The following is a 288,358-nucleotide window of genomic DNA, read 5'->3' on the forward strand; positions in this document are numbered from 1 at the left end:
TCTGAGAAGTAAGATGTGGGGGAGAGTGAATTGAATACAGGCAGGTATAAAAACACGGGACAGGGTGAGTCTAAGGACCGAGAACTCTATACACAGGCTTTAAAAGCTACATTAAAGATTAGAGGAATCATGGCCAGGTCGCTTCAACTTATGCAGTTTTTAGATTTTGTACAGGATACCTGCCCATGGTTTCCTGAAGAAGGCCCTGTAAATTTAGAAACATGGAACAAGGTAGGAGATGGGCTGAGGGAACTAAAAAAACTCAGCTTCCAAAGGATCCACATCCCAATAAAGAAATGGGCACATGAATTGTATTGGGTTTTTCAAAGGAAGAAGTACAAATGGCCAGTAAACACATGAAGAATTGTTCGATTTCCTGGTTATAAAAGAGATGCAAATCAAATCAACACTTAGATTTCATCTTACCCCAGTTAAAATGGCCATAATCAAGGGTAATAACAACAACAAATTCTGGTGAGGATATGGCAAAACAGGAACCCTTTTACACTGTTGGTGGGAATGCAAATTATTAACCAGTATGGAAAGCAGAGTGGAGATTCCTCAAAAGGCTTAAGATAGGATAGCCATATGATCCCATGGTACTGCTCCTGTTCATCTACCCAAATGAATGTAAGACAAGCACAATAGAGACACCTGTACACCAATGTTCACTGTGGCACCATTTACCATAGCCAAGCTTTGGAAACAATCCAGATACCCTACAACTGAAGAATGGATCAAGAAAATGTGGTATATATACACAATGGAGTTTTACTCAGCCATAAGCAATAATGACATGTGGCTTGGAGGTAAATGGATGCAACTGGAGGCATCATGTTAAGTGAAGTAAGCCAGGATCAGAAACACAAAGGTCGCATGTTTTCTCTCATATGTTTATATCTAAGAGATAAACATATACACGAAAACAAGCATGATTATATACAAACTCAGATGTAGGACATGATTGTAACAGTGGAAAATCTCTATGGAACTTGGGGGAAAGAGGGAAAGGAAAAGAGAATGACAGAGCATCAGTAATATCACAAAACATAAAATGTGAAGGTAGAGGATATAAGGATGTGTACTGAAAGCTGATGAAAAATGGGGGATGGGAGGTAAAGGAAAAGGGAGTGTATTGGAAGGGGTTGAACAGACCAAAGTAAAGCACACTCACAGTGGGCATGCATTGAGACACCCCTTTGAGCATCAACTTAAATATTAATAATGAAAAACAGGACTGTAAAATAGGTACAGTGTGGGGGTACTAGTGGAGGGGAGGGTGAATGAAGGAAATTAAGGTGAATGTATATTGTAAATGGACTTCATAAACCTACAAAACAGAGCAAAGAAACCTCTTGTAATTGCTTTAAGTGGAGTAGGGAGGGAGTTGAGGGGAAAAGATGATGGTGTAATGTATAATATAAGTCTAATCATAATTGTCACCATGAATCCCCCATCCATAATTATGTCCTAATAAAAAATTTTATAAAATGAAAAAAAAACATGTCATGAGATAAAGTTTTGGTTTGGAAGTGTAAGAATGTGTTGAAACTTATCGCTCATACTTAAACAAGTGCTGTTCATTGTAAGAAAATTTTCTTGAATATAGATTTAAATTGAACACATGTAGTTGTGTTTCACAATCTCCAAGTCACCCTCAAATTCAGTGATTCAGTAGAAAGACTCATGATATTCAGGACAGCTTTTCTCAGCTTTTGTCACTATGTGACAATGAAAAGATACACATTAAAATCAGCGGAGAGGAATGGGATCTAGTTCAGTGGCAGAGTTTGTGCCTAGCACGATTGGTAACAGTAATGGTGTCCAAGTCATAGCGCTCCTGGCATCAAATATTGAAGTGAATGTCAGGTACTGAAACTTGGTTATTACTGTGTGAGGGCTTATCACTTCAGTAAATGTTTTCCGTGCAAATGAAGTGATTTTTTTTAATTCTTGGAAAGTGAAATGCCTTTTAAACATTGATCAGAATGGGATATTGATTTCCTTCTATTTTAATTAACTACTGAGGTGAGCATTAATGGCTCAAACAATTATTATTTGTATAAACTTAAGATGTTAAACCCACATATTTTTTGATAAGTTTCTGCTCATCTTTTTAATTTAATTCACATCGGTGTTATTCCATTGCATACTCATTTGTGTTTTTTTCTTTTCTCCTTTTATTTTACCATTTTTTTCTTGGTGGCACTGGGGTTTGAACTCAGGGCTTCACACTTGTATTTTATCATTTTTACATTTGCTCACATATGTATACATTGTTTGTGCTAACTCCACCTCCTCTCCCCACTTCCAGGCAGAACCTGTTCCTCCTCTTCTCTGATTTTGTTGAAGAGAAAACATAAGAGATAATAAGAAAAACATGGTTTTTGCTTGTTTGGGATAAAGCTAGCTATACAGAGATATTCCTAGCATTGCTTCCGTGCACTTGCGTATTGCAACCCTCATTGGTTCATCTCTACCAGATCTCTTCTCTACTTCCTGGTCCCCTTCCCATAGTGGCCTCTGCCAGTTTAAGATTACTTTATTCACTCCTCTACAGTGAGCACATCAACCACATTCAAGTTTTAGGTTTCTTTCTCGTTCCCTATTCCTCCTGTACGCATTCTCCCCTTAGCATGTGATCCATATCCAATAACATTACTGCATTTGTTTTAGGTCTATAATCTGCATATGAGGGAGAACATGAGACTTTTGGCCTTCTGAGCCTGGCTAAGTTCGCTTAAAGATGATGTTCTCCAGTTCCATCCATTTACCTGCAAATGACAAAATTTCATTCTTCTTTGTGTCTGAGTAAAATTCTATTGTGTATAAATACCACATCTTCTCAATCCATTTGTCGGTAGTGAGGCATCTTGGCTGTTTCCATAGCTTGGCTATTGTGAATAGTGCTGCAATAAACATGGGTGTGCAGGTGCCTTTGGAATAACTGGAGTCACATTCTTTTGGGTATATCCCTAGGAGTGGGATTGCTGGATCACATGACAAATCTTCATTTTTTTTTAAAAAGCCTCCATATTATTTTCCACAGTGGTTGTACTAGCTTACATTCCCACCAATGGTGTATGAGGGTTCCTTTTTCCCTGCATCCTTACTAACTTTGTTGTTGGTGGTGTTTTTGATGATAGCTATTCTAACAGGGGTGAGGTGAAATGTTAGTGTGTTTTTGATTTGCATTTCCTTTATGGCCAGGGATGGTGGGCATTTTTTCATGTGTTTTTTGGCCATTTGGATTTCTTCCTTTGAAAACATTCTGTTGTCCACTTCTTTATTGGCTCATTGATTTTTGAGCTCCTTGTATATTCTGGTTATCAGTCCTTCGTCTGATGTATAGCTAGCAAATATTTTCTTCCACTCTGTGGGTGGTCTTTTCAATTTAGAGACCATTTCTTTTTTTATACAGAAGCTTTTTAACTTCATGTAGTCCCATTTACCCATCCTTTCTCTTAGTTGCTGGGCTGCAGGAGTTCTACTGAGGAAATCCTTTCCTATACCTATTGCTTCCAGAGTATTCCCTGTTCTTTCCTGTACTAACTGCAAGGTTTTGGGTCTGATATTAAAGCCCTTAATCCACTTTGAGTTGAAACTAGCACAGGGTTATAGGCATGGATCTAGTTTCAGTTTTCTGCAGGCAGATAACCACTTTTCCCAGCAACATTTTCCATCATATGTTTTGGCACCTTTGTCAAAAATAAGGTGGGCATAGCTGGATGGATTCATATCCGTGTCCTCTGTTCTGTTCCACTGATCTTCATATCTATTTTTGTGCCGGTGCCATGCTGTTTTTATTGCTATTGTTTTGTAATATATTTTGAAGTCAGGTATTGTAACATATTGCTTTTTTTTTGCTGAGTATTGCCTTGGGTATTCGCATTCTATTGTGTTTCCAAATGAACTTTAGGGTTGATTTTTAATCTCTGTGATGAAATTCATTGGGATTTTGATGGGAATTGAGTTAAACATGTAGATTGCTTTTGGTAGTATAGCCAATTTTACTATGTTGATTTTGCCAATCCATGAGCACATGAGATCTTTCCACCTTCTGTAGTCTTCCTCAATCTCTTTCTTCAGTGGTTTGTAGTTCTCCTTGAAGAAGTCATTTACATCCTTTGTTAAGTTTACTACTATGTATTTAATTTTTTGAGGCTATTGTAAGTGGAATTGCTTCCATGTATTCTTTCTCAAATATCCTGTTATATTGCTGAAGCTGTGTATGATGTCTAGAAATTTTTGGGTGGAATTTTTTGGGTCTTTGTGGTATAGGATCATGTCATTTGCAAATAGGGATAATTTGACAGTTTATTTACCTATTTGTATTCCTTTTATTTCTTCTTCTTGCTTTATTGTTCTGGCTAGGAATTCCAGGGCTATGTTGAATAGGAGTGGGAGAGTCAGCACCCTTGTCTTGTTCCTGATTTTAGGGGAAATAGTTTCAGTTTTTCTCCATTAAGTATGATGTTGGCTATAGGTTTGTCATATATAGCCTTTATAATGTTGAGGTACTTTCCTTCTATTCCTAGTTTTCTTAGAACTTTTATCATGAAGTGGTGTGGGATCTTATCAAAGGCTTTTTTTTGCATCTATTGAGATGATCAAGTAGTTTATGTCTTTCTTCTATTAATGTGCTATATTACATTTATAGATTTTTGTATGTTGACCCACCCCTGCATTCCTGGGATGAAGCTGACTTGTTCGTAGTGAATGATCTTTCTGATATGTTGTTGGATTCGGTTTGCCATTATTTTATTGAAGATTTTTACGTCGATGTTCATTAAGAAGATTGGCCTATAGTTCTCCTTTTTGGATATGTCCATGTCTGGTTTTGAGATGAGTGTAATTCTCGCTTCATAGAATGAGTTGGGCAGTGTTCCTTCCCTTTCTATTTCATGAAAAAGTTTAAGGAGAGTTGGTATTAGTTCTTTGAAGGTATTGTAGAATTCAGCAGAAAATCTTTCAGGTCCTGAATTTTCTTTTTTTGGGAGACTATTGCTGCTTCAATTTCATTACATGTTACAGATCTGTTTAGGTGCTTAATATCTCCTTGGTTCTGTTTTGGATGGTCGTAAGTATCTATACATTTGTCCATTTCTTCAAGACTTTCCAATTTATTGGAATATAGGTTCTCAAAATAGTCTCTGATGAGTCCCTGGATTTCTGTGGTGTTTGTTGTTATCTCCCCTTTTTTGGTTTTGATGTTGCAAATTTGGTTCTTTTGCCTCCTCATTTTAGTAAGATTTTCCAGGAACTTGTCAATGTTGTTTTTTTTTTTCCCAAAGAATCAACTTTTTGTTTCATTGAGTCTTTGTATGGTTTTTTAGTCTCTGTTTCATTAACTTTGGCCCTTATTTTTTTATTTCTCTCCTTCTGCTTGTTTTGGGTTTTGCTTATTCTTGTTTTTCTAGGAGTTTGAGATATAGCATTAGGTCATTTATTTGATCTTTCTGTCCTTTTAATATATGCACTCATGGCTATAAACTTTCCTCTTAGTGTGTTCCATAGGTTCTGATAGGTTGTGTTTTCATTTTCATTAGCTTCCAGGAACCTTTTGATTTCCTCTCTTATTTCTGCTATGACCACTGATTTTTGAGCAATGCATTATTCAGTATGCAATTATTTGCGTGTTTTCTGCTGTTGTTTTCTTTGTTGAGTTCTAGTTTTAATGTATTGTGATCAGATAGACTGCACTGAGTTATTTCTATTTTCTTATATTTGATGAGGCTTGCGTTTTGTTCTAAGATATCTCTTTTGTAGAAAGTTCCATGGGCTGCTGAGAAAAATGTATATTCTGTTGGTTTTGGATGAAATATTCTGTAGAAATCAGTTAGGTGCATTTGATTTATGGTGTCATTTAGTTTTAGGATTTCTTTGTTGCTTTTTGTTTGGATGACCTATCTATTGGTGATAGAAGGGTGTTAAAGTCTTCCACTACCACTGTGTTGGAGTCTATATATGCTTATAGGTCCTTCAGAGTAAGTTTGATGAAATTGGGTGCACTGACATTGGGTGCATATAGATCAATAACTGTTATTTCCTTTAGCTCTATTGCCTCTTTTATTAGTATGATGTGTCCTTCATCTCATCTGATCAATTTAAATTTGAGGTCTACTTTGTCTGATATGAATATTGTTACTCCTGCCTGTTTTCGGGGGCCATTTCCTTGGTAAATCTTCTTCCAGACTTTCACCCTAAGCCAGTGTTTATTTCTGTCAATAAGATGGGTCTCTTGCAAACAACAGATTGTTGGATCTTCCTTTTTAACCCAGTTTGCCAGGTGGTGTCTTTTGATGGGGAAGTTAAGTCTGTTGACATTCAGTATCAATATTGATAGGTATGTGGTGATTCCTGCCATTTAGTTGGTTTTGTTGTCTAAGGATTTGATTGTATGCTGCTGAATCAATGCTACTCTCTGATTCCTTGTCTTTTCTTCTCCTGTAGTTTACTTCCTGTCCTTTCATGGTTGTGTTTGCTTTCTTCTTCTGTGTGCAGAATTCCTTGTAGAATCTTTTGTAGTGATGGCTTGGTGGTCACATACTGTTTTAGTTTCTGTTTACTGTGGAAGATTTTTATTGTTCTGTCAATTTTGAGTGATAGTTTTGCTGGGTAGAGTATCCTAAGGTTGAAGTTATTTACATTCAGTGCCTGAAATACCTCACTCCATGCCCTTCTTGATACCAGGTTTCCATTGAGAAATCTGCTATTTTGATAGGTTTAAGTTGATGGGTTTACTTTTATACATCATTTGTTTTCTCTCTCTTACAGCCTTCAATATTCTTTCTCTGTTCTCTGTGGTTGTTGTTTTGATGATAATGTGTGTTGTGGGGATGTTCTATTTTGGTCAAGTCTGTTTGGTGTTCTGGAGGCTTCCTGTACTTGAGTGGGCAAAACTTTCTCAAGATTGTGGAAATTTTCTATTTTATCGAATATATTTCCACCTTTTCTCCTTCTTCAATGCTCATGATTCTCAGGTTTGGTCTTTTGGTGGAGTTGGTGAGTTCTTGCATACTCTTTTCACAGCTCTTGAGTGGTTTGACCAAGATTTCTTCTGTTTTTTTCTTTAATTTCTATTTTATCTTCAAGCTATGAGAGTCTGTCTTCCACTTGTTCTAGTCTGCTGGAGTAGCCATCCACTGTTTTTTTTTCTCTTTTTGACTATAGGGACTTTTTATTTCCAGAATTCCTGTTTGATTCTTTCTTCTGAGGTTTTCCAAATGTTTGTTCAACTCCTGTTTTATATTTTTTGTTTTCATCTTTAATTAATGTGTCTCTCTTTTTATGGTATCCTTTGTTTCACTTTGTGTTTATTATTTTTGGTGTCTTGAAAATTTCTTGAGTGCATCTTGTACATTCTGGCTAGCCATGTCTAATATCTTCTCAATTAATTTCTCAGATATTTCTTCTTTGAGGGTTTTTTTTGTGGGCATCACTGAATTCCTTATTTACATTTAGCATTATTTTGTTGATTTCAGGTACTGGGTATCCATTTTCTTCATTTCCCACTGAATCCTGTATTTAATTATTTTTTTGAGGAGAGTGGTTTCTATCCCTATTTCTTCTTCCCATCACTCCACTTGGTGTTGTGCCACTATATTTTTGTTAGGCTAGTTGGTGGATTTGATTGCCTGATTTCTTTCCCTGATTTAATTTTTGTGTTGTGGCTGACTTGGTGGTTAGCTAGGTTGATGTGCTCTATCTGACTCTGTTCTGGAGGTATAATTCAGCATTAACAAGGTCACAGTTTCAATGCCAGACCAGAAAACCCCTTTACGAGAATATATATATATATATATGTAAACAGTCGGAGTGTGTGTGGGGGTAATGGTTATTAGGCTACTTAGTTATAGATTATGGGGAATTGGTAAAGTTGTCACTCAAAAAAGTGGGGTTGTGGAAAAAGGAATGGGTGGGTGGGTTAAGAGGTATGGGGGCTTCTAGGTTTTGTGGCCTTTGTGTGTTTTTGGGTGTATTTCAGTTGTTGTAGTGGAGAGTGTTTGTGTCAGGGATTGCAGGGGGCTGGGGTTCTGTGCAGTTGGTACAGGAGGCTAGTCAGCAGGTGATGTGTGTAGGAGGGAGGGGAAGTGTGGTGACAGGTTGGGGGAAGTGAGGAGGGGAAGGTGAGGACAGGGGAAACAGCGGGTGAGAAGTGGCAGAAAGAGTAGTTGGGAGGGAGAACAATGGGTTGTAGTATGGGAGAAGGAGGGAGACTGAAGAAGATGAGAATAGAGATAAGAGAATAGTGATGATGGAGTTAATGATACAGGAATAAAAAAAAAGACAAAGTAACACAATAAAAAAAAAACACCAGGCTCAGGAACCTCAGAAAGTTCAATCTATTAATAAAAGCTCTGGAGTTAGTCTTTAGGTGTCCAGTCCTGCTTTTGGTGTTCAAGCAGTAGCTCTGATGTGGTCTCACCAGATGACTGGTTTGTGAGTAGTATTTGGACCTTCTGTCCACAAGGTTAGTTGGAGTTGTGAGGTGAGGTGAGATTGCCTGCTCATGCAGGGTGGTCAGAACTGTTTTAAGCAGATGGCAGTTGTGTTGTTCTTCAGCTGCAGCTCTGTTTGGTCAGATCCTCCTCAAGCAAGATGGGGCAATTCAGTTTTGAATGCTGCTCTCTGTCCCTGAGATCAGCTGTGGATCAACCTCCTGCCCTGTTTTGGGAGGTTAATTTGTTGTTCTGCTCCCTCTCTCAGCCTTTATGCCTCTTCTGATCTCTACTGAGTGCTGGCTGCTCCTCTAGGCAGTTGACTTGTCATCCCACCCCCACTCCCAGTTTTTCTGCTTCTTGGAGCATCACTGAGAGTTTGGTGCTGAGAGCTTGGTTCCTTACCACACCCCTGACAGTTCAGCAGTGATAGTTTGGCTCTTTGCCCCTCCCCTGTTCTCCAGGGCAGGTTCAGCCTTCCACCCTTACCTCTAATGTCGATGTTCAGTTACAGTTGGCTGTTTACTTTATGGTTTTCAGTTTTGCTGGTGGGGTGGTTCAGTGTGCCCAGGGGCTGTGCTGAATTGTTTTCCAGGGGTGGGGTGCTGGGTGGGGAAGCTGTGTGTGGTGCATGATGCTCCTGTGTATCTTCTGCAGTTTCATGCAGGCAGCTTTGGAGCCAGCTGTCGGGGAGAAATGGTGCTGTTGTTTTCAGTGCCTTGTGGCATAGGGAGGTTTTCCAGGGACCTAGGCTTCCAGGATGTCGAAGGGTGTGATTCTGATTGATGCTCTGTCTTCTGCTTGCTGGGAGAAGAAAGAAAAGAAAAAAGTAAAAAACAAGAGAAGCAGCTGGGGGCTTTTTTCCCAGGGCCAGAGCCAGACACGCCTTGCTGGCTGTATCTGGTGGGATTTTTGCAGCTGTTAGGTGCAATCTAAAGCTGATTTAAGGGTCAGTCTTTGAATTTTATCTGCACCTAATATGATGGTGGTTATTATTTTGGCTAGGAGCAATTAGAATTACCCAAGTGTGGTTCTAGCATCTCAAGGAGGTTTCTGAAGTCACGGAGCTTAGGAGAACTGATTCCCCACCTTAGCTGCCTTTTTTCTCCCTCATCCCTTGCATTTTTTAAAAATTACACTTAGCTGGAAGAGTTGAAGCACCTCTGCCATTGAGTAGTTAGAGGATTCTCCACTGGCCTGGCTGAACTTTCCTTTACAAGGGTGGACATTATGTCTTACAGCTCTTCAGAGTAACCAATTTGCAAAGACTTGCCCCTCCATCTCCACTTCAGTCCTGGCTCCATACTTCCCCTACCAGCATCCTGAAGAACATCCTGACATTTATCTGTACACAGCCTCAGACACTCATTTCTTCAAATCAATCCTCCAGCCCCAGCCCTTCCCAAACTTATCTCAGGGGCCAATTGAAATGAAGCCTTGATTCTTTCTATGGGTTAGACATGGTGACTCACATCTGTAATCCCAGCTACTCTGGAGGTGGAGTTGGAAGGGTCGTGGTTGAAGGCCACCCCAGAAAAAAGCAACAGGGATCTCGTGTCAACAAATGATCTGGGCAGTGTTGCCATGTGCCTGAGATCCAAGGCACAAGATGAGTAGGACAGTCATGTTCCAAGGTCAACCCTTAGCAAAAATACAAGTCCGTATCCAAAAAATAAAGATTAAAAACTTCTGGATTGTGGTTTAAGCAGTAGAATACTTGCCAAGCAATCACTAGCCCCTGAGTTCAAATGTCACTACTGGAAAAAAAATTAACAACATATGTCTCTTCCTGGTAATCTGTGTCCCATGTTTTTTTCTGCTCCAAGGTTGCCTCTCTCGTGTCCTACAGGAGTTTATCTTAGAAACCTAACTGGGGGCGATGGGAGATGCCAGAAAAGACAACAGACAGAAGACCAAACTTGCATAAAGCTGGGGCCAGGTAGGCTGGGTGATTGGATGGAGACACACCAACCCCCTCCACCCCCAGTAAGCAACACGAGGTGAAGAGGTGATTCTCGGGGGAAGGGGCACAACATTGTAATCCTCAGGAACAGGAGGAACCTGTGACAACTTCGCTCTGAATGTAAACATTAAAGGAAAAAACAGCTGTACTGCATCTTGTCCACTTCTGCAGCTGAGGTGTGCCAATCAAGCATGCAATTCACTGGGCATAACCATGCTTGCTCCCTTCTGTGGTTTGGGGCTGTGCCAAACTCAAACACATAGCTTATTACACTTGTTGTCTCCCCACATGTCCCCATTTTTTAAAAATTTCTTTAATGTTCACCATGAAGCCTGTCCCCTTAATCCAAGGAGTTGTCTTGGCACTGTGCAGCATTGACTGAAAAATAAAAAAGTACTGTTGCTAAACAGTACTTCAGCAACTTAAATGGATTGAAACCCTTGAATTCATCCAGGATAGTTTTTGCAATAGTAGCTACAGAAACATTATCATAAGCCTTTTGCATGGCCAATATTTGTTGTCTTAATAGCCCTAGGTCCACAGTATTGTTTGTTTAGTTCTCATGTGTCCATAAGATGAGCTCTACCTATGGAGGCACCAAATGTCCAGAGGAATGACCTCCCATGTGCACCATATCATTGCTAAAGATAGATACAGGGTGGCTCTACCAAGTGATAGGATGCACCATTGGCAGGTTGGGCATGAAAATCTAGTATGCATTACTCTGGACAACACCCACCTGAATTGTAATCATGACCAATGTTACCAGCAATGTGACTGTGGGATTCTCAGCCATCCCCAGGCTACTGGTTACCATTGTCACCATGTCCATTAGTTTCTTAATTTGACCCCAGGTGGGTGGCTCACTGTCCCACATCTGTCTTGCCAATGGGCTGCCTTCTGGTCAGTGGAGGAGTCAGCCTCAACCATTCCCTGTCCCGGGGCGAGTCTTCCAGTCTCAGTCTCCTCATCTTTGGAACCAGGGGATCCATGAGGCTTGACAAACTGCCATGGTACCCACACTGGGTGTTCTGCATGTTCAGGAAAAACACAAACATGCCCTTGACCCCACGACAGGATCAGTGCCATGCCATTTGCAAGTCAACACATTTTTCCAAAGAACCTGAGGCCTGACAATCGGCTCCTGTGACTGTCAATGGCTTTCAGTAGGTGTTAAACCCTGTTCTGGGCAGTTCAAAAAATTAAGAGTATATAAAGCTTTATGCAATTGGCTAGCTGGGGGAATTACCTCATTTCCCCCTTTCAATACTTGTAATCACATTTTGAGAGTGGCATGTGCGTGTTCCACTATGGCCTGTCCTTGAGGATTATAAGGAATGCCAGTGGTGTGATGTATCTGATAAGTCTCAGAGAACCGCTGAAAAGCAGCTGAAATATATGCAGGGCCACTATTTGTCTTGAGCTGTTGCAGTTTACCCATGGCGGTGAAGGCAGCCAAACAATGAGTGATGATATGCTTAGTGGCCTCACCAGTGTGTGCAGAGGCATAGATATAACCTGAGTAAGTGTCCACTGACACATGAACATAGCACTGCTGGCCAAAGGAGGAAACATGAGTGACATCCATCTGCCACAAGCTTCCAGGCTGAAGGCCCCAGGGGTTAGCCCCCTCAGGCATTTGTGGCAAACATGTGACACACTGTTGACATGATTTAATGATTTGTCAAGCCTGTTCTCTGGTAAGGTGAAATTGCCTACACAAGGCTGAAGCATTTTGATGGTACAAAGCATGACTTAGTTGGGCAGCTTCTATGGGTGTGGAATTTTGCATGGACAAGCCCAAAGCAAGCCCAGAGAGTAGGTTATCTGCCCAAGCATTACCATCAGCAAGCAGGCCAGGGAGATTAGAATATGAGTGCAATGGCTCACAAAACATGGATAAAGGCGAGTTTGCACCATACTACACAACTGAAAGAAAAGATTAAGTAACTCTTCACTACTAGTATGACCAATATAAGCAGTTTCAATGCAGCGTAAAACAATCACCACACAGTGGCTGTCACTGTATAGATTAATAGGAGCATACAGCTCCACCCTTTTTGTGGAGGCAAAAACAGTATGTTCAACCTTATGGAAATCTTTGGTGTAGCAGGCAGCAGTACCATGCCCAGAAGCATCACTGAAAATTTTGACAGCCTCCGATAGAGGGGAGGGTAGAAAATTTTTGGAAAAACAAATGCATGAAGGGAGGAAAACTAAAAGTTTTGAGTGTGGGAGATGTTCCCTAATATGTCCTGGAAAATTAGCCAGTGCAGACTGCCATAAGTCTGAAAATTGCCACAACAAATGCTGTTGATTTTTCAAAACTGAGACAACAATATTACTGGGCTCATGCCCCAGCAATTCACAACAATGAGTGTGTCCCTTAGCAATCAGCCCAGCTACCAGCTCACAATATGGTGTAAAAATCTTAGCAGGAGAGTGACCTAACTGTAACCATTTCAACACTCCTGCAATTGCCAGAGTGCTCCTGTTGGCATTGATGGAGAGTGTAAAATCAGTAACTGAACAGGCTGCTGTGGATCCCAGTGCTGAAACTGGGCTGTAGAAATTGTTCTCTCTACCTTAACCAATGCCTGTTGGGTGTCCTCCATAAGTTCTTGAAGCAAGAAAGGATTAGGGTTACCCTTGAGCAGTTGAAAAAAAGGAGATAAGGTGTCAATGGTAAGTTTTAGAGAGGGTCTGAGCCAATTGATATCTCCCAGCAGTTTTTATAAATCATTTAAAGTTCTTAAATTATCCTTCCCCATCTCTACCTTTTGAGGACAGATCAGTGACCATCGATAACTTACCTAAATATTGAAAGGGAGGCATTTTTTGTAACTTTTCTGAGGCAATGAACAATCCCCAGGCCTCAAGGTCCTTTGTAAGATTTTCCAAGATCTTAGTGAAAGTATAGACTCATTGGATGACTTATCAGAATATCATTCATATAATGAAGGACCTAAGCTTCTGGATACTTACAGCATGTAGGTTCTATTGCTGAAGCAACAAACTCCTGACACATAGTGGTACTGTTAGCCATGCCTTGGGGCAGCATTGTCCAATGAAATCAATGCCCAGGGCCCTGCTGATTTAGAGATGGTAAAGTGAAAGCAAATTTTTCTCTGTTTTTTGGATGGAGAGGAATGGGGGGGGGGAGCATCTTTAACATCAAGAATGCAAAGACAATAATCTAATGGAATAGCTGTGGGTGAGGGAAGGCCAGGCTGGAGTGCTCCCATTTGCTGCATTACTCTGTTGACAGCTCTTAAATACTGTAAGAGCCTCCATCTTCCTGATTTTTTCCTAATCACAAAAACTGGAGTATTCCAAGGGCTATGGGTAGGCTCAATATGCCCTGCCTTCAATTATTCTTCCACCAGAGCTGTGGCTGCAGCCAATTTCTCCCCTGTCAAGGGCCACTGGTCCACCCAGACTGGATCTTTTGGGAGACAAGTAATAGGGCTGCATGATTGAAAGGGGAGTGATTAATTTGTTGGACCAGAGCCCCTGCTGAAAATGTTACAAGGCCTGATTTCCTAGCCCCATCCTTCCTAGATTCTCTAAAGGCTGTACAGGATGTAACCTGCCTTGTTGATATTTTCCCAATCCCCTAAGGGGATTATAGCCTTGTTGAAACATTCAGTGAGAGACCATGCTATTAGGACTGCAGAGTATAACTCCTATACTCTCCAATACATCTCTTTCCCACAGATTGACCGGAAGATTGTCTAGAACATAAGGAGCAAAAAGCCTTGAGTATCCCTCTTCATCCTTCCAATGGATCTGCTGAGCACTCTGGAGGGGGCCATGAGCAGCCCCTACCCCTTGCAGATCAGCAGCAGAGGGTTGGACAATGTCTAGCAGCAACTACAGAGACATCAGCACCAGTATCCAAAAGCCCCAAAAGCCATTTTTCATTTAAGAACAAAGTCATTTCTGGCCTATATTTTGTTACTCATTGTACCCAGTAGGCATGATTAGAGGAACCAAATCCTCCATCTCTCCACAGGGTCTGAGTTAACGCCTTGTCTTGCTTCACATTTGGGAGAATAACCAGCTGAGCTATTTTTTTAACTCTGGAGATACTGCTACAAAGACACCTGGTGCCTGGGTCATTATCTTAATTTCCCCAGTATGGTCTTCATTAATCACACCTGGATAAACCTGCAATCCCCCTTATGGTTGCACTAAGTTTCCCTAATATTAAACCCACTGTACCCTGTGGCAGAGGTCCATAGACCCCAGTAGGGATAATTTCCACTCCCAAATCAGGTGTTAACACGTATCAGGAGGTGGAACTGAGGTCCAGTCACGTGCTTCCTGGGGTGTGCCACACATTCTTGATATGGCTTATCAGGACCTTGGAGAATGCTAGTTAATTCCAAAACCTCTTCTCCTTTCCTGGGTAGTTCTCGCCATGCCCTTGTGCCTCAGATGGCAATCTGCTGATATGCCTGAAGGGAAAACTGTAATTGATTATCTATGTCTTCAAAAGGACCTCTTTCCGTGAGCATATCTGCAGTGATATGCAGACCAGGGCCAAATTATGGTTTGCCCATTTCTGACTTAACTCTATAAAACCTGTTTTCCAAAGCAAGTATCATCTGGAGAGAGAGGCATGCTTTAGCCAGTCATATCCAGTCATCTGGAGGCATAGCAGTATCTCCTACCACACTCTGTTAATAGCCCCAGCATAAATGACATTGCAGAGCCATACATTGTACAAGCCTGTTTTACCTCCTTTAAAGTTTTAAATGGAATCTTTTCATGAAATCTCTGTTGCATGCCAGGGTCATTAGGGTCCGGTCTCTCAAGCACAGGGTAAAATTTAAAACCAGCTGTATCCTCTCCTTCACTACCAGCTGCCTGCAAGGCAGCCTGCAGGGGACTCTTAGCACGAATAGGAAAATTCTTGGCCCGTGGAGGGATCCCCAAATGAATGGTTCCCTGTGCTTGATGTGCCAGAGCTTCCTCCTGACCCTTCTCATCTGACACTGAATCAAAATCCGAATCATCATTGGAATGAATTTTAATTTTATGTGAAAACCTATCCTCATAAGGTGGGGCTGATTGCTCAGTGGCTCCATTGCCCACAGCATGTTTTTCCTTTAAGGGATACTGCCTGACTGATTGTAAGGGGTGAGTCCCATATCCCAGCTCAAATACCATGGAGGCTTTATGTGAGGGAGTAGGCCCCAAATAATCTTTAGTCATAGACCACAAACCAAAAGTATGTGACTCCAGTTATTCCAAAGGCACCTGCACACCCATGTTTATTGCAGCACTATTCACAATAGCCAAGCTATGGAAACAGCCAAGATGCCTCACTACCGACAAATGGATTGAGAAGATGTGGTATTTATACACAATAGAATTTTACTCAGACACAAAGAAGAATGAAATTTTGTCATTTGCAGGTAAATGGATGGAACTGGAGAACATCATCTTTAAGCGAACTTAGCCAGGCTCAGAAGGCCAAAAGTCTCATGTTCTCCCTCATATGCAGATTATAGACCTAAAACAAATGCAGTAATGTTATTGGATATGGATCACATGCTAAGGGGAGAATGCGTACAGGAGGAATAGGGAACGAGAAAGAAACCTAAAACTTGAATGTGGTTGATGTGCTCACTGTAGAGGAGTGAATAAAGTAATCTTAAACTGGCAGAGGCCACTATGGGAAGGGGACCAGGAAGTAGAGAAGAGATCTGGTAGAGATGAACCAATGAGGGTTGCAATACGCAAGTGCACGGAAGCAATGCTAGGAATATCTCTGTATAGCTAGCTTTATCCCAAACAAGCAAAAACCATGTTTTTCTTATTATCTCTTATGTTTTCTCTTCAACAAAATCAGAGAAGAGGAGGAACAGGTTCTGCCTGGAAGTGGGGAGAGGAGGTGGAGTTAGCACAAACAATGTATACATATGTGAGCAAATGTAAAAATGATAAAATACAAGTGTGAAGCCCTGAGTTCAAACCCCAGTGCCACCAAGAAAAAAATGGTAAAATAAAAGGAGAAAAGAAAAAAACACAAATGAGTATGCAATGGAATAACACCGATGTGAATTAAATTAAAAAGATGAGCAGAAACTTATCAAAAAATATGTGGGTTTAACATCTTAAGTTTATACAAATAATAATTGTTTGAGCCATTAATGCTCACCTCAGTAGTTAATTAAAATAGAAGGAAATCAATATCCCATTCTGATCAATGTTTAAAAGGCATTTCACTTTCCAAGAATTAAAAAAAATCACTTCATTTGCACGGAAAACATTTACTGAAGTGATAAGCCCTCACACAGTAATAACCAAGTTTCAGTACCTGACATTCACTTCAATATTTGATGCCAGGAGCGCTATGACTTGGACACCATTACTGTTACCAATCGTGCTAGGCACAAACTCTGCCACTGAACTAGATCCCATTCCTCTCCGCTGATTTTAATGTGTATCTTTTCATTGTCACATAGTGACAAAAGCTGAGAAAAGCTGTCCTGAATATCATGAGTCTTTCTACTGAATCACTGAATTTGAGGGTGACTTGGAGATTGTGAAACACAACTACATGTGTTCAATTTAAATCTATATTCAAGAAAATTTTCTTACAATGAACAGCACTTGTTTAAGTATGAGCGATAAGTTTCAACACATTCTTACACTTCCAAACCAAAACTTTATCTCATGACATGTTTTTTTTTCATTTTATAAAATTTTTTATTAGGACATAATTATGGATGGGGGATTCATGGTGACAATTATGATTAGACTTATATTATACATTACACCATCATCTTTTCCCCTCAACTCCCTCCCTACTCCACTTAAAGCAATTACAAGAGGTTTCTTTGCTCTGTTTTGTAGGTTTATGAAGTCCATTTACAATATACATTCACCTTAATTTCCTTCATTCACCCTCCCCTCCACTAGTACCCCCACACTGTACCTATTTTACAGTCCTGTTTTTCATTATTAATATTTAAGTTGATGCTCAAAGGGGTGTCTCAATGCATGCCCACTGTGAGTGTGCTTTACTTTGGTCTGTTCAACCCCTTCCAATACACTCCCTTTTCCTTTACCTCCCATCCCCCATTTTTCATCAGCTTTCAGTACACATCCTTATATCCTCTACCTTCACATTTTATGTTTTGTGATATTACTGATGCTCTGTCATTCTCTTTTCCTTTCCCTCTTTCCCCCAAGTTCCATAGAGATTTTCCACTGTTACAATCATGTCCTACATCTGAGTTTGTATATAATCATGCTTGTTTTCGTGTATATGTTTATCTCTTAGATATAAACATATGAGAGAAAACATGCGACCTTTGTGTTTCTGATCCTGGCTTACTTCACTTAACATGATGCCTCCAGTTGCATCCATTTACCTCCAAGCCACATGTCATTATTGCTTATGGCTGAGTAAAACTCCATTGTGTATATATACCACATTTTCTTGATCCATTCTTCAGTTGTAGGGTATCTGGATTGTTTCCAAAGCTTGGCTATGGTAAATGGTGCCACAGTGAACATTGGTGTACAGGTGTCTCTATTGTGCTTGTCTTACATTCATTTGGGTAGATGAACAGGAGCAGTACCATGGGATCATATGGCTATCCTATCTTAAGCCTTTTGAGGAATCTCCACTCTGCTTTCCATACTGGTTAATAATTTGCATTCCCACCAACAGTGTAAAAGGGTTCCTGTTTTGCCATATCCTCACCAGAATTTGTTGTTGTTATTACCCTTGATTATGGCCATTTTAACTGGGGTAAGATGAAATCTAAGTGTTGATTTGATTTGCATCTCTTTTATAACCAGGAAATCGAACAATTCTTCATGTGTTTACTGGCCATTTGTACTTCTTCCTTTGAAAAACCCAATACAATTCATGTGCCCATTTCTTTATTGGGATGTGGATCCTTTGGAAGCTGAGTTTTTTTAGTTCCCTCAGCCCATCTCCTACCTTGTTCCATGTTTCTAAATTTACAGGGCCTTCTTCAGGAAACCATGGGCAGGTATCCTGTACAAAATCTAAAAACTGCATAAGTTGAAGCGACCTGGCCATGATTCCTCTAATCTTTAATGTAGCTTTTAAAGCCTGTGTATAGAGTTCTCGGTCCTTAGACTCACCCTGTCCCGTGTTTTTATACCTGCCTGTATTCAATTCACTCTCCCCCACATCTTACTTCTCAGAAAGTGTGTCCTTGTCTCAGGCTTCAAGTTCCCCTGTAGTTAGTTTCCTGTCCAGGCGTCATCTTGCTCTCAGGTCCCTGTTCAGGCACCACCTCTCGCATCCTGTACGAGCTTGTCCTAGAAACCTAGCTGAGGGTGATGCGAGATACAGACAAGACAACAGACAGAAGACCAAACATGTGTAAAGCTGGGGCCAGGTAGGCTGGGTGCTCGGATGCAGACACACCAACCCCCTCTACCTCCAGTGAGTTTATTATATACAGTGGCAAAACAAGGCGGAGAGGGATTTCTCAGGGGAGGGCATGTAACATTGTAATTCTCAGGAACAGGAGGAACCTGTGAAAGCTTCTCTCTGAACATAAACATTGAAGCTGTACTGCATCTTGCCCACTTCTCCAGCTGAGGCTGTGCCATCAAGCATGCAATTCATTAGGCATAACTATACTTGCTCCCTTCTGCGGTTCGGGGCTGTGCCAAACTCAAACACACAGCTTATTACACCTGTCAGCTCCCCACAGGCCTCTACTGGGACACATCCATGACAGCCCCTGCCAGAGATGGCACAACCACAATCCCTCCCCATTGTCCTCCTCCTCCTCTTCCTCTCCCTTCTCTTCATCTTCCTGCTCCTGCTCATCTTTCTACTCCTACTTGTCTCTGAGCATGGGTCTAGTTGGGATGTCAGTGAACTGTGGTGGTCAATCAGAGCATTCAAAAATACAAAACATGGTACTGGAATGTGCTGGATAGTGTGGCTTTCAGGACTGGCTGGAAGTCATTTTTCTTTTTCTCTAAAGGAGAAATGAAGTGCAAAACAGAGTGTGCTGACTTAGCCTGTACCAGGGTTGTCACCCAGTCCTCTGCTGAGGCAGGAATCTCTGGAGCTGGACAGCAGCCATGAGTCTGCAACCAAGTCAGCACAGTCTGGCCTGTAGGGCCACATGCTGAGCCCTAAGCACATCTTCCTACACCGTTTCAGGACTTTAGGATGTATTTTATTGTCTTCTAAAACTTGCCTATGAAATATTACAGCGGTTACAAGGGATAAATGAAGCAACAGGGACTACAGAAAGTGTCACAGGGTCCATGATTAGAAATTACACAAGAGTCAAGGTGGACATGAATTCTTTAAATTTTTTTATTTGATGCATGAACACATGCCAAGGTTGGTACAGTAACTTGACAGTCATGAGATATCATATTATGTTCTTATAGATTTAAAGGGAAATCACACACTTCCTATGAACCATTAGGGAATTTTACTACAAGGCAACTGGCACTGACAGGTGACATCACTTTCGTGCTTCTGACCAAGGCTTCAGCAAAGTTTCATTCAAATAAGTGAAGTCAACACCAAAGCATGAGCACATTTCGATGTTCTTCTGAATTAATATTTAATGTATATTTTGTGCATAATTGCCATTTAGGTATGTAAGGGGAACATCCATATTTATATCTAATCTGGTAGGTATTAAAGCAATATGAAGTACAAGCTTCCCTCAGAGATTGTTTCCTAAAAATAAAAATTTAGGATAGGGAATGTGCACCAGAAACAAAACTTTAATACACAGAAACAAAGATAAAAGTGAATGTGACATCCTTGGCATCTCAATACGTAATTTATGATTACAGAATTTATGTAAAGATTGACCTTTGTATTTTATGTGGTAACTAATCATATACTTTATAAGCTACAATGAATAGAATTAATTTTCCAGACAGGACCTATAAAAATGATTATCAGTCTACAGGATGCTGTAAAAGCAAAAAGTATTTTCTAAATAACTTAGGTATGATACGTTAGCTATAGGAAATTTATGATTAGTAATCTTTGATGATCACTACAAATTTAGTTTAATCTGAGTAACAATTAAAGAACTCTTACTTAAAATACAAACATAATCTGTACAATATATATTACAGATTATTTTATAATAGGCAATGACACGATTGATCCCTGCCTGAAACTTTCTTACACAGAACTTCAGGAGTGTACACTGGGTTAGTGATCAATCAGCATGCTCATCGGGTTCCTTTCCAGCTCCTTAATGTTCTGGTCACTCCACATCTGTCAGGATTTTCCTCAGTACCAGAGGAATCATGTGTTTTCATTTCACAAGTTCTTCACAGGTGGCATGTCCTTTATCCTATGTAAGAAGGATATGGATCACTTGGGTGCTGGTGGCTCACACCTGTAGTCCTATCTATTAGGTAGTCAGAGATCAGGAGGATTGTGGTTGGAAGCCAGCCCAAGGCAAAGAGTTCGTGAGACCCCATCTGGAAAAGTCCATCAAAAAAAGTGCTGATGGAGTGGCTCAAGGTGTAGGCTCTGAGTTGAAACCCCAGTACCGGGGGGGGGGAATTGAAAGCATCTGGATAAAACTCTGTCGCAGAAAACACTTGTAAATGTCTTCTATGATTCTTCATAACCTAAAGTTTCTCTGAACTCTCTAAATTCAAAACATCCCTCCATTAACCTTTCTGAAATTTGCTGGGCTTCTGTTAAGAATGTAGCATAGATTGAGCGTTGTATACACGACAGGCATTTTTAGCCCTATTCTCAAAGCCATGTTTGCCTTCAGATCATAAAGCAAAAACACTTAATGCACCTGAACTTCAGCAAATGTTGCAAAGACTGGCTCAATCCAGGAGCACAACACTCATGGCCTGGTAAGCAGATTATGCAAAGCCATTCTTCTTCATGCTGCAGACAAAGCAGATCTGAGAGACACGGGTGTCACTGATGATGAGCACCAAGGGGCTGAGTGCAGGAAAACACGAGGACACAAGCACAGAGGTGTTCACTGTCCACCTGCCTGGGTTTGCAACTAGAGTTGTCCAAACAGTCATGAGAGTATACACTGAGTAGAAGGTGAAAAATGAGCTCACCAAGATCATGATGGTGCGTGTGGCTCTGGACTCATGGGAACATCTGGAGGAGAAGCTGTGACAGTGGATGTGTTGGACTCGCTGCTTGTGTCTGTGCAGGACAAGGACCATGGAGCCACTGGCCCAGACCATGAAGCCCAAACACAGAAAATCAGAGGAAAAATATAGGATTGTGTATAATGGGCTAAATATCCCTTGCATTTGCCAAGAACAGTCTTCCTGATTATTTTTCCCACTGTAGTTCTGGTTACTCACTGGACCACTCACAATTCTAAGAAGACATGAACTTAAAAAGATATGTGGGATCCAGCACAGGAAACAACAGAAGCCGATGAACTTGAGGGATCTAAACTTGAGTGCCATCCACCTGCACATGCTGGAGTCAATCTTGATGGCCTGGAATCCATTCAGCAGACAGATAGTGCTCAAGGAAACTCCGGTGCCCAGTCTGTAATTATAAAAGACAAGTTTGCATCCAATATCACCCAGAAAGTATTTCATCCTGAAAGCTGACATAGTCTGTGGTATCCCTTTGAAGAAAAGAACCAAGGAATTGGCTAAAGCCAGTTGGTTGAGAATCAAGTCTGTGGGTCTCAACTTGTGTCCAGTGAATAAGGTGAAATTGTACAAACAGAGGAGAAAAGAATTCCCCAGGATTCCAACTATAGTCTGAGTGAGGAAGATAAACCCCATTTCCAAATTTCCAGAAGCCATTCCGTCAATATCTAGGAAGTATTGACTTCAGTTGCAGTTGGTGGAGTCACTAGGGGAAAATAACCATTTAAATGTCTTTGTCACGGGAGGCATACCTTGCCCTGTTTATCATAAACAGAATTTCTCCATTAAAGCAAGAATTAATGCTTTCTGCTCATTTGTGCAAAGGCAATTCATGGAAATCTCCATTGGAAATGAGCCAATGTCCATCTGCATAGAAGGAGGTCCATGAACGAGGCTACAATGCACTACAGATCTGCAGAGGTGTGTGGCAGAGAGTGAGTTTGAATCCTGTGGGTTTGCATTTACTCTAATTTTGAAGATGTAGATTTGTTCCAAGTTGAGTAACATATTAAAGATCACTAGAATATGGAGATAGTATTAGGCATGCATGTGTATGTCATCTACAAGGAAGTACAGATGGATGTAGAAGAGTGCACCATCTGGAACCACAGTGGAGGAATACTTAAAAGTGCATACAAGCCCAGGTCTGTGAGAACACAGTTCATATACTTCAAACCACTCCTCAGCTGTCACCATTGACACCCACTTCCCAAAGGAAACATCAAGCCATTTTGTAGAAAAGCGCCATTTTTAAGATAAGACTTACGTATTTCTTAATGTTTTACATTTGTGAATCTCTCATGACATATATACATTTTCTTTTGTTTTCCTGATGATCTTTTTGTTTGTCCCATTAATTCCTGTGTTCTCTAACTGCTGATTTTTTTTACAACTTACTTCATTTTAAAGACATACAGGTTTCATTTTAGCACAAATGAATATGATATTTTCCCCAGGATATATTCTTTCTTAATCATTTTTATCATATGATAAAAAACCCCATATGAGTTGCATAGGGGGTTAATTGTGACATTTCCATATATGCTCACATTGTACCTTTTTACAGAGTATATTTTTAAGTGACTAACACTGGTGGGAACAATGACCAAAGTATGATGAATTATTTTATTTACTGGTGACAAATACATAGGGAAGAGTTAATTTGGTATAGTGACAAAAATGACAGGCTTTTATGGAATTTTATTATGTTACAGCTTTGGGATTTTGCAAATATAAATATTTTACTTAATGTAATTAAATTTGAGTAACATTCAAACTCCATTAAGTCAGTATTTAAATGGAGAAACAGTAAGCCTACATCTCTGCTGCCTTGGTGCCCAACCCATGGAAGCAAATATAGCCTTCCAGTGCACAATACTCACACATGAGTGTGGTTAATTCAGTTGTATATAAAAATGATATTGCATATATCAAAACCAACATTATTATCATATTGTACTGCAGTTGCACCATGTGTCCATGGGTGAAAAACATGTTAGTTGCACAGGTCTTGCACTCTGTATTATTGTTTACACCTGCATGTGCATATGTGATTATTTCAGTACATTTTCAATTTACAAGTCTTTGGATATGTAATGCAAAGGACATCATAACACTTGTCAGTAATCGTATTTTGATAAATACCATTAGTACAGTGCACCAAAAGAAAGAAATAAACCTTCCATGTAAATAAGGTTTTCAACATAGGGAAAAAGGATATACAGATGGTAAATATAAAATTATACTCTAATCCATGTAATTTGTGATATAATATATATTATCTCATATTTTTGAATATATATATTCACATTATTTTCTATCAAAAAATGTAGACATCATTATTTGACTACATAGCAATGATCATGACACTGTAAGCACCAGATTTCAAATTGCCATTTTTCCCACAAAGAAGGAAATACACCTGAAAGTAAATGTAGTCCTAGTGGAACCCTAAACCAGTTGTCAAATGTGATATCCAGGACACTCCAGTAACCCTGTTTTATTTTCAGGCAAAATGTAATTCAATTGTGTAATTACCTTGCATCATATTCGCATAAAGAAATCATGTAGGGATGTGCTACCTCCAAATATTCAATGCCCTATGCACATTTAAAAAATGTCATTTATATAAACCTAACCATATTTATATGGGACTTTAATTTTATGAAGTTATGTTATGGCATATACATATTAAACCTCACAATAGCTAAGCATTAAAGTTGTGTAAGTCAACTCCACTTCTTAAAACCGAATAATAAAGGGAAAATTATTGATTATTTCTTTTGTTTTCTCTGCATTGACCACTTTATTTTGACTAAAGTAGGTAATAGAGGAGTTCTTATGTCAGCGTTCCCTGAAGTGGGTTAAAAAGAAGTAACGATTTTAATAGCAAAAAGTCACAGACGCTAAATAAGTGATAATCAAGTGAATAAAGAACAATGACAGCAACACCAGCAGGTGGTGGGGATGCAATGGAAAGGATTTGGCAAAAACAAAGGAACCCACTGCTCCTACAGATCACATGGTGGAAGGGAGGCATGGTGTCTATGGTGGGAGGTCATTAGAGGGACCCAGCCCTGCCTATGAACTCTCCTTTGCCAAGTATCCAAATCCAGATTCCATTACCTTCTGCTGATATTTAAACACATACTGGATAGAAATGGGAACACATTAAACATCTATAGTTGCATAAAATAAAGTACTGAATGGTGAACACGATCCTAAACCATAAGCCACTGATTATCATCTTATCAAACTGGAGAGAGGAAAGTGGTACATATGAATACAAAAGGCTTCAAGAAATATCAAAGAATCATGAGAGCAATATTTGTAGACCAATTATTTTTAAAATAGGACACTATTTGTAAAATTTGAACTTGATAGTATGTTAGATAGCTTTTATTTGTGTAGGTGAGATGAGCATGCTGAGGTTCTCCCTAATGAAGGATGCGTACCTTAAGACATGTGTTCTTCACTGTCTGCTTGTGGAAATCAGGTTACATCTTGGTGTTTCTGTAAGATGATTCATTGTGGGTATGATAACTAAGAACATGGATGAAATGAAATAGGTGGGTACTGATTATGGCTTATGGACAGCCTTTATTAAACACGTCTTATTTTTATATTTTTATATATTTTTAAATTTCTTTGGTAGCAGCCTTCAAGACCTTTTCTAAAACCCATAATTCATTTTGTGAGCTGTTTTCTGGTACTAGATCAGATATAACACATCCATGTTGGCACCACCCTGTAGGGTGCTTATTATGAAGGTATACTTTCTTTTTTACTGTTCTGGGGATTGAACCCAGGGACTAGCACCTGCTAGGCAAGGACCTGTTGCTTACCTACGCGGCCAACCCAACATAAGGTTTTTTTTTTTTTTCTTGTTGATGCTACATTTGAATAAAGGGCCTTGGGTTTGCTAGGCAAATACTCTACCACTTGAGTATTAGGGGAACAGAAATGACAAGCATGATGTAAATTTATGAGAAAGGGAATGAAATAGTCACTAAAAATTCAGTGATTTTGAGCAAAAAAAGATGTAACAGTATTTAAATATTAATATCCCAAATAAGAAACCACAGAGACACTGTAGCCCATCATAAAACTCTAATACTTAAACTTATTTTCAAACTAAGTAATGTATTTAACAAAAATCTAACTGAAATTGTTTTATTAATAAATTCTCTCTAGTATTTACGAAACGTAAGCTTTTCGTAAATAAAATGTGACAAAACATAGACATTATCACCAAAATGAATGAAATTGAAAATGAAGTCAAAGCTGGATGCCGGTGGCTTACACCTGTGATTCTAGTGACTCAGGAGGTGATCAAGAGGATTGCTTGAAGTCAGCTTGGGAAAGTAGCTTGTGAGACCCTATCTCAAAAAAACCAATCACAAAAACGGCTGGCAGAGTGGCTAAAGTGGTAGAGCATCTGCCTAGCAGGCGTGACACCTGAGTTCAAACCCCAGTACTGCTGAAAAAGTTAAGTTAATGGCACAGAAAGTCTATAATTATATTTCAAACTTATAGTTTCAGACAGTGGTTTTCAACTTGTGGAGAAAGAGCTTATGATTTCTCATTTAATTTTGGGGATGCTTATTCAATTAAGCAGAGGTAAGTTTTATTTTCACTTTATGAATGACATATAATAATCATGTTGACGGTGAATTTATGAGGATACTCCATTATTTTCAACTCTAGCACACCAATTCATCAGTTTATAATGTCATATATCAAGGATTACATTTTTATTTCCTGTAAGTGATCATATTTCATCAAAATGATTTACAGTGTGGGAGTTTGTTGAGGTAGCCTAAGCAATACATGTCTTAAATCCATTGGCAATGCAGAATACACAAACGTCATCACTGTATCACTGTTAATTTAATGTTAAACGTCCTCTCCTTACCTCAATAGCATTTGCTTCAAACAAAAAGTGGGTTAGTTTTTCTAAGAATTTATGTTGTATCAGGGGAATAGCCACTTGGTTGGCAACTTAGTATCATTATTTTCACCATATTATATTAATTATATTATACAAGTAATTCAAGTTTTATGAAGAAAACTGAAGTTTATTACTCAGGCAAAAACTGGGGAGGACAATAGTACTGGTGGAAGTGCTGGTGGTAGATAAAACTCTAATACTTAATGGTTTGCATCTGTAGAGATGTAGTAAAGACACTGATAATCTGATCCTGAATGATGCCCACCCTGACATGGATATCCATGACTATTTACTTGCAATGTAAGAACACATTTTGGGCTTTCTGGTGGGAAGCTAGAGGAAGTGCTGGCCTCACCAGCAGTGATCATGTATACTCCATGGACATCCACCAGGGCCATTGACAAGGGAACACATGGCAGGACTTCAATCTCCACTGGGTCATGCACAGGAGAGTCTCGGGGCTGCTGCTGCATATGCACTACAAGTGAAGATCTGTGTGTGGATCCCAAAAATTGTCAGCACATTCTTTATGGGGAGAGAGGGGAAGAGAAGAGCAATGGTGTACATCAACATTGCATTTCATTTGTACCCAAATGGGTCCATTCAAATATTCTCATAGTAACAATTGTAATTCCTAAAGTTGAAATTAAAAATCTAGGAAGGCACCAGCATAATGGAAACAAATCACAGAACAATAACAATGAAGCAAAGTAGGAGTCCTTTTTTTAAAACAAAAAATTTCTTGGCGGTACTGGGTTTTGAACTCAGGAATTTGTGCTTGGTAGAAAAGTGCCCTACCACTTGAGCCACACCTCTAGCAAAATGAGAGCCTTGAAAAGAATCAGGACTCTTCTGGAAGATGAACCACAGGTGAACTTAAATAAGAAACACATGGGTGAACAGGTTCATGACTCTGAAATATTTGTATTAAATCAAAACTCAAAATCTGTATCTTTCTGTATTATGGGTCGCTCCAGCCACTGAAGTGGGGCAGCAATGGAGGCAAAATAACTCATGATGTATTCTTTTTATAGAAGATCTACGGAGTCACAAGGAAGAGTTAAATTAAATATCCCATCTCATCAAGCAAGGGAACTGGATCTGCCTGTGCCTGGTCAGAGTTGTTCTCCGTCAAACAACTACCTTCTAAAATGGAATCTGTTGTTGTGAGGACGCAAACTTATAGTTAAGAGATGGTACACAGATGGCTGAGACGGACAACGCCTAGACGTATGGACAGATTACATGGACAGACAGACAATGTGATAATAAATATGCTTAAAATCTGGATCAGTCCTGAAGGACAGCCTCAGTCATGAATGTAAGCAGTCTCAGTTTCAAGTGAGAATAAGAATAGAAAAATCCTTTTTTGATCTGAGTACATTTCAGAAAAATACTTGCACTTTGAGTGCATTAAAGATGCTGATTACTCCTACCTCACAATCTTATGGCCCATACCCAGCAGCTCAAGAATTTTTGTTTCTACAAATGAGAAATGATGGTGAGTCTCATGGCAAGGGAAATGTAAACAGCCATCCACTTATCACAGAGATTTAGAGACACATTAAGGACAGCATCTGACACCACACGTCACAGCCCACCACAAAACAACATGGTACATGTGCACATGCCAGAGATGATCACATGCTCACCAAGCTGGTCTCAGCGGTGAGAGCCCAGACCCGTTTTCTCTCCACCCCTGGTGTGCTGTGTCCTGTAGACTTTAGTGTGAAAGCTGGGAAGAGCATGGAGATTCAGAGAGAATTTCACAGGATGAGGAGGGGTGATATCAGGCACTGATGGTATCAAATGACATTGGCAATGGTTTGGAACACGACAGATTTCCCCAAAGATCCTTATTGCTGGAATGTTTTAGTTTTTATCATTTACATCTTTGCATCCATCTATTTTTATCTGTCATCCATCTTCTATCATTTATGTACTACAATCAACCTATCTATTCAACCTTATTGAGCTACCTATCACCTACACATGTTTATTTTTCAATTTAAAACTGCAGAAGGCTGATTTTAAAGAGAGTATTCTTTAATTTTCAGAGATAAAGTCTAAGAATACAACAGGCATTTGGAAGGAAAAACCACTTACCACATGTGGGTTTGTTTCCTAAGCAGTGGATGCAGGACAGCCTCCGTGCAGGCGTGCATAGGGGGCATCTGATCCTGAGATAAAGGTTTAGACTCCATGACCTCACCTCTTGTGGGAAGTGATTATCTCTTCACTGTAATTGCAGTGATAGTGTCTGCAGGGGACTGAGATCATTTCTGAGAACATGTGTGAACCAGAAAAGTTCCTGAAAGTCATTAAAAGTGAATAACAAAGAGCCCCAACAGGAGTGGGGTTAAAGTTGGGGAAAGCCAACTTCAAAAGTAAACAACAAAATCCCCATGGAAGATGAACAGAGATCACTGAGATCCATTGAGTGAAGGAAGAAAACTAACCACAGCCCAGTCAGGACTTTTAGAAAAATTCAAGTCTGACTGCAAAATGTGATTGCTTCCATTTCTGATGCATCTGGGGTAGTAAATCAGAGGAAGACACAGTGAGTCAGTTGACGCAGAAAGAGGATTCAGAGTGGTGCAAAGGAAAACTGTGTTCTCATGCTTTAAGTCATCTCAACAAATATTTATTGGTACCTTATGTGATTTAGGCAGGTTTGAGATAATGACACGTGTCAGTGCTCACATCATAAAGAAGAAATTTGCCTACATGGAACTTCCACTGCATTTAATGGGAACAAACAGTAAGAATTTCATCTCCAAGATTAAGTAGCACAGTAAATGACAAAACCTTTCTGAAAACAGAAATAAGATCATAATATAGACAATGAATAGTCAACCATGTGAAGTGAAATATTATATTGGATATCCTTGGTAGAATTCATAGTGACAGAGACATTTGAAAAACTATTTAACTTGCTCATTGTGGATTATTAAAATTTCTTTTTAAAGAACAAACACTATCTGGGCTGGCACAGTAACTCATGTTGTAAAGCGTCTTCCTAGCAAGCCTGCAGCTCTGAGTTCCAACCTCAGTACCACTAAAGATAAAAGAAAAAGACCAATCATTTCATTGAAATATAGAGAAGTATATTGGCAATATTCAATTTTTAGGTTATGTAATCTGGTCCTGACTTTTAAAGGAGCAGTGTTCCAGAAATTATAATTTATAAGGGGAAAAGTAACACATTCCATTTGTTTCTATTACAGACAATGCATTTTGACAATGACAGGAATACTTAAGATTGAATAAAATTCAGCCTTTTCTTCCAACTCCATAGGAATAGTGTAAGGACATTCTTTGTCACAAAAACCCAAAGCTGATGTGTAAAGGAAAAGCAATAGGATGCGTGTTTTGTTGGTATAGTGCTATATTCAAAATTGAGACTCATGGAGGATCTGAAACAAAACACACAACTCTGTCAAGAAGTCCCTAACTGCCATTCTATGTCAACAAGAGACTTATCAGCTGCTCAGTCTGAGGAAGGACTAGGGGATTATCAAACCTTTTCAAGAGAGAAGGTTGTCAAAAAGTGAATCTCTGTTGCAGAGCAGAGCACATTTTGTTAGAAATTAATGTCCACGAAGAAATTAAATCACACACATGTTCTTTCACAACAAATACTGACTTGCTCTAAACTGGGTGAAGTGTCAAGCTGCTATTAATATGGGGCAGTCAAATTGGGTTTAATATCCTACCTGGCACCTAACAGAAGCATCTCCCACAGCATATACTGGACATCTTCCAAGTGAAGCTATTACTTTTTTAGTGAACCTTACACATGAGATTAGGTCCTTGTAATTCCATGCACTACTGAGGCAGGGGTCTCCACTTATCACATCTTCATATATTACATCATAATTCAAATACAAGTACCAAAAAAGACAGTAATGTAGAATTCACCTTTGCACTATATGGCAAGTCTGCCCTCTACAGATGTGCATCAAAAGATTAACCAGCTGTGTGTGGTGGCTCCAGCCTGTAATCCTAGTTACTTAGGATGAAGAGGACAGGAGGATAGTGGTTCAAGGGAAGCCCCATCTCAACTAATGGAAACAGTGGCAAGAGCCTGTCATTCCAGCTACTTGGGGAAGCACAAATAAGAGTATCATAGTTCATGCCGGCCAGGGCATAAAATAAGACCTATCTCAAAATAGCCAGTTAAGTGGGGGATAGAGTGGCTCAAGTGGTAGAGCACCTACCTAGAGAAAGTGAACCTCTGAGCCCAAACATAAAACTGCAAAAAAAAATTTCACAAAAATATTTTAAGTGAAATAAAATTTTTAGACATTTTTATAAATAAATTGCTTGACTCAACTATCATCTTGGGTCTTAAAAATCTTTGCACCATTTTTAAAAAGTAAATAGTGAGGACTGGTGGAGTGGCTCAAGCAGTAAGAGCACCTGCCTAGCAAGCTGTGAGGTCCTGAATTTTTGGCCCAGGGCTGCAAAAATAAAAAAGTAAATAGAGGTATTGGAGGTGTAGTTCAAGTGGTAGAGCACCTGCCTTGCAACTGTATAGACTTGAGTTCAAGCCAAAAAAACCAAAGTAAATAATGCAATCATTACTGGTGAATCAAATTTTGTGTCAGTTGAAATGTGTTCCTTCTACCAAAAAGCTGTGACCTTACAAAACTAAGAAGAAACAAATGCTGTTTCTTCCTGTCTGTCGCTCACCAGTAGAAGGAAAATAGCCCAACAGATTATTACGTCCACTTTTCAGTAACAGAGGAAGGGAGTCACATACTCCAAAACTCTAGACATAAATCAAGATGGGATTCTTTGGATGGATTGGGGGTGAGGCCAAATCTAAATAGCCTACAAGAAGGCAGTAGAAACAAGAAACTGAGAAATTAAAATTTTAAACAGTTTTATGCCTTAATCCAGTGGATTAGAATAGGTAAGGTTGTGGATCTCTCAAGATCTTTTTTTTTTCTTGTTTTCATTGTCAGAAAGGAGTAATAACTTTAAACAAACATGCCTCTATAAACATTCTGTGCATGTGTACTTCTTCATGTTGTTTGTACCTGCCTTGAGATATGGGAAGATGGTCCCAGTTATGGTGGTTTAAGAGAATGAATTTCTAGTTTCCATTCTACTCCCTCCCACACAGCAGAAGCTCTCTCCTTGCTTCTCTTCACCTTCCCCATTGTCTTCAAATGGTGCTGAGCCAGGGCGAGTCAGCGCTACTCTTCAACAGAAAATGATGTCCAAAATGCTTCAAATGGGCAACAAAACCACAGGCAGTCCTAGCAGGCTTGCTTGATAATGACAACTTTGTCTTCTGCTCAGTACCTATTGCTTGAGGATGCATTATCCTTTGAGAAGAGCAACACAAGATATTGACTGGGGCCTACAGTCAGACCACCATAGAAAAGTCCAGCACTGGGCAGAATAACACAGGTATGGACCACAGGCCAGTTACTGTGGTTAAGGCATTTGGAACCATGTTGACCCAGCACAGGCTTGCCATCACACAGGAATAAACAAACGTCTCTAGGCACACCACAAGCCCACCCTCAACCATCATATCATGTGTGATGACTTGGACCTGATATACTCTCTAGTGCTGACACAGTGACAATTATCAGCCTCAGACATGTGGCAAAGCTGGGATTTGGTCATCACCTACTGTTGAAATAGAGGAAGTGACCACAGGTCAGAGAACATGATAAAAACCCTGCTCAGAGCTTCAGGAATGATGGCACAAACACAGACAGCTGCAGAGACTGGAATAGACACATGATCCTTGAGTGCAATGTCATGCCACCAGAATAAAGGACTCTAGAGAACCACAACTGCACTTCAGAATTAAAGCATCAAAGCTGACCACGGAAACAGGAAACACTGGGGATAGAATAAATGAAATTCTGAATTGTGAGATAGACATGGGCATTTGAGGGCCAGGGGCAGAATGCTGTAGGTTGGGATGGAACAGTATATAAACTTGACTTCAGTACAAAAATAGACATTACTAGTTATTTAGACAGTTGTAAATAGAGCAGTTAAATAGGTAAAAGAAATGAAGAGAACTTGCATAACATTGTAGGATTTTGGTTGATGTTTATCAAGTGTTATTTTTACATATGATATGGGGTTTCTCAGAGATTTTGTTGTTTTCATTTCATTTGGTTGGGTTGGGTTGGGATTTTGAGACTGGATCTTGCTATGTAGGTCAAGCTGAATTATAAAGACAAGGTTGGTCTTGAACTCATGAACCCTCTGCCATTGTCTCCTGTCAGATTAGAAGTTTCAAAGCAACAATGAACATACTCAATTTCTAGAAAGGAGTAGACTGTAAAAGTTTTTAAAAAACAAAACATTCTCATATTTTCATATGGGTGAACTTTGGTAATTAACACTGTAGTCACCCCTTCACCATGGGGCATATGATCCCAGACATCCTCTCAGTGGAAGTCTGAAACCACAGGAAAAAAGTTATTGCTGTGTGAATTCCTCAGGGAAACATAAAAGAAACATCTGCCCCTCAACTGGGAATGCATGGAGAGCTTGAAGAAGGAGCTTAATATGGTCACCTTGCAGAGTGAATCAGATTTATTGGGGTTACTGCCAGTGCACTGCATGACACGGGAAGCTGCTCAAGTGAGATTCTGCCATCCATTGATTATGTTTTTCTTTCTTTTATTCATATGTGCATACAATGTTTGGGTCATTTCTCCCCCCTTCCTCTCCTCCTCACCCTCACTACCCGGCAGAAACTATTTTGCCCTTATTTCTAATTTTGTTGAAGAGAGAGTCTAAGCAATAATAGGAAGGAACAAGGGTTTTTGCTAGCTAAGGATAGCTATACAGGGAGTTGACTCAGATTGATTTCCTGTGCATGTGTGTTACCTTCTAGGTTAATTCTTCTTCATCTAACCTTTTCTCTAGTTCCTGGTTGCCTTCTCCTATTGGCCTCAGTTGCTTCAAGGTATCTGCTTTAGTTTCTCTGTATTGAGAGCAACAAATGCTATCTAGTTTTTTTAGGTGTCTTACCTATCCTCATACCTCCCTTGTGTGCACTCGCTTTATCATGTGATCAAAGTCCAATCTCCTTGTTGTGTATGCCCTTGATCTAATGTCTGCATATGAGGGAGAACATACGATTTTTGGTCTTTTGGGCCAGGCTAACCTCACTCAGAATGATGTTCTCTCATTCCATCCATTTACCAGTGAATAATAACGTTTTGTTCTTCTTCATGGCTGCATAAAATTCCATTGTGTATAAATACCACATTTTCTTGATCCATTTGTCAGAGGTGGGGCATCTTGGCAGTTTCCATAACTTGGCTATTGTGAATAGTGCTGCAATAAACATGGGTGTGCAGGTGCCTCTGAAGTAACCTGTGTCACAGTCTTTTGGGTATATCCCCAAGAGTGGTATTGCTGGATCATATGGTAGATCAATGTTTAGCTTTTTAAGTAGCTTCCAAATTTTTTTCCAGAGTAGTTGTACTAGTTTACATTCCCACCAACAGTGTAAGAGGGTTCCTCACCAACACCTGTTGTTAGTGGTGTTGCTAATGATGGCTATTCTAACAGGGGTGAGGTGGAATCTTAGTGTGGTTTTAATTTGCATTTCCTTTATTGCTAGAGATGGTGAGCATTTTTTCATGTACTTTTTGGCCATTTGAATTTCTTCTTTTGAGAAAGTTCTGTTTAGTTCACTTGTCCATTTCTTTATTGGTTCATTAGTTTTGGGAGAATTTACTTTTTTAAGTTCCCTATATATTCTGGTTATCAGTCCTTTGTCTGATGTGTAGCTGACAAATATTTTCTCCCACTCTGTGGGTGTTCTCTTCAGTTTAGAGACCATTTCTTTTGTTGAGCAGAAGCTTTTTAGTTTTATGAAGTCCCATTTATCTATGCTATCTCTTAGTTGCTGTGCTGATGGGGTTCCATTGAGAAAGTTCTTACCTATACCTATTAATTCCAGAGTATTTCCTACTTTTTCCTATACCAACTTTAGAGTTTGTGGTCTGATATTAAGACCCTTGATCCATTTTGAGTTCATATTGGTATAGGGTGATATACATGGATCTAGTTTCAGTTTTTTGCAGACTGCTAACCAGTTTTCCCAGCAGTTTTTGTTGAAGAGGCTGTCTTTTCTCCATCATATATTTTTAGCATCTTTGTCAAAGACAAGTTAGTTATAGCTGTGTGGCTTCATATCTGGGTCCTCTATTCTGTTTCACTGGTCTTCATGTCTGTTTTTGTGCCAGTACCATGCTGTTTTTATTGTTATTGCTTTGTAATATAGTTTGAAGTCGGGTATCGTGATACCTCCAGCATTGTTCTTTTGATTGAGAATTGCCTTGGCTTCGTGGCCTCTTGTGTTTCCATACAAATTTAACGGTAGATTTTTCAATCTCTTTAATGAATGTCATTGGAATTTTGATGGGAATTGCATTAAACATGTAGATTACTTTTGGGAGTATAGACATTTTTACTATGTTGATTCTACCAATCCATGAGCATGGGAGATCTCTCCACTTTCTATAGTCTTCCTCAATCTCTTTCTTCAGAAGTTTATAGTTTTCCTTGTAGAGGTCATTCACATCTTTTGTTAGGTTTACACCTAGGTATTTGATTGTTTTTGAGGCCACTGTAAATGGAATTGTTTCATATATTCTTTCTCAGTTTGTTCATTATTAGTGTATAGAAATGCTAATGATTTTTCTATGTTGATTTTATATCCTGCTACCTTGCTATAGCTGTTGATGGTGTCTAGGAGCTTTTGAGCAGAGTTTTTTGGGTCTTCAAGGTATAGGATTATGTCATCTGCAAATAGGGATATTTTGACAGTTTCTTTACCTATTTGTATTCCTTTTATTCCTTCTTCTTGCCTAATTGCTCTAGCTAGGAATTCTAGTACTATGTTGAATAGGAGTGGAGATAGTGGGCATCCTTGTCTAGTTCCTGATTTTAGAGGGAATGGTTTCAATTGTTCTCCATTAAGTATAATACTGGCTATAGGTTTGTCATGTATAGCTTTTATAATATTGAGGTACTTTCCTTCTATTCCTAGTTTTCTTAGAGCTTTTATCATGAAATGTTGAATCTTATCAAAGGTTTTTCTGCATCTATTGAGATGATCAAGTGGTTTTTGTCTTTGCTTCTGTTAATGTGGTTTATTACGTTTATTGATTTTTGTATGTTGACCCAGCCCTGTATTCCTGGGATGAAGCCTACTTGGTCAAGGTGAATGATCTTTTTGATGTGTTGTTGAATTCAGTTTGCCATTATTTTATTGAGGACTTTTGCATCAATGTTCATTAAGGAGATTGGCCTATAGTTCTCCTTTTTGGAGGTGTCTTTGCCTGGTTTTGGGATAAGTGTGATACTGGCCTCATAAAATGTGTTAGGCAGTTTTCCTTCCCTTTCTATTTCATGGAACAGTTTAAGGAGGGTTGGTGTCAGTTCTTCTTTAAAGGTCTGATAGAATTCAGCAGAGAATCCATCAGGTCCTGTACTTTTCTTTTTGGGGAGACTCTTGATTGCTGCTTCAATTTCATTTTGTGTTATAGATCTATTCAGTTTATTAATATCCTCTAGGTTCAGTTTTGGATGATCATATGTCTCTAGAAATCTGTCCATTTAAGATTTTCAAATTTATTTGAATATAGGTTCTTGAAGTAGTCTCTGATGATTTCCTGGACTTTGATGGTGTTTGTTGTTATCTCCCCTTTTGCATTCCTGGTTCTACTAATTTGGGTTTTTTTCTAACCTCATTTTAGTCAGGGTTACATGGGGTCTGTTGATCTTGTTTATTTTTTCAAACCACTTTTCGCTTCATTAATTCTTTGTATGGTTTTTTTGGTTTCTATTTCATTGATTTCAGCTCTTATTTTTATTATTTCTCTCCTATTTGTTTGGGATTTGCTTGTTCTTGTTTTTCTAGGAGTTTGAGATGTATCATTAGGTCATTGATTTGGGATCGTTCAGTCTTTTTAATGTATGCACTCATGGCTATAAACTTTCTTCTCAGGACTGCCTTTGCTGTGTCCCATAGGTTCCGGTAGGTTGTGTTTTCACTTTTTTGCTTCCAGGAACTTTTTAATTTCCTCTTTTATTTCATCAATGACCCATTGTTCATTAAGTAATGAGTTATTCAGTTTCCAGCTGTTTCTATGTTTTTTGTCTTTACTTTTGTTGTTGAGTTCTAGTTTTATTGCATTGTGATCAAATAGAATGCATGGTATAATTTCTGTTTTCTTATATTTGCTGAGGCTTGCTTTGTGCCCTAGGATATGATCTATTTTGGAGAAGGTTCCATGGGCTGCTGAGAAGAATGTATATTGTATAGAAGTTGGATGAAATGTTCTGTAGACACCAAGCAGGTCCATTTGATCTACTGTATATTTTAGATTGAGGATTTCTTTATTGATTTTTTGTTTGGATGACCTATCTATTGATGATAATGGGGTGTTAAAGTCTCCCACGACCACTGCGTTGGAGTTAATATATGCTTTTAGGTCCTTCAGCATATGTTTGATGAAATTGCGTGCGTTGACAATGGGTGCATATAGGTGATAATTGTTATTTCCTTTTGGTCTATTTCCCCTCTTATTAGTATGGAATGTCCTTCTTTATCTCAGTTGATCAATGTAGGTTTGAAGTCTACTTTGTCAGAGATAAGTATTGCTACTCCTGCCTGTTTTCGGGGGCCATTGGCTTGGTAAATATCTTCTTCCAGCCTTTCATCCTAAGCCTATACTTATTTCTGTTGGTGAGATGGGTCTCCTGTAAGCAACCAATTGTTGGATCTTCCTTTTTAATCCATTTCATCAAATCGTGCCTTTTGATGGGGGAATTAAGTCCATTAATGTTATGTGTTAGTACTGATAGGTATGTGGTGATTCCTGTCATTTAGTTGTCTTAGTTGTTTGAAGGTTTGATTGTGTGTACCTAAGTTGAAGTTACTCTCTATTTTCTTGCTTTTTCTTTTCCTGTAGTTTGGTGCTGCCTGCCCTTTCATGGTTATGTTGGGTTTCACTTTCTGTGTGCAGAATCCCTTGAAGAATCTTTTGTAGTGGTGGCTTTGTGGTCACATATTGTTTTAGTTTCTGCTTATCATGGAAGACTTTTCTTGCTCCATCTATTTGAATGATAGTTTTGCTGGGTAGAGTATCCTGGGGTTGAAGTTATTTTCATTCAGTGCCTGGAAGATCTCACCCCAAGCTCTTCTTGCTTTTAATGTTTCTGTTGAGAAGTCTGCTTTGATTTTGATGGGTTTACCTTTGTATGTTAATTTGTTTTGCCTCTCTTACAGCCTTCAATATTCTTTCTCTAGTTTCTGTACTTGTTGTTTTAATGATGATATGTTGTGGGGTAGTTCTATTTTGATCTGGTCTGTTTGGTATTCTGGAGGCCTCTTGCGTTTGTATGGGAATAGATTTCTGTAGATTTGGGAAGTTTTCTGTTATTATTTTGTTGAATATATTACGCATTCCCTTTGCTTGCACCTCTTCTCCTTCTTCAATTCCCATGATTCTCAGGTTTGGTTTTGATGGAGTCACTGAGTTCTTGCATCTTCTTTTCACAGGTCTTGAGTTGTTTAACTAATAGTTCTTCAGTTTTTCCTTTAATTACCATTTCATCTTCAAGTTCTGAGATTCTGTCTTCTGTTTGTTCTATTTTGCTGGATTGTCCTTCCATATTGTTTTGCAATTCTGTTTTGTTCTTTTTTCTGAGGTTTTCCACACCCTGAGTCTCTTCCTCTTTTATGTTGTCTATTTTTGTCCTGATTCATTTATCTCTTTATTAATCATGTTCTTTGTTTCACTTTCATGTTTATACAGTGCTTCTGTGGTTTTTCAATTTCTTCTTGTGCTTTTTCAAATTCTCTATTTTTGTTGTCTTGGAATTTCTTGAGTGTCTCCTGTACATTTTGGTTGACCATATCCAGTATCATCTTATAAAATTCTCATTGATTACCTGTAGTATTTGTTCTTTTAGATTGTTCTTGTGGGCTTCATTGGGTTCTTTGGCATAGTTTATCTTCATTTTGTTGGAGTCTGGATCTGAGTATCTGTTTTCTTCATTTCCCTCTGGTTTATGTACTAATTTTTTCCTGTGCGTAAACTGGTTTCCCTGTTTTTTCTTTCTTCCCATCATTGCCCTTGGTGTTGTTATTGTCGCTGTACTGTGTGCAATTAAGTATTTTCTAGCTTGTAATAATAACAATGATGATGTTTAGAATGGAAGGGTGAGAGGAGATGGAAAGCAAAGAAGTTAAAAAAAGGGAAAAACAAATAAACAAGTAGGAAAAAACAAAACAAAGAAACAAACAAAAAAGTTTCAAAGATATAAGCAGGGAGAGATAGTGTACTAATCGACAGTAAGCTGAACAGGCATTATAGAGACAGAGAGAGGATTGAAAAAATAAATAAAAAATAAATAAATGAAAAAAAATCTCCAAATACAAATGCAATAAAGTTTCAGTCTTAATAATTTTGGTGTTAGCTCCTCAGACTCCAATCCTGGAAATGGTGTCTCAGAATTCGTTCTGTTGTTGTCTCATCAAAGGGGATAAAAACCAGAAAAAAACAAAACAAAACAAAACAACAGAAAATGAAAAGAAAACCCCACAAAGTGTCCCAAGTTCAAATGCAGTAGTTTCAGTAAGTTTTTTGCATGCAGGTGTGGTTCGGTTGTTGTCTCATCAAAGGAAGAAAGAAAAACGAATCTGTAGACCGTTCTGTGAATGACTATCTGAGGCTGCGGCTCACCTGCCTGCTGCTGTCAGCCTGCTGTTGCTGGAGGCTTTATTTATGCAGATCTCAGGAGTGAGCTTAACACTCACATAAGCCCCTCAGGCTTTGTTTACTTAGAGTTCTCTTGGGCCTGACCACCTCTGCTACAAGCTTTCCCCTTTCCAAGCACACTGAGGGAGGTGACACTGCACCAGCTTTCTCAGGCCTGCATGTTTATTTACAGTTCACATGGGAAGTGGGTCTTCCCCCCTCTCCTATGAAGTTTTCCTCCCACCACTTTTACAAGCTTTCCCTCTCCTGGTTGCTGGGCATGTGCCGCTGCTCCTGCCTTCTCTGGCTTGTTGTGAGGAATTTCCCCTCTGCCCCCTTCAGTGCTCAGGGGACCCCACCCTCTTTGCTACGTGTCTTTTTTGCTGTTATTACTTAGTATTCAGTTTTTTTTCCTTTTTTCCCTCAGTGGGCGTCAGTCTGTCCAGGGGGCTATGCTGATCTAGCCCAGGTTTGTCTGTGGGAGTACCGCATGCCGCTTAGCTCACTTTGTGGTCTGCATCTTCCCAAGCCATTTGGGCGCTGCCATCTGGCAGCGGTGCGGGAGCCCTCCTGGTTTCTCCATTTAACATGAAGTGGAGATGCTATGCGCAGGTTGGAAGTTGGAGGAGTCAAAGTTTTGCCTCTTCTTGGTGGTTTTTCCTGTAAGGTGTATCTCCAGCATCTCTCCAAGATTTTACCTTAGCAGGCACGCTTTCTGCTTCCTCCCTGCAGCCACCATCTTGGAATCCCTTTTTTTTTTTGTTTTTCTTTTATCTAAGGCAGCGATTGGGTGTGTGGGAGTAGTGAGCAAGCAGAGAGAGACAGATAATGGTAATTAATTATTTTTACTAGGAAAACAATTATTTGTACTAGTCAGTCCTTCTTCATGGGAATATTAATCTCCTTATCAATTATTTGTCACTTTCATGTATAGCTTTATGTTCTTGCTGTGGCTGCAGGTCAATGCTGGTAGTTGGTCATTGTGAAGGCCGCTGCCCAAGTGGCAAGAGTGATATCAAACCCAGAGGACTAGTTTGCCTGCTTTTATCTTTGTTACCTAAATGCAATTTGTAACTAAAAAGTAACAGTCTCCTGAAGGAGAATGTCAATTGAATATATGCCTAAAAGAACCTGAAAATCTGTTGTCAAGTTAGAAATCCAGTAGACTCCCAAAACCCAGGGGATATAATTAGTGGAAATGGATTTTAGCTGGAAGGGAATATCATTGAACAGTATTCATATAGCATAGTCATTTTAGAAACTATAAATCCAAAGATCTGAGGCTCAACACAAATGTTCAAAAATCTGTATTATGTGATTTAGTTGGTCATGCCTCTATTCCGAGCTACTTGGGAAGCAGGAGGATCACTTGTTTCATGGAGCTCAAGTCCTAACTCTGCAACACAGCCAGATTCTATCTAAAAAAATGTAAATCATTGAAGAAAGAAATTGATGCAGACACTAGATGATGGAAATACCTACTTTCATGTAAGTGAACTTTAGTAATTAACATTGTAGACTTCTCTTATCCAAGGGGGATATATCCAAGACACCCCCTCCTTGGATGTTGGAAACCATAGACAAAAATGTTACTGTTGTGTGAATTCTCCAGAGTGAACTAGAAGAAACATCTGCCCATGAATTAGCAATGCAGGGACAGCCCAAAGAAGGACTTGGATAAGTACATAGTGCAGAGAGAATGAGATTTATTGAGGTTGCTCACAGTGCATTGATTCATAGGGGTAGCTGCTCCACTGAGATTCCCTCACCCCTTGATTATGTTTTCCTTTTACCTAAGGACAGCAAGTGAGGAGGTGGGGTGATGAAGCAGGGAGAGAAAGGTAATTAATTCACTTGTAATAGTCAGCCCTTGTTAATGGGAAGACATGTTTTTACCTATTAGTGCTTACATTAAAAAATGGAGACTTCTCAAAGAAATAACTTAATGATGTGCCTTAAATTCAGTGAAATCAAACCCAAAAACCTATGTACAGAATCAATGGAACAGTAAGTTGGTTCTTTGAAAAGATTCACAAACACCTTAGCCATCATCCAATGTTTATTTTTTTCAGTGAGATAAGACTCTTGTAAGAAACATATGATTGGGTCTTATTTTTAATTCTGTTTGCTATTCTTTGTCTTTTGATTGGGGCATTGAGGTCATTTACCTTCAGTGTTAATATTGAGACGTGTATTTCAATTGAAAGGTTGTTTCCAGTCATTTTTATTCCCCTGTTGTTTATTTTTATCTATTCCTTATTTATTGGTATGCTTGCTCAAAGGGGTTTATTGTTTTCTGCATTTTCCTGTCTCATTTTCTGTGTGTGAAAGACCTTTAAGAATGTTTTGCAGTGCTGGTTTAGTAGACATGAATTCTTCTAGCTTTTCCTTGTTGTGGAAGGTTTTAATTTCTCTTTCAATTATGAAGGATAGTTTTGCTGGATTAACTAGTCTATGTTGACAGTTGTTTTCTTTTAGGGCCTGAAATATGACTCTCATGACCTTCTTGTATTTAGAGTTTGAGCTTTGAAATCTGCTGTTATTCTAATAGGTTTGACTATATATGTGACTTGTCTTTTCTCTTTTGCAGCTTTCAGTATTCTTTCTTTGTTCTATGTGCTGAGTTTTGTTTTGTTTTGTTTTTTGTAATGATCTGTCTGGAAGTGTTTCTTTTTTGGCCCTGACAGTCTGATGTTGTGAAATCGTCCTACACCTGGATGCCTCTCTATCAAGGTTGAGGATATTTTCAGATATTATTTTATTGAATTGGCTATCTATGCCTTTAGTTTGTATCTTTTCTCCTTCTACACCCATGCTTTGTAGGTTTGGTCCCTTTATGGTGTCCCAAATTTGTGGCACGTTCCATTCACGTTTTATTAGGATTTTTTCCTGTTCATTCACTACTTGATCTGATTCCTCTACTGTGTCTTCTGTTCCTAATACTCTATTTTCAACTTGCTCCACTCTGCTTGGCAAGATTTCAATTGAAACTTTTTATTTGGGATGTTGAGCTGTTCATTTTAGATTGATTCTTTTTCAAGGTTTCTATATCTTCAATGAGTTCCTCTTTCATATCCTGCATGTTCTTAACTTAATCTGTTTTTTTGAATTCTCTTTGAGCTCTTTTAGTTGTTTATTCATATCCTCTTCCCCATTGTTGATTTGATATTTACTTTTTTGATGTTTTTTCTTGAGTTCTTTGTATGTGAATATTAATATATTTTTAGATGAATTCTCTATGTTGCCTCTTGACTGTGTTGTTTCTTTTGGTGTGCAGGTTTCTTTAATTTGATTCAGTCCTATTTGTCAATTCTTGGGATTATTTCCTGCAGTATCAGATTCCTATTCAGAAAGTCATTGCCTGTGCCTCTATCTTGAAGCATTTCCTCCATGAATCTCTCCAGTTGGTATTTGCACAGGATGACATATCAAGATCTAGTTTTAGTCTTGTGCATGTGGATATCTTCTTTTCCCAGAACTTTATTTAAAATCCACCAAAAATGAGCCTGTGTGTTTCCAATGATTTTTGTCATCTTTGCTAAAATATGATGGCTGGAGTCACATGAACTCACTTCTGGTTTCTCCATTCTATTGCATTGGTCTGTGTGTCTGTTTTGGGCCAGTACCATGCTGGGTTTGTTACTCTGGCTCTGTAGTATAATTTGATGTCAGGTGTTTTAATACCTACTGCTCTTTTGTTATAATTGATTTAGCTATTCAGTGCATTTTGTGCTCCCATATGAATTTAGGATTTCTTTTCTCCCTATTTCTGTGAAGAATGAAATTGTCTTTTGTTGGAAGTACCATTGAATTTTAAGATTGCTTCCAGTAATATGACCGTTTTCATGAATTTTGGGTCAATCCATGAACATGGTAGGTTTGCCCATCTTCTAGTGTCTTCATCAATTTCTTTCTTCAGCGTTTTACACTTTTTAAAAATGAAATCTGGCTGTGTTGCTAAGTTAGGCCTTGAACTCCCAGACTTAAGTGATCCTCCTGCCTTCCAAGTAGCTGGGATTAGAGGCCTGAACAACCAAGCTGTGTATAGTACGTATGTTTAACATTTCTGTTGAACATTAAATGTTTGGATTACTATCTCCTGAATGATGGCTTTATATGAATATTGTGCAATGACTTTCCTTTCCAACTGAGTTCCTTTCCCCTGGCAATATTCCCTGAGTTTCTGGTGTATCCTCAATTTATTTCCAACTTGACAACAGATTTTCAGGTTCTCTGTGGCATACTTTCAATCAATATTGTCTCTCAGGAGACCTTTCCTTTTTAGTGGCTCCTGTTGAGATAAAAAAGACAAAAGTGGGAAAATTGGCCCACTTGGTTTGATATCACTGTTGCTATTTTGGGTAGGAGCTATCATGATGACCAACTAGCAGCATTCACCTACAGCCAAGTCAAGAACATAAACAAAAGAATACGTGAAACCAATGAAATAATTTGCAAGAAGATTGTTAACATGTCTTCTATGAACAAGGGCTGACTATTACAAATGAATTAATTACCTTTCTTTCCCTGGTTCATCACCCCACCACCTCACATAATCAAGTGGTGAGGGAATCTCAGTGGAGCAGCTACCCCTATGAATCAATGCACTGTGAGCAACCTCAATAAATCTCATTCTCTCTGCACTATGGACTTATCCAAATCCTTCTTTGGGCTGCCCCTGCATTGCTAATTCGTGGGCAGATGTTTCTTTTTGGTCACTCTGGAGAATTCACACAACAGTAACATTTTTGTCTATGGTTTCCAACATCCAAGGAGGGGGTGTCTTGGATCATATCCCCCTTGGATAAGAGAAGTCTACAATGTTAATTACTAAAGTTCACCTATATGAAAGTATAAGACTTGTAGAGAGTTAATTTTTTAAAAAGTTTTACATTCTACTCCTCCCTAGAAAATTGAGCACATTTATTGTTGCTTTGAAACTTCTCATTTGACAGGAGCCAGATTGAAAAGGTTGATAAGTTCAAGATTCATCCAGTCTATATAATTCAGCTTGACCTACATAGCAAGTTCCATTCTCACAAACCCAATCCAACTAAACCAGAAACCAAAATGACCATAAAATCTCTGAAAAAACCCATATAATATGTAAAAGTATCATTTGCTATGTCATCATGTGAAATCCCAAATATTTATGCAAGTTCTATTCATTTATTTACTTATTTTACCTACTTAAAAAATGTCTAAAGACCATAATGTATATTTTTGTAGAGAAGTCAGGCTTTAAATTGTGCTCTATTCTAAACTACAACATTCTGTCCCTGGCCCTCAAATGTTCACGTCCATCTCACTATACAGAAATGCATTTATTTTTTCCCCAGTGTTTACTGTTTCCATGGTCACTTTTGATGCTTCAATTTTTAGGTGCACTCAAGGATCAAGTGTCTATTGCAGTCTCTGCAGCTGTCTGTCCTTGTGGCATCATTCCTGAAGCTCTGAGCAGGGTTATTTCATCATGTTCTGTGGGCTTGTGGTCACTTCTTCTATTTCGACAGTAGGTGATGAACAAAGTCAACATTTGTCTCAAGTCTGAGTCTGGTATGTTGTCACTGTCTCAGCACTAGAGAGTGTATCAGGTCCAAGTTGTCACAGATGACACTGGTGTGTTGAGGGTGGACTTGTGGTGTGCCTAAGAAGTTAGCTCATTCCTGTTGGGATGGGCAGCCTGTACTTGAGGCAAGGCAGGTCCAAATGCCTCAATCATAGTCACTGGCCTGTGGTTCACTGCTGTGCTATTCTGCTCAATGCTGGGCCTTATATGGTTTGTCTGACTCTAGGCCCTAAATCACTGTCTTGTGTCTCCCTGCTTCTGAAAAGTGGACATAATAATCTACTGTGCTTTTTTCATTCCATTGCTGAGTGACAGACAGGAAACAACAGTGGTTGTTTCTTCCTTAGTTTCCCAAGGTCATGGCTTTTATGGTAGTAGGAACACGTTTCAGCAGAGGGAATACTATATGTTTCACCAGTAATTATTAAATTATTTACATTTTGGGGGTTTGAGCTTGGGGTTATGGGCTTGTGCAGGTGCTCTATCACTGGAGGCACATCTCTAATTGCAGTATTTATTTTTAAAAAATGATGTAAAGCTTTTTAGGACACAAGATCAAAATTGAGTTGTGCTAATTACAAAAATGTCTACAAAATAAGTCATTCATACTACTCAGACTTTCTAGGTAGATGCTCTAACATTTGAGCCACTCTCTCCCCATTTAACTGGTTATTTTTGGAGATAGGTCTTGTTTTATGACCAGGCCAGCATGGACCATGATTCTCTTATTTGTGCTTCCCCAAATAGCTGCAATGACAGGCACCTGCTACTATGCCCAGTATTTGGTTGAGATGGGGCTGACCTTGAACCACTATGTTCCTGATCTCTTCCTCCCAAGTAACTAGGATTACAGGCTGGAGCCACCACACACAGCTAGTTAATCTATTGACGCACAAATGATTCTCGTCCATAGAGGGAGGACTTACCATAAAATTTAAAGATAATTTCCTCTACATTGCTGTCTTTTCGGGTAGTTGAATTTGAATTATGATATAATATCTGAAAATGTGATAAATGAAGACACCTTCCTCTATAGGTCATGACATTACAAGAGACCTGCAGTCGTCTGTCATTAAGAAAGTAGCTTCACTTGGAAAGTTTCCTATTATGCTGAGAGAAGGTTCTGTTAGGTGCATCTCAGACTATGAAACCTGGTTTTGACTGCCCACATTATATAGCTAGACCTTTCTCCCCATGTAGAACAAGAACAGTATTTGTTAGTGGAGGAACATTTGTCTCATTTAACTTCTTCTGAACATTCATTTCTAAGGAATTGTTCTCTGCTCTGCAACAGATTCCCTTTTCAGCAATCTTCTCTCTTGAAAAGGTTTGATAATCTCCTGTGTCTTCCTCTGAGGAGATGATGAGTCTCATGTTGATACTGATGGGAATTTGAAAGTTCTTGACAGTGTTGTGTGTTTTAACTCAGATCCTCAAAGAGGTTCTATTTTAAAATATACTATTCTTCTCACAAAACACATCCTACTGATTTTTCATTTATACCCAAGCCTTAGGATTTTGTGACAAGAATACAATTAATTTATTCATATGGAGGTGGAGGAAGAGGTTGAATTGTACTCAGTGTTAAGTGCTCTTGCCATTGTCAAAATACATTTTCTCTAAAAGAAACATATTTGGAATGTTTGACTGTCTCCCTTATAAAATTATAATTCCTGGAATAATGCTTCTTCAAATGTCAGGAGAGCATGTTTATATAACAAATGAACATTGCAAATATACTTGTTTGATTTCTTAATGAAATGATAGTTTTTCTTATAAAAAAATAAAGATGTCAACCATGAAGAAAATACTTCTTCATACATCTCTATCATTTTGAATTCTACAAAGGATATCCAACATAGTATTTCAATTCACCCCCTTGACTTTCATCGTGTACATTATGATCTTATTTCTGTTTTCAGGAGGGCTTTGTCATTTCCTGTGCTGCTTAATATTACTGATGAATTTTCTACTCTGTGCTTCCATCAAATGCAGTGCAAGTTCTATGTATGCAAATTTCTTATCTGTGGTGTGAGCACTGACACATGCTATTATCTCAAGCCTGCCCGAATCACACAAGGTGCCAATAAATATTTATTGAGGTAACTGAAGTTATGGCAACACAGTTTTCCTTTGCACCACTCTGAATCCTCTTTCTAGTTTGCCTGGCCCATTGTCTCTTTCTCAAATGTACTACCCACATGCATCAGAAATGGAACCAATCACATTTAGTAGACAAACTTGAATTCTTCTAAAAGTCCTGGCTGTGCTGTTCTTAGTTTTCTTCTTTCACTTACTGGGCCTCAGTGATCTCTGCTCATCTTCCATGGGGATTGTGTTGCTTACTTCAGAAGTTGGCTTTCTCCAACTTTTACCAGACTCCTGTTGGGGCTCTTTGTTATTCATTTTTAATGAGTTTAGGAACTTTCCTGGTTCACACACGTTCTCAGAGACGATCTCAGTCCCCTGCAGACACTGTCACTTCAATTACAGTGAAGAGATAATCACTTCCCACAAGAGGTGAGGTCATGGAGTCTAAACCTTTATCTCAGGATCAGATGCCCTCTGTGCAAGCCTGCATGGAGGCTGTCCCACACCCACTGCCCAGGAAACAAACCCACATGTTGTAAGTACTTTTTCATTCCAAATTTCTGTTACATTCTTTGACTTTATCTCTGGAAATTCAAGAATAATTTTTTAAAAATTATCCTTCTAGGGAAGGAATTTAAAAAAATTGCATATGATAGGTAGCTAGAAGTGATAGACTATAGATTGATCATAACAGACAGATGACAGATAAAAGATAAATGATTGTTAAATACATAGATGTAACTGATAGAAACTAAATCACTGCAGCTAGATGGTTGTGCAGAGGGATACATACTGTACCAAACCCATTGCTGTATCCTGCCCCAAGTGTACAAAAGTATATCTTGCCCCAATGCCTGATGTCACCTGTGTTCTTCCTATTAAATTCTCTCTCAATGTAAATATAACTGCACCTTACTAAACACCATGTTCTTTACAGTGTTCAAACTAAATGCTTCTGGACATAGCAAGCCAGGAGTACTGAGATTATGGTCTTTGGCTCCCACCACTGAGTACATCTATTCCCCACCATTCTTGTAAATACAAAATGAAAAAAATGAACATACACTTTGCAGAAAATCATGTGCACCCTCTACTCTGAGAGTATGGACTCTTCATGGAGCTCTTCCCTGTGTCTTCCCAGAACCCCAGAGCAGAGACTGAGTCATTGTTGCCTGTGAATTACAGGCAAGAGTTTCAGGGCTTGAGTGATCCATATTTCAGTAATGTCAACCTTGTCAATTTCCCTGGTTTATGCAAACTCTTAAAATCCACTTCAAATTCTATTCACATGTATTTTTGTTGTTTTGTTTCATATAGTGATTCCTCATGAAGATGATGAGTCTGGATGTTGCCTTTATTCCCTTATTTTGCTTAAAGTTGTAGCAATGGAACCTATTTTCATTTCACTAGTGATTTACTACTTTTCCTGTCATCTTTAAATAGTATAAAAAGTAAAGTTTTTACTATGGGTATCTTGAAGGAACCCACATAAGTATAAAATTAAATTGAGTGACCACACTGATCAAATACTTCCCTTTCCCTTACCAGGGAAGGAACACTGTTCACAAATAATAAGGATTCTTCCAGGCAGGATTTCATTTATTTACAAATGTCCTGTAAGATCTCTGAGAAGTCCTCTCTGATAGACCTAGAGTGAATTCCTACTGTGCACTCCTCTGTGTGAGGCCATTTGATGTCCACGGAGCACACACAATCATTGCCATGTACTAGCATGTCCCAGGCATGACTCCTGTCCCCCAGTTGATCTGTGTATTCACCATGATTCAGATTTCTTCCTTAAAACAGTAATGTCCTGAATTATACATTCATCATGATGAAAAGTGAGATTGCAAAGATGTGGGCATTCTTTTTTGTAATAAAAAATTAACTACTTTGGGGCCAGGTTGTGGTTCAGGTGTAGAGCACTTGTACAGCAAGCACAACTCCCAGAATTCAAACTTTCCTTCCCTCAACAGAAGTAGTGCATCCTTTATTAACCATTAATACAGATTATGGCCACTTTGCTGTCGATACATGCTAATAAATACTTTAACTTGATTACTAGGTATCAGACATGAGGTAACTGAATATATTTATACTTACAGAAAACTTTCTGCACAGCTTGTTTCTTAAGCTGTACCTTAGTTCACATTCAGTTATGAGAATATTCAGTCTATAAAACAGAGGCAATTTTAATTTTTATAAGGAACTGGAAGAATAATCTATTACTATTATCATAGAATATTTTGAAATATTTTTAAAGACTTTGATCTTAAAATTATCATTTATAAGATGATTCTGCTTGTAACAGAGTGGAAATATTTTCCTTTGGTGAATAATGATTGTTTTTGTTACCAAAGTAGATGGTTAAGAGTTACTTTTTAACTCTCTTAGTTTTTTTTAATTAAGAGAAATCAAATCTAGGAGTTTCCCCTAAATATTACAGAAATATTTTCCAAACCATTCCATATTATTGGATAAATTCAACTTCGTGAAGATTAAGAAATCCTGCTCTAGGAAAGATAGTGTTTAGAAGTAAAAACAAAAACTATAGACAGTGAAAAAATATTGGTGATACTTGTATCCAGAAATATTGAGAAATTTTAAAATAATAGGAAATCAATTAATTTTTTTAAATAGGCAAGAAACATGAAGAGACATTTCACTCAAGAAGACATATAGGTGACAAACACAAAATATGCTCAATACTGACTCATTAGGAAAATACAAATTAAGGCCACAATGAAATACTACTATGTACTCACTAGAATGCTAAAATGTCCCGACTTACAAAGGACAAGCTAAGATTCAAACTGGTAATATGATATATTCCAGGAGGAAATGTGAAACAAATAGTCATTTGGAATATAACTTATTGAATTCTCAGAAACTTAAACATTGTGGATCAACTTCCAGCATGAGAGGGTGAGTATTTATGGACCTGTCCTCCAGCAAAATTGGCGAAACTTATGAAAACACAATTGACCTTTGTGGAAATGGTCCTAAAGGTATTTAGCAAATGAAAAAATATTTATTCAGGAAAATATCAGTAAGAACAGAAACAGTAAGTGTCATTTGAACCAAGACCACCTCCTCCCCTTCTCCAAACTCAGTGAGATGGAAACTCCACTCCAGACAGGTGTAGACAAAACCGTGTGACTCCCTCTCCCTAGAGTACTCAGAAAGAGGTCACCTTCATGGGAGGATGGCAGCAATTCTCATCCTGTTCCCACGGTGCATGTCTGCGTGAGTGATATCCAAGTGCTGGCTCCTTCACATATGCTACTCTCAGGACTGTTTTAAAGCAAGTTCACTCTTAGGGCTGAAATTAGTTCACTGGCTGAAGCCTTTCTCCACATTCACTGCATTTATAAGGCCTCTCGAGGTTATGATGTTTCCATTACTGAGTCAGAGACAACTTCTGGATAAAGGCTTTTCCGCAATCACTTCATTCACAATACCTCTCAGCACTGAGACCTCTCCAGGGTACAAGAGGATGGAAGTGTGGCCATAGGCTTTTCCACATGTGAAGCATTCAAGACTTTTCTCCAGTGTGACCTTTCTAGTGTTGAATTAGGTTGAAATCCTGGCTAAAGGATTTCCCACAATTGTTGCACTCATAAGGCATTTCTCCAGTATGAATCCTCCGATGTTTAACAAGGCTGGAACTATGGCGAAAAAATTTCCCACATTCCCTGCACTCATAAGGCTTTGCTCCAGTGTGAACTCTCTGATGTTTAACGAGGCTGGAGTTCTCACTAAAGAATCTCCCACATTCATTGCACTTAAAAGGCTTTTCTCCAGTGTGAACTTTTCGGTGTTGCATGAGACTAGAGCTTTGGCTAAAAAACTTCCCACATTCACTGCACTCATAAGGCCTTTCTCCAGTGTGAACTCGCCAATGATTGATAAGGCTGGATTTGTGGCTATAGAATTTCCCACATTCGCTGCACTTATAAGGTTTTTCTCCAGTGTGAACTCTCTGATGTTTCATGAGGCTGGAGTTGAAGCTAAAGAATTTCCCACATTCTCCACACTCATAAGGCCTTACTCCAGTGTGGATCCTGTGATGCTGAACAAGTGTGGAATTATGCCTAAAAGCCTTTCCACAGTCACTGCATGTAAAAGGCTTTTCTCCAGTGTGAACTCTGTGGTGTTGGATGAGGTCGGCATTTCGGCTAAAGGATTTTCCACATTCACTACAACTGTAAGGCCTTTCTCCAGTGTGAACTATTTGGTGTATAAAGAGGTTTGATTTATGGCTAAACAGTTTCCCACATTCACTGCACTCATAAGGTTTTTCTCCAGTGTGCAGTCTCTGGTGCTGAACAAGTAAATATTTCTGCCCAAAGGCTTTCCCACATTCACTGCATTTGTAGTTCTTTTTTCCACTGTGAAAGGCTGCACTGAGCTCAGTGTTCCTGGGTGGCTCACCTCCACTGTGGCACTTGAGAAGACCTGAGCTGGCCAGGGAATCCTTCCTACCCTCCTTGTTTTGTAAAGGCTTCTCTGACAGGAAGATTCTGCAGCTCTTTAAAACTGAGGCCCTGCCCTCTTCTCTTTTTAAGGGTTTGTCTCCATGGCTCATTTTCTGGTTTTGGTGAAGGTTGACACAAAACACTCCTTCTGTAGAAACACTCTGCTCAAAAGGTGCCTCCTCAGCTTTGGCTCCATGCCAACACCCTGAACACAGAGAAATGCTGATGAAGTGCATGTAGACTTTTGTGTGAGACACACCCAGAAATGAATGCCTGACATTTCTGGAAGAATGATGGGGGTAGGAGAGAGTGTAAGGGTGTACTATTCAGTGCTGAACCTGGAAAGCTCACAGATCTGGGGAGCGACAACACAAGGAAGGGTGGAACACAGGGAGGAGTGGTAAGGTCCCCAACATAATCCTCTGCAAATGGCTTTCTGTGGGGCCTCAGCTGCTGGAGATGCAGAATACAGTGCAGAAGGCCATGTCCAGGTGTAGAAAAACCAACTGTAACTGAAGAGCCTGTGTTCAAGGACTATTCAGGGATAAGTGAACACCTCATAACACAAATCAAGTAAAGCCACTGCTAGAGAGACTGTAAAGGAATGGAGGACAGATAGGTGGAGGCTTAGAAGTAATGGAAGTAATAAGTAACCAGCTGGGGAAGAAAAGATGGAAATCAGACATGGCTCCTTATCTTGGCACCAAGCCATCAGAACTATTAGAAAGATTCTTGATAAGAAGCCATCCTATGTTCATACCTCCTCCCAGCTCCACCCTCCAAGTACCTCTCAGCATGTCTGGAGTCATGACTCCTTGTGTAGACATGAAGGGTTCTCCCCAGGACTTCAGTTGAGTGATTTCACAGGACATAGCTGATGCAAGTCCTAAGGGAAAGACAGCATAGTGAACAGCCCACATAGGGCCAGAGAGACCCACCCTATGACAAGTGGGTATTAACAAAGTATATTGGAGGATTGTCTTAAAGGAACAACTTAGTCAAGTAGTGACCACATCAATGCCTCAATTCCTGGCACAGGCAGGAGATCCATTAGGCTAACTATAAGGCTTCTGGCTCCAAAGCCCTTTCATGTATAGCTTTGATCCAGGGACAGAAGGTGGTAGTTTACACACCCCAGGCCTATCACCTACAATACTTACTCCAGGACTCTGGGACTAGGAGCAGTGTCCATGGGCCGGTTTGGGGAAGGATACAGCTGAGGAAGAGCCGAGCCCAGTCCAGAATGCTGTGATGGGTGGAAAACCCTTACCCAAAGAGGCCAGGAGCACAAAGTTCTCCAGCATCACATTGTGATATAGGAATCTCTGAGAATCACTGAGAAGTTTCCACTCTTCCCTCGAAAAGTACACAGCCACATCCTCAAAGGTCACACAGCCCTGCCACAATGAAGAAAGTTGAGCTGATAGGTAGCTTCCTTACCAGGGATATTTGGCATCATTCCCCTCCCCCACAACCATTCCTTTTCATGCTCCTCCCAAGTCTCCAACCTCAAGAGGAGATACCAGGCCATGGTGCCAGTGATGCACATTCTCTCCTCAAGGTCCCACTAACCACTGTGCTTAGCACTTGGACACAATAGGCAGGGGGAAGCCTTTCCCTGCCAGATAATTTACCTGGGACCTTCCAGACCATGTTACCCAAATATGACCATATTCACCACTTTCCCTTACACCCCAGTACAAGGACTTTGAAGTCATCTATTGACATTCCCTCCTAAAATGCACATCACTGTCTGTACCACATCTCTCTTTACATCTGAGAAGAGCCAACTCCTAAAACTACAATCCCAAGCCTAACTTCTGCCACCCACTATTTCCACCAGATATAATGGAGACCTAAGGTTACCTGAACTCAATCTCACCTCCATGCATTTTCTAATTTGGCTCACTGTAACTTTAATATGTTCTGAATCTATGCCAATAGTTGCCATAAATGGGAACTTTAATCCCTGATCTGATTTCAGGGACCTGATATTGTGTGACCTCCTTCTATCGAACTCTAATGGAAGGCTGGGGGGAAGACCAAACAAAGAGTCCCAATGCACTACAGCAAAGAGTCCCAGGATTATAGTGTAATCCCAGAGACTATGTAAGTGGGAACCAAGGAGGGTAAGACCTGGGGTACCCTCAACTTACCTCTGCATGGTCTGTGAGTGATTCTGCAGCCATAAGAACCTATGGAAAAGCAAGGCTGTAAGAAGTAGGCAATGATGTTGCCATCCCAAAGGATTGCCCAAGCGCTTCACACACCCTGGAGTCAGGTGTGCCTGGCTGCCTACCACCTGGGCTTCAGTCCTCAGTAATGTCTCTTACTAACTGTATTATGTTCTTGCACAAGTACTCAGCCTCCCTACACCTTAGTGTCAGCATATGTAACATAAGGATAAGAATGGCACCCACCCAAATGAGTATCAAATTCATTCCTGTGTGTTAAGTACTACATAGAAACCCTAATTGTGCACATAATTAGTCAACAGTTTTGGTGTAAATAAACTGATAGGTTTTGATAATGTGGGGTTTTTACACATACCTTTTAACTAAAAATGTGACATTTAAGACATGATTTTAATCAAACACTGAATATACATTTTCAACCATTTTTTTTTTGGTGGTGCCTGGGTTTGAACTGAGGGATTTGCCATTTGCTAGGCAGATATTCTACTATTTGAGCCACACCCAGGGTTGGTTGGATTTGGGTTGGGTTTTTTGCTCTGGTTATTTTGAAGATAGGGTCTCACTTTTTGCCCCAGCCAGCCTATTCTGTGATCCTCTATTTTAAGCTTCTCACTACTGCTGGGATGACAGGTGTGCACCATCATGCCCATTTCTTTCTGTTGAGATGGGGTCTTGCAAACTTTTTTTGCCCAGGCTGGCCTAGAACAGTGATATTCCCAATCTTAGCCTCCCAAGAAGCTAAGATTATAGGCATAAGCCACCATCTCATTTTCAGCCAAGAGACGGGGGCCCTCTCTTTCTCTCTTTCTCTCCTTCCCGGCCTCTCCCGGGCCATTACCTCCAGGAGGGGTTCCTCTCCCGCCTCGGGACGCACCTCCCTTCGTCCGTTCAGTGCGGGCGTCGCGCAGGGTGTCCTGTTCAATCCATGCCATTTTAATTGCCCCTGTGTATGTAGGAACCTTGATCAATTAGCATGTAAATAGGTACTTACTATGTAAGTTAAAAAGTTAATAAATAAAGGGCAGGGGCACGAGAAAACCAAGTAGCTGCCTGCCATACTCCTGCCATAAGCCTGCCATACTCCTGCCATACTCCTCCCACACTCCTGCCACACGCCTGCCATATGCCTGCCATACACGTGCCATACTCCTGCCACCAGAAGGCAATTCTGCTGGAGGGACCTTCTATTAGGGCAGGTGATCATCCCTCTTGCCAGTAAGGCTGAGGAATGTAGCACCAAAGAGGCTGCTCCATCAGCCTGGCTGGCCTTTCCTTTCATCCACAGAAAGTGTACACCATTGCCTGCTGAGCCTGGAGAGGCAAATCTATACCACCCAACACGTGGGTATCCATCGCAGTCTTGAGTCTGTCCACTCCTGCAGACACGAGCCAGAACCACTTCAGACCGCAGGACCCCACCCCTCTGAATGCACTTCCACCCTCCAGGCCCATCTGAAATAAAAACCTTAAGACTCTCCCTCCTAAACATCAGTCCCAGTCCTTGTCCTGGTCCAGGCCTCCACTAAATAATCCGTTAAGTTATTCACAACCCAGATCCCTCCCCAGAACTCCAGCTGGGAAGGAATAAACTGCCCATGTGACACACTCATTCGGGGACATCTCAGGATCACCATGTGCAAAACCCCAACCCTAATCTCCCTGAAATGTGCTCCCTGCACGAACTCCCCTACCTCCATCCTTCCAGATGTTCGGAAAATACTGAAAACACAAACGAATACTGAGATGGTCCTTTTTTTCTCTACCGTCTTTCTTAGCAGTCCGTCTGCCTTACTCTCCCACACCTCGGTACACACATGGCAGAAACAGGGGTCCCACCTATGAGGGCCCCACTACCCCGGACCCGGCCTTGGCGTGCGGGGACGCGAACAAATCCCTCACTTAGGTGTCCTATGGGACACCGAGCCTACCTGAGCCGAGTTCCTGAGCTCAGCCATCCCCGCTGGACTCTGCGGACAACGCGGTTCCTAATCGAGGCCTGGCGCGGGTTACCGCGGGCGGCATATCCGGTCTCCGGCCTCTCTCCGTGGGAAAGGACAAAGCTTTCCTCCTCTGGCGTCTTTCCGCTCTTGCCACCTCATCACAGAACCAACTTTCCTCTGCCCTAATGAACCCACTCATCAGCGGCGAAAATAAGCTCTGCCAGGTTACGACGGAAGTCCCGCCCACAGCCGCTTGTGCGCGCGAAATCATCCATTTTCATTGGTTAAGCGCTGTAGCCGCTCGGCCAAGCGCCTTCTGGGTAACGTAGTTCTAACAGCGTCAAACTCGGAGGAAGTGGGCATGGCTGCAGAGGCAGAGATGGAGGGGAATCTGAGTGAAGAACATCTGTTGGATTCACACCGAGGCTGTCGGTTTTTGAAGATAGGCCCTTCAGTTCTCCTGAGAAGATACTACTCCAGTCTTTCCTTCTCTGAAGGACTTGAAATATATCTTCAGAACCACAAGAAAGTGGTTTCCGTGGGGCGAATCATATATACATCCCAAAATTTTCCTTGTCAAGGGATGCCCAGCATAAAAGACAACGGTGGTGAAGCAATGCCTGATGTAGAAGAATGAGAAAAGGTTCCAAATTTGGGATACAGGTTCTAAAAGAGATAGGGATTCCAACTGTTAACTTTCCTCCTTCACTTCACACTCATTTGGGCCCTTTGTCTTCTGAAGGACTATACAAGTTCCAGTCAGGCAGGGCAAGAGTCCTCAAATCCATAAGTGTTATGAGTATTATGTTTGGTTTGCATTAAGCATATTGAAAATTATATAAAAATATAATACACTGTAAAACTTATATGAAAATAATATTGTGTGCACTTGAAAGCCCTATGATGTAAACACATACCATATGGTGCCAGATATGCAAATCAGCTAACCCTAAGCTGGTGCCAATATGCAGATCAGCTAACTCTAAACTGGTGCAGATATGCAGATCAGCTAACCCTAAGCTGGCTCCGATAAACCGCTCCTTTACGAATATTTAAACTCCACTCACCAGGAAACCATCGCCATTTCCTCCCGACCGGCAACACCATCACACTGATCAAGAGTAAACCTGAACGAGGTGGACGGGACTCTCCGCTCGGCCTGTCAGATTCCCTGGGCGTCCTGGAGGCATATGGAGACTGAAAACTAGCCAGGACTGGTTTGGAGCCAGCTGCCGGTGGACTAAGTTCAAATCGCAAGGTGAGCACAGCTTGGGGAAGGCTGAGGCACTATCGGACGTTAAGTTGCCACTCCCTGCAATGTTGGCGACAATAAGCCAACATTCCTTCCTCCTCCACTCTCCCCCTGATTCTCTCCTTTATCACTTCCTACTTCATATTCTCATTGCCCTACTATTTCCAAATACAAAGCTAACTCCCTACAGGTAGGTAGGATGCTTCACTATTGCTAATAGAAGTTGGAAAACAGGTATCAACTCTTTATTATACGTTGTCCCACTAACACTGAATCTGTTTCTTTCCTGTCAATCTTTTTTTTTTTTTCTTGGCAGTACAGGGGTTTGAACCCAGGCAAGTGCTCTACTACTTCACCCATGCCCCGCCCCCCACCCCTCATGATGATGTTATTTCCTTAATTTTCTCCTGTCCTTTTTATCTATAACTTGAGCAATATTCAACCTCATCATATCCTTGGGGTGAGTCATGAAGACAAGAGATGGTGAAGTGTTTATTCCTTCCTGGAACTAGTATTCAGTATAGAAAAGAGGAAGGGAGCCAGTATTGCAATTGATAACATGGTAGGATAGCAAAAGTCCTAAGTTTTTTGTTACTTTCACTGTGTCTTTGTGTTTTTTAATTCATCATTAGTTATTTCAATCAGGACACAGTGTGGCTTGTGTAAGGAAGGGGGGTAAGGAGCAGTGAGGGACTCAATGAAAGCAGTGGGACAGTGTGTGAAAAAAACTCCCTCTTTCTTAAGCCAAACACAGAAATAGGTGTCTGACTTCTTCAAAAACACCTCTTAGGAAAAAAATCTGTATTATTCACCTAATGTATTGTAGGTAAGTCTTGAAATTGAGGTGAATACCATGACATACACCTGTATAAATGAATCTAATAAGCATGTTACAAACTATGGAAAAATTCCCAAAGTGTAATAAGATCTATGAAAAATTCAGAATTTGGTGAAAATTCTTAGATGAAATACCATATCATCTAAGGAAACTGACATCGATGGTAAAATTAGAAAGACGTAACTATCAAATATCAAATGAGTCAAGCTCTTGGGAGTTTGCTAGGAATGTGAGAATAGATGCCAAGGAAACTGTTCTAACATGGTGGTTTTTAATCTAAAAAAAAAAGAATTTGTATACCTCTTAAGAACACACTGAGGGTGTGATAGTTTTAAAGAAAAATGTTATGTAGTTTTATTTTGCCACAGGAATAAATAAATGGGTGGGCTTAACAACTAAAACAGATTCATGTATGTGTAGAATTGAAAATAGCATACTCAGTGATTACATTTAGTTTAGGTAAAATGATTATCAGTATAATAATTTCATTCAAAGCTCACTGAATTCACAAAATAAATTCCATGATGATATTTTTAAAGGAAGATGACAACAGCATATCCTGGGTCAATAAGTTTTCTCTATAACCTCCAGAATTCTCACCCCCACCCCGCCTTTTTCAAAGACAGGGTCTTGCTGTGTAGTGCAGGCTAACCTAAAATTCACAGTCCTCCGGCTCAGCCTCCCCAGTGCTAAGATTACAGGCCTATGACACCACACTTCAGATTCTGGAGTCTATTTCTATTTTCAGCCATTAGGAATATTTCCATGTCTGTAAGAAGTAGGAACATCATAGTTTAAATTATAGATCCCTCTCCATGACCAGAGTCCAGGGCCGTTGGGCTCTGGAAGGTGGGCTGGAGGCCACAATTCCTAACTCACCAAGAGGGTCAATGAAGCAGACGATCCCAGGTCCTAGGCACAGGCCCACCCTCAATACACAAGCTTCTATAGGACTAGAGAGAAAGGTGATTGCTGCAACTAACCAACCAGATTGTGCCAATTTACTGCAGGCCCTCCCAAGATTAAAGCTTAACAGAATGGGTCATCTCCCAACAGTGGTGGAAACTCTGGGCTTCCACTGGATATGCCATTTGGTGCATAGACACTTGAAATCAGGACTTGTCAGCTAAGAAAGCCTGGGCTCACTTTCCATAAAAACTACACTTAGAAGAAAAACTGTGTAGGGCTGTAATGCCAGCACCTTGAGAAATAGAATTGTTTATACAGGAAGGGACAGTCCCTGATGTTTCAGAGAGCCAGTTTTTAAAAATCCCTGTTCCAGTTTCCATCTCATGGCTGTGTCTGGAGTATTTTCCATTTTGTGCCTGACCCGAAAGGCTCAGAAAACTAGATGTAGAGCCTCAGGATAAATGTATCTAGAAACAGCACATTATTAGCTTCCAGCTCTATGTCTGAGTGACATTAGTGTGGGGTGTGCCCATATTTTTTGTGAGTATTCTCTGCATAAGGAAGCCTGAAAAAATGGCTCTAAATATTTCTGATATAAGTTACAGACTACAGTCAGAAATACAGCTGCAGCTCCTTTCAGAGAAAATTGAGCTCTGCCTAGTCCATAGAGTCTCCAGAAGCCAATTCCAGGCATCTTTAGCGGTGAGGTTGGACCTTTACTTTGAAGGTTATATGCATCACCACTCAACAGCATTGGTTTCCTGGGAACTGCATTACCCAGGACCCTCAGCCGCTATTAGCCAATCAAGACCGAGGAAAGGGCGTTTCCGTTCGTGCGGAAGACGTTAGGGCGGGACTTCCTGTTCCCTTCCCGGGCGGCCATTTTGTTTACTTTTGGATTAATAAATTAGTGTGTCTCGAGTGCAATGTCAAACCCATAGTGACAGAAAAAGAAAAACGTGATAGGAGGTGTTGTCTTCCCTAAACAGAGGTGAGCCTGAGGCTCCGCAGTGACGCCGCTCCACTGACCGGCCGTTGGGCTCTGGAAGGTGGAATCCCCCGGTTGCCGCACTTGTCACTCTCCTTTTTTGATCCATAGGCCGGATGGCGGCGATCACGCTGAAGGAGCCGACGCAGGTGGGTTTGTCCCCCGTCCTACCCCACCCTCAAACTTGCATCCTAAAGCCTCGAATGAGAGGTTCCCCGGTTACTGCAGCCCGGACTCCTAGGTTAGGTTAGTGACACCGCTCGTGGTTGAGTCCCATTTCTGACTGCCGGACCATGTTGTGGAAGGGCGTTACAGGTACAGGGACCAGCAGGTGCACAGGCTTGGATGGATCAGAGTGAGGAGCAATCACACCTGGACTGTCAGCCTGAGCAGCTGGGCCTCTATTTTGAGGGTCATGGGAGCCAGGGAAGGTTCTGGACAGAAGAGGGACACATCTGAAGGTTTAAAAGTATTCCATAGACTGCTCAGGGGATTCTAGCTTTCTGGAGATGGGAGAGGTGAGGAGTAAAGTGAAGCACAATAAAATTGAGAGCTAGTCTCATTTGTTACCTGAAGACTGAGGTACAGTCAACCTCACAGGTCACTTTGTAGCAGGGGCAGAAATAGGGGATAGACCAGCGTCCTAGGGTTTTCTTCCTGGTTTCTTGCCTCTCACAGCCTTCCCTCTCCCCACAGGTTTCTATGAACTTGGAAACAATCATGGACCCTAAACAGGTGAGGGGAGCATGTCCATGCTGTCATCTAGCCCATCCTTACCCATGTGGTCTCCAGGATTGTGGTGTCATATAGAACACTTTCTTCCTACTCTCTGATTTCTTGGACCTGAGGACCTTGGACAAACCCCAAGCCCAAAGTCCTGAATCCAGCATAGGGTTTATGTAGAGGTGTGCTCATTTCTTGCAACATTGGAATAAAGTTGGAAGGTTCTAGGTTCATGAGCCAGCATGTTCAAATAGTTGACTTGAGACGGAGAGGGAAGTTTCCAAGAAACTGCAGGACTCTATCATGTCTGGTAAGAACCAAGGGCAGGGAGACAGAGTTGAGCCTGAAACAGCTGGCAGAAGAGGTTTGCCTCTATTCTACAGGTGGTAGGAAGTGTGGAGGAGAGAATGGAAGTGATCTGACCTAGGTTTTAACAGCCACCTTCTAGATGCCAGATGGAAAACTAACTGGGTGTGATAAGGTTATGGTGAGTTATGGTGGAGGCAAGGAAACAAAAGAGGCTATTACATTAATTCCAAGTGAGTGGGAGTAATGCATTGGCCATTACTGTATAGATTGGAGAAGTAACTATATAGATTGGAGAAGTGATTGGATTGGAATTTCTGATTCGAGAAAAGCAGGTAACTCAAAGATCTTTGGCCTTATCAACTAGAAGTGTAGAAACTCCATAATCTGAGGTGGACAGATCAGTGTTAGAAGTATCATTCAAGGGAGATATCAAGAGTTTATTTGTGGCCATGTGAAGAGTCTGATATGTTCCAGAGAACACTGAGTGGAGGTATCAAGTGTCCTGCTGTGCACAAAGGACTAGAATTCTAAAAATGAGTTCAGGATGGTGATATCCAAAACATAGAAGATGTTGTGTAGATTGAGGTTTTGGAAGGAGAATCTTCACCTCACAGTGGTAGTGCAATTAGTGAGGTAGGAAGGTAATGATGGAAACCATCAACAGGGTAGAGGACCAGAGTTGGGACACTGGTGTGATCCAAATAATGATATACATGTGTACAGGAATGTGGACGTACAACCCCTGGGCCTTATTACCCAGCTTAAGGGACAAAGGTGAGCAGAACTTTTGTTGTCTGGTCAGCATGATTTTAGCAACCAGTGGAGTAAGGGCAGAAGGGTGGAGCCCTATATGCCAAGCTCAGAGCTTAAATAATGCCTTTTTGCCCATATGCCTATCATTTCTGTTGATAGGCATAATGATTAATAGGGCCATTAGGAGAGAGCTAATACCAGTGGCACCTAGTCTCGGTATTTCTTATGAGTTGAAGAGTTAGGTAGGAAGGTGTGCATGAGGTACATATGTGGGGACATGGATGGGATTATTAGGAGAGAGGCTGCTCATGGATTTGACTCTCTCCATTGTGGCAGGGACAGGTGAACTTTGAGGATGTGTACGTGTACTTCTCCCAGGAGGAATGGGAACTCCTTGATGAGACTCAGAGGATCCTGTACTGTGATGTGATGCTGGAGAACTTTGCACTTATGGCCTCATTGGGTAAGGCCATCATACCCCACCCAGTGTCCTGGACTGGGTTTTTCTCTTTCCCTTTTTCTCAGGGCAGCCATATCCTTCCTACAACAGAGCCATGGTCACTACCAACTTCCATAGTTCCCCTGAAATAGATGTTGTGGATGCTGGGCCTAGGATGTATGCACTTCTGCCTCCTGCTGTCCCAAAAGCTTGCAGGAATGGATAAAGGAGTCTAGTGTTCTGGCCCTGCATTCAGCCCAGTGGGTCATATCCTTCTTTTCCTCTCCTTGACAGGATGCCTCTGTCTATATCCATGAAACTCTGAGCCCCAGATTCTGCTTCCTTTCTTTAGCCCTTATTTCCTGTGGCTGACCTATCCCCCTGACTTCCAGTGACCATATGTCACTTGTTGACACTACTGTGAGGTTATTTTTATGATACTTAATTTTTGTCTCTGTAAGATGGGTCACATAGACCAGTCTTGGCTATTTACTTGTCCTGTCTTCCCTTTAGGACATACATCTTCCATGTTCCATGTAGTTGATTCATTGGAGCTGGGCATTAAGCCGTGGGTACCTGACTGGATGGAGATGTCTCAAGCCATTTCCAGGGAGACTTTATGTGGGTGTGGTCCTCATGAGAGGAAGCAAAGGGTGTCAGGGATGAGTTCAAATCATTCCATAACCTCTGTGCCCACAGTTGTTTTAGTACCAGCGTCACTGACCACACTTCATTTCTGTCTACTTTTCCATTTACACAATTATCTTTTGTGCTCTGACCTTTGGCCTCTGGTATTCTGTGTCTTTACCTCCACATTTCAGCTGTTTCTCTCCATTGCTCCTTTTCTACCATTGCCCTATACACAATGTATTGTCATATGTGTGCATACCCCAGGCAATCCTTAAACACTAACTACACAGTAGCAATTTGATTTTCTTGAGCACAAACAAGTCCCAATCTCCCAAGAGCAGCCTCCTCTTATCTATGATCTTAGTTGTGTTAGGCACATGTTGGTAATGAGGCTGCCCCCTCCCACCTGACTAGCATTTCTCTGCTTTCAGGTTGTTGTCATGGAGTGGAGGATGAAGAAACACTTTGTATGAACAGCATTTCTGTAGATGTGTCAGAGATCAGGCCTGCAAAGGGAGGCCCCTCTACCCAAAAGGCCCACCCTTGTGGCCCAATCTTAAAAGACATTTTACACTTGGCTGAGCCCCAGGAAACTCATCCTGGGCAGAAACCATACATGTATACAGCATGTGGGAAGCAGCTGTGGATCAGTATAAACTTTCACCAGCCCCAGAAGCAGCACAATGAAGAGAAACCTTTTAGAGGAGATGAGGGCAGGATGTTTCTTATGAACGGCTGTCCTGTCCAACCCTCAGAGATGCCTTTTGCAACAGAGGAGAATTGTAAGGACTTCATGAGTAGCTCGACCATTTTTCAGCATCATTTGCCTCACTGTGAGTGGGATACACATGGTAGCACTAAGCATGAAGAGGCCTTTCACAGTGGACAAAAACATTACAAGTGCAGTGAGTGTGGGAAGGCCTTCAGTCGCAAAGACTCACTTGTTCAGCACCAGAGAGTCCACACTGGAGAAAGGCCTTATGAGTGCAGTGAATGTGGGAAATCCTTTAGCCGCAAACCCATACTTGCTCAACACCAGAGAATTCATACTGGAGAAATGCCTTATGAATGCGGCATATGTGGGAAGGTTTTTAATCACAGCTCCAACCTTATTGTACACCAGAGAGTACACACTGGAGCAAGGCCTTATAAATGCAGTGAGTGTGGGAAAGCCTATAGCCACAAATCTACACTTATTCAGCATGAGAGTGTACACTCTGGAGAAAGGCCTTATGAGTGCAGTGAATGTGGGAAATACTTTGGTCACAAATACAGACTTATTAAACATTGGAGTGTTCACACTGGAGCAAAGCCTTATGAGTGCATATTGTGTGGGAAGTTCTTTAGTCAAAGCTCTGATCTTATTGCACACCAAAGAGTTCATAATGGAGAGAAACCATTTATATGTAGTGTATGTGGAAAAGCTTTTAGCCACAAACACGTACTTGTTCAGCACCACAGAATTCACACTGGAGAAAGGCCTTATAAGTGCAGTGAATGTGGGAAGGCCTTCAGGCAAAGGGCTTCCCTCATCCGGCATTGGAAAGTTCACACTGGAGAAAGGCCTTAGGTTATCAGGGACTGTGGCATCTCCTTGTTTACCATAACAATTAACTCTAGAGAAAAACAATATTTTGTGTGTAGCTATCAGCCAGAAGTTGGACCTCAAACATCCACCATGGGAAAATTCTGACTGCCAGCTATGTGGAATGTGGGAGCTGTGATGCATTTTCTAATCTGCCCAGGACTCTTGCTAGAATTGTGTCAGTGGCAGTGCCCCTGACAAGCCTCCTTTCTTTGCACTGGCAGAACTCTGCATTGTGCACCCCAGTGTGCCTTGAAAGGCACACCTCCATACTCCTGTCTTTCTTGGAGGGAATCATTCGTAGCCTGAGCCCCTTGAGAACTCTTGAGAACTCTCACATTCCCCCCTCCACCCCAGGCTCATTTAACTGGACATGACCCAGTTTCGCCAGGAGGACTCAGCTGGCTGCTTGCCCAGCTTCCATTCTGTGTGGACATTTTTGATCTCATGATGGACTTGTCCAGCTCAGAAACACCTAAGCTGAAGTTGCTATCTCATATTCTGGTTTTGCAGCAAATGACTTGTTTTTTAGACTACCTTTAATCCTTGGGTTTCTGTTCATTTTATGGATTGTGAACAGAAGCCAGCTCTGCCAGCACAAACAGATAAACAGTTTTTGTAAGAGCTGTAATTGTGCATGTCTTGAAGATACTAGTGGGATTGCAAAGCATTGCTCTCTTTCAAGCATTATCATAACTTGCACTGATGCTTTCACCTCTCCTAGGAAATAATACAGATCTTGGTGGCCTCCATCTTGTCCATATGCCAAAATAGGTTGTGTGACCAAGGTCACCCTGGGCAGTGGGAGTTTGTTGTGCCAATCTGTAGTGTGTTCAGGAGCAACTTAAATTCGGTCTCTGTTCCCAGAGGATATTTCATATTCTCCAGCTGTTTGAGGAGATCTTGATCCCCTGGCACCTGAAGTCTGTCATTTGGTAGGCTGATATCACTGGTGTCCTTTAAAACGGCAAGCTATGAATCATAACTGATACAAGGCTGCTGATTAATAGGAACTTGGGAGACTGCATCAGACCATAAGGAACATGACCCTTCCAAAAATGCATCCACAGTAACCAGGCCCAGTGATGTGCGCCTGCAGTCCCAGGTACTGGAGAGGCTGAGGCGGACTAAGCCAAGCAACATAGCAAGACCCCATCTCAAAAAATAAAAGTGTATTTAAAAAGTATATCCACATATTTTTTCATCACTGTGGCTTTGCTATGAGGGTTTGTAGAAATTCACTGGAACCCCATACTTGTGTCTCTCACGACTAAGTTTGGTGTCTGGTGTCAATTTAAATATTTTCTGCAACAAACTACACACACTTGTACCATTTCATGAGTTTTGATACACCTTTGCATCTGTGAAGTCAAAAGTTTCCTGATTCCCTTTGTAATCTCTTCTGCCTCCTAACCCCAGGCAACCCCTGATCTTCTGTTATGGTAGGTTTGTTTACATTTTCTACAATTTTATTGGAATAATACAACATTTACTCATGTGGATCTGGTTTGTGTATATTTTTTTCTGATTCATCCATATTGTACTGTGTGTCAGTAGTTCATTAGTACTTCTACTGAGGATGTTCCATCATGAAGAAATAGTTCCAAAGCATGTGCTCTGGAGAGAACTTACATACGAACCACTCTGCAGGTCAGAGGGGAACCACAGCATGAGTGTCCATTGTGTGTGCCAAGGCCACACAGACTGGGGCACTGATAATACTGCATTTATGGGTCATTTGCTTCTAGTTAGCAGCATATAGCACTGTGCTTCACAAATCCAAACACCATACCACCTTAGGAGGTTTAACTGAAAGAGTGCTCATGTTTGACACAGTCCTTGTCAAACAAGTCTATGGACCTTGTCTCGTGCCCTATCCATCTAATTATATAAGAGTTGATGAAGCCCAACAAGGAGGGGATCATTTATTGGGGTCAATAAATGATAGAGGCAACAAAGGGTACACAAAAACCCCCTCTTGAAAGCACACATAAGAACACAAATAACACCATTACCCGGTAAGTTCTTTCAGACCCTAGAAGGTCTGTTGCACAGAATATGGATGGAGTCCATGGACCTCATGGTGAACAAACAGGTCTCACTACCCTCGACTAGGAATTATTCCTCATTGAGTTGCCATCCTCACACCAGAGAGCACCACTTGGGTAAAGTATGCCTTCTTCTAGAAGGCCCATTAGGATATCCTTGCCCGCTTCTCCCGACTCTGTCTGCTGCCCATGGTGTCACCTGTGACATGGAATACACAGCCTATGTGTCTTGCTTGTCATCAGCCTGTCACAGTGCAGTCCTTCATCTTTATGTACACCAGTCACCTTCAGTAGCTACTCATGATCCTTGTCAGAGGACATGGAAAATTCAAACAACAGCATGCAAGTACCTGTAATTGCATCATATGAGAAGCTATACTACAGAAATCTAAGCCTGAGATGAAACCACAGAGGACAGATCATTATCCTGAAGAAATGTCACCCCCTTTCATGAACTCAGTGCTCTCTACTCTACTTCTGCAAGCATTGTTGTAAGAGACTCACCCTTCAGGTATAATGCAGCCTGGGAAGAGTACCTCCAGAATCCCTGGAAACACAAAGGAAGCAGAGGACATACTGATGGAGTGTGATGAGTTTAACAAAGTATACACTCAAAGCACCCATTTGGAAGCACACAAAAGACCACATATGGGAGGAAAAAACAAGTTAGTGTACCTGGGAAGGATGTACATGGTAGTTTGTTTGGTCTGATTAACAAGATATTTCTGCACACATACTGGCATCAAAACCTTTCCAGTATCTAGACTGTCACCACAGTCATTCTGGCCATCTTTCCCTATACCAAGAAATGCCATGTGCTAGTCTGAATCCTTCCCTCTTCAACCTCAGCCCAACTCTCCACTCCTCCTGACACTTTCCCCCATTACCTAACCTATTTTTTTACATGTACATTTTAACTTTGATTCACCTCCTGTGAATCTCTAAATTTACATCACTCAAAACTTCCACATGACCAGTAGTCTGTATATTCAGCAATCTCCTTATCACAGATCAAACCTAAAGAGTGATTAATGTCACAGTGTACCCCCATTATAACTATAATATGCTAATAAATAAATAAATAAAATTAGCTTCCACAGAAATAAAAATAAAATGCCAGAAATAAGAACACCAAAACATAACTCCATTTATATTTTCTCCTAAATAATGGGTATAGTTTTATTTACACTTGGAATTTAGATGCAAAAACATGACCATTATTTATATTTCATCTGGTAGACAGTAATATAAAAATAATCCACCCTAAGAGAATGTTTTCTGAAAATAAATATGACAGTACAAGTGCATGAGTGTGTTTTTTTTTAATGAAAAATTAAGAAATAAAAGTAAATGTGATGGTTTAGGAGTGAAATGATTTCAAATCTCAAATTTCTGTATAAAAATAAGCAAACATTGGCATTTTAGAACACAGTGTATAATTACAGAGCTTGCACAGATAAACATTTACATAAATCCTTAGATTTCATATGGTAAGAGATCACATGACAATAGTTAAAATAATGATGTCTCCATTTTCTAGAGAGAAATATACCCTTAGAAACTACTTACATATATTATTATTTACATTTTTCCAAGTTTTTTACCTAAGTGAAACTAGGTAATAAAACATTTTGCAAATAACTTAGATATTTTAGTTTGCTCATTCAAAATTCATAATCTGTTTTCTGTGAAGATTAACATTACATATTTTCATTGAAGCCATCATAAAGATTTAAGGTTTCTTCATTAAAGCACATAATTTTGGTTTATATTTTACAAATAACTTATATAGAGTACACTGATACTTTTTTCCAATGAATGATCCTTGCCTTTAATTTTTGGTAAATAGGAGGTGAGGTGTATAGTGCTGCATTGGGTGATAACCCAGCATGCTAAACATATACATTTCCAGCACAATATCTTTCTGCTCTCTCCATAAGTCTCAAGATGTCCCTCACTCCTATGAGGCTCCGTTTATGTATCTTGAATAAGGCCTTTCCAGGTGACTTAGCCTATGCAAGAAATGCCTGAATGAAGCTGGCAGAAATATTTGTAAAGACGTGAAAATTCCTCAGAACACAGTATTTTGGTTCCCATATATTTGAATACTCTAAACTCAGAATGTCCCTGCATTGAACCATTTGAAATTTCCAAAGTTGCTTTGAACTAGTAACAGATGGATAGAGTGCTCATTGTGTAAAGTATATATGATGCTCATCTTTAATCCTATTCTGAGTTCTGTGTTGACAGACATTATTGCTCACATTTAAAACAGCATCATGATTTTTGAGCACTTAATAGAACATGAGCTTTAAAAAAAGTTGACATAAAAAACCTGAATCCAAGCAAACAACAGACCAATGGCATAGGAACCATTATTATGAAAACCAATTCTCCTTCACCCTGCAGACAAAGCATATCGGAGAGACATGGGTGTCATGGATGATGAGCAACAAGAGGCTGAGTGCAGGAAAACACAAGGACACAAGCACAGAGGTGTTCACTGTCCACTGGCCTGGGTTTGCAACTAGAGTCGTCCAGACAGTCAAGAGAATATACACTGAGTAGAAGGTAAAAAATGAACTCACCAAGATCATGATGGTGCATGTGGCTCTGGCCTCATGGAAACATCTGGAGGAGAGGCTGTGACAGTGGAAGTGTTGGACTTGCTGCTTATGTCTGTGCAGGACAAGGACCATGTAGCCCAAACACACAAAATCAAGGGAAAAATATAGGATTGCATATAATGGGCTAAATATCCCTTGCATTTGCCAAGAACAGTCTTCCTGATTATTTTTCCCAGTGTAGTTCTGGTTACTCACTGGACCACTCATAATTCTAAGAAGACATGAACTTAAAAAGATATGTGGGATCCAGCACAGGAAGCAACAGAAGCCGATGAACTTGAGGGATCTAAACTTGAGTGCCATCCACCTGCACATGCTGGAGTCAATCTTGATGGCCTGGAATCCATTCAGCAGACAGATAGTGCTCAAGGAAACTCCGGTGCCCAGTCTGTAATTATAAAAGACAAGTTTGCATCCAATATCACCCAGAAAGTATTTCATTCTACAAGCAGACATAGTCTGTGGTATCCTCTTGAAGAAAAGAACCAAAGAATTGGCTAAGGCCAGTTGGTTGAGAATCAAGTCTGTGGGTCTCAACTTGTGTCCAATGAATAAGGTGAAGTTACACAAAAAAAGGAGAAAGGAATTCCCCAAGATTACAACTATAGTCTGAGTGAGGAAGATAAACCCCATTTCCAACTTTCCAGAAGCCATTCCATCAATATCTAGGAAGTGTTCACTTCAGTTGAAGTTGGCGAAATCACTAGAGGGAAATAACTATAAAAATGTCTTCGTCACTAGAGACATAGCTTGTCCTGTTTAGCCTAAATAGAGTTTCTCCATTAAAGCAAGAATTAATGCTTTCTGCTCATTTGTGCAAAGGCAATTCATGGAAATCTCCATTGGAAATGAGCCAATGTCCACGTGCAGGGAATGAGGTCCACGAATGAGGCTGCACTGCAGTACAGATAGGCACCACTGTAGAGGTGAGTGGAAGAGTTTGTGTCTGAATTCAGTGGGATTTCCATTCATTCTATGTTGGAAGACATAGATTAAGTTCATGTTGAGTAACATATTGAAAAACACTAGAATATGGAGAAAGTGTTAGGCATGTGTGTGTGTGTATCATCCACAAGAATTTCTAGATGAATGAAGAAAAGTGCATACTTTGGAACCACAGTGGAGAGATAACACTGACAGTGCTTTACTCAAGCACAATTCTGACAGAGGGCCTACTTTTTAAGTTTGAGTTATTCTGGATACAAACAAACAAAGATCAAGCCCAAGCCCAGAAATCTGGGAACAACCTGCCACAGTGTCTGATTGACACACAGCCACAAGAGATAGCCATGAAGATGGGTAAGGTCACACGTGGACCTGATGGAAAGTGTAAGGCACAGGGATCTTGGACTATAGAGGATGCTGTGGTCAGTGCCCCATGCTCAGTGGAGAAGAGTGAGCCCCATCAACTGTGCATTACTGTGGAGACTGAGAGCTCTGAGCCGAAGACTGGGGATTGCTGGACCTCCATAGCTGCCTCCTTGCAATGTGTGTTTTGCTGCCAGGTGAGACTAAGAGTTCTGTGTCCAGGACCAGCAGATAATTCTATTTCCTCAGCCTCCTCTCTCACTGGGGTGAGCGGCACATGGCAGACACTCTCCCCGCACTGGGTAAGCACAGGGTTATTCTCAGAGCCCCTACTGAATATTCATGATAAGTGAAGTCCTCACCAACTGACAGCACTTTTTTGTCAGTTGAGGAGGAGGATTAGGATGAGGCAGGTATGTTTCACAGTGAATATTCCATTTATATTTGTGCACAGATGGATTCATTCAAGTATGTTCACAGTAACAATTTTAACTCCTATGGTAAAAATGTAGAAGCAAAGAAATCACCAGAATAATGAAAATAAATTACAGAACAACAACAACAAAAAAAACCCAAAGCAAAATAAGAAACTTGATTAAGAATCAGGAAGCACTTGGAAGATGAATCATAAGTTAATTGAAATAAACACATTTATCAAAAAATGGTGTGTGAGAATCTGCATTGTTTGCCGAAAACACCCCAAGAGTCTCCTTAGTCCTGTGTAATGGGTGAATGTAGCCCTTGAGGAAATGCAGTGATCACAGGCAAAGTGACTCATGGTTTACTCTGATCATAGTTCTGTGGAGTCACAGCAAGGATCTAAATTAAACATTCCACCCCATCAAACACAGGGAAGTGGAGTTGCCTAGAATAAAGGCTATCTGCTTAGAGTTGTCCTGTAAAACAACTAGCATATAACATGGTGGCTGCTGTAATAGTGAAGCAAAGCTATAGTTAAGAGATGGCTCATCAAAAATACCACTAACAACATGTGTTGGCAAGGATGTGGGGAAAAAGGAAGCCTAATCCACTGCTGGTGGGAATGCAAGCTGGTGAAACCACTCTGGAAAAAATTTGGAGACTTCTTAAAAATCTAAACATAGACCTGCCATATGATCCAGCAATCCCTCCTGGGGATATACCCAAAGGAATGCAACACAGGTTGCAGAGGCACCTGCACACCCATGTTTATTGCAGCACTATTCACAATAGCTAAGTTATGGAAACAGCCAAGATGCCCCACTACTGATGAATGGATCAAGAAAATGTGGTACTTGTACACAGTGGAATTTTACTCAGCCATGAAGAAAAATGAAATCTTATCATTTGCAGGTAAATGGATGGAACTGGAGAACCTCATTCTGAACAAGGTCAGCCAGGCTCAGAATACCAAAAATTGTATGTTCTCCTTCAAAAGTGGACTATAGATCTAGGGCAAATGCAGCAATATGGTTGGACTTGGATCACATGCACATACGGGAGATACAGGAATTAGTAGGAAACCCAAAACATGAAAGCGTTTGATGTCCCCCACCCCAGAGGAACTAATACAGAAACCTTAAAATGACAGAGGTTATCATGAGCAGGGGATCAAGAACCAATGTAAAGATCAATAATAGTCGAATCAACATGGGTTGTAACACATGGGTACATGAAAGCAATAGTAGGAATCTCTCTGTATAGCTATCCTTAAATCAACTATCAAAACCACTTTGTCTTCCTCATGCTTATGTCATTTCTTCAACAAAATTAGTGATAAGGGCAGAACAGGACCTGCCTGGAACTGAGGCGGGGTGGGGGGACAGGGTGGAGAAATGAACCAAACAATGTATGCACATGTGAATAAATGAAAAAAATAAAATAATTTAAAAAAAGAGATGGCTGAGAGGAGGACACATAGACACATGGGCAGATGAGATGGACAGATAGTCTAATTATAAATCTGCTTACATATGGATCAGTCCTGAAGGACAGCCTCAGTCCTTGAATGTAAGGAGAGTTTCAGTTTATTGTGAGAATAAAAACTAATTGGTGCTTATGTGATTTGGTACATTTGAAAACAAATATTTGTATTGTAAGTGCATTAAAGCCCCTCCTTATTGTATACCTCAAAATCTTTGGGCCATATTCATCTTTACAAGAGGTTTTCACTTGTATAAATGGGAGAGAATGGTGCTTTTTTATTGCTGAGAGAATATTAAGAGCCTTCAACTTTCAATTGCAATTTAGAAACATAATAAGGACCACATCTCACACCACGTGTCAGCCCATAACAAAACAATACTGTGCACACACACACACACACACACACACACACCTCAAATAGCCACATGCACACCAAGTTTGTACTAATTGGCGGGAGCCCAGATTCATAACCTCAGTACACCTGGCATGCTGTGTCCTGAAGCATAGTGCTTAGTAAGAGGTACTTATATTCAGGTTCAGGGAGAATTTAATAGGAAGAGCACAGGTGACATGAAGCATTGGGGCAGGATATAGTGTGGTACAGTTTGGGGCAGGATATAGGAAATGGCTTTGGTACAGTATGTATCCCTCCACACATCCACATAACTGGAATGGTTTAGTTTCTATCAGTTACATCTATGCATATAACAATCATTTATCTTTTATCTGCCATCTATCATTATCAATCTGTAATTTATCTCTTTTAGCTACCTATTATATGCAATTTAAAAAAATTCCTTCGTCAGAAGGCTGACTTTTAAGAAATTATTCTTGAATTTCCAGAGATAAAGTCCAAGAATATAACAGGTACATAGAATGAAAAAGTACTTACCACATGTGGGTTTATTTCCTGGGAAGTGGGTGCAGGACAACCTCCGTGCAGGTGTTCACAGGGGTCATCTGATCCCAAGATAAAGGTTTAGACTCCATGACCTCACCTCTTGTGGGAAGTGATTATCTCTTCACTGTAATTGCAGTGATAGTGTCTGCAGGGGACTGAGATCATTTCTGAGAACATGTGTGAACCAGAAAAGTTCCTGAAAGTCATTAAAAGTGAATAATAAAGAGCCCCAACAAGAGTGGGTAAAAGTTGTAGAACGCCAACTTCTAAAGTACATGAAATCCCCATGGAAGATGAGCAGAGAACACTGAAATCAATTAACTGAAAAAGAAAACTAAGAACAGCACAGCCAGGACTTTTAGTGAAATTCAAGTAGTCTCCAAAATGTAATTGCTTCCATTTCTCATGCACTTGGGTAGTAAATCTGAGGAAGAGACAATGGGCCAGGCAAACTAGAAAGAGGATTCAAAGTTGTGCAAAGGAAAACTGTGTTGTCATAACTTCAGTTTTCTCAACAAATATTTATTGGTACCTTGTGTGATTCAGGCAGGCTTGAGATAATAGCATGTGTCAGTGCTCACATCATAAAGAGGAAATTTGTCTACATGGAACTTACACTGCATTTGATGAAGCAGAGAATAGGAAATTCATCTCCAAGTTTAAGTAGCAGAGGAAATCACAATGCCCTCCTGAAAACAGAAATAAGAACATAATATACACGCTGAAAGTCAAGGGGCTGAATTGAAATATTTTATTGTATACTATTGGTAGAATTAATAATGACAGAGATTTGTGAAGAAGTATTTTTATCTGTTCATGGTTGGCAACTTTATTTTTTTATAAGAAAAACTATCATTTCATTAAGAAATCAAACAAGTATATTTGCAATATTCATTTGTTATATAACCTGCTCCTGACATTTGAAGAAGCAGTATTCCAGGACTTATAATTTATATGTTTCTGTTAGATAAAATGCATTTTGACAATGGCAGGAGCACTTAACACCGAGTACAATTGAACCTCTTCCTCCACCTCCATATGAATAAATTAAGTGCATTCTTGTTACAAAAACCTAAGGCTTGCATGTAACAGATAAAGCAATAGGGTAAGTGTTTTTGTCAGAGGAATAGTATATTTTCAAATAGATCCACATTGAGGATCTGAATTAAAACACACAATACTGTCAAGAACTCCTAAACTCCCATTCAATAAGAATTCTCATCAGCTCCTCAGTCAGAGGAAGATGTAGGAGATTACCAATCCTTTTCAAGAGAGAAGGTTGCTGAAAAGGGAATCCCTGTTGCAGAGCAGAGAACAATTCCTTAGAAATGAATGTTCAGAAGGCGTTAAATGAGGCATATGTTTCTCTACTAACAAATACTGTTAATGTTCTACATGGGGAGAAAGGTCTAGCTGTATAAATGTGGGCAGTCAAAATCAGGTTTCATAGTCTGAGATGCACCTAACAGAACCTTCTATCTCAGGATAACTGGACATTTTAAAACTGAAGCTATTTTCTTAGTGAATATTAGACATGACTGCAGGTCTCTTGTAATGTCATGACCTATAGAGGAAGGTGTCTTCATTTATCTCATTTTCATAAATTACTACATAATTCAAATTCAAGTACCAGAAAAGACAGTAATGTAGAGGAATTCATCTTTGAATTTTATGGCAAGTCCCTCCCTCTATAGATGAGACTAATCTGTGCATCAATAGATTAACTAGCTGTGTGTGATGGCTCCAGCCTGTAATCCTAGTTACTTGGGAGAAGGAGATAAGGAACATAGTGATTCAAGATCAGCCCCATCTCAACCAAATACTGGACACAATGACAGGTGCCTGTCATTGCAGCTACTTAGGGAAGCACAAATAAGAGAATCATCGTCCATGCTGGCCTGGACATAAAACAAGACCTATCTCCAAAAATAATCAGTTAAATGGGGGAGAGAGTGGCTCAAGTGGTAGAGCATCTACCTAGAAAGACTGAGTAGTATGAGTAACATATATTGTAGACATTTTTATAAATAGCATGACTCAATTTTGTTCTTGTGTTTTAAAAAGCTTTGCACCATTTTTGAAAACTAGATAGCAGAATTAGAGATGTGCCTCCAGTGGTAGAGCACCTGCACAGGTCCATAACACTAAGTTCAAATCCAAAAAAATGTAAATAATGCAATAATTACTGGTGAAGCAAATAGTATTCCCTCTGTTGAAATGTGTTCCTACTGTCATAAAAACTGTGACCTTGGAAAAATAAGAAAGAAAGAACTGCTGTTGTTTCCTGTCAATCACTCAGCAATGGTATGAAGAAAGCACAGTATGTTATTACGTCCACTTTTCACTGACAGAGGCATGGAAACACAAGACATTGATTTGCAGTCTAGAGTCAGACCACCACATAAAGGCCCAGCATTGAGCAGAATAGCACAGTAATGGATCATAGGCCAGTGAGTATGGATATGGCATTTGGACCCGCCTTGCTTCAAGTACAGGTGGCCATCCCAACAGGATTGAGCTAACTTCTCTAGGCACACCACAAGTCCACCCTCAATATACAATGTCATCTGTGACAACTTGGACCTGATACACTCTCTAGTGCTGAGACAGACAACATGCCAGCCTCAGACATGTGGCAAATGTTGGCTTTGTTCATCACCTACTGTTGAAATAGAGGAAGTGACAATGCTCAGACCGTGATGAAAACACCCTGCCCAGGGCTTCAGGAATGATGCCACAAACACAGACAGCTGCAGAGACTGGAATAGACAATCGATCCTTGTGTGCACATGTCCTCATGCCACCAGAATAAAGGACTCTAGTGAACCACAACTGCACCTCAGAATTAAGCATCAAAGCTGACCATGGAAACAGTAAACACTGGGGAAAGAATAAATGCATTTCTGAATTGTTAGATGGACATGAAAATTTGAGGGCCAAGGGGAGAATGTTGTAGTTTGGAATAGAGCACAATTTAAAGCCTGACTTCTCTACAAAAATATACATTATGGTCTTTTAGACACTTTTTAATTAGAGAGGTAAAATAAGTAAATAAATGAATAAAACTTGCATAAATATTTGGGATTTCAGATGATGACGTAGCAAATGATACTTTTACGTATTATATAGGTTATTTCAGAGATTTTATTGTCATTTTGGCTTCTGGTTTAGTTGGATTGGGTTTGTGAGAATGGAACTTGCTATGTAGATTAAGCTGAATTATATAAACTGGATGAGTTTTAAACTTATCAATCTTTTCCCTCTCTGGCTCCTGTCAAATGAGATGTTTCAAAGCAACAATAAACATGCTCAATTTTCTAGGGAGGAGTAGAATGTAAAACTTTTTAAAAACTTTACTCTCTACAAGTCTCATACTTTCATATAGGTGAACTGTAGACCTCTCTTATCCAAGGAGGATATGATCCAAGGCACCCCTTCCTTGGATGTTGGAAACCATAGACAACAATGTTACTGTTGTGTGAATTCTCCAGAGTGACCAAAAAGAAACATCTGCCCATGAATTAGTAATGCAGGGACAGCCCAAAGAAGGACTTGGATAAGTCCATATTGCAGAGAGAATGAGATTTATTGAGGTTTCTCACAGTGCATTGATTCATAGGGGTAGCTGCTCCACTGAGATTCCCTCACTGCTTGATTATGTTTTCCTTTTACCTAAGGACAGCAAGTGAGGAGGTGGGGTGATGAAGCAGGGAGAGAAAGGTAATTAATTCATTTGTAATAGTCAGCCCTTGTTCATGGGAAGACATGTTAACAATCTTCTTGCAAATTATTTCATTGGTTTCACGTATTCTTTTGTTTATGTTCTTGATTTGGCTATAGGTCAATGCTGCTAGTTGGTCATCATGATGGCTCCTACCCAAAATGGCAACAATGATATCAAACCAAGAGGGCCAGTTTTCTCACTTTTATCTTTTTTACCTCAACACAATGAGCCACTAAAAAGGAAAGGTCCCCTGAGAGACAATATTGATTGAAAGTATGCCACAGAGAACCTGAAAATCTTTCAAGTTGGAAATAAATCGAGGATACACAAGAAACTCAAGGGATATTGCCAGGGGAAATGGAATTAAGTTGGAAAGGAAAGTCATTGCACAATATTCATATAAAGCCATCATTCAGGAGATAGTAAACCAAACATTTAATGTTCAACACAAATGTTAGACATACATACTATACACAACTTGGTTGTTCTTGCCTCTAATCCCAGCTACTTGGAAGGCGGGAGGATCACTTGAGTCTGGGATTTCAAGGCCTAATTTAGCAACACAGCCAGATTTCATTTTTTAAAAATGTAATATGCTGAAGAAAGAAATTGATGAAGACACTAGAAGATGGGCAATCCTACCACATTCATGTACTGACCCAAATAGTATCATGAAAATGGCCATATTACTGAAAGCAATCTTAAAATTCAATGGCATCTCCAACAAAAGACAATGTCATTCTTCACAGAAGTAGGAAGAAAAGAAATCCTAAATTCAATGGAAGTAAAAAGGCACTGAAAAGCTAAACCAATTATAACAAAAGAACAGTAGGTATTTCAGCACCTGACATCAAACTATACCACAGAGCCAGAGTAACAAACCCAGCATGGTACTGGCCCAAAACAGACACACAGACCAATGCAATAGAATGGAGAAACCAAAAGTAAGTTCATGTGACTCCAGCCATCATATTTTTAGCAGAGATGACAAAAGTCATTGGAAACAAATAGGCTTATTTTTTGTGACTTTTAAATAAAGGTTCTGGGAAAACAGGATATCCACATGCACAAGACTGAAACTAGATCCTGATATGGCATCCTGTGCCAACATCAACTAGAGAGATTCATGGGGGAAACACTTCAAGATAGAGGCACAGGCAATGACTTTCTGAATAGGAATCTGATAGTGCAGGAAATAAGACCAAGAACTGACAAATGGATTGAATCAAATTAAAGAAACCTGCACACCAAAAGAAACAACACAGTCAAGACACAGCCTAGAGAATGGAAGAAAATCTTTGCCAGTTATTCATCTAACCAGAGATTAATATCCAGGTATTTACAAGAATGGTGGTGTCTCCTTCCCTCATCAAATGTCTTTCCTATTTGTATGTGTTTAAGAACCTATCTATCTATGAATCATCTATCTATCTATGTATTTTTTATCATCTATCATATATCTATCTTCTATGTATTTTTGATCATCTATATATAATGTATCTATCATCTGTCAATCTATCATCTATTATCTATCTATCATCTGTCATCAATCTATCTATCTTATCTATCATCTATCTGTTATCTATCATGTGTCTATTATCTATATCTATCATCTACCTAATTTTCCTATTTATCATCTGCTTAAGACATCTTCTCCAGATCAGTGAGTTAAACTTTTTTAAAGAAAAGTTAATCTTGGATGTCCTGAGATAAACATTTCCTAAGAATCTGACACTTAACTGAATGGAAGATCTACCATAAAGCTGGATTTGCTTCCTTGATTGCAGAGGCTGCATGTGATATGCATGAAAGAGACTCAGGAACCTCAGATAAGTTTGGATTCCATGATCTTACCTACTTGCTGGGGAGTGATTATCATATCACCTGAAAGTGCAGTGACAGTGTCTGCATGGGGAGTGATTATCTTCGAAACATATTGGGATTGCAAGAAGCACTAATAGTTACTAAAAGCGCTTAATAAAATGTCTATCAGGAGTGGCATAAGTGATGGGGGAAAATTGGTTTTGAAGTAATAGTGAAAATTCCCATGGGATTACAGTAGAGGAACCTGAGCTCTAATAGATGAGAGGAGGAGGCTGTTCAATCCTTTCTGGTACTTCTTCATTGATGTGAAGGCTTTCCCCCCAAGTTTGTCAGGAAAATGGTAATGGCCTCCACTGAGGCATTGTTCTGCAAGATATGGCTGATTCTACTCAGCATCCACACCATGTCCCTCTGTGCTTCTAGATCTGCAACTGTACCCAAGTTCTAGCAGGTTTTGAGATTTGAGGGACAACTGTACCTGAAGGAGAGATAAAACATTTTGAAATGAAAGACATGATTTTCTAAATTTATACAGATATAAATCCTGAGAATATGCATGGGAATGGATACTAGGGCATAGGGGAATGATAGGCGAAACAAGCTTGGATAATGGTGAATTCTAATATGCAGATACTAAGCAGAGATCATGCCAACAATACATGTTTGAAATGTCAAATCTGCTTTTGATACACTAAAAAGGATTAAGTGCAATGGATTTGGGAAATTGGAGTATTAAAGTGGATTTACCTCTTAATATATGTATCTCCACCCTGGGAACATGCCTTTCACCATGATTGTGAGAAATAAATTTTGGAAAGATCCAGCATCTTTAAAGAGCTCTGTGATCATTGTCTACAGCTAAAAACTTATAGCAGGAACTACTGCCTCTGTGTGGGAAAACCTAAATGCAATGCAGTAAATTGAATGCAGGGTGACAAGGACCAGATGGTGGCACTTCATTGCCAAAGGCAAGGTGGTCTTGGTTACATTAGTGCATAGTACAGTCAATGAAGCAATCAGAGCAGCCTGAGTTACACAGACATATAGCACTGAATAGTTGGTAGTGGTATTCCTAGGAGTGAAGATGGGAAGTATCTTACATTCTTACTAGAATTGTCTAAGTGGAAAGATTCCAGGCCATGTGAACTAATGTCAAATCTGAATAATAAACACAGCTCCTCAGTAAATCCCCCAATTTGAGTTGGGTGACAGAAATAGAACTTTGAGTGAGCCATGGTCCTCTTTAGTTAAAGAACTTCCGCATACTCCCCAAGCTTCATACTGTTAATATTTCTTCTAGGCTTGCCCTAAGGGAATTATGATATCTTCATTGGCAGAAAGCTAACTGAAAGACATTTGGGGGTCTATTGGACAATGGTTCTGAACAGACACTATTCTAAGACACCTAATGTCACTGTGGTCCAGATACATTAGGGTTTTTAGCATAGATCCATCTCATAGTGAGTTTTGGGTTCCTGAACCCATTTGCTGGTTATTTCCTCATTTCTGGCATGCATAATTGACACACCCACACTGCTTCCCTGACCTGTAGATCAAGGGGTATTAGGATGGGAAGGGCCAAATGGAAACTACTTCCTGCCTCCACCTAGGAAAACAGTAAACCAAAGTAATGCCATATTCTCAGGGGAATTGGAGTCATAAATACCATCATTTGGGACTTAAAGGGTGCAGGGTGGTACACTAGCAATTCCCATTTAGCTTGCCTTTTTTGCCTGTGCAGAAGACAGATGGCTCTTGGGCAAGAGGGTAGATTGCCATAGGTTTAATCAGGTATTGATTCCAACTGTAGCTGCTGTACCAGATGTGACTTCCATGCTGGAGCAAATTAACATACCCCCTGATATGGTAGCAAATATTGATGTGCTCCATGCTTGTGTTTCTATACTTATCAATAAAGACCACAAGAAGTAGTCTGCATTCACTAGCTAAGCCATCAATGTACCTATACATTGTGACATTTACAAAAATTCTTACACTACATCGTAGTAGAATTTACTCCCTCCAGCATTCTCCTTTACTTCTCCTCCCCATATTCCTGGAATAGTCTCAACAGATCCATTTTTCCATTTACATACGTGAGTACATGATATTTCTACCATATTCACTCTCCTACACACGGTCAACTCCTGAATTCTTTGTCATAATTGCAGGGATCTCAATTACATTTCACTTCTACAAGACATTGCACTGAGTAATTACGTTGATAACATCATGGTGGTTGGACCTAGTAAACTAGAACTTAACCATCCTGGACTTAGTGGGTAATATTGTACATCTGGGGTAGAGAAATAAATGTTTAAAAATCAGGAAAGTTCTATCTCAATGAAATTTCTAGGGGTCCACTGGTATGGTGTATATGAAGATATTCCATCTAAGGTGAATGATAATAATTTCAATTCTATAATGGAAAAGAACCATAAGACTTAGGTCAGCTATTTGTATTTCATAGGCAACATCTTTTTGATTTGAGTGTACAGATTGCTGTACTTCTCCAGTTGGGCTGTTTGTGATGCTCACCTCAAACCATTGCTGCATAGCCAGAAGAATGACAGTTGCAGGAAGTTAGATCCAGGAATGTGGCTTATTAGAATTCATCCTGTCTTTCTAGTTACTCAGGTGGAAATGGTCCTCATTGTTCAAGAATTTTTGCTGCCACCAAAGAAATTCCTCCCCTCCCAAGGAAACAAGCCAGAGATAGCAGTCAATACTGGGGTTTCAAAACTTCTGGTTTGCCAAGAAAAATGAAGCACTTATATTCTCATGTAGAACTCTTTTAACAACCTCACTGAGGTACAATTAACAGGCAATAAACTTGCATTACAGTTTGATGAGTTTAAAATGTATACATCTCTCAAAACATTTCTATAAATATAGTAAGAACACATCAATCACCCATTACATTACTTCATTCCCTTATGATGCTTTTCATGTTCTTTACTCTTTAGGAAATAGTAATGTACTAACTCAGGGCTGGTATTCTTCTAGGAACAACACTGCTCAGTAGGAATTTTCACCCTCTACCCAGACTGCAATGAAGTCACTTGATTTGTCATATTAGTAATTCACTTGTTCATTTTGGGGTAGTGGTTTAATCTAAGGTACAGGTTAATTGAATACAATGAGATGTTTTTAAAGGTACATTAATTAAATGAGAAATTTGATGGGAAACACATGACTTCTAGCAACTTGTGCTCTGAAAGTGGAACTTGGACATAGCAGTCTCCCAAGAAGAAAATAACCCAATATCCACAAACTACCTGCATGAAGGCAGTTCATTGCTGAAGAACTCATGTGGGTGTTAAAGATTAAGCATCCCTAGCCCTTCACAAAGGTAAATACTGTTGATCTACATCCCTAGGTGAATTGTCTAACACAGTGAGTATTTAAGTCAGCAGTTACCAATTTTAATTTGCATTCACATCATCTGGGCATCTCCCTAGTCAATCAGATGAGTCTAACCTACTCAGACAGTGATAATTGACTGAAGACTATACACTGTGATGATCTCCATCACTTTTGAACATGATCTATGGAAAAATAAAATCTTCAATGCCAGTAGTAAGTCCACAATGTTCAGACCCTCCCAGGCCACACAACACACAAAGGTCATGGTCTCCCAGACACCTTCCATGATTTTCTCTAAGTTATCAGAAATGGGCAGGCACATGGACACATCTTCCCTTCAGCAAGTTCTCTCAAAAATATTTCTCTGATCTATCTTGTTCCAACACAGGAAGTCTTTTTCCAGTCACTAAAAATATGGCTTCCTACACATTACTGTACATGTGATTTTCAGTTTAAGCCCTGAAAACTTTTATAAGCAAATAAGAGACCATCTAGAAAGAAAATTGACATGATGTCTTTGTCCCTATGTCACTGGGAGTCAGCGGGAATCTGGAGAGGTCCCCTTTCAAGTTAGGAAGCTAACTCAGGTTTTCATACCGGTACTTGAATTGAATGGCCGTATAAACATTTCTGAACAAGTAGCAAAATGAGGTAAGGGACTGGCAGAGTTTATTAGTAAAGCAAATAAAACGGCAGAATACATCCAGATATGGGTATGGGTACATCTGATAAGAGTACTCTAACATCGGGGGTACTTCTGGTGAAATAGTGCAGTTGGGGATGTGGCTTATACTGGCCTTAGCTTAAGTACTCCCCTTTGTTCTGGACATCTAGTAACTTTATCATTTCACTCTTGCAAAGTTTTGATGCATCATACAAGCACTGAGACATTGGATCTGGGGTGATCTTAACAATTCAAGGGTCTTATGACATGATTCCTCATATTTTGTAACTTTTATGGGCACAATTTTGATCAAAAGACTTGTTATAAAAGACACTTCTATGTTCTGGGCACATTACTTATCTGGGGCCGTGTCTAGTAAAAGACTACTTGTGTTTTACAAGACTGCTCAAGTTTTCATTTATTTATTAAGCTGTATTAGGATGCTGAGGCAGCAGTGTAAAAAAAAAACAGAGACTGGGAGTCTTAATGACAGACATTTATTATTTCATAGTTCCAGAGGTAGGATGTCTAAGATTAAGATGTTGACAGATTTGCTTTCTCCTGAGGCATCTCAACTTGTTTTCTAGAAGGCTACCTACCTCATTTCCATTGTTAGGGTAAGAGGCCGGCCACCTTCTGAGAGGACAAAGGACACTCGAGACAAAGGAGGTCACACAGCGAGGTTTATTTCTAGCCGGGCTAGGGTCCGAGCATCTGCCTGATGCAGCAGGTTTCAGCAAGGACCATGAGAGAAAAGCTTAAGCAGATCTTATACTCTTTAAAGCATCAATCATCGTCACATAGGAATTCCTCATGCCCCTGGGGTCACATTTTCCTGATCTTGCCCACATCCTGATCTTGCCCACATCCTGTTGGTGGGGTAATATTATTTATTGGGAACTGGGGAAACACCAGAGGCTTACTTATCAGGTTACAAGGAATGTGTTCTCCCATAAATTAGGGGCTAGTAGTGGAATAGAAACCTAAGGTTTAGATAAGAACAGCAGGGAGTCCTGCTTTGGAAAGTTTATTTACAAGTGGAGACAAAGAAAGGCAGGGATGGGTGCTTATCTCTGCATGGTGCCTTTCATCTCGGTCCCAAACTCTTGCATGGCTCTAATGAGCAATTCCTCACAGCTCTGTCCAAGGTTACAGCTTTTAATTGACAGTTTACCTAATGTTTTACAACCCTGTTTCAAGGCTATCTTCCTCTTCACGAGGTTACCCAAGGGTCATGCCAGTTATAGCTGATTTCTAGGCTAGGTAGGCTGCCAGCCAGTTAAAGGCTCTAACACCATGTCCTCACATGGCCTTCCTCTGTGTGGGCTAGTCCTAGGATCTCTTCTTATAAGGAATTAGGGCCCCATGTTTATGATATCATTTAACCTTCATTTCTCCCTTAAAGTCCCAATTAAGCCAACAGTCACATCGTGGGTTATGACTTCAACATATGAACTTTAGGGAGAAATTATTCAATCCATAACAATGCCAAAGTTATTAATACTTTTGCCAGCCTGTATACTCATTTGTACTTTGTGCTATGTACTGATTTCTTCAGTGTTAACAACACACACTTGAACATATCATAATTACTGAGTTTCACCAACCCTTTGAATTTTAAGGTACATTTTCCTTATTACCCCCAAATTAAATAGATTTATCTTTTCTTTTTGTTATTTGCCTTTTGTAATTCAAATAAAAGTGGCTAATCACAAGAATTTTGTAGTCTTTACTCTCTTTCTGTCCTCCCCTTGTGTAACTTATTTATTGCTTTATATTAATTTTAACAATTATAAAAGGCTAAAATATCTTCTTTTTTGTGGTACTGGGGTTCGAACTCCTTGCCTCACATTTGCTAGGCAGGCATTCTTACTGCTTGAGACACTCCACCAGCACTGTTTTGTTTTGGGTATGAAATATTTTTTACACATACGGCTTGTCATTTCTACTTTTATGATGTTGTTTAATAATAAAAGTCCACTATTTTGATGTTATCTTGGTGTACATATTGTGATATTTTGTATGTTTGGTTTGAGAAATTCTGCTCTACCTTGTCACAAACACGTTGTATCCAGGACCTTTTAAGGTGAATTTTTTTCTTCCCATTTAAGCTTTATCAATCTGAAATTAATTTTTCTGAGTGATTAAAAGCAGAGATAAAAATCAAAATTTTACTAACCGTATATCTATTGACCCACAATACTTTTTTTTTTCCAAAGTGGCCATTTCCATTGTTCTGTAGCAATGTAATTCCCATAAATGAAGAATCTAAACATACCCGTGCAACTTTATAAGTTTTATAGTTTATTCTGCTATCATTTAACTTAAATTTTGTGCCACTATATCAATCTTTATTATTGTAAGCACTCACCTCTCCTCCCAAACAAATATTTTAGTGCAATCTGTGAGGCATCTTATCTTACAATTTTCAACAAAAGATTCTTAATATCTAATATCTATTTTTTGTTTAAGAGCGAAGCAGATTTTTCTTCCTGCGTTTCACTCATTTTTATTCACAATCTTACTTAGAGTCTGTTATTCGAGAATTGACTCCAAGATTTCTTCTTGGTAGTCGCCATAAACAAAAAACAAGAAAAAAAGTAAGGATAGTGTCCATTTTCAACTTAAAATGTTTTGAATGTATTATTTGCATTCGGCGTCAGCTTTTACATAGAGTAACTATGGTCAAATGGTATTCTTCAATTTGCCGCTCCCATCGGCTGATCCCAGAAAGCCGGGAAGGTCTGAACGCATAGCAGCCCATAGAGGAAGATGAATTGCATTACCCAGAACGCTCTGCGCCGAGCGTCCGCCATTTAGACCAATGAGAATTCTGTAAGGATTGACTTCCACAATTGCGTAGACATTGAGGCGGGACTTCCGGCATCTCCTGTACCTGGTTGTTTTGGACGCGTTAGACTGCGTAATTGACTGAATTTCTGATCTACGTCTCCCCGCTTCGGTGTCCGGAGTTGTAAGGGCTGGAGGAGGCGTTGTCCCACTGGGAGCCTCAGCTGGGCGTCGTCCGGTGGTCTTCCGCGCTGTTACACCGTCCCACCAACGGGCGCCCCTAACGTCTGCGGTGTTGCTAAGCCCACCCCAGGTGAGTGCCTCGACCCTGGGACCCCGCCCGAATGCTGAAGCCCCGGATGAGGGTCGCTGGCTCTGGTCCCCGAGGGTCTCCAGAACCTGGCTGTGACAGGCAGTCTGGGCTGCGGAGGCTCGGAGGTGGGACAGGCCAGGAGACCAGGTCCTGCTTCTGTCTGCACCGAGCAGAGGGAGAAGTCACCCTGCGATGGCTGCTCGAGCCCCTGGGCCTTCAGTCTGAGTCTTCTGGGAGTCATAGACTGCCATCTGAGTGAGGCTGCTCGGTGGGACATTAGACTGCTATAGGAGTGATGCGATGGATGGAGGTGGGCTGCGAGGAGTTTACTGCAAGAGAATGATGGTGGATTCTGGACCAGACCGGAGGTAGAAGGAACAAAAGCCATAAGAATCTTGGTAGATCTTGAAGGTAAAGCCAGGATTTTCTGCGTCTGTAAGTCAAAATAGCGAAGGACAGTCCCACGTTTTTCTTTTACCTGAGTATCAAAGTACCTAAGAAGAGAATATGGTGGAGGAGCAGGTTTTAGGGAGAAATTAGGAGTTGGATTTTGGACATGGTGTATCTGAAATGTCTCAGAGTGTACTTATATGTGCAGCTTGAATCCTAGGTAGGGTATTCAGGTGACGGGACGACGCTGGGATGTCCAAGTGTCAGCAGGCTGGGGCCTACACTCAGGTCAAATCTGTGGCTCAAAGCTGAAGGGGAAAATCTTAAGGTTTTACGTTGAGATGGGCTCTGAGATGAAGGAAGACAGAGCAGAGGCTGGAAGGTGGGGAAGGGTTATGGGCCTTGCCAGGCTGCCCGCAGATGGAAGGATCCAGGATCACGCAGAGGGTAAAAGGAGTAAGGAGCTCTGCCTAGGTTGAGTTTAGGAAGGGTGTGTGGATTCACCATTCTGGAGACTCAACAGATTGTCACTCCTGTGGACCCAAAGAAAGGTTAGCCTGGCTAGTGGAGCAGTCCAGACCCAGAAAGAGCACAAATGCCTCTACTTCCCCTACAAAAAATGCAAGGTTAAGCAGTCAGAATGTATTGAACTGACAGTGTGCTTCTGAGAACTAATGAAAACAACTATTTGGTTTTTGTCTTGCATCACTAGGAAAGGCCTGCTAGAACCCTTGTCATTTCCCAGTGAAGTGTCATTCCTTATTCATTACAAGCCTCTTTTGATTATGCCTGAGTTTTATGAGATATTTTGTCTTAATAAGCCTCATGGTGGAGTTCCTAGACAGCCTCACAGTGGTCCCCAGACAGACCAAGTGACTATAGGATTTGAACTTTCAGCCTCACCTCATGCTTCCATGGAGGAGAGAGGCACCTGAAATTAGATTACATAAAATCTTGAACACTGATATTCAGAAAGCTTCCAAGTTGTCAGGGGACGGTCACACGTACAGGAGGGCATGGAAGCATCCTGAAATACCTTTTCCCCAATGTCTTGCTATATGCACCTCTTAACATTTATCTGTTTCCAAGTTGCATGCTTAATAATACTCCAGTAAATACAGCGTTCTCCTGAGTTTGTTAGTGGCCCCTGCAAATGGTCAAACCTAAAGAGAGGGGTCGTGCAACCCCCAGATTTATATCCAAGTTGGGTAGAATTACAGGCGGCCTGTATGTTGGATTGCAACTGGGATCGAAAGCAATGGCAGTTTTATACAGCCAGGTTCTTAACTGTGATTGCAGATGCTGAATACAGGTGCTTTCAGAATTGAATTGTAGGGACCCACTTGGAATCAGTGAACTGGTATTGGAAAGGTACCACATATTTGGTATCAAAGAATAACAGAAACCCCTATTTGATAAAATATTGCGTTCACATGAAATCTTTTTTTTTTTTGGCCAACTCTATGATCTTGGTTTATAGAAAGTTCTACAGAGGAGGATGCAATTTATAGAGCAATTTATAAAGGGGCCGGGGGTGGGGGATCAGGAGAACAGGAAGCAGTAGTCACCAGGGCAGGTTGTTACATTTCCTGGGCCAGACCGGATTCTCTCCATCTTTCTGTCACTCTGCCTCCCCCTGAGAAAGGAGATATATATATTTTTTATTCATATGTGCATACAATATTTGGGTCATTTTTCCCCCCTTCCCCAACCCACTCCCTTACCCCTCATTCCTCCCTCTCCTACCCACCCCATCGCTACCCAGCAGAACCTATTTTGCCCTTATCTAAATTTTGTTGAAGAGAGAGTATAAGCAATAATAGGAAGGACCAAGGGTTTTTGGTAGTTGAGATAAGGATAGCTATACAGGGAGTTGACTCGCATTGATTTCCTATGCATGTGTGTTACCTTCTAGGTTAATTCTTCTTTATCTAACCTTTTCTGTAGTTCCTGGTCCCCTTCTCCAGTTGGCCTCAGTTGCTTTAAGGTATCTGCTTTAGTTTCTCTGCGTTGAGGGCAACAAATATCTAGTTTTTTTAGGTGTCTTACCTATCCTCATACCTCCCTTGTGTGCTCTCACTTTATCATGTGATCAATGTCCAATCCCCTTGTTGTGTTTGCCCTTGATCTAATGTCTGCATATGAGGGAGAACATACGATTTTTGGTCTTTTGGGCCAGGCTAACCTCACTCAGAATGATGTTCTCCTATTCTATCCTTTTACCAGCGAATGATAACATTTCATTCTTCTTCATGGCTGCATAAAATTCCATTGTGTATAAATACCACATTTTCTTGATCCATTCATCAGAGGTGGGGCATCTTGGCTGTTTCCATAACTTGGCTATTGTGAATAGTGCTGCAATAAACATGGGTGTGCAGGTGCCTCTGGAGTAACCTGTGTCACAGTCTTTTGGGTATATCCCCAAGAGTGGTATTGCTGGATCATATGGTAGATCAATGTTTAGCTTTTTAAGTAGCCTCTAAATTTTTTTCCATTCCCACCAGCAGTGTAATAGGGTTCCTTTTTCCCCATATCCTCCCCAACACCTGTTGTTCCTGGTGTTGCTAATGATGGCTATTCTAACAGGGGTGAGGTGGAATCTTAGTGTGGTTTTAATTTGCATTTCCTTTATTGCTAGAGATGGTGAGCATTTTTTCATGTGTTTTTTGGCCATCTGAATTTCTTCTTTTGAGAAAGTTCTGTTTAGTCCACTTGCCCATTTCTTTATTGGTTCATTAGTTTTGGGAGAATTTACTTTTTTAAGTTCCCTATATATTCTGGTTATCAGTCCTTTGTCTGATGTGTAGCTGACAAATATTTTCTCCCACTCTGTGGGTGTTCTCTTCAGTTTAGAGACCATTTCTTTTGTTGAGCAGAAGCTTTTTAGTTTTATGAAGTCCCATTTATCTATGCTATCTCTTAGTTGCTGTGCTGCTGGGGTTCCATTGAGAAAGTTCTTACCTATACTTTTTAATTCCAGAGTATTTCCTACTCTTTCCTATACCAACTTTAGAGTTTGTGGTCTGATATTAAGATCCTTGATCTATTTTGAGTTCATATTGGTATAGGGTGATATACATGGATCTAGTTTCAGTTTTTTGCAGACTGCTAACCAGTTTTCCCAGCAGTTTTTGTTGAAGAGGCTGTCTTTTCTCCCTCGTATATTTTTAACGCCTTTCTCAAAGACAAATTGGTTATAGTTGTGTGGCTTCATATCTGGGTCCTCTATTCTGTTTCACTGGTCTTCATGTCTGTTTTTGTGCCAGTACCATGCTGTTTTTATTGTTATTGCTTTGTAATATAGTTTGAAGTCGGGTATCGTGATACCTCCAGCATTGTTCTTTTGATTGAGTATTGCCTTGGCTTTTCATGGCCTCTTGTGCTTCCATATAAATTTAATGGTAGATTTCTCAATCTCTTTAATGAATGTCATTGGAATTTTGATGAGAATTGCATTAAACATGTAGATTACTTTTGGGAGTATAGACATTTTTACTATGTTGATTCTACCAATCCAAGAGCATGGGAGATCGCTCCATTTTCTATAGTCTTCCTCAATCTCTTTCTTCAGAAGTTTATAGTTTTCCTTGTACAGGTCATTCACATCCTTTGTTAGGTTTGCACCTAGGTATTTGACTGTTTTTGAGGCTATTGTAAATGGAATTGTTTTCATATATTCTTTCTCAGTTTGTGTTTATTAGTGTATAGAAATGTTAATGATTTTTCTATGTTGATTTTATATACTGCTACCTTGCTATTGCTATCAATGGTGTCTAGGAGCTTTTGAGTAGAGTTTTTTGGGTCTTTAAGGTATAGGATCATGTCATCTGCAAATAGGGATATTTTGACAGTTTCTTTACCTATTTGTATTCCTTTTATTCCTTCTCCTTGTCTAAATGCTCTGGCTAGGAATTCCAGTACTATGTTGAATAGGAGTAGAGATAGTGGGCTTCCTTGTCTCATTCCTGATTTTAGAGGGAATGGTTTCAGTTTTTCTCCATTAAGTATAGTGCTGGCTGTCGGCTTGTCATATATAGCTTTTATAATGTTGAGGTACTTCCCTTCTATTCCTAGTATTCTCAGAGCTTTTATCATGAAATGGTGTTGGATCTTATCAAAGGCTTTTTCTGCATCTATTGAGATGATCAAGTGGTTTTTGTCTTTGCTTCTGTTAATGTGGTTTATTACGTTTATTGATTTTCATATGTTGAACCACCCCTGCATTCCTGGGATGAAGCTTACTTGGTCGTGGTGATTAATCTTTTTGATATGTTGTTGAATTCGGTTTGCCATTATTTTGTTGAGGACTTTTGCATCAATGTTCATTAAGGAGATTGGCCTATAGTTCTCCTTTTTGGAGGTGTCTTTGCCTGGTTTTGGGATAAGTGTAATACTGGCTTCATAAAATGTGTTAGGCAGTTTTCCTTCCCTTTCTATTTCATGGAACAGTTTAAGGAGAGTTGGTATCAGCTCTTCTTTAAAGGTTTTTAGAATTCCGCAGAGAATCCATCAGGTCCTGGACTTTTCTTTTTGGGGAGACTCTTGATTGCTGCTTCAATTTCATTTTGTGTTATAGATCTATTCAGGTGATTAATTTCTTTTTGGTTCAGTTTTGGATGATTGTATGTCTCTAGAAATCTGTCCATTTCTTTAAGATTTTCAAATTTATTTGAATATAGGTTCTTGAAGTAGTCTCTGATGATTTCCTGGACTTTGATGGTGCTTGTTGTTATCTCCCCTTTTGCATTCCTGATTCTACTAATTTGGGTTTTTTCTAACCTCACTTTAGTCAGGTTTACATGAGGTCTGTTGATCTTGTTTATTTTTTCAAAGGACCAACTTTTCATTTCATTAATTCTTTGTATTTTTTTTGGTTTCTATTTCATTGATTTCAGCTCTTATTTTTAGTATTTCTCTCCTTCTGTTTGTTTTGGGATTTGCTTATTCTTGTTTTTCTAGGAGTTTGAGATGTATCATTAGGTCATTGATTTGGGATCTTTCAGTCTTTTTAATATATGCACTCATGGCTATAAACTTTCGTCTCAGGACTGCCTTTTGCTGTGTCCCATAGGTTCTGGTAGGTTGTGTTTTCTTTTTCATTGACTTCCAGGAACTTTTTAATTTCATCTTTTATTTCATCAGTGACCCATTGTTCATTAAGCAATGAGTTTTTCAGTTTCCAGCTGTTTGCATGTTTTTTGTCTTTACTTTTGTTGTTAAGTTCTAGTTTTATTGCACTGTGATCAGATAGAATGCATGGTATAGTTTCTGTTTTCTTATATTTGCTGAGGCTTGCTTTGTGCCCTAGGTTATGATCTATTTTGGAGAAGATTCCGTGTGCTGCTGAGAAGAATGTGTATTGTGTAGAAGTTGGATGGAATGTTCTGTAGACATCAAGTAGGTCCATTTGATCTATTGTATATTTTAGATCTAGGATTTCAATATCGATTTTTTGTTTGGATGACCTATCTATTGATGATAATGGGGTGTTAAAGTTCCCACGACCACTGTGTTAGAGTTAATATATGCTTTTAGGTTCTTCAGGGTATGTTTGATGAAATTGGGTGCGTTGACATTGGGTGTATATAGGTTGATAATTGTTATTTCCTTTTGGTCTATTTCTCCTTTTATTATTTCCCCTTTTATCTCATTTGATCAATGTAGGTTTGAAGTCTACTTTGTCAGAGATAAGTATTGCTACTCCTGCCTGTTTTCGGGGGCCATTGGCTTGGTAAATCTTCTTCCAACATTTCATCCTAAGCTTATGCTTATTTCTGTTGGTGAGATGGTTCTCCTGTAAGCAATAAATTGTTGGATCTTCCTTTTTAATCCATTTCGTCAAATGGTGCCTTTTGATGGGGGAATTAAGTCCATTAATGTTAAGTGTTAGTACTGATAGGTATGTGGTGATTCCTGTCATTTAGTTGTCTTAGTTGTTTGAAGGTTTGATTGTGTGTACCTAAGTTGAGGTTACTATTTTCTTGCTTTTTCTTTTCCTGTAGTTTGGTGCTGCCTGCCCTTTCATGGTTATGTTGGGTTTCACTTTCTGTGCACAGAATCCCTTGAAGAATCTTTTGTAGTGGTGGCTTTGTGGTCACATCTTGTTTTAGTTTCTGCTTATCATGGAAGACTTTTATTGCTCCATCTATTTTGAATGATAGTTTTGCTGGGTAGAGTATCCTGGGTTTACCTTTGTATGTTAATTTGTTTTTCCTCTCTTACAGCCTTCAATATTCTTTCTCTAGTTTCTGTACTTGTTGTTTTAATGATGATATGCCATGGGGTAGTTCTATTTTGATCTGGTCTGTTTGGTGTTCTGGAGGCCTCTTGCATCTGTATGGGAATAGATTTCTCTAGATTTGGGAAATTTTTTGTTATTATTTTGTTGAATATATTACGCATTCCCTTTGCTTGCACCTCTTCTTCTTTTTTTTTTTGAGCATTTGAATTTTATTTTATTTATTTATTTTTTTTATTTTTCTTTTATTATTCATATGTGCATACAAGGCTTGGTTCATTTCTCCCCCCTGCCCCCACCCCCTCCCTTACCACCCACTCTGCCCCCTCCCTCTCCCCCCCCAATACCCAGCAGAAACTATTTTGCCCTCATTTCTAATTTTGTTGTAGAGAGAGTATAAGCAATAATAGGAAGGAACAAGGGTTTTTGCTGGTTGAGATAAGGATAGCTATACAGGGCATTGACTCACATTGATTTCCTGTGCGTGGGTGTTACCTTCTAGGTTAATTCTTTTTGATCTAACCTTTTCTCTAGTACCTGTTCCCCTTTTCCTATTGGCCTCAGTTGCTTTAAGGTATCTGCTTTAGTTTCTCTGCGTTAAGGGCAACAAATGCTAGCTAGTTTTTTAGGTGTCTTACCTATCCTCACCCCTTCCTTGTGTGCTCTCGCTTTTATCATGTGCTCATAGTCCAATCCCCTTGTTGTGTTTGCCCTTGATCTAATGTCCACATATGAGGGAGAACATATGATTTTTGGTTTTTTGAGCCAGGCTAACCTCACTCAGAATGATGTTCTCCAATTCCATCCATTTACCAGCAAATGATAACATTTCATTCTTCTTCATGGCTGCATAAAATTCCATTGTGTATAGATACCACATTTTCTTAATCCATTCGTCAGTGGTGGGACATCTTGGCTGTTTCCATAACTTGGCTATTGTGAATAGTGCCGCAATAAACATGGGTGTGCAGGTGCCTCTGGAGTAACAGTCTTTTGGGTATATCCCCAAGAGTGGTATTGCTGGATCAAATGGTAGATCGATGTCCAGCTTTTTAAGTAGCCTCCAAATTTTTTTCCAGAGTGGTTGTACTAGTCTACATTCCCACCTATAGTGTAAGAGGGTTCCTTTTTCCCCGCATCCTCACCAACACCTGTTGTTGGTGTGCATCTCTTCTTCTTTAGTGCCCATGATTCTCAGGTTTGGTCTTTTGATGGAGTCAGTGAGTTCTTGCATTTTCTTTTCACAGGTCTTGAGTTGTTTAACTAATAGTTCTTCAGTTTTTCCTTTAATTACCTTTTCATCTTTGAGTTCTGAGATTCTGTCTTCTGTTTGTCCTATTCTGCTGGATTGGCCTTCCATTTTGTTTTGCAATTTTGTTTCATTCTTTTTCTGAGGTTTTCCATATCCGGAGTCACTTCCTCTTTAATGTTGTCTATTTTTGTCCTGAGTTCACTTATCTCTTTATTAATCATGTTCTTTATTTCACTTTGGTGTTTATACAGTGCTTCTGTGGTTTCTTTTATTTCTTTTTGTGCTTTTTCAAATACTCTATTTTTGTTGTCTTGGAATTTCTTGAGTGTCTCCTGTACATTTTGGTTGACCATATCCATTATCATCTCTATAAAATTCTCATTGATTACCTGTAGTATTTCTTCTTTTAGATTGTTCTTGTGGGCTTCATTGGGTTCCTTGCCATAGTTTATCTTCATTTTATTGGAGTCTGGATCTGAGTATCTGTTTTCTCCATTTCCCTCTGGTTCCTGTACTAATTTTTTCTGTGGGTAAACTGGTTTCCCTGTTTTTTCTGTCTTCCCATCATTGCCTTTGGTGTTGTTATTGTCCCTGTACTGTGTGCAATTAAGTATTTTCTAGCTTGTAATAATAACAATGATGATATTTAGAATGGAAGGGTGAGAGGAGATGGAAAGCAAAGAAGTTAAAGAAAAAGGGAAAAATAAACAAGTAGGAAAAAACAAAAAAAAGAAACAAACAAAAAAGTTTCAAATATATGAACAGGGAGAGATAGTGTATTAATCGACAGTAAGCTGCACAGGCATTAGAGAGACAGAGACAGGTTTGAAAAAATAAAGTAAAAAAAGTAAATGAAAAAAAGATCTCCAAGTTTAAATGCAATAAAGTTTCAGTCTTAATAATTTTGGTGTTAGTTCCTCAGCCTCCAATCGTGGAGATGGTGTCTCAGATGTAGTTTTTTCATTGTGTCATAGAAGGGGAAAAAAACTAAAAACAAAACAACACAAAACAAAACAAAAAAACCCACAAAGTGTCCCAAGTTCAAGTGCAATACAGTTTCAGTAAGTTTTTCAGCACGCAGGTGTAGTTCAGTTGTTGTCTCATCAAAGGTAGGGAGAAAAAAAAAGAGTCTGTAGACAGTTCTGTGAATGACTGTCTGAGGCTGTGGCTCATCTGCCTGCTGCTGTCAGCCTGCTGTTGCTGGAGGCTTTATTTATGCAGATCTCAGAAGTGAGCTTAACAGTCACCTAGCCCCTCAGCTTTTTTTACTTAGAGTTCTCCTGGTTGTGACTGCCACTGCTACAAGCTTTCCCCTTTCCAAGCCCACTGGGGAAGGTGACACTGCACCAGCTTTCTCAGGCCTGCTTGTTTATTTACAGCTCAGGTGGGAAGTGGGTCTTCCCCCCTCTCTTGTGGAGTTTTCCTCCCACTGCCACTTTTACAAGCTTTCCCACTCCTGATTGCTGGGTGTGTGCCACTGCTCCTTCCCTCCAGCTTGTGAGGGATTTCCCTTCCCCCCCGCTTCGGAGCTCAGGGCGCTGCACCCTCTTTGCTACATGTCTTTTTTGTAGCAATAATAATAATAATAAGCAATAATTGCTTATTATTCAGTTTTTTTTCTTTTTTTCTCCCTGGGTAGGGGGTCGGTCTGTCCAGGGGGCTATGCTGATCTGGCCCAGGATTGTCTGTGGGAGTACCGAGTGCCGCTTAGCTCACCTTGTGGTCCGCGTCTTCCCAAGCCATCTGGGTGCTGCCGTTTGGCATGGTAGCCCTCCTGGTTTCTCCGTTTAACATGAAGTGGAGATGCTATGCGCAGGCTGGAGGTGTGGAGGTCTCAAAGTTTTGCCTCTTCTCATTGGTTTTCCTGTAAGGTGTATCTCTAGTGTCTCTCCAAGATTTTACTTTATGAGGCATGCTTTCTGCTTCCTCCCTCTAGCTGCCATCTTGGAATCTCTCCCACATGAAATCTTAAGTGGCAGATAAGAAACAACCACATTTTCAAAACTCACTTATAGAATTGTTAACTTTGTGGTCAGTAACAGCTCAATATCAGCACTGGACACACACTAATGAGCCTGATGCCTGCAGCAGCTCCAAGCAGTTCCCACCATTTCCACTTTATGGAAATGGAACGGTTTTACATTAACGTAAGTTTTCAATTTCTTTGTAGCTCGATTATTGGAATATTTGCTAAAAGTCTTTAGCATGGTAAGAAACTACCAAAGTGTCACCCACAGTGCTGCTACTGTTTTTCTTTCTCACCAGTAGAGAGTTCCTGTTGCTGCTTATCTTCGCCAATGTGGCATCACCGGTGTTAGGGATTTTGATCATAAAAATAAGTGTGTAGAAGTTTCTGGTTTTGATTTTCATTTCCCTGATGACAGTGAACCTCAAAGTGGTTAGGTCTTTGTCCAGCTGTCCAGTTGGCAAGAGCTAGCACTGATGACTGGGGTCCGAGGTTGTATGTCAGTCTGAGATGGCTCTTCTCCTGAGCAGGGCAGGTGTGTGTGTTTGTGGGAGTTTAGCCTTTGTAAATGCCACATGATCACCATTATCTCATACCCTCCCTCTTCCCACAGATTTCCATGGCAGCGGAAGAGTTTATGGAACCATTGCAGGTAAGTAAAGGGGTCCTTGGCCTGCACTGGCCCCGGTCCTTGACTGCCATAGTTCTAGTACACAGACAGATGATAATGGTGTCCTAGGACTGTGCGTCTTTAGTCCTGGAGCTCTGTCATTGCAGCCTCCCAATTTTTAATCAAGGTCAGAAGTTACAAGGAGGTGTTCCTATGTCTTCAGCCCACAGGATGAGGTTATCCAGGTTATTCCTAGGTAAAGGAATAACCTAGAAATAACCTGTCTAAATATTTGCTGTTGAGAATGATGTGGGTGTGTTAAGAAACTGCATGCCTCCATTTTGTCTTCTGGGAACAGAGAAGGAGTGACAGGAGTCAGTCCTGGAGTGGCAGTTTAAGGAGCAAAGTCCTCTGCCGAGGGTGATGGAAGACATGAGTGTTTGGAAGTAGTTGATACAGGATTCAGGTCTAAATAAGCTTGATTGTCAGCAGAGTGGGGAGTGAGTATGGAGGCTTCTGTAACAATCCTGGTGAGCACTGACAAGAGCTGGTGACAGCTGCAACTCTGAAGTTGGGAGAGGAGCTTGGTTTTTAATTTGTTTTGTCACTAGAGCTGATATTCTGCTGTGGATGATAAAAGAGGTCGGAGATGTCAGTAGAGATTTTTGGCTCTAACAGGTAGAAATGTGGAACCACTGTTTACTGAGTATTTAACAGAAATACTATGAGAAGTGAGATGTCTTTTTTTACTTTACTTTTTTTTATTCAAGATGTCTCTTAAGTTCATAATAAAGTTGAAAGGAAAGAACTGGTTTCCTAAGCATTCCCACTACACACACACGTTCTCCCCACTGGCAGTGTTCCTCAGAATGGTGCATTTATTATGACTAAACCTACATTTATACATAGTAACTGCCCCAAGTTCATAGTTCACCTCAGTGTTTATCCTGGATGTTACACATTGCATGGATTGAAAATGTATAGTGACATGTAGTCATCATCATATCACCACACACTCTTGCCACTTCTTTAAAAATCCTCTGTACTGCCCAGATTCATCCTTCCCACCTCTTCTACCACCCGCTGTAGACCACTGATCTTTTTAGTGTCTCCTTAATTTTGCCCTTTCCAAAATGTCATATAGTAAGAATCGTGCAACGTGTAGCCTTTCAGATTACTTCTTGCACTTAGTGATATGCATTCAAGTTTCCTCCACATCTTTGTAGCTTGATAGCTCATTTCTTTTTAGGGCTGAGCAATATTCCACTGTGTAGATGTGCTGTTGTTTGTCCATTCACCTACTGAAGGACTTGTTAGTTGTTTACAAGTTTTGACAGTTATAAATGTAGCTGCTATAATCATCCTGGTCAGGGTTTTGTATGGACATAAGTTTCTAACTCTTTTGGGTATTAACAAGGGGCTTCATTACTGGATTATAAGTAGAAACATTTAGCTTTATAAGAAACTGTCAACTGTCTTCCACAATGGAGCTACCAGTTTGCATTCTCTTCTACAGAGTGTTTCTGTTCACTTCCTCACAAGCATGTGGTTTTATCCATCTAAATAATGACACTTAAGCAACACTGAGGTCAGACCCACTCATTGATGAGAACTCTTGGTGGAGCCTGAGGAATTTCTGACATGATATAGGGTAGGTTAGGTACAGATGAAGTCAGCTTGGAGAGTTGTTTGCCTGTGGAGGAGGCATTTGGGGGCTTTGGAAGCTGTTACCTGTAGGACAGCACAGGCAGCATGGACAAGGAAGAAGGCTTAGGCTGTCTGAGTCCCACACAGGTTTTGGGTGGCTAAGGCTGGGAAAAGGAGCCAGGTGAGGTTGGCAGGTCTTCCCAAGTGCTGGAGCTGCTACTAGCCCAGCCTCAGCAGAAGGCTAGAGTAGTGCTGGGACCTGGTTGCATTTGGCAAGCACAGGAACAGCAAGGCATGTGGGAGAAGCCAGTGAGGTATCTGGTATTAGGGGTGTAGCAGTCATGATCTGGAGATGTTAGGGTGCTTCCAGCCCTAGAGGGATGTACCAGTGGGGAGTGAGTGTGAATGGACATTGTCAGGGTTCTGGTGCTCAGTGCTTAAGCCATGAGGGTGCTCACTGGCTGGTCATAGTGGCTGGAGACAGTGATCCGTGGGGCATGAGGAGTAGTGGAGAGCAGTGGCACTAGAGCCTTTGTCTTCTCTGCATTGGAGAGCTGGGGAGGAGAGTCATGTCCTAGGGGGGTCCTGGGGTTGAAGCTGCTCATGAACTCACCTGTCTCATTATGACAGGGCCATGTGACCTTTGAGGATGTTACCATATGCTTCTCCCAGGAGGAGTGGAGTCTCCTTGATGCAGCTCAGAGGAGCCTGTACCATGCTGTGATGCTGGAGAACTTTGCACTCATGGCCACAGTGGGTAAGTACCTCACAACCACACGATCAATTCTGCTGGGCTCTGTGTGCCCCTTTTCTCCAGGAACCATCCTGTCCTCCCCAGTATAGAACCTGGTCCCTGCTTCCTTCCCTGGAGTCCTAACGTGGGTACTCTGTTTGTCAGGCCTGGGCGTTCTGCAACCCAACATCTGTTGTTTTTAAGCCTTTCAGTTAAGGGTGTTGGTTCATAGTTTTGTAGCCTGTTCAAACGATGCCACCTTGCCCAGGTGAGTGTTTAGCTCTGTGGCAAATCTAATGGTGTCAGGTTCTACCTGTGCCTTTAGTGGACATTTCTTGGGGCCTTCCCATCTCAGAAATTATAGACACAGCATCATTATTTTCATGACCACTGGACTATGATAGGAAGGTCCTCCTTCAAGGTTGGTACACTCTGGGCCAGTGTCATTCACTCAACTCCTGTCTTCCCCTTAGAACTTTCTACTTTTCAGGTCCCAGATAGTCTCCAGCCATAGCTAGAGGGGTTTATTGGGTCCTGAACCTATGAGTAGTTACAGTGGCAGGGCATGAGTTTAGGGTTGAGCAGAGTTCTTGTGCTCCCCACTTTTTCAGAGCCAAGGCTCATGACCATATCATATTTCTGTCATGCCTCCACCTACTTCACACTTTGCCCATGTGTCTTTTCTGCTGACTTCTGATCTCTGGCTATTTCCCACTTCTCTCTAGCTCCTCTCCCTCTGCAGTTTCTCCAATACTAACCATAATGTGTTGTGAGATGTGCTTATGTATTTAAGTCATCCTTGAACACCAGCAACCTTGAGGCAGCTGCATTTTCCTGCAGGTGGAACACATTTTGTGTAGTCCTTACCTGTCTCCAACAGACAATGTCCTACTAACGACAGTTGACACCATTTCCTGTTTATTGTTATTATTGGTGCAATTGTGCATAGGTGCAGGTGTACTTTGGCCACACCTTCTAGTATTCTTTATCTTTCTAATGTACATCCCCCCTCCCCAGAGTTCCCCTTTTACTTTCATTACCTTGTTTTGTTGTTTTGTTTTGTTTCTCCCTAGCTTCTACACATGAAGGAAAGCATGATATATTTGTCTTTGTGTACTTGCTTATTTCACTTGACATTGTTTTCTAGTCCTCTCCATTTTCCAGAAAATGACATAACTTCATTCTTCTTAATGGCTGAATAACACTCCATTGTGTATATATGCCACATTTTCTTTGCCCATTCATCTGTTGATAGACACCTAGGCTGATTCCATAATTTGGCTATTATGAGCAGTACCACTATAAACATAGGTATATGGGTATCTCTATAGTAAACTGACTTTGATTCTTTTGTGTGTATTCCCAAAAGTGGTATGGCTAGAGCACATGAAAGTTCTACTTTTAATTTTTTGAGGAGCCTCTGTACTGATTTCCATAGTAGCTGCACTAATTTACATTCCCACAAATAGTATAAAAGGATTCCTTTTCCCTACATCCTGGCCAGCCTTTTTTGTTATTTCTTTTCTTGATGATAGCCATTCTGACTGGGGTGAGATGGATTTCAATTTATTTTTGATTTACATTTCCCTGATGGCTAAGGATGAGTTTATTGGCCATTTGTAAGTCTTTATTTGCAAGTATCTACTCAGTTCCATTGCCCATTTATTGATTGGATTATTTTCTTTTTTTTGCTGTCATATGAATATCTGGCAAAATTTTCTCCCATTATGTAGGCTCTCTTAACTCTGTTGTTTCTTTTGTTGTGCAGAAGCTTTTTAATATGGTGCAATCCCATTTATCAATTCTTATTCTTATTTTCTGAGCTATTGGAGTCCTATTCAAAAAGTAATTACCTGTGCCTATATCTTGAGATGTTTCCTTTATGTTTTCCTCTAGTAGTCTCAACGTTTCAGTTCTTTCATTAAGGTCTTTGAGCCATTTTTGTATTTTTGTTCTTTTTTTTTTTTTAATAAGTTATGGGCCCTCCCCCCTGGAGGCCCACTACTAAACAATCTGGTCTTTGACCTGACCTGGCTCCCTTGTCCTAAAAACAAATCCACAGACTCTTCTCTGCTGTGTCACAGAAGCATTTTTAATGGGATCACCCTTCCCCGCCAGATTCTGCATACCCTTCACCCACATTCTTATGCTTTCAGGTTTTTGGCGTGGAGGACAGAATGAGATAGCCTGTCCTGGACAGACTGTTTCCACAGGATTGCTACAGGTCAGGACTTCAACCCCAAGTATGTCTATCCCAAATGGTCATCCCTTTGAGATGTGTGTCCTGGTTGCTGAACACCAGGGAGTACTTCCTGGGCAGAAATCACACCCATGTGTGGTGTATGGGAAACAATTCTCATTCAGCTCAAACCTACACCAGAGCCAGAAGCAGCACAGTGGAGAGAAACATGTCAAAAGCGAGGAGAACAGAGCCTTGCTTTTGAATAGCTGCAAAGTCCCTGCATCAGGCAGCCTTTTCAAATACAAAGAAGTTGAGAAGGATTTCCAGACCAGTCTAGGTCTTCTCCAGAATCAGACCACGCTCAGTGGAGAATGTCCACTGAAAATCAGAGAGACCTTATGCACTCAGCAAAGGTATTACAGATGGAACAGATGTGAGCAAGTTTTCATTGAGAAGGATCCAGCCATTCAGTATCAGAGAATTCATAATGGAGGAAAAGCTTATGAATGCAGTCAGTGTGGGAAATCATTGAGTTCCAAATACTCAAGTATTGAACACCAGAGAATCCACGATGGAGAAAAGCCTTATGTGTGTAACATATGTGGGAAATCATTTTGCCACAGACAAACACTCGTTGGTCACCAGCAGAGAATCCACACTGGAGAAAGGTCTTATGTTTGCATGGAATGCGGGAAATCCTTGAGCTCCAAATACTCACTTGTTGAGCACCAGAGAACCCATAATGGAGAAAAGCCTTATGTGTGCAATATATGTGGGAAGTCCTTCCGCCACAAACAAACATTTGTTGGGCACCAACAGAGAATACACACCAGAGAAAGGCCTCATGTGTGCCTTGAATGTGGAAAATCCTTTATTCAGTCCTCTGACCACCTCCGCCACCAAAGAATTCACAGTGGAGAGAAGGCTTATGAGTGTCGTGAATGTGGGAAGTCCTTCATCTACAAGCAGTCACTTACCGATCACCAGAGAATCCACACTGGAGAAAGGCCCTATGAGTGCAATGAATGTGAGAAAGCTTTTATTCACAAGAAGAGGTTTCTCGAGCATCAGAGATTCCATACTGGAGAAAAGCCTTATGTGTGCATCAAATGTGGGAAGTCCTTCATTCGGTCCTCTGATTACATTCGACACAAGAGAATTCACACTACAGAACGAGCTTATGAGTGCAGTGAATGTGGGAAAGCTTTCATTTGTAAACAAACACTTCTTAAGCACCATAAAATCCACACCAGAGTAAAGCCTTACCAATGCAGTGAATGTGGGAAAGGCTTCTCCCTTGAGAATAAACTTCTTCAGCACCAGAGAATCCATGCCAGAGAACAAACATATGAGTGTTGTGAATGTAGGAAAACCTTCAACCACAGAAAAGGACTTCTTGAGCACCAGAGTGTCCACACTGGAGAAAAGCCCTGTGAGTGCATTGAATGTGGGAAATGCTTTAGGCACCACACCAGCCTCATTCAGCACCAGAAAGTTCACAGTGGAGAGAGGCCTTACAGCTGTACTGAATGTGGGAAGTCCTTCATCTACAAAAACAAACTCATTGAGCACCAGAGGATCCACACTGGTGAAAAGCCCTATGAGTGCAGTGAATGTGAGAAAGCCTTCAACAGGAGGTATTCTCTCATCAGACATCAGAAGGTTCATGCAAGAGGAAGACTGTAGCATTCACAGGTGCAGATTTTCCAAGGGATCCATCATAAAAAAGTTGAACCTTGTCCCTCTGAAAATGAATATTTGAAAGATTCATAATAAGGACTGAGTACTTGAGAAGCTTTCTGAAGCTAATTTGCACTTTTTAATGTGCTCAGAGCTGCAGCAGATACTTACCATGTAGAATATCTCCACAGTGTCCATTAGTCACCCCAATGTGCTCAGGGTATACATACCTTGGTAGTCATCAAACCCTAGAGGGAGCCATGAATAATGTGAGTCTATGGGGTTGTCTTCCACCCTGTTGAACTCCTTAGGTCATAAATAAGATCCAGCCTTGGCCAAAAGTGCATCTGGGTTCTGATGGCTTACAGAAGTTTACTGTTATAATGGATACTGTTTTTCTCTGTGATTGGCATTGTGGGATGTTTCCCTGCTACATATCACCCAAGAGGCTTATGGCCTGTCTATGTATTGATGTATACACTAATAAACCTATTGTCTAAGCCACCTTTAATCATGGAGGTTGTGTGCAGAGTGGAGTGGATTTGGAACAGAAATATGTTCTGCTGTTGTGAAGGGTGAACAGCTTTTGTGAGAACCCCAATGTTAGGTGCCCACAAGGACATAGTATAACATCAGAAATAGTCCGTGTCCTGTTTATCTTCATTGTCATTGCTTTCCAAGGCCTTCCAGAAAAGTCTGCAGATCTGGATGATCCTCAGGTGCTGTGGATGGCAGATGTATTTGTAGGTCTAGAAGTCCCCCTGAGAAAGGCGTTCGTGGCATAGTCCAGCACTTGGATCCCTACTAAAATTGTTTCTTTGTTACCATGATGCTCCATATTTCTTAGCACTCCTTCTATGTAGGGATATGCACTAAAGGGCAGAATTGAGTAAGCCCTGCTGTGGCCCCGTAAGGACAATATATCTGGATCTACACTGTGAGGATTAGGAAGGTGAGAAGACTGTACTCAAGTAAAGAGAATATGTCATTTTTTTCAGGTATATCCAGAAATGTCCATGTTACCGTGGCTTCATGGTTTGGGGTTGTATAGAAATTTTGGAGTGAGGTCTTCCTATGGCTACTCATTTTCAGTAAATGCAATATAAATGCTTTGTGAACTCCTAGCACTCTTCTGAACTGATTTTGAGATGATTGCTGCACAGGCAGGAAAGCAGGATTTGAGAGAAGAACTGTGGCCCAGGCAAGTGGTTTTTGTGACTCACACAGATTTCTAAGTGTCTGGGATGGGAATTATCTTCATTATTTTCTATCTTAATACTGCACTGGAAGGCTGCCTTCTAACTTAAGAAGAGATGGCTCCATAATTGTAAGTACATCTGTGTTATGTGTTACCAAATAGTCTGCTCTCCCAAAAAGAGGGAAGGCTGCATGTCTTTAAAAACTCACACGACTTGTCATCTCATTACTGACATTTCTTCAACTCTCGGTAAAAGTCTAATGTTAGAAATATATGTATATATGTTCTTTCAGTTTGTTGTCTTTTTGTTCACTTTATTTCATTTGACTTTCAAAAGAAAAAGTTCTTAATTATGATGAAATTTAAATTGTTTGTATTTTGTTACTTTTTCTTTCTTTTTTTTTTTGGTGAAGAAATGTATACCTAACATAACGATACAAGGCAGCCCTGGGAGGGCTCTCCCTTCAGGATCAACGCATCAAAGGGCAGAGCATCAAGAATATAGAAATAAGAAAATATAGTCAACATAATTAAAATGTGCAGTAACATCAGATGTGGTAAGTTCTTGGACAAGTATGAAATTTTAAGGCATATAACAGAAAACTAAATACTGCAGAAACTAAAATACTGCAGTTAAAAACTCAGACCTAAATAAGAGGAGAGATAATTTTGTGTTTAGGTTTTGAATACTCATTTTGTTCTTCTAAAATAACGTATAGTCTCAATGCAATCCCAGACAAAATTCTGCTAGCTTCTTTCTTTGTATAGAAATTGGCAACTGGATTGAAAATTGATAAGGAAATGTAGAGAACCTTGGATGGCCAAAACAACTCTGGAAAAGAAAGTCAGAGTACATGACTTTGAGTTCAAGACTTGCCATAAAAATACATTAGTCAACACATGAACATACTGCATAAACACAAAGTACAGGCGTAGCAGAATAGCAAGTACAAAAGGAAATATACACAAATAATAAACTGAAACTCAGTGATGGTACAGAAGCAACTCAGTGAAGAGTCTCTAAGTCAGTGTTCCTGCAGCAAATGAGTGTTCATATTTAAAAAAAAATTAAATGTGATCATAGAGACATTTCATAGACTGTACACATTTCAGAAGAAGCATCGATGTTTACATCAATTTAGGACATATTGTGTATTCTGTCCCTAAACATGAGATCTGTTATTTTCTACAGTGTTTTAGTTATCTGTGTATGTCTTGCAAATCTTGTATATCTCCAGGTGTTTTCTGTATCTGATACTATTGTAAATTTTAATGGTGTTGACTGCATTTTCTTACTTTCTGTAACCTCTATGTTCTGGCATTTGGGGCTTTGATCCTGGAGGGACAACCCCTCCGTGGCTGCCTAATTCCTGGATATAACAAACTATTTGCTTGGGAGCATGACTTTTACATCCAATCCAATCAATCCAGAGGCCACATCCTGAACATCTTATGAAAATCACACCAAGCTGATATTTCTCATTCCTTAAGCTACCCTATGGCCAAGGTCACCCCTTATCCCAGAGCCACCTCTGTGACTGGAATGTCTGAGGTTCCAATCATAAACTCACTCAGCACACTTGTCCTGCCTTGCCATTTCTTCTTGAAAAAAAATCCCAATAAAGGAAGGCCCTGGGCCATTCTCTCCTCTCCCTTCTGCCTCTTGGGTAAACCATGCCATGTCTCCTGTTTCCAGGGGTCTGTGAATGTAAACTTCATTGCAATCATTTCTGTGTCTTTTTATTTACCATTGCTGACTATAATTCCAGGTGTTTTTTAATATAGTTATTGCATATAACATACAACAAAAGAGAGACTGTATTCCAAAGAGAAAGAGGAAGAGCATCAGTAATCACAACAAAAATGACAGGGTTGCCAAAAAGCACAAAGAAACAGACAATGCAGGGAAAAGTAGGAAATAGTCCACAGCTCCAACCCCAGCTTCTAGGGGAAGCCAGATAAACCTGGTGATAACAGGTTGGAAGACCTAGCCATAGGATAAACACATACTTCCCACAAGCCTTAAAACAAGTGTAGGGATTTGGTGTGGTAGTGACTGTCAGGCTATCATTGGAATAGAAAGACAATTTATTATACCCGATATCTTGGAGTGCTACAGGTAGGGGCATCTCAAGAGGGATCCTATTGTTTGAAATTAAGCTTCTCTAGGGACCTGAAAACAAAGAATAATCAAGGCTTGGAACCTGGGAACAGCTTACCATGGTGAGAGATGGCCCCAGAAGGTGGTTGTGGAGAAGGGAAGGGTCTCATGAATCCACTGAGGAGTTTAAGGAGCAGGGAGCTCGGGCAGTGAAGTGTGCAGTTGTTGGTGTCCCTATTCTCTGTGGCACAGAGTGAGCCCTTTCACCTGAGATCATTGTGGTAAGAGCTCTGAACCATAGCTGGTGAATTGCTCAGCCTCCAGGAATTGCTGCCTGGTTCTGTGGGTTGCTGCCAGATAGGACTGAGAATCGTGTGCCAAATTTCCATGGATCACTTGAATTTCCCACCTTCCTCCCTTTCACAGGGTGGTTAAGTGTTGAAAGTGCTGAAACCAGCAAGCAGAATGCCTTTTTCTTGCTTCTCTATATCCAGTGCAGAACTCAGTGTTCTGTTTGCTTCCCCACACTGATACATCTGGAGGACACTGCTAGTCTTGGCCATTTGCTTCTCCTGGGAGAATAAACTGGGAGAGCTCTGGAGCAAGTGAGCACCTGCCAAATTCACAGGCCACAAAGCTCCCTGAAGCCAGCAGCAGCTCCCAGTACTCAAAGAGAGGAGGGTCCTAAGTGAATGCAAATTTTGCTGTTAAAATGGTTTGTTTTCTCCTCTGTCATATTAGAGACTGAACCCTCAAGAGAAGACTGCTCACTAAGAAGCCAACCACATAAAATGCAGATGAGCATATCACCACCTAGAAACACAAGAAGTATGAGAAAGACTTATGACTCCTCCTCCAGTCACTCATAACTCCTCAACCAAATCCAAAGATGCTAAAATGGTTGAATTTCTAAAAAAAAAAAAAAATTCAAAAGTTTACTTTTAAAAATAATCAGGACCTCAAAGAACCGTCAAACAGGTGAATGGATTAAGGAAGTCATGAAGTCCTGTATAAGAAAGTGAGCAACACAGATGAGAAATTCAGCAAGGGTATTGAAGAAAAAAGAAAAAAAAAACTGAACCATTGGAGGTATGGCTCAAATCATAGAGCACCAGCTTTACAAGTGTGAATCCCTGAGTTCAAACCCCAGTCCCATCCAAAAAATAAACTGGACCAAATGTTAGAAATGAAAAGCTTAATAAATCTAATAAAGAACCACAGTGGAAACCATCACCAATAGACTACATAAAAATGAAGAAAGAATATCAGAATTGAAGACAAGGTTGAAGAAATAATACATTCAGACAGCAATAAAGGAAAAACAAAAAGATTACTATCTCCAGAAAAATTATCCTTTAATATCGCTGAAGTACAGAACTTTCAAGATAAGCACAAAACAAGGCAATTCAAGACCTCTAAGCCACCAGTGCAGAAGATACTTAAGTATAATAGCCTCAAAACATACCTAGGGAATAAACCTAAGGAGGTGAAAGAGTCTTACTATGAAAACTCAAAGACACTAAAGAAAGAAATTGAAGAACACAATAGAAGATGAAAAGACCTCCAGTGTTCATGGATAGCTATTATTAAAATTGCAAGAATGTCTGTGTTACTGAAAGTGATCTATAGAATCAATGCAACAGCCATGAAAACTCCAATGACCTTTTCCCCAAAATAGGAAAAAAAATCCCAGAAGTCATATGGAAGCACAAAAGATTCAGAATACTCAAAGCAATCCTGAGCATAAGTAACAATACCTGACTTCAAATACACTAATATACTTCAAGTTATATGGAATAGAGTGAGTTTTAAAGGAAAGCATGATATCAGCCTGTACATCTTTACTCAAAAAAGGAATAAAATACATTCTAATTTTTGGGCTATTTTAAGTGAGCTCTGATTTTGCCAACATATTTGATTAGTTATGCTTTGTAGTAAGAAAGGAACATATAAAATTTGCATCAGAGAATTGTGACTGATAATATCTTGACAAATAAACCTATCAGAGTTGAAAGGCTAGAACCCTCTTTTAATTTTTTTTGGTATTTTATGTTCATTTATGAAACATTTTATAGGTAGGTAAGCATGTCTGCTAAGTCCTGCTTGTTCACATACATTATCCTGTTTTAAATTTAAATAATGGTTTTGATGAGACTGTTACTGAAAGCTTCCTCTTATGTGTTCTATGTAGTTACAGTTAGGGATTAATTTTAATTTGTGCTAATACAACGTCTGCACAGAACACTGCATCATTATTATGAAATGATATGATCTCTGGTTTGGACCAGGTGTAGTGATGGTTTTTCCAACTCAAAATTAAGAAAGTACATTCTGCGGAGGATATTTGATACCCTTTATATTTTAAATCCAGCACATTTAGTTCCAATTATGAGGTCAAAATTTATCTGTATTTTATTGGTCCTAGTATTTTCATACTGTGAAATAAGTTCCAAATAAATTGATCATTTACATTTATCAGAAAAAAAGTACATCACTGTGGTGTGTGCTGTTTCCCTCTTTGTTTTAAAGCATTAAGGGTTTATCCTTTTCTGGAAAGGCTATCAGTCTATACAGAATCATTTTCACTTTTTATTTCACTTTACTTTTGATTGTATGCATTTAAAATTTTCATTTTGATTTAACATTGTTTGATTATTGCATAAAATACTTAAATTTGTATTAAACAAAATTATATCACAGGAAAATTCCACAGATTTTCATTCTACCTGCCTCAAAAACATGGTATGTTTTGTACACAGATATCGTGGCTTTTCACTGAAGAATATACCCTGGAGGAAACCCATGAATAAGTTCTGCTATAACCCAGTGTATATTAGTGAAAAGCACTGAGCTGTGCAAACTCCAAGGTACAGTCACAGAGATAACCAAGAAACCAGAAAAGTCACTAGTGAAACCTTGTGAAGGTAGAAGTCTACTGAGTAAAACAGGTCAACATGCTGAAGGTTTGAGAATCACCTGAAAATTAGAATATGACCCTGCCTTGAAAAGCCTGAAATTTGCTTACAGAAGAGGATGTGTGCTGTAGGCTGAGTTAGTGGAAAGGGGAGGTGGCCTGAAACCAGACAGAAGAAATGGGAATGGACTTTGTTTGCTGCTGTAGATGTTCCAGTTGGGTCTTGCCTGGATTTTCACATTCTAACATGACACACTTCAGCTGACTGCACTTTTCTGCACTTGTCTTTTTGGCAATGAACCCTTGTTTCTGCCCCTCTCCATGTCCCCCTCCTTCCCTCTCCCACACTTACTGTCTCTCTGCTGGCCCCTCAGCTGCTTCCCTCCTGTCACTTCCTTCTCTGGAGGTCCTCAGTGGGAAGTCATCATCACCACTCCCTACATTTTCCTCCCCCAAGCCCTCTGTCTTAGTTATATTTTATTTGGTTTTTTAACATTATAACAGCCCCTAGAAAACTGCTGAGAAGGAACTGGAAATGGCCCTATACAAAGGATTAAAGAAACTGAGAAAAACTAGAATAAAGAATTGGGCCTCACCAGAAGAGGTTGGACAAATACCAGGTGACTGAACATGCCGCAGAAGGAAATACAAAAACAAACCTGTGGTCCAGGATCTTCAGGAAAAGTGAGTGCTTGGCAGTTAGAACCACGTGAACATTGGACTTGTTCAGAAAAGTCCAAGATTAGTCTTGAGTGGTGCACATGTTAATGAGGTTGTACATAGTTATAAGCTCAAATATTTATTGACTTGAGCCTTCATCTCTCACGAACATCTATCCTTTGTTTGGAACAAAGGTTTGTGATGAAGGGCTGCGTTTGCTGCCCAGGCCCCCTGCCACAGGATAGCAGTGAACATAACCAGAAAGCACAGGGCACCAAGCTAACAGATCATCAATTATAAAAAATAATATTAGAATAAGCAAATAGTTGAGGCCCTTGTATCTCTCAACCATCCCCCTACTGAGTCACAACTGGTGAAAACCATTAACAGGCTTGGCAGGGAAGTATAAAGGTGTTTGTGAGGACATTTGCTTTTCTCTCTCGGTCCATGCTCTCACCTCCTCCTTTTCCGAGTAATTTACTTATTTTGTGGTCCTGCAGATTGAACTCAGGGCTCAACCACCTGAGCCATGCCCCTAGTCCTTTCACTTTTTGTTTTTCACAGTCTTGCACTTTTTGTCTGTCAGTGGCCTCAGACAGTAGTCCTACCTCAGCCTCCTAAGTAGCTTGCACACACCATCACGCTTTTGAGACAGGGTCTAACTTTTCCTCCAGGGTTGGTCTCAAACGGCACCTTCCTACCTCCCCACTCCTGAAAAGCTGGTGTTATAGGTGTGAGCCACCACATCCCACTCTCTCTCTCTATATATATATTTTGGTGGTTTGAACCCAGAAATTCATGGCTGCAAAGGAGGCACTCCACTGCTTGAGCCATACCTCTAGTCTATTTTGCTCTGGTTATTTTGGAGATGACGGTTTTATGAACTACTCGCCCAAGCTGGCCTCGAGCTGTGATCCTCCCAATCACATCTCCCAAGCAGCTAGGACTACAGGCTTGAGCCATGGCTCTATTTTTAAATAACAGTAACATGGCTCTCCAGTGCTCACCAAGGAGACTCATGACTTGGTCTTTATAAGTTCATAGAGCAAAACCCACAGGAGTCAGATTCCATTATGACTTGGAAGAGTGACAATGTCATCATTTTCTCACAGCAACAACTTTGTGGTGATTCTTCATGGTGAATTCTGAGATGGCAAATAAGGTTTTCCTTCTGGGTTTATCTGTCCTTAGAATACTCAGAATACTTTTCCTCAACATGAGTCTCTGATGCTGACCTGTGAATGAAAGCCTTCTGTTTATCTCTGATGCAAATCCTTCCCAGATACTAAGAAAGCTAACTGCTTTCTTGCATTCACTGCATTCATGAGCTTCCTCCAATGTGACTGTTCACATGTTCAGTTATGGAAAAGTTGACCAGACCTCCCCCACCACACACAAACATCTTCCCAGCATTCTGTGCCCTCAATGGGTTTTCTGCTAGAGTACGGTGCCATCATGAAAGAGAAAGGCGATGGTGTGAGAACTTTCCATTATGCACTGCGCTGACAGTTTTGCTCAAGAATGGACCCTCTGGTGCTGTAAGAGGTGTGACCTGCGTTTGAAGGCCTTCCCACATGCGATGCACTTGTACAGCATCTCTGCAGTGTGGATGACTGAGTGCTGGATCAGGTACATGTTCCGGTGGAAGGCCTTCCCACACTGACTGCACTCATAGGGCTTCTCCCCAGTGTGAATCCTCTGGTGCTGCATAAGTTCTGAGCTGCACCGGAAGGCCTTGCCGCACTCCACACAGTCATAGGGCTTCTCTCCAGTGTGGACAATATAGTGCTGAATTAAGTGTGCTTTATTGCTAAAGACTTTCCCACACTCTTTGCACTCAAAGGGCTTTTCTCCACTGTGGGTCCTACTATGGCGAATAAAGGTCGAGCGGTGAGTGAAGGCCTTCCGACAGCAAGCACACTCATAGGGCTTCTCTCCGGTGTGAATCGGATGGTGCTGTGTGAGGTATGCCCTGCGCTTGAAGGCTTTCCCACAGTCCATGCACTTGTAGGGTTTCTCTCCGGTGTGAATGAAGTAGTGGCGGATAAGCGTTGAGCTCTGACTAAAGGCTTTCCCACATGCACTGCACTCATATGGCTTCAGTCCAGTGTGAACCCGCTGATGTCGAACAAGATACCACTTCCCGTTAAAACCTTTCCCACACAGTTTGCATTTGTAGAGGTTTGTCCCTGTGTAAATCGGGGTATCCTTCCCTGACTGCTGAGAGTTACCTATGCAAAGAGCACCAAGAGAGGCTTGCTCCTGTAATGCCCTCAGGCCCAATCCACCATCTGTCTCCAAATTGCCATCTTCAAGGCTTGGTTCCCAGGAGGGGTCTCCTTAGGAGAGCATGTCCCTGGCTTCATTTGGCCTTTCTGAATTTTCAAAGGCCCTTCCTGATCTCTGGATTTCTGTAATCCAGAGTCTCTTGAAGATCCCTGAGTTAGGTGTCCCTGGAGCAAGGTTCCCTGTGATGAGACTGGCAGAGAAGTAGCTGTCTTTCTGGTCTGAAGTTGTGCTCTGTTACCTAAAAGGAATCCAACACACATAAGGGAGACTTTTAGTGATGTAACCTAGAAGAACAAGATCAGCACTCAGTGGGAAAATGGGGATGGAAACAACACCTCGAATACTGCCACATCTCTGACTTTTCATGAGTTAGTCCTGGTACCCATGAAACCATTATGGGACGATCTGGAGGGCAGGCTGGACCTGTGCACAGAGGATCTGGAGTGGCAGTCCCTCTCTACAGTCCAAGGAGGGAGGAAGGATAGATTCCCATGACACTGCCTGGAGGGTGCCTGGTTTGAGCACTGATGTTTCTTGGTGTCATGAGAGTATAGGAAAGCAGCACCTAACAAGACTGAGGTTTCCCAGAGGCAGTATCCCATGAACTGGATCCTAATGGAGAAATCAGAGTGGTTACAGACAGAGATGGGCACTGGTATGGATTTAGGGAGTAAGCATGGTACATTCTCCCCTGGAGAATGTTTAAGAAATAAAGAGTACCAGATGTCTTGTGAAGCCAGCAGTGAAGGAATGATCAGAATTAGACGAAAAGAATGAACATCTCAGCACGAGAGGAATAAAGGAACACATGAGAACAAAGGGCATGAAGCACCTCTGCTGCTCAGTGGACGATAACAGCATGGTGGTTGGGAGTAAGGTGAAGGCACTGAAAGACAAAAAGTTACAGTTGAAATACTGCCTCTACTGGGCAGGCTGATAGGAGATGGATTACTTTCTCCACTTCCTCATCAAGACATCAGCAAGCCCTATTTCTCAGGCTGCCATGAGGGTTAAAAGAAAATGCCCATAAAGCACTCAGCACGCTTGTTGATTTTATTTTATGTGGTGTTGGAGATTGAGTCCAGGGCCTTGTACTTGGTAGGCAATTGCTCTACCAATGAACCACATCCCCAGCCTTTTTTTACTTTTTAGGCAGTCTTGCTATGGAGCCCAGGCTGGCCTGGAACTCATGATTCTAGTGCCTCTGCCTCCCAAGTGCTGGGATTACAGACATGCGTCACCACACCTGACTCCGTACAGTTTTGTGGCAATGCAAGTACTGGATGAATTGTGAGCCACTCTTCTTAGTGTCATTGTTGTACTGGGCAATTAGGATGAACAATTTCAAGTGTTGTGGCCTAAGGAATCCAACTAGTGTGCTTTACAGAACAGTGGACAGTACCACATGTTCAAGAAGACCTAGTGCAAGGACACTGTCATCACTGGATGGTAAGAATGGGAAGTGGTACAGTCACTCCAGAAAAAAGCTTGCTAGTTTGACTTAATGCTGGCCACAGACCTACCTCACAACTCAGCTATTCTTCTCCCGGGTCTATACACAACAGAAATGAGTGTTGTAGCCACTGAATACTATGACACAGAGTATTCACAGCAGCATTCTTTACAATCTCCAAACAGGGTAAACAAAACTAATGCCAGTCATCAGAAGAATGGTGAATGCATTCTGACTAACAAATGTCAGCCAAAAGGAGAATAAAGAATTCATCCTGACACTTTCCTGCAAGGTTACAGTAACAGTACAAAGGATGAACTATGCTCAGGGACATATAATGAGGAAAAGAAGCCACACGTAAATGAGAAAACACATAGGCATTCCAATTATATACATTCACATCCAGTCAAACCTAGGCCACCATTTCAGGAGGAGCCACCAACAAGGAGGGGGCAAGAAAAACCTGTGGAGGCACTGAAAATAGTCTAAATCTTGACCCAAGTGGAGAACCTGTCCGTTTTAACATGTAAAGGTTTGTGCCCATAATTGTCTACCTCAGATTTTTAAAGACTAAAGAAATATGAAATAAAATATATGTAAGTCAAATGTACATGTCTTCTTGGCTTTATACATTGAGTAACATAAGCCATAGGATGTTGTAATGAAAAAGCATTTTGTTTGTTTTCCCCAAGTGTAAGCAACCTAAGCGTGTTTTTATGGTGAATACAGATACAGATGAGACAGAAGACAAGTTAAGAAGCAAATTCCCTGAGAACATGCAGAGAGTGTAACATAGGTGCTGGAGGAGAAACTGGTCACAATTAGAGGCAAAAATCTCTTCCAAAGAAGGTAAGAGGGGAAGCCACAGGTATGAGAGGCATAGATGAATTAACTGCTCAAAAGCAAGAAACATAAATACATAACCTCTATTTTCAACATGAAGTTATATATACATACTTCACTGAAATGGTGAAGATATGGAACATGTCTGTGTGGCTGTAAGAGCCAGTGCAGGTCAGCAACGACCAGAGGCACAGAGCCGACATGGGAACCCTGGTACGTGTAAAGTGTAGAGAGTATTATCAGGGGAAGGAAAAGTCCCTTTTCCTCTCAGTCCAGAAGGAAATGTGTGCACTGTATTCATTCATTATGGCATACTCTTACACGGATAATACTAACAGTGGACTTGTTGATACGATGGGTCAGGCACTGCACTAAGCAGTGTTCTACATTATCTAACTATACCTTCAAATGACTCAATGACAGATTGCTTTCACTCTGATTTTTTGAATATGGCAGCCTGAGGTGATGTAAACCAACCTGTTTACTCTTCTTCTTGGGCAAAGAACCAAACCACATTTATCGATTCTGAGATCCAGGTTTGGTCTATGCCTATTTCTCATCAAGAGTATGTGCAAGTGAAGCATATGTGCATCTGGCCATGACTTCTCTCCTTCCTCACTTCTAAATAGCCACCTGGATTATGTATGCTCAAACTGCCTGATCACATTACATGGCTCCTGGGTCTCTGAATAACTGTTCAGAGCTCACCTGCTGATGCACACTGTACCTTAAGGTGGATCCGAAGCATCCAGATCCCAGAGGTCACAACAAGGAATTTCACACAGCAGCTCAGAGGCAGTGGTCCCTTCTGATGACAACTGCTATGACCCCCCAATCAGCTCTTGAGTGCCTACCTCCACAGGTGCTATATGAGAGACCTCTCGTCACTGTCCACAGCTCCTGCCCATGCTCCAGTAGGTGGATCAACTCTGGCTGAGGAATCTGCTGCCCTGTAGATGGAAAAAGTAGGACAGAGTAATTTGATGAGACAAATGATACTTCCATCTTTCCTGGGGATTCATGACAGGGGTGAGATCATGAATGAAGTAAGCAAAGTAAATAAAATGATGCTTTGAGACCCGAAAATCAGGGGCATTGCTACGGAGTGAGTTGTGTTTCCCCAAATTCATGTGTTGAAACCTAACAATCAATGTGACGACACCTGGAGACAGAGTCTTTAGGAGGTAATTAAGGCTAAATGAAGTCATATGGTGGAACTCTAATCAGACAGAACTATGACCTTGTAAGAAGAGGGAGAGAGGAATGTGATGGCGATCTTGCTATGACATCTGTCACCCCACTGATCACTAGGGTTGATTCAGCTGATCAGGATGGCTAGGCAGGTGTACCCTTCCTCCCTCACTGCTCCATGTGCATCCTTCCTAAAGCTGAGAGTTTGGTCGAAGAGGACGACCATCCCCAATAGAGGAGGACTGTTCTTTGGTCAAGGGTATATAAGAAACTGTGTTCCCCTGCTAGAACCTCCAAACAAGAGGGAGAGAGGGGTGAATATGATGAAAGTACATTATACACATCTATGAAAATGTCACAGAAAACCTACTACTTTGGACAATTAATATAGGCTAATTAAAAAATAACTGTGGCTTGCTTCAACCTCTTTGAATGCACCCAATATGGCATGCTCCCCTATTTCCATTGCAATTTCCATTCCCAAATAAATCATCAGTATTCTTTGGAGGAAAAAGAGAAGAAGAGGAAGACAGAAAAGCCTTTCCCTTTCTACCATGTGAAGACATGATAAGGAGGCAGCCATGCGCAAACCAGGAAGGGGCTTTATGAGGAACTCTACTGGTTGTTAACTTGATCTTGAGACTTACAACCTCCAGAACTGAGAGAAAAGAAATTATAATTGTTTAAGTAAACCCATCTATGGTATTTTGTTGTGGTAGCAGAGAAGATGAAGACAGTCACAAACCCACTCTTAGGGTAGTACTGTCTATCTTTGCGGCTCCCGCTGCCCTTGACCTCCATCTACAAAATCCAGGTCCATTCAGGTTCACATACCACTGTCAGAAATAGCCAGGGAACATGGCAAAGGTGAGCCCTTCCCTCCCGAAGATGGTTTCTAATCTTTGAAGTCACCAGATCTCAAACATCCAGTGCTTTAGAATCACCTGTGAAGTCTGAGTTGAAGTCAGAGTGAGTTCAACTGAGTTCAGAGTATGCCATCATGTCTAACAGCTTCTGTTTAATGTGACCCACTTTTTCTATAAATTTTATTCTAAAAGGAAACCTGTTTTACTCTGATAAATGAGAAAGTGCATTTCACTTCCTAACAAATGAAGGCTACCATCAAACAAAAACAATGAAATAAAAATAATACCATTAAGTCTCTGGGGACTCATGTACCCTCATCATGGCTGGAAGTTGGTAGCTGTCCTCTGTGTCAAAAAGAAATCTAAGCCCTGGGCCAGGGGCTCACAGCTGTAATCTTAGCTATTTGGGAGCAGAGATCACAAGGATCATGGTCTGAGGTCAGCCCAGGCAAACAGTTCACAAGACCCTATCTTGAAAATACCCAACACAAAAAAGGGTTGACAGAGTGGTTCAAGTGGTAGAGCACTGGCCTACCACGTGTGAGCCCTGAGTTCCAACCCCACTATCACCACCCCTCCCCCCAAAAACAAGGGAGAGAGAGAGAGAATCTAAGTGCACTTGGGTGCAGGGAAGACCCAGCACTTAGCTGATAACAATCAACCTGCTAGACAGAAAGGCAAAAGGGTCAGCTTTCTCAGGCTGTCCACCCACACCATTTGAGGACATTCTGTGTACCCTCTAAAAACACCTCCCAGATGGGAGGATGACTGAGGCCCAGCCTCAGGAAACAAGTGAAGATTATGCAGGCATCAGAGACTTTTTAGCAAGGCCATGCTGTTTAAGAAGATATCTCAGGGAAGTGATGACAAATGTCTCTTGAGGAGTTCCCTTTCTTATCCCTTCTTGTAGAATACCCCAATGATCCATGAAGCAGACACTCAGAGACCAGAAGCTACAGGAACTAGGCGGAGGAAGGAAAGTAATTCCTGTGCTCAGTCAAGAATAAAAGTGGCTGGGGTTCCTGGGTGGTGAGCAGTGAACCATTACCTAGTGAGACCAGGAGTCCACAGGTCTCCACCATCACCTCCTGGTACAGGGTCCTCTGGGCCAAGTCTAGCTGTCTCCACTCCTCCCGGGTGAAGGTCACAGCTACATCTTTGAAGGTCACCAACACCTGGAAATTCAAACAGGAGTAGTAGTATTGACCTTGTACTGCTGGATGGGATCAAAGTCACTAGGTGAAGGTACAGAGAAACCAAGGTCTGAATCACTGAGGTCTCCTGAGGGCTGAGCTCTGAGCTGGGTTCAAGATGGAGGTGGATGTGGCCACTGCCCATAATGTAGTTGTGGCTAAGAGAAGATTCCTGTGGGAAAAACACTGAGATGACACAGACAGTGGCAATGCCCAGAGGACTGTGGGGGGGCAGGCAGCAAGCGTTCGGGGATGTCAGAAACGGAGGAAAACAACTTGGAATAATTCCCACTATAACAGCAACAGCAACAGTGGGGCCCCCCTGGTCCTCACTGTATGCCTTTACGAGCTGAAGGTTTTTGAGGTGAGAAAGCAAACAAAGGCCCCTAGCTCTGAGGCCAGAATCAGCCCTCTTAAATCTGACATTGGCAGCTGTATGGCCATGATGAAACTGACGTATTATTTTTCTAAGTCTTGATCTCCCAACCAATAAAATAATCACATTACCAGCAGTCTTGAGAACCAAAGATAAAATGTTCACAAGAAATCAGTGGAGTGCCTAGCACTTCTAAGTGTTTGATGTATATTTCAACTTTTGTTCATCTTTTCACAGCACCAGAAATAAATGCCGATACCACGCCCATGTCACAGTCAGCAGTGTGGTCTATGGCAGCTTTGGAAGTCAGCTATAGTCTCATACTTAAGAAGCACAGGCAGAATTTGAACATCAGGTAAAAGATCTCACAAAGTTACCAGAAGTTGGGCATGTGAGAATGAGATGTATTTCAGCTCAAACTAGAGCAGACAGGAAAGACCAGCATAGGTCTTATGCACAGGAGGGTGTAAATCAGTAGTTCCATACAGACTATGGCAGTGTCCAAACCCAAGAAGTGCTAGGACAAAGGCTGAACAATGGGAAAGAGCTTTGGCAAGTTTGGGACACTTTGATTGGATGCAGAGAACAAGAGGGCAATGGAAGAGGAGGAAAACAGGTGGTTGAAAGAGTAGATTAAGTAGAGCCTTGTGGGCCATGCTGAGGGCAGACCGGGGATTTATTCAAAATGTGATGGGAGCCCCTGAAGAGGAGATCCACTCCTTGATTAATTATTTCTTGGTAACAATCAGTGTACCCAAGGCCAGGCTGTTCTAGGTCTTGGGATACAGTAGCAACAGGTGGTCACATGCAAAGGCTGAAAAGAGATGCTAAGTAAATACAATGAAATAAATGAGCATGACAATGTCAGATGGCCCTAAAGGTTCAGAAGACAAGGAATAGAATGAAAAGACCAAAGAGCATATGATCAATTTTAGATGTGGCAACAGTGAAGGCCTCCTTAAGGAATGATACAGGAGGAAGAAATAAAGTGACAGAAAGATGAGAAATTCACAAATAAGACAAGTCTTGACAGTGACCAAAGGTTATAATGAGAGTAATTGGGGTGACTGCTAACAAGTGATCCAAGGCCTCACATGTTCATGTGCAAGAGGACACGACATTACCACTGAATATTATAATGGACTCACTTTCCACCTGTAACAACATGTTTAAAGCAGGAAAACAGAGTACTATCAGCTGCAACCCAGTTGCATTTGTCCTAAACTTAAAAGATAAATCCCATATCCTACCCTGCTACCTTTCCAGCCCTAGCACTGAAGCAATTCCAAAACTGCTACTCCCACCTTCCCTTCACAGCAGTCCTAAGCTTCGCAGAGCCAGGGCTCCTGCTGGGGTGGCGCCCAACACCACAGGGCCTAGAGCGCTCCTGCGGGACCCCAGCGTCCACGGCGATGCGCCCCGGACTGGGTCCGCACTGAAAGCCACACATCACCGTAGCCACTTTCCTGTTCACTCAATTCAGGGCTGGAAGCGATATTAATTTCCTATTTTCTGCTCGAGAAAATGGGAAGCCAAGGGCAGTAAAGGGACTTGCTCAAGGTCACGTCGCCAGAAAGGGGCACAACCGGAGTCCATCCACACTTAGGAGTCCGGGACACGGTGACGGGGCTCAAGGGGTCTATAAGTCGCATTCCACCCTCCATTCCGCACTCCACTGGTAGTCAGAAGTGACAATCCTCCTCAGAAACCTCTGGTCTGGGCTCCGGACCCCGGGACGAAAGCGACACCCCCAGGGCTTCAGGAAACAGGGTCACAGACCGCCACCCGCGGGTCACTTACCCCCGTCGCCTCTATCCGCGCCGCCATCGGGCCGCAGGGGGCGGCTCCCATGGGGACAGACCCTCCAGGGTGCCACAGGGCGCGGAGCGAGCCTGACACTCAGGTACCCACTCGGCTGCGCCCGGCAGGGTGGATAGAGGAACCTCGCCACAAACTACCTCACAGCAACGGCAGAAGTCCCGCCCAGCTAACGCAGCGATCTAGCCACGCGTCTTCCGGCGCTGCTCTGAGCGCGCTGCATTCTGGGTAATGTAGTTCCTGTCCTGTATCTGCCTGGCCAGGGAAGCGCTTCCTGTTTTAGTAATGCATGCCTAGGTACCTGGAGGCACTGCGAAAGGGCTTCTTGAGGTTCTAAGGAAGCAGAGGCCTTGGGTCCTCCTTAAGGGAACGCAGCCAGCTTTCCCGTTTGTTTTTCCGTTACTGAACACAGGTCTTGCATCTCTTCCCATGGAAAATTAATGTCCCACAGAGTAGTGCTGAGGAGAAAGAAACTTTTCATTCAAAGGCCAAAGAATGGAAAAGAGGGACCTTTGCTCAGAAATCAGCTTTTTCACTCTAGGCGGTTGAGAAGTTACGGATATAGGATCGGAGTAATGACAAACACGCTAGTCATGTCTGGGAGGGAGTAGTGGAGATCCAAGAACTTGGGTGCCACTACTTTTCACTCCTTTCATGGTCTGGGGTCAACAATCATGGTGGGTGTGTTGCAGGAACGTACAGAAAGTATGACTGACCACCGAGAATACGACTCAAACCCAGGTGGTTGGAGGAAAGGAAGGTTTATTAGGATAGCGGGACAGCACCTGGATATCTCAAAAATGGCGCAGGCCCCAAGCTCAGGGTGGTTGAGGTTTTTATACTGAGAAAAGCAGCAGCAAGCAAGCAGGGAGTGCAGAAGCAGACTTGGCAGTTAGCTGTTAAAGGAGTTAGCCGTTCAAGGTGTTGGGGTACTTTAACTGGCAGCCCACCTAGCCTAGAAATCAGCTATAACTGGCATGACCCTTGGGTAACCTCGTGAAGAGGAAGATAGCCTTGAAACAGGGTTGTAAAACATTAGGTAAACTGTCAATTAAAAGCTGTAACCTTGGACAGAGCTGTGAGGAATTGCTCATTAGAGCCATGCAAAAGTTCGGGACCGAGATGAAAGGCACCATGCAGAGATAAGCACCCATCCCTGCCTTTCTTTGTCTCCACTTGCAAATAAACTTTCCAAAGCAGGACTCCCTGCTGTTCTTATCTAAACCTTAGGTTTCTATTCCACTACTAGCCCCTAATTTATGGGAGAACACATTCCTTGTAACCTGATAAGTAAGCCTCTGGTGTTTCCCCAGTTCCCAATAAATAATATTACCCCACCAACAGGATGTGGGCAAGATCAGGATGTGGGCAAGATCAGGAAAATGTGACCCCAGGGGCATGAGGAATTCCTATGTGACGATGATTGATGCTTTAAAGAGTATAAGATCTGCTTAAGCTTTTCTCTCAGGGTCCTTGCTGAAACCTGCTGTGTCAGGCAGTTGCTCGGACCCTAGCCCGGCTAGAAATAAACCTCGCTGTGTGACCTCCTTTGTCTCGAGTGTCCTTTGTCCTCTCAGAAGGTGGCCGGCCTCTTACCCTAACAAAGGTTACAATATATCATGTCAGCACAGCTGTGGAGGAAGGTCATCTACAATTTCTAATGAGATAGCTGGATGCAGGGGCCCCAGCTAAGGGGAAGGGCTTTACTCTTTGATTCTTTTCCCAGCTTTGATCTTTCTCTGGGTTTCCTTGTCAGCTGATAGGTGTCTTTAGTCTTGAAGGCGGAAGAGACTAGGCAAGAATAACTGAACTTATCCCTGTATTATAGTTCTGGACAAAACATTTCTCAATATAATAAACATGTCTAAATGAACAGCTGAACAGGATCTGATCCAAAGATTAAGGAAGCAAAGGAGACAGACATAATATGGAGACGGAGATACCATTCATTTTCTTGCTATTCTTATCACATCAGACATATTCAGGAAGAAGTGAGGAGTCAGTGTTTTTAGCAAAAGTGGCCTTAAGCCCTTCAAAGGTAACCTAAGCAACTGTTATAACCCACACACACCCTGGAGGTGCTGTCTACAGCAAAGTTACTGAGAAATTAATAATGTGTCAACCAGAGTGTGGCCTCCAAAATTAGTGATTTTTAAGTCAACCAAGAGTTAGAGAATCTAGAGGATTTTTAAAAGTTTATCCTCAGTAACGACAAGGGAGAGGGATTTGTTGTGAAGGAACTGTGGTTTTGCTCTGTCAGGCTACCTGACATTGGAGGTGATTCTGGGAGCTTATTGAGGGCATTTCATGGAATAAGACTTTTCCTTAATAATATAGTCTGTAAGTTGTCATATCAGATGCTCTTATTGTAGCAACTGGGCAAACTGTGCTGTAAAATCTAAAAATTTCATACTATTCTTATACCTGAACTTCCCCCACAGAAGCTGTGAACACACTTCTCAGAAAAAAATGTGCATTTGTGTGATAAAGCTGGCCCCTGCCAACAGTTCCCCTTTCTGTCCTCTCCTGACTAGTGTGGTCTACTGATATGCAAACACAATAGGAAAATCTCCTCAGGCCTTTTGGTTACAACCCATGCTGATAGTCAATAAGGGCACTTTCCTGGGGGCCCATCATCTCTCAGATACTCACCTTGTTTGTTGAGCCCTTTGGTCCTCTCACAATTTGGTACTATCCCTGGTGTGCCATGTCCACCACTTCTAGGACCTATGAATATAATAAGTCTTTTCCTTTCATTTGTCTCTCTGAATATAATTTCCAAATCTCTGTTGGAATGATCCCCAAAGACCCAGCAAGGACTTACCCCCACCCCACCCCATTTACAATGTTGTTTACACAATATCATACTGTCATATGTATACAAGGTACATTTACTCAAAGTTGTGAACTAATATATACTTTCTTGTTTCTCTTTAAATATATTTAGGCTGAAGTGTCACAATAAGTTTTGTGAATTTTAAAATGTTGGGTCAGGGTCAAGAGAGAAAAGTCTCTTGACAGGGTTATGACAGGATGTGAGGGGAAGAATGCTGGATGTCCCTGAAAAGAGTGAAACTTTGTTTACTACAAATTATGAAGGTGTTTCAGATTCTGTGTGGAATATATAGTTACTTTAATTTACATAATTTGAGGAAGGTTAACAAATTATAATTTTAACCTTATGTCATACAAATATCTTATTCTTCCTTATTTTTTGTTTGTTTGTTTTTGAGACATGGTCTCACTATGTATTCCAGGCTGTCTTCACACTGTTTATGTAGCTCTGAATTACCTTAAACTCATGATCTTCCTGCCTCAGCCCCCTGAGTGCTTATATCATAGGCATGTGCCCCCACACCTGGCTTATATTTTTAAACAAAATGTATTTCATAAACGGGATTTTGCATTTTGTTGTCAACTTCTAGACATGCTCTTTTGTGATTTTTTCCACTATGATGAGTACTATGTTTCATAACATCTTGTATTAATCACCTTTCCATAATCAACTGAAAAGAGAAACTATTTATTTTGGTCCATGGTTTCAATCTATGGTTGCTTAAACCCATTTGGGCCTGTGTGGTGGCAAGTTATTGCAACAAGTAGTACATGGTGGAGCATAGCTTCTCATTTCATGGTAGACAGGAAATAAAAGAGAAGGAAGGGGCTGTGGTTCCAATATGTCACTCAAGCACATGTCCCTGAATGACCCAACTTTCTCCAACTAGGTACCACCAACTAAAGTTCTTTCCCCTCCCAAGAACATCATTAGCTGGGGATTAGTCTTCGACATGCAAGTCTTTGGTGGATATCTAAGATCTAAACCATAACACTGTTACTTTCTTTTTAAATTTATTTTTAAAATTCTAAGCATTAATACTATAAGGGGATTTCATTGTGATAGTTCCATACATGAAAATGCTTCTTCTGATACAAGGGATTAATCAAGGAGGTTCTTACAGAGACTAAAAAGGTGAGCGTTTTGGCCTCAAAAAATGGACTTTCAATTAATTGTGTTTTGGTACCTGGAGTTAAACTTCCTCAGGTTTGATAAGTCAAAAATAAAAAAATATGGCCTTATAGGTTTGATGAAGGTTTAAAATTTGCACATTGCCACAGAAATTTTTGGTGACAATATACTTCAGACTGAATTCAGCACAGCAAGGATAACAGAGAAACAAATTCTGAATGGATGACACAATGTCACTTGGACACAAAGTACATACTTTCATTGGCTCTCAGTAGCTGGCAACATACAAATGATATCTGTATATTGTTCTTCAACTCTATACAGAACAATGCTGTAGTGTATTTTGTGGATGTTCAGACAAGGTGCAAGGAAGAAAGAGTTCAGCACCAAGACAGGGGGAACAGGTGACAGACGTCAAGAGGCCCTATAGCAGGGAGGTGATGTGGCATCATGCCTTTTGCCCACAAGAACACACACAAATCCTTACTTGCATAAATACATCTCAGCATTTGTGTTCCAAATACAGAATGCTTTTTTTTTTTCTTGTTTTGGCCCTATTCGAAGTTGAACTCAGTGTCTTGTGCTTGATAGGCAGGTACCATTGGAGCCATGTTGTCAGCCATGACTTTTTCCCATGTAACAGTTCTAACTCAATTCCTTCATATATGTACTCTTCACTTCTAAATCTTGGATGTATCTGAAGAGAACTACTTGCCAATTTTTTTTCCTGCCATGACAGTATCTGCTCTGATTATAGTCCGAATGCATGTGTAAATGGGGCATTTTTATCCCAAAGATAAACATTTGGGACACTATGAGGTCCTGTCCTTGCTACTAGGCAGTTATCATTTCACCTGTGTGATGTTTGGTTTCTAACTTGAGTGGATTTAGGACTTAAGAGACTCTGTGTGCATCTGAGGGCATTTCCAGAGAAGACTGAGGGGGGAGATGAGCCATCCTGAATGAGGGTTGTTGGGGCCCAAATAGAATAAAAGGGGGGAAAATGAGAAAGCAACTCAGTACTTCTATTCTTTTTCTCTGCTTCCTGCTGCCATGCTCTCCTCTTTCACATGCTGTTTTTCTCAAGTGTATGTATGTAAGTGTCCATGGACTGGCCCTCTGAAATCATGAGCCAAAGCAAATCTTTCCTCCATTAAGGAAATTTATCATAGCAACACAAAAATAATACATCCTATAAGATTGTATCTGCAAGGGGAATTGAGTTGATTTGTGGGGGGAAATATGTAAAAGGTAGAAATTACTTAAAAAATAAAAATTATGAGAATGAATCTGACCACATCTAGGCAGGTACCTTGGCCAGTGGGAGGATTTTTGTCACCAAATGCAATTTTTTTTCATTTTTGAAAATAACTGAGTTATACTAAGAGAAAGATGATCTTGATGAATAGCTGCTATCAGGGTAAAAAGAATAAGGAATAAAGGCCTATTGCAGGTGCAATACTGTAGGAGACAACAGAGACAAAGTCTGCTCCTCACAGGTTTGTGCCCTAATTGTTATAGTACAGGCTGCTATAACAAAATGTCATACACTGAGGAGCTTGAAAAACACGCAACAAGCACATTTCTTAGGGTGTGGAAGCTAAGTCCAAGAACAAAGCACCAACAATTTTGGTACCTAGAGAGGTCCCTGTGTTAGCTTTCTGCTACTGTAACAAATACCTCAAATGATGAAGAAAGGTTTATTTTGGCTCAGTTTGGGAGATTTTAGTCCATCACTGATTGGCCCCTTTGCTTTTCGGCCTGCATCCAGATAATATACCATGGTGGGGAATACATGGTGGTACACAGTTTCTATAGCAATATAAATATAAAACCAGACCTCAATCATCCATCCCTTTGATACTTAGTGTACAGGAAATGTGAGAGAAGGGTCAACCTGTTAAATATCTTCTGAGAGAGGCAAAATGAACAGCCCAGAAAGTGTGAAGTTCTGACAGACAAATGACTCCGCAACTTCAACAAACAAACATGACAGTAAAAAACCCTCTGGAGGACATACAGGTTTGTAGAAATTTACTGCACACACAAGTACTAAAAGTCATTACAGGTACATTTGGACCTGAAGGCCTTGAAGAACACATTTTTTTATATAACTCAGAAAATGGAGCTATGGGTACATAATTTGACACTTAAAACTTTTTTTGATAAAGCTGTTAGGAAATGAAAGAGCCCTTTTGTTCTGTAAATGTGCTCCGAAGAGACTGGCTGTGGATGAGATGTTGGGAGCAGAGGTAAACGAGGCAGTAACGCACTGGGCAACAGATGAAAGAACAGGCCCACAATGCTCCATGATCATGGAGGACTGAAGAAGGACTCCTGGGTTGCATCATGTATCCGTATTTGGACACATCTGTTACAAAGGGTAGACTGTTTCCTTGAATTAGTTTGGTGTGAAGATAGATAGATTAAAACGATCAGGAAAGAATGTTTGGCTTCAAGGTAATATACATGTATAACACAAACAGTCTAAATTAAATGCATAGACTCATATTGTAAAAGAACTAAACTTCAATAATCTACTTTATTTATGTAGAGATGGGTCTCACATTGCCTTTGAACTCCTCAGCTCAAGTGATTCATCTACCTCAACTTTCCAAGTCCTGGTGATACAACCATGTGCCACCATTAATTAAGCTATTTTTAAGAGCAAAGGAAATGAGTAACAAAACCCGCCACTTCTTTATTGTTTCACTCTCCTGTTATGCTTTCTTGACACTGTTTCTGACCGCCCCATCAAATTGGCAGGAATAGAATATAATGGTGTGCCACTGAACATCTCCTCAAACCCTGTGTTCAGTATCACTGTCTTGGCAGCCTGGAACTGGCCACACTGGTATAATTTACACCAGGGGGATTGACAAGCACTAAAACTGAAGTTTTGTTGTTGGAATGGCTAGACTTGTGAGCATGCAAGTAATGCACATTAGGCTTAGTAATATATAATGTCTAGGGTGTTGCCACTATAAATAATAGAAAAATATTGAGAAAATATCCTTCTAGGATCAAACAATTATTTCTTTTATCAAAGAAGTCACATGACTGAAGAATGAAAAAATGTTGTAACATGTCTTTGTTATACATTTTTTTCCTTTTTTTTTTAAAGAGAGGTTTTTTTTTTTTTTGTGCAGTACTGGGGCTTGAACTCAGGACCTCATGCTTACTAGGCAGTGGGTCTTACAACATGAGTCACTTTGCCAGCCCGCTATTTTTTTTTCTTCTTGTGAAACAGGGTCTCATGTGGCCCAGGCTGATCTTGAGCTTGCTGTGTAGCAAAACAGGCCTAGAATTTGCCTTCATCCTGCTTCTACCTCCTGAGTGCTGGGATTAAGGGGTGAACTTTGCATATTTTATAATTAAAAGAGGAATACCATCTGACATACATTAAAAGTTGAGTAATGGTATTGACATTTTATGAAAAAAGATATATAAGTGGCAAACAGGTGAAAAATGGTCATCATGAAACAACAGAGAAAATCAGTTACAACTAAAGTGGATGACATTACACACTTAACACAGTTACAATTAAAAAGGCTGACCATAACAATATAGACAAGCTTGTGGAAAAACAGGAATTGCTTCCACTGTTGTTGGGATGCACTCCCTATAATCACACCTTGTATTTGTATACCAATTATTGTTCATACCTGCTTCCTGTTCTCTTACCAGTGACACACCTATGGAATTATAGGCACCAGAGCATATGGTGCTCTGTAGGACATTATGGAAAGGTTCCCTTTAGAGTACTGGGCCTCATAAGAAATCATCTGGGAGTAACAGAATACTAAACCAGGAAGAAACAAAGGTAGCCAAAACAACTGAGCATTCTTCAGGGTGACATCTGGGCTTTAAAAAAAAGTTGTTGTGACCACAAAACTAGGACCAGAAAGCCCTGCTTTATTCCACCGGAGGTCTTGAATTGCAATACAAACTTAGCTATGTCAAGTGGGAACTACTCCCTGCAACAGCAGTTAACTCTGCTAAGGCACATAAAGTAGGGGCCCTGTGAAAGTTGTCCAGCTGTTCATTCAGAGTCCAAGTTGGTACTCTTCCTAGCCAAGGCTGTGAATTGAACTGCATGAATAAAAACATATGGAACAACGCTTTTATTAGTGCACAAACCAGAGCAATGCTAGATAGGAAGCTATTCTTTGATGACTTGGAGTGTGTAAACATGAATCACAAGGGTCATGTGAGACAAAAGTGTCTACACTCTAGGATGTAAGTCTTCCCAACCTCTAGTGGGACACAGATCAGGTCCTGTTAGACAAAACAGAAATGTGCACATTCAGTCAGAAAGGGGATTAAGTTACTCACAAGGTGCAGGCACTGGGGCTTTCTTATTGTAAAGGGGGGCACAGACACACTGAGGGACATATGGTGCAAGGTGCTAAAGAGAAGATGTCATCTTTGTGAGAATGTGGCAAGGATTTACTGTCAACAGAGCCAGTCTACAAAGTGAGGTCAGCTCACATACACCATACCCATGCCTGGAACTCATGCAGCACTTCATCCCTCTGGATGCTTGGAACTGTGGAGTTCAAATAGTGGCAGATGGCACCCTTGGAAGGCTCTCTAGGCTGTTCCCTGCAAGTCTAAGGCCCTTCTCAAGTGTGAGCTTTCAGGAACTAGGTGATGTTAGACTGTGGGGTGGATTTCATGCATTTGCTTTCTTCCTGAGGCTTCCCTATGGCATGACACTTTTGGTGTTGAAAGAAGCTAGAGCGTTGGCTAAAAGATTTCCCACACTTACTGCACTCATAAGGCCGTTCTCCAGTGTGAACTACCTGATGTTGAAGGAGGACAGACTTCTGCCTAAAAGATTTCCCACACTGGTCACACTCATATGGCCTCTCTCCAGTGTGAATTCTGCAATGTTGAATGAGGCTGGTGCTACGACTGAAGGTTTTCCCACAATCACCACACTTGTAAGGCCTTTCTCCAGTGTGAACCCTTTGGTGTTTAATGAAGGCAGCTCTTCGGCTAAAGGATTTCCTACACTGGTCACACTCATAAGGCCTTGTGCTAGTGTGAATTCTCTGGTGTTCAACAAGGCTGTAGCTTTGTCTGAAGAATTTCCCGCATTCTGCACACTCATAAGGCCTTTCCCCAGTGTGAGTTCTCTGATGTCGATCGAGTTTAGATTTGTACCCAAAGGCTTTCCCACATTCCCCACACTCAAAAGGCCTTTCTCCAGTGTGAACTCTCTGGTGTCTAATGAGTGTGGCTCTTTGACTAAAGGATTTCCCACACTGGCTACACTCATAAATCTTTGTTGTAGTGTGAATTCTACGGTGTTCGATGAGGCTAAAGTTTTGTCTAAAGAGTTTGCCACATTCCCTGCATTCATAAGGCCTTTCTCCAGTGTGAATTCTCTGGTGTCTAATTAGAGTAGCTCTTTGACTAAAGGACTTGCCACATTCTCCACACTCATAAGGTCTTTCACCAGTGTGAATTCTGCTGTGTTCAATAAGATTGGAGCTCTGACTAAAAGACTTTCCACATTCCCCACACTTATAAGGCCTTTCTCCAGTGTGAACCCTCTGATGTATAATGAGAGTGGCTTTCTGACTAAAGGATTTTTCACACTGGCCACATTCATAAGGCCTTGTTGTAGTATGAATTCTCTGGTGTTCAATGAGACTGAAACTTTGCCTGAACAATTTCCCACACTGGCTACATTTATATGGCCTTTCTCCTGTGTGAGTTCTCTGATGACGGACCAGATTAGATTTGCACCCAAAGGCTTTCCCACATTCCTTACAGTCATAAGGCCTTTCTCCATTGTGAATTCGGCAGTGTTCAATGAGGTTGGAGCTTTGACTAAAAGACTTCCCACATTCACCACACTTATATGGTTTTTCTCCAGTATGAAGTCTCTGGTGGATAATAAGTGTGGCTTTTTGACTAAAAGATTTTCCACATTCATTGCATGCAAAAGGCCTTTCTCCAGTGTGGATCCTCTGCAATGGCACAAGTGAATACTTGTCTTGGAAGGCTTTTCCACATTTGTTAGACTCAAAAGTCCTTTTTTCAGTGCAGACGTTCAGGAACTGAACAAATGTGTGTTTGGTACTAGAAGATTTTGTGTGTTCATTTGACTTATAATGACTTTTTCCACTGTGAAAATCCCCCTGAGACATTGTGACTTTGTTTGGCTTCTCACCTTTGGGAACAGCCTGGCGATGGAGTAGGCCCCACTTAGCAAGGAAGCCTCTTCCAATCTTCTTACAGAGGAAGGGATTCCCTGACATTTGGACAATGCTGTTATTCACAAGGGAATGGCTCTCCATCTCTCTTTTTAATGGATTCTCAGGATTGTGCTGGTGCTGGACTTGGTGAAGTTTTGCACATGCCCCAACAAAGTATGGTTTATGTCCAGGTAGATCATCCAGATGCAAAATGTCTTTTAGAACTAGGATACAGATGTCACAGGGGTGAGCATTCTGGGTGGATGGACCTGTGCTTTGAATCCTGATGTTTGATGCTTTTTCTGCAGAAACACTCTGTGAAGGTGTCTCATCATCCTTTGCTTCATGCCAACAAACTGAAAGAGAAACACTGATGAAAGGCATGCTAACTATGGTGGGAGGGTGTTAATCCTGATTTAAATGTTTTTTGTATAGGATAATATTTTGACTGATTAAGTAACATTACTTGTCAAGGGAACTATTCCTTCTGCCCCCATGATTAGCTAATAGCAAAGGGCTCAACAGGCAGCAAGCAGTTCATGTTAACTGCAAACCATGTTTTCATGGCTTGTACATGGAGAAGACTCCTCTGCTCTCACTATTCTAAAGTAAGGTAGTGGATGACAAGGCCAGATCCCTTCCCAAATCCCTCTGCAATTCTCCCAACCAGTCAATATGAGCTGCTTAACATGTACCTTCTTGCAGAAACCCCAATAAAGGCTGTGGCCGAGTGGTTTATCCTCTCTTGTGTCTGCTTCCTAACCACCTGCTGCTTTCTCATATTGCCGTGCATACTATAGTATACCCACTTCTCTCAGAAATTTCAGTAATAAGTTCCCCTTTCAATACTTCTTCCTGCTTTTATTCAGCCATCTGAAATTAACACAGAGAGCAGTGTGACCTAGTGTCCCAGAGCAGAGGCTTTTCCCTGGACTACTCCATGTTTATTGTCTGGCTATATCACTCACTACCTGCCTGAGGTCTCTGCTAACCACTGGTGCACTTATGCTTTGGCTGGTACCTGTTTGTGCTGGGTCTTACTTTTTGTGCTTTCATTTTTCAACCTAAATTGCAGCCTGACTCCAGGTCTTATGATACAGTAGGTGGTATGTGTTCCTAATGTGCTTCTGGGCATAGGTACTGCATGCAACAAGTGTGTCTCTGGGCCACTGTGATTCTGGTAATGGAATGGCCTCCTGCCATAGCCCTAGTAAGCCCTAAGGCCATTGACTAGCCTACTGGGAAGAAGCTTCAAGAGGAAACAGGGAGAAGCTTCTCTCAATAGAATTTAAAATGAATGGCATTAAGTCCAGTCCACCTAACAGGCAGCAGTCAGACAGAGAGACAACATGGAGAGCTGGAGGCTGGGTACTGAGCCCCAGGGGCATTCTCCATTGACTCCAGAACCTATTCTCTACCTTAACAGGAAATAAAAGTCTGGGAAAGTAAGGTGTCTAGTTGACACCCAATGTAGAATAATGATTTACTGTCTAACCTCTGGAACACTGCTCTCTGGGGACATCTACTGATTCACTAGGAACAAACCAGAAGCTCAGCCTACATAACTCTCACTAAGTGCATCTACTCATGGGAAACCATGTGACCCAGAAGGGTAAATGTTTCAAAGGTAGATCTGTGTGTGTGTGTGTGTGTGTGCGCGTGTGTGTGTGTTCTTGTGTATGTGTGCGTGTGGGTGGGCATTGGTATTGGGATTGCTGTTTGCTAAGCAACTGCTTTACCACTTGAGCCACACCTCAAGATTGTTGTTGCTTTCCTTGGTGCTGTTACAGTGCCTCTCTGACCAGGATGGATATAAAGGTTCATGTACTTTGGAAACATGCAGCTCAATGTTTGATATAAAAAAAGGAAAAGGGGAAGGGAGATTTATTGCTCCTCTGCCTAAGACATTTGAGAATCTTCCCCAGTTCACAACAGTGATAAACTCCTGGTTAGTATGCTGGGGCACATTTCAGTACTGCCATGTGACAAAACAAATAAATTGGAAAATAAAGCAGGCCACCATTGCTCTTCTGGGTGTAGACGGCAGGCACTATAAGGGTGATCAGGACATGCTAGAAAGGGAGGCCTCCCTTTACTACAGGCCACTCCTACCACCAGGAGTTTACCTGCTAAATATCCCACCTGATCAAAAAGGGGTTGGGGATGAGTATGCTATAGACAAGGGCATCACAGGGATAGGCTTCTGCCTACAGGCACCAAGTTCCTTCCTACCTCCCATTGTTCTCTTATGTGCCAGACACTGAGACTAAAGAAACTAATGCTTTTGTAGGGAAAAAAAACCCCTAAAACAGAAATTAAGTAAAATAAAACCCATCCTTAGATACAGGGGTAGAGGAGAAAATTATTAAATTATGATTATGTGTAAATATATACTTTTAAATATAGATAACATATATATATAAATTAAAACAAAGTTTCACAATTTGACAAAAGTGGAAGGCAAAATATATACAGAAAAGCATCTCCATGGAAAGATAAGGATTTGGTGAACTTTTGTGCCTTTATAAATGATTCTACATTAACTTTAATATTTTCAAAAAGTTACCAATTGAAAACTCAATCATCATTGTGGCTAAAATCATACTTATGCCTGGGAATCCCACTAAATTTAAGCAATGTGCCCCCTACAATCTTAAGAAAGTAACTAAAAGTAACAGAGAGAAGAGATAGAGATGGCTCAGTTAAATTGTAGCTTTGTATCAGTGTCCTGTTTGAGCATTTTAAGCTTAAAGTAAATATGGCATGTTGGACGCAGATGCTGCAACATGAGTAACCAATTCAGATGAAAGTAACCTTTGACACAAATTGGCTCAATAAAAAAATACTCAATGGGCTCCTTTTGGTTTTTGGGATTTTGGGGGTGGTAGCACTCAAGTTTGAACCTCAGGGCCTCGCTTGCCTACTCAACCACTCGAATCATTCCCCCATCCCTTTTTGCTTTAGTTTATTTTTCAGATAGGTTCTCACTTTTCTTTGGGACTAGCTTCAAACTGTGGCCATCCTACCTAAGCTTCTGTTGAAGCTGGAATTACAGGCATGAACCATCATACCCAGCTTATTCATTGAGATAGTGTCTTGCTAACGTTTGCCTGGGCTATTCTCAAACCATGATCCTCTCAATCTCTACTTCCTAAGTAGCTGGAATTAGAAGCATGAGCCACCATGACTAAATCACTGATTTAAATCACTTAGTATAGGATTGGGCACATACTTTAGAGGTAGAGCATTTGCTTATCAGGTGCAAGGCCCTGGGTTCAATTCCCAGCACCAAAAACAAAGAAACAACCCCAAAACTAGTTAACACAGTAAGTTAAAACATGATTTTTAAACAATTAACACCTATTTTATAAAATCAGATTAATAATGTGACTATCCATACCACTCTCTATTGGAACGTCAAGTTGTGCCAGTTCTTAAATCTGAGAATACAAAAGTGGAAAGAGTGTCTTTTGTATGCTAATGAGCTTAACTAATTGTTGGGGCCACTAATAGGTTCAGATTGTGTGACTGTCCTCCAAAATCCAAGGCCTGACTGCAGTAAGAATTTCAGCCCCAGCCCTGATCGCTGGGGACAGGAGAGGAGCTGGAGATGGAGTAAACCACTTATGGGCAATAATTTAATCATACCTGTAAAATGATACCTCAGTGTTGATGAATGCACTGAGGTGCTGGGAGGGAAGAGTATCCAGAGAGGTCAGGGAAGCTCCTGCGCCCTCCACACAAACGTTTTCTTGTGTAGCTCTCCCCATCTGGTATCCTCCATAGCAGCCTTCAGAATAGCAAGTCCCTGAGTTCTGAGAGTCAGCCTTGAAATTATTAAACTGAAGTAGGGTTGTGGGAAGCCCTGAATTTGTAGTGATCTGAGCAGAAATGAAGTAGCCCAGGCAATCCATATGCAGCTGGCATTTGAAGTGGGTACAGTCTTTGAGACTTGAGTTTGTGGGGTCTATCTCAAGCTCCTGACAGATGGTAAAAATTGAATCAAAATGTCGACCATCATTTGGTGCCTGGAAAGTTGTAGAATTGATTGCTGGTGCTGTCAAAACATCCCAGACCCCAGAACCACTCTTTTCTTCTTGCTTAGATACACTGTCACTAATCTTAACAAATACTTTACAAAGCTACCATCACATATCCTCCACAACATAACTGCTGGATCTTCTTGCTTGACCAGAGTACATCTGCAGCAAGATACTGCATAAAAAAATTCAGATTTTTTTAAATACCATATACTTATGAAAATTAGCTAAGGGCTGTGCTTTAAGTATTCTTTATACTTCTGTATTCCTCCCTTTCTTTCTCTCATAATTAAATAGCTTGTATTTTGTTTAGGTAATTTATGCTCCACTTCGAAAAATTCTACCCTATCACTACACCCATATTTCCCCAAAACAATGTCAAAACATCAGAGTACTGACTATATTAGCACATTTAATGTCTTCTGTGTGATTTGGCATCTTAAGGAATCTTGTGGTCAGGGAGAGACTGCTGCTCCCAAGTGTAGTCAGACTGTAAGCACAGCAAAGGGCTTGGTCAGCATCTAGTGATCATATACAAGCTAAGCAGTGCAGAGCACACCCTGCAAACCACTTCTGTGTGGCTGCTATGCTCAGCCCCAGCTGTGCTGGGCTCAGGTGTCAGAAAACGAAGGCCATCCTCTAAATCCCAAAGCCCAACAAATTATTCAATCCCACCATAGTTATGCTGTGCTGCTTTCCTGCAGAAAACCCCAACAAAGACTGGGGTCTAACATTTTAAATGAATTCCTGCTTCTAACACCTCACCCAGACTGGACACTTCTCATGTGGTCCTGTATAGCATGTTCCTTCTCTTAGAAATCTAAGTAGTAAAATATTCTTAAAATGTCATTAGCCTCCCCATGTTGGCACTCATAAATTAAAATATACTCATGGGTACATTTTACAACAGGGAGGGCGAAGCCCTATCACGCACAAATCAAGGAATGAGCCTAGAGATTTTCTGAGATTGATGGAACTCAGGGAGGCTAAAATGGGGCTGCATGGCGGTTTTGGGCATCTTAAGATCAGAGAATGGGGGGAATTCACCAAGTGAAGGACATAAAGAAGAGGTATAGCCCTCTCTTGGGAGGAAAGGCAGGGTCTCCAAGTTGTTCCTCTGTGGACAGACTTCAGCAGAACCTCATCTGCTGGTGAAATGTGAATGTTCTGCATTAGGCTGGTTGTGTTCAGGTCTCGGAAACTGCAACTGGATATGCAGCAGGTATGCAAGACTATTTAATGATAATGTGCACAAAATATATTAAGTGTGGGTCAATGTTGGAAAACACAGCATAAGGGCCTTGCAAATAAGTGGTGATCAGAGACCAGAAAGACAAGCAACCAGGAGCCAGAAGTCACAAATGAAGTCAGCAAAGGTTAACTATGGGAAAGAAAAGACAGAAATAGGGCATGGTCATGGCACTTGTACCAAAACACTTCTGAGTTCCTGGCATGATATGAACACAAACATGGTGTCATGTCTTGCCAGATGTCTCTCAAAAAGGCCAGTCCCCATCTGAGACCATCTTGCCACGCTGACCTTGTGAAACAACCAGGACTCTTCCAGAACTCCCAGTTGTCCACTTACATGGAAACTGTATCCCTAAAGAAAGATAGGATAAGCCTGGAATGGTGGCACATGCCTGTAATTCTAGCACTCAGGAGACTGAGGCAAAGAGGATAGTGAGTTTAAGGCCAGCCTCAGCTACATAGAGGGCTCTAGGTCAGTCTTGGCTATATAGTGAAACACTGTCTTAAAAAAAGGGCTGGGAATGTAGCTCAGTGGTAGATCACTTGCATAGTATGCATAAGGCCTGGGCTTATTCCCAAGAACCATGAAAAAAAAAAAGGAAAGAAAGATATGACAGGACAGCCATCAGCAATGCCCCAGAATAACTCAATACCTAAAACGTATAAGAAAAATATTTCAAAAAAGCCTGGAAGGAGGGTCTGGCAAAGCAGTCCATGGCACACATGAGTAATGATGATAACGATGCCTCAAAGTCCTGACCCAGGCAGGACTGTTAGCTAGAAGAGGGCAGAACTTGGAGCAGATGGTGACATGGATAGGAACACAGTGACCTGACCAAGAAAAGAGCAAGGCAAGTAAGACCCATTAGGCTGACTCAAGACTTCTGCCACCTACCAGATGTTAAGGCTGCTTGGGGAGTGTGCACAGCTCAGCACTGACACCCATAGAAAACATGGCAAGAAAGTAGAGAAGCCAACAGGGCCTCTAGTCTGACTGTGGGACGGGCAGAGCTACCTCTGGGGAGAAGAGGATAGAAACCAGGACATAGGCATGGGTAAAAGGACCTTACCCTGTGAGGTTATAAGTGTGAAGTTCTTCAGCATCACATCAAGGTACAGGAGTTTCTGAGCCTCATTAAGAAGCCCCCATTCTTCCTGGGAGAAGTAAACGGCCACGTCCTCAAAGGTCACACAGCCCTGTCATGATGGGGACATATCATCAATGATCCACTTCTCTCCTGGGATTTCAAGCTCACCACCCACATATCCTTCCTGTGTGCCACGTCCTCCCTATCTCACACCTTTGAGGAGAAAACAGGTCCCAGTACACTGAGGTTCACCACTGTCATTTTCCAGTATCACTGTGTCCTCCCACTAAACCAACAGATAGGCGGGCCAAGAGAAGACAGGTAACTAAGGACCTTGCAAAAATGGGCTGCACTCCTTTTGTCAGTCAGTTATCCTAGGGTTCCCTACATTGTGCCTCCTACACAGTATCAAATATGGGCTTGCCCTTCAATCTTGTGTCCTCAGTGCCAGTGCTCACACATACTCCTCTCTGTACATCTGCATATGTTTTCTTGAAGCATCTCTCTTCCACACTCAATCCCACAGTTACCTTAATTCCCCATCTCACACCACAGGCATCCTCTAAGAGTTCCCACATTAATTAGCACAAGGCACGCAGACAGAGGTTGGCAAATGGAGGCAGAATCTATTCCTCTGATGGACCTCGTGTCAGAGGCAGCCCCCATGCTGCTCGGAAGGCCTCCCTGCCTCACTTTGTCCTTGTTTCAGCCTCAACCACTACCACCAACCTGGGGAACCACAGATAAACCTGGTCTCCTTCACTTGTGCTGCACTTATTGTTCCCTCTCCAGTCACACCTTCTCTGTATGTAAGCACACAGTTTAGCTATAAGGCCCAGGATGTCAGGTGACAGAAATGTTATCTACTACACACCTAATGATCCTGACAAGCTTACCACTTATCCCCGTGTTAACCCACCAGTCTGATGGAAAATCCCCAGACATTACAACAGTCACTCCTAAATTCTGGGGAGCCAAAGCTTGGTGAACACGCACTCATACTGGCCACACTGTCATCTTGCCCTAGTTATGCTGTTTCTTTATTTAAGGTCCACAGTTTTATGGAAGCCATGAGCACGTAGCAAATCACCCACTTTCTCATGTTGTTTCTACAGCTACTGCACTCCCTCAGCGGTCTTTGTGATGTCCACTGACTCTATGCAGATGCTCAAGTTTGAGACCCAGTCCTGCACCCCACCCTCACTTTCCTGGTTGCTAATGGCCTTACTAGCAACACAAGGATTCTCCCATTGCTCCCATCACCTCCAGAACAGATGCCTGGCATCCCAGGCTGATTTCTGCTCTGTTGCTTTAATTTATAGTTCACATCTATAGTCCAAGATCTTAAGAGATTGAAGTGGGAAGATTGCATCACTCCAGAAGTTCCAGACCAGCCTGGATAATATAAGGAGAACCCATTTAAAAAAAGAAAGAAAGAGAAGGACAGACTAGATTCCTTTTCTTTTTTCTAGTTATAAGTCAAACTACATCTCATGGCAAATATCAGTCACCACCTTTTTGGATATCCTAATGACTAAACCTCTCCAAAGTTCTAGTTCTATGGGGACATTTAACAACGGGTTATCTCCACAACTGTTTTTGAAACAACTCATTCTGTTCAGTCCTGGCTTTGTATCTTACTCTTTAGGTGGCCCAACCAAAACTTCTCACATCCTCAAAGAAAACTACTTCTATCAACATTAATATTCAACTAATGGACCTTCCATCTTTCCAGATATTAATATTGAAAACATGGAATCACTCAAGTTTCCAACATTTCTTTCACCTTTAAAAACTCTGCCTGTTGTAATGAAAAACCAATGCAGAAACTAAGCACAACTTTTGCCTCCTGACCACCACAGTGATGCAGTCACATCAACCCTCACCTGGACTATTGCAGGAACCTCTTCCCTGGACTTTTATTCTTACTCATAGTCTGTCTTCCTTCCTGCAGTCCCAGGGAACCTGATGAGAGCTGGTCAAATCACCTTCCTCCTCTGTTCCAAACCTCTCATTGCTCCCATCACCTCCAGAATAGATGCCTGGCATCCCAGGCCTGATTTCTGCTCTAATTTTCTGATTTCTGTTGCTCTAATTTTCCATGAGAAAGGAAGGAAACCTGTGATCCTGAGAAAGCTTAGCCTCATATTCCAGCACTTCTACATTCTGGGACCTCACTAATGTAATCATTCATCTCAGCTTATTGGTTGCTAAGAGCTGCAACAGAAGCCATTTCATATAATTCCCCAGCCTGACCTTATGACTTATTTCCTTCAGGTTTCTTTAGGGTCCCCAGGCTCAGGGAGTGGAAGTGTGGCAGGAAAACAGTCTAAGGACACAATTCCAAAGACAAAGTGTGGAATCACACCTGTGCAGCCCTGGAACATCCTCCACTCACCTGGGTGCTGTCCATAAGCGCTGCTGTAGTCATAGGAACCTGTGGGAAGGAGGTGACAGTGACCATGGTGGGGCTTCGTGGGCCCAGGCCCCCTGCCCCCTGCCCGACCTGGAGCTAAGTGACGTCACGATGCCTGGATTCTCTCCAGAACTCAGTCCTCAGCGCTGACTCTTTCCACCTGAGGATGTGACACAAGGACTCACTCTTCCAGGGCCTCGGTGTCACCCCCTTCCAGGCTTCTCTAACTGTGCAGCGTTTGGAAAACTTGAACAGCCTAACCCAGATCTCGTTCCTCCTCCATCACAGCCTCCAGGACTCCTGGAGCCTGAGGACAGAGGTGAAATTCCTCACCTTGCCATGGTGGGGCCAATGCTCCCGGTTCCAGAGCCCAACTGTCACACTGTCAACTCATCAAGACGGGTGTCAGAAATGCCCTCCCCCTTCACTACCTTGTGATGTAAGCATGCCCCTCACAGGGCTCCGGAATGGATGGAACCCGGGGGACACAGCACTTACTTTAGCTTGGTGCCTCAGGGCAGCCGCCGCCATTGCGTTCTGTGAGGATAGCGAGGACCCCACACGGCCACCACCCCTGTCCTTCAGACAGTCGGTGGTACGCGGGGACAACCCTCCCCCGCGACTGCCAGCTCTTGTCACCTTGATCCTGATTCCAACACTACGAAATAGCTGAAGGCTAAAGCAGCGCTAACACGCAGGTCAACGACGCCGGAAGTCCCGCCCCAAACCTGTGCTGGAAGCACGGAAGCGGCCGTTCTCTGAGTTCATTGGGCCCCACTCTGGCCACTCGGCTAATGGTATTGTGGGTAACGTAGTTTCTGTAGGTCGGGGTCCCCCTCTGGGGTGCTCCACACAACCTGAGTCCTGGGGCCATACTGTACTTGGGATCCCTGTGGATCCTTGTCCTGCAACAGGAAGGCTCCCTTCCAGCTCTCAGCACATACTCTTTCCGTGAGTCCCGGTTCCGCAAATTCTGGGGCTCTTTCTTCATTCTACCCCTGGAGGATGGAGACTAAGCTCCAGGAACCTAGAAGCACCTGGGAACCTGCTGAGGCACCTGAGAACCTGCTGAGGCACCTGAGTCGACATTGTCTTTCCTGAGGGACACAGGACCGCCTAAAAGTAGGGGGCTCCTGGTATGGGAGCCCTCTTGAAGTCCCGCCAGTACCTCTCTGCTACTGAAACAGGACCTCTTGGGAAATTAGAGATTTTTCCACTGAAAAAGCAGGAGGCCTCAGCCTCAAGGGAGGTATCCTGAAGTCCATCACAAAGGTGCTGTCGTCCTACCTGAGGTGTTCAGTGGCCCTCTCCCTTGTCTGTCCTATGGTTAACCAGTTTTCTCAGTCAGATTGATTGTGCAAGGGGTGGGTGTCCATAACACTGAGTTGTTCACAGGTCAACTGTACAACTCTATCAGCCTTCTCTGGCCTTGCATCCTCAGGGAAGCTTTAAAATCTACCGATCCTGAAGCCTCTCCACAAGAGGATGTTTCATCGTTTGCATTGAGGAGGAAGTCAGGCATTTCTAGGTGGTTTTGAAACATAGGGTGTTTGGAAACCAAAAACTTACATTAATTAGGAAGGAGGAGTTCACTTTCCCAAAGTCCCATGTCTGTGAAAGTGGTGTGCAAACTCCTCTCTTCTTCATCAAACCCCAGTCTCTCCATCTCATCTACTATGAAGGTGCTTCCTGGTGTTATTCTCTTGTATGGCAACTTGGTGTACAAAGTAATCTTCCTTGGTAGCATTCATAATAACCATTTTTACATTGGACCATTTTACTGTTCCCAAACCTTCACTGATATGACCTTTGTGTGCTGACAGGTAGGTGCCCCCAACATTAGGCTGCCCTAAACAGTACTCTCTGTGCTGCATGTGATGGTTTCTGATTGGTATCCTCAATTCTGAGACTGGTAGTGATAGGTGGCTGCTTGGCCTCTACCTCATAGCTGATGGTTGTGGATACAGGGACTAGGACAGCTGTGGATGCTCAAGCTCCAGCCCATATGATGTAGTAATGAGGTTAGCAATAGGGTTGCTCAGGGTTCTCTGGATCCACTCTTCACCTCCACCACAAGTTGCCGTCAGACATATTTGGCCAAATTGCAGGGATAGTCATGAAGATAAGTGTGGGAATTCTCAGAATACAGAATAGTTTATCATACACAGCTGAGGAGTAGGAATGAAGATAAAACTTAGTAAAGGCTCCCCTGTTATTACTGGAAAATAGGAACTTATGTCCTGACCCACAGAAAAGCCATGTGGGCAGAGTGGTCAGAAGAACCCTGAAAATGAGACACTTTTCACTTATTTTTTTTTATAATGGAGGTCACCCCAGCCTTTCAGTTTTCATTAGACCAGTTTCTTGGTAAACTGGATTCCTAGAGTGAGGCAGAAGAACATCTCAACATTTGTTAATTTGCTTTATAATAAAAACATATTTAGAACATATCATGATACCATTTTTCTTCTTTCAAGTTCAGATATTAATCTACTTTGAACTACACAGTAAGGCCATGAGTTCAGTGCTATTATTTCTATCATATTGGTGAGGAATCTGGCTGTTCCCTTATCCCAATATAATAAACGTCAGCACTAAGGGTGTTCATGCCTTAGTGCTCATTTCCTATGCCACTCTTTGATGGGACATTTGAAACTAACATGACCAGAATTTCTGTGGTGCTGCTAGATTCATCAATCTCATGTTGACTCCAATATCTGCATCATCAAGCCTAGTGCTATATTTGGATCTATAATTTTTTTCCAAATGCCCATCAGTTAAAATCTTGTGCCCCAGCAGAGCTATTGAGAGGTGATGGAATTGTGGACAATTCGTTCTGTAATCTGGAGAAACCTGTTCTCTCAGAAGTGTTTGTCATTAAGTGACATCTAGTGAGACAAAAGGAACACATTTAAACTACCCCCAGAGTCAATCAGCTGACCCCTGCTTAGGTGACCTCTGGCCTCATAAAATATGGAAGCTTCCAGGCTACAAATTAAGATCGCCTTTAATATTAGTGCACTCATTGCACCTGTAATCAGATATTCTCACACCCATGTCTGGACTTGCACCATCTTTCTATCTTCCTTTTGCTTTGCTTTACTAACTAACAGCAATATGTCTAAAAGCTTTTCTTGCAACATCACAGAACATGATGTCCAAGAGCCAGAGACTAGCTCCTTTTGGGGGACCACCTCCCTGGATCATTGCTGGTTCTGGTAACAAAGAAAACTAAAAGATCATCCTCCAGGTGAATAGTAATGCCCCTAATGGCATGGGTCTGGTCACATGCAGAGCCTGGAAGCCAAAGGGCTTTCTGCTAAATGTTCTGAGTTGCTCTACCTGTTGGCAGGCTCATGACAAGGCTCTTTTGTTATGGCTGCTGAGAAGGCTGATTTGATCTTTGGGGACAAAAAAATCAAGACTTTGCCTCAGAGGCACATGAGGGAAGTATGTGCACAGAGGTACTGAATTTGCTTCTAATGTGAAAGACAAGGACTCAGGTTGTGTACGTGTCATCTAGTGATGATACGGCCAACTGCAGTAACTGTGTTTACTTTACTCTTTGTGTTACTGGGAGAGTTTTTGGAAAATAGGATATTTCCCCAAAAGAAGGAGATATACTTGATTTTCCAAGCCCACTGGGACCCCCTGGAACTTGGAATAAAGAAAAATGAATTTCAAAGTAACCCTCAAAGGAGGCACAAAAGGTAGCAGGCCAGTACAGATTTATCTACATAGGAAGACAAAGCAGCATGCATGGAAAGAGGGAGAATAAGCTAGCAGTACCTCTGACAAGACTGTTAGAAGTGTGGTCAGAAAGCTCCATGGGTGATCTTAATTCCAGGGTATTTCTGTCCTCTAACTGGAAAGGGGGGGTTCCAGTTTAGAACTTGTCATCTGGATGTGAAACCAAGGTTTTATAGCCCAGGCTCAAATACCTTGGATTCCATTCATCTGGTTGATGGATTTGCACCTATATTCCAAATAAAGACACACGGTGAGGCTGGGTGTGTGGCTCAAGTGGTAGAGCACCTGCCTTGAAAGCACAAGGCCCTCAGTTCACATTCTAATACAGAAAAACAAAAGACACATGGTGAAGGGCAGAGAAAGGTTTATTATGTACCATGGGCAGCCATGGGAAGACAGCACTTCATCCCATCTTTGGGACACAGATAGGAGCTTTTCATTTGAATAGACAAATAATTAGGGTAAGAGTTGAAAGACACACATAATTATTAAACAATCCTAGTTACAGGTAGTCTAAGGAGACCCTTGTCAAGAAGATCTCAGGTCCTTGTGTCTCTTGAACAAAGAACTGGACAAAGACACAAATTACAAAGCAGTAGTGAAGTTTTATTGAAAGGAAAAGGAAAGCCACTGCAAAAGAGAGAGCAGTGGGTTCTGGCCAGATGGCACAGAAGCTCTGATCTTTGTTCAAAGGGGTAGTTCATAAGTTGCAAGGGCAAATGGGACTAGGCTAATTGACAGGTTCTGTTATGTAACATGGGGCATTCTGTGCCTGTGCTTATGCTGATTCCCCGGTTTTTAATTGTATGTATGAGATGTGACTAATATTCATGAGGTCTTATGTAAAGGCTTTGCCTGAGTGGTCAGAGAGCTCCATTTTCTGTTCTTCCATTTTCTGCTCTGAACCTGCCAAGAGACTTCCTTATCATTTTGGAATTTACAACTGCAATCCTGACCATAGAATGACCATTACCAGGGATGCTGAGGATGGTAATGGGCAGGAAAAAGGAGGAATTCAACATGGAGTAACCTTTTGAACTGGGTCCTAGAGAGGTTAAACATTAAGTTCCTTGTCCCTAGGTAACAAGTGTCAACACTAGAATGTGCATGCTTGGTCCCAAATCCAGGTGTTCAATTCCTGTGTCACGTGACCATGAAACTGTTGTTATTAGCAGTATGACCAGAGTCAATACTGTGCCATACTACTAGGTTTAGCAATTCCATGTTGATCCATTATCTGCATCCTCAGTTCTTGTGCTGGCCCCTGTGTTTAATACTCATTCCCTACAGTGGTACCTTGGAAGGTGGAATCGCAGACATTAGACCATATGACTCTTTACCTAATGTGGGGAAATGCTCTTTCAGAAGTGATGACAATATGTGACATTTGTTGTGACAAATGGAAATTTATGCTATTCCCAGAGTCAACTTACCTTGTCAAAGCAACTGACCCCTCTCCTCAGATGACCTTTAGTCTCATAAAATATGGGGGGGGGTTCAGGTCACCAGAAAGGATCAGAGAGTCCTGCATTGTCTCACTGGGTGTCTTGTGCAGCAATCCACAGTAGTTACAAACTGGAGTTAAGGACTACTGTCTGCCATTATGCTCTTCCTAAAGCACATTTTCTGGGGTGTCTCATAAAAACTGTCCCTTCCCTCACATAGAGTGTAGTTCTATATAACCCCACCAAAATAGTTAGTGGACAATTATGATTTAAGATGGATTTAAAAAAATATGACCTTTATTGTTGTACATACCAGGGCAATGGGAACCAGAAAGTTACCAGGTGGTGACCTGGAGGTTAGATACAACAACAAGTGTCATGCAAGACAGTTTCCTTGCAAGCCAATAGCTGAACTAGGACTAAATCTCTTCACCCCTGATGGCGTACCATGGCACAATCACTCACCAAACAGAATAAAGTTGCCCTAAGGCTACTTAAGATTTCCAATAGGGAAAGAAAGAACAGAGACGATGTGCCTTGCCTTAACATGTGAAGGAGGCTTTTACCCACTGTGGAAGGTGGTACAGAGTGATGGTTTCTCTGAGATAGTCTCAATGATTTAATTGTGGCAAGGGGCCTGGAAAGTTCAGAATGTCCTCAGCAGCTCCTGGATGCCTCACGACCTGCTTGAACTCATGGGGAATCTTACACACTAGATATTTGGAAATGTGCAGGTCGACTTCAGGAAGATGGGTCCATTCCTTTCAGGTTTAAGGCTGTTCCTAAGCAGCGAGTATTGTTGCTAAATAAGGCTGGACCTTGGACTGAATGCTCCGAGAACTTTCTGGGGTATGAAACTTTTGATGTGGGTTGAGGCTGGAGTGTTGTGTAAGACTTCCAACATTTGGTACACGATGAAGGCTCTCCATTGTGAATTCTTTCATTTGTAATGAGGGGAGATCTTGGCTAAAGCATTTCCCACAGTGACTACACTCAAAGGATATTATTGCTCATTTTTTTTGGTTTTTTTTACACTTGGGTTGTGGACTTTTTTTATTTTATTTTTTAAAATTTCTTTTATTTATATGTGCATACAATGTTTGGGTCATTTCTCCCCCCTCCCCCCGCCCTATTGTTGCTCATTGTGAACTTTCTGGTGATGAACAAAACAGTGCGTAATGACTTTCCCACATTCTTTATAAGGCCTTCTTCCAGTGGAACACTCCCATGTTTAATGAGGTGAGCTCTTTGGGTAAAGCCTTGCCCACACTGGTCACACTAATAAGGACTATTTTCTTTGTGAGTTTCCTAGTGATGAACCACATTGGCTTTATACCTAAAAGCTTTCCCACATTTATTGCATTCATAAGATTTTTCTCCAGTATGAATTCTGCAGTGACCAACTAGGCTGGCATGTTGTGTGAAAGATTTCCCACAGTATGTACACTCATAAGGTCTTTCTTCAGTGTGAACTCTCAGGTGCACTGTAAGGGCACCTGCTAACTTAAAAAATTTCCCACATTCTCTACATTCATAAGGCCTCTCTCCAGGGTGTATTCTCTAATGTGCAGTAAGGGAACTTCTTTTATTAAATGATTTGCCACATTCTCTACACTCCTAAGGCTTTTCTCCTGTGTGGACTTTCTGGTGTATAGTAAGGTCACCGCCATGTTTAAAGGATTTCCCACATTCTGTACACTTGTAAGGTCTTTCTACAGTGTGTACTCTCTGGTGTACAGTAAGGGCCCCTACTTCCTTAAATGATTTCCTACATTCTCTATACTCATAAGGCCTTTCTCCACTGTGAACTACCTGGTGTCTAATGAGAACAGATTTTTGCCTAAAGGATTTGCCACATTCTGTACATTAATAAGGCCTTTCTCTAGTGTGGACAATCTCGTGTACAGCAAGGGCACCTACTCACTTAAATGATTTGCCACAATCTCTGCATTCATAGGCCTTTCTCCAGGATGGACTCTCATGTATAGTAAGGTCAGATCTTTTCTTAAAGGATCTCCCACATTCTCTACACTTATAAGTTCTTTGTACAGTGTGAAGTGTCTGTTGTGGAACAAGTGACAATTCATCATGGAACACTTTCTCACACTTACTACTCTCATGAAGGTTTATTCCAGTGTAGAATCTCAGGGGACTTGAAACTTTTATGCATTTATACAATGTGCCATAACTTTTTCCATGGTGAAAGGGCTCCTCAAACACAGAGCTGTTTGGCTCCTCACCATCAGCAATGATCTGGGTATGTAGAAAGTCCAATAAAGCTGGGAAATTCTCCCAAAGGGCCTTAAAATTGGAGGTCTTTCCTGGTGAACAAAATTCATAGATCTTCTGAAATATTTTCCAGACCACATCCCTGTTCAAGGATTTCTCTGCAGTGTGATGCTTCTGGTGCTGGGGAAGGCTAGCAGATGATACAGACAAGTTTAGCTTCTGCACAGGTGGATCAGCCAGGTGAAAAACATCTTTCAAGACTGAGGAACAGGTATCACAAGGGTGAGTCTTCTGGGTGGATTCACCTACCTTTGTAGTCTTTAAGTGTGACACTTCTTCACAGAAACACTGTGCACAGAGACTTCCTTATCCTTTACTCTATGTCTACAACCTGTAATCAGAAATGATGATGAAATATATGTAGGGTATAGTGTAAGGGGGGAATCCCACCAAAGAAAGAGTCCATAGTATTTGGTGGTGTTAGAGATTAAACCATGGGCTTTGCACATGCTAGACATACTTGACTAAGCTACACCTCCCAACTACATAGGATTGTTTTGAGGATGTGGGAGCAGGGCTTAATTGCAGAAGAAGGTGTTTTGCACCATTAGGCCTCTGAAGACCCTATATTTTCATAAACCTCAACAGACAAAGGACACAAGGATGAACTGTACCACAGAGAAAAGAGGCAGTGTTTTTAATTCACTTTTTTGCAACAGCTCTCAGGTACTGCCACCTCACAACACTATTATCCTTGACCTGCCACGAAGTTTCCCAAACTCACCAATCTTCCTCAGTAAAAACTTATCAGCTGGTGACAAGTACACACTGTGCAAAGGACTGCATGAATCCAGGCCCAGGAATTCATAAATAGAACTCTTCTTAGGATTATATAAGTATATCCTATGAATCAAAATTCATTCGATTGGCTGGGAGGAGTGGTTCAAGTGGCAGAGAACCCACCTGACAGTCATGAGGTCCTAAGTTTAAACTCTAGTAACACCAAAAAAACAAGCAAACAAAAAAATACCCCTCAACACATTAGGTATGGGTCAGTGTTGGAGAACATAGAAGAGGGGGCCATGAACAGAAACAACTGATGGATGGAGACCAGATATGTGTGGTTTGGGGGGAGGGGAAGGCAGCTAGGATCTGAAGGCACAGATGATATGAGTGGTAGAAGCATCAAATATTGGGACTGGAAGGGGAAATGAGGTGTGTCAAGTGTCATTTGCACCAAAAACACTAAGGACATGGGACAATTTCCTGGTCCAATATAATGTCATGACCTCACCGGGTGCCCCTCAATTGAATTAGGCATTTCTGAGATTGTCTTGCCATGTGTACCTATGAAATATCCAAGATTCTTCCTGTACCCATGTTGTGCCATTTACCAGAGGTACATGAACAAAGTTCCAAGAGAAAGCCAGGGCAGCTGAGCCATCAGCAGTGGCCTTGAGCAACACAGATCATTGGAATGACAAAAGTATTACAAAGAAGACTAGAAAGAGGGTTGGAAAGCATAGCCATAGTCCATATGGATACCGAGCACATCACTGCCCGGAGTTCCTAAAATAGGCAACTGTGAAGAAATATTTGTGAGAAGTGGGATACAAAGATGTAAAGATAAGCTAGAGGCAAAAAAAGTTATGAATCTAGGTAGTCAGCCAGTTGGGGAGAAGGCAAGCATGGTGAGATCCATGAACCTGATGGCCAGATATCCTCTTCCCAAACCAAAGCCTGCACACATTACAGCAGCTGCTATTAAAGCTGCCCAGGGTGGTACACATGGCCCAGGAATAGCACAAAAAAGTAGAGGTTAACAAAGCCTAACCCCAATGATTAGCAGTGGAAGAGACAAGGCTGGCTATGAGGAATACGGCATAACACAGACAAGGACATGGGTGAGTGTGACATACTTAACAAAGGAGGTTACAAGTGCAAAGTTCTCCAGGATCATATGGAGGTACAGGTCCCTCTGAGCTGCATTAAGAAACTCCCATTCCTCCTGGGAGAAGGAAATCCTCACATCCTCAAAAGTCATAAAGGTCTGCCATGATTAGAATAGAACATTCATGATTAGTTTTTATTGAATTGATTCCAAGTTGATCCACCCACCCCTCAACATTCATTCTCAGTTTACCCTATGCGCCACCCTCCCCATCTCAGAGAAGATGTTAAGCTCTGATTCCCCTAATGCCAAATTTGCCTTTGGGCTTATTTGATCACTATTTCTGCAGATACCATCTGACTTCTGGGTCTGGCATGTACAGCTTTATTCATTCTTGTCACACAGTTGCCCATGGATTCCCCCAAGTGGTATTTACAAATATAACCATATTAGCACTGCTTTTCTCATAATATCTCTGCCCTCCCTAATCTCCTCAGTACTTGGTATACAGTGTGCTTGGCATGTTCAAAAAGGTTACAGTAGTTTTACTGCCAGAGGCAACCTCCATACTGCTGTGAAGGGCACCCTGCCTGACTCTGTTCCTTTATGCTTTACCCTCAACCTTCATCACCAAGAAACATCTGTGGATTCCATGGCCCTCCCCAGCAAACATGCACTCAATGCCTCTCACCAGTTACAACCTTCCTTAACTCCTAAATCTCATTCCATATCATATCCCAGTGGCATTCTGCCATAGGCAAGTGACTCTCCCAGAGGAACACTTGTGCCTCTGAAATCATTCAGGAGTCTAAAACTCCTCAGACACTTCAAGAGTCACAAGAAAATTCTGGTGAGTGTGTAACAGAGTGAATAAAAACACCGTATGTGGTTCGAGGCCATCTTGCAACAGTTATTCCAGGCTTCCAACTCAATCTCATGCTCTGCTGGTAACTCTACACATCATCCTGTCTCCTATAATGTACCCACGTCACTTCTCTCACATGCTTGTTTTAGTGATGGGCTCATTCCCAAATCCAGTTGCCCTAGTTGAAAGCCAGATAACCACTCTCCCCTTTCATGGCAGCTAAGAACATAATTATCCTATGATTATGATTCCCACTCATTATTGGGATACACAGATGTACACTGGTGATCACCATTTGCATGCTTCTACCATAAACTCTTATCCAATGTTCCAACCCGAATGGACAGCTACCCTCTTCATGTTCCCACTAGTGCTTCTTTGAAACATTCTTATGATGGTGAAATCCAAGTTCTTGATATCCCCACAGAAACCTCTCCTACTGCTGACTTTCTCATCTCAATGGATGGAACTTCTAAACCCAGCTCTCAGAAAACTAGAAGTCACCCTTAACTCCCACTTTTATGGTTACCCTCATAATCTGAAAATCTGGTGTAAAACTATTTCCAAGACGCTACTTTTTTGACTAAGTTTCTGTACTTGACCCCAAAATATCAGATTATAAATCAATATGGGGTCACACACATACCAAAGTCTGAACACAACAAACTGAAACTGAGCTGTTGATCTAAACTTGAAGAAATCAACCTAATTTCCCAAACAGGACACTTTCTAGTCTGTTGACATGATAATGAAGTTAATCCCCACACAAAGGAAATAACCTGGAGTAACTGATGTTTACTAATGAGTTCCTCTCCTATTTTTGCCTTCTAAAGAAGTCTGTGGGAAATGAGAGGCAGATGACTGGAAAGGGCCTCGATGGCTCAGTCCACCCTGGAGCCAGGAGACCCAGATGATGGAATTATCTGAGCCTTAGTCAGTCCTGATGCTTAGCTGCTGTGTGACTTTGCACAGGACTCAATTTCTCTGTGCCTTACTGTCATCATCTGCCTTCCACGCTGTTCTAACTTTCAGCAGCTTTTGGAAAAATATTAAAGCCTAAATTAGGTGCTACATCTGTTCACAACACACTATGACTCCAGGCACCCTGACAATAAAAGTAAAATTATTCACCTGGAGGGCACATCCCCAAGTCAGTCAACAAGCTTTACACACAATGGTCCCTCTATACCTGTAACACTGCAACACTTCATCAAACTTGGAGTTAAGCTGACATCCTAGAGCATGAGGTCCTCATTGTTATGAACATAGAGACCTAAAGTGTGGTGATGTGCAAAGGCCCTTCACATATCTAGGACTCTGGTGCAGTGGGAGTGAGGGTGGTGAGCTCTGGAGGACACAGCACTGGTTTGAGCTGGGCCCTTCCTTGTGGCCACTGCCATAGGACTCTGGCAATGGAGCAGGGAAGCAGATGAGGGCAACATCACCACCTATAGGATAAGTTGCTGTGTGTTGGAGAAGCCCCTCCCACAGGACTTAGTATTGTCATCACCTCTTGGGGACCAAGCATTTCCAAGAACCTAGACTGATGATCAAATTAAAAACTGTTAAAATGCCCCCAGGCAAGTGAAGCTCAAAGTCCACTCAGAACAAAACATCTTATCATAGAAAGGACCCATTTCTGAATAATCATTGGCTCAGTGACTTCATCATGGTGCCCAGGAGATCCTGAGCACCACAGCTCTGAGTTGCTTTGGTCTTGCCTGAGTGCAATCTGAATATGATAGAACCACAAACTTGAGACAAAGGTTATGCAGCTCCAGTTAGTGGTGAAAATGGGGTTGTGGACTTAAAGTGAGGGAGGGGCTTGGTTCTTAAAGGGGCCACTGCAGATTTCTGGGGAATTCTGTCTACAGCAGAGCACCCACATGCTTAGAGATGTATCATCTTATTTTTTATAAGATCAGAAGCTCCCAGAAGCTACATATATCATTTCAGCTGATCCCAAAGTCTATCGATCCAAATGGACACTCATGTACAGATTTATTCAAATATATTGTGCATGTTTCCTAGCTGGAAGGCAAATGACCATTTTTTATTGCTCTTCATTCATGGTTGTCTGAAGAGCTGGAGTCAGTCTGGGGTATTTCAGTGGGTTTGTTCAGACAGAAGAGGAGACTCCAGGCCAGTTAGGAATCCTGAGGGTCCTGAGAGTGTTGCATTAGGTTACTGTTTCCAGGCATAGACAACCCCTAGGATGTCCTCATGGAGTGCAGGTTCCTACAGGCTCCTCCACTTAGGGGTACTGCAAAGATCATCATCACAGGGAACTAGTGATGCTGACTAAAGGTGCAGGCCAGTTTCAAGTGGGGCCTAGAAGCTGATGGGCCTTCCGCTTAATGTTCTCATTATCTCCACTTCTTGACAGGCCCATGTCAAAGGCACTTTTTATGGCTTTCTCATGGTTGCTTAAGAGGGCTGAGTTGGCCTGTGTGATGAAAAGTCAAGACCCTACCCTGGATGCAGCATTGGAAAATCTGGGCAGGGTGTGCAGGATTTGTCTCTAGAGTGAAAGACAAGGACTTAGCCTGTGTACCTGGAATACTTGGGACCAAGTGGATTGACATGTTTTTTAAAAATTCTTGATAATTTTGGCATTTGTATCCTGACTGGGGGCAGTCCAAATAGGAGTATACTTTTATAAGCAAAATGAACAATGTGGAACCTGAACCTACAGTAATTTTCCTTATGAATATGTCACACAGGAAGTCTAGACTTATATTGCCCTAAATTACCCAAGACTATATACTGGACAATTGGAAACATCCCAAATACTTGAGTCCAGAGAAACTATTTGAGCTATCCCCGTCTTAGCTCGATCAATTCATCTACTGTATCTTGCCAAATTCTTTCTAGTGAAAACCCAGTTAAGTTTTCTGAGTCTTGATTCCCCCTTAACCTTATACTTCTCTACCCTATACTTCCTGATGAATGACCCTGGTCTTTACCCATGTGGTCTTGACTTCCTTTTTCTAGGGAGCTCTGAGAATAATTTTCCTTCATGACAATCATTTATATCTCTGTGTATTTTTCTATAGCCATCTAAAACAAATCCTAGGCACATATCAACACACGTGTTCTCTTTATCACACATACACATACACACACAACACACACAGAGTCCACAATGGCATAGAAATTGTCACTCTATATCTGTTTTTCTTTTCTATCTTCTTTTTTTATTCATATGTGCATACAATGCTTGGATTATTTCTCCCCCCTCCCCCCACCCCGTCCCTTAACACCCCCCACCCCCCCACCCCCTCAATACCTGGCAGAAACTATTTTGCCCTTATCTCTAATTTTGTTGAAGAGAGAGTATAAGCAATAATAGGAAAGAACAAGGGTTTTTACTAGTTGATATAAGGATAGCTATACAGGGAGTTGACTCACATTAATTTCCTGTGCATGTGTGTTACTTTCTCGGTTAATTCTTCTTCATCTAACCCTTTCTCTAGTTCCTGGTCCCCTTCTCCTATTGGCCTCAATTGCTTTTAAGGTATCTGCTTTAGTTTCTCTGCGTTGAGGGCAACAAATGCTATCTAATTTTTTAGGTGTCTTACCTATCCTCATATCTCCTTTGTGTGCTCTTGCTTTTATCTTGTGATCAAAGTTCAATCCCCTTGTTGTGTTTGCCCTTGATCTAATGTCCGCATATGAGGGAGAACATATAGTTTTTGGTCTTTTGGGCCAGGCTAACCTCACTCAGAATGATGTTCTCCAATTCCATCCATTTACCAGCGAATGATAACATTTCGTTCTTCTTCATGGCTACATAAAATTCCATTGTGTATAGATACCACATTTTCTTGATCCATTCATCAGAGGTGGGGCATCTTGGCTGTTTCCATAATTTGGCTATTGTGAATAGTGCTGCAATGAACATGGGTGTGCAGGTGCCTCTGGAGTAACCTGTGTCACAGTCTTTTGGGTATATCCCCAAGAGTGGTATTGCTGAATCAAATGGTAGATCAATGTTTAGCTTTTTAAGTAGTCTCCAAATTTTTTTTCAGAGTGGTTGTACTAGTTTACATTCACACCAACAGTGTAAGAGGGCTCCTTTTTCCCCACATCCTTGACAACACCTGTTGTTAGTGGTGTTGCAAATGATGGCTTTTCTAACAGGGGTGCGGTGGAATCTTAGTGTGGTTGTAATTTGCATTTCTTTTATTGCTAGAGATGGTGAGCATTTTTTCATGTGTTTTTTGGCCACTTGAATTTCTTCTTTTGAGAAAGTTCTGTTTAGTTCATTTGCCCATTTCTTTATTGGTTCATTAGTTTTGGGAGAATTTAGTTTTTTAAGTTCCCTATATATTCTGGTTATCAGTCCTTTGTCTGATGTGTAGCTGGCAAATATTTCATCCCACTCTATGGGTGTTCTCTTCAGTTTAGAGACCATTTCTTTTGATGAACAGAAGCTTTTTAGTTTTATTAAGTCCCACTTATCTATGCTATCTCTTAGTTAGCTGCGATTCTGGGGTTCCATTGAGAAAGTTCTTACCTATACCTACTAACTCCAGAGTATTTCCTACTCTTTCCTGTATCAACTTTAGAGTTTGTGGTCTGATATTAAGATCCTTGATTTATTTTGAGTTAATATTGGTATAGGGTGATATACATGGATCTAGTTTCAGTTTTTTGCAGACTGCTAACCAGTTTTCCCAGCAGTTTTTGGTGAAGAGGCTGCTATTTCTCCATCATATATTTTTAGCTCCTTTGTCAAAGACAAGTTGATTATAGTTGTGTGGCTTCATATCTGGGTCCTCTATTCTGTTCCACTGGTCTTCATGTCTGTTTTTGTGCCAGTACCATGCTGTTTTTATTGTTATTGCTTTGTAATATAGTTTGAAGTCAGGTATCATGATACCTCCAGCATTGTTCTTTTGACTGAGTATTGCCTTGGCTATTCGTGGCCTCTTGTGTTTCCATATAAATTTAATGGTAGATTTTTCAATGTCTTTAATGAATGTCATTGGAATTTTGATGAGAATTGCATTAAACATGTAGATGACTTTTGGGAGTATAGACATTTTTACTATGTTGATTCTACCAATCCATGAGCATGGGAGATCTCTCTGCTTTCTATGGTCTTTCTCAATCTCTTTCTTCAGAAGTTTATAGTTTTCCTTGTAGAGGTCTTTCACATCCTTTGTTAGGTTTGCACCTAGGTATTTGATTTTTTTTCAGTCTACTGTAAATGGAATTGTTTTCATACATTCTTTTTCATTTTGTTCATTATTAGTGTATAGAAATGCTAATGATTTTTCTATGTTGATTTTATATCCTGCTACCTTGCTGTAGCTATTGATGATGTCTAGGAGCTTTTGAGTAGAGTTTTTTGGGTCTTTAATGTATAGGATCATGTCATCTGCAGATAGGGATATTTTGACAGTTTCTTTACCTATTTGTATTCCTTTTATTCCTTCTTCTTGCCTAATTGCTCTGGCTAGGAATTCCAGTACTATGTTGAATAGGAGTGGAGATAGTGGGCATCCTTGTCTGGTTCCTGATTTTAGAGGGAATGGTTTCAGTTTTTCTCCATTAAGTATAATGCTGGCTGTAGGTTTGTCATATATAGCTTTTATAATGTTGAGGAACTTTCCTTCTATTCCTAGTATTCTCAGAGCTTTTATCATGAAATGGTGTTGTATCTTATCAAAGGCTTTTTCTGCATCTATTGAGATGATCAAGTGGTTTTTGTCTTTGCTTCTGTTAATGTGGTTTATTACGTTTATTGATTTTCGTATGTTGAACCACCCCTGCATCCCTGGGATGAAGCCTACTTGGTCGTGGTGAATAATCTTTTTGATGTGTTGTTGAATTCGTTTTGCCATTATTTTATTGAGGATTTTTGCATCAATGTTCATTAAGGAGATTGGCCTATAGTTCTCCTTTTTGGAGGTGTCTTTGCCTGGTTTTGGGATAAGTGTAATACTGGCTTCATAAAATGTGTTAGGCAGTTTTCCTTCCCTTTCTATTTCATGGAACAGTTTAAGGAGGGTTGGTATCAGTTCTTCTTTAAAGGTCTTTAGAATTCTGCAGAGAATCCATCAGGTCCTGGACTTTTCTTCTTGGGGAGACTCTTGATTGCTGCTTCAATTTCATTTTGTGTTATAGATCTATTCAGTTTATTAATATCCTCTTGGTTCAGTTTTGGATGATCATATGTTTCTAGAAATCTGTCCATTTCTTTAAGATTTTCAAATTTATTTGAATATAGGTTCTCGAAGTAGTCTCTGATGATTTTCTGGACTTTGATAGTGCTTGTTGTTAACTCCCCTTTTGCATTCCTGATTCTACTAATTTGGGTTTTTTCTCTCCTCATTTTAGTCAGATTTGCCAGGGGTCTGTCGATCTTGTTTATTTTTTCAAAGAATCAACTTTTTATTTCATTAATTCTTTGAATGGTGTTTTTGGTTTCTATTTCATTGATTTCAGCTCTTATTTTTATTATTTCTCTCCTTCTATTTGTTTTGTGATTTCCGGGTTCTTGCTTTTCTAGGAGTTTGAGCTGTATCATTAGGTCATTGATTTGGGATCTTTCAGTCTTTTTAATATATGCACTCATGGCTATAAACTTTCCTCTCAGGACTGCCTTTGCTGTGTCCCATAGGTTCCAGTAGGTTGTGTTTTCATTTTCATTGACTTCCAGGAACTTTTTAATTTCCTCTTTTATTTCATCAATGACCCATTGTTCATTAAGTAATGAGTTTTTCAGTTTCCAGCTGTTTGCATGTTTTTTGTCTTTACTTTTTTTGTTGAGTTCTAGTTTTATTGAATTGTGATCAGATAGTATGCATGGTATAATTTCTATTTTCTTATATTTGCTGAGGCTATCTTTGTGCCCTAGCATATGATCTATTTTGGAGAAGGTTCCATGGGTTGCCAAGAAGAATGTATATTGTGTAGAAGTTGGATGAAATGTTCTGTAGACATCAAGTAGTTCCATTTGATCTACTGTATATTTTAGATCGAGGATTTTTTTATTGATTTTTTGTTGGATGACCTATCTATTAATGATAATGAGGTGTTCACGTCTCCCACGACCACATTGTTGGAGTTAATATATGCTTTTAGGTCTTTCAGGGTATGTTTGATGAAATTGGTGTGTGTAGGTTGATAATTGTTATTTCCTTTTGGTCTTTTCCCCTTTTATTAGTATGGAATGTCTTTCTTTATCTCATTTGATCAAAGTAGGTTCGAAGTGTACTTTGTCAGAGATAAGTGTTGCTACTCCTGCCTGTTTTCGGGGGCCATTGGCTTGGTAAATATCTTCTTCCAGCCTTTCATCCTAAGCCTATGCTTATTTCTGTTGGTGAGATGGGTCTCCTGTAAGCAACAAATTGTTGGATCTTCCTTTTTAATGCTTTTTGTCAAATGGTGCCTTTTGATGGGGGAATTAAATCCATTAACATTATGTGTTAGTACTGATAGGTATGTGGTGATTCCTGTCATTTTAGTTGTCTTAGTTGTTTGAAGGTTTGTTTGTGTGTACCTAAGTTGAGGTTACTCTCTGCTTTCTTGCTTTTTCTTTTCCTGTAGTTTAGTGTTGCCTGTCCTTTCATGGTTATGTTGGGTTTCACTTTCTGTGTGCAGAATCCCTTGAAGAATCTTTTGTAGTGGTGGCTTTGTGGTCACATATTGTATTAGTTTCTGCTTATCATGGAAGACTTTTATTGCTCCATCTATTTTGAATGATAGTTTTGCTGGGTAGAGTATCCTGGGGTTGAAGTTATTTTCATTCAGTGCCTAGAAGATCTCTCCCCAAGATTTCTTGCTTTTTGCTTCTGTTGAGAAGTCTGCCGTGATTTTGATGGGTTTACCTTTGTATGTTACTTGTTTTTCTCTCTTACAGCCTTCAATATTCTTTCCCTAGTTTCTGAACTTGTTTTAATGATGGTATGCCGTGGGGTAGTTCTATTTTGATCTGGTCTGTTTGGTGTTCTGGAGGCCTCTTGCATCTGTATGGGAACATCTTTCTCTAGATTTGGGAAAATTTCTGTTATTATTTTGTTGAATATATTACACATTCCATTTGCTTGCACCTCTTCTCCTTCTTTCAATGTCCATGATTCTCAGGTTTGTTGTTTGATGGAGTCGCTGAGTTCTTGCATTTTCTTTTCACAGGTCTTGAATTGTTTAACTAATAATTCTTTAGTTTTTCCTTTAATTACCATTTCATCTTTGATTTCTGAGATTCTGTCTTCTGTTTGTTCTGTTCTGCTGGATTGACCTTCCGTTTTTTTCCATATCCTGGGTTGTTTCCTTTTTAATGTTGTCTATTTTTGTCCTGAGTTCATTTATCTCTTTATTAATCATGTTCTTTATACAGTGCTTCTGTGGTTTCTTTTATTTCTTCTTGTGCTTTTTCGAATTCTCTATTTTTGTTGTCTTGGAATTTCTTGAGTGTCTCCTGTACATTTTGGTTGACCATATCCAGTATCATCTCTATAAAATTCTCATTGATTACCTGTAGTATTTCTTCTTTTAGATTGTTCTTGTGGGTTTCATTGGATTCCTTGGCATAATTTATCTTCATTTTTTTGGAGTCTGATCTGACTATCTGTTTTCTCCATTTCCCTCTAGTTCCTGTACTAACTTTTTTCTGTGGGTAAACTGGTTTCCCTGTTTTTTCTGTCTTCCCGTCACTGCCCTTGGTGTTGTTATTGTCCCTGTACTGTGTGCAATTAAGTATTTTCTAGCTTGTAATAATAACAATGATGATATTTAGAATGGAAGGGTGAGAGGAGATGGAAAGCAATGAAGTGAAAGAAAAAGGGAAAAATAAATAAACAAGTAGGATAAAACAAAACAAAGAAACAAACAAAGAAGTTTCAAAGATATAAACAGGGAGAGATAGTGTACTAATCGACAGTAAGCTGAACAGGCATTAGAGAGACAGAGACAGGTTTGAAAAAATAAAGAAAAAAAAAAGAAAAAAATCTTCAAGTTCAAATGCAATAAAGTTTCAGTCTTAATAATTTTGGTGTTTGTCCCTCAGCCTCCAATCTTGGAGATGGTGCCTCAGAGGTAGTTCTGTGGTTGTCTCATCAAAGGGGAAACAGACTGGAAAAACCAAAATAAAACAAAACCTCACAAAACAAAACAAAAAAACCCCACAAAGTGTCCCAAGTTCAAATGCAATACAGTTTCAATAAGTTTTTCAGCATGCAGGTGTAGTTCATTTGTTGTCTCCTCAAAGGTGGGAGAGAGAAAAAAAAAAGAGTCTGGAGACAGTTCTGTGAATGGCTATCTGCAGCTGTGGCTTGCCTGCCCACTGCTGTCAGCCTGCTGTTGCTGGAGGCTTTATTTATGCAGATCTCAGGGGTGAGCTTAACACTCATCTGGAGTGTAGGCTTTGTTTACTCAGATTAAGTGCATGGGAGCCACTGCTATAAGCTTTCTCCTTTTCACGCACATTGGGGGAGGTGACACTGCTCCCGCTTTCTCAGGCTGGCATGTTTATTTACAGTTCACATGGGAAGTGAGCATTCTCCCCTTGCCTGTGGAGTTTTCCCCCCTTTGCCACTTTTACAAGCTTTCCTGCTTGTGGTTGCTGGGTGTGTGCCACCTTCTCCGGCCGGCTTATTTATTTACAGTTCCCCCCTCTTCAGCGCTCAGGGCGCCCTACCCTCTTTGCTGTGTGTCTTTTTTTTTGTTATTGCTTATTATTCAGTTTTTCTTTTTTCCCTGGGTGAGGGTCAGTCTGTCCAGGGGGCTATGCTGATCTGGCCCAGGGTTGTCTGTGGGGGTACTGCATACTGCTTAGCTCACCTTGTGGTCCACATCTTCCCAAGCTGTCTGGGTGCTGGTGTCTGGCAGTGGCGTGGGAGCCCTGCTGTTTTCTCCCTTTAATGTGAAGTGGAGATGCTCTGCACAGGCTGGAGGTGTGGAGAAGTCAAAGTTTTGCCTTTTCTCAGTGGTTTTTCCTGTAAGGTGAATCTCCAGTGTCTCTCCAATATTTTACTTTAGGAGGCATGCTTTCTGCTTCCTCCCTCTAGCCCCCATCTTGGAATTCCCTCCTTTTTAGCCATCTTAAAATGGCTTGAAAACAGAACTAATATCTACAATGAAAATCAATTCTATCAACTATAAAATCCAGCTAGAGGTTTCATCCTTCTAACTGCTAAAACCAAAAAGATTGGAATCACTCAACTTATCTCTTTTTCTCACCTTTAAAAATGAAAATTCAGGTTGCTTTAATGAAAAATCAATCCAGAATCCCACCACTTCTTCCGCCTTTCTGGCCACCATATGGACTATGGCAGTAGCCTTTTTCCTTGAATCTCTGTCCCCTCTGTCATAGTCATAGTCTGTCCTCCTTGCTGGAGTGCCAGGGAGCCTGATGAGATCTGGTCAAATCACTTTTCTCCTCAGCTTTAAACCTCCCATTGCTCCCATCACTCCCCATAATAGATGCCTTATATCCCAAGCCTGATTTCTGACCCACTGCTCTAATTTCCATGTGAAAGAAAGGAAACCTCTGATCCCTGAGCAAGCATAACCTCATTATTTTAGCATTTCCACGTTCTATGCCTTGTGCCTGGGGTAACTTTTCATCTCCCTTCCCATTAGTTGCAAAACGTTGCAATAGAAATCATTCCATATGATTGGCTTGGTTGGGCTTTTCTTCAGGATCCCCAGACTCGGTTGGCATTTTTTTCAGGATCCCCAGGCCCAGGGAGGAAAAAAACATCAGGAAAAGTCTTAGAACACAATTCCAGAATCAAGGTGTGGTGTCACACTTGTGAGGCCCTGGAACATCCTCCACTCACCTGGGTGCTGTCCACAAGCGCTGCTGTAGTCATAGCAACCTGTGGGAAGGAGGTGACAGTGACCATGGTGGGGCTTCATGGGCCCAGGCCCCCTGCCTCCTGACCAGCCTGGAGATAAGTGACATCACGATGCCTGGATTCTCTCCAGAACTCAGTTCACAGCGCTGACTCTTTCCACCTGAGGATGTGACACAAGGACTCACTCTTCCTGGGCCTCGGTGTCACCCCCTTCCAGGCTCCTCTAACTGTGCAGCATTTGGAAAACTTGGAACAGCCTAACCCAGATCCCATTCCTCCTCCATCACAGCCTCCAGGGCTCCTGGAGCCTGAGGACAGAGGTGGAATCCTCACCTTGCCATGGTGGGGTCAATGCTCCTGGCCCCAGAGCCCAAACAAACCAGTCCCCTGCCTGTCCCACTATCCCACTCCCCATCACACTGGTGTCAGTAATGCGGGCCCCCTCCCCCCCCTCACTACCTGGTGACGTAAGCTTGCCCCTCACTGGGCTCTGGAACATAGATCTTACCCCTCACCGTCACCACCGTCCCCCAGTGTGCATCAGGCTCGACTGTATGCCGCGTCTGCTCGCTCTCACTATGGTGATGCAGGCTGCTAAAGACCTGACCAAGAAAACTGACCTCACACCATTTAACGCCGGCTCCGGGCTGCAACGCTGGAAGTCTCACCCTGAACCTGTGCACCAAGAACGGAAGTGGCTGTTCTCTGAGCTCATTGGCTAATGTGTTTGCTACTTACCTCAGAGCATTGTGTGTAACGGAGTTCTGATACCTCCGCAGCCACCGCAGGGAAGGTTGAACTATACCTGAGTGATCAGAATCCTGGTCAGGGACTGAACTGTGTTGCAGTGTTGTATCTTGCCCTGGAGCAGAAAGACTCCCCTTCTGGTGGGCAGCGTAGGCTCTTCACTGATGCCCACTGAGCCAACTCTAAGACAAAAGTGGGTCCTTCATCACTGGGAGGGACTTTGTTGACTCAGCCCCTGGGAGCTCATGCCTGGTTACTCATGTCTATGAAAGTCACAGGACCCTCCTGGATATGAAGGCTCCCCCTGCCCAGGTATCCCTCAGGAAGTCTGTTACACCTCTGTGTAACACAGCAAGAACACCAGGGATGCAAGTGAAGGTCCACTGAGAAGACAGCGGCTCAGGCCCAAAGGAGGTGTCCTGAAGTCCACAGCACAGATGCTTACTGTCTCCCAGTGTTTCTGTGGCTCTCACACTCCTCTGTCCTATGGTTACCAATTTTTGTCATTGCCATATCCCCATTCCTTAACTCTGCAGAGCAGAGCCAGTAACCATACATGAGGTGGTTATTGTGTCCAGTAAAGAGAGGATGCTGGGGGTCCAGCATGCTAGTCAGACTCTCACCTCCCAGGAAGCAAATGGAACTGAGCTTTTATGCTATCCTGAAATGGAGAGAGCCAGGGGGATTAGTAGGTGGGTGCACTATTCATGACCTTTCAAGGATGGTGCTAATATGTCTCTAAGAATTCTGTCTCTCTTCCTGCTTGACTGTATTGGGCCAGTTTCTGGGATTGTGTGGAAATTGTAAACAGTCATGGCACTGGTCAGTAGGAAGCTTACCATGGAGGTATACCAGAAGATGGAAATGAAGCTGAACAAAGAGGGATGACTCCCATGCCCTTGAGCCCACAGAAATAACTGAAACTGCATGAATTTTAATCAGTTCACATTCCCTGCCATGCCCCATCCCAGAGATGACTTCAGTAAAAGCTCCTGATCTTTTGTCACCTCTCCTCTTGCTCCCAGACAATCTGACCCTGGTGTTTCCCCATGTGGCTCTGTCATGAATGGGCTTCTTCCTTTTTTGAGGGATCTGCAAGTAAAACATTCCATAATGTCACTCATCCCAGTGTCTGTGTTTCTTACTATACTCAATTTGAGCAACAATTAGGGTGACCTGGTGTGTTAGCCAAATAATAGAGCATTTGCTTATCATGTGTGAGGCCCTGGGTTCAATAAACAACATGACAAATTAAAAAAAAATCCTTCAGACATTTCTATAAACAGATACAGGAGTCCATATCATAGAAACTATTATCACTATAAATTTATTAAATATGGACTTGGTTAGAGGTGAATCTCAGTGGCACAGAACTTGACTAGACTATGGATTCAATTCCAAACCCCTACTACCACAAAGAAAAGGAGTTGAGTAAATTAAGTCAAATAGTCAATACATTCACTCATTTCCTACAGCACACAGCAGAACCACATTTCCTGGTGCTGACCCCCTAACTGTGGCCAAATCTTATAGTTCTTGCCTTGAAGTTGTGAAAGTGAAGTGTGTGTTCAAATTCTCTGCTTCCTCTGTCACTTCCCATCAGCCAGCTACATTATGTCAAAGCAATATAAACCTGCCTGATCACATCAGCTAGAACAAGAATGTCTAAATAGCTGTGTGGTTCAAAATCGAACTGTTATTGCACTCAGTACCTTGAAGCAAATCAGAAAAAAAGACCTCAGGGAGGTAACAAGAAAACAAACACAGGAATTTATACATAGTGGTCCTCTCATACCCTAAATGCTGCCATAAGCCTGACCAGTTGTTGTCTGTTTACATGGACAGGGACTATGCAAGAGGCTTCTCTTCATCCAAACAATTTTCTATGCTACAGTAGGTGGATCTTCTCTGGTTTGGGAACCCAATGCCATGTTGATGGTAAAAGAAATAAGACATGAGATTTGAAGAGAAAAACTCGAAATTTCATGACAAGTATAGACCATTAAGCTGCCCTGAAACTACACAATACACGGAAATGATATCTGAAATCCAAGGACATGAACACAATTACTGTTCTGTTATGAAGGATGGTGCTAGCTGCCAACACAAAACCCATTAGTTGTAAACACCAAGTGCAGAAGGTAAAACTATTCAAGTACACATCACTTTCACATAGACATGGGACACTGTAAAGTGAACCCACCTCCAGGTGTTTCCTAATTAATGTGAGTCATTGGTTCTCAAGCACTCTATGCTGCATAGCGACCTAGAGATGCCTGAATTCATCCTCAAAGCATCCTCAAGGTTCAGCATCCATAGATTTTAAGGCCCTCCAGAGGATTCTGGATCCCAGAGAGGGTTGAAAATCCAGTTATACAGTTGATTTGTAAGCAACCTAGTGTTATAGTTAATGGCCCCTTGAACAGTTGAAAATCTGCATACACATTTACAAAATATTTAAGATCATTACTAACAGGTGATTTTAGTTTACTGAATGTGTTTTAAAACTTATGGTGTCAGTCACTTTGGTGTGACCCCTTTCCTTAGCAAACTAATATTTGAAGTATGGCATGAAGGTAGAGGATGATATCTGGAAGTGACTAATACAGCACTGTTGGCTTTCTATGAGAATTAAAGACATACAGGCAGCATTTACTAACAAAAAGATGAAGTTAGAGAAAAGGCATTCCTGTTCTTTATAACTTTATTAAATATTTTATCAATATTTCTTTAGGCAGAGAAACAGGAACATTTTTCTAGTTGCATAGACCACATTTAAAATCAAAGGGCATGGTAGCCATTCCAAATGAGAAGGGCAAATATTTTGTGTTTAGCATTAGAGTATAAATGGTAGGTTCCTGCAGGGTGAATATGGTTTTCTTACTTTCTTCTTAAAAACCTTTTGCTTCCTTAATACTTTCCCATGTCAACATGAGTTCTTTTATTAAGCTAAAAGAACACATATCCTGGTAGTAACTTTTTAAATTTTATTGTGGTAAAATATACATAATATTAAATTGACCATTGGAACATAAAAAAAGAAAATTTATGGTGTAAAGTTTCTCTTAAAATTTAAAACAATAAAAATAAATTAAAATGGAAGTTCTCCAAAACTTCAACTTACCCAGATATGAAGTAATTTAAAAGCTGTTAAAGCTTTCTTGAACAAAACCAGGCTTAAGAAAACAATTTTACATACCAAAAAGTAATTTATTTATGTAAAAGTAAAAACCCCATTCTGCACAAGTAATCTTGTTATTAGGCAAAAAGCCAAATAGATGGCCTTAATGTTCTCAGTTATAATGTTTTGGGGTGTATATGTGATGTGTATGTGTGTGTGTTGCTTGTGCTAGGACCCAACCCAGAGCCTTGCCCATTTGAGGCAAGCACTCTGTGACTTGAACTGCACTGCCAGCCCTTGTATTTTCATTTTATTTTTGAGACAGGATCTTCCCAGTATTTTTGCCTTAGCTGGCCTCAATATCTTCAGAGGAACTGGGATTTAGGGTATCCTTTTGTTTATTTCTTATTGCTGGAACTTAACATTCATTCTTCTTTTCTTTTGGTGGTACTGGAGTTTGAACTCAAGACATCATGCTTGCTAGGCAGATGCTCTTACCGCTTAACCCACCCCATCAACCTAGCATTCATTCTTCTTGTAAGACTAAACTAGATGGTGGCAGAAATGGTAAGCCTACATTTACTTAGCCCTACCCTGCTTTTTCTTGAGAGTGGACAAATTCTTAGGTGTTGAATTGTCTGATATTGGATCTTTGTCACCTTGTGACTTGAGGATTCTTGGGTATTGTGCTGATGTGAAATTGTGGCAGTTCTATCAAGATTAGGATTCTTGTGTTTCTTTATCCTCATGTCCATCCTATGTAGGCTGTCTTTGGCAAGGAGGGCCCCTGTGGAATCGTGGTTATAACTCTGATGTACGTCTCATGGTTCTACCTCATTCTCTGGCAGCCTGGTTGTCAGAACCTCTATCACCTCTCCCAGCCCAAGAAGCTTGAATACTATGGTCAAAATCTATATGGTCTCCACATGTAAAAGTTGAGAAACTTCACCTACAGAAAGGCCAGATTTGTTGAGCCTGGCCTTTATGAGTAACCATGAATTGTTTGTTATTTTCCTCAATACCATTATTCTGATTATTCTGCTGGTAATTTGTGGAGGATCCTTATGATTTTAAGAGCATCTATGCTTTTGGTTTCAGCACATTCATTATGTCAAACCAAACTGTACTAGGGCCTGTAACATTTGCTGCCTCTGCACCCTCTTTGCCTTCAACATCAGACACGAGTCTCTCCATCTCATATGCTGTGAAAGTGCTTTCTTGGGTTATTCTTCTTTATGGCAGTCTGCTTTTACAAAGCCAGCTTCTTTGGTGCCATTCCTGTTGATGAAACATACTCATTTCTTAAATTTGCTGTTCCATCCTTCATAGGTATGACTTTTATATACCCACATGGAGATGCCACCAATATGAGGCCACCTAGGACACCATTCCCTGTTCCAATCTCCTTGATCTCAGGCCTGGTGTCCTCAGTGCTGAGTGGATATGGTGGGTTGCTGATGCATCTCCACATTTCTGCCAATGGTTGTGGGAATGACGACATGGCCAGCTGTAGCAGCTCAGGCTCCAGGTTGGCAGTGAGACCACACAGTGTTCTCTGGGGTCCACACTTTACTACTACTACAAGTTGTTAGTCAGATATATTTGGCTAGAATTCCAGAGACAGTCATGAGGAAAAGTGTGGGAGTTCTTGGATACAGAAAAACATGTCCTACATAGCTGTCTAACAGTAACAATGAAACAACTTAGCAAAGGCTCCCTCTTCTTTCTGGGAAAGCATAGGAACTTATGCCTTGACCTACAAAAAAGTTAAGTGGACACAGTGGTCAGAAGAACCCTGCACATGCAAGACTTTTTTATCCTCTTCATAAAAGGAGATCTCCCCATCCTTTCAGATCCAATCAGACCAGTATCTTGGTAAACTGGTTTCCAAAAATGAGGTAAGAGAATAGGTCAACATTCACAAATTTTCTTTACATTAAAACTGTGTTTAGAACTTGTCATGATACCATTTTGTTCTTACAACTTTACAGATACTAATCAAGTGTGACCCACACAATAATGCTATTTCAGTGCTATTATTATTTCTATCAGTTGATAAGGAAGCTAGGTCCTAGAGAGGTTAAATATCTGTCCTCTGTCCAAATGTAGGAAATGTCAACACCAAGAACATTCACACTCACTCCTGAATTGAGTGCTCAATTTCTGTGTCACACTGTGCTAGAACAATTGATATTAACAGAATGACATAAATCAGTATTTGTGGGGCACTGTGAGGTTGAGCAGTCCATGGTGACTTCAATATCTACATCCACAGGCCTGGTATTATAGTTTGGATCTGTAATGTTCTCCAAATGCCCATGTAAAAGGCTTCCTCTATAGAGTGGAACTGTTAGGAAGTGGTGGAATTGTAGACATTAGACGTATGACTTTAATCTGGGGAACCCCCTCTCCCAAAAGTACTTGGCATTTTGTGGCATCTATTGTGACAAATGAACAAATTTATGCTATTCCCTGAGTTAATGCAGTTCAACTGACCCCTCCTCAGGTGATCTCTGGTCTCAAAAAATATGGAAGCTTCCAGTTCACAAATTAGGACCAGAAATCTCTGTGCTGTTTCACTGGAAGTCTTGGGCCATAATCCGCATTATGCAAAGATAGCAATAGGAACTGTCCCCACTGAGGCACATATTGTTAGGGATCACATAAAAACTGTCTAACCCTTCATATAAAGAGCATAACTTTGTGACCCCACAAAGTACAGTTACAACAATTCAAGGTGGGCTCAACAGTGACTTTATTAGTGCACAAAAGAGCAATGTGCAACAGTTACATTTGTGACTAGGAAGCTAGAAACAACTACAAAGGTCATGTAAGACCAACAACTACTACAAAGAAGCTGTCATCCTTGCAAGCCGCCAGCTGAATCAGGACAGAGTCTTTTTGGCTCTATGGGATCAACCATGGCATGATCCCTCAGCAGAAAGAATATAGTTGACATGACGGCTAGGGCTTCTCAAGATTTTCTTATCAGGAATAGTAGGGTAGAGACATATGTTCCTTGCCTTAGCACGTGAGGATAGCTTTTACCCACTATGCAGGGTGGTGTGGCAATGATTTTGAGGATTTCCAGGAGTTACTGGAATCCCCATCCAGTGGCTAAACTCATGGGGAATCTCACTCTAATTAGACATTTTCAAGTGTGCAGTTCAACTTCAGGCAGATGGGTCCCTAAAAGAGGCCCTCTAGTATGGACACATTGAACAAAAAGCACCTTCCATTCAGATCTAAAGCTGTCCCCACTCAGGGACTTTCTGTTGCTAAAGAAGGCTGGTATTGGCTGAAAGTCTTTTCACAACTGGTATGTTTTAGGGAACTTTCCATGGTGTGAAACACTTGGTGTAAAAGGAGACCTGAATGTTTAAAAGATTCTCCACATTCTTCACACTCATAAAGCCTTCCTCCAGTCTGAACTCTCCCAAGCATGATGAGTTGAACTCATTAAGAGTGAGGTAAAGCCTTTCTCTCACTGGCCACAGTGATGAAGTCTTTTCTCTTTGTGAGTTTCCTAGTGACGAATGACATTGGCTTTGTACCTAAAAGCTTTCCCACATTCAATGCATTCATAAGACTTTTCTCCAGTATGAATTTTTGCAATGACCAAGAAGATGGACATGCTGAGTAAAAGATTTCCAACATTCTATGCACTATAAGGCTTTTCTCCAGTGTGGACTCTCAGGTGTACAGCAAGGGAGTCTCCTTGTTTAAAAGATTTGCCAGTCTCTACACTCATAAGGTCTTTCTCCAGTGTGGATTCTCTGGAGTACAGTAAGGGCACCTCTTTGATTAAATGATTTGCCACATTCCCTACACTCATAAGGCCTTTCTCCAGTATGGACTCTATGGTGTATAGTAAGGTTGCCTCCTTGTTTAAAGGACTTCCCGCATTCTTTACACACATAAGGCCTTTCTCCAGTATGAACTACCTGATGTCTAATGAGGAAAGACATCTGACTAAAGGTTTTCCCACACTCATAGCATTCAAAGGACATTTCCACAGTATGAATTCTGCAATGAAAAACAAGGTGCGCATGCCAAATAAAACATTTTCCACATTCACCACACTGATAAGGCCTTTCTCCAGTGTGTACTCTCTGGTGTATATTAAGGTCACCTCCATGTTTAAAGGATTTGCCACATTTTCTACACTTATAAGGCCTTACTATAGTGTGGACTCTCTGGTGTATAGTAAGAGCACCTCTTTGCTTAAAGGATTTCCCACATTCTCTACATTCAAAAGGCCTTTCTCCAGTGTGAATTCTCTGGTGTACAGGTAGGTCACCTACTTGCTTAAAAGATTTCCCACATTTTCTGCATTAATATGGCCTTTCTCCAGTGTGGACTCTCTGGTACAGTAAGGACATCTCTTTGTTTAAATGATTTTTCACATTCTCTACATTCATAAGGCCTTTCTCCAGTGTGGATTCTCTGGTGTACTTAAGGGCACCCGCTTGCTTAAATGTTTTCTCACAGTCTCTACACTCATAAGGTCTTTCTCCAGTGTGGACTCTCTGGTGTGCAGTAAGGGTACCCACTTGCTTAAATGATTTTCCACATTATTTACACTCATAAGACCTTTCTCCAATGTGGACACTGTGGTTCTGAGCAAGTGAATACTCATCAAGGAACAACTTTTCACACTGTGAAAAGTTTTTTTTTTCAGTGTAGATCCTGAGGTTATGAAAAATCATATTTTTGTGATTAGAAACCTTTCTGCATTCAAACAACTTATAATCACTTTTTCCATGGTGATGGGCCTCCCCAAACTCAGAATAGTTTGGCTTTTCAGTGTTAGGAATGACCTGGAGCCACAGAAGTTCCAATAAATCTGGGTAATCTTTCCAAAGATCCTCACAATTGAGTTGCTTCCCTGACTCACAGAATTCAAAGCTCTTCAAAAATGAGGTCCAGTCTATATCCCTCTTCAAGGTCTTTTCCGCACTTTTATGGTTCTGGTGCTGAGGAAGGTCTGCACATGTCACAAACAAGCAAAATCTCTGCACAGGTGGAGCAGTCAGGTGCAAAATGTGTTTCAAGACTGGAATACAGATGTGACAAAGGTGAGTGTTCTGGATGGATGAACCTGCCTTTGGAGTCACCAAGAGTGACACTCCCTCCACAGACACACTCTGCATAGATTCCTCCTTATCCTCTGTTCTGTGTCCACAACCTGAAATCAGAGAAATCACAATGAAAACAATGAAATGCATGTAGACTATGGTGGGAAGGTATGCAAGACCCACAAAAGACAGGGTCTATCTATCTATCCATCTATCTATCTATCTATCTAGCTAGCTAGGTCTTGCACATGCTAGGTATGCATTCTCCCACTGAGCTACATCTTCAGTCCCAGAGGATTTTTCTAGGATGTAGGAGCATTGATCGATGTACAGGAATTGCTTCACAGTACTGGGCCTATAAAGCAGGAGAATCTGGCAAACCTCAGCAGACAAAGGACACAGGATGGGCTGTACCACAGGGAGGAGAAGTAGCTTACAGTTACACAAACAGCCATAAGGTACTGCCACTTCTTGATACCACTATCCTTGAACTGCCACGAAATTTCCCAAAGTTACCACACCAATCCTCTCTTTAGTAAAAACTTGCCAGCTACTGAAAAGTCCATGTTGTGCAGAACACTGATTGAATCAAATTCCAGGAATACACAAAAGGAACAGTACTTAGGGATCTGTAGTAGATCCCTAATGTGTAGACCCACATTAGGTGTGGGTCTGTGTTGGAGAACACTGTATAAAGGGAAGTGTATACAAACAAGTGATGTATGGAGACCACAAGGTAGGGAGCAGTCAGGCACAGATGATGTGAGAAGTCAGGTATGGAGATGAGAAAGTACAATTGGGATGTTTCCAATGGCACTTGCACCACAAACACTAAGGCCACAGGACAGTTTCCTGGTATGATATGAAAACCGCCAAGATGTCATGACCTTCATGAATTGCCCCTCAATTGGACCAGGCACTTCTTTTATTTTTTTTTAATTTATTTTTTCATTTTCTTTTATTATTCATATGTGCATACAAGGCTTGGTTCATTTCTCCCCCCTGCCCCCACCCCCTCCCTTACCACCCACTCCGCCCCCTCCCTCTCCCCCCCCAATACCCAGCAGAAACTATTTTGCCCTTATTTCTAATTTTGTTGTAGACAGAGTATAAGCAATAATAGGAAGGAACAAGGGGTTTTGCTGGTTGAGATAAGGATAGCTATACAGAGCATTGACTCACATTGATTTCCTGTGCATGGGTGTTACCTTCTAGGTTAATTCTTTTTGATCTAACCTTTTCTCTAGTACCTGGTCCCCTTTTCCTATTGGCCTCAGTTGCTTTAAGGTATCTGCTTTAGTTTCTCTGCGTTAAGGGCAACAAATGCTAGCTAGTTTTTTAGGTGTCTTACCTATCCTCATGCCTCCTTTGTGTGCTCTCGCTTTTATCATGTGCTCATAGTCCAATCCCCTTGTTGTGTTAGCCCTTGATCTAATGTCCACATATGAGGGAGAACATACGATTTTTGGTTTTTTGAGCCAGGCTAACCTCACTCAGAATGATGTTCTCCAATTCCATCCATTTACCAGCGAATGATAACATTTCATTCTTCTTCATGGCTGCATAAAATTCCATTGTGTATAGATACATTTTCTTAATCCATTCGTCAGTGGTGGGACATCTTGGCTGTTTCCATAACTTGGCTATTGTGAATAGTGCCGCAATAAATATGGATGTGCAGGTGCCTCTGGAGTAACAGTCTTTTGGGTATATCCCCAAGAGTGGTATTGCTGGATCAAATGGTAGATCGATGTCCAGCTTTTTAAGTAGCCTCCAGATTTTTTTCCAGAGTGGTTGTACTAGTCTACATTCCCACCAACAGTGTAAGAGGGTTCCTTTTTCCCCGCATCCTCGCCAACACCTGTTGTTGGTGGTGTTGCTGATGATGGCTATTCTAACAGGGGTGAGGTGGAATCTTAGTGTGGTTTTAATTTGCATTTCCTTTATTGCTAGAGATGGTGAACATTTTTTCATGTGTTTTCTGGCCATTTGAATTTCTTCTTTTGAGAAAGTTCTATTTAGTTCACATGCCCATTTCTTTATTGGTTCATTAGTTTTGGGAGAATTTAGTTTTTTAAGTTCCCTGTATATTCTGGTTATCAGTCCTTTGTCTGATGTATAGTTGGCAAATATTTTCTCCCACTCTGTGGGTGTTCTCTTCAGTTTAGAGACCATTTCTTTTGATGAACAGAAGCTTTTTACTTTTATGAGGTCCCATTTATCTATGCTATCTCTTAGTTGCTGTGCTGCTGGGGTTTCATTGAGAAAGTTCTTACCTATACCTACTAACTCCAGAGTATTTCCTACTCTTTCTTGTATCAACTTAAGAGTTTGGGGTCTGATATTAAGATCCTTGATCCATTTTGAGTTAATCTTCGTATAGGGTGATATACATGGATCTAGTTTCAGTTTTTTGCAGACTGCTAACCAGTTTTCCCAGCAGTTTTTGTTGAAGAGGCTGCTATTTCTCCATCGTATATTTTTAGTTCCTTTGTCAAAGATAAGTTGCTTATAGTTGTGTGGCTTCATATCTGGATCTTCTATTCTGTTCCACTGGTCTTCATGTCTGTTTTCGTGCCAGTACCATGCTGTTTTTATTGTTATTGCTTTGTAATATAGTTTGAAGTCAGGTATCATGATACCTCCTGCATAGTTCTTTTGACTGAGTATTGCCTTGGCTATTCGTGGCCTATTGTGTTTCCATATAAATTTGACAGTAGATTTTTCAATCTCTTTAATGAATGTCATTGGAATTTTGATGGGAATTGCATTAAACATGTAGATTACTTTTGGGAGTATCAACATTTTTACTATGTTGATTCTACCAATCCATGAGCATGGGAGATCTCTCCACTTTCTATAGTCTTCCTCAATCTCTTTCTTCAGAAGTGCATAGTTTTCCTTGTAGAGGTCGTTCACATCTTTTGTTAGGTTTACACCTAGGTATTTGATTTTTTTGAGGCTATTGTAAATGGAATTGTTTTCATATATTCTTTTTCATTTTGTTCATTATTAGTGTATAGAAATGCTAATGATTTTTCTATGTTGATTTTATATCCTGCTACCTTGCTATAGCTATTGATGATGTCTAGAAGCTTCTGAGTAGAGTTTTTTGGGTCTTTAAGGTATAGGATCATGTCGTCTGCAAATAGGGATATTTTGACAGTTTCTTTACCTATTTGCATTCCTTTTATTTCTTCTTCTTGCCTAATTGCTCTGGCTAGGAATTCCAGTACTATGTTGAATAGGAGTGGAGATAGTGGGCATCCTTGTCTGGTTCCTGATTTTAGAGGGAATGGTTTCAGTTTTTCTCCATTAAGTATAATGCTGGCTGTAGGTTTGTCATATATAGCTTTTATAATGTTGAGGAACTTTCCTTCTATTTCTAGTTTTCTTAGAGCTTTTATCATGAAATGATGTTGGATCTTATCAAAGGCTTTTTCTGCATCTATTGAGATGATCAAGTGGTTTTTGTCTTTGCTTCTGTTAATGTGGTTTATTACGTTTATTGATTTTCGTATGTTGAACCACCCCTGCATCCCTGGAATGAAGCCTACTTGGTAGTGGTGAATAATCTTTTTGATGTGTTGCTGAATTCGGTTTGCCATTATTTCATTGAGGATTTTTGCATCAATGTTCACTAAGGAGATTGGCCTATAGTTCTTCTTTTTCGAGGTGTCTTTGCCTGGTTTTGGGATAAGTGTAATAGTGGCTTCATAAAATGTGTTTGGCAGTTTTCCTTCCCTTTCTATTTCATGGAACAGTTTAAGGAGAGTTGGTATCAGCTCTTCTTTAAAGGTCTGATAGAATTCAGCAGAGAATCCATCAGGTCCTGGACTTTTCTTTTTGGGGAGACTCTTGATTGCTGCTTCAATTTCATTTTGTGTTATAGGTCTATTCAGGTGATTAATTTCCTCTTGGTTCAGTTTTGGATGACCATATGTATCTAGAAATCTGTCCATTTCTTTAAGATTTTCAAATTTATTTGAATATAGGTTCTCAAAGTAGTCTCTGATGATTTCCTGGACTTCCATCTTATTTGTTGTTATCTCCCCTTTTGCATTCCTAATTCTACTAATTTGGGTTTTTTCTCTCCTCATTTTAGTCAGGTTTGCCAGGGGTCTATCGATCTTGTTTATTTTTTCAAAGAACCAACTTTTTGTTTCATTAATTCTTTGTATGTTTTTTTTGGTTTCTATTTCGTTGATTTCAGCTCTTATTTTTATTATTTCTCTCCTTCTATTTGTTTTGGGATTTGCTTGTTCTTGTTTTTCTAGGAGTTTGAGCTGTATCATTAGGTCATTGATTTGGGATCTTTCAATCTTTTTAATATATGCACTCATGGCTATAAACTTTCCTCTCAAGACTGCCTTAGCTGTGTCCCATAGGTTCTGGTAGGTTGTGTTTTCATTTTCATTGACTTCCAGGAACTTTTTAATTTCCTCTTTTATTGCATCGATGATCCACTCTTCATTAAGTAATGAGTTATTTAGTTTCCAGCTGTTTGCATGTTTTTTGTCTTTACTTTTGTTGTTGAGTTCTACTTTTACTGCATTGTGGTCAGATAGTATGCACGGTATTATTTCTATTTTCTTATATTTGCTGAGGCTTGCTTTGTGCCCTAGGATATGATCTATTTTGGAGAAGGTTCCATGGGCTGCTGAGAAGAATGTATATTGTGTAGAGGCTGGATGAAATGTTCTGTAGACATCTACTAGGTCCACTTGATCTATTGCATATTTTAGATCTTGGATTTCTTTATTGAGTTTTTGTTTGGATGACCTATCTATTGATGATAATGGAGTGTTAAAGTCTCCCAAAACCACTGTGTTGGCGTTTATATATGCTTTTAGGTCTTTCAGGGTATGTTTGATGAAATTGGGTGCATTGACATTGGGTGCGTACAGATTGATGATTATTATTTCCTTTTGGTCTGTTTCCCCTTTTATTAGTATGGAATGTCCTTCTTTATCTCGTTTGATCAATGTAGGTTTGAAGTCTTCTTTGTCAGAGATAAGTATTGCTACTCCTCCTTGTTTTCGGGGGCCATTGGCTTGGTAAATCTTCTTCCAGCCTTTCATCCTAAGCATATGCTTATTTCTGTCGGTGAGATGAGTCTCCTGTAAGCAACAAATTGTTAGATCTTCTTTTTTAATCCATTTTGTCAAACAGTGTCTTTTGATGGGTGAATTAAGTCCATTAACATTAAGTGTTAGTACTGATAGGTATGTGGTGATTCCTGCCATTTAGTTGTCTTAGTTATTTGAAGGTTTGATAGTGTGTACCTAACTTGATGTTACTGTCTACTGTCTTGCTTTTTCTTATCCTGTGGTTTGGTGCTGCCTGCCTTTTCATGGTTAAGTTGGGTGTCACTTTCTGTGTGCAGGATCCCTTGCAGAATCTTTTGTAATGGTGGCTTTGTGGTCACATATTGTTTTAGTTTCTGCTTATCATGGAAGACTTTTATTGCTCCATCTATTTTGAATGATAGCTTTGCTGGGTAGAGTATCCTGGGGTTGAAGTTATTTTCATTCAGTGCCCGGAAGATCTCACCCCACTCTCTTCTTGCTTTTAATGTTTCTGTTGAGAAGTCTGCTGTGATTTTGATGGGTTTACCTTTGTATGTTACTTGTTTTTTCTCTCTTACAGCCTTCAATATTCTTTCCTTAGTTTCTGAACTTGTTGTTTTAATGATGATATGTCGTGGAGTAGTTCTATTTTGATCTGGTCTGTTTGGTGTCCTGGAGGCCTCTTGCATTTGTATGGGAATATCTTTCTCTAGATTTGGGAAATTTTCCGTTATTATTTTGTTGAATATATTACGCATTGCTTTCGCTTGCACCTCTTCTCCTTCTTCGATGCCCATGATTCTCAAGTTTGGTCTTTTGATGGAGTCAGTGAGTTCTTGCATTTTCTTTTCACAGGTCTTGAGTTGTTTAATTAATAGTTCTTCTGTTTTTCCTTTAATTACCATTTCATCTTCAAGTTCTGAGATTCTGTCTTCTGTTTGTTCTATTCTGCTGGATTGGCCTTCCATTTTGTTTTGCAGTTCTGTTTCATTCTTTTTTCTGAGGTTTTCCATATCCTGGCAGTTTTCTTCTTTATTCTTGTCTATTTTTGTCCTGAGTTCATTTATCCATTTATTCATTGTGTTCTCTCTTTCACTTTGGTGTTTACACAGTGCTTGTATGGTTTCCTTTATTTCTTCTTTTGCTTTTTCAAATTCTCTGTTTTTATTGTCTTGGAATTTCTTGAGTGTCTCCTGTACATTTTGGTTGACCCTATCCAGTATCATCTCTATAAAATTCTCATTGAGTACTTGTAGTATGTCTTCTTTTAAATTATTCTTGTAGGCTTCATTGGGTCCTTTGGCATAGTTTATCTTCATTTTGTTGGAGTCTGGCTCTGAGTTTCTGTTCTCTTCATTTCCCTCTGGTTCCTGTACTAATTTTTTGCTGTGGGGAAATTGGTTTCCCTGTTTTTTCTGTCTTCCCGTCATTGTCCTTGGTGTTGTTACTGTCCCTGTACTGTGTGTAATTAAGTATTTTCTAGCTTGTAATAATAACAATGGTAATATTGAGAATGGAAGAGTGAGCTGAGATGGAAAGCAAGAAGTTAAAGAAAAGGGGAAACCAAATATACAGACAAGAGGGAGAAAGCAGAACAAAGTATCAGACAAGAGAGTTTCAAAGTATAAACAGGGAGTGTTAGTGTACTAATTGACAGTAAGCTGAACAGACATTAGAGAGACAGAGAGAGGATTGAAAATCAAAGATAAAAAAAATAAAAAATAAGTAAGTGAAAGTAATATCTATATATAAAAATAAATTAAAATAAAATGGAAAATAGAAAATTAAAGAAAAAAAAACCAAAAAACTTCCAAGTTTATATGCAGTGCAGTTTCAGTCTTAATAATTTGGGTGTGCGTCTCAATCTCCAGTCCTGGAGTTGGTGCCTCAGATGTTGTTCTGTAGTTGTCTCATCAAAGGGTATGCATAAAGTAGAACAAAACTACACACTCACACACACACACACACACACACACACAAAAACAAAAAACAAAAAACAAACAAACAAACAAAAAACCTCACCAAGTTTCCCCAGTTCAAATGCAATACAGTTTCAGTAAGTTTTTCGGCTTGCAGGTGTAATTCGGTTGTTCTCTCATCAAAGGTAGGGAGAAAGAGAAAAAAAAGCGTCTGGAGACAGTTCTGAGAGTGGTACCTGCAACTATGGCTTGCCTGCCTGCTGCTCTCAGCCTGTAGCTGGCAGCGTTATTTATGCAGATCTCTGGGGTGAGCTTAGCACTCACCTGGTCCCACAGGCTTTGTTTGCTCAGAGTTCTCCTGTGCGGGAGCCTCTGCTACAGGCTTTCCCCTTTCCAAGCACTGGGAAAGGTGACACTGCCCCGCGTTGTCAGGCCTGTGTGTTTATTTACAGTTCATGTGGGAGGTGGGTCTTCCCCCCTCTCCTCTGAAGTCTTCCTCCCACTGCCACTTTCAGCAGCTTTCCTGCTTCTGCTTACTGGGCAGTGCTGCTGCTCCTGCCGGCCCACATGTTTGTTTACAGTTCACGTGGGAAGTGGGTCTTCCCTCCTCCACTCTCACAAGCTTCCCCGCTCCTGGTTGCTGGGCACGTGACCCGCTCCTGCCAGAGGCACTCCGGCCTGCCCGGCTTGTTTATTTACAGTCCCGGGAAGGATTCCCTTCCCCCGATCTTCAGCGCTCAGGGCGCCCCACCCTCTTTCCAGCGTGTCTTAACTGTTCTTATTGCTTATTACTCAGTTCTCTTTTTTTCCCGGGTGGAGGTCAGTCTGTCCAGGAGGCTATGCTGCTCTGGCCCAGGCTTGTCTGTGGGGCTACCGTGGTACCGCAAAGCTCACCTGGTCCGCGTCTTTCCAAGCCATATGGGCGCCGGCCACTGGCGGCCCCGGGGGTCCTCCTCGTTTCTCCGTTTAACGTGAAGTGGAGATTCTCTGTGCCGGCTGGAGATGTGGAGGGGTCAAAGTTATGCCTTTTCTCAGTGATTATGCCTGCAAAGTGTGTCTCCAGCATCTCTCCAAGATTTCACTATAGGAGGGTCGCTTTCTGCTTCCTACCTCTAGCCGCCATCTTGGAATCCTACCTTCGACCAGGCATTTCTGAGGTCATCTTGTCATGTCTACCCTAGGAAGCAAGCAGGATTCTTCCTGTATCCATGTTGTACCATTTATGAGAGGTACATGAACCAAGTCCCAAAGTAAACACAGGATACATGAGCCCTCATCAATGGCCCTGAGAAACTCAGCACAGAAGAGACCAGAGTAAAGAAAAACAGTATTACAGAGAAGATTGGAAGGAGGGTCTGGCCAGGATAGCCCATGATCCATGTGGATATCAATGATGACAATGCCCAGTATTCCTGAAATAGGCAGCTGTGAAGAAATGTCAGTGAGAAGAAGTGCAAAGAACTAGGAGCAAAAGATGTTATGGATCTAGACAGTCCCCCAGTTAGGGAGAGGGTAAGCAAGGGGAGATCCATTGTGCCGACAGCCAGACATCTTTCTCCTAAATCATTACCTGCACTCATTAGAGGAACATCTCTTATGGGTGCTCAAGGAATTGGCACAGCTCGGTAGTAGCATCCACAGTACATGTGCCTGCAAAATGGAGAAGTCAGCAGGGCTAAGGGACTGGCAGTGGATGAGGCAAAGCTGTCTTTGGGGTAAAGAGAATGCACAGAGACAGGGACAGAGGTGGGTTTGACATCCTTACCCATGGAGGTAATAAGTGCAAAGTTCTCCAGCATCACATGGAGGTACAAGAGCCTCTGAGCTGCATTAAGTAACTCCTATTCTTCCTTGGAGAAATAAATGACCACATCCTCAAAGATCACACAGGCCTGCCATAGTGGGAACAGAACATTCCATGATCAGGTTTCTTGTAGAATGGTACGTTGATCCCCTCACACACACCTATTATGTGTTACCCCGTGTAACACCCACCCCACCTCAGAGAAGATGCCAGGCTCCAATGCCCCTGATGTCCCCCCTCTTCTTATAGCATATTTAATCACTCTTTCCTCCCATAGTACCACCAGGGAGGTGAGTAATCAGGCACTATGTAATTTCTGGGCTTGGCATGTAGGGCTGTACCCACTCTTGTCAGACAATCACCCAAGGGTCCAACAGGTGGTACTCTTGTTATTTTTATTATGAATTTTTTTGGCAATAATGGAACTTAAAACCAGAGCCTCACACTTGCTATACAGGTGCTCTACCACCTAAGCCATGCCACCAACCCTCAGATGATACTTTTGGATATCACCAAAGATGGGCTCATTTTTCACCTTCATGTATGAAAAGCAAGCTCAAGGGCTATCATTTCACATGACCTCTTCAGGTTCATAAGGATTTAGGTTATATATGTGGCACACAGTCACCATAGGACCAAGAACATTGACCATGTTTTCTTTATTCTTGATACTATGACATTTATGGCCTTCCTGACTGGAAGCAGACTGTTCCTTCCAGGGCCAAGTTTCAGAGATACGAAAGGGCTGGCTAACCCAGGGAACTACCTTGTATAAACCAAATAAGCCATGCAGAACCCACACCTCCAGTCAGCTCCTTTATCAATCTGTCACACAGGAACCTATGGTTTATCATGTCCTAAGATTCATCAACCCACTACCAGATATTTGACAACTGAAAACAACTCCTGTAGTCCAGCTCACAGAAATTATTTTTGTTATCTCCTCCTTAGCTTGATCAGTGAAACTACCTGCTGTGCCAATTCCTTCTAGTGAAAATCAAAATAAGAGCTCTGGATCATGATCTTCCCAATACTCTATAATTCCTGATTGACTCTGGTCTTTCCTCACCTGGTCTTGCTAGACATGACATGCTTCCTGTTTTCAGTAATCTCTAAGCAGTTGTCCTTTATAGCTTTGTGTATCTGATATAACTAAAAAAATTCTGGGCATATTTGGACATGTGCACATACACAGTCCTCAGTGACATGCAGAAAGTATTACCTTTCTGTTGTGTTTTTTCCTTCAAGACAGGCTCTTTCTATATATCCTATGCTAGCCATGAAATCCCAATCCTCTGTCTCTGCCTCTGGAGTGCTGAGATTACAGCCATGGGACAGCATGACTAATTTATCACTCTGATTCTCTAAAGAGAGTGCTATGTAGAGCAGATGAAAGTCATATAAGCCAAACCCACTTACTCTTCTACCTAGGCATACAGCTAAAACACACTGATCAGTACTGGGAATGCAGGTTTAGCCAAATGCCTACTGGTATGAAGAATATATGCAAGTGAAGTTTGTATACACTTGTCCCCTTTCTGTCTCATTTCTCTTCTACTGGCTGAATTATGTCAGAGAAACCTTAAAGTTACTTGTTTAATCTTAGCAGCCACTGTGTCTCTCGACTTCTTGTTGCAGACCTCATTTGTTGACATACATGGTACTTGCTGTGACAGGAACAGCTAGACATTCCAGGAGGTGATGACAAAGACCTTCACACAAAAATTCAGAGGCAGAGTTCTAAATGCTGAATGTTTCCAGATCCCATTTGACCAGTGCACTCCTGCCCACTTGACAAGGTGCTATGTGAGAGGCCTCTCTTTACGCTCCATATGTCTTTTCCATGCTACCACAGATAAATCCATTTTGGTTTACAAAATCAATGCCCTGTCTGCTGATGGCAAAATGTATAGGATTTTGCGGTTGTGAAGAATGAAACCTCCCCATTCTGTCTTGAACTATGAGAGAGGCCTGTCTGGGAATAATGTTGCTGTCAAACTAAGAAAAATGCTTATCTGAGACCGGAAAACTAAAGTAACGGACACAGCCGTCATGCTGTAAGAGGGTGGTGATAGGAATCACCACAGAACCCATTTTTTCTGAATTGCATGTATACAAGGTAATAATGCTCAGGTATATACCACTTTCACAGATAGATACGGGATGCTAGGAAGATCACACTCTCCTTCGAGAAAGTGTTTCCTGAGTCTCCTATGAAAGACGCAAATGCTCCTGGCTCAATGGTCCCTCCAACACTTTACAAAACCGGCACTTGTCCCTTAACACTCCCCCAACCTCATCGTAGGAACTTAAGAACCCACGCACGGCCTCCCACAATGACCTGAACACAAAGATATAAACTACAGTGGCTTAATCAGGCGCCCCAAACTGGGTTCTAGCACTCGAGGGACTAAGGGCACTTACCTGAATCGGCTCCCTCAGACAGGCGGCCGCCATTGGAGTAGGCGGGCGGGGCGGGGACCCGGGCATGGCTGTCACTGCCGCCGCAGTCCCTAGACCAAGGGTGAGCGGCAAAGACGACGTTCCCCTCTGTCGGGACGCTCAGGTCACCTTAATTCACATTCGCTTCTAAAACTCCGTTGTTCAAAACTGACTGGAAATAGCTGGGACAGCCACACCGGAAGTCCCGCCAAAAATCTGCGTCCAAGGACGGAAGCGGCCATTCCTTGAGCTCATTGGTCCTGTCTTCCGCTAATCAGGTTCCCGCACCATGGATTACGTGCAGGTGCTCCAGGTTGTCCCTGTCTTTGAGAACCTGAAGGACACAAGCGCCTCTGGGAGTCCAGGAAGCACTCCTGTCCCGGGAGACTCTGTTACAGGTTCCAGAGCCCCCTGGGAGGCCACGAGAAATTCGAGATTTGTCCACTGAGCAGAGCGGGACACCCAGCCTTGAGGGAGGTGTCTTTGTGTTGACGCTCACCTCAGTCCTTCTGTGACCCAGTTTTCTCAAAGACAAACGTTCTTTCTTTAACTGTCCAGAGAAGAGCCCTGTCTTTACAAGAGGTCATTGGATTAGAGCCAGGACTGTATTAACTGAAGGGAGAGTCCAGTACACAGATTAACCCCCAGCTCCCAGCAAGGAAAAAAAGGGAGTCTACATGGTTTCCTAAGATAGAGATGGTCGGGTGGATGAATATTCGTGGAATATTCATGACCTTTAAGTTCTCTCTTCCCCCTTCCTGCATGACAATGTGTGGCCAGTTCCAGGGGTTGTCATGGAAATTGGAAACAGTCATGACACTGGTAGGTGGGATTTACTACAACGAGTAGTAAATTTCCGTTTTCTGCAAGGAGCTGGATAAGGGCCAGGACCTATGCACTAGAGCACATAGAAATGATTGGAACTACAGAATCCACAAAGTGTACCCAAGCCATGTCTTGCCAGGCAAGGACTCTGCCACTTGAGCTACACTACCCCCTTCCCCCCTCCCAATTTTATTTTCATTTTGGTGGTATTGTGGTTTGAACTTGGTCTTGCACTTGCCAGGTCAGCACTCTACCACTCGTGCCACACTCCCAGGCATTCGTTTTGCATTTGAGACAGGATTTTGCCTATTATGGCCTCAAACTCACTATCCTCCTGCCTCCCTATCATAGTGACTGGGATTACAGATATGTGTCACCACTCTCCTGGCATTCTCTTTTCTCATTTCTTATTGCTAAAGTTTTATATCACTTTCTTCCTGTTGGAAGACTGGATTGGATGATGGTAAATATGTTAAGACTTTATTTACTCAGCCCTACTCTGCTCAGCCTTGGAAGTGGAGAAATTCTCAGGTGGTAAGTTGGCTGCTTTTGACCCTTCACCTTGTGGTTTAACATTCTCTGGGAATATGTGTTGATAAATGAAGTCCTGTAGTACTGTCCAGCTTTGGTCTCATCTCATTTTTTTATCTTCTTAATTTACATCTTCTGGAAGTAGTCTTCAGCAGGAGGGCTCCTGTAGAATCCTGGCTATAAATCTGGGACACATCCTATCTTACGTGTCTGCCTCATTCTCTGGCAGCATAGTTGTGGACACTTTTTCCTGTACAAAAAAGTTACAATTCTGTGGTCAACACCCACAGGGTCTCCACATGTCAAAGGGGAAAAACTTCACCTGTACCTGGTCTTTGTACCTGATCTTTGGGAGCACTCACTAATCCCTTATTATTTTCACCAAACCCATTATTCTAGTAATTCAGCTGGATCCTTATATGGAGACCATCTATAGTGCTATGGTTTCTGCATATTTAATGTCAAACCAACTGTAACAGTTACTGTAACATTTGTTCCCTCTGCATCTTTTTTTTTCTTTTAACATCAAACCCCAGTCTCTCCATCTCATATACCATGAAGGTGATTGCTTGGATTTTTCTCCTTTATGGTTGTCTGGTATGCAACATCATCTTCCTTGGTGTCATTTCTGTTGATGAAACGTTGATTTCTTATATCTTACCATTTTCCTTTTCCCAAATCATCACTGTAATGATGTTTTCATCTCCACTGCTAGGTCTGCCAATATGAGGCTGGCAGGCCATCACTCTCTGTGGTTCCATGCTTGGTGTCCTCAGTGCTGGGTGGGAGTGGTAGGTGTCTGATGGACCTTGCTGCTGATGGCTGTGGAAGTCATGAAGAGGTCAAATTGAAAAGCTCAGGCTCTATATTATGTGTGATGTTTACTAGTTTGGCTTTGGAAGTATCAGCTCTCTGCCCTCTTTGAGTTGGCAGTCAGACATACTTGACTGAAGTTGCAGTGATAATCCTGAGGACCAATGTGGGAATTATCAGGATACAGAAAAGTATATCCTAAATAGCTGATGAGTGGCAGCAATGACACAACTTAGAACAGGCTCCCACATTGTTTCTGGGAAAGGATAGGAATTTATGCCCTGATCAATGGAAATCCATGCAGTCACACTGGGAGTCTTCTTTGTCCGCTTTGTTAAAGGACCTACCCCTATGCATTTCGTTTCCATCAGACTATTTTCTTGGTAAAATAGCTTCTGAGAATGAGATGAGAAAATTCATTAATTTATATTACATTAAAATATGTTTAGAACTTGTGATGATGCCATTTTTGTACTTCCAACTTTACAGATAGTTTCGACTACACAATAATGCTCTAGAAACTGTGTCCTATAAAGGGTAAATTTCACTTTCTTTGTCTTGATACAATAATGTCAACAGTAAGGATGTACATGCTTGAGCCTAATTCAGGTACTTAATTTGTGTGTCATACACCATGGAACATTTGATGCAGTGTGAGAATAAATACTTGTGAGTGGCTACCAGTTTCAGCAATCTCATGTTGACTCCAATAGATGCATCCTCAAGCATGGTAATACATTTGGATCACTAACATCCTCCAAAGGCCAATGTGTCCAAGGTTTTAAGTATGTACTGTATAAATGTGTGAAAATGGTCACTGTTGGTGCTAGAAAGGCAGTTGTTACACATATTTTTATTTTATGATTCTTTTTTTGGTGAACTTATGACAAAGCTCATCAGGCCTCAGTAGCCTAATTAAATTTCATGAAATCTTATTTATTTTATTTGAGATGCTGGGGGATCTAACACAAAACTTTGCATAGGCTAGGCAATTGCTTCAACTCTGAGCTACACTATTAACCTTCTATTAAAAGTTCTACAAGAGATACCTAGCACAATACTTAGTATCATATAATCACTTTATTATTTTTGAAAAGTAAATACATACATTAATAATTGACCCAACTGCAGAAATCAGAAGAAATGAAACTACTTAACTAGATTAGGAAAAACATTTTTGTCTAGTGCAGAAATCAAAGATCTGAGAGTGATGAGGTGTCACTGCTGATGAGGACAAAAGGGCTGAGTGCTGGCAAACATGTGGCCAGGTACACAGAAGTGCACATTAACCATTGATTTGAATTCCCAATTAGAGTAACACAAATATTCAAAGTGGAAGAGAGACAGTAGAAGAGAACAAACATGCTCACCAGGATCAGGATGGTGCACGTGGTTCTGGACTCATGGTCAGGTCTGGGGAGAGTCTGTGGCTGTGAATGTGTTGGACTCACTGCTTGTGTTCTGTGCAGGACAAGGACCATGGAGCCACTGGCCCAGAACTTGAAGCCCAAACATATAACATCAGTGGAAGAGAGTAAGACTGCATGTAATAAAGTAACAAATCTTTTTGATGTGCCTGAACAGCAGTATCTGTAATTTGTGTTCACACTTAGATTTTGTCTGTGTCTTATACCAGTCACTTTCACAGGAATACAGATATTTACCAAGAATTGCAGAATCCAGAAAAATAAATCAAAGAAATCAAAACATTTCAGGAATCTATTTCTGAACTCCTTCCACCAAGCAATTGTGGGGTAAAGCTTTGTGGCCTGGAAGCCACTAAGAAGACAGGTAGTGTGAAGGGAAAACCCCTCTGTTTTCCATCATCCAGGAAATACTTCCATCCAAAGGCTGCCATTGTCTGAGGAATCCCTCTGGAGAAAAGAGCCAAGTTGTTGGCTAAGATCAAATGGTTGAGAATCTGATCTGTGGGTCCACTAGGCAAAATGAAGTTATAAAGATGAAGGAGAGAGAAATTTCCCAGTATCCCTGCTCCAGTCTAAAGGAGGAAGACAAAATCCCATTTCCAAGTTGGCGTGACTCATTTCTTTCATATATAAGAGATATGGATTTAAATTTGAGACAGAAAGAATTAGTGGAAAAACAAACAAACATAAATAAGTTATTTTCTAATTTGTACTGCTCAATCCAATACATATTGAGCCTTTTTTGCAATAAAGGCTTTCTTTTTTACTTTAAATGGACTTTAAAATATGTGCATGTGGGTGCAGTGGTATTGAGATCTTACAGTGGAATCAATTTACAAGACAGTTCAGGGGAATCTTTGAACAATGGACTGGTCACACAATATAAGCTCTTACAGCTATGAAACTGAATGAAGACCATTTCTATTATGTACGAAGTAAATGTCTGGATATACCTTAAGTAGAATGGTGATGGGAAATAGTAAGTAGAACATGCTACATTTTTCTTATGATTGTGAAGAAATAAATAAACATAAATGAATAATCACATGCATATATAGCTATGGATATGTATATGCATATATGGAACTGTAATAAAAATATGAATGAATTACAAACTTTTAAGATGATGGTTTAGATGAACAGAGACTATTTAGTGTGTAGGGGCAGGAACAGGACCAGGATCTACCTTAAAGTTTTGACTTCTGGACATATTTAAATACTTTACAATTGTAATATGTTAAGTATTTTACATAATGTAAATATCTCTATTCATATAACATTATGCAGTATTATTTAGTATAGTTATATATTTTACATTTAAAACTTGTCTAAGTGTTTTAGCCACTTTGGCCTTAATGGCATTGGTTTTGTTCTTTTAAAAAATATTTTGTTGTAGTAAGAACACTTAACATAAGATCTACCCTCTTAGGACAATTTTTAAGTGTACAGTAAAATATTTTTCTGTTGGCCCAGTGCTGTACAACAGAACTCTAGAGCTAATTCTTCTCGCTCAACTGAAACTGTATGCCAATTGACTAGTAGATCCTCACTTCCTCCTCCTTCCATCTCCTGGTAACCATTATACCACTCTGATTCTGTGAATCTGACTACTTTAGACAGCTCACATAAGTGAAATCCTGCACTGTTTTTCATTCTGTGACTGGTTTATTTCACTTTTTATAATGACCCGAAGTTTATCCATGGTGTGGTATGTTTCAGCATTTCCTTCTTTTTTTAAGGCTGATACAATACTCCAGTGCATGCATGTACCACATTTTCTTGATTTATTCATCTGTTGAAGGACATTTAGACTGTTTCCTAAATTTGTTCCCTCTTCCTCACCCTCTCCTTCTCCTCTCTCATTGTCCCTTCATTTTTCTTACTTAAGGAGATTCTTGTTCAACTGCAAACTTTTGGTCAACGTCTTATCTATTTCATGACAAGTTTATGTCTTTCCCATGTTCAAAGAGCAGGGGCCACTTAATTCAATCTTCTCTGCACTGGGAGCCATAGCTGTCTGTGAGCCACTGAGGTCCTTGGGGGCTCATGTGTTCAGTAACCAAAGCAACTTGGTTTTTCCAGCTCAAGGAATGTTTATTAATGTCCACATCATGTCCATTAAATTAATTTTGTGGTTTTTCAAAATAATTCCCTGTCCTTTCTCTTCAACCTTATTTTCTCTCTTTGTTCTTTTGTTTTGTTAAAATTTTAAAAAATTAAGTTTACCATGTCGTGAATATGGAATACATAGTTAAAGAGAATATTCCCTCTGCCTCCTTGTCTCCTCCTTCCATTGCTTCTCCTTTACTAAGGGAAGATAAGGAAGTATACAACTGGTAATGTTCTTTTTTGGACAGAATTCACATTGTTCTAAGAGCACTCTCTTTATACCCCTGTTTGATGTACTGCTGAATGAATTCTCAGCACCCTTGTGTGTGACTTCTCAATGAGGATTTGTGGTCCTCACAGGATGGCTGCTGGTGCAAATCTCACTTCCACTGTCCAGAACTAGAGTTTTCACAGATGGTGTGCAAATTTACCTAGGGCAATTTCTTCCTCTAAATCTTTAATTCCAATGCCCTCTTTGGGAATTATAGAATTGGTGATGCAGTGGAAATTACTGAAAGAGGATTACAAAAAGAAATTATTTCTTTGCTTCCTAAATTCCTTAAAAACAAAAATTAGAAGCTATTAAGAAATGCCAAAAATTCCAAGATGGCGGCTAGAGCCGGTGCAGAGAATCTCCACTTCACGTTAAACGGAGAAACCAGGAGGGCCCCCGGGGCCACCAGTGGCCAGCGCCCATACGGCTTGGGAAGAAGCGGACCAGGTGAGCTTCACAGTACCGCGGTACTGCAGACAAGACTGGGCCAGAGCAGCATAGCCCCCTGGACAGACTGACCTCCACCCGGGAAAAAAAGAGAAACTGAGTAATAACCAATAAGAACAGTTAAGACACGCTGGAAAGAGGGTGGGGCACCCTGAGCGCTGAAGATCGGGGGAAGGGAATCCTTCCCGGGACTGTAAATATACAAGCCGGGCAGGCCGGAGAGGCTCTGGTGGGAGCGGGGCGCACACCCAGCAACCAGGAGCGGGGAAGCTTGTGAGAGTGGAGGAGGGAGGAAAACTCCACAGGAGAGGAGGGAAGACCCACTTCCCACGTGAACTGTAAATAAACATGGCGGCTGGCAGGAGCAGCAGCACCGCCCAGTAAGCAGGAGCAGGAAAGCTTGTGAAAGTGGCAGTGGGAGGAAAACTTCAGAGGAGAGGGGGGAAGACCCACCTCCCACATGAACTGTAAATAAACACGCAGGCCTGACAACGCAGGGGCAGTGTCACCTTTCCCAGTGCTTGGAAAGGGGAAAGCCTGTAGCAGAGGCTCCTGCACAGGAGAACTCTGAGCAAACAAAGCCTGTGGGACCAGGTGAGTGCTAAGCTCACCCCAGAGATCTGCATAAATAACGCTGCCAGCTACAGGCTGAGAGCAGCAGGCAGGCAAGCCACAGTTGCAGACACCACTCTCAGAACTATCTCCAGACGCTTTTTTTTCTTTTTTTCCCTACTTTTGATGAGAGAACAACCAAATTACACCTGCAAGCCGAAAAACTTACTGAAACTGTATTGCATTTGAACTTGGGAAACTTGGTGGGGCTTTTTTTTTTCTTGTGTGTGTGTGTGTGTGTGTGTGTGTGTGAGTGTGTAGTTTTGTTCTACTTTATGCATCCCCTCTGATGAGACAACTACAGAACATCTGAGGCACCAACTCCAGGACTGGAGATTGAGACGGACACCCAAATTATTAAGACTGAAACTGCACTGCATATAAACTTGGAAGTTTTTTGGGTTTATTTTTCTATTTTCCATTTTATTTTAATTCATTTTTATATATAGATATTTCTTTCATTTACTTATTTTTTATTTTTTTATCTTCGATTTTCAATCCTCTCTCTGTCTCTCTAATGTCTGTTCAGCTTACTGTCAATTAGTACACTAACACTCCCTGTTTATACCTTTGAAACTCTCTTGTCTGATACCATGTCCTGCTTTCTCCCTCTTGTCTGTATATTTGGTTTCCCCTTTTCTTTAACTTCTTGCTTTCCATCTCCGCTCACCCTTCCATTCTAAATATTACCATTGTTATTATTACAAGCTAGAAAATACTTAATTGCACACAGTACAGGGACAGTAACAACACCAAGGACAATGACGGGAAGACAGAAAAAACAGGGAAACCAGTTTCCCCACAGCAAAAAATTAGTACAGGAACGAGAGGGAAATGAAGAGAACAGAAACTCAGATCCAGACTCCAACAAAATGAAGATAAACTATGCCAAAGGACCCAATGAAGCCCACAAGAATAATTTAAAAGAAGACATACTACAAGTACTCAATGAGAATTTTATAGAGATGATACTGGATAGGATCAACCAAAATGTACAGGAGACACTCAAGAAATTCCAAGACAATAAAAATAGAGAATTTGAAAAAGCAAAAGAAATAAAGGAAACCATAGAAGCACTGTATAAACACCAAAGTGAAAGAGAGAACACAATGAATAAATGGATAAATGAACTCAGGACAAAAATAGACAACATTAAAGAAGAAAACTGCCAGAATATGGAAAACCTCAGAAAAAAGAGCAAAACAGAACTGCAAAACAAAATGGAAGGCCAATCCAGCAGAATAGAACAAACAGAAGACAGAATCTCAGAACTTGAAGATGAAATGGTAATTAAAGGAAAAACAGAAGAACTATTAATTAAACAACTCAAGACCTGTGAAAAGAAAATGCAAGAACTCACTGACTCCATCAAAAGACCAAACTTGAGAATCATGGGCATCGAAGAAGGCAGTGTTGACAGTAAAGTTTATAGCCATGAGTGCATATATTAAAAAGATTGAAAGATCCCAAATCAATGACCTAATGATACAGCTCAAACTCCTAGAAAAACAAGAACAAGCAAATCCCAAAACAAATAGAAGGAGAGAAATAATAAAAATAAGAGCTGAAATCAACGAAATAGAAACCAAAAAAAACATACAAAGAATTAATGAAACAAAAAGTTGGTTCTTTGAAAAAATAAACAAGATCGATAGACCCCTGGCAAACCTGACTAAAATGAGGAGAGAAAAAACCCAAATTAGTAGAATTAGGAATGCAAAAGGGGAGATAACAACAAACACCATGGAAGTCCAGGAAATCATCAGAGACTACTTTGAGAACCTATATTCAAATAAATTTGAAAATCTAAAAGAAATGGACAGATTTCTAGATACATATGATCATCCAAAACTGAACGAAGAGGAAATTAATCACCTGAATAGACCTATAACACAAAATGTAATTGAAGCAGCAATCAAGAGTCTCCCCAAAAAGAAAAGTCCAGGACCTGATGGATTCTCTGCTGAATTCTATCAGACCTTTAAAGAAGAACTGATACCAACCCTCCTTAAACTGTTCCACAAAATAGAAAGGGAAGGAAAACTGCCAAACACATTTTATGAAGCCAGTATTACACTTATCCCAAAACCAGGCAAAGACACCTCGAAAAAGAAGAACTATAGGCCCATCTCCTTAATGAACATTGATGCAAAAATCCTCAACAAAATAATGGCAAATTGAATTCAGCAACACATCAAAAAGATTATTCACCACGACCAGGTAGGCTTCATCCCAGGGATGCAGGGGTGGTTCAACATACGAAAATCAATAAACGTAATAAACCACATTAACAGAAGCAAAGACAAAAACCACTTGATCATCTCAATAGATGCAGTAAAAGCCTTTGATAAGATCCAACACCATTTCATGATAAAAGCTCTAAGAAAACTAGGAATAGAAGGAAAGTACCTCAACATTATAAAAGCTATATATGACAAACCTACAGCCAGCATTATACTTAACGGAGAAAAACTAAAACCGTTCCCTCTAAAATCAGGAACCAGACAAGGATGCCCACTATCTCCACTCCTATTCAACATAGTACTGGAATTCCTAGCCAGAGCAATTAGGCAAGAAGAAGGAATAAAAGGAATACAAATAGGTAAAGAAACTGTCAAAATATCCCTATTTGCAGACGACATGATCCTATACCTCAAAGACCCAAAAAACTCTACTCAGAAGCTTCTAGACATCATCAATAGCTATAGCAAGGTAGCAGGACATAAAATCAACATAGAAAAATCATTAGCATTTCTATACACTAATAATGAACAAAATGAAAAAGAATGTATGAAAACAATTCCATTTACAGTAGACTGAAAAAAAATCAAATACCTAGGTGTAAACCTAACAAAGGATGTGAACGACCTCTACAAGGAAAACTATAAACTTCTGAAGAAAGAGATTGAGAAAGACTATAGAAAGTGGAGAGATCTCCCATGCTCATGGATTGGTAGAATCAACATAGTAAAAATGTCTATACTCCCAAAAGTCATCTACATGTTTAATGCAATTCCCATCAAAATTCCAATGACATTCATTAAAGACATTGAAAAATCTACTGTCAAATTTATATGGAAACACAAGAGGCCACGAAGCCAAGGCAATTCTCAATCAAAAGAACAATGCTGGAGGTATCACGATACCCGACTTCAAACTATATTACAAAGCAATAACAATAAAAACAGCATAGTACTGGCACAAAAACAGACATGAAGACCAGTGGAACAGAATAGAGGACCCAGATATGAAGCCACACAACTATAAGCAACTTATCTTTGACAAAGGAGCTAAAAATATACGATGGAGAAATAGCAGCCTCTTCAACAAAAACTGCTTGGAAAACTGGTTAGCAGTCTGCAAAAAACTGAAACTAGATCCATGTATATCACCCTATACCAATATGAACTCAAAATGGATCAAGGATCTTAATATCAGACCCCAAACTCTTAAGTTGATACAAGAAAGAGTAGGAAATACTCTGGAGTTAGTAGGTATAGGTAAGAACTTTCTCAATGAAACCCCGGCAGCACAGCAACTAAGAGATAGCATAGATAAATGGGACCTCATAAAACTAAAAAGCTTCTGTTCATCAAAAGAAATGGTCTCTAAACTGAAGAGAACACCCACAGAGTGGGAGAAAATATTTGCCAACTATACATCAGACAAAGGACTGATAACCAGAATATACAGGGAACTTAAAAAACTAAATTCTCCCAAAACTAATGAACCAATAAAGAAATGGGCACGTGAACTAAACAGAACTTTCTCAAAAGAAGAAATTCAAATGGCCAGAAAACACATGAAAAAATGCTCACCATCTCTAGCAATAAAGGAAATGCAAATTAAAACCACACTAAGATTCCACCTCACTCCTGTTAAAATAGCCATCACTAGCAACACCAGGAACAACAGGTGTTGGTGAGGATGTGGGGAAAATGAACCCTCTTACACTGTTGGTGGGAATGTAGACTAGTACAACCACTCTGGAAAAAAATTTGGAGGCTACTTAAAAAGCTGGACATCGATCTACCATTTGATCCAGCAATACCACTCTTGGGGATATACCCAAAAAACTGTTACTCCAGAGGCACCTGCACATCCATGTTTATTGCGGCACTATTCACAATAGCCAAGTTATGGAAACAGCCAAGATGCCCCAGCACTGATGAATGGATTAAGAAAATGTGGTATCTATACACAATGGAATTTTATGCAGCCATGAAGAAGAACAAAATGTTATCATTTGCTGGTAAATGGATGGAATTGGAGAACATCATTCTCAGTGAGGTTAGTCTGGCCCAAAAGACCAAAAATCATATGTTCTCCCTCATATGTGGACATTAGATCAAGGGCAAACACAACAAGGGGATTGGACTATGAGCACATGATAAAAGCGAGAGCACACAAGGAAGGGGTGAAGATAGGTAAGACACCTAAAAAACTAGCTAGCATTTGTTGCCCTTAACGCAGAGAAACTAAAGCAGATACCTTAAAGCAACTGAGGCCAATAGGAAAAGGGGACCAGGAACTAGAGAAAAGGTTAGATCAAAAAGAATTAACCTAGAAGGTAACACCCACGCACAGGAAATCAATGTGAGTCAATGCTCTGTATAGCTATCCTTATCTCAACCAGCAAAAACCCTTGTTCCTTCCTATTATTGCTTATACTCTCTCTACAACAAAATTAGAAATAAGGGCAAAATAGTTTCTGCTGGGTATTGAGGGGGGGAGAGGGAGGGGGTGGAGTGGGTGGTAAGGGAGGGGGTGGGGGCAGGGGGGAGAAATGAACCAAGCCTTGTATGCACATATGAATAATAAAAGAAAAATGAAAAAAAAAGTCAAAAAAAAAAGAGCCTAACAGTCAATACAAGAATAATTACTTATGAAACTGATGTTGGCAGCAGGACCGTGGCTGCAGTGGTAGCACCTATGAAAATACAGAAAGTCAGCATCCAAACATTAAGATAAAGGTTTGAGATCCAGGACCTATATCCTTGTGGGAAGTGATTATCCCTTCACCTGCAACTGCCCTGACAGCTACTGCACAGGAATCTGAGATTATCTCTGGAAAAACATTTGCGATTTTTGCACAACACTGACAAGTACGAATGTTTATGAGTAAAGTTACTTGAGATGGTGAGGTGAACAGAAATAATGAGAGGAGAGTTTATTCCTGGTGTCTAATAATCTTGCTAGGTTAAAGTAGTCATCAGAAGACACTGGGTCTAAGCAACGGGGGAACAGGTGGAGTACAGCTCCATGTTTGACTCCTCCCCATTCTTAGTATTCTTTCTCCTTTCCCCCAAAATTATTCTTACTCACTCCTAAAAAACCTACATAATGTCATCCATAAAGTGATAGAGACAAATAAGCCATGCAAAAATAAAACAGCAGAGGGGAATTAGCACAGGGTAAAAACATGTTTTGAAAATTTTGCTTCATCACCCACATGGTTAGATACCTAGTTTGCATGGGGTGAAGGGTCATTCAGTAAGCAATGGAGATAAATTAGCAAGCAAACCACACAAAGAGGAGATTAGTTGAGGAGAACACACACAATCCTGGTAACTTTATTACTGTGGTAGAAAGTGCAGATCCTGGGACTAGTGTGCATAGAGTGTGAGGATGGTTGGGTTTTGGGAATGTGTCAATGGGATGTAGATTGGTAAGTGGAAAGTGCTCACAAGCAGAGCCATGTCAGTAAAGATGTGGAGCAAATGAGGATGAAGCTGGTGTGTGCCTCATTTATAGGCAGAACAGCCAGCACAGAGGCTCAAGAGCCATAAGCTGCCTGGTGTGCCCAGGGAAGAGCATGTAGGCTGATGCATCTTATTAGATCTTGTTTTTTTTTCAGTACTGGGGTGTTGCCATTTATCAGCTGGACCTGGGTGACCAGAGCCATAAAAGATGAGGGAACTACCAAGTCTTGCTCAATAACCACTTTAATGAAGATCACTTCTGCTCTTTATAAACTCCTCTTTTACAGAAAGCATTTGGTCAGAAAAAGCATGCCAAGTATTACATGTCAAGGTTACATTAGTACAGGGAAGCACAGTTCAAATTAACTCTTTGTTATGTCTCTTTTAAAACAGGAACAGAGAAGCAGAAGCACACAGTCAGCATAACCTTCTTCTTTACATCTGAAGGACACAAAGCTATCTGGGGAACCTTGAGCACTTGTTTTTTTGGACGTCTGGTCCTGAGACTTTTGCCTCAGTTCCTTGGAGCTTTCTCACAAGGCCAGATACCAACTCACACAGGCACAGTCTGATCCTGAGGCCTTTGCCTCAGTTCCTTGGAACCTTCTCACCAGGCCAGATACCAATTCACACAGACACAGTCTGGTCCTGAGGCGTTTGTCTCAGTTCTTTGGAGCTTTCTCACAAGGCCAAATGCCAACTCACACACGCACAGTCTGGTCCTGAGGCCTTTGCCTCAGTTCCTTGGAGCTTTCTCACAAGGCCAGATACCAACTCACACAGGCAAGGTCCCACTGCTGGCTCCAACACTGGGGTTTGAACTCAGGGCCTACACCTTGAGTGACTCCACCAGTTCTTTTTTGTGAAGGATTTTTTCGAGATAGGGTCTCTTGGAACTATTTGCTTGGGCTAGCTTCGAACCATGATCCTCCTGATTTCTGCCTTCTGAGTAGCTAGGATTACAGATGTGAGCCACCAGTGCCTGGTTTATTAGATCTCTATTAGATGTTTATTGCAGCATTATTCACAACAGCCAAGCTGTGGAAATAGACAGATGCCCTACAACTGATGAATGGATTAAGAAGGTATGGGTTTTTATTCAGTCATAAAGAAGAATGACATTTTTTTCATTCGCAGGTGAATGGACAGAACTGGAGAACATCATATTAAGTGAAATAAGCCAGGCTTAGATAAAAGTCAAATTTTCAAATAATTTCTCTCATATGTGGAAGAATGGTAATACTATGTATTTGGAAAGAGAAAAGATGATAGAGAGTGACTAATACTGAAATACATCTTTGTGGGAACCAGACAACAAAACTCACTGAAAACTGTTGAACAATATAAGGTAGAAGGAAAATAGTGAGAAAGAGTGATGTAGTTAGACTGATTAAATCACAATATATTTATAGTTAAAATACCAAGACAAAATCCCCACTGGACAATGAACATGCACTTAAACAATGAAGAACAGGAATGCTAAACAGGTCATGTTAAGGGGACAGCACTAGCAGGAGGGGAAGGTAAATGAAGAGGATGAAGGAGGGTGAATATGGTTGATGTATTTTCTATACCTGTATGTATATGGAACATTGAACCCAATTGAAGTCATTTTAAGAAGGGGGTAGCAGAAAGAGGGAAAATAACGGAGGTAATTAATATATTTATATATGGAAATGTCACAATGAAATGTGACATAGCTATCACATACTACTAAAAATCTTTAAAAAATAAAACCACATTAGTGAGGAGCAGAAGGTTGAAGAACAAGGTTAAAGTAGAGAAACTGCTAACCCGTGCAGGCTCCATGGGCCAATGTAGGAGTTAGGACCGAGCTCAGACTCTTGACCAGCTGTGATGACTGCCCTGCAGACCAAGCATTCTAATGGCCATATGCCCACCTCCCTCTTTCATGGTTTCTTATAGTGTGGACTATCATCCCCCAGACCTAATCAGACCAAGGACAGGAACCAGAAAGCATGGGACTATTCACTACCCTACATCTGCAGAAATGACTCAAACTAACCAATTCTAAAGCTGTCAGCCTGCCTTGACCATTCTTTCCTACAAACAGAAAACAAATACTACAAACAGGAATTTCCTTTGCTTCCTCTCCTTCCAGACTCTGCTTCTTCCTTACCCGCCCCTCTGCGAGGTCAGCTGTACCTTATTTTTCTAAGGATTTGTGCATGTGGAATGTATCCCTTTGTTATAGTCACTTCTGTGCTGGCATGTCTGGTCACGCCTGATTAAACATATCCGGGTGCATTTTATCACAAATGGAAATCAGGATAACTGTAGAAATGTTCCCAGGACACACCAGCCATGAGTGGATTAGATAAAGGGTAAACTAAAGAGAAGGTCATGTCCATGTCTGAGGGTCACGTGTAGCTACACTCTGAACTCACGACTCTGCAAAATCCTACACTCACAGTGAAAGTATTATTTCCACTCATAATACCCAAAGCCTTTGTAGGAAAAAAAACACTCATTATCCTGCAAAATTCCATACATTTGGAATCCTAAATAGTAGCTTTGTATCAATGGCATTTTTGTTTTTATTATGATAAATTATATATACATTACAATTAAATATACAGTGTAATAGTACAATTTTTAAAGTATTCAGGAAAAAAATCAAAATATGGTAATCCAAATTCTGTATATGTGAAGACACATAGAATTTCATATTTTTCCACTGAAATACTGTTCCTATACTTCAAATAGTACCAATAATACATTTTTCAAAAAGTAGATTGAGTTTCTAAAAACTGATACTCTTGAAATTTATAAAAATAAAAATCAAACATCAAAAATGACACCTCAACATGTAGCTTACAGACTGCTATGCATGTTTTCTATTGTTTATAGAACATCATTGGTGAATTCTTCCACTAAGATACAAGAATTCGCAAGTTAAATTTTAATCAAGGAAACTAATATACAGAAGACAGAATTATAACCATTTATATGTGTTATAAGCATCTACAATAATTCAGTGTTTTAATGTGATAAGCATCTAAAGAACAGCAAGAAACTATCACAAAATTTAGGGTTGTGGTATGTCTGGGAAAGACAAGAGTAGGCAGAGTAAGACGGGTCACAGAAAATCATCAAAGATTAAGCAGGTGTTGAAAAATTAGCTTTGATCTATTATTAATCTCTATGCAACATTTATAATTTTAATATTACCTTGAAATGTAGAAAATGCAAATGTGGAACTGAATCCTTAAGATCTGGTTTAGGTAGCCAGAGCAGACTAACTCACAGTGGACAGTATTCTGTAACATATCACATATTTCATTGTTTTTATAGGAAAATGTAGAATTGGGAAGGAAGCTATTTAAGGAGAGCTGACTTAGTAAAGTAAAAGCAGCACATGAACTATGAAAAGAAATTGCACAAAAACAATGGAAGGGGGAAAGATTTTATAAAACTGTCATTGGTAAGCAATACATGGAAACAGATGAAAGTTATGATCAAAGTCTGGCACAGGTTGGTAATCTTAATGAAGCCAATACCTCATAAAAATGAGAGAAATGTAGAATCCCGCTGCTCAGGCAGGAGAGGGCAAGACAGGGACAGCTGAAGCATGCACAGTAGAGGTAGCAAATGATGGAAATGGTTTCTGTGGGAGAAGGAAATGTGATCAGATCAGAGGCATATTTCTTTGTTAATAAAGGATTCCAAAATGGTGAAGCTCTTTGTACTATCCAAAGTACAATTTGATTTAAAAGTGAACACTGAACAATTAAGCTCTTCCTATTCCCATGCAATGTTTAGGTTCCCCAAGATAAGATTCCTCATGCCATCCCTTCCATTCTGCATGGTGTAAGGAATGCCAGCTCCTCTCTAGGTAGTTGCTACAGGTGATCTACAGGAGAGCTCTTTCTCCTGAGCTTTCCCAGCTCTATAGCCTTGGACCACCAAAAACATTCAGGCTTTCTGTGCACCTGTCCATCCTTAGACTCTGAAAACTGGTTCTTCCAGTCGCTGCTGCCTGGTTCACAGGTCTGTAGGCCACCCTCCAGAGCTGCATGTATCCATATCCAAACACCTGATCAGGTTTCTCAAATCCTTGACTCAGTTGGGATCAGTTTCTTAGTAACTGAGCATTGTGAGATCATTCTTGGCCACTTCTTTGCAGCTGTCATAAATAGACAACTTTAGAAATGGCCTTCAAGCTGTGGGAGGAGCTTCAGAAAGGAAAGATCATCAGAAAGGGGCAGAGTTTCAGAAAGGGGCACCACCTTTATCTAGCAGACAGACCAGGTGTCTCACCCTACAAAGAAACAAAGAAATGTTAACAGATCTAAAGCTAGGACCACAACATTCTTAATCTCATCAGAACTTAAGGCTGGACACAGAGGAGACTTACCAAGAACCGGTTTATCAATGCAAAACAAGAGCAAAGTGAAAATACACTATCAAATGGAATAGTGGGTAGGATCAAGAAGGAACAGCCACGCCAAGCGTCCCAAGAATCAAACTTTTATTGACTCTGTGGACATCAATGCTGCTATTCCTGGGAAGTGGGTTATGCATTATTAACTCATTAACACATCAGGTGGGTGAGTTTTGAGCCCTGGATGTCAAACCATTGTTATCATTTTCCACAGGCTCTCAGTCAGGTCAGCAAGACCATGCTGTATGTCACAAGTTGTCTCATTAATGTCAGAGGAGTGGGATGTGATTTTTATTAACATCCACACCATCTTTCTCAGCCACTCAGTTTTCTAATTCCCTAACCTCTATATCACAACCAGTCCCTCTACCTGGCTTCCCAGACTCATGCTTTTCTCATGCCCTGGGCTTCCAGAGATGTTTACCGATGTCATCCTGAGAACCACCTGGATACCCAGATTTGTGGGGGTTCCTCTCTTCCAAATATAGTTGTGATCATGCACCTGTTATTGTCTACTAGTCTCAGGTATTTCTTTGTAAGGTGTGTCATCTGTGCTGATTCTATAGAACAGACTGCATTAAAGGACACAGGAGCTGGGATGGGAAGGATAGTTAACAGGATGAATCACCTAGGCAGGGAATAGGGCATGAGAGGTCTGCAGATTCTTCAAAGGAGGGAGCCACCTGAGGGTAAGTGAAATGGACTGGCAAGGTGCCCTTGTGATTATCAACAAATGGTTTTTGGCCAGTAAGGGGAAAGGATCTTACACTGAACATAGCCGAGGTGCTACAAGGAGACTCTACTGCTACTGCTCCTTCTGTTGGGGCCCACCTTGCCCACACCCACTTTTGATCACTGTTGAGGGCCTGAATGTGTTCCTAGCACACTTCCTTTTCACCTCGCAAGCAAAGAGGCAGCTCTCAGGCTTTCCATTACTTTTACACACACACACACAAACACACACCACCTTAGTTCATGCACCCAAGCCTAAGGACAGAGCTGCTGTATCCTTTGCTCCTCCAATGTATTGCTGGTCTGGCACTCCCACTCAGGTACACATGGGACCATCAGAATAAATTAGATGGTTTAGGCCAGGTGATGGTAGCTGTCTGGAAGACTTCAAGTGCTAGAGGGGTCAAGGATGCAGCATGTTCACCCCTCAATGCAATATGAAACAAGTCAGGGCCAACACTGATCAGGGAAGCAAGTACAGAATTTTCCAGGAACCATTACAGAGGAGGAAACAAAGAGAAAGGGATGAAATTCACAGAAATGAAATAAACACGGGTTACTGCACTATGGCAGAAAAGCTGAACACCAAAGAGTAATATTGTTCCAGTCTGAAAGCACCTCTTCTCACCAATGGAATGACCATAGCCACTGTTTGTGAGCTTCTGCTGGATTCTAGGGGGTTGTGTAAAAAATATCCTTAGAACTGGCACTGAAGTAATTATTCCTGATAGAAAAAGTCCCTTCCCTCTGGAGAAGCAGCTTTCTTTGTACTGGGAGTACTCACCTTAGGTCACCCACAAACACTAGCATTATTTCACCACCCACATGTGGCACATTTGAACCACCTTCCCTTACTCCTCTTGACAAATCCACAAAAGGAAGCCAGAAGACCAACAAGGGAGGCAAGTTTTAGAAGATTAATAGGGTTTGTAAGAGGAATCTTTCCAAGGGCTCAAGGAAATATGCCATCTGAGGCTGGTTTTCAAAAGGGGCAAGAGCAGCATTCCCCAGTGGGTGCTCAGTGAGGCAGGGTGGGAGTAGTCCTGCAGCAAGGCTGCAAGGTGCTAGAACCTGGGGTTTCAGACTGCTTTATCAGACTTAACTGGAGACACAGTTGCATCATGTATCTTTATGGGCAGTATAGCAGGGATGTGGCAAACTGCAGAGGAGGAGCATTCACTTAGGGAAGACCTGGGAGTGCACCCAGTTTGGGTGAGGGATCTGGCCAGCAGCAAATGGGATTAAAGCATAATTGGGACAGGAAGGACACAGGTTGTGACAGTGTGGGCATGGAAAACCACGGGGTGGGCAGGAAATTCCTAGAAAGCATTGATGATTACATAGTGGAGATCCCAAAAGCAAGACTTCATGCGTCACATGGGTCTGGGACAGCAAATCCAGATGCCAGATGGCCAGAAAGCTCAGTGAGGCACATGTGGTTAGATCAGAGCTCTCTCCACTTGCCAACTGGTACCTACTGGATACCCAACACCTCTCTTACAACCAAGGCTTCTCCAGACATACCTAGTCCTGGCAGGGCCTAGGACCTTTTTAACTAGGATGTCTGGTCATCAACCTTGCTTCTGAGGCCCGTGCTACTGCAGGATGTTACAGGCTGTTACATTCTGTAGCCTTTGGAGAATCAGATGTCTATTTATTTGGTTTGTTGACAGGATTCGGTTACATGTGGTTGTAGAACTCAGGCTTCAGTATCCTTGATGGCTGTTGGATGAGTGTGCATCTTTACCTCCTCAGAGCCCTCCTAACACCCAGTTCTCCACATCTCAACCAACAATGGGGCTTTACACTCCACTCTATCCAATCTCTGACACTTCTGTCCATGCCTTTCTCCCTGCAGCTGGAAAAGGTTTTATCCTCTAAAGACCTCTAAAGACTGTGCTTGATTAGATCAAGCACAGCTCGGCCAAGTGCCTCACTGCAACATTAATCACATCTGCTAAATTCCCTTGTCCATATCAGGTAACACATTCCCACATTCTGCAGATTAAGGTATGGACATCTTTCAGGCCAACTTGTCTGCCTTCCAGTTTACTCTCTATACCCCAGAAATTCACATCTGTCCTCACTGCATTTCAAGGCTCCAGAAGGTCTCATCCCAATATAGGATCAAAAACCAAACTTATCAGCATCAGAATTCCAAATATCATCATCCAAATTGTCTCAACCAGGTATGGATGAAGTTCTGGCATAATCCATACCAGGGCATACTTCCTCTCCATCTGTAAAATTATGGAACTAGAAAGTGGTCATCTGTTTCCAAAAATAAAAAGGTGAGACAGACCTAGGACAAAAGTTGTATACACACTGTTTCAAAAGGGGAGAAAATGGAAGGGAAAATAGGAGCCACCAGTCCCAAGAAATTTTGAAATCCAATTGGCAAACTGTTAGGTACCAATGCCTCGGAATCTGAGGCTCAGGCCTCTGCCAACTGGCCCTTCCTCTGCAAGGCATCATCCTTTCATGAAAGGTAGCAAAGTAAACCACTGGTTTCCTACTTGTAGAAAGTTGGTCATCCTACACCTTTTAATTTTACTTTCACTTTCCTTTTAGATACAAGGTAACAGCACTTCTCCTAGTGTAGTTTTTCAGAACCTATGTGTCTCCAGCATGCCACAGGGATTCGTTCTCCAGAGTTTAGGTCATAGACAGTCCTGTATTTATGTTCATTTAGCTTGTTGGGATGACTGAAGGATGCCCTTCAACTTCATAAATGCCTGGCTGTATTGAGGGGACCTCTTAGCCACAATTTATTCAAAGTTTTCATGTAACAGAATATTCTGATTTTTTATCTGATTTTGGTAATAGCAAAATGCTGTGCAAATACACCCTTAGGTATTTCTTAGAACATGTTTTCCAGACAGTGAGTCTGTTAACTACTATGACTTTTGCCACAAAGATGGTTGAGAACCTTCCTGGTCTTTTGTTTCACAGTTCATCTTTTTACTTTTCTATTTACATCTTTTCTATGACATTCTACTACAATCAGTAAGAAGAAACAAGATTACACAGTCAACACTTTAGTTTTAAAATGTTCTCAGCTAAATGTCTGAACAAAGACTTATTGAGTATCTGCAACAACTTTCCTTTTAGTATTTAAAAGGTGGAGGAAGAACAAATGACAATTATGGTAACTGAGTAAACTGGTAAATCCATACTGCTACTGCTCAATAATGAGCTATTCATCGATACAGCACAGATGAATCTCAAAGTAAATGTGTTACATGACAACAGTCAAAAAGAAAATAAACACCTGGTATTTTCAGTTACTAAGTCTTAGACATTTAGTCTTTAGTCTATAGGGAAATTATTCAATGACTGCCTATATGGGCATGAGGAAAGGCATTTAGAGATGAATTATGAAGGGGCATAAGGAAACCTTAGAAGTGTAGATCTGTCCAACATCACTCCTGATTGTTTTGCAGGTGTATACACATATATCAAGACTTACCAAGTTGTACACTTTAAATACAAGCTATTGTATGTTGATTGGACCTCAATGAACCTACAAAAATGATCCCATTTAAAAATCTGAAACTCCCACTACCATTGAGCCACCAGACAACTGGACCTCTACCATTTCACTCCAAACGTCCTACAAAAAGCTCTTCCTCAAAAGCAAGAAATGTGGCAAGAATAAAGGCTATTTCTAACAGTCACCAAGAATGCTGGCTGTTCACAAAAGCTACATCCTGGACCATATCCTCAGGGTTCCTGCCTGTGTCGCAAACACACTATAGAAAGATCCCCGGGCTGGAATCCACTAAAAACTCAGTCCTGGCAGTGCTAGTGACCTTAACCATATGTGACACAGCAACAGAAATCCTGACAATCTCTGTACACCCCGACGTACAGTCATTGTGACTGAACTGTTTGTGGACATTTCTATGAAGGAAACTTTCCCCTCTAGTGTACTACAGTCTCCCCATATTCTCAATGTTTTCATGGTCACCGTAACCAGTAGACCACATTCTAGCCTTGGAGAAGATGGCCACTCAGCAGGTTGGCGAATATAGAACCTGTGCTGAAAAAAAAAAAAACCACACCTAATCCATGCTGCTCCCACTTTGTATGTTCTAACAGGAGCAACATCCTCAAAGTAATGTACAGTACCTCAAATGACTCTGAAATGCAGTCAAATCAGAGTCACAAAAACCTGAATTCTTACCTAAGAAGCTTTAGTCAATAGAAGTTAACATTAAAATAAAGACAAAAAAAATAGAAGTTGACACCAAAATTGGACTAATAATTGTTCTCCACTAACCCACCGTCCCATTTAAGAAACACAATGTTGAGCCAGGCACTGGTGGCTCAGGCCTATAATCCTAGCTACGGAGGCAGAGATCAGGAGGATCTTGGTTCACAGCAGATCAGAAGGATCTTGGTTCATAGCTGGGCAAATAGTAAAACTCTTATCTTGAAAAAAACTCATCACAAAATAGGTGGAGTGGCTCCAGCAATAAGAGTGCCTAGTAAGTGTGAGGCCCCGAGTACAAACTCCAATAACATCAATAAAAAACAGTGTTGGAGGCTCCAACACAGGATGTTTACCACTTTAGTCTGGCACAGCCAAATTCTGTTTTCAATACACTCTACACTGTAAAAAGAACCCCTAAGATTAAAGGTGGCTTACATTGTAACACCTTTATTATTACAAACCAGGGCAACATGAGGCAAGGACTTTCCCAGGATGGGTGACTTGGGAGGATGGAAAATTCCATTATACTTTATGTAAGAAGCCGGTACAGTGACACGTCTGTAGTCCCAGTTACTGGAGACCTGAAAATCCAGAGATTCGCTTGAACCCAGATGTTGGAGACTGGTCTGGACAACATAGCAAGATCCTGCCTTAAACAAACAAAAAACCAAAAATAGATTTCAAGTAAAACTAACAACATCCATAAAGGAAGCAAACCTCTAATCCATTAGACCAAAGCTCAGCTTCTCTTGGTAAAGGTGGTCATGTGCACACCTATACCAGCCAGGAGGGAATGAGGACCCCCACGGAAGTGAGGTATCTTACAGTTCACTCCAGGGACTGGTCAGCAAGTACAAAGTTCTGCCTTCCCTGAGGATGTGGGGTTGACTGAGCTGGAGGAATTGAGATAGTTTTAGCCACGGGTATTGACAGTGACCTAACTCTGGTAAGGAACTAGAGCATGTAAAAAAAGTGTACTATAACTCTTGAAAGCTTCCCATTACCTGTCACTCATAAGGCATCTTCCCCAGTGAACGTTCACACTTATGAGGTTTAACACTGTTGAGGCATCCTGTGTTGAAAGCACTCCTAAAGCCTTCCTGCAGCATGAATTTTCTGGTGCCGATTGAGGTGGGAGCTTAAGCTGTAGGCTTTCCCACACTCACTGCACTCATATGGCCTCTCTCCAGTGTGCACTTTCTGGTGCCGAACAAGGTGAGATGTTCTGATGAAGTCCTTCCCACATTTGCTGCACACAAAAGGCCTTTCACCAGTGTGAACCCTCTGGTGTGCAATAAAGTCAGAGCTTCTACTAAATAATTTCCCACACTCAGTGCACTCAAAAGGCTTTGTCTCAGTGTGAATTCTCTGGTGTTTAACAAGGGTGTACCTGTGGCCAAAGGATTTCCCACAATCACTGCAATCATAAGGATTTTCTCCAGTGTGGATACTCTCATGTTGAACTAGTGTGGATTTGTGTCTGAAGACTTTCCCACAATTGTTGCACTTATAAGGCCTTGCTCCATTGTGCACTCTCTGGTGTACAATTAGGTTGGAGTGGTGGCTAAAGTATTTCCCACATTCAACACACTTGTATGGCATTTCTCCAGTGTGGGTTCTCTTGTGCTGAGTCAGGTTGTCTTTTCTACTGAAGGCTTTTCCACACTCGCTGCACTCATAAGGCCTTTCTCCAGTATGGATCCTCTGGTGCTGGACAAGTGTGGCTTTGCGGCTGAAGGCTTTCCCACATTCCCTGCACTCATAAGGCTTTTCTCCACTATGGATCCTCTGGTGTTGGACAAGAGTGTCTTTGCGGCTGAATGCTTTCCCGCATTCACTGCACTTAAAATGCATTTGTCCAACATGAAAGGCTTCTCCATTCTCAGTGTTCTTCTCTCTCTTCTTCCTACTGTGGGTGACCTTTGGTTGGTAATGGCCCATAGTGGCCTGGCTGTTCTTCTGCTCCACCTCACACTTAAAGGGCTTCTCTGACAAGAGAGAGTCTGTGCAAACTCTGTGGTTCTTCACCAATGAGACCCTGCCTTCATCTCTCTGTGAAGGTTTCTCTACATTGTAATGTTTTAGACTCTGGTGAAAGTCTTCATTGAACCAGAATTGTCTCCCACAAGCCCCACATGAGTGTGTTTTAAGTTCATGGTGTTCATCCTTGTACAAAATATTTTTCAAGATGGGTCCACATATGTCACAAGGGTGAGCTGTCTGAGTGGAGGAACCTGCCCTGGAAACACTAACATGTGACACTCCTACGGAAATGCTCTGCTCAAAAGGTGCCTCTTCATCCTTCACTGCATGCCAACAACCTGAAGGCAGAAAAATACTGTTGATGTACGAGCTAAGTGTGGTAGAAGAGGGAAATCACATCACAAATATGTGTCTACTATACTCAGGAATAAGTCCGTTGGGGTTTTAGCAGCATAGAGTTAGGAGGAGGTTAAAAGTCTGCTGTATAATTCTGGGATGTACAGTCACAGAATGGGGAAGCCCTCACGAGAGACAAAGAGAAGAATGGGGTATAGTATAGGGAGAAAATGGAGGCAGAGTCTCCAAATTATTCCTCTATAAATGACTTTTTAAAATATTTAAGTAAAAGTGAGTGACCTATGTTCAAGGACTCTTTGAAGGACATGTGCACATCTGGTAACATTAGTACAGTCCAAGACAGGAATATTGCAGAGGTAGTAATAGAGAACCCTTCTAGTAGAGTTAGGGAGGACAGTACAGAGTGGGAGAGAACAAATGAAGAGTACCAAGGATGGGGAAGAAAAGCTAGAAATAAGGTATGGTTTACAGCCTTGGTATTAAACACTGGTGAGCACAAGACAAGTTTCTGTAACTATTTTAACACAGTCATGAAGTCATTCCCTCCCCCAGCTCTCACTCACCAGGGTCGGTCCAAGCCCCTCCTCCTGTGGCTAGAGTCATGTCCTCTCAGTCAGGTAGCCAGGGTTCATCAACCACAAAGGTAGCCACAGTTCATCAACCACAAAGGATCTGGAAGGCACAAGTCACTGAGGAAAAATATGACAATGACAAGTGATTTCGAAAGCACTAATCCAGAGTAAGCTACCAATGCAAGACCACAAGAAAAATACAACAAAATGACTGTCTTTCAGGGACAGTCCAGTGGGCTCCACAAATAATAACCATTACAACTAAAATTCAGGACACAGGCTGACACAAGGAAATGTAAATTAGAGAAAGATGACAGAATTTGGAACACATAGGTGTCATGATTGTGGACAGAATAATTTCACCAGAAAGAAGGAAAGCATGGTGGGATCCACTTGGCTTACCTCAAGACCCCTGACCCTCAAACGCTTCCTGGCAAGGCTTCTGGGCAGTATGAGTAGGGAGCACAAGGACTGGAGAAGACAATACCTATCAGCTGATCAATGGCACTCAGAGAACCTACCTGAGGGAATCAGGGGAAACAGCAGTGCCTATTTTCCAGCTATGGGAAGAAAAAGAGCCAACTCAGAAAACTAGACAACTGCCTTACCCAGGGAGATGGTAAATACAAAGCAAAGAAAGTGTTATATAATGATACCAGTCTTTGGGCCTCCTTAAGGAGCTCTTACTTCTCAAGAAGAGTACCCAAAATCATAGATCACGTGACCTTAGGTGAAATGGAAAAATGACCTCAGCGCTCCCATCTCTTCACTCGTGGACTATATCAAATAACATCTTTAATACCCCCTCCCCCAAAATCTGATCTCTAGGTCTGATGCCTCATGAATGGGTCTCCAGCAGGACTGAGGTCCCAGACTCCAGACCTTACTGTCATGAAGCCCATGTGCTGAGTCCATTGTGATTCACCTGTCCAAAACCCAGATGCTGATCCCCCCAAAAGGCGCTTATTTTCATTCAGGAAGTGAAAGAAAAAAAGAAAAACAAATGGATAACCCTACGTTCTCTACCCACATCTAATACAGCAGAAAGCCCTCTTGGTTCTATCATCAACTGCTCCATCCCTCCTGTTCCCCCTCCTATTCCAAATCCTTTCCTGTCCCTGTTCTGGTCCAGTCACCAGGACACACCCAGAGTCCGCTGCAGAAGGCTCCTCACCAGTCTTTGTGCCTCTCTTATCCCCATCTCCCACTAGTCTTCTTACGGAGTGAACGCTGGAATACGCCTTAAATCCTTTGAAGATGCTCTCCCTCCACCCGTTCACCCACGCTGACGTGACAGCTGCTCGCGCGCTCTGTTCCGGGCTCAGCCGCCCCATGGGGCCTCGGCCCGGGGGTCTCCCATCTGTCACTCACCCCGCATCGCACCCCTCCCCTCCACCCACCCCCGCCCCCGCCCTGGATGCCGGGGCTGCCTGGGCTACAGCTTTCTCGGTCTTTCGTGATTCGGCGTTGACGGTAGGGACAAGTGAAAATCTAAGAACGCAGCACTCACCTACGCGGGGTCCATATCCGCGGCCGCCACCATCACGGCCTAAAGGCTGAGCAGAGCGGTCAGATGAGGGTGACCCGATGGCAACATTGAAACAGCCGTCACCGGGCCTGAAGGCGAGGTCTTCGCAGGTGCCGCCACTGCCCAGGCTCTATGCACTGGAGACGGCGTCTCCTCCCACGCCTTCCTGCACCAGTCAAAGCGAAACTGACTCAGTTCTTCCTAGCTACATCGCTCACAGTCCTGCCCTAGAGCCTACAAAATGTCCGCCACGGGGAAGATGCCGGAAGTCCCGACCAGTCGCAGAACGCACGAACGGAAATGCTCCTTACAGCGCCGCCGAATAACGCAGTGCCTTCTGGGTAATGTAGTTTTCACAGATCAATTGGTACCAGTGGGAGGCTGGCACACCTCTCTTTTTTTTCTCTTCTTTTTTCTTTCTTTCTTTCCTTTATTTTTTAAAGTTATCCTGGTACTGAGAATTGAACATAGGCTTTGCATATAGTAGGCAAGTGTTCTACCTCGACAAAGGCCCAGCAGTGGTGTAAGGGTCTCTGGGAAAATTCCCTGAGGCTCTCTGAAAGGGGTAGGGTGGGGCTTCGCCCCTCTTAAAGTCTTTGATCCGAGGAGCATGGAGTGCAGTGTGCAGGTGTTCCTCCATGGACAGGCTACATCAGATGTCACTGAGTCCACCCTGAGTGTACTCATTATTTCCTTAGTTGTTAAAATACGCAAACAGGAAAACTCTAAGTCCGTTTTGTGAGTTCAGGGGTGAGAATTGTGCCCAGACCGTCCAAAAAGTGAAAGAATGGTTTCCAGACTTGGCTGTGGATAGGATATTTGAGCTCCCAAGTGGACTAAGTAGAGTTCATCCTTTGGTTTTCTCAGAAAAAATTCCAGACAAGGACGGCTATGGGGTGGAGACCAGGGGAGGAAATATTGGGCTTCCCTGAAGCATGTGGTTGAGGGATCCCTTTCCTGCCCCTTATATTCAAGCACGGTATCCAACCAACAGAGCAACATTCTTACCCAAAGGAACATGCTACCTACATACGTTTAAAACAAAAACAGAAAAAACAAACAAACAAAACAAAACAAAGGAAGAGCTACTATAAATGTTCGAAGTGCCAAGACAGGGGCTGGCATGGTCCTAGTGGCAGCACAGGTGCAAACATGAAGTCCACACAGGTATTTATGGGAGAGAGAGTCTGAATTGTGAAAACATCATAAAGAACAGACTCTTTTCCATTTGGTGGTGAGCGTCCTGGGGGACTGAACTTGGGGCCTCAAGCTTGGTAGATGCTCTACCACTTGAGCCACTCCACCAGCCTGTTTTGTGTTGATTATTTTTGATATAGGGGCTTGCTCTATGTCAGGACCAGCCTAGACCACAATCCTCCTATTTGTGTTTCCTCACATAGCTAGGATGATCGATGGCCTGGCCATTGGTTGAGATGGGGGTCTTGTGAACTTTTTGCCTGGGCTGGCCTCAAACTGATGCTCCTGATCTCTGCCTCCCAACTAGCTAGGATTACAGGCATGAGCCATCAGTACACAGCGTAAATACAGGAGAAAAATTTAAAACATGGTTAATATAGATGCCTTAAAGAGTGGGGAGTTGAGTAGACAGTTGAAGGATAAGAATCCCCCAAGCCATTACATGAATATAAACACAAAATGTTTCATTATGTACGTGCTTTGGGAAATTTTAAGCAATATATCATGAATTTGAGGACTATTGATTTAGGCAACATTTTTAACTCAAAATTTTAAGAAATGTTTACATTTTTGGGTGGTGGCACTGGGGCTTGAATTCAGGGCTTCATGCATGTTGGACAGGTGCTATACCTCTTGAGCTACTCCACCAGCCCGCTTCAAGAAGTATTTGAATGAGAAAAAAGGAAGTATTTGAATGCTTATACATTCCTAGATAATGGAGCCCTATTCAGTGTAAACTACTGAGTACTTATGTGAAATTTAAGTCTCTTTAAAAATGTTCACACAAATTAAAGCATGAAAGAAAATGTGAAGATTGTCAAGTGATAAGAGGACAATCAGCTACTGGAGAAAATAAACAGCTGTTTCTCTGAGAGACAATGTTGTTCTTGAGTTTATTAGAATCCAAAAATTTACATATTTCCTCAGGATTTAACATTTCTAATAAACTGATGTTTCTTCAAAATATTGGATTTAAATAATAGATAATTTAGATACAGATTTTGTATTTATATATATTAAATAGTATCATTTTAAATGACACCATTTCAAAACTATAACAAAAAATTAATTTTCGATACAATTTTGAGTAAGCATACCTCACAGAACTGCAGAATTATGCAATAGGGTCCCAGGTGTGGAGGCGTGTCTGTAATTCCAGCTACATTGGAGGCAGAGATTGAGAGGACAGTAATTCGAGGACAGCCCATCTCAATACATGAGGCAGGCATAGTTGTGAATTCCTATCATCCCAGATACTAGGAGGCATAGGTAGGAGGATCACAATCCGAGATCAGTCCCAGGCAAAAACTTGAGAACTGATCCTAAAAATAGCCAAAGCAAAAAAAAAAATGGCTGGGTGAAGGGTATCTCAAGTGGTAGAGCTCTTGACTGGCAAGCATAATCCCTGAGTTCAAACCCCAAAACTGCCCCTCCCCAAAAAGGAAACTCCCATCCATCTCTGATTCCTCCAGTTTTTATTTATCAAGGACACCAGTGAGTGGTGTGGCATACAGCGATGAAAGGATCTGATTTAAGAGTTAGTCAAGAGATCATTCTCTAGTTAGAATTTCAGGCTATACTGGCAGGAATGGTAAATTCACACCTTGTTCTCTCTGGTGTGTGAGCCTGAGCAGATACTATGTGCTTGGAGGACAACTGTTGGAGTGTGAACATTTCTCACTCTGTGATCCTTTGATGTGATTATAAGACAACAATTGTGTCTCTATATAGACACCTGTGGTCCTCATGTATTTCTCCCTCTTCGAGAAAGGGAAGCAGTTGTTCTTTTCTCATTTTTATTAGCTTATATTTGTTGTGCAAAGGGATTTCATTATGGTGTTTCCATACATACATATAATGTACTCCAGTCTAACCCATCTCATCCCCTTTTCCTGCTTTTTGGAACAAATTCAACAGGTTTCATTGTTCTGTTTTCATACATCTGCATGGAATTCTTTGACCATGTTCACACCATTACCTCTACTTTCACTCTCCCCCCTCCCACTTATACACAGGTCTGAACAGTAACTGTTTTACATTCCTGCCATCCATTTTTAAGGATTAGATTCTGCATAAGAGACAGAATTCTTGATATTTGACTTTCTCGGTCTTAAAGGGAAAAATGATTTCATGAGTTCAGGTTTCAGAAAGCAGAGTTATTTGGTTGTCCTTAGAAGGCATATGATATAACGTGTTATGTGACGAGTGTCTTTTTCATGACTGTTTTCTAATTCATTCTCTAGTCTACTTGCTCGCCTTCCACTCTTCCAGTTTACTTATCCATGGCTTCCCATCCCTTTCCATATCCTCTCATCAGTTTACTGTGAAGATCTTTTGGGTTGTATGCGTGCAGAGTTTGTGTGTGTGTCCTAGGGAAGGAACCACTTAAACTCTGCAGCAGAGAAAAGGGAAAGATTGTGTTAGCACATGTCACAGTCAATGAAGTGAACAGTAAAGAAATGTGGAGGAAATTGAAGACTAAAAATCTAAATGCTAAAAATTTTCAGAAAGGGAAAATAAAAACATTGACAAGTATGATTGGTCAGCTGACAGGTGAAAAACTGTGACTCCAACACACTTTACTGGAATTTTGACTATAAGATTTCATAGTTCATCTAAGAGTCCATCAATTTGCTACATGTGTGGGTGACTTCCAAACCCTGATTGGCTTGATGTGAGCATAATTTACCTTTGATATGAAAAGCTTTGGCCCAACTCCCCTGAATAATTTGTAAAATGTGTGTTTCTCTTAACATTTCCATTGTTACCTCCATCTGGAGTTCCACTCTCTCCCATCTCACTGTTAAAAGTATTCCCAATACATTCTTGGTCCCATCTGACAAGATGTTTCCCAGGTGATCTTGTCCAAATTGAACTTACCTCCCTGTCTTCATTAATATGGCCAGTTCTATTTCTTTAAGGTTACATATAAACTCCCATTTGGTGATCCTTAATTCAGCTTTAAAAATATATGTGTTTTATGATTACATAACCACCAAATTTTAACATGGAAACTTAACAGAATAATTTGATAATTGGTAAAACCCAACTCTTCTTGTTCAAACTTATGGGTTTTTTTATGTTTTGTTGTTTCTATTTGCTTGTTTAAGCCAAGCAGCCTGTAGCCCAGACTGGCCTTAAACCCAAGGTCCTCCTGCTTCATCGTTCTGAGTGCTGGAACACAATTATATTGTAATTTTTTACATAGTTTTAGTCTCAACTGATAATTCAAATTTATTAATATAATTATACTTTGAACTTAAGTGTAACAATTTAGAAACATGATGAGAGCTGATGAAAGTCACATGATATTAGACACTCATTGTGTAACACTGCGGCCTTTCCAAAATGCTCCTATCCAGGGACAGAGTGTATTTCTATTTATTTATAAATTTTACTAATTTCTTTACTTTTATCAATGTATATTAGCCATGTTTCTTGATAGAATACAAATAAAATATTTCTTCTGTCATTATTCCAGGTTTGCATCATAGGGATTTAAGGATATTGTAAGGTAAGTATTTTAAATACATTTTATACTAATTGATGGTAAGACATGTGGTAACTATTGATTTGTATATATTTTTCTTTGAGTGTTATTAGTTCTGCTAAATTTGAATAAATTCTCTATAAATATACCTCTATAAATGCAGTCATTCAATGTTTTTACTTCACAGAATTGAGATTTTAATTTGCATGTCCTTATGTTCTGAATATTTTCAGTGACAGTGATCATTACACATTTGCACCCAATGAAACAAGAGTGAATCTTCAGCTTCAGAATCCTAGTATGGACGTGCACATACATTGAATAATCCTAATTGCTCATGATGAGTTATTCTGTTACTATTCTACTATAAAATGGGTCATTCATATTGTAATTTTGAACTTTGTGTTTTCATACAAGTATGAGACTCGTAATGGAGTGATTAGTCAACAGGAGTATTTGACCAAAGCACTGTGAAGAAGGATATTTTTAACATGTAGGCAGTAGTACAGTATGTGAGGACAAAATGTATGCAGATAAAAACACTATGGAAAAACCTAAATAGCACACACATAATAAGCATTCTAATTCAATCTTTGTAAACTTCAAAGAATGGATTTCTATAGCAGGCATTTCTGAATGGGGAAAAATGTTTAGCAATAAAGAAAAGCCTTAATGAAATAAGGCCTTTCATTCTAAGATTTACTGGCTCTGAGGTTCAGAAAGACAAAGGATGCATGGTTTCTCTCATAAGTGGAAGACAGACCCAAAAGATAAACATATACATAAAAAACATGATCATATACAAACATATACATAGAACATGTTTCTAATAGTAGAACTACACTATGGAGCTCAGGGGAGGAGGGAAAGGAAATGGGAATGATAGAACATCAGCAATATTGAACTGCAGAACATATGTGCAGGCAACGGACATAAGGATATGTATTGAAAGCTGTTGAATAATGGGGGGCTGAGAGAGAAGGGGTGAGGGAGAGTAATGGAAGGGGTTGAACTGACCAATGTAAAGTATAGTAACAGTGGGGATACTTCGAGAAACCCCTTTGAACACTGACTTAGAAATTAATAACAAAAGACAGGACTATACAATAGGTAGTGGGGGGGACTTGAGGGTGGGAGGAGAGTGAATGGGGAGATTAAGGTGAGAAATATGGTTGATGGACTTCATAAACATACACAAAATAGATCAGTGAACCCTCTTACAATTGCTTCAAGTGGGGTGGGGAAAGCGTTGAGAGGGGGAGCTGATTGGGTAATCTAACCAATGTACAATGTAAGCCTATTTTGAATTGTCACAATGAATCCCCCTTGTACAATGAGTATATCCAAATAAAATTTTTTTAAATGATAGTTGAGCTAAGAAGATTTATTCACTCTGAATGAAATTATTGTTCTTAAGTCTGAATGTCATCCAGTGCCCTGACAACCAGAATCATCTTTGTCTCTCAGACAGGAGTTGTAATCTCAGGCAACGTTTTGCTCCTTTGTTGTTATGTCTTCATTCCCTGCACTGGATAAAGATTAAAAGACATTGACTTGATCCTCAAGAAACTAATCATTTCAAGTATTTGGTTTTTCTCTCTAGAGAAATTTCTCAGAAAATGTTAGCTTTGTGGCTGAAATATTTTCTACATGATTTTGGTTGCAAAATCTTCTTCAAAGAGTCATGTTCCTGTATCTTGAGTTGCTTCCAGGCCATAAAATCAGCTGTAGAAGTCCTCAGTGGATAGAACTCAAGCTCAAAGCTCTCAAGTTATCCTCTCCTGGACCCTTCATATGCTGCTAAATTGTTCCTATGTATATTACAAGCTCAATTGAAAGCCACAACCATACAGAGAAAAGGGACTTAGGGTACTGTTCTGGCATAAGTATTGACAGAAATAATCCTTATTACATTTAATCATGTTTTCTTCCATTGATGTGCTGTCTTTGGGGTTGATGGTTTGGGCCAGTGACTTCATGATGTTCATATTGTGCAGACATAAATATAATACCCTAAATATCCACAGCAAGAACCTCTCTCCCAAATGCTTTGATGAGACTAAAGCAACCCAGAGTATTCTCATTTTAGCCAGCAAACTTTTCTCTTTGTACTGTCTTCATTCATTACCTTTTATATGTTTTGCTTTGATAAATCCATCACTGGCTGGTGGATACCAGTGCACTTAATGCCAAAAGTTTCTCATCTTTTAGCCTCTTTGTGCTCATCACCAGAGATGCCCATGTCTCCAGGCTCTGCTTTTCCCATTGTGCAGATAAACTATCTCTGTAAAGTCATCAGAGTACTATAAATGCCAGAATGTGTCTCTCTGGAGATTGTCCATGTATAAATTCATCCTTTTGTTCTATATACCTAAGTTAGACTTTGGAAAGAATCATGAACAAAAAGAAATTGATCACAAAATTATTTGTAACTTGGCAACTAGCCAGCTATGAAAGAAGGAAGGTCCTTTCCTTCCTGTTTTGCAATACTCTCATCTAACAAGGGGCAGAGCAAAAGTGGGTGTTTTCCTCTTAGTGTTTGTACTCACATGTCCTTTATTCTTTATGATCCCTGCTAAGGATACTACACTGAATCTTGGCTCTTTTTTCTTTTAAATTCTCTTCTTACTCTATCTGAATTCTATTTTTGCTGCTTGTTTTTCATATCATGTTATCACTGGAATCTTGTTTTCAGTGACTTATTTAGTACATATATATATTTTAGAATATATGTATCAGTAGTATTTCCCATTATCTGAAACAGTCTGGGTTTTTTGTTGTGGTTCTTTTCTTAGAAGATTCACATCATTTTCATGACCTCTCTCTTCTGTGGGACCCACTCTTACTCATCATTCTCTCTTGCTTCTCCTCCTTCCTTCAGCCTCTCTTTCTCCAACCCTCTTTTTCTTTTTAAGCAACACATAATACTTGAATACATTCATGGGGCAAAATGTGATAATTCAATACATGTAATAAAATGTGTAATAATCAAATCAGTTATTACCATTTCCTCTTCTGTTTTTTTTCTCCATCACTTCTGGAGTTTCTAGTGCTTCACTTAATTGTGTTATTCTTCTTACCTGGTCAGCCTCTCCCAAAGTTGTTTGACATTAATATTGACTTTCTCGGATTCTGTATAAAATATGAACAGAACTGCTCAACTCAGACTTCATGCATACTGCAGCATAAGTCATTTATGTTTTAGTGGCATTTCAAAAATAAAGAGATATTACAGCATATTCTACAATTGGGAGAACTGACAGAAACTTAAATAGTGTGTCTTTTCTTTGACCTTGAATGTCATTTATTCTAGTCAATAGTGTCCCTTCTGGAGAGTTGTTTGGATGAATTTGTGTGCTCATTCTGTACTTTTTTTGGTTTTCCTTTGGTGACTTATAACACCAGGCTTTCATCATCAGTAGAGTGAACTAGTATGTCTTCTCCAGTCAAACAAGAAGAAATGTCACTTTTTGTTAAGCACCTTGATTCAGTTAGCTGCCTATGTCTTAGGAGCATTTGAAAAGATTTGTATGTCTCTTTTCTAGTCTTTGGAAGTACTATATACTTAATAGGTTATTGTGTATCCATACAAACACACTATAAAGTGGCAGTGACAAAATGTTATTTTTTTTCTTTTACCATCCTAATAAAGGGAAATAGAACTTAAGGTGTCAACAGATAAATGATTTTAGATTTCCCACAGAGACAATGATCAGAACTCGAGCAGTTTCATAATTTAAATGTTTCTTTTATCCGAAACATCAGTTTCCAAAAAGGCAAATCCACAAGAGACAAAGTCCAACGATGTGTCCTAAATTGAAGGGGGCTGAGACAGTGATAACAAAATGCATGAGCCTAGAACAGATGTACAGTCAGAAAAGACAGGAAATATTTGGACCAACTATTAAAAATAATGTTTAGTAGATAACAATGTTTATTGAAGTTAACTTTTCTAAAGTTAGTAACATCATGGTGACCATGAAAAAGAATGTCCTATTCTTGGGACCTAATCTCAAAAGTATAGATGTAGGAGTTGGTAATATATAAACAACAGTGGAACATAGAAGGCATGTATATGGGCATTCATTAAACTATTATTGGACAATTCTGTGAGTCTCAAAGTATCACTAAAGAATATTTTGCTTTCTTCTGCAATTGTGTTATGAACTTACCACAGTGACTTTTGGGCTCAATAATAGCAATAATAATAGTGACTTATTTGATGACTTAAATTTCTTCTCAATGAAACCGGAAGCAGGGAAATATCAGTTGTCCATGTACTATGTGTACTTTATGTGTCAGAACTAACAGAAAACATGATCCAACAGAGAAAAAAATCCATAACCTATATATTTTTGTCACTGTAAATTCATCACTGCCTACCTCAAACTTTTAGGCTTCCCATCAGGTTTAAATTGTGCCAAGGTCCGTATTTTCCTAGGCCTCCTCAAATCGTCTCTTATGCTTCTCAATTCTTACTTCTTCCATTAGAAAAAATAGAATCAGATGAGGACACCTTCAATTTCCTACCACATAATCTATAAATATATCCCTCATATAATCATTCCTATAAAAATAAAAGTGAGTTTTTCTCACTTTTATCACAATCTAAATATCACAATCTACATAACATCCATTTCCTCCCTCCTGACTCTTCAGTCACTTTGGTCTTTTGTTTACCAGTTCCCTACCCTAAACCCAACCACACACTCTCCCATTACATTGAAAATTTCCATATCTTGCCCCAGTCTTTGGAAACTGTAATATCTCCCAGAAAACCCCTTTAAAGACAGATCGTCTTCTCCGATCCATTTTTTAGTAGTCAATATACTCAGTAGCTCTCTGCACACCAGCATTCCTGGTAGTTCTAGATGGCAGTATTTCCTTACTCCTCATGTTCTTTGCACCTTTCTCCTTTTTAGTTTTGGCTCTGGGTCTAAGCTGGCTCCTCCTTTGGAACTGCCTACCTAGTAAGGTTTTCACCCATTTCTCATCCCTGGATCAAGGAAAGCTCAGACCTGACCATATGACAGGCCATCTGTGCATGCATCTCTTTCAGCCCACACATTTTTAGCCCTGCTTCTGCTCCACTGTGGCCTCTGTGGAGTGTTCAGTGAATTGACTCAAGGTGTATCTTACTCCCACAGAGGCCTGTTTTGCACTAGCCATTGTGCAGAAATCATAGTAGTGCCTAATTGTTTATATATTTAGTTCTTTCCACGCATCCATTTCCTCAAAGAAATGTTTCATCAATCTTTCCCTCCTCTGTATATATGTATTTGTACTCTTCATTATCACAATTTTTCCTAAATTGGTATTTTATTATACTCATTTGAGTTTATATAATTTCACATTTCTACATGTGTGATTCTTTTAACTAGTGTCTTATTCTTTTCTTTTCTTTAGTGCTCTGATGGGAGCAGATATTGTATATTTGAATGCAGCCTCTCATTATTTTTGAATGTCTTAGTCCTTCCCACTCCTATGCTTCATCCACACTCTCTGCAATCCCAGCTACACTGTGAGTAGACCAATAAATGTTTCCAGTACGCAAAAACATTCTTCCACTTAGCAAAGAAGTCCATCATATCACTGAAGGAATGAAGTTCAAATAAACGTCTTTGTTGTACTACATCTTTTTACTAATGAAAAGGACAATATCACCAACATCCAGTTCAAAAAGGCAAAAGATATTAACAAATGTTTTCAATGAGCATATACAGGTGGCAAATAAACACATGAAAAAATACCCAATATACGACATCAGAAAGATGAATTAAAAGTAGGAAAGACACTAATAAACACCTATTACAGTAGCTAAAATTTAAAAGATTAACTATACTGAGTACTGGCAAGAATGTAGAGGAACAGGGATGCTCATGTACTCTTTGTGGGAATGTAAAAGCAACTGACATATTCTTTAAAAAATGAAACATTCATATATATCCAATCACTGATTCAGGAAAATACATATATGCATATTAAGAAATGTATGCCTTAAGAACTTTCTCAACGGAATCCAGCAGGACAGCAACTAAGAGATAGCATAGATAAATGGGACTTCATAAAACTAAAACGCTTCTGTTCATCAAAAGAAATGGTCTCTAAAGTGAAGAGAACACCGACAGAGTGGGAGAAAATATTTGCCAGCTACACATCAGACAAAGGACTGATAACCAGAATATAGGAACTTAAAAAACTAAATTCTCCCAAAACTAATGAACCAATAAAGAAATGGGCAAGTGAACTAAACAGAACTTTCTCAAAAGAAGAAATTCAAATGGCCAAAAAACACATGAAAAAATGCTCACCATCTCTAGCAATAAAGGAAATGCAAATTAAAACCACATTAAGATTCCACCTCACCCCTGTTAGAATAGCCATCATTAGCAACACCACCAACAATAGGTGTTGGTGAGGATGCGGGGGAAAAAGGAACCCTCTTATACTGTCGGAGGGAATGTAAACTAGTACAACCACTCTGGAAAAAAATTTAGAGGCTACTTAAAAAGCTAAGCATTGATCTACCAGTCGATCCAGCAATACCACTCTTGGGGATATACCCAAAAGACTGTGACACAGGTTACTCCAGAGGCACCTGCACACCCATGTTTATTGCAGCACTATTCACAATAGCCAAGTTACGGAAACAGCCAAGACGCCCCACCACTGACGAATGGATTAAGAAAATGTGGTATCTATACACAATGGAATTTTATGCAGCCATGAAGAAGAACGAAATGTTACCATTTGCTGGTAAATGGATGGAATTGGAGAACATCATTCTGAGTGAGGTTAGCCTGGCCCAAAAGACCAAAAATCATATGTTCTCCCTCATATGTGGACATTAGATCAAGGATAAACACAACAAAAGGATTGAACTTTGATCACAAGATAAAAGCAAGAGCACACAAAGGAGATATGAGGATAGGTAAGACACCTAAAAAATTAGCTAGCATTTGTTGCCCTCAATGCAGAGAAACTAAAGCAGATACCTTAAAAGCAACTGAGGCCAATAGGAAAAGGGGACCAGGAACTAGAGAAAAGGTTAGATCAAGAAGAATTAACCTAGAAGGTAACACACATGCACAGGAAGTTAATGTGAGTCAACTCCCTGTATAGCTATCCTTATCTCAACTAGCAAAAACCCTTGTTCCTTCCTATTATTGCTTATACTCTCTCTTCAACAAAATTAGAGATAAGGGCAGAAAAGTTTCTGCCGGGTATCGAGGGGGTGGGGGGGGAGAGGGAGGGAGCGGAGTGGGTGGTAAGGGAGGGGGTGGGGTCAGGGGGGGAGAAATGACCCAAGCATTGTATGCACATATGAATAATAAAATAAAGATTAAAAAAAAAAAAGAAATGTATGCCTATGTCCATTGTTGCTGTAGTTGTAACAGCCATGATAGCAAACAACCCAACAGCCCATGAATGGTGGCACATCCATAGAGTCAAATGCTACTCAGCAATAAAAAGGATGGACTACTCAAAAAAAACAGAAGGAAAAAAACTCAAAATAATTATGTAGTGTGGAAAAAAAATCCAGAAAAGTGTAACTATTTTAAAGATTTAATTCACAAACTATAGTCTTGTGAGTGAAATTATTGGACATTTGCAAGCCTGGGAAAGGCTGGAAAGATTATAAGGCATGAAGTCAGTCATAGATGTGTTCATGGTCATTATCATGATAGTTTTGTAAGTTTATGTAACACAACTCTTTAAATTATAAACCATAAATGCATATAGATTGCTACATCAGTTACACATAAGTAAGCTTTATAAAAGATGATTCAAAATATAAAAGTCTGAACTTCTACATTGTGGAAACCAGAAGGCCTGGCAGCACATGTGAATGTCATTATCTCTGTCTTCATGCATGGGGAAGGGCTGCTCTATATCAGTGCAAGAAGTACTGGTAAACAATGAAGGCAATTGCAATACGAGACTACGGGATCACAAAAGCTATCTCCCTGGACTCTATGATCTCTAGCCTCTTTTTCCTGCTCTACAGCAATGGATTTGGGATGAACCCAGAAAGTACATAAACCCTTTAGATTATTTTCTCTGACAATGACCTCAGCTATCAGACTGCTCACAGCAGTCACTGGAAGAGTTGAGGACACATTATTACAAGAGGCACATTCCATCTGGCTGTAAATTCCTCCATACCAATTATGGTTCACAGCTGACTCTGCTCATTTTACTAATGACACCAGCCTATGGAATGATAGTATTTCTAGTCTATAAACAGCTATTTGTAGAATTTTGTGATCAGTTTCTTCTCTACATGCTGGTATTAAAAGACATCCTCTGGGAATAATGAAGCAAAGTCTTCCTATTCCAGTAAGTACAGGAACTTTTCCTAACAGATACCCTCTCCTCTGAATGACTCCTAGTCTCACAGGCATCCAAGCCACAAATCAATACAATAAAATCCCTGCATTGTTTTGTAAGCTGTCTTGGTCAGCAATGCAAATCTGACCAAAACCAGTATAAGAAGTACTGTGTCATCTTACTGCCCCAGAATAGGCACAAAAAATTGAGACAACCACAAAAGCTGTCCATCCTTTCAAGCTTCCCTACATAGTAAACTAAACTCCTAAATTAAGGTACCTTTACCAATAAGGCATGTTACCAATGCACAGACCAGAGCAATGTGAGCAGGAAGTTACCTGTTGGTGAACAGGTCAGAAACATTTACCCAATTGTCAGGTGAGACTGATTAAACCAACTTTTCTATGAAGGAAGCAAGTCATACTTGGAGGCCTCCAGGAGACTACAGACTGGGTCCTCCTGGTACAAACTGGGTCATATGCACGCTTTCATCAGTCAGAAAAGGGAACAAATTCTTCCCACCCCCAAAGTCTCAGGCTGTTCAAGCCTTTCTCTAGGAAATTAAGCACAGACATTTGCCTTTCCTTAGCATGCTGGGATAATCAATGCACACTGAGCAAGGTGGTTGAGGAAGATGGCTTTACCAGAGAAACTGGAAAAGACGTAACTAGCAATGCCCCCAACCAGTTTATGTGCAGAGCAGCTCCTCTAAGGCTCACACACGTCTGAACTCATATAGAATCTCACACCCCAATGCATATCAGAAGTCTCAGGTTCAACTTCAGGCAGGTGGTTCCGACGCAAAAGCTCTTTAATGACATAATACTGGAAAAAGGTCCCTCTCTATAGGTCTCAGGTCTGTTAAGTGTGGGTGTTCAGGAGTTAAAAGATGTTAGGCCTTGGGTCAAAGGCTTCTCCACATTTGCTGTTTCCATGAAGCCTCTACATGCTGTGGCATTTTTGGTGGTGAATGAGGCTAGAGCATTGACTAAATGAATTCCCACATGTGTCACACTCATAAGGCCTTTCTCCTGTGTGAACTACCTGGTGTTGAATAAGCCCAGACTTTTGGCTAAAGGACTTTCCACACTGGGCACACTCATAGGGCCTTGCTCCAGTGTGAATTCTACGGTGTTGAATAAGGATGGAGCTTTGACTAAATGATTTGCCACATTCACCACATTTATAAGGCCTTTCTCCAGTGTGAACTCTCTGGTGTTTAATGAGGGTAGCTTTTTGGCTAAAGGATTTTCCACACTGGTCACATTCATAAGGCTTTGCTCCAGTGTGAATTCGCCGGTGTTGATTAAGAATGGCACTTTGACTAAAGGAATTCCCGCATTCACCACATTTATAAGGCCTTTCTCCAGTATGAACTCTCTGATGTTTAACAAGGGTGGCTTTCTGGCTAAAGGATTTCCCACACTGGCTACACTCATAAGGCCTTGCTCCAGTATGAATTTTCTGATGGTCAACAAGACTGGAATTTTGTCTAAATAATTTTCCACATTCGCTGCACTCATAGGGCCTTTCTCCAGTATGGATTCTCCGGTGATCATTCAGGTGGGAGGTTTGGCTAAAGAATTTTCCACATTCACTGCATTCCCAAGGCCTTTCTCCAGTGTGGACTCTCTGGTGCTGATCAAGTGAGTACTTGCCACGGAAGGCTTTCCCACATTTGCTGCACTCATAAAGCTTTTTTCCACTGGAGACTCGTGAGTGGTGAACAGGAGTGTGTTTGTGGATGGAAGATTTCTCACATTCTCCTGACTTGTGACTTTTATGACTATCAATGTCCTCCCTCCCCTCAGTGATTTTGTTAGGAAAGACCAGGGACTTAAGAAGGCTCAATATGTCTGGGAGGTCCTTCTGAACCTCCCAACTGGAGAAGGGCTTCATTGACATTTTAAACAGACATCGTTTCAAATATTTGGCCCTATCACCATCCCTATTCAAGGTTTTGTTTGCACTGTGATGTTTTTCATGCTGATGAAGATTTGTACATGTCCCAACCCTGTCTTTCTGCCTAGGCAGATCAGCCAGATGCAAAATGTCTTGCAGAATTGGGACACACTTTTCACAGAGGTGAGTTTTCTGTGCGGATGAACCTGCCTTGGGAGTCTCATCATGTGGTACTCCTACAGAAACTCTCTGCTCAGAAGGTAATTCTTCATCTTCTGTTCCATGCCCACAACCTGAAAGGAAAGAATTGCTGATGAAATGCATGTAAACTATGCTCAGAGGAGGAAACCCCATCACACACAATCCACAAAAATGATTCCATGTTATTTTTTATTTTTCCCAGTGGCTAAGGGAGCTGGGGGCAGGTTAAGAAAAGGGCTGCATGGCAATATGGTGTCTCGAAAGATCACAGAATTGGGAAGGCCTCACCAGATGAAAGAAACAGTTTGTGAATGGACTACAGGAAGAGACAGAGTCTCCAACTCCTTGCACTGCCAATAGCCTTAAGCTACTCCAACATTATCATAAAATTATTCTTGAATAGCCTCAAAATCCATAGAACTCAGCAGACAGCCTTCAGTAGTATGCTGTCTGCTGGTGACAAGTATATGCTGTGCAGAAAGGAGGGTTATGTCCAAGACAAGTATTCAGATTTATACAAAGATAGATGTATGCTTAACTAGATGGTATATGTGAGGCACTGTTGGAAAATATTGCAAAGGGAGCAGTACAGAGGAACAGGTAACACCTGGAGATCAGAAAGGTGGTGAAGCCAGATGCTGGAAATCACAGATGAAATACCACATAAGGGGAAGAAAATGTGGAAATGAGGTTTGGATGGTGGCATTTGCAACAAAAATGTTGAACACAGGACAGGCTCCGTTTTATTATTTGAAAATAGCCCAGATGTCATGCCTTTCTCTAGTTATCATTCACCAGGCCCAGGCCACCTTTGAAACCATGTTTATTCTAGGCAGGTGCTCTACCATTTCAGCCATTCCACCAGCCCTCCATGTTTATTCTATAAAGGAACCAGGTTTCTCGCCATACTCTGAATAACATCAGTATATGGAACCTATATGAAGCTAGGTCCAGTGGTCAGCACTGATACACAACACCTCAGCATAAGAGATCACAGGAAAGGAAGGAAACATTACTTTGTAAAAATCTAAAAAGGAGGGTTGATAAGAACAGCACGATATATGCCATGACAATGAATGCAATTATGCCACAAATGGCCACAAAAAAACTCAGCTAGCAGAAGGAGGGAAGGGGTAACTTGTGACATAAGGTGTATGAATTTGGACACAGCCAGGGAGGGTGAACAAGATGACATCATTAGGCTGATTGCAAGATACCCAACTCCCAGACCACATGGGCAACAGGTGTTAGTGCTGCTTAATGAATGCATAGCCAGGGGCAGTGCATATAGCTCTATGCTGCACCCCCCACAGAACTTATGCCAAAGATATGTAGATGTTAACACAGCCCAGGGGCTGACTATGGAAAGGGTAAATCAGTCTCTGGGGAAAACAAGGACAGAGCACATGACACTGGGTGGGTGTGAGAGCCTTACCTAGTGAACTTATATGTGCAAAGTTTTGTAGTGTAACACTGAGGTACAGGAGCCTTTGAGTCTTGTCAAGAAGTCTCCATTCTTCATGTGAGAAGCAAATGGCCACATCCTCAAACGTCACACAGCCCTGCCATAACGGGGACAGATCATTTCACAATCAATTTCCCAAGATCTCCCACCTACTCATCCATCCTCTGTTCCTCCTTCTTCCCCACATTCCTTCCTCAGAGGAATACCAGGCCCCAATGCCACTAATGCCCACCGATGCTCATCATGGCCCCAGTATCACCGCAGCAGCAGCAGATGGGCAGGAGGATATCCTCTAAACTAGGGACTTGGCATGCAGGGCTATATCCCTTCCTGTTAGACAATGCCTGATGGATGGTGACTCCAAGATACAACCAAATGTGAGTTCACCCTTCGCGCTCATGTCCTCAATGCTAGGGGCCTGGGTCCTTCATTTCACACTTCTTCAACATGTGACCATAACTCTTTGGATTACACTCAAATAGTCTCACTCCCATAGCCACCTCTAGACCCCTGCTCCATCTTAGTCATCTCCCAGTCCTTCCTACATGTTGCTTAGCACATGGCACTCAGAAAGAGGTTAGCAAATTCAAACAGGACACAGTAGTATCCCAGACTTGCAATGGTCCTCAATGTCCAGGAGCCTACTCTAAACGTTTTTCTGACTGTTTCTTGCTTCACCATCATCTACATAGGATTACCTGTGGATCTCAGACACTTACTGTTCTCTACTTCTGCTCATCTCTATATACCCTCACCACTATTTTTTTTCCCATAATGGGGTTTAAACTCAGGGCTCTGTGCTTGGTAGGCAGGTACTCTACAACTTGGCCACACCTCCATCCCTTCCTTTCACTTTTAAAATTTTTGTTTTTTGTGTGTGTGGTACTAGGGCTTGAACTCAGGGCCTTCACCTTCAGCCACTCCACCAGCCCTATTTTTGTGAAAGGATTTTCAAGATAGGGTCTTGAGAACTATTTGCCTGGGATGGCTCTGAACTATGATCTTTCTGATCTCTGCGTCCTGAGTAGCTAGGATTATAAGTATAAGCCACAGGCACCTGGTCTTTCCTTTCACTTTTAATCTTCATTCAAACTCAGTGGCCTCAGTGGTTCTCCATCCCATACCCAGTGACTCACAGATGAACACTTGTGCCCCTAAACTAATCTACCCATCTGACTGACATTCCATAGACACACACAGGATTACAGCAAATATTGGTGAGTCTATACCATGTTGAATAAGCACTTCTCCTGGTTTCTTAGTTTAGGAAACAAAATACCATACACTGGATGGCTTAATATCAACACAACTTTATTTCTCAGAGATCTGGAGGCTGTAAGTCTGAAGTCAGGGTGCCATCATGGTCAGTCCTGGTGAGGGCCCTCTTCCAGGCTGTAGACTGCCAACTTCCCCTGTATCCCCCACATGGTACAAAGAGCATCAACTAGTTCTCTGGCCTCTTTTTCTAAAGGGCATTCACTAATCCTATAAATAAGGGCTCCATTCTTATTATCTAATTACCTCTCAAAGGACCTACCTCTAAATACCATTATACTGGGATTAGGATTTGAACAAATGAACTTGGGGAAGCATGGGCAGGGGGAGTGGAGACAAAAACATTCAGTCCTGGCCTCAGTGTCATCTACTAAGTATTCCTATGTCTTTGCAACTCTTTTATGCCCCTCATGCCTTAGGATCCTTGACTACTTGTCAGATCATAGATAACAACAAAACTTACAATATTCTCAACAAAAATTAACCTTCTTACCAATTTTATATTTCAGTAAGGGAGTTTTCTTCCTTCCATACACTAAACTCAAAAAACTTATAGTAATGATTTACTACTACCTTTCCCTGTCTCAAAATCTGGAAATCCAGGCAGCCCTAACTAAAAAAAAATCCAGAAATGCTACTTCTTCCACCTTCATGACTGTCACATTGATCCAGTGACTATCAACATTCACCTGAACATTGTAGTATCTTCCTCCCTGGTCTTTCTATTGCCTCCTTCACACAAATATAGAGTTCTTTTTTGTTACAGTAACAGAGAGACAGGTAAGACCAGCATCTTTTTCCTTTTGTGTATGTGTGTGTGTGTGTGTGTGTGTCTGTGATACTGGGGCTCGAACTCAGGGCCTCACACTTGCTAGGCAGGCACTCTACCACTTGAGCTACTCCACCAATCTTCTCCTCTTTTATAAACCTCCCAGTGCTCTTACTACCTACAGAATAGACAGTTTCTGAGTCATTCCGTGTCTGAATCCTGTCCTGCTCTTTTCAGTTGAAACATAATAGAACCTCATCTCCAAGGATTTACACATTCTGGTTATTCCTGGTTACACACCTTTTACACTTTATTCCACTATCTGCCACAAATAGGAACTATTTGTGGGATTATTATCCAAATAATCCCCAACCTAGAATCAGGATACTAGACAGGTTAATTAAGGGTCTTAGGGTTTGTTAAGGGTACTCTGGTCCAAGGAATTCCTAAGGAAATCTAGGGGAAAAAAAATCCCCATTGTAGGGTCATGAGTTATGACAGCCTGAGACATGCTCCACTCACCTCTGTGAGGTCCATATGTGCTTCTGCAGTCAGAAATCTGTGGGAAGAGGAAGGTATCATGAAAGGCAGGTGACCATGAAAGGGCTCCACACTCAGGCCTTCCTGTGCCCCTATTCAGCCCCAAGCCGATGACCTGGGGAAAACTTCATTACATTTGAGCCTAGGTGTTCGAATCCTCAATGATCGCTCTTACCAGCTGTGGGGTCTTGAAAACAGGACTCAGTCTACAGTGCTATCATCCCTTCCACCTGAAAATCCTCACTCACACTACCTACCTCTTACGTGCACAACTCTCCACGGTTCCCAGTGGCATGGCGATAAAGCTAAACTCTTCACATTGTCACGGCTTGAGTCTCCAGGCTCTGTCGCCCCTCTTAGAATTTACATGCACTGGGGCCCCCTGGCTGTCACGCCATCCCCCGCCTCATCACACTATCTTTGAAATAGGGACCCCGCCCACGAGCGACGACTGCACTGGAGACAGAGACCTACAGCGTGGCGACATCAGCAGACCCGTCATTAGAGACTGAATCATTTGAGGAGATGAGGACGGATGAGGCCCTTACCGGAGCTGGATCCGTTAGCGCAGCCGCCGGCCACCGTACTCTGCGGAAGCAAGCGAAGAGCGACCCGGTCCGGGACCTGGACAAAGCGTTCGCCGCTACAGACCCTGATACCAGACGCTGTGCGATGGGCTCGACCCCTCCCGCGCGTCTTCCGACTCTCGTCACTAGGGACAAAGAGGCCCCATAGCTCTGTTAGCGTAGATGGACACATTAACTGCTAAAATGAGCGCCACCTGAGCGAGGCCGGAACTCCCGCCTCAACCCTTTGCTCCAAACGCGGAAATGACCCTGTTTATGAACGCTATTGGCTTGGTGTCTTTCCGCTGTTGACAGAGCATTCTGGGTAACGTAGTTCTCACAATTCCTTGATGGAGAATCAAACTCTATGGACCTGGACCACCCAGAACAAAGGGCAAGCGGCCAAGCGTGGAGCACTGGGAAATGGCGTCGCCACCTTTTACCCGCAGCTTCAGGTCACCCATTAGCCGCACATCCAAAACCCTCTCTTTCCATTTCTTTTCTGAATCTGGCTTTAGTCGTAGTCATAGACCGCTCCTGCGTTTTCCAAGCCAATAGCTAACTGGGTCCTCAAAGTTAGGACTGTGTCCAGCGGGAAGCGGGCTGGTCAGCGGCCAGGGCGGTAGCTCATGGAGGTCGGAAGTAGGCCTCGGTCAGCAGGGAGGACGGGAGCCCTGAGGGAGCCAAGGAGCTCTGGCCTCTGCAGCGCCAGCCCGGCCTGAGGCCCTGCCCCTGTGGGAATCACCTGCCCCACTTCCTGAGGTGACTGGACACCTGGCCTCTGGGGCCAACTCTGGAGACAGCCTTCAGGACTCTCCTGGGGAGGTGTGTCCTGAGACCCCCCACTTCCCTGCTCTGTGTTCGGAAATGCCAGATGCCTTCATTGTGTTCTAACATTGCTGCCTTATCCTTCATGGCCCTGACTTTCCCCTTCCTCACTGTCACCTAACAGGTGCCATCTCAGATCACACATGACTCCTCAAACTTTAAGCATGTATGTCCAGCAGGCAAAGAACTAGCATAATTCCCTGGATAACACAGGGAGCAGGGCTGACTTCTCTCAGAAAGCCAACTGTGTGTGGGTTGCCCAGAGGAGTCATTAAGGCCCCTGTTCTTGGGGCTCAGTCTGTTGAAAAGAGGGCCTGACACAGATAAGGAAGGTTGCAGTGGCCACTATGTAGTCATAAACTCCATTTAAGGCTAAACTTGCATATCGCCAGCAATCAACAACTATCAAAAGAGAAAGCTGTAAAGAACGTTGAAGATAGAGTTTAAGGGTCTAGTCATTTTCCTCAGGTTGACCCAGACTTGCTATGTAGCCCAGGCAGGTCTTGAACTCCAGATCTTGCTGCCTCAGCCTCCTGAGTGCTGGAATTTCAGGCATGTGCTACCATGCCCAGATTGCCATGTGGCATCTGTTAACCACAGCACCAAACTAACAGCCAGCATCATTTACCTCTCTTACAAGTTGACTTGCTTGGCATTCATTCACCTTTCATATGCAGAGTTCCATCTAAGGAAACATTTTCTCTAATCTTAGTTACCAGGCAACAGAAAACAAGTGACAGCTTGGGTGCTCCAGAGCCCACCAGAATCATTTAAACTAGCCAGATATCAGCCTGTTTACCCTGACCTGTCTTGCTTTTCATCTAGAACGCTGAATAAAGGCTAATCTCCCCCTCCACCTAAGGAAAAGACATGGTCATTTAAAGAACAGTGTAGCTAATGAAGATGATGTGATGGGGAAAAATGAATAACCAGACCAGTAGTCCTTTGGTAATAATATTACCTGGGCATAGTCAGAATGACTCAAGTCTTTTACCCATTTTTCAATTGGGTTGTCTTTTTCCTTTTGATTTGTTGGAGTTCAGTGTATATTCTGAAGTTGAGACCCTTTGATGGTTATGTGTGTTGCAAATATTGTTTTCACTTTGTAGTCTGCCTGAATTTTTTTTTCCATATTGGGGTTTGAACTCAGGGCCTCACGCTTTCTAGGCATGTGCTTTACCACTTTGACCACTACACTAGCCCTATTTTTAAAACTTCCTGCAATTTCCACTGATGAAACCAAACAATTAATGTCAGCAATTTTTGAGTTAATACATACATAATGTTCATGTTAGGTATCTTACAGGATTTATGATTCTTGGGACCCACCTGTCCTAATCTATATAAAAATTATACATTCCTAGCAAGAAACTTAAAATTATTAGTCCCTTGGGGTTGAGACTGTAGCTCAGTAGTACAGCAATTGCCTAGCATGGAAAAGGCTCTAGATTAATCCCCAGCAACACACACACACACACACACACACACTTTGTCACCTATTAATTGATGATGCTTGGAATAGTTGAATTTCTTGTGGAAATCAGAGACATGGTCATGACCAAATTTTCAAAAGTGTTTTGATTGCTTAGCAAGTAAAACAAAACTGGGAGAGTTGGGATCTCTGCAAAAGAAAACAAAGGTCTGAATGATGTTGGGAAACATGAAGGCAAAAACAGAGGTGGCCTGGAATATAAATAAGAATTTTCTAAACATATAACCATGGAAAGAATGAGTAAAAGGGATAAAAGGAGCTCATATTCCTCTGACCATATTGAAAACATGAATTGTCACCTCCTCTCACCCACATTTCATAAAAGAACGAAATTTGGCTGCCAATAATGGCAAAGGCAGTCTTACCAGAAAAGAGCACTTTCTAAAGTAAGTTGCCTTTATGAACTCTTTACTGCATTAGCTGCATTTTCCTAATTTTTGAGGACGGGTGTCATGAGCACTAAATCAGTGATCATGTGTAGGCCTGACCTTAGTCAGTCAGGAAACATTAGCATGGTCATTGTTACTAGTGGTTTCAAGTTAAATGGGCCCACTTTTTATGTGCCTTAAACTTATTTTAAAAGGAAAACTTGAATTGCTTTGGATAATGGAAAAATCTACTTGGCCACAAATGGAAATTTGTCCTCAAAGGACAATGATAAACTCAAAATTCTGCCATCGAATGCCAGTGAGCTTATTCCCCCTGCTAAGAGGCGAGTACCAGACTATTTCCTCTTTTGTGTCCTACTTTTCTTGTCTCTGTGACAAAATATCAGACAGAAACATTCAGAATTTATTTTGCTCTTGGTTTCAGGGTTTTCGATCTATCATGACTAGGAGGGTGTGGTGGAGCAGAGCTGTTCAACTCACAGAAGTCAGGAAGCAGAGCTAGTTAGTAGACTGGGGACCAGGTATAAGCTTCAAAGTCACGCCCTGAGTGATCCGCCTCCTAACATTTCCACAACCTACCCAAATAACACCCTTACCTGGGAACTCAGCATTCAACACATAAACCTGTGTTGAATTTCATGTTCATATTCAAATCAGAACAAATTTCATATTCAAATCACAACACTCATGGGAAAGGTAAACAAGCCAGACATCAGGGGTTAAGTACTGAAAACTGAGTGCAGAGTCAAGACTCCATCTTGACATCATTCATGGGATAAAGGAGGATAGTTTTTCTCAGGTTGTCCTCAAATACCTCTGGCATGCCTCTCTGCCCTCTAAAATCATCTCCTCCACCACTGAAAGACTAGATCCCAAGCCTTAGGAAACAAGGGTAGATCTTGTTGAAAACAGCAGCCTTTCCACCAAGATTTTGTTGAAGATACCCGTGGCCTGCATTACTCAGCCACTTCTCTGACAACAGCCTATCACCCAGGGATGCAGCTAATTGGGTTGCGGGCACATTTGGCTAGCCAGGGTGGAACAGTCAGTTTCTCTCCTCTGGATCCTGGAAGGACATTGAACTAAGGCTAGAATATGCTAGGCACTGCGGTGAGGAGGAAAGGCAGTGTTTGTTGCAAGACCAGGAAAAATTTGTAAGACCAGAACATGTTCGGAAAACAGCAGGCACTGTGGATAGAGAAAGCAGGTTCAAAACAGGAAGACTATTGTCACCCACATGAGACAGAGGGAAAACCTTCCTCAGCCAGACCAAGTGATCAGTCTGCATTCTCACCTTCCTCTGGGCCACTTCCTAGTTTATACTAGGTAAAGGTGATTGTCACTTTCTTGAAGGGCATCAATGTCTACCAAGTCAGAGGCAGGAAGTTGGCCTTGGGCTTTTGGAGATGTTTCTCTGTCACTGGGAAAGTTGCAGAGAGACCCAGGAGTTCCAAGGGCTAAATAATGTGCAGGACATAAGGGGGACGTGGACATTCCCTTGGGATGTAATGTTACTGTGGTTCAGAGAAAAGCCTCTGTGGTGGGGGAAGATGCCATTTCTGAGTCAAGGCTTCTACTACCCAGGCTCCCCAAGTCTCTTTCCCAACATTCCTACTGAACTCACATTAAACCCCCCCTACATGAACCTCTGGGTTGTGCCAAAGTGTGCTCTAGGCCCCATGAGCTGCTAGGTCCACTATCATGTCTGCAGGACAAGAGGGTTGTTCTCTCCCTGCCACACTATGCATACATTGTCACATTTAGTACACAGAGACCACATGACTGTGTGTGTCATGGAAATAAATGAAGACACAGCCACTCACTAGATTTGTGATACACTTTTACTAGAGTGACACTTGTTCATTTGTTTTGCTGCAGGCTCTTCCAGTTCTTGTTACACCTACCATTTCTGTTCATCATAGCTCATGCTTGGCTCCCACAAGCTTGAATTACACCATCTATGAAATCAGACAGCAGGGTATGTGTCTCCTGTGTAAAATCTAGGAAGAGTCTCCCATCAACAGTGCTGGGCATTCATTACATGGCAATCTTTGGGAACTAAACAAATTCATGCTATTCTTAGAAGCACTGGAGTTTAAAACTGACCCCTTTTCACAGTGACCTCTTGTTTCTCCAAAAATGAAGGTAGGAAGGCCACAAATTAGGGCCGGAAAGCCCTGCATGGTTTCCTAGGTCTTGGGCAGCAAAGCAAATTAGATCAAGGAATGAGAAATGAGAACTACTTTCTGCTACACTTTCCCTATGGAGACAGCTTGTTGATCCCTTCATCCAAACTTTGGAAGAGCCAAAATTTTTCCTCTCCTAACAAAATTAATAATAATAATGGAACCCCAAAGATTGCAAGTAGATTCAACAACAGAGCACTTATTAATGCATAAAGCAGAGTAGTATAAGGCTGGCAGTTACCCGTTGATGAACAGGCTAGAAAAATCAACTATATGTGTCAGGTGACATCAATAATTTCCAGGAAGTGAAGCCATTCCTGGAAGCCTCCAGCAGACTGAAGACCAGGTTCTCCTAGTAAATGTGTGTCATATGAATAGTTTAATCTGTCAGAAAAGGGAACAAATTCTCCCTAAAGTTTCAGGCTGATCAAGACTTCCTCTAGGGAATTAAACACAGATACCTGCCTTTCCTTAGCATGCTGGGATGACCAATGCACCCTGAGCAAGGTGATAGGGAAAATGGTTCTATTAGAGAAGCTAGCAGAGATATAACTGGCAAGGGTCCCAGTCAGTTCAGAATGTGCACAGCTTCTTTTCTAAGGCCTGACCTCATGGGGACTCTCACCCCCTGGATGCTTGAGAAGCCTGAAGTTTAACTTCATGCAGGTGGTTCTCTCACAGAGGCTCTCTAATATTGAAAAAAGAAACAACAACAACAAAAAAGAGCACATCCACTGCAGGCCCAAGTTCTTCATCAAGTGTGGTCTATCAGGAGCTAAACAATGTTAGATTTTGGGCTGAAGGTTTTTCCACATTTGTTTCTTTCATGAGTCCTGTCCATGCTATGAGATTTTCGGTGGAGAATGAGGCCAGAATGCTGTGTAAAAGATTTCCCACATTTACCACACTCATAAGGCCTTTCTCCAGTGTGAACTACCTGGTGCTGAATGAGGCCAGACTTTTGGATAAAGGACTTCCCACACTGGCCACACTCATAAGGCCTTAATCCAGTGTGAATTTTCTGGTGTTCCACAAGTGTATAGCTTTGTCTAAAGAACTTCCCACATTCACTGCACTTGAAAGGCTTTTCTCCAGTGTGAGTTCTCTGGTGTCGAACAAGTTTGGATTTGAACATAAAAGCTTTCCCACACTCCCCACACTCATAAGGCCTTTCTGCAGTGTGAACTTTGTGATGTTTATTCAAGGTAGTTCTTTGACTAAAGGACTTCCCACACTGGTCACACTCAAAAGGCCTAGCTCCACTGTGAATTAACTGGTGTTGAATGAGGCCATATTTTAGACTAAAGGACTTCCCACACTGGTCACACTCATAAGGCCTTGCTCCAGTGTGAATTATTCGGTGTTCAAGCAGACTATGGCTTTGTGTAAAGAATTTCCCACATTCACTACATTCATAAGGCTTTTCTCCCGTATGTGTTCTCTGGTGCCGAACAAGAGTAGATTTGGACCCAAAGGCTTTTCCACATTCATCACACTCATAAGGTCTTTCCCCAGTGTGAATTCTGCAATGTTCAATAAGGTTGGAACTTTGGCTAAAGGATTTTCCACATTCCCCACACTCATAAGGCCTTTCTCCAGTGTGAACTCTGTAATGTTTAATGAGTGTGGCTCTTTGGCTAAATGATTTCCTGCACTGGCCACACTCATAAGGCCTTTCTCCAGTGTGGATTCTGAGGTGGTCATTCAGGTGGGAAGTTTGGCTAAAAGATTTCCCACATTCATTACACTCGTAAGGCCTTTCTCCATTGTAGACTTTCTGGAGCTGAGCATGTGAGTACTTGCAGCAGTAGGCTTCTTCACATTTGGTAGATTCATAAAGCCTTTTTCTAGCATAGACTCCTGAGTGGTGAATATGAGTGTGTTTGAGGCTGCAAGCTCTTTTGCATTCACCCCACTTGTAATGGTTTATTTCAGTATGAAAGGTTTCCCCACACTCAGCGATTGTGTTTGGCTTCTCACCATTGGGAATGGCCTGGGGATGGAGAAATTGCAATGTGGATGCAAGGTCTTTTCCAAACTCCCCACAGGTGAAGGCCTTCCCTGACACATGGGATCTGCAGCTCTTCACAAAGGAGGCTGTGTCTAGGTCCCCTTTCAAGGTTTTCTCTGAGTTTTGACAATTCTGGTTCTGGTGATGGTTTGCACATGTGCCAATCAAGTATGGTTTCTGCCCAGTTTGATCAGCCAGGTGCAAAATGTCTTTCAAGACTGGGACACACATTTCACAGGGATGAGTCTCCTGGGTTGAAGGACTTGCCATTGGCATCCTGACCCATGATAATCCTTCTACAGAAACAGGATCAGAAGGTGTCTCTTTGTTCTCCATTCCATGCCAGCAAACTGAAAGCAGAGAAATTCTGATGAAATCTACAGTGACTAAAGTGGGAGTATAATAATTGTGCTTTTAAAATGTTGTGTGTATAAAAAAAATTTTGTATCTTTGTTTTATTTTTGTGTGGTGCTGGGGATCAAACCCAACACTCCACACATGCTAGGGAAGAACTCTACCACTGAGCTATATAAACCCTGTTTTTTTACGTACCTTAAAAATCTTTGCTGAAAGCTAGGTATAATAGCACATACCTGTAGTCCCAGCTATTTGGAAGGCTGAGGCAGGAGGATTGTTTAAGCCTAGGAGATCAGGGCTGGTCTAGATAACATAGCAAGACTTCAACTCTTTAAAAAAAATACTTCTGGAGGGCCAGTCATGGTAGCTCATACCTATGATCCTAGCTACTTGGAAGGTAAAGATTGGGAGGATCATGGTTTGATGCCAGCCCAGGCAAAAAGTTAGTGTGATACTCCCCACCCCCATCTCAACAAACAAGCCAGGTATACTGGTGCCCACCCAGAATCCCAGCAACTGGAGAGGCACAGATAGGAGGATTGTGGTCTGAGGCCAGTCTGGGGAAAAAGCACAAGACTATGTGAAAAATAACTGAAGTAAAACTGGATGGGAGCATGGCACATGCTTGCCTAGCCAAGGCTGTGAGTTTAAACTCCAATACTGCCATGAAAAGGAAAATAAATACTGCTGGCTGGTCCAAAACAATGCAATCCTATTTATTTTTAGTGTGCACTAATTGTACAAAGGTGTTTCATTACGATGTTTCCAAGATCAAAGGGTTTAGCTGGGAACGTGACATTCAAATTAACCAATCCAGAATCCATACTGCAAAGCATATTTTCCATGTTTTGGACACTTCAGGATGTAATATTCCTCTGCCTTAGTCATCCCAAGGTAAGGCAGCAGAAAACTAAGGCCAGTCAGTCATTTGTCCAAAAATTTGTTGCAATTATTCAAACTACCCAATCCTAAACTGTTTACCATGTCCTGCCTTTTGTTTAGAAACTCCAACAAAGGATATGTTTTCACACTTTTCCCTTCTCTCTTGCTTCTACCTCCTGACTACCAGGCACTTCTTGTGGCCTGGGGTGATGTGGTATTCATATTTTCTTGGTATTATAAGTAATAAATTCTTCTATATGTGACATTAAGCTCTTTGTTACCTCCACAAGTTAAAATCCTGGGAGTGTATTTTAAAACCACAAAGGGGAAGCCTCATAATTCATATATCAAGGAACGAATGCCTGATGTATTAAGCTCAGAATGAGGGAACAAGAAGCAGGTAAGGAAGAGGCTGATGAGCAGTACTGGCCCTCTAACGATCACAAAATGGGGAGTCCTCACCAGAAAAGGGACACAAGGATGAGGTATACCATCTGGAAGAGAGGCAATGTACTACTCTACAACAGCCTTCAGTGAGACTTTGTTATCTGATGAAAGACACATGCATGGTGTGCTAAAGTCTGTCAGTGTCCAGAACCAGGACAATCTACTTGGAACTTAGTAGAGATTCTGATTATGTTCAAGGAAGATTTAATGACATATGCATGCACACCTCACAATGCACGCATGTGGGTCAGTACTGGAAAACACCAGAGGGGGCAATACAGAGAAATGGGTGACACCTATCATGGTCTCTACTAGGTGCCACAGATCAAGGCCAGGTATGCTGAGACCACACTGCCTGTTCACCCTACGAGTCAACCAGGGCTCTCCTCAAACCCCTAGCTGTACCACTACATGTACCTTCATGAAGCAAGTCCTAAGGGAAAGACAGATGAGCTTTCAGCAGTCCATGTTACATGTAAATGCTGAACATGAGAATGCCTGCCTATAATTCCTGATACCAGCAGTCACAGGTATCACCTACAAAGAGCGCAGAACTTGGGACACAAAATTTGATGCATCTGCATACAGCAACCCAAAAAGAGGGAGTGAACAAGTAAAGTAAGGCCTGTTAGGCTGACTCAAGGCACCTGACTCCCAGACCCTTCTGGCACTCTTTGGGACAGCAAATATCAGGGCTCATCAGGGCAATACACACAGCTCATCCCTACACATGTGCCAACACAGTGGGGAAGTTAGCAGAACCTGTGATATGGCTTTCAAAAGGACAGAGCTACCTCTAGGGGGAAAGCGGATAAACAGAGACAAGCTCAAGACATGAGATATGTCTGATAACCTTACCTAGTGAGGCTACAAGTGCAAAGTTCTCCAGCATGACACTGAGGTACAGCAGCCTCTGAGCCTCATCAAGCAGCCCCCACTCTTCCTCAGAGAAGTAAATGGCCACATCTTCAAAGGTCACACAGTCCTGCCAGGATTAGGACAGATCTTTTCATGATCAGCTTCACTCCTAAAATCCCATGTTCATCCCCACAATCATTCTTCCCCTGCTTGACTCTTTCCTAATCCCCACCTCAGAGGAGATACTTGGTGGCACTGATACCCACTCTTGTAATGGTCTCATTGATCATTGTCTCCCACAGCACCAACAGGCATATGAGCTGGGAGATGCTATCTAAACTCTGGGGCTGGCATGCAGGGTCTACTAGTCAGGCAATTTTCCTGGGATTTCCAAATTGTGCCTCCCAGACACAAACACATAGGAACTCATCATTATTCTGACATCCTCAATGCCATGGCCATGGATCCTTTGGCTCACATTCCTTCCATGTAGAGTTTGGTCTGCACCACATTTCTCACACAGCCTCACTGCCAACTCCAGTCCCCAACCCCAGCCTGTCACATACCATAGGCATCCCTCTGCTCTCCCCAGGTTATTAACAACATAACCAGAAAGGATCTGGTCCTAATAGTCCCCACATACAGAGACAGTTCCCATCCTGCTTTGAAGGTCTCAATATTTGTCCATTTTTCATTAGCATAAAAGGCATTTTATAAAAGTAAGATACTTTATAAAGAAAATAGGCTTATTTGGGCTCATGGTTCTGGAGGTACAAGGTCTAGAGGCCTCATGTGGCAACCCAAGATATCAATGTCAAGAGTCAAGATGCATGCATATGCATACCATATATGTATATATATATGTGTGGTTTACTTTTTTTTTTTTTTTGTGGTACTGGGGGTAGAATTCAGGGCAGGCAGGCATTCTGTCACTTGAGCCACTCTGCCAACTCATCTCTTTCTTAGAAAGCAAGCAGGATTCAATCACAGGGCCCCCATCTCAATGACTTAATTCAATCTAATTACTTCCCCCAAACCTCATCTCTAAACATCATAGTCAGATTACATTTCCATTCTATTAGCATCTGACACTGGGAATTGTATTTCAACACATGAAGCCTGGGGGACATGCAAGTCACATCCAAACCACAGCAGCAGCTCTGCCTGTCTTGTTTCAGCCTTAGTTACCCAGAAAACCTGCAGACAGATTTCAGACAAACATGGTTCTCTTCCACTTCACTACACTTGATAAACCCTCTCCAGTCTCTGTCTTCCTCTTCTCCTGGCTCTCACTCAATGCCCTGCTACAGCAGTCCTCTACCTTAGAAATAGTGACTCTCCTAGATGAATACCTGTGCCCCTAAACTTATGTACCTGACAAACTCCCCAAATATACAAAGGGTTACTACAAAATCCTGATGGATTTAAACTGCTGAAGAGACATTAATCCTTGCTTCACTGCCTCAATTACTCCTAGGACTTCACATTGATCTTACATATAGTCATCTCCTAGAGCACTGGCAACTTGCCAGGTTTCATGCTCCCAGTGTCCACTTCTCTCTCAGGCCTGTCTTCTTGATTCCCACAATGACCACCCAGGTACTAAAATGTAAGTCCCAGCAGTGACCCCACCTTCCCTTCCCCAGACTATAAATAGCATTAGCAGCATGAGCAGGTTCCACCTCTTGAATTGTTACCCAAGTTACAGCCCAGAGTGAATACTGATCACTACTTTTGGATACCTCTATCCTGAATCCAGATTCACTCTCCACAGTTCTAGTCTTGTGTAATTAACTATTTGATGTCCAATCTAATTGTTCCCTGAAACATCTCAGAGTCCAAAGATGGTCCAAAAAAAAATTTCTGGTATTCTTCATAACAGCTGACCCTACAACCAACTTCTCCCTTCAACCAAGTATGGAAGTGGGGCTTCCACACTTCTACCTGCTAAACCCAAGTGCCTTGCTTTCATAAACCTCATCTCCTAATTTTCTCTTTCACTCTCAATAACTGCAATTTGTTAAAAAAAAAGTCTATAATCCAAGAACTACTACCTCAATGGCCATCTGGACTCAGCACTCACCTGAATTACTGCAGTAGCCTTTTCCTCACTTTTCCTATCTCACAACTTATCTGTTCTCCATGTTGTAGCCACAGGGAGCCTAATAAAACCTGGGTCAGAACACTTCTTTCCTCTTCCCCAAAACTCCCATTGCTTACCTCACTTCAGAAGAGACCCCCATTATAGGACCAACTCCCACACTATCTTTTAGTTCCTATAAGAAACAAAGGAGTCATAAATGAACTCAGCCTCATCTTCAAGCATTTGTTTTTCAGGTAGCTAAGCCTAGGATAACCTTCCACACTTTTCTGCACTGATTTCCAACAACAGGAACCACTACATATAGTCCCAGCTTGGATGTGTGACTCCTGGGTTTGGTGGGTTAGGCCTAAGGACTGGAAAGCCTTGAGAAGAGTCCAAGAACATAATAATCCCAGAGACAAAGAGTAAGGTTATCACCAGTGAGGCCCTGGAACACATTTCTACTCACCTGTGTTAAGTCTATAAGTGCTTCTGTAGTCATGGGTACCCTAGAACACACTCTGCTCATCTGTGATAAGTCCGTAAGCACTTCTGTAGTAATGGGAACCTATGGGAAGAGGAAGGCGGTGAGAGGCAAGTGATCACGGTAGGGCTCCATAGGCTTAGGGCACTTGTTCCTCTGCCTTTTAATCCTCAGTGCTGGCTCTTAACTACTGTGAGAACTTGCACAAAGTCTCAACCTTTCCTGGGTCTCGATGTTATTCCCTTTTAAGCTGTTCTCACTCTTAACGGCTTATACAAAAGTTTGAAAAGCCTAACTCAAAGCATGTGCCTCTTCTGTGCACAGCACTCTGGCTACCAGCATCCTGAAAACAGAGACAAAATACCTCACCTTGCCATTCCTGGCGTGAATGCTCCCGGCTCAGACATCCCATGATACACAAACTCCCACACCTCATCTTACCGGCTGTCAGAAAGGGAAACTCCAGTCCTGTGCTCCGCACCGTTCTGGGCACGGATTTCTACTGCAGTGACGTGAGCAGGCTCCTCTAGGGGTTCTAGGACTTCAGGGAGGTAAGGGCGAGGGCGGCCCACAGCACTTAGCACTTACCTGAATCAAGTCCCTCAGCGTGGCCGCCGCCATCAGATTGTGCAGGTGCAGCGGAGACCGGCACGGCCTCCACTGCCGCCTTTCAGACAGGTGAGCAACGGGGACAGCACCTAATCTGGAGTAAGACCCAGCGTTCCCAACTCTGACAGACCGAAAACCTGTAAATAGCAAAAAAGATGACTGTTCCGGGAGCGGCGCCGGAAGTCCCGCCCCATCAGAGGCAGAAACGCCCGTCGCTGAGCATTCATTGGCTTAGCAATTTTGTCCTTGCCGCTCTGCACTCTGGGTAGCACAGTTTTCACAGCTCTTTGACCCCACGCTCTGGTTGACTTTCCCGAACAACTGCGCAGCCCTCCGGCGTGTGGCGCTGGAAAAAGGCGTCCCGGCCTTGAAAGGGTGGGGGAGGGACTTTGCTCTTCTTAAACGGGTCGCAGGCAGGCGGGCGTCGGCGGAGTCTCTTCTCCAGGTGAATGCCCAGGTGCCTCGTCAAGCTAGGATGCTCCTAACAGAGTTGTCTGCGCCTCTGGGGTCTCCTGGGGGAGGTCCTGAGAGACACCGGATTCCACCCCCCCACCCCCCACTAGGGGCTCCTCCTGCCTGGAAACCCCCAGAGCCCGATGGTGGTGAGAGTCGGGATTTCTACACAGAGAACCGCAGGGCTCAGTCCAGGGAGTGTCCTGGAGGTGCGGAGACCCTGCTTTGTGACGGCTGGGTTCCCCTGGAGACCAGGTAGATTAGGGACCATAGGCATGGGAACCAGAAGCCAGGAATTCAGAAATAAAGGTAGAACTGGAGCATAACCTAATTCAGAGCACGCATGCATTTTTCTTTTAGTCTTCAATTCGCTTATTGAGTTGCAAAATAAAATAGAAGAGGAAACCCCTGATCTTGCCCTCCTGATCAGTGTGTCCTGAGAGCGAGGCAAGCAAAAGAAAAATGCTTACCTTGAGGAAGACACCCTGTCTTAAAAGAACATCTAGTGGAAAATCATCATTTGTTCGAAGGGATGGTTTGGGAGAACAAAGGTCTATGTCACAATGACCCAAATAGTAATAAATTCATCAGACTTAACATCTCTGAGCTGATTGATAACGTTAAACACTGTTATTACCAAAATGATTCAAATGTATCAGTCCCCCCCAAACAAACAAAACACCACCTCTAACAACAACAACAACAACAAAACTCCAGTGATCTAAAGGAATGTTTAAACCAAAACCCTACCCCATTTTAAAATACAAATATCCCTGGTGGTGGAACCACTTCTGGCGTTCCTCTCAATGCCCACACTTTGCCTGTGGGGTGCATTGTGCTTTGCTTTCTGAATGAAACTTATCTGGCCTTATGTCTGGGTCTGAAATTCCTTCCCCACTGGAGACAGGAATCTGTGGGACTCAAAACTTGAGGCCTCCTCCCTTTGGGGGACCTCTGAAGAAACCCACCAACCCTTTGTAGCACTCCAGCGTCTCTTTAAGTCTGTCCTGCTATCTCTGGACACTGCTTGCTGCCTTCCTTTTTTCCCTAGGGGGCCTCATCAAAATGGCTCCCCTGACTTGAACCACATGGTTCTTGGAGCAGGGATGCTGAAGGAAGAGAGCCTCTTGTGGACCAGCTCCTGTGGATAGCAAGGAAGGCTAACAGAGCAGTCCACTACTGAGGGAAGCTCCACCTATGACCTGGATGTCTGGCATGGTTCCTAGTGTGTCTTCCAAGAGTCTGAAAGCAGCCTAAAGCATGATGAATTCCTTCTAAGGAACTGGCCCACAGATATCATGAGACAAACTTGAAAAACACTTGGAGAAAATTCACAGGGAGAAAAACCCTCTGAGACAAAAGGGTGGAGATAGCCTGAGTGGAGGCCACTGGGGATCATTCAGCTTTGGATTCCTCTTGACTCTTTCATCAGGTTACAGAGCTGCCCCTCCAGGGAAGGAGCATGTCTCTTATGTCACCCTGTTACTGCTAAGGTGAGCCTTCTGGGGTCTCCACTGAGCCCAGGCTGCTCAGGTGTTTCCCCTCCAGTCAGGATGCTAATACCATCATCTCACCTTGTAAAGCCCAGACAACCTCTGGCCAGTTCTCAGCCTGCAGTCCTTCTCTGCTGAACCTAGGAAATCATACTCTGCTCAGGCATGCTCAGTTTTCCACCAAACACACTAGTTACCCCATGCAAATTCTAAGACTTCTCTGTGCATTTCCCAATTTGTCAGGCTAACACTTGAATTCCTGTTGCCTTTTTAGGCCCGAGCTCTAAGTACTTGGAAATCCACAAAGAGCAGCATGACACCTCAAACCTGTCTCAAGAGAGGAAGAAAATATTTCAGCAGGAGGAGCTCTCTTCCTAGAACCTACTTGAGTGAGGTAAATTACTTCATAAGCCAAATAAGGAGAGAAGAAAATCTTAAAATGGTAGGCTTAAGTGATATTTACTTTATTTCAAATAGGATGTGTCCCCTTCCTGATGGAGATTTATTTTGCTAAGTGCATTTGCTTGCTGGAAGAAATCTGGATGTTCCTAACATCATCTGGGGAATGGAAGAGATGCAGTGGAAGAAGGGACTAACCATGTGAACTGCACATTTGATTAGGATGACCAGCAGAAAAGGAGCAGGGCACTTGACCAGCAGGAAAGGAGCAGGGAAAGGGAATTTGGGAAACAGCAGGAGCATATTAGATAAAATGTCAGCATCGTCATTGGGGTGGTCATATTAAAAACACAGTGATATTGTACTACTCCACATCTCTCAGGGTGATTACTAAAACATAAACTGTTGGGAACCAAAAGCCACAGTCTGACAAAGTCACTGTGGCTTAGCAGCATTCCAACAAGGTCGGAATCTGCAGGTGCACCTTATCTCTATCACAGTGGGAAGGAATGCTAAACGGTTTCCCTTGACTGAAAAGAAGTTTATACTTAGTCAAGGACATTGGCAGTAAAAATGCAGGGTGGCAAAAACAGAAAGGTTGTAACTAGGTCAGAGTGTTTTTGATGTTTAAGTCTCTTTCTCTTTTGTATAACCCTTGCTGAGAAAAATAAAATTTTGCCAATTGGTCACCAGCCTTCTGGTCATATATCTTGTCATTCCCTTTCTGAGTGAGTGAGTCCTTTTGTGTGTCGCATCTGTTCATTCCTTTCCTGAGTCCTTTCGGGTCAAGGACCTCTGTGGTCCCAGCAATAAACACAAAGTAATAACAAGACTGGAGGGAAATTGAAACTCTCATATGCTGGTGGTGGGAATGTAGAATGGTGCTGTTATTGTGGAAAACAGTTTAGCAAGTTCCACAAAAAGTTAAATTTAGAAATTGCCATCTAACAACACAGTTCCACTCCTTGGTACCTGCTCTAAAGAACTGACATTGACTCGAACAAATACTTGTACACTGATTCATATAGCAGCACTGCTCACAGTATCCAAAGGTGGGAATAACCTTAAGTGCCCACCAACAAATAAATGCATTTTTGAAAAGCAATACATTCAGACAATGGGATAGTATTCCATCACAAAAGGAATAAAGTTCTGTTCTCTGTCACAAAATGATGAACTTTGAAAAGTATGCCAAGAGATATATGCCAGATACAAAATGACAAATATTGTATGATTCCATTTTTATGATATATCTAGAATGCAAACTCAGAGACAGAAAGTGGATTAGAAGTTACCAGGATCTGGAGGGGAAAGGAGTTACTGCTGAATATATGCACAATTTCTGTTTAGGTTTATAGAAAGTTTTAGAAGCAGATAGTGGTGGTAGATACACAGTATTGCAAATTTACTTAACACTACTGAATTGTAAACTTGAAAAGAATTAAAATAACAAATGTTACATTACATATAATTTTCTGCTGTACACCAAAACCCCAAAGTGATAGATTTTCCCCATATCCCCAAACTCAAAATTATTCCCCTATTACACTATTTCAAAATTTCACGAACTTTTCCATTAAAATTTGAGTAGTTGTTGTATTGTATAATCACACATAAACTTGTTAGATTTTTCATATGATTTATGATTTCTAGGACCTAACTCTCCTGTTCTATTTGGATTTTGTTTTGTTTTAGACAAGGCATCACACTGTAGCCCAGGTTAGCCTTGAACTCACGATCCTCCTGCCTCAGATTCCTGGATACTGGGATTACAGGCATACACCAGCATACCAGGCCAACTGTCCCATTCTACATAGAATGACATATTCCTGTAAATATTGTGAAAAATATTAGTACCCTAAATATTAACACATAATAGGAATTATTGAAATATATGCAGAGAAGAGTCATATGATCATCATCAAACTAGGAAAAGGCAGCTTCCTTAGGTGGCAGGCAAAAAAAAAAAACCTCAGAGAAATGAGTATCACTATAAATGAACACAAATGGCAGAATACTGGGAAACATGAGGACAAAATTATAGAGGTGTTCACCAGCTAGTGGCCTGGGATTACAAACAGAGTAATCCAAACATGCAAAATAGTGGAGAATGAGTAAAAGGGAAAAAAAGGAGCTCACCAGGATCAGGATGGTGCCTATAGCTCTGGCCTCATGGTCAGGTCTGGGGGAGAGGAAGTGGCTGCGAATATGTTGGACTTGCTGCTTGTATCTGTGCAGGAAAAAGAACATGGAGCCACTGGCACAGGCCATGAAGCCCAAAGTCAATGATGAAGAATAAGAATACAAGTAGAAACTTTATATATCTGTCTGGATTGAAGGAGGGACAGAATCCATAACTTATTTTCACACTTAAATTTCTCCTGTTCATCAGACCAATCATTTACCAACAGATGCATAGCCCAGCAGAGGAAACTTTAGGAGCCAATGCATTTGGGGGATCTCATTCTCAGCTCCAACCACTTAGAGAAATTGGGGGAAAGTTTTATGGCCTGGAAGCCACTGAAGAGACAGGTATTGCTGGAGGAAACCCCTCTGGCCACTCTATAAAAAGAAAAGAAGTTTACATTCAGTGTCATTCAGGAAATAGTTCAATCCAAAAGTTGCCATTGTCTGAGGGATTCCTGTAGACAAGAGAACAAAGGAATTAGCTGAGACCAATTGGTTAAGAATTAGGTCTATGAGTCTGACCTTTTGTCCAGTGAACAAAGTGAAGTTATAAAGAAAAGGAGGGAGATATTTCCAAGCATTCCCACTCCCATCTGAGCAAGGAAAATAATCCCTATTTCCAATGTGGCCAGAGCCATCACAACAATATATTTGGGGCAGTGATTTTTCTTAGAGCCGAGGGAATGTCTTCTTGACAAACAAGAAGAGATGATACCATTACCATGCCCACTAACCTCCAGTGCAAAAACCTAACACATTGCATTAGTTTAAATATGCATTGAATGTATTTACTTGAGAGTGAAGAAGTTATTTTTGAAAGTTGTACTTGGAAGAGTTTAAGTTCCATCCACAGGTACCAGGTGAAGACATTATAAACTGAGCAAGGACAGTCTCTACACTATGATCTATAGTTACCAACTGGATGCTTTCTGAAATGATAACCCAAGCAAAGAACCTGTATGAAATAGGCTAAAATTTTTCCATATAGGTAGAGGAATAAAAACATAGGAACAGAATATATATGACAGATTTTAGAAGAAAATCTTATTATGGTGTCTTTATAAATATTTTACATATTACACATTACTAAATAAAATTAAATATTATAAAAGCATAAAATTGAAAAGTTAAAAAATGTTTGAACATCTAATTGTTTGCTTCTGTATGAAAATTAACAATTCAAGTGAATTTAAAATATAGAAATTTGACTCTATTTCATAAATATTAAAGCAAAACTATCTGTAAATAAATCTTAAGTGTTGTTTATATATTTTATTAAAACAATTGGTATTGCAGGACTGAAGGATGGACTACAGGAGGTCCCAAAAGGTGATAAATGGTCAAGGAGACAATTCTCCTCCCTAGGAAATGCCCATTTGCATCTGAAAGGCATCTCCACCATCAGGCAATGCAAAAAGGCTATAAAACACCACTCCCCACCCCGACCCATGGATTCACTGGTTTCCAGGTCCCCCTGCATTCCCCAATATGCAGTCTCTCTCTTCTCTTCTCTACAAATAAAATCTTTCCAACCTCTGCTGTTAGAGTCTGTCTGTGCTTTCATTCTCAGAGCAGGCTCAAGAACCTTGAGCACCTGAAATTCTTGCGTGTGTCATCCGTACATCATATTTGGCGATGCATGAAGGGACCAGCCATCATCTGAGGTCGGTATAGGTTGTGCCAAACTGGAACAGGACCATGAGCATCCGGCACTCCGGTGGAGTCTATTTTCCAGGAGAGACCCTCCACCATGGCCTAGCTACAGTGGAACTCTCAGATTGACCTTTTCTCCCTCTTTCTCTGTCTTGTTAAGGAGGGTTTCTTCCTTGGGAAACTGAGGAAAAGCTCCAAGTCCACTACAGCTGAACGGCAGGCAATCTGAGGAAACTCAGATGCCAGGTGGGGGATTATGCCACACTGCCAATGCTATGTGGGCAGAACCTGACTTCAGTGTACCAAGGCTTTTTCTTTTTTTCTCTATTTAAACCCTAACTCTCTCTTTCAAGATCTGACCCACTTAAGAGGAGGTCCAAAAACAGCCAGTGGAAAAGAAAGTTTGTCTTCAAGCCACAAAAGGTGTTCCAGCCGGGGCACTCCCCAGTGTCACCCAAAGGCTGGAGACACAACTTCCTGACCCACCCTGAGGCTCCAAGGGCGGCTAAGTCTTGAACCCCTCCAGCCATGTCTGCAGCAAACAGACAATCAGATCTCTTACACTTCCTTCATGGTTTCTGTGGCCCAAGAGTGGAGGTTACCTCTTGCTTCCAGTGCTCCAGTACTGCCTTTGGGCAGGATTAACCTGGACAGCAGGGATGATCGATAATCCCTCATGCCTTGAGCCTGGAAACTCTCTTTTCCCCCAACCCTCACCCTCTTCTTCCCCTTTCCCAGGCAGTTCAGGATGAGTGTCCCCCTTCCCCCTTTTGCTCTAAATAGCAGTGAGCTTCTTTCTTCAGGGACTTTGGGAAAAATCCCTATAGGCACCAGAAAGTGATAGTCTCCAATTTAGGCTTAACTGTCTTTGTCAAGCATCAGGTTAACTGGTTAAACAGGTTCCACAGCCTGCCCTCAGGGAAAGAAAAAAAAAAACAGTTTAAAGGCAAAAAACTCAGTCTCTGCTTTTGCCCCTTACTGGAGCAAAAGCCTTCAGATGCTCTCACTCTCTCTTTTTTTATAAAAGCATATATGCCTCACAGAATATATAGGGGGACAAAAGTCTACTTCATCAGGAGTCCCCATCCATGCCTCTACAGGGGTCCTCCTTCTGGCCATGCAAGCCCTCTTGGTTACTTTGATAGAGTTGTTTTTTAATTACAAGCATTCAGCTGGTGGAGAAGAACTAGGCCTACCTGGGTCGCAGGGCAAACAGGCAAGTCAAAATAGATGAGAGATTGGTCAAAGATCATCTCAGGAGGGTGGGTGCAACTGAGATATCTGTAAATCCTCCACAGCTTTACCCACAAGCAGCAGTGGAAGGAGCAAGGGAGAGAGGGACGCCCTCTCCCACTAGAGTTTCTCCCCATCTGGGGACTCCTAGATAAAAGGAGAAACCTCTGTTAATGTGACCAGTTTTCCCTTGTTTCCCTTTTTTTAGATGGGGAATCAAGCCTCAAGGATCCAGGAAGGATCCCCCCTTGCCTGCTTATTAAAACATTGAAAAGATTTTGATCCAGAAAGTCTTCAGCAAAAGTGACTCAAGTTTTACTAAACCCAGGCTTGGCCACTGTATCCTATGGGACATGAGGAAAGATGGCGAGAAAGAGGGAGCATTAATTATAATACCATTCTTCAATTAGATATGTTCTGTAAAAAGAGGGAAAGTGGACCTAAGTGCCATATATTCAGTTGTTCTTTTTCCTAAGAGACCACCCAGAATGGCTAAACAAATGCAGGCTAGATACCCAGACCATGGTAACCCTTTGCAAAAAGCCCCCAAACTCCCTTGAACCAAAAAACCCATCAGCTCCCCTTCTTTCCCCTTACCCAGCTACCTCACACACCAGACATTGTCCCACAGGACTCTACCCCTTCCAGTTAATTCCTGGAGCGGACAGGGCTCACGTTCTTTTTAGAGTGAGTGAACTTAAGGAAATAAAAAAGGATTTAGGAAATTACACAGAAAACCCAGATCAGTACATCCACACATTTAGAGAAGTCAGCCAAAACTGTGAACTGAGCTCAAAAGATGTAATGCTATCGTTATCTCAGACCCTGAATTCTCTGGAGAAACAGCAGGTTCTAGATCAGGGAGTCACAGCTGGAGACAATTATCACTTAGATAAAAGTGGCCTTACAGGCCTGTCTCAGACTGGACCCTCACTGGAGGAGGAGGGGGAGGGAGAAGAAAGACAAAGGCATTGGATACCTAAAAGGGAACCTCAATTCCCAATTCCAACAGGAGATCAGGCAGTACGTAGGTATGACCCTAAGGAGGACCCTGAAAATGACAAGGATGAATGGAGTCATAACCATTTCATCCACTGCATTCTTGAGAGTCTAAGGAGAACCCAGGTAAAACCTCTTAATTACTCCCAAGTCACAGCAGTACAGCAAGGACCCTTAGAAACCCCAGTAGGTTTCCTACAGAGTCTTAAGGATGCTTTATAAAAGCATACCAACATTATACCAGAGTCACAGGAGGAGGAAATTGTCCTAAAAGATAAATTTCTAACACAGCACCAGATATCTGTAAAAAGCTTCAGAAATTGGTGGCTGAAGGGAGCAGATATCTGGACCAATTGGTCTGTGTAGCCACATCTGTATACCATAACAGGGACTTAGAAAAAGAAAGGAAGGACCTGGAAAAGGAAAAGAGAAAGGATAAGCAGCAAGAGGCTCTGATTGCAGTGCTCAGAGAGGCTTCCCGGGGGCAAAGTCCAAGCCTGAGGAAATGCTTTCAATGTGGACAGGCAGGCCATTTTAGGAGAGAGTGCCCCCCAGAGAAAGCTGTTTGCCCCATTTGTCAGGGAAAACATTGGAAGGCACACTGTCCCCAGTTCCCCTTCAAGGCCAGAGCCTAACACCCAATGACGTGTCCCTGGGCCTCCTATCCAGGCTCTGTAGCCACCGTAAAAGCAGAGGAGCCCCAGGTTAAGCACAAGGTCAGCCTCCTTGTCAATACTGGAGCCAGCATCTCAGCTATTCCTTTCTCTCCCGGACCCAGGTCCTCCAAGAAAATAACTGTTTGAGGCATATCAGGCCAACCTCTAGAGCATTATTTCACTCAGCCTTTAGCCTGCTCCTGGGGAGATTTCCATTTCTGTCACTCCTTTTTAATTGTCCCAGAAACCCTTACTCCTCTGCTAGGGCAAGACCTTCTATCTAAATTGGGGGTACAGCTGCTTTTACCCCCAGGAGAGTACTTTTGCCTGCTCCTAATAGAGGAACAAGTAGACCCCAAAGTGTGGATGGATGGACACACTGTGGGATGGGCACGAACAGCTGCTCCAGTCCTAATTCATCTCAAGGACCCCTCCTGGTTTCCCCATCAAAACAATATCCTTTAAAGTCAGAAGTTAAGGAGGGGCTAATTCCCATAATCAATTCTTAAAGAGTCAGGGACTGCTTATAGAACGCTCCAGCCCATATAATACTCCTATTCTTGGTGTCAGGAAGGGACCTAACAAATGGAGGCTAGTCCAGGATCTCTGCCTGATCAACGAGGCAGTAGTGCCTCTCCACCCTGTAGTTCCAAATCCCTATATGCTTTTAGCCCAAATACCTCCAGGTACCGCTTACTACTCTGTCCTGGATTTAAAAGATACCTTCTTTTGCATTCCCTTACACTCTAAAAGTCAACCTATCTTTGCTTTTGAGGACCCCACAAGAAAGTCTAGACAGGTCATTTGAACTGTCCTCCTCCAGGGATTCAGAGACAGCCCCCACCTCTTTGGGTTAGCTCTAACCCAAGACTTGGCAGAATGGCAATATCCACAAGCTACTCTGCTACAATATGTAGATGACCTCCTGCTCTGTGGACCAAATAAGCCTGTCATTTCATGAGCCACTGAGTCCTTACTAAACTTCTTAGCAGACAGAGGTTATAAAATATCTAAAGAAAAAGCCCTATTGTGTCAGTCTAGGGTTACATATTTAGGTCTTGTTCCGGAGAAAGAAATGAGGTCACTAGGAGAAGACAGAATCCATCCAATCCTGATGTTTTTTCTACCTAAAACTCTAAAGCAATTGAGGGCTTATAGAATTTGGATCCTGGAATATGCAGACCTAGCCAGGTCCTTATATCAAATCCTTAAGGAAGCACAAAAAGATAACCAGCCCTTTATTGAATGGGATGACAAGTCAGAAAATGCATTCTGCAGGTTAAAAAAAGGCTCTTATGACAGCTCCCACCCTGGGTCTCCCAGTACAAGACAAGTTTCAATTACGTGTCTATAAAAAAGGAGTATTGGCCTTTGGCATGGTGACTCAGCTCCAGGACATCACTCCCCAGCCAGTAAGCTACTTAAACAAAGAGTTAGATCAGGTAGTCAAGGGATGGCCAGGATGCCTTAGAGCAATGGCCACAGTAAGCCTTCTAGTGCCTGAAGCTCAGAAACTTATCCTAAACCGCCCCCTAATGGTTTATACCCCACACAACCTAGGGGGATTTAAACTCAAAAGGAGAACTTTGGCTCTCTGACAGCTGTCTACTTAAATATCAGGCCCAGCTTCTGGGAGGGACAGAAATAACTTTAAGGACCTGTCAGAGCCTAAATCCTGCATCGCTTCTACCAGAGGCAGAGGGAAATCCTGAACACTCATGTGAGGAGGTACTTATGGAAAATTATGCTGCCCAACCTAACTTAACTGATCAGCCCTTAAAAAAACCCAGATCTAGGATTATACACTGATGGCAGTTCCTTTGTCAAGAATGGTGCCAGACATGCAGGGTTTGCAGTTGTGACAGAATTTGACATCCTCAAATCAGGTCGTCTTCCTCCTAATACATGTGCTCAATTGGCAGAATTAGTGGCCCTAACAGAAGCCCTAAGACTATCAAAAGAACAGAGAGTAAACATCTATACAGATTCTAAGTATGCCTTCCTGATCCTACATGCTCATGCAGCCATCTGGAAGAAAAGAAAAATGCTAACTACAATAGGAGCTGCTCCCATAGAGATAAAAAGGAGATTACTCTAATAGTTTTAGAGATAAATGCATTAATTGCAGCCCTAGCTGGAATTAGCTATTGTGTGATTGCTAATCATGTAACTGCAAAAAACCTAACCAAAGTAGTAGAGGACACCTCAGACCAGGTAGGCCTTGCCATTAAGGACATGCAAAGGTCTTTGTCATCCCTTGCCTGTATGGTCATGGACCACCACCTGGCCCTAGATTTTCTTTTGGCCAAACAAGGCAGGGGGGTGGGGGTATGTGCCATGGCCAATACTTCCTGTTACACATATATAAACACTTCAGGCATTGTAGAGGAATGTGCAGATTACATTCTCTAACAGGCTAAATGGCTCTGGAAGCAATCTCTTGAGGCTCTGATTTCTACACAGGTGTGGGACCAAATAAAATCCCGGCTTCCCTCCAGGACTTGGTTCCTACCCTTTCTGGGGCCTATAGTTGCCATTATTCTCTTGCTTGTGTTTGGGCCTTGCATTTTAAACTGACTTGTCGAGTTTGTTTCTTCTCACCTAGAATCCATCAAACTACAAATGCCTCTGGTGGAGATGAAAAGGACCTACTACTGTGGTCCCCTTTATAGCCCCTCTGGTGGTCAGCCCTGACACTGCTGCGGGCCCTTTCATTGCCCCCTGTCAGCAGGAAGCAGTTACTGAATAGACTTCATTGTCCCTATTCCTAACAGGAGTTAGGGCAACCACTGAGAGGGGGAATGAAGGACTGAAGGAAGGACTGCAGGAGGTCCCAAAAGGTGATAAGTGGTCAAGGAGACACTTCTCCTCCCTAGGAAACGCCCATTTGTATCTGAAAGGCATCTCCACCATCAGGCAATGCAAAAAGGCTATAAAACCCCACTCCCTACTCCCCACTCCGACCCATGGGATCACCAGTTTCCGGGTCTCCCTGCATTCCCCAATATGCAGTCTTTCTCTTCTCTTCTCTACAAATAAAATCTTTCAGACCTCTGCTGTTAGAGTCTGTCTGTGCTTTCATTCTCAGAGCAGGCTCAAGAACCTTGAGCACCTGAAATTCCTGTGCGTGTCATCCGTACATCAGTATAGTTATTTTTAAAACAAACATTAATATAAATGGAAAGCCCTCATTTGATAAGAACAGTTAATATTAACTCATTTAATATTTAAAACATTATTTGATCCTGGTAATTTAACTGAGGATTTCAGTTGAGTTCTACTGCTGAGCTATACTTCTAGCTCCTAATATTTAATTGTACAGATACAGGTATATATATACATATATATATATATATATACACATATATGTATATATATTTCCTTTTTCATTTAAAAATCTAGAAATTATGAGGAACTGCATAGCAATGCCTTATTCTAGTACTCTGTGTTTGGAATTTTAATACAGTTTCTCAGTATAATAAAGCAGTATAGGATAAGCAAAGCTCATTCTAGAGCTGGGGCAAGAACTCTCCACAATTCTCTTTAAAAGTCTTGCAAATAAGGGAAGAAAAGAAACTGTCAAAATGCTGAATTCTGCAGAATTGAAGCAGTCACCAGATCATAGGATTCCACCTGAAGAAGCTACTGCTACGCAGCATTGTACAATAATTCCAAAGGCTTGATGAACAAGAAACAAATGTTGGGGGTAAAATGATATAAAAATAACTGCTCATGTCCAAGCAGGGAGATTTTAAAAAGAAACTCATTTTTCTAAAAATTGACAATGGAAATATTAACCATTTCTTCTACTTTTAGCTATGAAGACTGGAGTTTGTGCTAACAAATCTCTGTCCAGCCACACAAAACTGACTTGTATTGAATGAGAGCTATATGTATCATGACAACATTTTCTTAATGTAGAAAGGTAAAGATAAAATAATAAGAATAATTTCAACAACATTTTAGGGCAGCCTTCCTCTGAGAACATTTGTGAAACACAGGTAATGCTATTAGGATCTATACTTTTGTTTGGAATACTCACAAATCAAGACAGTAAAAATGTGATTTATAAGCAAAAAAATGCATTAGTAAAAGACAAGGGAGATTTTGGAAAACAATATTAAAATTATCTGATGGGAAAGTACATTGAATATCAACCAAAAATGGTATTTAAACCATATGATTTAGTTTTAAATAATAGCAAAGAAAACTGTTGTCATACATGGAAAATTTTGCCAATGTTAGCAATTCAATACACACTAATAAGCAGGCTACTGAATAGAATTTCAATGAAAATGTTAATATTTCCAAAGTTCCTCTACTAATGTAAAAAGCCCATAAAAGTTTTTTAAATCAGTTTAATGAAAAAACTTACTACATATTAAGTATAACAACTACAGTTTGCTACTAAAAAAGAATAGAACAGAATTTGAAAAATACCTATATTTTCATGTATTTACATAGAATTTTATAGGAGCTTATACATGATTAAAGTAAATGATGAAAAATAAAATGAATGATGAATCAGGTAGAGACATTGCTTATTTTTTGTTGTTTTAAATTTTGTTTGTTTGAGACAGAGTCTTACTATATACCCAGGTGGGCCTCCGACTTGCTGTGTAGCCCATGCTGGCCTCAAACTCACTAACATCCTGCCTCGGCCTCCCGAAGACTGGGAATATAGGCATGCACCACCATATCAAGATAATAAATGGTATTAAGATATATGCATATTTAGTTAAAATGTTAGAGGTACATTAGCTTTCATCTTAGGTAAAAACTAGTAAATACTAGTAAATATGTTTATTTGATGTAAACATAAAAATGTCAAATATTTTAGATCAAAAGATTGTATATTTTTCAAAATTTCCCTAATGAATTACTTAGCATATGTAAAATCTGAGGTCTTAAAAATATTTTGGCATATTAACGTTAACAAAATTTTATATTAAAAAAGTGTTCCTCCCTGTCCATCCTGCTTGGTTGAACCTGCTTTGCCGTTCTACGTGAACCCATGTTGAATGAGGTGACTGCCTCTTGAGGACAAGTTGATATAATAAACTTGCATCTCTCCTGTGGCCAAACCTGGCTATCTTGTGAGAAAATATAAAACACCTACAGATTTACAGGTTCTGAAAGCCTTTCAGAGTTCCAAAAATGCACATTTTTTTTGGTGGGACTCGGGTTTGAATTCAGGGCTCATGCTTGCAAAGTAGTTGCTCTACCACCTGAGCCACACCTCCAGTTCCCCAGTACATACAATTTTATATGTTTTTTTCCTAATCTTGTTTTCCAGGAAAATTACGCAATTTACCATTGAGTAATGTAAATCTTTTGTAAAAATACTGTAATCACATCTCAATAATTGAAATAGAGTGATTAATGTGTAAGTGTGGGGAAGACCATCACTATTGGGAAAAAAACTGGAAGAGGACAAATGTGAGGGGAAATAAAATGGCAGAAATGACCCTAGGAACAATTCCATAGTGATGTAAAGGGACAGATGGCAGAAGTAACTTTGTTTTAGATAAAGGAGACAGGAAGGTATACTTAAAATCAAAACATTTAAGGAGACAGAGAAACCAGCTTAACATAGGTGCTGAGGCATGGTAGATAAAGAAAATAAGACAAAACATTCCTAAAGGCAGACATCTAAAGGGAGTTACTCCCCTAAAAGAAGAGCAATATAGCAAACTTTCCTAAGATAAACAAAGAAAGGGGTCTCACCAGAATAATGGGCGGTAGTCATAAAATGTAGGTGATAAGCTTCAAGGACAGAATGAAGAGACCCTCTTGGAATCTCCTGTCCCAATAGGGATAGGAGGCAGCCAAATGGTTGGGTTCAGCAAGAATAATAGCCAATTATAGCTACAGCTTCAAAGTACAGTGGGTGGAGGTGCCTAAAGTCAGGCTCTATTTGATCTCATGAACTCCAGCCATCCTTTGGCTTAGTTCTTTCACTAAGTCCCACCTGTCAGGGTGTTTCCTATCAATTTCCCTTCAATAAACTTTGTACTTGCTTTCCTCTTAACTCCTGGTCTGTGGCATGAACTTACTTTAACTCTTTACTGCTTGTTCAGAGCCTTCAATCATCAACTGCACCAGGACATCAACTTGGGGAACAACAATCCAGTCCAGTATCAAAACTACTAGACTAGCAATGCAGAAGTAAGGAGGGCGGTGGGAAAGCATGTCTTACCAGAAATCATCATGCACATTCCTGGACACTGATTAACACATTTTACAAGACAAGGAAGAAGATGAATTCACTCATCAGTAAGCCTGGCAGATGTTAGTTAAGACAAAAAGAATGAATGAAGATAATATGGTGAGGAAGGGTCACCACCAAGTGAATCAGTTACCTCTGGTGCTGGGAGATGGGAAGGGCAGCCAGGGTAAATATTCACACAGATTTGTTTCTCAAGAATTTCATGGTGACTATTATAGTTTTTACATTCAACCTTTATAGTATTTAAAACACCACTTAACATTGAAGACAGAAATTTGGGGGCAAAAGTAATAGGACAAACAAGTGTTAGGATTGGGACTGTGAAGTAAACTAAAAGAGGGAAGAAGAAAGATTCAGACATCATCAAATGTATTCAAACAGGAAACACTCAGGTAAGAAGACCTGGAATGGAAATTTATGAAGTTTTCCTAAACTAAAAAAAAAAAAAAAAACTGAGTTAGGAACCTGTAAATCTGTGAATGACAGAGTTACCAATCATAGCAGCTCTTAAATCACTAATAAATGAAGGCTCCATAGAATGTTTGGAGACATAGGAAGGATTTAACTTAAATGACTCCTACTTTCAGAGAATCATGCACTAGGCCAATTGATTAAGGTCTCCTGTCAGAATTTTGTTTTATTGATTTTTTTATGTTTCTAGTTTAACAAGAACATCATAATGGGTTGGTAGAGCAAGAGATTAATAGTAGAATAAGAAGAGCAATACCAAAAGACTAGTGAAGTGTCTGGTTATTCATTTTCCCCCTAGACCCATACTCATTAGTCCCATTATTCTTTAAAGGAGTGTTTATCTTCCTGAAGTAGAGGGGGAGGTTAGTATTTCAGTTCTCTAAGCAGGACATCAATGCTCATGCTGCTCTTCTGATGACAGGAATTTCACAGATCATCGTCAATGTTGCTGTTTAGCACAACTCAGAGCTGGAACTCAGCAGCAGTAGTTGACTTCAGGGCAAATGTGTGTAGTGTAGAACCTTCAGAGAGAATGCTATGAGGTTCAGGTTCTTTAGTCAGAGACTAAATTTTGAGAGCAAGGAACAAGAAGAGATACTAGCAGCCCTAAAGCAAGTTAAGAGTCAGTTTACTATGCATCAACTGTTCTCAGCAAGGGTTATTTCTCAGTATATACAGAAATATGCTTGTGTCAATCCCAGAACACACACACACACACACACACACACACACACACACACACACACATACACATACACACACACACACAAAGTATATTTTTACAGGATTTTCTGTGATTTTACTCTCCTTTATATCTGACAGCAATCTGAAAAATATGAAAATTTCCAAATGGCATTTGCAGTTAGGACAGTGGGTACTGCTGCAGCACCTGCACAGGAATGGAATGGGGGCATCTAAACCAGAGACAAAGTTTGGGACTCCATTATCTCATCTCCTTACTGAGAAGGGAGTTGAGATCATCTTTGGAAAACATGTACCCATTGTCCAAATTACTAAAAGCAATTAGCATTAAATTATAGCTCTCTATTAAAATTGCCAAAATAGCTGTGTAACAATTTACCATTGGAAAATTTAAAAGGAACAATGCACCAGCAATAAACCAATGCAATTTAGTAAGTGAGTGAATAATATTGAGCATGTCTTATCACAATTATTCATCATTTTATAGTTTTGTCAAATATGAATAATTTCCATACCTGAGTTCAATAAAGGTACTAAATTAAAATATCAGTAAGTGAATAGAGAAACCAAGACCAACAGGGCTGTTCAATTAGACAGAAATCAGAAATATCATACTTATTATGTGTCCTCCAAGACATTTTTTGAGGTTCTTATATAGGTTGGGCATTTTGGTAGCTACACTGAATCATTATTATATGAAACATGCAATGTAATTTCTAGTGGAGGAAACAGTAAAGAAAACAACTTATTAAATTATTTGTGTATCAGAGGGTAAAGAAGAGCAGAACACAGGTGATCGTGAAAGTTCTTTTACTGCCACTTGGTGAAGCCAATAAATTGTGAGACAAGAGAAAGAAGACTTTTATTGCCAATAATTGGACAAGTTGGGAGATGAGATCTTTTGTCCTAGAAAAGGGCTATCATGCTAGGTGTTGTAAGCATGAGGTTTTTATAGGGACTCCTGGGGAGACATATCAAATAGTTGGGTAAAAGAGAACTTACAATTTTCAGCTGGTTTACTTCTTCATATTGTGGGCTGCTGTTATCTGTAAATCACTGGACATCCTGGCCTCTGTTAATCTAAAGAAAAGTTGAGAATGAGTCTTGTGACTCATTTTCTTTTTAGTTTCTTTGTCCTGAAATAGCTAACTCTGCAGTTAATTATGTAGATACAAAAAGCAACTTTCCCCAGGACAACAGAATAGGAGAAACCAGTGAAAGGCTAATACCTATCCCCACAGAACTGGGGTACATAGAGAAAAGTAACTTTTACTTAGAGAAGTAGTACAAATAACATTTACTGGAGAATAGTTTTTTCACCATTGGGTAGTCTCAATTCTCCACTATCAGTTTTTACTCTACAATCTTGTAGCAAAGAAAAGTCAGCTCAGTTCTGGCTACTTCATGATGATTTGGGTCATCTTTTGGGAGAAATGGAGTAGAATATGCTGACTCACTAGGAAAAGTAACTTATAGTACTCTTCTGTCCCCAGGCAAATTGGACCACCATTTGATGTTTTTTTTTTTTTAGGTTTTTGATAGGCACAGCCTTTATTAATGCAAAGGAGGACAAGCTTAATGTTCCCATGCAACAGTGTAGACAGTCCAAATTTAAGAATGCCTTGCCAGAGGGATTTGAATGCATTAATTAGCCAGGAACATATATGGGAAACCAGTTGTTTATGGTTCCCAGATCATATACAAGGATAGCTGAGGTTATTTCCTGGAGACACATGGAGTACTGTCTGATTCTATTCAAGTTCACCTAAACTTTTGAGGACTGGTTTGTATACACACAACAAGAGGTATTGGGTATGGTACAGACACCTCCCTGTTCTTCAGGAATATAATCCAGTACTATGTTATCATCAAGCACCACTTTGACTATGGGTTCACACTTCCTGTGTTGTGCTGAAATATTTCATATGGTTTCATCAGGTATAGTTTGTAATGTAACAAGTTAACTCATACTCCTAACTAGGGAAGAATAACCCTGTCAAACACTTGCCAGAATCCATCTTCCTGGAATCCAGGTAAAATAGGCTGTACTCTTGAGCCTGGCAAATAATCTTAGGGAACTTGTCCAATGTTTGGCTTCTGAAGCATTATGTACACGAGAAGTATCTACTAAATGATCTAATAAATATGTTCATTATCCTCAACTGTTTGGACAGGATTAAGCCCATGGCTACAAATTCAATCCTTTCTCACAAACAAAAGGATATGACTGTCAAAAAATTGTAAATTGATCTGATTATATTCAGAGAGTGCATCCAGTCAAGGGTCAGTTACAAGAGCCTCCTCTATAATTGAAAACCCCATAGGGAAGTATGGGGATAGGTAAGACACCTAAAAAACTAGATAACATTTGTTGCCCTCAACGCAGAGAAACTAAAGCAGATACATTAAAGCAAATGAGGCCAATAGGAGAAGGGGACCAGGAACTAGAGAAAAGGTTAGATCAAAAAGAATTAACATAGAAGGTAACACACATACACAGGAAATCAATGTGAGTCAATGCCCTGTATAGCTATCCTTATCTCAACCAGCAAAAACCCTTGTTCCTTCCTATTATAGCTTCTACTCTCTCTTCAACAAAATTAGAAATAAGGGCAAAATAGTTTTTGCTGAGTATTGAGGGGGTGGAGGGGAGAGGGAGAGGGTGGAGTGGGTGGCAAGGGAGGGGGTGGGGGCAGGGGGGAGAAATGACCCAAGCCTTGTATGCACATATGAATAATGAAAGAAAAAGGGGATTCCAAGATGGCGGCTAGAGGTAGGAAGCAGAAAGCGAGCCTCCTATAGTGAAATCTTGGAGAGACGCTGGAGACACACTTTGCAGGCATAATCACCGAGAAAAGGCATAACTTTGACTCCTCCACATCTCCAGCTGGCGCAGAGAATCTCCACTTCACGTTAAACGGAGAACCGAGGAGGCCCCCGGGCCGCCAGTGGCCGGCGCCCATACGGCTTGGGAAGACGTGGACCAGGTGAGCTTCGCGGTACCGCGGTAGCCCCACAGACAAGCCTGGGCCAGAGCAGCATAGCCCCCTGGACAGACTGACCTCCACCCGGGAAAAAAAAAAGAGAAACTGAGTACTAAGCAATAAGAACAGTTAAGACACGCTGGAAAGAGGGTGGGGCGCCCTGAGCGCTGAAGATTGGGGGAAGGGAACCCTTCCCGGGACTGTAAATAAACAAGCCAGGCGGGCCTGAGAGGCTCTGGCGGGAGCGGGGCGCGCCCAGCAACCAGGAGCGGGATGCTTGTGAGAGGAGGGAAGACCCACTTCCCACGTGAACTGTAAATAAACACGCAGGCCTGACAACGCGGGGCAGTGTCACCTTTCCCGGTGCTTGGAAAGGGGAAAGCTTGTGGCAGAGGCCACCGCACAGGAGAACTCTGAGCAAACAAAGCCTGTGGGACCAGGTGAGTGCTAGTTCACCCCAGAGATCTGCATAAATAACGCCGCCAGCTACAGGCTGAGAGCAGCAGGCAGGCAAGCCACAGTTGCAGATACCACTCTCAGAACTGCCTCCAGACGCTTTTTTTTCTTTTTCTCCCTACCTTTGATGAGAGAACAACCGAATTACACCTGCAAGCCGAAAAACTTACTGAAACTGTATTGCATTTGAACTGGGGACACTTGGTGGGGTTTTTTTTTTTTTTTCTTCTGTGGGTGTGTGAGTGTAGTTTTGTTCTACTTTATGCATCCCCTTTGATGAGACAGCTACAGAACAACATCTGAGGCACCAACTCCAGGACTGGAGATTGAGACGGACATCCAAATTATTAAGACTGAAATTGCATTGCATATAAACTTGGAAGTTTTTTGGTTTTTTTTTTTTTTTTTTTTTAATTTTCTATTTTCCATTTTATTTTAATTCATTTTTATAAATAGATATTACTTTCATATACTTATTTTTTATTTTTTTATCTTTGATTTTCAATCCTCTCTCTGTCTCTCTATTGTCTGTTCAGCTTACTGTCGATTAGTACACTAACACTCCCTGTTTATACCTTTGAAACTCTCTTGTCTGATACCTTGTTCTGCTTTCTCCCTCTTGTCTGTATATTTGGTTTCCCCTTTTCTTTAACTTCTTGCTTTCCATCTCAGCTCACTCTTCCATTCTCAATATTACCATTGTTATTATTACAAGCTAGAAAATACTTAATTACACACAGTACAGGGACAGTAACAACACCAAGGACAATGACAGGAAGACAGAAAAAACAAGGAAACCAGTTTCCCCACAGCAAAAAATTAGTACAGGAACCAGAGGGGAATGAAGAGAACAGAAACTCAGAGCCAGACTCCAACAAAATGAAGATAAACTATGCCAAAGGACCCAATGAAGCCTACAAGAATAATTTAAAAGAAGACATACTACAAGTACTCAATGAGAATTTTATAGAGATGATACTGGATAGGGTCAACCAAAATGTACAGGAGACACTCAAGAAATTCCAAGAAAATAAAAATAGGGAATTTGAAAAAGCAAAAGAAGAAATAAAGGAAACCATAGAAGCACTGTATAAACACCAAAGTGAAAGAGAGAACACAATGAATAAATGGATAAATGAACTCAGGACAAAAATAGACAACAATAAAGAAGAAAACAGCCAGGATATGGAAAACCTCAGAAAAAAGAACGAAACAGAACTGCAAAACAAAACGGAAGGCCAATCCAGCAGAATAGAACAAACAGAAGACAGAATCTCAGAACTTGAAGATGAAATGGTAATTAAAGGAAAAACTGAAGAACTATTAATTAAACAACTCAAGACCTGTGAAAAGAAAATGCAAGAACTCACTGACTCCATCAAAAGACCAAACTTGAGAATCATGGGCATCGAAGAAGGAGAAGAGGTGCAAGCGAAGGGAATGCGTAATATATTCAACAAAATAATAACGGAAAATTTCCCAAATCTAGAGAAAGATATTCCCATACAAATGCAAGAGGCCTCCAGGACACCAAACAGACCAGATCAAAATAGAACTACTCCACGACATATCATCATTAAAACAACAAGTTCAGAAACTAAGGAAAGAATATTGAAGGCTGCAAGAGAGAAAAAACAAGTAACATACAAAGGTAAACCCATCAAAATCACAGCAGACTTCTCAACAGAAACATTAAAAGCAAGAAGAGAGTGGGGTGAGATCTTCCGGGCACTGAATGAAAATAACTTCAACCCCAGGATACTCTACCCAGCAAAGCTATCATTCAAAATAGATGGAGCAATAAAAGTCTTCCATGATAAGCAGAAACTAAAACAATATGTGACCACAAAGCCACCATTACAAAAGATTCTGCAAGGGATTCTGCACACAGAAAGTGACACCCAACTTAACCATGAAAAGGCAGGCAGCACCAAACCACAGGATAAGAAAAAGCAAGACAGTAGAGAGTAACATCAAGTTAGGTACACACTATCAAACCTTCAAACAACTAAGATAACTAAATGGCAGGAATCACCACATACCTATCAGTACTAACACTTAATGTTAATGGACTTAATTCACCCATCAAAAGACACCGTTTGACAAAATGGATTAAAAAAGAAGATCCAACAATTTGTTGCTTACAGGAGACTCATCTCAACGACAGAAATAAGCATATGCTTAGGATGAAAGGCTGGAAGAAGATTTACCAAGCCAATGGCCCCCGAAAACAAGCAGGAGTAGCAATACTTATCTCTGACAAAGTAGACTTCAAACCTACATTGATCAAACGAGATAAAGAAGGACATTCCATACTAATAAAAGGGGAAATAGACCAAAAGGAAATAATAATCATCAATCTCTATGCACCCAATGTCAACGCACCCAATTTCATCAAACATACCCTGAAAGACCTAAAAGCATATATAAACGCCAACACAGTGGTTGTGGGAGACTTTAACACTCCATTATCATCAATAGATAGGTCATCCAAACAAAAACTCAATAAAGAAATCCAAGATCTAAAATATGCAATAGATCAAGTGGACCTAGTAGATGTCTACAGAACATTTCATCCAACCTCTACACAATATACATTCTTCTCAGCAGCCCATGGAACCTTCTCCAAAATAGATCATATCCTAGGGCACAAAGCAAGCCTCAGCAAATATAAGAAAATAGAAATAATACCGTGCATACTATCTGACCACAATGCAGTAAAAGTAGAACTCAACAACAAAAGTAAAGACAAAAAACATGCAAACAGCTGGAAACTAAATAACTCATTACTTAATGAAGAATGGATCATCGATGCAATAAAAGAGGAAATTAAAAAGTTCCTAGAAGTCAATGAAAATGAAAACACAACCTACCAGAACCTATGGGACACAGCTAAGGCAGTCTTGAGAGGAAAGTTTATAGCCATGAGTGCATATATTAAAAAGATTGAAAGATCCCAAATCAATGACCTAATGATACAGCTCAAACTCCTAGAAAAACAAGAACAAGCAAACCCCAAAACAAATAGAAGGAGAGAAATAATAAAAATAAGAGCTGAAATCAACGAAATAGAAACCAAAAAAACCATACAAAGAATTAATGAAACAAAAAGTTGGTTCTTTGAAAAAATAAACAAGATCGATAGACCCCTGGCAAACCTGACTAAAATGAGGAGAGAAAAAACCCAAATTAGTAGAATCAGGAATGCAAAAGGGGAGATAACAACAAACACCATGGAAGTCCAGGAAATCATCAGAGACTACTTTGAGAACCTATATTCAAATAAATTTGAAAATCTAAAAGAAATGGACAGATTTCTAGATACATATGATCATCCAAAACTGAACCCAGAGGAAATTAATCACCTGAATAGACCTATAACACAAAATGAAATTGAAGCAGCAATCAAGAGTCTCCCCAAAAAGAAAAGTCCAGGACTTGATGGATTCTCTGCTGAATTCTATCAGACCTTTAAAGAAGAACTGATACCAACCCTCCTTAAACTGTTCCACAAAATAGAAAGGGAAGGAAAACTGCCAAACACATTTTATGAAGCCAGTATTACACTTATGTTCTCCCTCATATGTGGACATTAGATCAAGGGCTAACACAACAAGGGGATTGGACTATGAGCACATGATAAAAGCGAGAGCACACAAAGGAGGCATGAGGATAGGTAAGACACCTAAAAAACTAGCTAGCATTTGTTGCCCTTAACGCAGAGAAACTAAAGCAGATACCTTAAAGCAACTGAGGCCAATAGGAAAAGGGGACCAGGTACTAGAGAAAAGGTTAGATCAAAAAGAATTAACCTAGAAGGTAACACCCATGCACAGGAAATCAATGTGAGTCAATGCTCTGTATAGCTATCCTTATCTCAACCAGCAAAACCCCTTGTTCCTTCCTATTATTGCTTATACTCTCTCTACAACAAAATTAGAGATAAGGGCAAAATAGTTTCTGCTGGGTATTGAGGGGGGGAGCGGGAGGGGGTGGAGTGGGTGGTAAGGGTGGGGGTGGGGGCAGGGGGGAGAAATGAACCAAGCCTTTTTTTTTTTTTTTTATTATTCATGTTAGGTTTACACCTAGGTATTTGATTTTTTTTGAGGCTATTGTAAATGGAATTGTTTTCATACATTCTTTTTCCGTTTGCTCATTGTTAGTGTATAGAAATGCTAATGATTTTTCTATGTTGATTTTATATCCTGCTACCTTGCTATAGCTATTGATGATGTCTAGAAGCTTCTGAGTAGAGTTTTTTGGGTCTTTAAGGTATAGGATCATGTCGTCTGCAAATAGGGATATTTTGACAGTTTCTTTACCTATTTGTATTCCTTTTATTCCTTCTTCTTGCCTAATTGCTCTGGCTAGGAATTCCAGTACTATGTTGAATAGGAGTGGAGATAGTGGGCATCCTTGTCTGGTTCCTGATTTTAGAGGGAATGGTTTTAATTTTTCTCCGTTAAGTATAATGCTGGCTGTAGGTTTGTCATATATAGCTTTTATAATGTTGAGGAACTTTCCTTCTATTCCTAGTTTTCTTAGAGCTTTTATCATGAAATGATGTTGGATCTTATCAAAGGCTTTTTCTGCATCTATTGAGATGATCAAGTGGTTTTTGTCTTTGCTTCTGTTAATGTGGTTTATTACGTTTATTGATTTTCGTATGTTGAACCACCCCTGCATCCCTGGGATGAAGCCTACCTGGTCGTGGTGAATAATCTTTTTGATGTGTTGCTGAATTCGATTTGCCATTATTTTGTTGAGGATTTTTGCATCAATGTTCATTAAGGAGATTGGCCTATAGTTCTCCTTTTTGGAGGTGTCTTTGCCTGGTTTTGGGATAAGTGTAATAGTGGCTTCATAAAATGTGTTTGGCAGTTTTCCTTCCCTTTCTATTTCATGGAACAGTTTAAGGAGGGTTGGTATCAGTTCTTCTTTAAAGGTCTGATAGAATTCAGCAGAGAATCCATCAGGTCCTGGACTTTTCTTTTTGGGGAGACTCTTGATTGCTGCTTCAATTTCATTTTGTGTTATAGGTCTATTCAGGTGATTAATTTCCTCTTGGTTCAGTTTTGGATGATCATATGTATCTAGAAATCTGTCCATTTCTTTTAGATTTTCAAATTTATTTGAATATAGGTTCTCAAAGTAGTCTCTGATGATTTCCTGGACTTCCATGGTGTTTGTTGTTATCTCCCCTTTTGCATTCCTGATTCTACTAATTTGGGTTTTTTCTCTCCTCATTTTAGTCAGGTTTGCCAGGGGTCTATCGATCTTGTTTATTTTTTCAAAGAACCAACTTTTTGTTTCATTAATTCTTTGTATGGTTTTTTTGGTTTCTATTTCGTTGATTTCAGCTCTTATTTTTATTATTTCTCTCCTTCTATTTGTTTTGGGGTTTGCTTGTTCTTGTTTTTCTAGGAGTTTGAGCTGTATCATTAGGTCATTGATTTGGGATCTTTCAATCTTTTTAATATATGCACTCATGGCTATAAACTTTCCTCTCAAGACTGCCTTAGCTGTGTCCCATAGGTTCTGGTAGGTTGTGTTTTCATTTTCATTGACTTCTAGGAACTTTTTAATTTCCTCTTTTATTGCATCGATGATCCATTCTTCATTAAGTAATGAGTTATTTAGTTTCCAGCTGTTTGCATGTTTTTTGTCTTTACTTTTGTTGTTGAGTTCTACTTTTACTGCATTGTGGTCAGATAGTATGCACGGTATTATTTCTATTTTCTTATATTTGCTGAGGCTTGCTTTGTGCCCTAGGATATGATCTATTTTGGAGAAGGTTCCATGGGCTGCTGAGAAGAATGTATATTGTGTAGAGGTTGGATGAAATGTTCTGTAGACATCTACTAGGTCCACTTGATCTATTGCATATTTTAGATCTTGGATTTCTTTATTGAGTTTGCACATATGTATGCACATATGAATAATAAAAGAAAAATGAAAAAAAAAAAAGAAAGAAAAAAAAAGAAAACCAACACACACACACACACAAAAGAATTAACCTAGAAGGTAACACACATGCACAGGAAATCAATGTGAGTCAATTGCCTGTATAGCTATCTTTATCTCAACTAGCAAAAACCCCTGGTCCTTCTTATTATTGCTTATACTCTCTCTTCAACCAAATTAGAGATAAGGGCAAAATAGTTTCTGCTTGGTAGCGAGAGGGTGGAGAGGGAGAGGGTGGGGACAGGGGGATAAGGGGGGGTGGGGAAAGGGGGAGAAATGGAAAGGGGGAGAAATGACCCAAACATTGTATACACATTTGAAATTTAAAAAATAAGTCCAAAAAAAAAAAAACCCCATAGGAACCTCCTCTGCTATTTTTGAAATACCTGTGGAAGATTTAAGTCACAACAGTTATTAACAGCATATTTATTTGGAAAGTCACCACATACTTAATCACGTTTGGTTGCTTTTAGTCTGTGAAATGCTATCACAGTAGAACTGTAGCATTAAAACCTGTGCATTTACCTCTTAGATAACTCCATGATGTCAGCTCTCTACAGAAAAACTTTCCATAGTTCAATAAAGCATCTCATTGTGCTTATTAACCTAAACTGTTACACCCCTGGATTACTTCTTTTTATGTATGGGAAGGAATACTTTTGGTTTTATTTCACACTTTGTATCCCAGTCATGGTGCAGTGGATCATAGGATGAAGTAAGGAAGACTTGAATATGTATGCAATGTTATTTTATCTGGAATTTGACAGGGTTTCATATGAAAAGGGGGTACACATGAAACATTTGTTACTGGAACCACCAAGGTGTCTGTAATGGTCATAAACTAATATGCATTTTGGATGACATATCCAGAATTGAGAAGTTTACTTATTCACAGTATGAGAAATCCTAATTATAGAACTGGCATGCCAAGCTTCAGCAGAGAAAATATAAATGGCAATTATCTAACACATGTTGAGCTATAAAAACTATGAGGGTTTTTCTGTTTCATTAGGCAGGTAGCTGTAATGCATATAATTATATATTATATAATCAAGATAATTATATATAATCATGTAATATATATTACATAACTATATGTAATATGATTATATTTAATAGTTATATAATCATATTACATATAATATATAATTATATATATGATGGTCCAGCACAACAAAAAAATCACCTCCGAGCTCACAAGTATATGAGTAACAAAGATGGAGCATATATCTGTCTTCATTTCAAAATGAAAACAGGTACAAGTAATATTTTTGACTTATCTTTTCCCTTCAACTTCCCTATAACAACAACTTTAAATAGAACTTAGATGTGTGTGTCCAAAGCTGTCTTTCATCATAAGAGTCATGGTTCTGGAGAGCTACTTCAGGTGCACCTTAGTTGGAGTATAATGTTTTCACAGCCCTAACACCTGACAATTTAATGAAAAAAAAGGTAGTTCAAACACATAATATGGTCCTATCAACTTGAGGGTTAGCTGATTGTCCAGAGTTTGTCCTTTTTAAGTCTTTATGAGCACTCAATCACAAGGGTGGAAATTACAAAAGGGGAGGTATGCAATTGGTGTGATGATCAATGGGAAACAACCTTTGGGTAGAAGTTAGCATAACCCCAAAGACTGAGCATGAATTTTGAGAAGTTCTTTTACAGTTTAATCTGACATATGAACCATGCATGAGGCTTGAAAAGGTCTGTTATACAAAATTTTGAAAGGACTTAATTCAAACCTGCCACCCACATTTGAAAATGAACAAAACTTTATCCCAAGTCAGATATGTTTCTCAACACAGTTTAGCAATTGTATTTTTAGGTATGATTCATCTTTTCATTCTCCCTGATGATTGAGGCCTCCAAAATGAAGTTTCCATTTTATGACCAACATTTTAGATAGCAGTTATTAAATTTGTAAAAGGAAAACATGGCCATTATAACTTATAGAAAATTTAGTGATCTATGTGTTAGCGTTATTGCATTTAGCAGGGTTTGAGCCACTTTTGTTCCTTTTTAAATAGGGGGTGATACATGATAAAAGCAAGAGCACACAAGGAAGGGGTGAGGATAGGTAAGACACCTAAAAAACTAGCTAGCATTTGTTGCTCTTAATGCAGAGAAACTAAAGCAGACACCTTAAAAGCAACTGAGGCCAATAGGAAAAGGAACAGGTACTAGAGAAAAGGTTAGATCAAAAAGAATTAACATAGAAGGTAACACACATACACAGGAAATCAATGTGAGTCAATGCCCTGTATAGCTATCCTTATCTCAACCAGCAAAAACCCTTGTTCCTTCCTATTATTGCTTATACTCTCTCTACAACAAAATTAGAAATAAGGGCAAAATAGTTTCTGCTGGGTATTGGGGGTGGGGAGAGGGAGGGGGTGGAGTGGGTGGTAAGGGAGGGGGTGGGGGCAGGGGGGAGAAATGAACCAAGCCTTGTATGCACATATGAATAATAAAAGAAAAAAAAAAGAATATGATGGAACTAGTCCCTCCTAAAAGAGCTAAGGGAGGTGCTCCTTTTGGTATACAAGGAAGCACAAAACTGTTTCAGTGGCTGATGAACTCTCGAGTCTGGTCATCAGAAAATTCTAAATGGGTTAAGAATCTGAATGTGAACAAAAGATCCTACTCCAAACAAATAAAAAAAAGTCACTACACAAAATAAATAAATAAATAGGGGGTGATAGGTCTTCACCCATTCAGAAAAGGTATCCTCTAAAACTAACAAATACTGATAGTCACCTGAAGCTCAGGGCATTAGAGTGAAGTCTATCTGCTGGTCCTCACCTTTTATCGAGGTCCCATCATTGAAGCTGCAGTCATTTTAGAATTATTTTTGGCACAGATGAAGCTTCCCTGTGGAGACTGCATAAGTCTTAGCCAGGGTTTTTCAAATAGGGTAGAGGAATTTTTGAATTTCTATTGAAGAACATCCCAATAAGATCATGTAACCCTAGTGTTAGAGTCTTGCTATCCAAAGACAAATAAAAAATGAGTCTGTTCTTACAATGGTGTACAAAAGAAGACATCCTTTAGGTCAAACACAGAAAATCAAGGGGTTGTGGTTGTGGCATAGTACCTGCCTTGAAAGCACAAGGCCACAAGTTCAAATCCTAGTACTTCCAAAACATAAATAAATAAAACAAACACTGAGAACTATTCATTTGATACAGGGAAATTTATTAATAAAGAGTGGGAAACTCTCAGGATCTCCAGAGCCTCTTGGAAAAGAGTGGGGTCACTGTAGCTTTTGTGCAACAGCGCTAAGAGAGATAAGAAGTCCTATAGGGCTTTCTGCAAACTTCCCATTCTCTCTCTCTGTGGAACAGGGAACACCCAGTTCTGCTCCTGGGCTCATAGCCATAGTGATGAGACAGCCAATCCTAGTACAGAGGCCAAGGGAGAACTGGGGACTGCCATGTATTCCTTCCTGCTTTTCTGCACTGCTTAAATATGCTCTTCAGAAAATAAATTGCGCCATTGCTGCCTGGCACTTCCTTGTGTTTGTGTAGTTATTTGCTGCGAGCTCCCCCAGGACCAGAGTACCCACAGCTGCATCTGGTCTGCAGTAATTGGCACCCAACGTGGGGCCTCCACTGAACATCTTGGCAGTTCACAAAAAAGAAAGAGAAAGCAAGGCAGGAAAAGGTTCAACGTGGAGCCCCAACCCAAGGAGTTGCAAACTAAGTTGAGGGACAAATGGGAAATGCTCAAAGTTCAGAGCATAGACACTTCCTACAGCTACTTTGCTATTTACTAAAAACCAAAGGAATATCTTACACCCAGGGACAAATTGAAGATTTTATAGAGACAGTTATCCAATTTAATCCTTGGTTTCCTGAGCATGGAACTTTAGACCCTGATAGCTGGAAGCAGATAAGAGAAAATGTAAAGAGAGCTCACCAAAGAGGGGAAAATATTTCTAGACATTTTTTTGGCATGTAGTCCTCTATTCATTATTGCTTGGGACCTCTAGCAGATCATTCTAAAGAGGTTCCTGAATCAAGTCTTCCAGAGGACAATAAGGAGGAGGAAAAGCCTTCGCCACAAAAACTTGTAAAGTTTTAAGTTTTCCTCTACAGAGGATTCTGCACCACCTTATGCTGGCCTTTACCCATCTTGGGTCCATTTAAGGCTATCCCTCAAACAGGTACCATTCCTAAGAAAGGGAGAAAATGGGGAGAAGTCTTTCTAGAAAAAAACATTCAGACAACTATTATTGGGGGAAGGGAATGATGACTCTTCTCCTCCGTCTTTGGCTCCCTCGCCTTTGGAGCACCCTCTGGCCTTTCCAGGCATCCTGGGGCCTCAAGGACAATGATGGCATGAGCCCATTTCTCTTGAAGTGCTAAGAAGGTTTAGAGATTCAGTTAGGGAGAATGGAGCTAATGGCCTGCACACCCTTACTCTGTTGGAACATCTGAGTCATTAAGTTTGTACACCTTGGGACTACAAGCAATTAGCTCAAGCCTGTCTTAGCCCTGGTGATTTCATTATATGGAAATCAAAATATTACAATGAATGTGATGAACAAGGGCAAAGAAATAGGGATGCAGGTGTGCCCTTAACGGAGGATCAACTAAAGGAATAAGACAATATGCTGATGCCCAACAACAAATGCTTGGTATGTCCCAATATTTTAATCAGGTGAGATTATGTGCAAAAAGAGCTTGGAGCAGTCTTCCTGACTCCAGTAAGGAAGGTACTGAAGGGTTTCTAAATCTAAAACAAAAGGCCAATGAGCCATGGGCTGAATTCTTGGCGCATGTAAAATGTGCTATAAGTCACAAAGTTCAACATGCAGATGCACACAAGTTCTTGGTCTGTCAGATTGCATATGAGGGGGCTACCAAAGAATGCAAACAAGCTATCAGACCAGTAAAAAATGGAGATCTTTCTAATTGGGTTTCTGCTATCCAGGATATTGGCACTAAATCATATATGGCTGCTCTTGCAGCCACCATAACTTTCTCAAAAGGAGCCACCTCCCCAACCCAGATGCCATGTTTTGGGTGGGACAATTAGGACACTGGAAAAGAGATTGCCTACAAAAAAAAAAAACCTCTCCACCAAAAGGGAATCCTTCTAAAATGTGCCCATGATGCAATACAGGCTATCATTGGGCTAAATACTGTAAATCCAAATATCATGCTGAGGGAGACCTTTAAACGGGACTGGGGGCAACCTTCAGCCCCACCCAAGAGGGAACAATTTCTTGTAACCAGTGGGAAAACTTCTGGAGTTCAGGATTTGATCTCCTGATCTTAGAGGCATTAACCATCTCCCCAGATAATACACCAGTCCGGGTGACATGTCATTTCCACGACTCTAAAAAGGAATTAACAGCAATAATCATGGGAAATGAAAAATATCTTCTGCAAGGACTTACTGTGTATCCTTATTATACTATGTTAAAATCTAAGTCTCCAGCTATTAGTCTATGTTTCTAGCTCTAGGCAATGGATAGGATTAAAGAAGGATGCAAAGATTGAAGTATTTTTGCCTTTACCTTCTGAGACCTCTCCTCAAGTGTATTGGATTTAATCCATTTTAGATCAAAGGCCCTTAGCTACTATTTATATTCAGGGAATAGCTTTTCAAGGTCTTCTAGACACAGGAGAAGATCAGAGTGCTATCCCTCAACCATTATGGCCTAAACATTGGGGCACAAAAAGAGGAACCACAGTACAAGGAGCAGGGGGACCACAATTGGCCAAGGTTAGTGCAGAAGTACTCAAATGGGAAGATGAAGAAGGCAATTCAGGAACTTTCCAACCTTTCATAATTACAGGACTACAATTATGCTTATGGGGAAGAGACGTTATGCAATGATTGCACATGACTCTTACCACACACAAAGCTCAACAAGATAAGACAATCATGAGACCCTGAGAGGAGTCTCTTTCCCAACATTCTTCCTGTCACTGTGGCCTTGGTTATTCTTGTAACCATCCCCCCACCTAGGGGCCACTGATATGAAGTCCCAACCCACAGCTATACCACTTAAATGGTTAATCAATGAGCCTATATGGGTTGATTAGTGGCCACTTTCAGGACATAAATTTTAAAAAGCTCATACTTTGGTACAACAAGTAAAAGCTAGACATGTGGAACCTTCCAATAGTCCATGGAATAGTCCTATTTTTGTAACATAAAAAAAGCCAAAGGATAATAAAGATTATTACATGACCTTTGAGCCTTTAACAAAGCCATGCAAAGCATGGGAGCTTTACAACGTGGACTCCCTTCTCCAGCCATGATTCCTGCAGGATTTGCAATTATAATTATAGATTTAAAGGATTGATCTTTTACTGTCCCATTACATGACAATGACAGGGAAAATTTGCCTTTACATTGCCATCCATTAATAATGAAAAACCAGCTCAATGATATCAATGGAAAGTATTACCAAAAGGCAATGAAAACAGTCCCACCATATGTCAGGCCTATGTCCAAGCTGCTCTCATACCCTTCTATAAAATTTGGCCAAAAATTAAATGTTTTCATTATATGAATGATCTTTTAATTGCTCATCTCTCATTTACATTATTACAAGAGGCCCTCAGAGACTTAGAAAGATGCCTAGCCAAAGAAGGTTTAATTATAGCTCCCAACAAAACACAGCTCTGCCCACCATTCAAATATCTGGGACACACTATAGTTGATAATATAGTCAAACCTCCTAAACTAAAATTAGACATAAAAGAGGCTGTGACATTACACGAATTACAGACGCTATTAGGAAACATTAATTGGATTTGGCCTTTTCTCAAGATCCCCTCTGACTCTTTGAAACCTTTGAACTATTAAAAGAAGATTCACAATTAAACTCATTAAGAAAATTAACTCCAGAAGCACACGGGCTATACAACTTATTAAAGCCAGTCTTCAACATAGTTTCATCAACAGGATAGACCCCAGCCAGCCCCTCCAGCTGATCATATGGGATACTCCAATTACTCCAACAGGAACTATTATACAATGGCCAAATAAGATGATAGAGATGCTCTTTACCCATAACACACCTCCTAGAACTGTTACTCCCTATATACAAGAGGTAATAAATCTAATTATGAGGGGAAGGCAAAGATGCAAACAATTGTCTGGCAATGATCCATCACTCATAGTTAATCCCTTCACCAATATTCAGATAGACTATCTTTATCAACAAAACTATTTATGGCAAATTGCAATTAGTAATTTGACAATCACTATCCCAAAGATCCTATCATAAACTTTTTAACTTCTCAGGCCTGGATTCTACCTTGCATCACAGCCACCAAACCACTAGCCAATGCAATCACAGTATATACTGATGGCACCAGTAAAGGGAGGGCTGGATACCTCATTTACTCCCCCTCGGGGACATGTACAGAACAAACAAACATTATAACCCCAGGAGCAATCGCACAACATGCTGAAATCTTAGTGGTTCTTGCAGACCTGCGAGCTCTCTCTGGTCCGGTTAATATAATTTCAGACTCCCAATATGTAGTTAAAGCCATTAACATTAGACAGCTAGAATAAAATGAAATCCTAATTCTACCATTTTTCAGTTATTCACACAGGCTCAATTGGTCATTGAGGCTCATACTTCTCTGTTTTTTTTATTACTCATATCTGTTCACATACAGGCCTACCTGGCCCTATGGCTGAAGGCAACCAAAAGGTAGACCAATTTATTTCCTTTACAAGCACTAAAGAGCCTCTCTCCACCTTCCAACAGGCTCAACGGAGTCATGCTTACATGACTTACATCAGAATGCTTCTATGTTACACAATTTCCATCTTTAACCCATGAACAAACTAAACAACTCATCAGGGCACACCCTACCTGCAGCACCCTCCTGTGTTTGGGACCTAATATGGGCATAAATACTCGAGGGCAAAAAGCTAATCATATTTGGCAAACTGATGTTACATATGTTGTTCAATTTGGAACTTTAAAATATGTTCAAGTAACGGATGACACTTACTCAGGTGCCATATTTGCTACTGCATATACTGGAGAAACCACTAAACATGTAGCTAAATATTTTCTAGCTGCATTTGCAGCCCTAGGAATTCCTAAATCCATAAAAACAAATAATGGTTCCACCAACACAAGTAAACAATTTCAAGAATTCTGTAATTTATGGGACATTACTCATAATACTGGGATTCCCTATAATCCCCAAGGCCAAGTCATTGCAGAACACCAATATCAAAGAATTAAAAATCAACTTTTTAAAATAAAAAATGGGGAACACACACCCAGGTCTTCACATACACAGTTGCATCTTATATTATCAACTTTAAATTTCTTCTCAATTGATAATCAAGGCATTACACCCATGGAAAAACACTTCTGTGCATGGAACACATGCCCCATTGTGCACGTTCTTTGGAAGAATTTAGAAACAAATATGTGGCAGAAACCTGACCCTTTACTAACAACAGGTCGAGGTTATGCTTGTTTCTTTCCAGAACATGAATGACAACCAAGATGGCTGCCTTTCTGATGCATCAAACCAGTCACAGCCATTGATGGGACCCATGAAGAGACTTTGGCTGGATGAATGACCACGACCCATCACTGCCCCAAAAAGAAGAAGGAGAAACCCCCACCAGTGACCTGGGGAGTCCTTAAAGCTTTGGTTCTGCAGGCCCAAAATTGGAGTGCTATTAATGGGCAGGATGTCACTCAACCCAAGTTACTTCTTGTCTGTCTGTTGGTTGTCCTTACCATTAAATCCCAGGGGATTAGAGCACAGGAAAATCACACACACTGGTCATTTGTGCCTTATCCTCCAATCCTTCGTCCCAAAGTTTGGGGAGAACTTTTGCCTGTATTTTGGAATAATGCTTCTCACACCTTAGGAGGTGGACCTTTGCCTGATGGTTATAACATCTCTGAACAGCTACAATTATCTCAGTATGATTGTTCCTTTGTAGGATACCCTATATGCTTCTGTCCCCTTAGAGGTGTTAACATGACCTGCTCCATACCTTTTCTGCAGGCTCAACTTAATTATAGATATACTTGGGACAATTCCACTGGAGTAGGGCTCCTACTCTCCACAGTTGTCCCTGTTAACAATTGTACTGATGCTAACTGCACAAGACCCCCTACACCACTTCCTTTTCTCCCCCACTGCCCTAAGGTACAGACATATGCACAAGGCCTTGGTTATGATCATGTGCCTTGGACAACTTGCATAGGACTTTACCCTACACCTATACATCCTTGGGTACCTTTTATGTCTTGGACCCTTCTCCCTACTTGAAATGAGTCTAATCTCTCTGAATTGGTTTACCCTCAACAGTATTCCAATTTTAACTGGGGATCTAGACCCAAATCTGACATGGCCCCACCCTCTGCCACTCTGTTATTCAATATCAATCTCAAGTGTACACTACCATGGATACACTCCCTGGTTCTTTGAAACCTTACCTTTCCTCTTGCAACATCACTGTTTTTCCTAATAATCTAACCTTCTCTTGGGATTCCTCTAATTCTAATTGTTCACTCAACTTTTCTGCCAGTTGTGTCAGACCTCTTCATGCCTTTCTTATTGGTAATCTAAACTTTTCTGTTACTGAAAGCCAGATGTTAGGGCATATACAATGTAAAAACTGTACCTTACACACACGTTGATTCCTCAGTTACCTCTCCTTTTTTAATCGTGCACCATCCTCCCTTTGCTTGGTTACCAGTTACCTTAAACCATACTTGGACTGGTGAAAATGGGTTGGCATTGCTACATCTAGCCCTAGAACAGATTCATTGTCCCAAGAGATTTTTAGGTGCTCTCATCTTTGGAATTGTCGACCTTATAACTGTCATAGCCAGCACAACCACTGCTGCGATGGCATTGACCCAGCAAATTCAAACAGCTCATTTTGTAAATACTTTTACCAAAAACGTTTCTGACATACTGCATTCTCAAAATTACCTTAACAGGGACCTTCAACAAGGGATCCTCAAACTACAAGAAGAATTGAACCTTATGGAAGAAACCCTCTCTGGAGTAGTCCAATACATACAGCTCACCTGTGATTCCTGGTATCATCATATCTGCATCACTGCTGCTCAATGGAATGGCTCTTACCACAACTGGACTTTGATACAACATTATATTCAAGGAGCTCGGGCTCAATATTCAACTGTACACATCCAGCATCTGACTAAAGATATTCTTGACCTGCAAGCTGCTCATCTCTCTACTATCTCCCTGGACTCCATGAAGAGTTGGCTAGATAAGCTTAATCCTAGTCATTGGTTTAATTTTGGACTCAAGGGACTAACAGGGATGGGTGGACTCATGCTTCTGGGTCTACTTAGTATTATATGGCTAAAAAAACTAATCACACAAAAAGGTAACCGTCACAAAAAAGAAAACATTTCTAAATATTTTTTTCATAAAAAATAAAAAAGGGGAGATGTGGGAAGCCCTCAGGACCCCTAGAGCCTCTTGGAAAAGAGCGGGGTCACTGTAGCGTCTGTGCAACAGCCCTAAGAAAGATAAGAAGTCCTATAGAGCTTTCTGCAAACTTCCCATTCTCTCTCTCTGTGGAACAGGGAACACCCAATTCTGCTCCTGGGCTCATAGCCATAGCAATGTGACAGCCAATCCTAGTACAGAGGCCAAGGGAGAACTGGGAACTGCCACGTATTCCTTCCTGTTTTTCTGCACTGCTTAAATACACTCTTCAGAAAATAAACTGCGCCATTGCTGCCTGGCACTTCCTTGTGTTCGTGTCGTTATTCTCCGTGAGTTCCCCTAAAACCAGAGGACCTCCAGCTGCAGCTGGTCTGTGGTAATAAAGTATAAGGATTCTAGTACCTTATAGATCTTAGGTGTTTTTCTTTTCAGGGTTATCAGTACTATACAGAACACTGATATCCAGCTCCCTGAAAATCTATAAACAGTTAACCTGACATTTATAGACCAAAGGGCCCCAAGACATTAAAAAACCTATCAAAATTAGAAGGAACTATGTATATGAATCCTTCTTAACTTGTGGACATTGCTATCAAGGTGCTAATGGTAAGAACAATGTATAAAACAATAAAACCTAAACACTTTTTGGCTGTAGCACTAGGAAGTAAGACAATTCATTGTGAAGAAAAGATACCCAGAAGTGGTAAACATTCACTGCAGAAAAAGCAGTGCACCTGCTATAAGGAGGAAGGACATTGGAGAAGTAAATATTACAAAAATTAAGGCAAAATAAAGACCCAAATAAACCAGTTCCTCAGTCACTGGGAAAGGAGGGATGCTCTGATGAAAACTGGCAAAAAAAATTTGGGGTGGGAAGTATGTGACTAGTCATCTCCAAATGAGAAAAATAGGAAGATATTCATACTCCTTGTGAATACTTACTGTAGGCTTGCCCCAGCTGAAGAGGACTTAAATAGGATAGGATCAAGTGGATAGGATGACCCATTCAGTGGACATCAGTCAGACTTTTTCTCCAGCCACTCCATCATCCCCTTATGGGCAGAGGAACAAAGGGGCTGTGGTGGCAGGATGGGAGGTGTGTACGGCCTCAGCATCATAGATTTCCATGCCCCAGGGCCCCCTGGTTATGGCCAACACTGAGTGTCCAATCAACCAGCAAAAGAGACCAAAAGAGACTCCCTGAGAAGGTACCATTTCTAGTTGGTTCTACAGTCACTTGATGTCAGGTCCACTACATTGTATTGCATGTATCACATAAGAGAAAACATTCTTCCTTCAGTACTAGACACTTAGTCTATATACATTTGGCCTTCCCTGCATGTTCATGGTTTGTTGGTACTACCACCTGTGAACTCACAGAATGTCTGATCTACCACCATGATATTCTTCATAGAGTTGTCTCTGATCAAGGAACCCACTTCATAGCACATGTTACATGACAGTGAACATATGTCATAGAATCCACTGGTATTGCCATGATCCCTACATCCTTAACCATCTGGCTTGAAAGAATGGTGAAGTGGCTTTGAAATGGCACCAGTCAGTAGTCAATAAATGCAGGGCTGGGGCAAGTTTCCCTAGAAGGCTATACATCCTCAAAATCAGCATAGAACTTACAATACTGTTTCTCCCATAGGCAGGACTCACAGACCCATGAACTAAAGTGTGGGTATGTCATCAAATTTCTATTTATGTTCTTTCCAAGTCCTGGACTTGGAATCCAAGTCCAAACCATTGACCACAGCCCATGATTCAATATCCAACTGAACATATGGCATTTTCTCCATCCATTCAAAGAGAATGACCAGGTGCACTTGCTACTCAGAATTCTGTCTACTTGCAAAGTTTACCTTCCCACTATCCTGCAAGGATGTCCCAGAAATAGGTTGTAGTGCTGCAGATGTCCACTTTTTGGTGGTGCCTTAATTCCTTGCAGAAAGTTCTACAAGCCAAGACTTATATTTCTATCCTCTCAACTGACCATAGGGAACTCCCCATGAGGCCACAGTCCCATGGGGACTGTGTGAGGAAATCATTAAGTCTTTCAGTTATACTGGTTACTAGGAACATGAAAATTTTTACTGCAAGCCTTTTCCCAGATCCCATCATTTTGTATTTTGTAAATTAAATACGTGCTTTTGTTCTTAGGTCTCTAATTCCAGAGGAAATAAACATTGTTCTGGCCTTAGTGTATGTGAATGTGTGTGTGTGATTTTGTTGTAGTTTCTAGTTATCTGTTAGTCAAGAGATTCTCAGAGTCCTTTACCATGAAGAGGACAACATTTAGTGAACGACCTAATGATTCACAGTAAATGTAAAGATGGTACCTCTTACAGTGTTGCCCAAGGCATCTAATGTAAACATGAGTGTCCACTGCGTGGCCAAATGTGTTCACTTTTGGATTCTGTCCTCTGTCAGGGCCATCTTGGCTAAGGGATAGAAAGCAGAAACATTCCACTGAGTACCATTATATTGACAATTAATTTGCATAGTCCATGAAACTGTATTGTTCTTCAGTGCATCCAGAGAAACCTACCAGATACCCAAGGTGTCCAGGGGAGTGATGACCTTCTTTAGCACCATAGCATCTGAAAAGGGACTGAAGTCAGGATAGCTTATGCTTTTCTTCAACTGGTATATGCCAGAGAGCTTAGGTTGACTTTTTCTGTCTTAGAGAGTCTACAGTAGTAGTGCTTAGCTTGTTCCCAAGTAAATGGGAAGCTTGGCGTGGAGTGTCAGAGGCTCAAGGTCTGTTCAAGCCCCTCTTTTCAGGAGTTCCTGATAGATAACCAGTCATTAGTTGCCTTAATATTGTATAGCACAGGGATAAAATGGTCATTTTCTTACATCTAAGGCTATTATGTGATTTACTGCCATCACAAGTGGTCCAGAGACATTTGTATTGAGCAAATATTACTGGACTCCAGGAAGCTAAAACCTTCCTGACTTTAAAAAATCATATTTTGAAGTCCATATTATCAACATGATTAAAAATCCAGCAGATCCAGACACCTGTGGCTCTCACTTATAACATACCTACTTGGGAGGCTGAGATGGGGAGGATCACAGTTCAAGACCAGCCCACACAAATAGTTTGTAAGACCCCATCTACAAAATAACTAGAGAAAAATGGACTGAATGTATGGCTCAAGCAGTAGAGGACTTGCTTTGCAAGCACAAAGCCCTAAGTTGAAATCCTGGTCCCACCCCCACAAAAAATCCACCAGAGCCATGTGTTCAACTTCCTCTCTAACTTGTTAGATTGTATGTCCTCTACTCATTGGGATTACTGTTTATTTCATTGTGAGGTCTCATCACCAATCATCTTGATGGGTATTTGTCTTAATCATTTTGCATACCTAGATAGAGACTTGCATAGATAGAGACTCACACAACCACAGATGTTTTTCACACTCTCCAGTACCCATGCAGGTACATCACTGCATTTTCATGTAAAATGTTAATTGTTTCCAAGCCAGGGGATAAAATCATAGAATCTCAAATTTTTATTACATGGCACTTTCCCCACCTGCAATAATGCTGCCCAGGCATCCACTGCCCAGAGAGCACATGCTAATTAAGTGAACAGAATATATTTATTATGATGTGTCTTAATTTGTTGTACAACTAACCCATGTTAGAAATCAGATTAACCTTATTTTGTCAGGACTGGGCTTCCTGATAGTTTCAAAATTAGGATTTTCATATTTGAAGTTAGGGAACATTTTCAAGTCTACTTTACATACAGCTGCTTAAAGCTTAAAATTCTCTATCACCAGTTCATACTGATGTCCTGGGCCACCATCAGCAGGTCTTCTATACCTATAGCATAGATTTATGTTCTCTAATCTTGTCCACAAGAAGACTCTGTGTAGGACCAATTTCCTTTTCAAAAGACACTGCAGTGACATCAATGGACTCTACTAAAGGGCAGACTACTGACTGAATGTCAAAGGAGAGCTGGAGAGACTCTGAGGGATCACTGTCACTGTATGTAACAGGCACTGAGTACTCAGCTTCTAGAGCCACCTACCACCACTGCTCTGCCTCAGGTAAGAAATGATTCTGCTCAGGTAGTGTCAGATTCTCAGAAGGATTCAGACCAAAAAAAATCTAATCACATAAACAGAAACATAACAGGACAGGCAACTTCAAGGAATCCCTTAGCATATTGCCACCCACTCCTGCACAGGGGAAGTCTAACAACTCTCTTCTTTCTGCTGTTACACCCCCTGATTTGTTCCTGACTAAACCACCGCCCTTACTGTGTCCACTCAAGTACTTCACTTCACAGATGTGGAGTGAGCAATAAAATACAGGGTGAGTTATGTCTACCAAATACCTGGTGTCTGAGTGACAGGAGCTGGTGTGTGAGTTGGCTTTTTGCTTTTTTTTTTTTTTTTTTTGCGTTTTGTTTTTCAGAGAGCCTGTAATGCTCAAGGGACTTGGTAATAATATGTTTAATATTTCTGATTTTTAAAGAAGAATGAGAAATAAGTCTCATTATATTTATAATGTTGGTTAGCTGAGAGAGACAGAAAGAAGGAAAGAGTAAGGGAGGGAGGGGAAATGGAAGGGGAGGAGGGAAGGGAAGAGAGGGAGAGAAGAGAAAAGGGAGGGGAGCAGGGAGAGATGGAGGAAGGAATGGAGGGAGAGAAAAAAGGGAGAGGCAAACAGGAACTTAAGGTCTTGACTGTAGACTGAGGAAAGATAAAGTTGCTTCTCAAACACAGCAAGTGGGAAATGTCATTCTCAGGGCTGTTCCATACTCCCTTCCTGTTCAGGGAAATTCAGACTGGGGAGAAGGTGGGAGACGTGTATACAAGAATGCCCATAAAATGCTGCTATGGGCAGCTGCAGGATTCATCCAATGAGGACCAAGCATAGGGTCATTTCCTCCACGCATGTGTCATCAGGGCGGGACTTCCTGCATCTTCCTCGGGGTGGGACTTGTGGCATCCTCCTCAGATAGGTACTTTCTGTTGGTTGGTTTCCATTAAGATGGGCTCAAGTGTGCTAGGTCAAGGCCTATCTGATTGGACCAACAATGTGGAGCTCAGTGGCCATTCCAGTCCCACAGAGGTGGAGGATCTGAAGGTGGGGACTGGGTCATTTGTGATGCATGCACTGCAGGGGATGGGGACTGTTGTGCACAGCCTGCTCATCCCACAACATCCTGTGAAAATACAAGTCAATGGTCTGGGGTGTAGGCAGAGGTAGAGTGTTCTGTGCTGGCCCTGGTCCAATCAAACCAACACAAAACACACAAACAAAAACACTGATCATTCCTTTAAATTGCCAACATCATTGATAGTAATTATGAAATTATTATAAATTCAGAAAGTGATGTGGGGAAACATTTATGACAAATGTAAAAAAGGTAGGATTTTGGGATGCTTGAGAAGAAGTCACTGAAGTTTGGTAAGTGTAGGATGAAGCCAAGAATATGCCTGTACTGAAAACTTGGCCACACTGTATTGCCTTCAACATGTAACTCTTTTGGTTTCTGAAAACAATGAGCAATACTCACTTGTATTAAGAGAATGTTTAGAAATAGCTTTCAGAATGGTAAATATCAACAAGGAATCTGTGTTGTCATTTTATCCACTTCTGTAATGAATATTCAGTGAGCATTTTCTGAGCCTTAGAAAATTGTGTAGGCTTATTTCCTGCCTGACTTACCCAGGAAGGAAGACCCCTGCCTTCACAAAGCTCACATTCTATTAAAGGAAGTTGGTAGGAAGCACAAAAAAAAATATGAAACTGTATGTTACAGTTTGGTGAGAGCAATGAAAAGAAGAAAATTGGGTAGCTGAGAAGAAAAGGGTGAAGCAAAACTAGGGCAAGGAATATGAAGGAAGTGATTTTTCAAATAAAAGACATGAGTTTATTATGCTATGTTAAAAAATGTTATAAAGAAATATGACTTACTCATCAGTCAACAAATGATGGGATGCATCTTGAGTAAGAGTAGAAGAATTTGTCCGAGTTGGAGGAGAGACATGATTCACATTTTTATATACAGGTATGTCTATAGGTTAAGTTCAGTGCTTTTATATTAGGAGTAAGAAGGGATATTAAAGTGAATATTTCTATAGTCTCTGTCAAGGAGAGTAAGAGTGGCTAGAATGAGTGAGAATAAGGAAAGGTGTGGAGATATCAGAGAAAGAGTGAAATAACTGTTTTGAAGCATGTCTGAGAGCCTTGATTGTTTAAACATAAATCTTCCCAGGGACAGTGTTGAGGGCCTGGTTATAAATTTGATATCCACTTCTACAGTGCTCTTAGTGCAATAGCAATGTATGAGCAATAAATAATATCATACACCTGCTGAGATTCATCAACTGTTGTAACAAAAGTAGGCAGTGAATTTGGACCTTCTGGGTAGGTAGATCAGTTGCCTCTGCTGCTTTCCATGACACAGTTTCCACAAGTAATAAAGAGCCCCAGTCACACACAAAAGCATTATTGTATAAACTGAATTCAATAGTGTCTTTCTTTGACTATCATTTTAAGGTAAATATGAAGGACAGGTGAGGAAACCAAGACAGCTATGTGCACTTATAGGTACAGGGCGAGACAGCACTCAGGAAAGTGAACTAGTGCTGTATGAAGACATATTATCTTTTTCCTGCAGGAGAGCAAAGGAGGAGACTCTGCAAAGTCTCAGAGATAAAGTCCTTCTATAGCTACAGGAAGATGTCCTCTGAGAGACCTAAGGAAGACCTGGCCAACCTCTCCCTGGCAATGAGTCTGATACATGCACCAACACTGATTTTGGAATTGTTACTTCTCTACTGGCTAAATTTCTTTTTATACTTTCAGTCAGTGTATCCCAAGTATTTTTATTGTACTTTGCCCACAGAAGGGATAGCATAAATATTTTGGAAACTCTGGACAAACATTACAGCCGTGGTTCCCAGAGCATTGTACCACTCAGAATACCTTTGCTGACTCTACTCATACACGGTCTCTTCTTCCTATTTTATTAACCACAGTGCTCTCCCTTGTAAAAATAGATATTATTTTGGAGACAAAATATTCAGGTTGGCTCAGAAACCTGCAGAACCAATTGCTCAGTTTCACTGTCTTACAAATTAGATTTCATTATCCTCTACTCACCTTTTGTGATATCTTCTTCAAAGTTTTTACCAAATTCCCTCGGCTTTGCCTCCCCACACCATTATGTCACATCTGTTGGAAATCCTATTATAAAGTATAGTGGTATTCAGTACTATACACATTTCACCAGTGTCTATCATAGATAAATCTCTGTTCCCCATGCAGACACTGTCACTACGATTGCAGGAGAAATAATAATCTCTTCCAATAAGGAGATGAGATCATGGGATTCTGGACCTTTATCTTGGGGTTCAGTTACTGAGCTCATAGGCTGAGCATGCTTCCTCTAAACCTGTTTTTCAGATAGCAAGCTCCATTTGGGTAAGCAGCTATTCTTTTCAGATAAGTAATAGTCTTAGAAGTAATTTATCAGAGAAAATACAGGAATAACTATTCTCTGTAAAATATTTGTGCTTGGGGCTTTGGATTCTGCACACATCTTTTTGTATTTAGGAGAAATCTTCAGTGAGAGTCAGAGACCTATCTCCTCCCTCGTCCACCAGTCTTGGTGCAGCTCCTGGAGGCTACACCCCCTTTATAATTATCTCTTCCTTTTCCATAACTGCTCTCCCTGAACCAAACAGCCTCCATTTGAAACCACATGCATGTGAACAGTATAAGACAAAAAGGTGAGGTGTCAGTCTGAGGGGAGACATTGAGACTGATTAACAGATGCTGGTATGTGCGTTTCTTTAGGTGGGAGAGGACTGTATGCTGAAAGGCTCTATTAACACACCTCAATATTTTTCTAATGGAGACCATCACTCAGCATGCTTTTGCCATTTAGAGAAATGAACCTCATTTTCTCTGTCATTTATGGTTGATTACATATCATATGAATATCACTATTAGTAGAGCTTATGCTGCAGAATAACTTGGGACATAGAAATCATGATATAAAGGTAGGAATCAGTTAATTTTATTTTAAAATGTCTTGCTGTTGTCATTTGCACACCCTCCAAATTCTTAAATTTGTTCCTTCTCCCTCTCCATCTTCTCTCTCATTGTCCCTGCAGTTGTTACTTAAGTCGATTCTTTTTCAACTGAAAACTTTTGACCAGAAACTTTGTTTTCTGGGCAAATAAATCTACCTGTTTCAAAGAACGGGGGAATTTCATTTAATCTTCTTTGAGTGTTTGCCGAATTAATGCACTATGGGGAAATTGGGAGCGATAGTTCTCTGTGAGTCACTGAGGTCCTCCAGGGCTGGAGAGTTCAGTAACGACAGCAATGTGGTTTCTCCAGCTTAAGGAAGGATTATTAATTTCCACAACATGCCCATTGTTTTTTGTTTGTTAAATTCATTTTATGATTTCTCAAAACAATTCTCTGTCCTTTCTCTTCTTTCTTATCATCCTTCAAATTCTGTTTTTTGTTAAAATTTTAAATAGTTATTAAATTACATTTACTATGTCGTGAAGGTATCCATGTGTGTACACAGTTAAAGAGACTATTCCCTCTGCCTCCTCATCTTCTCCTTTTTCCTCCTTCTCCTTAGCCCAGGGAATGGAAGGAGATATGCAATTAGTGAGGTTCTTTCTGGACAGAATTTAAACTATTTCTAGAGCACTCTCTTTATTCACTCCTGATTGATTTACTATTGAGTGAATTCTCAGAACCCCCTTTGCACAACTCATCAATGAAGTTTGTGGTCCTTACAGGATGGAAGCTGCTAGCATCCTCACTTCCACTGCCTAGCCCAGGACTATCTACTGATTATGTGTAAATTTACCAAGACAATTTCCTCCTCCAAACTTTAATTCCCATTTTTCTTTTCAGAAATTATATAACTGATGATGCAGTGGAAATTACTGAATACGGATTACAAAAATAATTTTTTTATTTCTTTACTTCCTAAATCAAGTGTCTTAAAAACAAAAAAATTAAAAGTTATTAAATGTCAGACTGGGTGCATGGCTCAAGTGGTAGAGTGCCTGTTTTGCAAGTGCAAAGCCCTGAGTTCAAACTCCAGTCCTACCAAAAAAAAGTCATGGAGGCAAAAGTAGCTAGTGAACTTATAAAAACCCTAAGTGTTTAGTCTGTTAGTATTCTGCACTCAAACATTCAAAATATTAAAACATTCAAGCTTTTGAAAATAACTAACCTTTGAAGTCATATTTGACTAATTATAGTTTATAGAAAGAAAGAAAAATTCCCATTGGAGGAATTTGACCCATTCTAAAGCTTTCACAAATTAAGCTATGACATAGCTATAAGTCATAAAATATCATTGTAATTTAGTTTGCACTTTTTTACTGAAGGTTTTGGGTTTATTTTTATTTTCTGGCTGCAACTCTCCTGTTTCATTAACATTTCATTTGATAAATAATTTAATTGTACAATTTAAATTAATTGGCATATTTATCACTTATGAAATACATCTTTCTGACTGCCTGTACATATGCCAGTCTTTTCTGTAACTAATTGGGATCAGCACCAATGTGCCTATCAATAGCTTTTCTCTTACAACCTACATATTTACAAATTTTATTCTGGTTCAGTTTTAATTTGGGCCTATTTTTACTTTCATTGTTATTTTATTCTTATGAAGGAAAATGGACACTTCCCTGTGCTACATATGACAATGGATTCCAGCAATTGTAAAAATATCAGGATGTTTGTTGTTTTGAGATCTAGATTCTATAGTTCACTACTGTGAGGTTAAATTTTACAGAAAGATCTCAAAAACTTGATGTGATATAGCTAGTCAATTATTCACAAATAATTTAAATTTTATGTGAATCTGTGTGTGTGCGTGTGTGTGTGTGTTTATAGACATTCTATTCTGTTACTGAGCTAAGTATAAATGTGTATATTGGAAAAAGCTGTTGCTAGTGAATTTTACCTTTGTCAGGGTAAATTCTCTTCATTGCATATTTTAAACTTGTTTTGATTTTTTTTAACGGTACTGGGATTTTGAACTGGGCAATCACTCTACCACTTGAGCCACTTCCCCATTCTTAACTCTATGAAATTTTTGAGGACATTTAGATTACATTTGGTTGCTATTAATCAAATTAGTTAACTGTTATGCTATTAGTAGCATATATCCTTTGTGAATTGAATGATGTGCAATACTTGATTTTTCTTTTCAGTCTACAGTATGTCTCTTGTTATTTAAATATAATGTTGGTTGCATTAAGAGTTTTTACTTTTGTTTCAATGTTCCTTATAATTATTTAGTAAAAATTTCATTGCCTTTGTTTAAGACAGTTTCTTTTATTTAAAAATAACATGTCCTATGGGCAAGAAATCTGTTGATTTCTCACCATTTTAAAATATATTTTTATTAAGATAAATTCATTATGGGGGGATTCATAGTGACAATTCTGATTAGGCATATATTGTACTTTAGTTACATCGCCCCCATCACCTCTCCCCTTCATCCCCCTCCCTATCCCACTTAAGTGTATGGGGTACTAGTGGGAGGGGGAGGGAGAATGAAGGAGGTTAAGGTGAGAGTATATGGTTGATTTCTCACCATTTTATCAAGTATTTTTATGTATCAACATTCATGTGATTGATGCAAATAATAGTTTATGCAATACTATAGTGTTCTTCAAGTAAACCTTTGTGAACATAAATATTTTTTCATCTACCATAGGTACACATCACAGGTATTATTTAGTCCAACTGTAATAATCACAGCAGGAAATTAGTGAGTCAATACCATGGTGACTGCTACAGTTGTCTTGCTCCAGATCCACTTGAAAATATCCCCATGATTCGCCATCCAGTTGAGCAAGCTGACCTTTGAGAAAAGTTCTCAAAGTGGGTGTCAACCCTTAAAATGTGGCGACATTTATTATTTTTATTTTAGATTTTATTTCTGCATTTTTTTCCATGACCAAAAATATGTTTATCTCATACAACACTCTGGCTGGCCATTCACAGTCCTCTTCTAAATTGCACCAGTTTGTGTGTTGAGTGGATTTATGTTAATTTAGGTTTTCCATATTTCATTACTGGCAGTTTTCCTACAACAATTATGTGGTTATCTGACAGCATCTTTACTAACTAGCAGAGCTTAGAAATCCTCATATATTAGTCAGAGTTTATTTTTTCAGGTTCAGTGTTCATTTTTCTGATCATTTTGAACACCAAATTCATTTAAATATTTGATTCCCAAATTTGGAGAGATACATATTTAAAAATAAAATACTGTAATAATGAAACCATTAAATAAACATGTGTTTTCATAAAAAAATACTTGTTTGGAAAATATATAATATGTGTAATAGTGAATATATAAACTAATATGAAAGCTACTACATCATATTTATAATAGAAAATTTTCAATATATTCAAAAAATAAAGAGACTAGCACAATTAAATGCAGCAATAAATCACAAGCCTCAATTTAAACACCAGTGCATTGCCTTTTCATTTCATCTCTCACTGCCCATGTTGGATTAGTTGATTATTTGCAGAAAAATTCCAATTATTTCATCATATCCAAAAAAACCCATGACTGTATCTCTAAATATGAAATTCATTCAAGAATGGATCACAGATATATTTGTCACTACAATACTAATATCATCAAACACACTCTGTAAATTTTCTTAATTTTATATTACTTTTAAAGGTTTGAATCGTTTGAATCTTGATCTCAGTACTGTACCAATGTCATATTAGTTGTTGTGCCTTTTTAGAGTTCTTCGTCAATATATCTCCCTTTTATTTTTCTATCTTTTCCCCCACTCTTTTTTTTCAGCACTGGGGTTTGAACTCAGCGCCTAATGCTTGTGAGGCAAGTGCTCGAACACTTGAGCCACTCCACCAGCTCCTTCCCCCATTCTTGTAAAGAAGAAACTGGATAATTTGCTTAGAGTAATTTCCATCATTCTACTATCGTATGGTACTCTTTGATATTCTACCATATTGCTAATAAATTCACCACTTACTCTAGAGGATAATCCATGTCAGGTTTTATTTATTGTCAGGGATACTCTAGGTAGAATGTTTCCTCATTGCCCACAAGAGGTTGCATTGGACCTCCTCTGTGATGACAGCTGATCCTCAAATCCACTCACTGTTGCTAACCCCCCAACTCTGTTTCCCACCAGCCTGCCATCCTTGGTTTTAGTTCTCACTGATGATCATTCCCAGATCCATTACCCTGTCAGAGGAAGCAAAATGGTGCTGTTCTATTACCATTTCCGCATTTTCACTTGGAATTCTTCTACAGAGGAGGACTTTTCCTTATCCTGTATTTGGTGACCCTGAGGTAATGCTTCTGCTGGAAGTACAGGAGAAAATATTGATATTCCTCTATATTTTACAGTGTCTAGAATAACTAGAGAGTTCCTCAACTTCCTGAAAGCTTAATCACTGTGGTTCTCTATCATTAGAAGCTTGTGGAATTTAAAATACTTAATGTGTGTTTAATCTTATCCAGGTATTTTTCGTTGATGTTTAACATAATCAATATTGAGAAGGGAGGTTATTTTCAATCCTCTGATAGACTTCCCCTGCATCCTGATTTAAACAGATTGTCCATTTAAAGTATTTCCTCTCCCAGACCTTGAATTGCCAATTTAAGACACATTTTCTTTATGTTGTAAATTGCATTTTAAGAACATGGCCTGAGAATTTTGGTGGTAATTACTCAGGACAAGGTTGTGATACGTTGATTTGGTTATTGACAAGTGAAGCAATATACAGACATAGTTCCATTCAAACTCAGATCAAATTCACGTTTATTCTCCCAAGTAAGTCTAAAATTATGCAATTTTTAATTAAGTTCTGTTTTTTCTGTTTTAGTGAAAGGTGAGTTCTGGTAAGATAATATACTTATGTATTACTATAAAATGTTAATAACAATATTTTATGAATAATATTGTCATGGATACAATCTTGAGTTCAAACTAGGTATTTTGCCTGTATAAATATGACATATATTATATATATGCATATATATTTATATAATTCAGTAGAAACATAGGTAAAAAGTTTTAAAAATATCTGAGCCAGGCATAGTAGTGTATAGCCCCAGCTGCTTGGAAGGTTTAAACAGGGAGTCCAAGACTGTCCTAGTGCACACAATGAAGTTACATCTCAAAAAGTTAAATAGCTGATTTTTAAAATTACTTGAAGATTATGATTTTGTTTGGGTAAATATTTGTTATACAACCACTCTTGTGTGTTTTGTTTCAACTTTACCATCAAATGTGAGTTTTTATGCAATATTGTTAGATAATTATGTAGCACATATTACCTAATATAATGTAGTCTAAATATAACATATTTATATTTGTACAAAAGTCACCTCTATAAGGTAAATCCATCTACATCTAGGTTCTGTTCCTATTCCTGTACACTTTTTGGTCTCTATTCCTCTGTATCATCTTTCTTAAAAGTATATATTTCATTCATACTTTATTACTATTTCAAATATACATATACCTACCCATAGCTAGGTGGGGATGTGAGAATTTATGTATGTTTATGTTCTGATTTCATCACAATCATAAGAAAAATGTAGCATGCTATACTTACTCTTTGCAATTAACTTTTTTTCACTTCAGGTATAATTGGAAGTTTACCTGATAAATGATTCAAGATGATCATTGTTTAATGTTACACCTGTTGGAGCTTATATTCTGCAAACAGTTCATTACTTACTCTAACAGATCCTTGAAATTGTCACTGAACTTGATTCCTCTGTAAAATTTTAATACCCAGTGTGCCCCGAACCATATATTTTTAAAGTGAAAAAAGAAAACATGTTCTAGGAGAGGAGAAACATGTATTGGATTGATCAATACAGATTATTGGGCAGAGGACTGTAACATGCTATTTTCTACCACCTCTTTTTTTCT

The 288,358-nt window shown here is 40.9% G+C and overlaps 9 protein-coding genes and 2 pseudogenes across 28 annotated transcripts; 2 read left to right on the plus strand and 9 right to left on the minus strand.

Annotated features, from left to right (window-relative positions):
• Positions 1 to 19,714: 19,714 nt before the first annotated feature.
• Positions 19,715 to 23,687, minus strand: LOC109678792 (vomeronasal type-1 receptor 1-like). The gene is given in 1 exon segment (XM_074058519.1): positions 19,715 to 23,687. A coding segment is annotated over 1 exon segment (1,017 nt). The 5' UTR covers positions 22,297 to 23,687; the 3' UTR covers positions 19,715 to 21,279.
• Positions 23,688 to 43,560: 19,873 nt separating this feature from the next.
• Positions 43,561 to 55,762, minus strand: LOC109678790 (uncharacterized). The gene is made up of 6 exons (XM_020154232.2): positions 55,523 to 55,762; positions 54,433 to 54,537; positions 53,556 to 53,594; positions 52,670 to 52,796; positions 52,187 to 52,285; positions 43,561 to 51,604 (listed from the first exon to the last, which is right to left on the minus strand). Exons 1-6 carry the CDS (start codon positions 55,547 to 55,549, stop codon positions 50,484 to 50,486), a joined length of 1,518 nt encoding a protein of 505 aa, XP_020009821.2. The 5' UTR covers positions 55,550 to 55,762; the 3' UTR covers positions 43,561 to 50,483.
• A 3,637-nt stretch (positions 55,763 to 59,399) lies between these two features.
• Positions 59,400 to 65,462, plus strand: Znf772 (zinc finger protein 772). Of its 2 annotated transcripts, XM_020154234.2 has the most exons (5): positions 59,400 to 59,670; positions 60,218 to 60,256; positions 61,643 to 61,769; positions 62,259 to 62,375; positions 62,807 to 65,462. In XM_020154234.2, exons 1-5 carry the CDS (start codon positions 59,638 to 59,640, stop codon positions 63,943 to 63,945), a joined length of 1,455 nt encoding a protein of 484 aa, XP_020009823.1. In that variant the 5' UTR covers positions 59,400 to 59,637; the 3' UTR covers positions 63,946 to 65,462. The 2 variants fall into 2 exon arrangements, with proteins under 2 accessions (XP_020009823.1, XP_020009822.1); XM_020154233.2 differs by lacking the exon at positions 62,259 to 62,375.
• A 2,924-nt stretch (positions 65,463 to 68,386) lies between these two features.
• LOC109678795 (vomeronasal type-1 receptor 1-like) lies at positions 68,387 to 69,382 on the minus strand (annotated as a pseudogene).
• Positions 69,383 to 85,200: 15,818 nt separating this feature from the next.
• Positions 85,201 to 106,538, plus strand: Znf549 (zinc finger protein 549). Of its 8 annotated transcripts, none has more exons than XR_012442805.1 (5): positions 90,999 to 91,220; positions 95,893 to 95,931; positions 98,167 to 98,293; positions 100,426 to 103,886; positions 106,172 to 106,538. XR_012442805.1 is itself a non-coding variant. In XM_074058509.1 (4 exons), the coding sequence occupies exons 2-4, from the start codon at positions 95,899 to 95,901 to the stop codon at positions 102,135 to 102,137; spliced, it is 1,872 nt and encodes a 623-aa protein (XP_073914610.1). In that variant the 5' UTR covers positions 85,201 to 85,430; positions 95,893 to 95,898; the 3' UTR covers positions 102,138 to 106,538. The 8 variants fall into 8 exon arrangements, 6 of the variants coding, with proteins under 6 accessions (XP_073914610.1, XP_073914613.1, XP_073914611.1 ...); XR_012442806.1 differs by having other exon boundaries at positions 100,426 to 103,458; positions 103,743 to 106,538; XM_074058509.1 differs by lacking the exon at positions 90,999 to 91,220 and adding an exon at positions 85,201 to 85,430 and having other exon boundaries at positions 100,426 to 106,538.
• Positions 106,539 to 110,273: 3,735 nt separating this feature from the next.
• On the minus strand, positions 110,274 to 138,716 carry LOC141418140 (uncharacterized). Of its 2 annotated transcripts, XM_074058505.1 has the most exons (6): positions 138,503 to 138,716; positions 137,987 to 138,025; positions 135,571 to 135,697; positions 127,745 to 129,565; positions 115,431 to 115,438; positions 110,274 to 110,960 (listed from the first exon to the last, which is right to left on the minus strand). In XM_074058505.1, the coding sequence occupies exons 1-6, from the start codon at positions 138,533 to 138,535 to the stop codon at positions 110,520 to 110,522; spliced, it is 2,469 nt and encodes an 822-aa protein (XP_073914606.1). In that variant the 5' UTR covers positions 138,536 to 138,716; the 3' UTR covers positions 110,274 to 110,519. The 2 variants fall into 2 exon arrangements, with proteins under 2 accessions (XP_073914606.1, XP_073914605.1); XM_074058504.1 differs by lacking the exons at positions 110,274 to 110,960; positions 115,431 to 115,438; positions 137,987 to 138,025 and having other exon boundaries at positions 125,810 to 129,565.
• A 26,885-nt stretch (positions 138,717 to 165,601) lies between these two features.
• On the minus strand, positions 165,602 to 179,190 carry LOC141417921 (uncharacterized). The gene is made up of 3 exons (XM_074057385.1): positions 179,158 to 179,190; positions 167,235 to 167,419; positions 165,602 to 167,192 (listed from the first exon to the last, which is right to left on the minus strand). Exons 1-3 carry the CDS (start codon positions 179,188 to 179,190, stop codon positions 166,586 to 166,588), a joined length of 825 nt encoding a protein of 274 aa, XP_073913486.1. The 3' UTR covers positions 165,602 to 166,585.
• Positions 167,171 to 205,982, minus strand: Znf134 (zinc finger protein 134). 11 transcript variants are annotated; one of them, XR_012442809.1, is made up of 4 exons: positions 205,691 to 205,982; positions 204,172 to 204,297; positions 202,273 to 203,589; positions 167,171 to 168,051 (listed from the first exon to the last, which is right to left on the minus strand). XR_012442809.1 is itself a non-coding variant. In XM_074058528.1 (4 exons), the coding sequence occupies exons 3-4, from the start codon at positions 204,209 to 204,211 to the stop codon at positions 202,358 to 202,360; spliced, it is 1,272 nt and encodes a 423-aa protein (XP_073914629.1). In that variant the 5' UTR covers positions 204,212 to 204,280; positions 204,583 to 204,651; positions 205,691 to 205,982; the 3' UTR covers positions 191,134 to 202,357. The 11 variants fall into 11 exon arrangements, 8 of the variants coding, with proteins under 8 accessions (XP_073914629.1, XP_073914625.1, XP_073914628.1 ...); XR_012442807.1 differs by lacking the exon at positions 167,171 to 168,051 and adding an exon at positions 191,134 to 201,918; XM_074058528.1 differs by lacking the exon at positions 167,171 to 168,051 and adding an exon at positions 204,583 to 204,651 and having other exon boundaries at positions 191,134 to 203,589; positions 204,172 to 204,280.
• An 11,690-nt stretch (positions 205,983 to 217,672) lies between these two features.
• On the minus strand, positions 217,673 to 225,411 carry LOC109696988 (uncharacterized). Its single transcript, XM_074058520.1, has 4 exons — positions 225,136 to 225,411; positions 224,861 to 224,897; positions 222,265 to 222,391; positions 217,673 to 220,921 (listed from the first exon to the last, which is right to left on the minus strand). Exons 1-4 carry the CDS (start codon positions 225,171 to 225,173, stop codon positions 219,669 to 219,671), a joined length of 1,455 nt encoding a protein of 484 aa, XP_073914621.1. The 5' UTR covers positions 225,174 to 225,411; the 3' UTR covers positions 217,673 to 219,668.
• Positions 225,412 to 229,980: 4,569 nt separating this feature from the next.
• On the minus strand, positions 229,981 to 238,254 carry LOC109696989 (uncharacterized). The gene is made up of 4 exons (XM_020180318.2): positions 238,050 to 238,254; positions 237,447 to 237,545; positions 234,895 to 235,021; positions 229,981 to 232,700 (listed from the first exon to the last, which is right to left on the minus strand). The coding sequence occupies exons 1-4, from the start codon at positions 238,080 to 238,082 to the stop codon at positions 231,115 to 231,117; spliced, it is 1,845 nt and encodes a 614-aa protein (XP_020035907.2). The 5' UTR covers positions 238,083 to 238,254; the 3' UTR covers positions 229,981 to 231,114.
• A 2,272-nt stretch (positions 238,255 to 240,526) lies between these two features.
• LOC109696990 (vomeronasal type-1 receptor 1-like) lies at positions 240,527 to 243,240 on the minus strand (annotated as a pseudogene).
• Between the last annotated feature and the right edge of the window lie 45,118 nt (positions 243,241 to 288,358).

Source organism: Castor canadensis, chromosome 16, assembly GCF_047511655.1.
Source record: "Castor canadensis chromosome 16, mCasCan1.hap1v2, whole genome shotgun sequence".
NCBI classification, from domain to species: domain Eukaryota; kingdom Metazoa; phylum Chordata; class Mammalia; order Rodentia; family Castoridae; genus Castor; species Castor canadensis.

Bases quoted from the DNA above. Each gene is read 5' to 3' on its own strand.
- Znf134 (XM_074058526.1), bottom strand. From the start codon at position 204,211: ATGACTCTAGCCACAGGAGGAGGGGCTTGGACCGACCCTG. The intron at 203,590-204,171 runs GTGAGTGAGAGC...TTCTGCCTTCAG, and splicing joins AGGGGCTTGGACCGACCCTG to GTTGTTGGCATGCAGTGAAG.
- LOC141417921 (XM_074057385.1), bottom strand. From the start codon at position 179,190: ATGGCGGCCGCCTGTCTGAGGGAGCCGATTCAG. The intron at 167,420-179,157 runs GTAAGTGCCCTT...AAATCATTTAAG, and splicing joins GTCTGAGGGAGCCGATTCAG to CAAGTGGGTACCCTTACTGC. The intron at 167,193-167,234 runs GTACCAGAGAGT...ATATTAATGCAG, and splicing joins AACAAAGAGATGTCCTTACT to AAAATGTGGGAAATCTTTTA.
- Znf772 (XM_020154234.2), top strand. From the start codon at position 59,638: ATGGCGGCGATCACGCTGAAGGAGCCGACGCAG. The intron at 59,671-60,217 runs GTGGGTTTGTCC...CTCTCCCCACAG, and splicing joins CGCTGAAGGAGCCGACGCAG to GTTTCTATGAACTTGGAAAC. The intron at 60,257-61,642 runs GTGAGGGGAGCA...CCATTGTGGCAG, and splicing joins CAATCATGGACCCTAAACAG to GGACAGGTGAACTTTGAGGA.
- LOC109696988 (XM_074058520.1), bottom strand. From the start codon at position 225,173: ATGCCACTGGGAACCGTGGAGAGTTGTGCACGTAAGAG. The intron at 224,898-225,135 runs GTAGGTAGTGTG...CTCTTCCCACAG, and splicing joins GAGAGTTGTGCACGTAAGAG to ATTTCTGACTGCAGAAGCAC. The intron at 222,392-224,860 runs GTGAGTGGAGCA...CCGTTATGGCAG, and splicing joins CACATATGGACCTCACAGAG to GGCTGTGTGACGTTTGAGGA.
- LOC109678790 (XM_020154232.2), bottom strand. From the start codon at position 55,549: ATGGCTGAGCTCAGGAACTCGGCTCAG. The intron at 52,286-52,669 runs GTAAGGGTTTTC...TCTTTCCCTTAG, and splicing joins TGTGCTCCTGGCCTCTTTGG to GACTTGCATCAGCTATGTCC. The intron at 51,605-52,186 runs GTACTTGGAGGG...CTCTGTGTTCAG, and splicing joins GACTCCAGACATGCTGAGAG to GGTGTTGGCATGGAGCCAAA.
- LOC109696989 (XM_020180318.2), bottom strand. From the start codon at position 238,082: ATGGCGGCGGCCACGCTGAGGGACTTGATTCAG. The intron at 237,546-238,049 runs GTAAGTGCTAAG...CTCTTCCCATAG, and splicing joins CGCTGAGGGACTTGATTCAG to GTTCCCATTACTACAGAAGT. The intron at 232,701-234,894 runs GTAAGGTTATCA...CTCTGCTTTCAG, and splicing joins TGCACTTGTAGCCTCACTAG to TTTGCTGGCATGGAATGGAG.
- Znf549 (XM_074058508.1), top strand. The intron at 95,932-98,166 runs GTAAGTAAAGGG...TCATTATGACAG, and splicing joins AGTTTATGGAACCATTGCAG to GGCCATGTGACCTTTGAGGA. The intron at 98,294-100,425 runs GTAAGTACCTCA...TTATGCTTTCAG, and splicing joins TGCACTCATGGCCACAGTGG to GTTTTTGGCGTGGAGGACAG.
- LOC141418140 (XM_074058505.1), bottom strand. From the start codon at position 138,535: ATGGCGGCGGCTGCCCTGAGGCACCAAGCTAAA. The intron at 138,026-138,502 runs GTAAGTGCTGTG...TCCTTCCCACAG, and splicing joins CCCTGAGGCACCAAGCTAAA to GTTCCTATGACTACAGCAGC. The intron at 129,566-135,570 runs GTAAGGTCCTTT...TTTCTCTTTCAG, and splicing joins CACACTTATAACCTCACAGG to TTTGTTGGCATGAAGCAAAG.